The 243,793-nt window shown below is 45.0% G+C and overlaps 4 protein-coding genes and 1 pseudogene across 10 annotated transcripts in view; all 5 read left to right on the top strand.

Moving 5' to 3' along the window:
* KIAA1671 (KIAA1671 ortholog) overlaps nucleotides 1–5,926 on the top strand; it is a 185,698-nt gene extending 179,772 nt beyond the window's left edge. For 4 of the 5 annotated variants that reach the window (XM_060028257.1, XM_060028259.1, XM_060028262.1 and 1 more), the window contains one exon: nucleotides 818–5,926. The gene's annotated coding sequence lies outside the window, so the exon portion shown is untranslated. The remainder of the gene's footprint in view (nucleotides 1–817) is intronic. The other variant, XM_060028258.1, reaches the window with a different exon arrangement.
* Nucleotides 5,927–11,180: 5,254 nt separating this feature from the next.
* Nucleotides 11,181–15,142, top strand: CRYBB3 (crystallin beta B3). Its single transcript, XM_060029416.1, has 4 exons — nucleotides 11,181–11,476; nucleotides 13,044–13,176; nucleotides 13,508–13,650; nucleotides 14,846–15,142. The coding sequence occupies exons 1-4, from the start codon at nucleotides 11,181–11,183 to the stop codon at nucleotides 15,009–15,011; spliced, it is 738 nt and encodes a 245-aa protein (XP_059885399.1). The 3' UTR covers nucleotides 15,012–15,142.
* An 11,985-nt stretch (nucleotides 15,143–27,127) lies between these two features.
* On the top strand, nucleotides 27,128–36,830 carry CRYBB2 (crystallin beta B2). The gene is made up of 5 exons (XM_060029417.1): nucleotides 27,128–27,181; nucleotides 30,144–30,262; nucleotides 33,585–33,717; nucleotides 34,858–35,000; nucleotides 36,662–36,830. Exons 1-5 carry the CDS (start codon nucleotides 27,128–27,130, stop codon nucleotides 36,828–36,830), a joined length of 618 nt encoding a protein of 205 aa, XP_059885400.1.
* An 80,319-nt stretch (nucleotides 36,831–117,149) lies between these two features.
* GRK3 (G protein-coupled receptor kinase 3) lies at nucleotides 117,150–238,870 on the top strand. 3 transcript variants are annotated; one of them, XM_060028263.1, is made up of 21 exons: nucleotides 117,150–117,343; nucleotides 140,483–140,559; nucleotides 171,476–171,549; nucleotides 182,062–182,163; nucleotides 183,843–183,917; nucleotides 189,097–189,158; nucleotides 194,016–194,067; nucleotides 196,185–196,276; nucleotides 198,693–198,792; nucleotides 205,212–205,290; nucleotides 207,089–207,219; nucleotides 209,403–209,497; nucleotides 213,639–213,746; nucleotides 221,257–221,323; nucleotides 221,774–221,874; nucleotides 222,564–222,630; nucleotides 223,386–223,481; nucleotides 226,639–226,801; nucleotides 230,157–230,293; nucleotides 232,659–232,772; nucleotides 233,821–238,870. In XM_060028263.1, exons 1-21 carry the CDS (start codon nucleotides 117,231–117,233, stop codon nucleotides 233,980–233,982), a joined length of 2,067 nt encoding a protein of 688 aa, XP_059884246.1. In that variant the 5' UTR covers nucleotides 117,150–117,230; the 3' UTR covers nucleotides 233,983–238,870. The 3 variants fall into 3 exon arrangements, with proteins under 3 accessions (XP_059884246.1, XP_059884248.1, XP_059884247.1); XM_060028265.1 differs by lacking the exon at nucleotides 140,483–140,559 and having other exon boundaries at nucleotides 117,303–117,343; XM_060028264.1 differs by lacking the exons at nucleotides 117,150–117,343; nucleotides 171,476–171,549 and having other exon boundaries at nucleotides 140,497–140,559.
* On the top strand, nucleotides 227,543–228,047 carry LOC132436510 (phosphatidylinositol N-acetylglucosaminyltransferase subunit P pseudogene; annotated as a pseudogene).
* Nucleotides 238,871–243,793: the final 4,923 nt, after the last annotated feature.

The following is a 243,793-nucleotide window of genomic DNA, read 5'->3' on the forward strand; positions in this document are numbered from 1 at the left end:
CCTGGTGTGGGCCCCAAATGATTTAACTTCCTGAACTTTAGTTTGCCCATCTGTAAAATGGGGTAGAAGCACCCGTGTTGCCGAGCGGTCCAGAGGGCTCCCTGAGAATGGACCGGAAGTCCCTGGGGGAGGAACACATAGCTCTTGCTCCGTCAGAGTCAGCTCTGCTCTGAGCAGCATAGGAGACCCACCACCCGTTCTCCACACACCTGAAATCCAGAAAGCCCGCAAAACGAAGCACCTCCATCCCTTATTTAGTGACAAAACCTGACCTGCATGGATAAAATACTATTTAGACTCTGTTTTCCCCATTTCATATGAACATCCATACATAATACTGCAGGCGTATTACGTGCTTAATGATGGGGGTGCTGCATAACGTACGTATTATACGTTACATGATATTTACATATAAGCATATATATGTCTGTATATATGTATCTAACAAACTCAAAATTTCTGAATTCCCCAATAAATCTATGCTCTAGGATTTCAGATAAGGGATCAGAGCCTGTGTTTATTTGGTGCTCAGTGCTGTACCCACGATATCTCACTTAAGCTTCCGGCCATCCATTTGAGGACACCACCGACGCTGGCACCCTGACCTGACCCTAAATTTCACGTTCATTCCATCATATCCAGCCGCCTGCCACCTTCCCCATCCCACCCCTCAAAAAGAAAAGTCGTCTTTCCTGGCCTGTAGCTTGTGGGGTGGCTGCCTTGGGGAGCACCAGAAAAGTGTTTAGGGCTCAATGATGGGGAGAAATGGCGTCTCTTGTTCCCCCTGCTGACACCAGGACTGTCCCTTCCTCTCCAGACAGGGGCCACTGCCACATCTAATGAACAAGCCTTAACTGTCAGTACCCGAAGACGAGGTCCCGCTGCTGCCGTTGCTTCCTGCACACACCTGGGCCCTTCCGGTCGGTCGGTCTGTCGGTCGGGTGGAGAAGGCTGCCCAATGCCCCTCCTCACCACAGGCTCTCCCGGACGGATGGGGCAGGAAGGCTCACCCTCCACGAGCACGTGCTCTGTCTCCCCGGACAGCACTTCAGGCTGGGAAAGAAGCCAGGCGGCCCAGAAATGTCCATGCTGGTGGTTTGGTTTGGTTTTGTTTAATGTAAAAATGTGCATTTCTACCCATTTTAAACCCCTGCAGCAGCTCCAGGAATATGGATGTAAGGCTGGACCGTCTCCCCTGGGTTCTGAGTCGTGAAAGCGCCTGTTTCCCCCTGACCCCCACCCAGGGCTGGTCTTTTTTTGGAAGGACATTTCCAAGGAAGATGAAACCATACATTTCCTGCTGTAACTGTGGTCCCAGCAGTACCACCGGGTTGGGGGCTTTGATCGCTCCTTTGGCGAATTCCTTCTCCCGCTCGAAGAATCAGCAGTTCTGATCTTTAAACACACCTGCCCTCATTCTTTCAAGTGTATTTATCCTCCCGGTGGGGCTGTGTGCAGAGCTTGCCTGTTCCATTGTACATCACGTTTTGTTTGCTTTAGAAGGTGATAAAGCAATAATCCAGCCAACTTTCTTTGAAATTTGATATGTATATATGTTTTTATGTTAAAGAACAGGAGGAGAGGCGTGTGAATAGTTTGCGTGAAGTATCCAATCATCTCAGGTTATCTTATCCCTATCCCAAGCTTTTTAAAACTCCTGATTGTCACCCTGGTGTACACTTTCCTGGTTCCTATTCATCCGAGCTCTGATTTCTGTAGGGTGACCTTTGTCCCTTGGCCTCAAGGTTCAAAAACCTGCAGCCCAAATGGCAGTGCCTTTCCCTCCCAAACATCAGACCCACCCGAGAGGCTTTTGCTCCGAAGTCCCTTTCTGAGCACAACCTGAGCTGCTGGCATAAAAGATCTATTCCCAGTTGGTCTCAGGACAAACGATGAATGAGGGGTCCTTTTTGTTTCTTCTCACCTCTTCTTCCTACCCAACCTCCCCCCAATTCTACCTGACCAGGTGCTTTTTCTAGGTCCAAATGCAGGAAGGGAGGGTCTTGCTGAAAGCCCTTCTCTGGAGGGGAGTCCCCCCGACCCCCAGCCCAGGAACTCTGGACAGACTTGCTAGACGCTAGGTAACCAAGTATAGGCTTGCCTTGCCTCTTTTTTTTCTTGGCAACTCTAAGCTCATTCCCAGGAATCTCCAAGACCTCTGGGGTCTCCAGTCGTGGCTACTCTGCCCTTGTTTTTGGAAATCCTCCACACCAGCCTCCTCCACCCCTTGAGCCCAAGGCCCCAGCAGTCATCCCAGGGATAGCCGGCCCACCGCCGTGTCTGGAGTTGCCATAAACTTTGTGCCAACCTCGCCCAGGAGACACCCATGTGTGAGAGAGATGCGTGGGCAGTTCACAGGGCAGCCTGTGTTGCTGAGGGGCACTGGGCCTGAGCTTCCTAATGGATCTTTGCTCAGCAGTGGACTTCCCAAGAGGTGAAAATCTCTCCTAATAAATCCATCCTTTGCAAATGGTGTCAAAACCTGCTTCCCTTCTCCGTGGCCACCCCTCCTTCAGTCTCTGTTTGTCTCCTCAGCTCTTCCTCCCTTATCTCCCTTTACCACCTCTTCCCTCTCTTGGGTATGGCAGGATGGAGCCCAATCCCGTCCCTGCAGGTTAAGACAAACACCCGGGCCCGAGAGGGGCTGTGGTTCAGCACCGCGGACAGCGACCGAGGTGGGGGTGAGAGGCCCTCCCTCCCTGAGTCCTGTTGGCTGGGCGGTGGTTGGAGCCCATCTCCCGGGCAACCTTGTGCATCTGGAAACCTCATGCATGTGTGTCTGGAGATCTGGTCCTGCTCCATCACAGTTTGTATTCTCTTCATTCCCTGAGCCTGTGGTCAGTCCGCTCTCTCTGGCCATTTGGGGATTTAATCCTTTGAGGAACCGCGTCAGTTGATTTTCCTTTCTTACTCTTCAGAGACCCAGCTCATGTTTCATTTCAGTTTTGAGGTAGTGTCCAGGTCAGTAGGTCCTCTAGACACTCCCAGTGTGCTGTGACCCTGACGTCTTTTCTCGCCTGCTGTCTTTCTTTGCCTTTCTCAAGGTGGAAAGGCCCCTTGGTACCATCTTAGGCAGTAGGAAGCCACTTGCTCTGTCCGGTCAGTATAGTGATACTCACCGTGCGAAACTCTCAGTCTTGAATTAGTCATGTTTCATCCCATGTATACCCAACAGGAAAGAAAAACACTTGAAAACAAGATTGACCTGGAGGTCTTCTGCCTAACCTCCCACACCTGGATTGGAAATAAAAATCCATTTAATTCCTTGGTGATGAGGACATACAAAGTCCACCCCTTGACACTGACTACAGCAGCTTCATCCCTCACCGCTGAGCAGTCAGTCACGGTGGGTCAGGAGCGGCCTACGCAGTGCAGCTCCCGTCAGCCCCGGCTCCTGCGACGATCAGTACAATGCAGTTCGCAGCAACTGACGCTTAGAGCCTTTGCAGACAGCCAGGCAAACGGGTTATCTATTTCTCCTCTTTCTAAGCCAGATGAGCTCTTGGGGGCTAAGCAAGGGGTTGTATGGTAGTTTCTTGAGTTTGCCTGGAGCCACCTTTGGAAATCTGTCTCCTTTTAAACTAACTTAATATGCCTTAATCATTTGTATGCAATCAGGTCACCCGCCCTCATCCAGCCCTCCTCCCCTGGGCCTTTGGCTTGCTTTAAATGAGAGTTTTATACAGAATGCATCAAAAATAAGATGGATAGATAGGTGATTTTTTAAATTATACTCTCTCTCTCTCTCACACTCTCTCTCTCCCCCTCCATCCCCCCACACCCTCTTTGCACATCAGCATTTTGAGAGCTGGTCTTTTGATAAGTCCATATCTTTTTCCCCTCCAGTAGATCCCCTTCTTCATGGTCTCTTGCCTAATGTAACAGAAGCCTTTGGCCTGTAAAATTCCATGGTGAGGGCTCAAAAATCAGTGTTGTGGAGAACCTCTCAGTACCACCAGAGAAACTCCAGTGGAAGAGAAGCCTCACTAAACCCCAGTGGAGTTTAGAGTGTTGGGGGCCTTGAGTGATGCTGCCCTGATGGCCTCATGTTGTCTGGGGTTCGGGGAAAGGACAATCAGATGGGGAGGTTTTGCAGGGGACAAGCAAAGTCATGTACTTTCAGACAAATGTGTTTTCCCTTGTGCTTCCCAGGAAGAAGTGAGGCCAACTCTAGGTATCGGAATAGAGCTGAGCCTGAGGTCTTCAACCTTAGGGGCTGTGCAGGGGATTTGGAAAAACCTTAGGCATGATCTCCCTGAAGGAGACCTCAGCTGCTCCCACCCGACGCTGACAGCTGCCTTGTCCATTTACATTTTTCATCACGGTACCCCCAGACTGCCCCAGGAGCTAGGCGTCGTTACAAAGCTAAAAACCCACAGATGTGTCATTGGATCACCTCCAAAACAAAATGCTTGCTTAAAGGTGACGTGGGCCTGCGTGGAAGACAGCGTCGCGCCCAAGGAGAGGACTCTCAAGCCAGCCACTCCCTCTCTCCTCCTCCATCCCTGTGGTTCCTCCCACACAGCACTGTCCCTTAATACAGGAAGCTAGATGACGGTTGTCTTTGTGTAAACTCGCATTTCAGGGTGAGGTCTGCAGGGAGGTGGGAGAAAAACTCTATCCACCGGGAATTGCGCCGCCTCCAATTTATGCCGTGGCGAGTCATACAGTAATGGAGAATCCTTCTATAGCCTCCGACTGTGCCTTTCCTCCTCCAACATGTGATAAAACAGGAAAGCAAAAAAAAAGCCCCATGGCATCGTGATTCCATGGAGTAGGAGGGAGCCACTTAAGGGAGAGGGGACCTGCCCCACATCTGGAAGGGGGTCCACCTTGGGCCCCACCCCCTTAGGGAGTGATGGATCTGAGCCCTGGGCTGAGAAGCTGCCAGGAGTTACCCTGTTGGAATTCTGGGCAAATCGAGGGTCTGGAAACATAGAACCTCATAGAAAACCGGTAGGCATGAATGTGCTGAGTCTTGGTCTGTATCTCCTTTGGCCCCCATCACCCCTCTAGAGATTTCTTTCTTTTGTCTAGGTTGGTTCCTGCAGGGAGGGGGCCAGAAAACCAGGTACCTGGAAAGTCAGCCTGAGATTTCCAGCAAGGTAACCTCCCAGGCGCTCACTGCTCACCTCCCAGCATCTCCCTAAACGGCCGCCCTCACACCTGGCGCCGCACCATCTCCCATGAATCAGCCTGGCACCATTTTAACAGTCTCCGGCGGCGTCACACCTGCTAAAAAAAACAACGTGACGCCGTCGTCTAAAGAATGAGCTCATTCCACATAGCCTTATAGATCCTGTAAATACGGGGCTCACGAAAGTCATCTGTTGTGTTACTGAAGATATTTTGTACTGTGTTGTTCCCTAAATCATACCAACGTCCTACAAGTCCTGCACTTCCCAGATGGTTATGAGCCTCAAAATGCTTTGCAAGGTGGAGGGGGGAGTGGAAATATATATACGTACGCTATGTATTTTCCTAACCTTTCTTCTGGGTCCCTTCCTCCGATATTTGAGTCACGATCGAAAAGGAACTCAAGTCCTGTGTGCGAGAAAGTTGAAGCGTCCTGCCAGTTGGTGTCCTTGCAGTTGCCTTATGAATTCACAGGCTCCAGGAGTTCTGAACAGAAGGTGGTCGACCGGCACTTTATCCAGTCCCAGAAATGATCTCTAATCGTGTGACTGAGAATTCATCTAGAGAAACCTATATTTTTAACATCAAAACAAACGGGACTTCCCGGACCTCACAGAGTATTGGATGTCTACCAGTGCTTTTCTATTTTGTAACTGTAAAGAGGTTTCATACGCACAGCAGAGCAGTTGGGAATCTGGTCGACTGCCCTAAAACAAAATGACCTTTGCATGTACAAAGACGTTGCATTCAGACTCTGAAAGCAGCAAATAAAGCTTTGACGCGAGCTGCACTGGAGACGTCAGCGTGTCGGTGTGTGAATGAATGGACTCCCCCATGCATGCATGCCTGTCCCCAGCTGAGTCAGCCTCTCCGCTGCGGCGAGCTGGGGGTCAGACGGAGGGAGGGCGCAGCAGGGGTCCTGGGAAAGGGGGCCGATGGAGAAAAGCAGGATCTCCATTCGACGTGGGGTTGGGTCCTCATTCTGCCTCCTCCTGGCTGTGGGGTGTCTCTGAACCCCCATGGTTCTCCAGAATGGGGGTGGTGACAGCGATAATAGTGGGCAAAAGTTAAAGGCGGTGGCTCTCAGCTGGGTGGATTGTGTCCCCCGCACGACATCTGGCAATGACAGGAGATGTTGTTTTAGTGATCACAAGGAGGGAAGGGAGATGCTACTGGCATCTAGTGGGTGGAGGCCAGGGATGCCGCTTAGCATTGTATACTGTGCAGGACAGCCGTCACACCCCATCACACAGAATGATCCGGCCCCAGATGGCAATAGGGCCAGGATTGAGAACTCTAGGTTAAAGAAATGCGGCCCAGGAGATCTGGGCATATAGTAGGTCTTCAGGATCCTAAAGGAACTGATGGGCATTGGGGAGTCAGGCCTGATAGGCTGTCGCACCTCTGTCTTCCCCCTTATATCCCCAGCAGCTGGCGGCTGCATCCCAGGTTAAGGGGTTGAGACCAGCTCTGCTTTCCATGGGCACCAGAAGGAAGCAGCCTCTTGGTTTGAACTGTCAACAGTAGGCAGGATCCTCAGTGATTAAAAGCTAGAAGGTAGCGCTGTGCTGAGTGTCTTGCTTCTGTGATCTCAATGGCTCGAGGAGAGAGAAGCTTCTCCATTTACAGATGAAGAGGCTGTGATTCTGACCTTCATTCGCTCACCCAAGGTCACACAAGTCCACCTGTTTCCAGAGCCCAACTGTCACCCACACCTCCAGGGATGCAAGGAGGTTGGGTTTTGTGCCGACTTGAGAATGTTAGCCAAAAACAAACAGCAAAAGAAAACCGTCTTGGTTAACAATTTACCCCTTTGCCCTCATTATTTTATTCATTCAGCAATCATTAAATACAGGTTCCCCTCCACTATCCGAAAGCAGAGCGTTCCTCTGAAACCTTTCCTAAGCTGCAATGGCATAAATTGAAGAAGCAATTACCTGAGGACACATCTTGCTCACAGATGCACAGAAGAAATGGAGATAAAGCACAGATGCTGTCAGACACAGTTCAAAGCTCCGGCCGCTTGATGCTGAGATACTGAGTGTGGTTCCCACGGAAGGCACTTGGTGGCGCCACTCGCTGCTTGGGGCTCACCTCACCACTGTCATGGCTCGTTATAAAATGAACACTGAACGTGATTTTTGCTTTTCACCCTATTTTTGTAAAAGCAGAAATTCTCTGGATTTCTTTCCGTTAAAAAAAACAGGTACTAATGTAGGTCTTTCATTAAAGCAAAGTAGCTTAAGGAAAACTTTCGAAAAGCCGGGAAATTCTGGTAGCTATCACAGGCAAAATTATACTTTGTTAAGCACACACACAAAATGCGTGGATCTTTTTTTTGGTCATAAATAAAGGGACTATCATGATCGTCTTTATTTCTATTTAGGCTAAGAGCTGGGCCCTGGAGGAGGCCAACCCCTTCTCCTCTGCTGTGTGACCCTGGGTGAGTGACTCCACATCTCTGATCTGTCTCCCCCTCTATAAAGTGGAGATCATAATTCCTCCCCTAAAGAGGGCTGCGTGAGGATTGAACACACTGCTCGTGAAGCTGACCCAGTGCCGTGCACATAGTAGGTCTTCAATAAATGGTCACTGTTATTTGTCAATGTATAATGAAATGCGTAACGAAAATGAATCTTTGTATAACGAATCTTCTGTATAACGAAAATGAATCTTCGTTGGGTCTGTTACCACATCTCGTGGAAATGTTTGGGCGGATTTACACGCAACTTGGAGGGTATGTTCAGGGAGATCTGACTTAAAATTTAGGCCACGTGGGAAGATTGACAGATTCTGGGACCCCTCACTTTAAGACCTGGAGCCATTCCAAGGACGTCATGCACCTCAATAGGAAGATGGTGGAGCTGAGAACCCAAAGGAAGGAAGTTGAAGACACTGAGATCTTTACACCCCGATGCCCCCTGCCTGGTGCTGCCGGGCTTCCCACAAAGCTGATGCAGGCCGTCTGCCCCCAGGAAGTCATCAGAGGCCACGGCTGAGGATACAGAGGCATGGGGGCCTCCCTGGGCCTGCTATTGGGGTGAAGTGGCCCGCACAGAATCAGGTGGACAGGGCGCTGCCTCAGCAAGCCAGGATGTGCTGGGCTGTCAGAAAACGCCCATAAATAGGACGGTCCCTGCAGAAGCAGACTGAGTCTGCAGACAGCATCGGCCCCTCTGTTCTTCTCAAGGCGACTGCAAAAGGTTCATTCTGGGTATGCGGGGAGAGAGAGGCAGGCCCGGACCTTGGTGGTCTCCGGGGGGCGTGCACAGCTGGCCCCCTGCACCAACCGGGGATCCACGTGAGGGCTGGAGCCGAGAGGGAGGAACCAGGACAGCGACCAAGCCAGCTGGTGTCTGAGGGGGTGTGCAGGGTCGAGCCCTTGGCTGTGAGCTTAGGGCAGGGGACCTACAAAGACTGAGCACCGCTGAGGAAGCGGAATGGGCAAACTGGGGGCCTGCCACATTTGCTGAGAATCCTCTGTGAGCTGGACCTCCATGAGCTGGACCAGGCCCTGTTTCCTGCTGAGGCTGGACACAGGCAGACAGACAGCCCGCAGGCTACGCATCCCTGGGCCTGTGTCCTGAGTATATGGGCCACGCAGCCCATCTACTTCCAGGAATGTGGGGTGTAGCTGAGGCCACTGTGGATGTCTGAAATGGGCATGTGTGTGTGCAAGAAAGAGAGAGGGGCTGTGTTTGTGCAACAGGTGGGAAGTGACCGTGTACAATGACCACGAGAGCTTGTGTGTGTGTGTGTGTGTGTGTGTGCACCTGTGCATGTGCTGATAAGCAGGAAAGCAGTCCTATGTGTCTGTGTGTGCGGCATCAAGAGAATCCTTCCACGTGACTAACGCAGGCCCAGTGGTGTGTGGCACAGTCCCTAGGGATGCAGGGGAGCTGTCTGTCTGTCTGTTTGTGTCTGTGTCTCTTTAAGTGGCTGGAACAAAGTGCTCCATAAATGCATATGAAACGAATAAGTGAACGCAGAGAAACTGGACGGCAGCCGGTGTCCCAGGACCTGGTCCGGCATCATGCTTTCTCTAGATGTCTGTCTGTCTGTCCATCTCCCACCAGTCTGTGGTCTCTTCCTCTCCATCACCCAGCACAGGGCCAGGCACCAACTGGGTTCTCACGGAATCTTTGGCAAGTGAAGGAGTCAGTGAACAAAAAACTATACTGCTTGGGGTGCAGAGGCGGGAGAGATTCCTGTAGAGGAAACCCCGGCAACGCCCACCCTCTGAGCAGGGTCTGGAGGTGCTGTGTCCGCACAGAGCTCTGGGTGTGGGGGAAGGGCACACGCTTTGGAGCCCAGTCCCAGCCCCAGCCCCACCTCACTGGGCCTCGGGATTACCCTCTGTAAAATGGGGATCCTGACCCCCCTGACTGTCCCGGTCCCTGTGGTCCATAGTAGATACTAAGGGGATGTTTGCTGAATGACTGAGTGACCACATGTAGGCTGTGAGCAATGACCACATCTCAGAGGCAGCCAAGTTGTATAGCTCAGCCTCGACTCCAATCACGTCAGCACCTGGTTTTGCCCGGGTGCACCTGGTGACTCTTTTGCCTTTGACTGAAGCCACAGGTGTTCCCGGGGCAATGGCGGAGCAGCATGGCGCGCCGGAACAGGCTGCCGCCGGCAAGAGCCACGGAGGCCTCGGGGGCGCCTACAAGGTACCGGGCAGGGAGGGGGTCCCGGGGGCTCTGGGCCCAGGGCCGCTCTTGGTCCTCGGGGTCAGCCTCCTGGCCAGGCAGCCTCTCTCCAGAAAGGAGCCGCAGCCCTTCTGGCCAGCTTGGACCACGAGGACATGTCCCCGCCCTGCGATAAATTCACTTCATGGCTCTGCCCCATCGTTCCTCTTCTGTGTCCTTGTCTGCGAAATGGAACTGGTCACGCGCACGCTGCCAGTCTCAATGCGGGTTTCGGGAGACGCGGCACTGACTCTCCTGCCCGACCTTGGTCCAGTCCCCGGCCCTCTCTGGGCCTCAACGGCCCCATCTTTAAAGTGGGGATGGTACCCACGCTTCTCAGTGTGAGAGCTCAATGCGTGTGCCAGTACCATGGCCAGCTAGCGGAGGAATCTGAGAGCTGGGATTTGTTGGCTCTGTCATTTTTTTTTTTTTTTTTTTTTAGTTTTTGGCCGTGCTGCGTGGCATGTGGGATCTTAGCTCCTTGACCAGGGATCGAACCCGCGCCCCCTGCATTGGAAGCGCGGAGTCTTAACCACTGGACCGCCAGGGAAGTCCCGGCTCTGTCCTTTCTAAGCTATCCCGGAGGCTTTGATTTGAGATGGGGTCCGGGAATGAATTGACTAAGGAGATAACTGGGGGCTTTAACCAGAAGGGTGCACACCGGGAGGGGAAGAGCAGCAAAGAGGCCTGCCTGGCTCTGGGCCTGATTCGTGGGTGAATCAGCCTTGCCCTGTGGACCCCCAGCTTCCCCCTGGGGAGAGCTGCCCAGAGGCAGCCGCCCACCAGAGAAGAGGGTATCACTGCCGGCCCTTCCTGGCTCCTTTTGGCATTTGGCTTTCCCCTGACCACTCCAGTGCTCGGGAGAAAAGAGCCCGCTGGCTTATTGAGTCCATGCCTCCACTTAACTTGCTGTGCAGCCCAGGACGTTTTCTGAGCCTCCCTTGACCCTTGTATAAAATGACCAGAGCCAATGCTCCCCAGGGACCTGCTACGAAGATAGTTTGTGCTTCTAGGCGGGTGAAAGAGGCACAACCTTCCTCTGCCTTTGCAACCGCTTCCTCTGGGGTATAGGGACAGGTGAAGTTCAACTGTTGCAAACTGGAGTTTTATTTGTCCTGCACGAGGCTTTTTAAATGGAGAAATTTCACATTAAGGAAATTACAGACTTCTGGCTTCTCTTGAAAAGCTTAGAAGGGGGCCCACAGTCCCTCCTATCCACAGCGGCTTCATTGCCCTACAGTAACCCTCTGGTTATTTTGGTCATTTTGCTTTACTTGATTTTGCACTGCCTCCGGCCAGATACCAGAATTGCAATCCCTGGATTAATGGGGGTTCCTGGAGGTGTTCCCCTCCATGGCCACCAGGGGGCAGGGCAGACCTGTGGCGGTGCTGGCTTCAGGCCTGTACCAGGCAGAGCTGAGGGAGCGGATGGCAGTACCTCCCTCCAAGGCCCTAAAGAGGGCCTGGCAGGACACAGGCTGGGGCTGGGAACCCTGCCCCGGTGGGATGCTCAGGAGGCTGCCCTTCCAGGTGATCGTGTACGAAATGGAGAACTTCCAGGGCAAGCGGTGCGAGCTCTCGGCCGAGTGCCCCAACCTGACAGAAAGCCTGCTGGAGAAGGTGGGCTCCATCCAAGTGGAGTCGGGGCCGTGAGTACCTGCACCCCCAGCCCCTCCTCACAGCCCTGAGCCCTCTGGAAGTCGGGAGGTCCAGGATCAAGCTCTAGATCTGCTGTGGGGCCTTAGGCAACTCCCTTCCCATCTCTGGCCTCAGTTTTCCCACCTGTAAGATAAGAGCATGGAACTGTGATTTTCTTGGAGTCCTTCTAACTCTCCATCTCTGAGGTCAGTAGCAGGGCACTGCGGAGAGAGAACAGAGAAAGACACCCAGCACCTAGCTCAGTGCCTACTAGTGGGATTTAATAGTTTTAATAGTTTTAATAATGATGATAATATCTAAATTCTAATGTGCTTTTTATATCATTGAATCCCTCTTGACAGATGAAGAAACTGAGGCGAAAGTGGTCACGTGTCCTGTGCATGTCCACATGGCAAGCAGGAGTCCCAGCTGGACCCTGAATTCTTCAGGTGGAAAGTCCAGGCTCTGGTACTACCCACTTGGGTGATCCTGGGCAAGGTGCTTCACCCTCTTGGCCTCTATTTTCTCATCTGTCAAATAGGATAATAAGGGTACATACTTCAGAGAGAGTTTTTGTGAAAGTGAGTGGAAGGATGCACATAAATAATTACAACATAGGGCTTCCCTGGTGGCGCAGTGGTTGAGAGTCCGCCTGCCGATGCAGGGGACGTGGGTTCGTGCCCCGGTCCGGGAGGATCCCACATGCCGCGGAGCGGCTGGGCCCGTGAGCCATGGCCGCTGAGCCTGTGCGTCCGGAGCCTGTGCTCCGCAACGGTAGAGGCCACAGCAGTGAGAGGCCCACGTACCGAAAAAAAAAAAAAAATTACAATATAATAGTCATAATAGTCCTAACAATATAATAGTAAGAAGAAGAAAAATAAGAGGAGGAGGGGGAGGGGCAGGAGAAGGAGGAAAAGGAGGAGATGTCTATGGAATACTTACCGTGTGCCAGGCATTGCATTTAAAATGTTTCTGAGAGACTTCCCTGTTGGCGCAGTGGTTAAGAATCCGCCTGCCAATGCAGGGGACACGGGCTCGAGCCCTGGTCTGGGAAGATCCCACATGCCGCGGAGCAACTAAGCCCGTGCACCACAACGACCAAGCCTGCTCTCTAGAGCCCGCGAGCCACAACTATGGAGCCCGCGCTCCTAGAACCCGTGCTCTGCAACAAGAGAAGCCACCGCAATGAGAAGCCCACATACCGCAGTGAAGAGTAGCCCCCACTCGCTGCAACTAGAGAAAAGCCCGCGTGCAGCAATGAAGACCCAATGCAGCCAAAAAATTAAATTAAATAAATAAAAATAAAATAAAGAATAAAATAAAATGTTTCTGAGCAGCCTACACAGAGGCTGCACATAAAATAGATTCTCAAGACTCTTCCCCAGGATGGTTTTCTGACTCAGAGTCTCAACTCCCAGTATGTTCCAGCAGCTCCCTCAATACCAGGACTGGGGCTCAGTAGTAGCGCTGGAGGGAAGGTGCAGGGTCAAAAGTCAGCAGCTCTTGGGCACCCCCCTCACTAGTCTTGGGTCCTCCCGCAGGGCAGCAGAGGCGACCCAGGCCTCTTTCCTCCTGCAGGTGGCTGGCATTTGAGCGCAGGGCCTTCCGCGGGGAGCAGTATGTCCTGGAGAAGGGGGATTATCCTCGCTGGGACGCGTGGTCCAACAGCCACCGCGGTGACAGCCTCCTGTCCCTCCGGCCTCTGCAAATTGTGAGTATAACGCCTAGAAGCAGGACGTGCCTGGAGCTCGTGAGGCAAGCTCCTTCCACAAGCTCAGCCGAGGGCTTGGCTGGCATTCTACGTGAATAATTCTGTCCTCCTGCCACCCTCTCTGTGCCTCGCTGTCCCTATCTGCTAAATGACGGAGTTTTTAACCAGACCTGAAAGGCCCCTCTTGGTTTCACGGCTCTCTGGCTCTAAAATGCCTAAGGAGACCAGCTCTGGGGGTGGACGTTATTTGACTTAATTCTTTCCTGGAGCCTCCCTGCCCCCTGTTCTGGGCATGGGAGCAGCCGGTTCACCCCGTGGTCTTTGCCCCCAGGATGGTCCGGATCACAAGCTGCATCTCTTTGAGAACCCAGCTTTCGGCGGCCGCAAGATGGAGATAGTGGACGATGACGTGCCCAGCCTCTGGGCTCACGGCTTCCAGGACCGTGTGGCGAGCGTCCGGGCCATCAACGGGACGTAAGGGACCTGATCCCACTCTTGCCCCTGCCCTGTCCTCCAGTTGGCATGCCTCTGGCTCCACACAGAATCTTTGTTCACAATTTCCTACACAGCTGACGTTTCCTGCTCCTTCAGGCCTGGAGGCCCTTCACTCAAGTCAGTGTGTCTACACCAACCGTGCTCAAAGCCCCATTCAAGATCCCCCATGAGGCGAATGTCCAATTGCTTGCATTCCTGTACCGTTGGATATCCAGGAAGCCTTGACTTATAGACAGTTTTATCTTTTTTTTTAACCAAGTGAAGTCTGTCCCCCTTACCTGTCTCCATCAAAATCTTCACTCCTTTTCTGAACATCCCTAGGCCCTTGAACTCAGATATTTTTTTCCTTTTCGCAATCTTTGTCCTTCTTACCAGGGAACCCAGCCTGTAGGTAGGCGTGGCTTGAGTAGTACATAGGAGAGCAGGCTCATCACCTCCCTCCTTCTAGGCTTGATATCTCTGTTAATACAATCTTAGGATCACCATCCCTTTGTCCAGGTGACTGTGTCTCACTTGCAGGCTTGTGATCTGGGGTTGGGCCTTGAAAGGTGCCACCTCTACCTGATAATAATGTATTCAACAACTTTTTACTAAGTTATCACCTATGGTCAGGGTATGGGGGCAACAAGAACTATACAATTCCTCCCTCAAGAATTTCACAGTCTTATAGGGAGACAGACAAGGAAATAGTATTCGCAGTTCGTTGTGATCAGAATTGTGATGGGGGATGTACAGGGGCTCTGAGGGTCCTGATGAGGCACTTCAGCCTGGGGGTGTCAGGAAGGGCTTTCTGGAGGAGGAGATATCTGAATTGATATGTAAAGGATACTAATGAAAGAGGAGATGAAATAAGGTTGAGGCAAGGACAAGCATTCCAGGCAGAAGGAACAGCATGTGTAAAGGCTCAGAGACATGCAGGTTCAGGGAGAATAGAATAAGACAGGCTGGAGTGTGGGGTATAAAGAAGGAATGAGAGATGAGGCTAGAGATGCTACGTGAAGAATCTTGTGGGCAGGATTAGGAGTTTGAGTTCATCCCGAGGGCACTGGGGAGCCAGGGAGGGATTTAAGCAGGTGGAGGGCACGATCAAACGCTGGTTTTAAAAGACTTGGTCTGGCCGGAGGCAAGAGATTGGACACTTACCACCCTCACCCCGACCTTGGTCTCCCTGCAGGTGGGTTGGCTATGAGTTCCCCGGCTACCGCGGCCGCCAGTACGTGTTTGAGCGGGGTGAGTACCGCCACTGGAACGAGTGGGACGCCAACCAGCCCCAGCTGCAGTCTGTGCGCCGTATCCGCGACCAGAAGTGGCACAAGCGGGGCTGCTTCCTCAGCAGCTGAAGGGCGCCCAGGCCCCAGTGGCCCAGGCCCACCCAAGGGGGCAGCAAGGGCAAGAAGAGGCGGCTCCAGGGCCGGGGTGAGGGCCTGTCTGGCCACCCTTCCCCGGAATCTGCTCAATAAAGCCTGGGGCCGGTCCCCCACCTGCCATGTTCCTCCGTGTCACTTTCTGAGGGGGCTGGGCCCCAGGTAGAGCCCAGGGGAGGGGCAGGATGAAGGAGGCTGGGGCTTGAGGGTTCTGAGAGCCCCAAGGGAGGGCTGTGAGCTGCGCTTCCATTTGAGGCAGAACCACATGCGCATCCTGCCCCGATTTTGTGTCTGTCTGCCTGTGTCTCCATCTGTCAGTCCGTCCATCCATCCATCCATCCTTCTCGTCTTCCTTCCATATTTCTATGTTTTCTTCTGTCCATTGATTTATCCATCCCTCCTTCTACCCACCCATCTTTCTACCCATTCTTTCAATTCTTCCTTCTATCCTCCCATCAACCCATCCATCCATCCATCTTACATCCCTCCCTCCCTCTGTCCATCCCTCCATCTCTCCCTCCCTCCCTCCATCCATCCATCCATCCACTCATCCGTCCATCCATCTACCCATCCAGCCCTCCCATCCATCCATCCTTGCATCAGTCCTTTCGCCCATTAATCCATCCTTCCTTCCTTTCTCCCATCCACCTGTCCATCATTCCCCCTCCATCTCTCCTTCAGTCTCTATTTTCACTAACTTATTCCACAAGTGCCAGGCCCTGTTCAAGGCCTGAGGTCACAGCAGTGAACAAAGCAGAGTCCCGCCCACACAGAGCTCACCTTCTAGGAGAGACAGAACGTAAATGAACAGGTAAAGTTTGAATATAATGTCAGGAGGTGGGAAGGGCTAAGGACAAGGAAGCGAGATACAAGGATGCAGAGTGATGGGGTCGCGGTCAGAGAACTCTGAGGAGGTGACATTTGACCTCAGACCTGAATGACCCATGAGAACATTCCAGGCGGAGGAAGAACAGGCTTGAAGGTCAGGCTGGAGTGCGGCTGAGTGATGGAGACACAGCAAGGAGGGTTAAGTAAGAGATGGGGAGGGGGTCAGAGAGGGCGTGCGGTCGGCATTTAGGACTCCACAGACTCTGGGAAAGTCTGACTCTTCTCCCGGGGGCGGGAGCCACGGAGAGTTTGAACGAGGCGAGACATGGTCTGTCTTTGGGTTTAATAGGAGCGCTCTGGCTGTGGCGCAGAGCAGAGACGGTGGGACCAAGGGGGAAGCAGGGAGACCGGTTGGGGAGCTCCTGCAGAGATCCGGGCGAGCCGTGATGCTATGGTGCCCCTGACCCACTCTCTTCCACGCATTGGTGACTGTCGCCCTGCCCAGAGATCTGCAGCTTCGGCTCAAGGGCTAAGCCCCCATCCCACCCACCAGCCCTGAGCCTCAGTGGCTTCCTCCAGCCCAAGGGGGGACACCGTGGCTGTGCACATGAGTCTCCTCTGCCGCCCGCTCCCCGCCCCCCTCCCCGCCATGGGAATAGGAGGGACTGTCCCGTCTGACAGTCAGGCCACAGCTGGCCTCCGGGGCTCACCCCTCCCATCTCCAGGAGCCAATTCCGACCTTGCTCCCCTGTTGCCCCTGCAGCCCGTTCCAGCCTCCCGCAGCCTCCCCACGGCTAAAGGCCGCTGGTATGGGGGAGGCCTGGGAGCGCCCCAGGAAGACATTGAATAAAATGGGGCGATTTTCAGTTACTTCAGCCTGTGTGCTTAAAAAAATATGCACAGCTGAGAAATCACCTCGAATTATTCCTACATTGGTGTGTAGGGCAGAGCTGGGGTGGGTGAGGGCACCCAGCAAGGAGGCAGGTGGAAGGCAGGGGTTGACTCCCTGGATGTAGGCACGGCAGCACCCACCCCTCGTCACCCCTTCCTCCCACCAGCACCCACTCCTTCCTCCCTGTCACAGAGAGAGGCCTTGTTGTGCTTTATCCATCAGTGCTCACTGAACACCAGACCCAGTGCTAGGGCTTTTTATTCATCATCATCTCGTTGAATCCTAACGAAGACCTTGGAAGGCACAGTTATTCATCCTATTCAACAGATGAGGAAACCGAGGCTCAGAGAGGCCATATCACCTTCCCAGGGCCACACAGACAGGAAGTGGTAGAGCCGAGGTTTGAACCCTGTATTTTGATGCTAGAACATCTGTTTCTGAGCCCTACACGCTCTGATGTATCCATCCGGGGCAGAGAAACATCACAGAAAAGGAAACAACGGTTGCCACAGCAACAATTTTAACAAGAATAATAGTAGTCACTGCTCTCCAGCCCCTACTGTCACCGAGTCCACTACTGCTTTATAGAATCAGCTCTCATCTGTGATGGGTGATCATGACCTCCATGTGCAGAGAGGGATACTGAGGCCCAGGGTGTTGAAGTAAATTGTCCCAAGTGCCACCACATTTAAGTGGTGGGACCAGAACTCAAGTTCGTGTCCATCTCCAGAGCTCAGGTCGCCCTGCCCACCAGCTGTTGATGCTGTAGCTGAACCTTCTCTGCTGCTGCAGCTGCTGTCCGTGAAGGTGGCGGCTGTTTATTGAGCACCTGCTGTGTTCTAGGTTTTGGGCAAGAGGTGTCCATGCCTGGTCTCAGTTTACACCAGGAAGGCCCCTGGCAGGCTCCAGGGTTATGGGTCAGTGGAGGCAAGGACGCCAACGCAGTACTGGGGACAGTGCCCCCTCCCCTCCCTCTCTCGGGCCAGACTTGGTCGCAGGCACTGCAGCTGGGTTAACTCTAGAGGTGGAGTTCAGCTGGACCCCATATTCAGGACAGACCCTGTCCAAAGCCTGAAACCCATAATAACCATCTGTGTCAAGGAGAGCTTGCTCTCTGCAAGTATTCCCATGCATTATCCCGTTCAACCCCACTAAAGGCCTCGGAAGCACAGAGAGGGGCAGCCAACTCTGAAGGTCACACAGCCAGGGAGCAGCAGACCTGGGATTTGACCCCAGGCCTGCATAACCCCAAAAGGCTGCTCTTAACTCCAACTTAGACTTAAATTTCCACCTAACACAGGGGCAGAGCCTGAGAGGGACAGTGAAGCAAAGGCATCCCTCAGTGACAAAAGGTCAAGGTTCAGGGCCAGGAAGTCAGTTTACTTAATTGAGAGGCTTTGTAGACTAATGGTTAGAGGCAGTACACCTGAGATGGGCTTTTTTTTTTTTAACATCTTTATTGGAGTATAATTGCTTTACAATGGTGTGTTAGTTTCTGCTTTATAACAAAGTGAATCAGCTATACATATACATATATCCCCATATCTCTTCCCTCTTGCGTCTCCCTCTGAGATGGGCTTTTGATCCACATCACCCAGGTTTCTTTCCAGGCTCCACCACTTACTGTGTGCCTTTGGGCAAGTCACTTAACCTCTCTGTGCCTCCGTCACCTCGTCTGTAACATGAAGTTAATAACACTATCTAGGTTGTTTTGAGTATTAGCGTAAGATTAATGGCAGAAAGGGATGAGAACAACAGATAAAGTGTGGGCTCTAGAAATATTCATCCTCATCCTCATCATCATTAGAAATGATGATCCTAGGGCTTCCCTGGTGGCGCAGTGGTTGAGAGTCCGCCTGCCGATGCAGGGGACACGGGTTCGTGCCCTGGTCCGGGAAGATCCCACATGCCGCGGAGCGGCTGGGCCCGTGAGCCATGGCCGCTGAGCCTGCGCGTCTGGAGCCTGTGCTCCGCAGCGGGAGAGGCCACAGCAGTGAGAGGCACGCATACCGCAAAAAAAAAAAAAAAAAAAGAAAGAAATGATGACCCTAGATATGGGCTCCGTGGTTGTATGAAGCAGAGAGACTTGCCAGTTAGTAATGGGGGGGGTCATCCTGAGGCTGCCAGCGCAAGCAAGAAAATAAGGAACCCAGGCTCCGTGGCCAGGCTTGGGGAGTCCAAGCTGTGACAAGGCTTCACAGGGAGAATGGGACCCGGGGGGTGAGCAGGGCTCATGGAGACAGGACTGCAGCCCCAGGACCCCTGGGAGCTGGGCGGCGGACTCTGTGGGCATCCTCCTAGGGGTCCACCATTAGGGAGCCTCAGCAAATGCATCCCCCCCCACCTGCTTCTCCTGGGGTCCTCCTGCCACTTCCTGCTGCCAGCGGCCCCCTCTCCCCAGCCTTCACCCTGGATGTCTTTTATCTGCTCCTGGATGGTAGCAGATGCTATGTATTTTCCCATATACCTTAGAACCTGAAATGGTGGTGTGTGGGGGCCACTTCCAGCTGCCGGCACCTGCATGCTTGTGTGCCGGCGGGCAGGTGGCATTCTGGAGAATTAATGCCTACTAGGAGCAGCCCTCATCCGATAGCTAACAGAAATTAGTGTATAAATACCCCAGCTCCCTACCCTCGGGTGGGAACTTGACCAAGCATTCCTCCCTATTTTGGAAAGAATCATGGCACCTGCGGCGATGTTGCCTGCAGTGTTTGCATCACCAATAAATCACCTCTGGGCCAATCCGCATGTCTGGCTTTATTATATTTAAGAAGATTCTTCATGGGCATATGAAAATGTCAAGCACACATTCAGTTCAATATTAACTTTTTTTTTTTTTTGCGGTACGTGGGCCTCTCACTGTTGTGGCCCCTCCCGCTGCGGAGCACAGGCTCCGGACGCGCAGGCTCGGCGGCCATGGCCCACGGGCCCAGCCGCTTTGTGGCATGTGGGATCTTCCCGTACCGGGGCACGAACCCGCACCCCCTGCATCGGCAGGCGGACTCTCAACCACTGCGCCACCAGGGAAGCCCCAATATTAACTTCTTACCCAAACTTGTCCACTGTAAGTAGCACAAATACCTAACTCCTTGTTTACATCATTCTGGTATAACTGTGTCCAAACCTTTATCTATTGAGATACATATTATTACACATTTTATTTTATTTATTCTTATATATTATAGTTAGGACATTTTATTATGAATTTATTCTGAAAGTATGTACATAGGTGAGTTATAGTTTCAATTTTATTTCAGGAAAGGGCTGTCACACAATAATTGTCATGAGAAGGGAGTGTCGGTGCTGAAAGGGGTCAAGTTCTCGACTTGGTGGCCTCCGAGGCTCCTTGTAGCTCCGGCTCCTTTGTATCTAAGGATCAAACTGTGTTTGGGGACACCAAGGCCTGTACTCTTCGTAACATCAAGAAGGTGATTTCAACTAAAAATAGAGTTACCATATGATTCAGCAATCCCACTCTTGGGCATATATCCAAACAAAACTCTAATCCAAAAAGATACATGCATCCCTGTGTCCATAGCAGCACTATTCACAATAGCCAAGACATGGAAACAACCTAAATGTCCATTGACAGATGAATGGATAAAGATGATGGGGTACATATATACAGTGGAATACTACTCAGCCATAAAAAACCCCAAAACAATGCCACTTGCAGCAACATGGATGCAATTAGAGATTATCATACTAAGTGAAGTCAGCAAGAGAAAGACAAATACCATATATCACTCATATGTGGAATCTAAAATATGAAACAAATGAACCTATCTGTGAAATAGAAAGACTCACGGACGTAGAGAACAGACTTGTGGTTGTGGGGGGGGGGGGGATGGGGGAGGGAAGGTTTAGCAGTTTGGGATTAGCAGCTGCGAACTATTGTATACAGAATGGATAAACAACAAGGTCCCACTGTACAGCACAGAGAACTATATTCAGTATCCTGTGGTAAACCATAATGGAAAAGAATATTTAAAAAAAGAATGTATACATGTATAACTGAATCACTTTGCTGTAAAGCAGAAATTAACACCACATAGTAAATCACCTATATTTCAATAAAAAAAAAAAATCTTAGAAAAAGAAGAAGGTGATTTCAGACTTTTAGCTTCCAGAACTATGAGACAATACATTGCTGGAAGTCTTTTTGTGACATTATATTTATTGTGGTAAAATAATCATAACATAAAATTTACCGTTTTAACCACTTTTAAGTATACAGTTCAGTGGCGTTAAATACATTTACAGTCTTGTGCAATCATCACCGCCATCCATTTCCAGAAGTGTTTTTCATCTGGCCGAACTGAAACTCTGTACTCATTAGACCATAATTCCCGCGTCCCCCCTCCCTCCAGACCCCAGCAACCACTATTCTACTCTCTGTCTCTAAACTTAACTGTACTAAGAATCTCCTAGAAGTGGAATCATACAGTATTTGTCCTCTTGTGTCTGGCTTCTGTCACTTAGCAAAATGTCTTCAGGTTTCATTCAGGTTGTAGCCTGTGTCAGAATTTCCCTCCCTTTAAGGCTGAATGATATTCCATCGTAAGGATAGAACACATTTCGTTGATCCATTCATCTGTCAGTGAACATCTGGGCTGTGTCCACTTTTTGGCCATCGTGAGTAATGCTACTGTGAACATAGGTGTACAAATACCTGCTGGAGTCCCTGGTGTATTCCCAGAAGTAGAATTGCTGGATCATGTGGGAATTCTATGCTTAATTTTTTCAGGAACCGCCATACTATTTCCCATAGAGGCTGTACCATTTCATCCCCAAATTCTGTTGTTTCGAGCCACTAGTTTGGGGCCCTTGGTTACGGCAGTCCCTGCTATGTGTCAGGCACTGGGCTTTGGGGATATGATGGTGTACGATCAGGCCACTCAAGGTGGCTGTTCTCTTGCTCTCTGTACGGGGTCCCCTGCTGGACCAGCCCCTGCTTCATCTGCACCTGCTCACGTGACCGTACCTGCCCCCACCCCCCAGCCCCCAGCAAGTGATTGTCCTAATCCTTAGCCCAGAGCGGCTCCACCTGCTAGTTTATTAAAGGGAAACACCTGGCCTCGTATGCTCATTAACCTGAGGGCCGTGAGGGGCGTGCCCAAGCTGCTGGTTTCCCGGGTAACTGATGAGCCCACGTGATGGCGGTTCCCCGTATAAATGGCAGCCTCCCTCCCCCTCCCAACCCGGGGTAAAGAGTGCCGCCATGTTCTGCTCGCTGTCTGCTGCGCCTGGCGGGGTGTCGTCCCAGGACCCTTTGCTTCGGATGTGTAAGGTCCCGTGTCCAGTGACCGTTGATGTACCAGGCTCAAGGCTGGGCAATTACAAGGCTCACAGGCCCGCGGGTGCAGCCCAACAGTTGGCCGGCCAACCAGGAGGCCGAGGAAACTCCCGTGAGCGCCGAGCTGCGGGAACGGAAAGTTGCGGGGGGTGATCCCGAGGCGGCCGTCCACTAGCACGCGGGGCCCTGTGGCGGCTGGCCACCACCAGAGCCGCCTTCCTCTTCCTTACATTGAGGATGCCCTGTTCAACTCAGAGTCTCTTTCCAGTTTAGAAGTAGCAGCTCCACCCTCGGGGTTCATCTGACTGCACGAGGATGGCTGGTGAATACGGAGGAAACACAAGGACCTGGGTTATCCATCAGATACTTGGGTGTTATCTGGACGGGTAAGACAAGCCTACCCCGAAACAGCACCCCTACGCAATTACAGACACAGGCTTTAGGGATATTAACTCAGGGACAGCCTTGTGAATTGGACGCGGCCAGTTACCCAGAGGGGTTTGGTTAGGGGCTGTGGCAATGGCAGAATAATAAGAGAACCCTTGGGTTTCTGGGCCCAGCTATGGGAGGGGGCAGAGCAACGATATAGGGGGATGGGACCACAGCTACAGGCCGTCTACAACGCGTTACCACAGGTGGGAGCTGACCCAAGTCATCGAGCGTCACAACCACTCTTCAGGGTCTAGAACAGCTGTGCGTGACCTACAGGACCCCCGTGGGCATGGATAGCCACCAAGGACCATGCAGCCCAGGGATGGGCTGATAAGAATGCCGGACACTCGCTTTTCCACCTGCCTTGCTACCCCACCACTGCGGGGCTATGACGGGACCACTTGAACGATTGAGAGGGGAGCTCGCTCTCAACACGTGGACCAGGAGGCTGACTCGAGCCCTGAGAAATATCCCTGAGCGTCCCCGGACCATCATCCCAGCGCCTACGCCGTGTTAACCTAGAGGCAACTAGTCCACACTAGCTCAGCTGTTGACACCGAGGGACCAAAGGACCGTTGCCAAGCACCTGTCGGGACAGCATCTCGCTTTTGGCCTTGCCGCAGGGTCTACCCCCGGGGAACAGTTATAAAGTGGCCTGGGACTGGCAGGTAAGTCCAGGTGGTTTGTGTCTGCCGCTTCGTGGGGAACAGCATTAGAAAGGGGCTTACAGATTTCCTGTCTTCTCCCCGACCCCGCCTAAGGCCGCTACGGTAATTACCCTGGGCCCCTCCTGGAGAAAGGCGCCATTATATTAACCCGGTGGCCTGTTGTTTAACCGCCTCTTCAGTATTCAGCGCCGGCTGTGGGGACCGAGGGTGGACGGGGGTGTGGCCTGCAGGCAGGTGGGTTGTCTCAGTGCCGTGACTGTTTGTATTTTGCTCGATGGTCGTGATAGTCCCCGTCTTGCGCCTGTTGAAGCTTACGTTTCGACCCTAGTCTGAGTGGAGGGAATCTGTTCTCAGACTGGGCGGCAGTGGTGGCCTCACTGCGAGATGAGTCTGGTTGCCGTTGTGGTCCTCCGCTGGACTTACGTGAAAAGCTGACCCGACAGCACCTGGCTTCCTTGTCATGCTCCTTAGCTGCTGGTGTCTAGATGGCATTTGTGGTGTTTGGTTGCAGTGCGCCCCGGCCTGACCCCAGGGATATCGGGGAAGTGGGGTGGACCCGGATTGCAAGGGTTGTGCAGGGGATGTAGGGGTGGAGAGTAGGGTCAGGCCCCTCAAGATGGATGTTCTCTTGCTCTGTGTCCGTCCCCTGTTCGACCAGCCCCTGCTTCACTCACATGACCACCCAACCCTCTTCATTAGTCCCTGGTTATTGAGGAGCCCACCTGACGTCATTTCCCCCTATAAAGGGCAGCCTCCTTCTTCCCTGAGTAGCTGGAGAATTCGGCCATGTCTGGTCAGCCATTGGCCGCACATGGTGAGGTGTCGCTCCAGAAGCGTTTATGTCCAATATCCTCTGTCCAATAAACCACTGATGTCTCTGTCGCTGTCTCTGGGCTCTTTCTTTGGTCTCAAGCCTGGGAAACTACAAGGCTCACAGGCTTGCGGGTGCAGCCCAACAGGTGGTGAACCAGGCAGACAATGGCCCTTCCCTCGAGATGCTTATCTTGTATTTGGAATGACAGCAGATAAATGAGTAACATGATGTCAGGTGGTGAGAAGTGCAACAGAGAGACACAGCGTGCCCAGGGGGCTGGGGTGCGTGTGTGTGTGTGTGTGTGTGTGTGTGTGGTGTGTGGTGTGTGTGTGTGTGTGTGTGTGTTGGGGGCATGGAAGGCGGGGGCAAGCAAGTCCCCTCACTCAAACCCAGTTTCCAAACCCCTGTGCTGTCCCCTCTCTGCTGCCTGACCTTGGATTCAGTCAGGACACAGGCTGTCTACAGGGAGGATGTGCAAACTGGAGGAATGCCAGTTAAGGCCAAATGCCCATGAGGCAGCGATGAGGCCGGCAGGAGGGATGTGAGAGGTTTCTCCACACCATGGGGCCCAAGGATCCTAAGGGCACCCCCCTGAGGAACAGTGAGTGCTGGGACAGTCAGAGGCCTTCAGGATGAAGATTCCTCTCCTCAGCCCTGCAAGATCAGGCCTCTTCCCACCTTGGCCGCCCAGCCCAGGCCCTGCCCCACCACAGCCCACCCTGTAGCTGCATTAACCTGTTTGCAGGTCTTCTTACCGCGACATTGCCTTGTACCTGGTCCCCTTCCCTTTGGAACCCTCCTCCCAACCCGTTTTCCCAGGAGAATGTCTCCTCATCCCTGAGGACTTGGACTCTTCCCAGGAGCCTTCCTGGGTGGTCCCCTCCCTGGCACTACCCCTTAGAGCAGCGCTTGGCACCGAGCGCATGCCTGATCAATATTTGTGGAATGCGTGGGTGGATGGAGGGATGCTGGACCCTGCCAAACCACCTTCCTGTCCTTGTTTTTTTTTCACCAGAGCCGCTGAGATTTGCCTCTGTCTGCCTCCCCCAGGGCTCAACTGACCACATCAGTGAACCCAGCATGCCCCTGGTCCTGGCAGCTGGACGGCTGATGCATGCAAAGCGGGCATCTCCTTGCTCAACCGCCTGACCACCCTGGCGCAGCCGAATCTGAAAGCTGATGACATTATTGTGCAGAAACACAATGTCTGTGGGCATTTGCTGACCTGGGCTTTGGTGCGGGCTTAATCCAGCATTCTCGCCCCGCTTTCCACAGGGACGCAGCGGTCACCCGCCTTGGCACCGGCACTGCTGGGGAAGGTATAAATGCCACCTCCCGCCGGCCGGCTCCACGGGCACTCTTGGGCTGGTGTCACTGGTAAGAATGCCTCTATTGCTTGTCTTGCCTTTTTCTCTCCTCCTCCTCCCTGATGGAAAGTGTGGGAGACCTGGGTTCAAATCCAGAGGCTATCACTTTCTGACAGGGTGACTTGGGGCAAAGACCTCAAGGTGCTGAGCCTCGGTTTTCCTTTCTGTTAAATGGGAAGGGGGTCATAAGACATCCTTGGCTGTGGGGCTCAGAGATGCATAGGTGAGTGGCCTAGCACGGTGCCTGGCACAGTGTGTATTTTGGTGATGCTCTTCATTAGTATTAAACAGTCCATCAGCATCCTCGTTTTGCCGGTGGAGGAGAATATAGCTGAGGGTTTGCAGGTGGAAGGAGTGAAACCACGGAAGGTTCAGCTTCATTTCTAGGGCCGTGAGTCAGCTCTCTCCATATCCACAAACGCTCCCGGGCACCGGCTCTGTGTCCCGCCTTGGGACAGCTAGGAAGCAGCCCCCCTCTCGGGGAGCTCCCAGCAACAGGTGACTCCAAAGGCACTAAAACTGGGTGGAAAGGACCCTAATAATGCCATAACTGGTGCCGTGTACTGAGCACGAGTGGGTTCCGGGACGGGTGCCAAGTGCTTGAGCTTTTCTGTGTTCTATGATTGGATCATCACAACCTGTTCATAGCTATGACCAGGCACCATCCTGTCCCCATTTTACAGAACAGGAAATTGAGGCACAGAGGGGATGACCTTCCCAGGGCCTTGATGCTGGTACGCAGCGGAGGAAGCGCCTGAGTTGAACCACCTGAGCTTAATCTTTAGTCTGAGGATGGTGCTGGGGCTGTAATGTGGCATCTTGGGCACAGTGACAGACCCAGAGGGCTGGTTTCTTAGGGGAGAAGGGCAGGTTTGGCTCCCAACCTGCTTTAGTTGAATGTCCTCTTTTGGGGGAACATCCTGGCCTGGCCTCTGGTGTGGAAGGAGCTTCTGGAAGCCGGATGTTATCTCTGGAGAAGGAGACAGGTTTCCCCTCTACACTGGGAAAACACAGGCTCTGTTCTCTGCCCATCCTGTGGGAAGGGAGAAGAAACTGACACACTTCCAGGTTTTCTGACGTTCTTGGCTGCTAAGAAATTCTCCCCGCTGCTGACCACAGTGCCTGAACTTCCATAATACTCACGTCGTTGCTTTCTTGTGGCAGGAGTTCCATCACAGCCTTGTGTACTATTTGGGTGGTGGAGGGGAGGATATGGCCAATGGTGGAAAGGAGCATTCTGGGTACTGGATGTGGGGGGGGGCAGGAGTCAAGGAGGAAGTTGGGGATGAGCGGCGGGGGCCCAGGGGACTTCGTGAGATGGCAGATTGGGAGCTAAAACCCGGCCAGGCACAGCCAGTGCGTGGGGTTTGTCTGCCCACATTATTTTCTTTGAATCAAGAAATTTCTGCGTAATATCAATCGATGCATAAGAAATTTATGCATAATAGCATCAATTATCTGGGGCCAAATGGGTCCCCACTCACACTCTAGTGTCTCACTTTATTTTTTAGTAGAACTCATTTCTCTGTCCCCCCTCGGAGCCGGCCTGGACACAAAGAAGCGAAGCTAAGGATGGACGTTCAGGCAGCCGCTGGCCGTCCGCACTGCCCTAGGACAACCTGAAATCAGGGAGACAGAAAACAGGACGTGGGGCTGGAGTGATGTGGCCCCGGGACACGGTGCCGCCACCACCCTGTCCCCCCCAGTGAGGGAACCGAGGGCCCAGAGAGAGGTCCTCACTGCTGCTTCCCCCATGCCTTGCCTTCCAGGTCATTCCTGCACCGGACCGCCCACCATGGCCTCAGACCACCAGACCCCAGCGGGCAAACCTCAGCCCCTCAACCCCAAGGTGGGTACCATGTGGGAGGAAGGGGTGGCAAGCACGGTGCCTCTCCCAGGCTCGGTTTCCCTGCTGTAAAGTGGGGTTGGTGCCTTCCTTTCTGGGGCTCCCCCTCTCTGGGCCACAGTCTCCCCAGCTTGCACACTGGAGGGGATGCTGATTCAGAAGGCCCCTCCCCAGCCCACGACTAGCATCCTTCTGGCTTTGGAGACTTAATTTTCTCTGCCATACCCTTTACCCCATTGCCCAGGGTGGGTCCCCAAAGCTGGGGCAGACCCTCGGTCCAGTCTGAGAGGGGGCTTGTGAATGGGGGGTGGGGTGGGAATCCTGACTCCACACCTGCTGTGTGACCTTGGCCAGTCACTTGACCTCTCTGAGCCTCAGGTCCCTCCTTCAAAAAATGGGGAGCGTTGGACTCATGGCATAAGGTAATTGTGAAGAGGCAAAGAAAACAGGCTCAGGGCTTCCCTGGTGGCGCAGTGGTTGGGAGTCCGCCTGCCAATGCAGGGGACGCGGGTTCGTGCCCCGGTCCGGGAAGATCCCACATGCTGCGGAGCGGCTGGGCCCGAGAGCCATGGCCGCTGAGCCTGCGTGTCCGGAGCCTGTGCTCCGCAACTGGAGAGGCCACAACAGTGAGAGGCCTGCGTACCGCAAAAAAAAAACCCAAAAACAAAATCAAAGAAAACAGGCTCAGCCTAATGCTTGTCCACCTAACGCCAGCCTTCTTTGTTTTTTCCTCCTAAGGGCAGTGGGATCTTATCCCAATGTCAGGGGCTTGTCACACTGAATCTGCCCTCAAACTTCTACCAGCAACAGTCCACCAGGCTGCCCTCCTGTTTCCCTCTGCCTCGGAGGCCCCAGGCATAGATTCTGTCCTGGAACTGCCTTTTTGTCTGATTTGGGCCCCCACCCCAGCTCACCCCAATTCTGTCCCTTAAGAGGCTTACTTTCTAGAAGAAAGACAATAAATAAACTACTATATAACTTCAAGGAGTGAAAAGTGTTAGGAAGAAACAAGAGTGGGTTCTTTAGGGTCAGGGTGGACGAGGAACGTGTTAGCTAAGGTGGTCAGGGAGGACTTCTCTGAGGAGGTGACATTGAACAGAGCCCCCAGTCAAGTGAGGAAGTAGTGAAAGTTGGGGAATGGGGGGTAGGGGAGAGCATTCTCGGCAAAGGGCACAGTGAGTGCAAAGGCCCGGGGGTTGGAGTGAGATGGGTAAGTTTGAGCAGCAAGAAGCCCAGGGCGATGTGGCTTGGAGCAGCGCTGTCCAACCGATTTCAGATGGGAGCCACTTACGGACTTTAACACTTCCTAGTAGCCATGTTAACGAAGTAAAAAGAAACGGGAAATTAATTTTCATATATTTTATTAAGCCCAGTATATCCTAATGTACAGTCAGTAGAAAAATTATTAGAGAACTATTTTACATTCTTTTTTTCGTACTGGATCTTCAACATCTGATGTGTATTTGATACCCACAGCACATTTTAATTCAGGTTAGTTGCCCACGTTCAGTAGACATCTAGCAGTTGCTGAATTGGACGGTGCAGGTTGAAAGGATTAGGTAATACGTAAATTTTTAGCGTCCATTTGTTGATACATACAACAACAGTAATAATACTGAGCTCCTGGGCTCTGAGGCCTTGCAAACGCATGGGGAGTCTGCCCTGCCTTGCCCTCCTTGCCCCTGTAAGCCCTTGTCTCCCGGGCCAGTGTCATAATCCACTAGCCCCCGACTGCCAGGTTCTTGATTCTTCTCAATAAGCCTGCAGAATAGGCATGATGCCCCATTTTACAGATGGGGCAGCTGAGGCTCAGAGCCATCGCGTGGCCTCCTCGGGTTGCACGGCTGGATGCAGCAGAGGCGACGTAGGAGCCCAGTTCTCCTCCTGACCCATCTGTGGTCTCGTCAGTGATCGTACAGGCTGAACTGAGCCCATGGAATTTGACTGTGAACTTGCTGGGCCTCCCTCCCCTGGCTTTGTCTGGCTAATCCCCGGCCTGGGAGAGAGGGGCGTGTTTACCCAGCCAGTGCTGGCCGCCTGGATTGGGCAGCTGCCCCTCCTGGAGGCCCCCTTCCCTGAACCCTGCCCCCCTTCATCCAGAGGCAGTCCCCTGGGGCAAGTGTGGCTGGCAAACGTCTGCCCCCAGGTTCTGTCTGGAATCCTGACAGGAGGCAGCTACCCCCCTCCCCCACCTCTTAGCACTTGGCTGTGAGGCCGGAGCAGCCCTGTCAGTTTTGCTGATCTTCCCTTTTCCTGATGGGGATCCTGCCGGCCCTTCCCTGGGCTGCTGAGAGGCAGGTGAGGCAAGGGGAGTGAAGTCCTCTGAAGAAGTATCCAGAGGGGGAGGAAAGCCTGCAAAACCTGTGGGGGCTTAAGAAAAGGGCACAGGTATGCATAGTCTTATGGGTGAAACGGTGGTGGAGGGTGGATACGGCAGCACTGGTCCAGCTCTAATGGGGGCAGGAGAAGCGTAAGCAGCATGGTCTAGCATCTTGCTACCCCTACTCTGGTCCACAGACCAGTGGTACCAAAATGCTGCTCTACAGGAAACAGCATCAGACGAGCTTGGGCTCTGATTTCAGCTCTGCCACTTACCCACTTGGGATCCTTAGCATGTCCCTTAATATAATTGTGCTTCCCACACCCAGAACAAATATGGTGTGCTAGCCATTACGCTCCTCTGAATCCTTCCAACAACCCCGTGATGTAGGTTCTGTCTTTATTTCCCATTTTACAAATGGGGAAACCGAGGCTCAGACAGGTGAAATACTGGCTCAAGGTCTCACAGCTGGTAACTGGAGCCAAGACTGTCAGACTTTATATTTGGTTCATGATTCCCGAGTGTGGAACCCTTCAGCATCCTCCAAGGCTCTCTGAGTCCCCTCCCTACGCCCTCCCACCCCTGCTGCCCTGTTCTCCCTCCTCCCCATCGGGACGGGGGTCTGACTCTCTCCTCCTGTTGCAGATCATCATCTTTGAGCAGGAAAACTTCCAGGGCCACTCACATGAGCTCAATGGGCCCTGCCCCAACCTGAAGGAGACCGGCGTGGAGAAGGCAGGCTCTGTCCTGGTGCAGGCTGGACCGTAAGTACCTGGGGGGTCTCACTTGGTCAGGGGTTGCCAGGGTGAGGCAATCAGGCTCTAGAGCGAGCTGGAGGGATCCGCTCTCACTGAGCTCCTAGACTGTGCAATCAGGGGACCAGGATTTGGGGTCTTGGCAGCCTGTGGAGAGAGCTTGTGGTCTGAGGTCAGATAGAGCTGGGTTTCAAATCCTGGTTCCACCACTTCTGTGCTGTGTGATGTTGGACCAGGAACCTCTCTCTCTGAGCCTCGGTTTTCTCCTCTGTAGGATGAGGTTAACCATGTCCTCTTGGGGATGATGGGATGGAGCTCATGTGAAAAGCCTGACACCAAGGTCATCCACTTCCTTGAGGCAGGGAGACAGACACAGTGACTCCCGTGGACCTTTTTAGAGCTGCCAATCTCTGGCTCTGGGAGTGTGCTCGCTCTCCTGGGAGGTTTAAAGCTGGATACCCCACCTCTGCAACCACCACTCCCTTCCCAGGACCTGGGGATACTTGGTTTTCGCAGATATGCTGACACATTTGGGGGCCAGCAGGCTTGGGACCCCTGGCCCAAGAGAGAAGGGGAGGTGACTGGTCAGGTCTGACTCTGCCACGCTCAGGTGACATAGTTGAGCACGGCCTGCAGGGGCCTCTCCTTGTGGTTCCCTGACTGTTCCTTCTCTCCAAGATTCTCCGGAATCAGGGGTGGCCACCAGTGACCCCCAACAATAGGTCAGTGAGTCTAGTGTGGGTCCTGGATGACCCGCACCACACCTCAAGGTTCACTGGGAATTCTGCAGTGTGTGATGACCCTAATTGAATCAGAGTCTCCTGGTGTGGAGAGCACAGCCAAAGGAATGGCCCTGCCCGCCCCACTTAGCTGATGCGCTCAGAGCATCAGTGTTCCTGAGAGCATGCCTTTCTGGACGGCTGAAGTTTTGTCAACTGAAGCACCACATCTGATTTTTCAGTTGTCTTTTTTTTTTAGTATTTGGATGGAAGAATTTCTCAAATAGACCTTGCATTCCTCCTCTGCTTTCTTTTAAAAAATATAACTTTGATATTTTTATTAATTATTGTTTATTGTTTAAAATTAAGGAGCAATGGTTTAGTGCAAAAAAACCATACGACTCTAATCTTACCACTCAGAGTAACCATTAAGATTTTCATATAAACTTATATTTTTCTCTGTATATATCTCATCAAATATATATTAGATATATACTTAATCAAGAGTCAGATCATGCTTCACGTACTGTTTTATAACTCATTTTGAAAACTTTTATCTCAAATTCTTTCCATGTCATTAAGTAGCATTTTATGTCAATGCTTTTCAAAGAGTTTTTTGGAGGTAAATCTGTATCAGAATCATAGAAGGTGGGGAGGCTTTGAAGTGCAGATTCTTTTTTTTTTTAAAATGCTTGGCTTTTTTTGTTTGTTTATTTATTTATTTTTGGTGTGTTGGGTCTTCGTTTCTGTGCGAGGGCTTTCTCTAGTTGTGGCAAGCGGGGGCCACTCTTCATCGCGGTGCGCGGGCCTCTCACTATCGCGGCCTCTCTTGTTGGGGAGCACAGGCTCCAGACGCGCAGGCTCAGTAGTGGTGGCTCACGGGCCCAGCCGCTCCGTGGCATGTGGGATCTTCCCAGACCAGGGCTCGAACCCGTGTCCCTTGCATTAGCAAGCAGATTCTCAACCACTGCGCCACCAGGGAAGCCCCCGAAGTGCAGATTCTTGGGTCCCAGCCCTGACCCAGTGAATCAAACTCTTGGGCCTGGAGCCCAGGAATCTACATTTCACAAACCCACCACCTTGTGATATTTCTGCCCGGTTAAGTTTGAGAACCCCTCTCCTACTGCATTGTTTTTCATACCTTTGTAACATTTCATTACGGGATACGACATAATTTACTCAACCAGGCCCTGCCCGTTGGATGCGTAAGTTGTTTTGATTATTTGATATTATAAACAACACACCGTGATGAACATCGTTACCCGTGTATCTGTGAGCTCTTTGACAACTGTTTTCGAAGGACACGTTGTCTAAAGCTGAATTGCCACATCAAGAGGGCATCCTCTGCTAAAAGCAGCAAGAAACACCATCTCTCCTTCCGTTAAGGACTTAGATGACTGTTCCAAAGAGTTGTCCCTGTGCCAGGCTGAACTGTCTGCCTCTGCGATGAACGCCCCAGAATGCCAGGCATCATGAAGTCGGTCCCACCTTTTTCTTATTGTCCCCTTTCCTCTATTAGCCATGCCCCACCGGCAGGTAATCCTTCCCTTTAAGGATTTTCTCTTCTACTGTGGATCTAAGACTGTTAGAGTTTTGTGTAGCGTAGGAGTCCAGAGACCACCATCAAGAACCAAAGAGATGGGCTTCCCTGGTGGCGCAGTGGTTGAGTCCGCCTGCCGATGCAGGGGACACAGGTTTGTGCCCCAGTCCGGGAGGATCCCACATGCTGCGGAGCGGCTGGGCCCGTGAGCCATGGCCCTGAGCCTGCGAGACCACAACAGTGAGAGGCCTGCGTACCGCAAAAAAAAAAAAAAAAAAAAAGAACCAAAGAGGAAAGAGACCCAGAGAGAAGGGGTTGGTATGAACAAGGTACGTGAGCTTTAGATACAGGGATGTTCTGCAGTCCGTTCTCGGTGGTAAAAGCTGATTGGGCACATTTCTTCCCAACTCCATGTTCACTGATATCACACTGAGAGCTTTGACACTGGCCACGGTGGGAGTATTTACACCATGGAAATTAGCAAACGCTACAAACAGGATTTGTTTTGTTTTTCAGAGCTGGCTTTTAATTTACCAGCACAATTTAATTTACCGTTTCCCAGCATACCATTGGCCTTGGGACATGGGTTCTATACGTCTGTGTTTGTTGCTAGGCCATCTTTTAGGCTTCCTCCTTATTTCTTGGTTACGTTCCAGATGATTGAAGTCAGCACCGTGCTGGGTTCTGGATAACTGAGGTGATGCTGCTCTTGGATTTGCTGTGCTTGGATTTAAATGAGGTTGCTACTCTTTTTTTTTGCGGTATGTGGGCCTCTCACTGCTGTGGCCTCTCCCGCTGCGGAGCACAGGCTCCGGACGCGCAGGCTCAGCGGCCATGGCTCACGGGCCCAGCCGCTCCGCGGCATGTGGGATCTTCCCGGACCGGGGCACGAACCCGTGTCCCCTGCATCGGCAGGCGGACTCTCAACCACTGCACCTCCAGGAAAGCCCTGCTGCTCATTTTGATGAACTGGGCAACTGTGAGCTCTGGGGCCCAAACGAGTAGCCAGGGCCCCACAGAGGAAGCCTGGAGTGAGCCTGACTTGCCGTCTCTCTCTCTGTCTCCACTGCAGGTGGGTGGGCTACGAGCAAGCCAACTGCAAAGGGGAGCAGTTTGTGTTTGAGAAGGGCGAGTACCCCCGCTGGGACTCATGGACCAGCAGCCGGAGGACAGACTCCCTCAGCTCCCTGAGGCCCATCAAAGTGGTAAGCCCCTGACCCTCATCTTCTTCCTCTCTTTGCCCGCCTGGAGCCAGCGGTCTGGGGACCAGGAAGGAGCCTTTACCTCTGGCATCGTGCCCCTTCTGACTGGCGGGAGACTTCCTGGCTGTGTGACCTCGCATAAGTCACTTCACTTCCCTGAGCCTCAGTTTCCTCACCTGTAAGATGGGGATATTAGTATCTACTGTCCTGAGACACCAGCAGGCTTAGCCTGAGAACTGCCGCATCGTATGACTTCAGGGGCTTCCTTCAAGATGCTCCAGGGGCGCTGTTCACATTCTATTCTATGCGGATGGTGCTGTCCAGGGCTGTGTGATTTCTGTCACAAAGCAATCGTTCCATAAATGATTGCCACCATAAATATTCAAAGAAATTCTGGGTTTCGGGCTGGAGGAGAAGGCAGGTTAGCTCTTGTTCACGACTCATGCCAGTGTAACCTTTCAGAGCTTCTCTGATCCTGATTACTAGCATGTGAACTCTCTGGAGGGCAGAGGGCCCAGCGATGCTCAGTTATACTCCCAAACCTCCCCAGCCCAGTCTAGTTCTCCCCAGAGCTAGATGGAAAATCGGAGAACGTTGGACTTGGCGTTCCACAGACCTGGGTTCCTCTGCTGGCTCTGGCACTTCCGGCTGTGTGACCTTGACCAAGTCACTTTACCTCTCTAAGCCTCAGTTTTCTTATCCACCAAACAGCATAAGAGTAGTCTAAAGGATGAAAGGAGATGACTAAGAAAAATGTCACAGGAACAGGAGGATGGGAAGATATGTGGAGATGAAGGAAAGCCAAAATATTTCAAGTGTCTGCTGGAGGCACGATAAGCCCATGTGTGTGTGTGTGTGTATCATGGCTGCCATTTAGTTTTTAAAAGGGGAGTTGAGGTGTTGGGAGGGAAAATGCCATTTCAGAATCAAATAGTCCCCAAAGTGTAGAATCTGGAGTGTCTGTTATGTGAAAATAGCCCAGTAGGATCTTAATGAACAAACCCTGTTGGATGCCGTTGCCATAGACACTCACGTGGTGGGGGTCTTGGGCCAGAGGGCTGCAGGTGGAGCCTGCTGGTCCCAACTCCAGGGCACCCTGGGCGCTCTCACCCACACTCGCTTTCCCCCACTCCCTGTCCACAGGACAGCCAGGAACATAAGATCATCCTCTATGAGAACCCCAACTTCACAGGGAAGAAGATGGAGGTGATAGACGATGATGTGCCCAGCTTCCACGCCCACGGCTACCAGGAGAAGGTGTCTTCTGTGCGGGTGCAGAGTGGCACGTGAGTGCACAGCCAGCCCTGGCTCGCCCCGCCCCAGGAGTCCAGACCCTGGGCTGCTAAGTCCTGCTCTGTCCTGAACTCTGGGGATCTTAGACATTCCTGATCTCAGTCTTCTCATTGGAAAATGGGCGTTGAAATCATCAGCCTACACATGGCTTTCAGCCCCTGAAGTTCCATCCTGATCTGCCTTTTGGGCAACACCCTACCTCTGGAGGAGAGAAACCTTGGCCTTAACCTCAGCCCCAAAGAGCAGGACAGTAAATGGTGGGGGGGGGCAGGGTAAGGCAGAGATGGGGGGGGTGTAGGGGGGAGCAGAAGCTGGGAATGAGTTGAGTGGTCTTAACAGAGCTGGGAGAGGCAGGAAGTCCAGCCAGTGCTGGCCTTTGACTGCATGAGTTCCTGAGGTTGGAAATAGGAGGGATCCTTCTCCACCAAGTTAAACTTCGGCACATAAACCTCAACCATCAGCATTGGGGAATTTCTCAGTGTGAAAAGTTTGGTTTCCACGGGGAGTCTGACGATGGGCTTTGGGCAGTGGTGTGCTGGGGACGGCTTGTACCAGCTTGCAAAAGCTGACTGTTAACTTTTCAGAATTTACGCGAGCTGGTTATTTCATCATTGGCAACTTGAAATGAGCCATCATGAAGTATTTACACCTCAGAAATTGGAGAATGTTACAAATCAAGACTTTGCCCCCCCGCCCCCAAGAGAGCTAGTTTACCAACACATGCTGGCTTTCTGGGGCTTGTCAAACTCTTAGAGCGTGCAAGGTTCTGTATTCATGTTCCCCTCCATTTACTCGTTTATTCATTCATTGATTCAATTTGTCGAGTGACGTCATATGCCAGGCACCGTGTTAAGTCATCAGTAAGTCAAGGTGGGTTAAACAGACCTGGCCTCTGCCTGTGTGGCTAGCGGTCTGGTTGCGGACAACTGTTAATAGTTTAGGAACCCACACGAACCTGGCCTCCTTCCCCGAGGAAGGCACTTTCGAGCTGAGATCTCAAGAAAGGTATTATAGAGGTAAAGAGAAGGAAGGACATCCCAGACGGTGAGAACAGCACGTGCAAAGGTCCTGTGGTGGGAGGAGCCTGGTGAGACTGATGGGCTCTACAAGGGACGGAGTGGCTGTGCTGCAGAGATATAGGGGCCCAAGTCTGAGAAGCAGAGCTAGAGGTGTCCACAGGGGCTGAATGGGCAGGTCCATGTGGGCCAGGACTGTGATGCTTTCTGGGGAGAAGACTGTAATGGTCATCAGGTACTCAGAGTGAGTGACCCCTAAATGGTGATGGCTTCAAAGGGTGGAGGGATCATGGAGGGCTCCTGGGACCTAGCCTGCTGTCCTTTGGCCTTGCCGGGGGTTGGGGTAAGAGGCCTGTCTTCTTCTAAGCTTAAGTGAGCTTGAGATCACCCCTTCCTCTGAACCCAGTGTCAGGCCTTCAGTTAAAAGTTGCTTCTGGAGATAGTGAGCTCCCCATCAAGGGAAGGAAGATAGCAGAGGCTGGTCCCAGGAAGGGTGGGGGTGTACCTGCTCAAAACCCAGTTAGTGTGAAATGATTGGGAGGCCCCACCCTTCCTAGTGGCTAAACAATTCCCTCCCTCTGTCTCCATCTGCATCTCCTGTCTCCCCACGTCCCCTCTTCCCACGTCTGGCCCTGCAGGTGGGTCGGCTACCAGTACCCCGGCTACCGCGGGCTGCAGTACCTGCTGGAGAAGGGTGATTACAAGGACAGCGGCGACTTCGGGGCCCCCCAGCCCCAGGTGCAGTCCGTGCGCCGCATCCGTGACATGCAGTGGCACCAGCGAGGCACCTTCCACCCTTCCAACTAGTGCCCCCCATTTCCTCCTTCCCAGGGGCCTGGCCAGCTGCCCAGGATCCCACCAGACATCCTGGCGAGTGAATAAAGTGTGACTTGCAACTTGTCCGCAGCAGTGTCTTTTATCCCCCGTGGGAGCCGGGGTGCTGCGTGCACTTATCCCCGTGGGAGCCGGGGTGCTGCGTGTAGTGTGTGCACGCGTGCGTGCACTTGTATGAAAGACAGAGACACAGAAAGACGAGAGAACCAGAAAGTGACTGGGTGAGGGGTGGGCAACCTCTTCGAGAATTTTCAGCTCTGCAGCTGCTGAGCTGTGTGACCTTGGGCACATTGTCCGACCTCTCTGAGCCTCCACCTGACTTACAACCCTCTTGACCCCATGAGCGGCTGGCTTGGCTGACCGCTCAGTCCTTCTTGTGTGGTTGCTGAGCAGTCGCTCGAGGGCACGTGATGGATGCTCCAGCCCTTAAAAATGTATCCACTGCCTGCCATTCCCACAGAATTGCCTTATCACCTTGAACCTGGGAGTTTTCTTAGATCTGCCCAGCAGAGCCCCAAACCCTGCCATCCCCACTCCATCCCAGAGAGAGGTCACAATGACCTGTTTGTAGGTTTGTGTGTTCCTTTGTTCACAACTTGATTGGGGTTGTCACTTAGCATAGCACCTGGGGGCTGGGTTCCTGCATCCGACTGGCCTGGATCCTAATGGCTGTTCTGGAGGCTTGGCCAGTGATGGGGCCTCAGAACCTTAATGCTTCCACTTGGAAAAATAGGGAAAAAATAGTGCCTCCTTAACAGGGTTACAGCAAGGACAACATGAGATAGCCCAGGTGTTCTCTATATAAATGTTAATCACTGGTTGGTTTTCTGTAGTGCAAATATCCCCTCCCAGAGAGCAGCTTCTTTTTACTTTGGTATCTTTTGATGCAGTGGTTTTAAATTTTGATGTGGTCTAACATCAGTCTGTTCCTTTATGGTTTGTATCTGCCATGTCTTCTTTAAGAGATTTCTTTCTCACCCCACTTCTCACAAATACGTTCTCCAGATTTTTTTTGCCTAAAAGTTTTAAAGTTTTGCATTTCCCACTTAAATTCTCAGTCCTCCTGGAGTTGATTTTTCTGTATAGTGTGTGCCAGGGACCTAATTTCTTTTTTCTCTTTTTTTCCACTTTGAACCACCGTTGTCCCGGGGTAATTTATTGAGAAATCCATTTCCGCCACTGTGGTGCAAAGTTGCCTCTGTGTCCCATAGTAGATTGACACATATGTGTGGGGTCTGTTTATGGGCTCTTTTTTTTCTTTCTGTTCCTTTATTCTATCTGTGTATCTCTGTACTCTTACCATATTATGTTAATAGCCATTGCTGTGTAATAAATCTTGCAGTGCCCTAAATCATTCTTCTTCAAGGACGTTTTATATAGGCTTGACCCTTTATATCTCCATATAAAATTATTTTCTCAAATCTAGAAAATGGGAAACCCTATTGAATGAGCTAAAGAGATTAAAATGATTACCGTGAAGGTGGGAACTAATCAGCGCTTAACAAATTTTGCCAGCTTTGATTTGCTCCTTCATTCTTCAGCCAACACTCACTGAGTACCTGTCTTGATCCTGGAATGGGCAGAGTAGGGGATACAAAGGAGGTAAGACAAAGCCCCTGCCCCCAGGAAGCTTCTACTCTGGGGGGATGGTAATAGCTTAAGAGTAGAACCTTGATGATGATTACGAGTTGAATTATACCCCCCTCAAAAGTCATATGTTGAAGTCCTAACCCCCAATACCTCAGAATTTGACTTTATTTGGAAATAGGGTCGTTGCTGAGTCAATCAGTTCAATTTATTTGAGGTCATACTGGAGTAGGGTGGGTCCCTAATTCAATATGATCGGTGCCCCTACGAAAAGGGGAAATTTGGAGACAGACACACACACAGGGAGAACACCACGTGAAGATGCAGGCAGAGATCAGAGTGATGTAGCAGATGCCATGAAACACCAAAGATTGCCAGGAAGCAACCAGAAGCCAAGAGTCATGGAACAGATTCTCCCTCATATACCCCCAGAAGGAGTCGACCCAGCTGACACCTTGACCTTGGACTGCTAGCATACAGAATCACGAGAGAATAAATTCCCATTGTTTACGCCATTCTGCTTGTGGTATTTTGTTCTGGCAGCCCTAGGACACTAATACAGAGATGGTAAGATGAAGGGGCCAGCGACGCCAAGGGAAGACGGGAGTTACTGCCTAGGACGTCAGGCTAGACTTCCCCCAAAGTGGGAGCGTTCAAAGACGAGCTGGTACTTCCCAGGTGAATCTTGGGGAGAACGATCCCGGTGAAGGGAACAGAGCGTGCAGACTAGGGGAGCAGGAAAGAGCAGGGTATGTTCTAGTATTGCAGGTACAGCCTGTACTTCAGAGCCTGGAAGCTTCCGAGGGTTTGCTAAGCACAAGGTCCCGAGAGATTGGAGAAGGATGATGATGCTGCTGGTGGTGATGGTGTTGTGATGGTAATGAGGATGATGACAATGGTGAAGGTGATGGTGACGATGATGACGGTGATGGTCTTGTTGATGACGACGATGATGATGATGATGTGTGTTTGTGGTACGTGGCACCAAGAGGGTTTCCAGTTATCTATTTGAACATATCAAACTCCCCCAAACTTAGTGCTAACTACAGCCATCATTTATTTGGATAACACACATGTAATCTGGGCAGGACCCAGTGGGGACAGCTCCTCTCCAAACGGAGTCATCTAGGGTGGCTTGAAGGCTGGGGTGAGTCACATGGCTGGGCGTTGTACTGGCTGTTGGCTGGGACCTCAGCTATGGCTCTCAGATCAGACACCCCAACACGTGGACGCCCTGTGCAGCTGCGTGCGTCTCCCACGGCCTGGTAGCTGGGTTCTCAGAGCAAGTGTCCCAAGAGAAAGGTGAAAGATGCCTGGCATTTTAATGACTTAGCCTTAGAAGTCACATGGCATCACTTCCTCCCTGCTCCATTGGCAGAGGGGTCCCTTAGTGGACCCAGGTTCAAGGGGAGGAGACAAAATCCCACCAGGCGATGAGAGGGAGGTCAACGTATGGGACGAGGTATATTATGGTGTCTGTCCTTACCAAATGCAATCTGGCAGTTGGGGAAGGGAGGCACCAGGAACGGGCTTTCACAAGGCAGGGAAGAGGGTTTACACGGCCAGGACACACTGTCTCTCAGAACTCATTCTGCTCAGTAAAAGAACAGGCTGGACATGACAGCTGGTTGGGGTCACTGCCCCTCCCCCTACATCTCTCTGTGTTTCTTATTTGTGTGTGTGTGTTTCTCTGTCTCTCTCCCTTTATCTCTCCCTATCTTCTGTCTCTCTTGGGACCTGTCTTTATTTCTGCCTGTATCTCTGTCTCTTTCTCCATCTTCCTGTCTCTATTGAACTCTCCCTCGGCCTCTCCATCTCTGCTTTTCTCTCTTTATCTCTAGCTCCCCATTAATTCCCTATCTTTCCCCTTCATCTTACTCTCTCCCTCTCTAGGTGTCATGTGTGGGCTGTGGTCTGACCCCCTCTCCCCGCCTCCCCAGCGTGGGCTGCTCTCTTTTCCCTCTGGCCTCCACAGGGCCCGCCCTGCCCCCTGCTTCCCGCCCCCAGGAGCCATTCCCACTTTCAGCCACCAGGTGTCAGCAAAGCCTCATCCTCAGGGCTCCTGCCGGCAGGGCCCTGATTGGTCGCAGCCACAGCCGGGCAGCCACAGGTTGTTGCAGGCCCGGTGATTTCCTCACTCCCTGACCTACAGCAGCCCGTGGATTACTTCCATTTTGCAGGTGAGCAACTGAGCCTCACAGAGTGCGGAATGACTTGCCCAAGGCCACGCTGGGAGAAAGTGGAAACGCTGAGGTCGTAGCCCAGGATTCTATCTGAGCCGCGGTCACCAGCCTTTCTGGCTACCCTTGAATCCCCACACTCCAAACCCTCCACCACCCACTCTGGGGGCCCCTTTCCCGGCTGCCCGTGCTCCGTTGTGCAGCGCTGCGCCCATTCTGGTCTCTCTCTGGTGCTGGGCGGGTGGAAGGCCAGGGGATGCCCTTTGATGCTTCCAGTCCTGGAGATGCTGATGGGCAGAGTGCCCTAACCCCGGCTTTAAAAATAAGGAGCCTAAAATAGTCCTTCCCGTGCCTTCTCCTCGCTGGGGACTTTGATGCTGGCTGGCTGTGCTGGGCTGCCGGGTCCCAGTGTCCTGTGTCTCCTCTGGACAGGCTCTGCAGGGAATCTGGGCTGGAAGACAGTCCCGCCTCAGAGCCACTGTCCAACACAGCAGCGTGCTCCCCTCTTGAGGACGGAGTTGATTGGCGGTGGACTTGGGCACCAGGAAGCTTTGGCAGAGCTGCCCTGAAGGAGATGCTTGAAAGGGAACAGGTATGTGATTTCCCTGTGCTGGTCTCCTGAATTTCCATCACCCTTTGACCTCCTGAATTTCTGTTAAATCCACCCACTTCCCACCAATCCCTCATCCAAGCCTGCATCCTCTCCTGTTCACACAATCCCAACACCTCCTCACAGGTCCCTCTGCACTCCCTCTGCCCCTACAGTCCCTTCTCCACACAGCAGTCAGAGGGAATCTTCTCAGAATGCAAATCCAATCATGACACCCTCCTGCTTAAACCTGCCATGGCTCCCCATCACCCTTGGGATAAAGACCCTAATCATTGACTCACAAGACCTTTGAGGGCTAGTCCTGGCCTTGTCTCTCCAGCCTCCTACTACATAAATACATTTTTTTTCCCCGTCCCTTGTACTCATCAAGTCACAGGGCTTCCCAGTTTGCCTAATTAGCCCTCAGGCAGCCTTCAGATCTCAGCCCAGTGGGTTCCCTGTCTTCACAGGTGAGGCCAATCCCCTGATGACATACGATTTTCTGCTCTGCTCACCTGTCTTCTGAAGGCCTAAGCACACGTGGTTGTACATTTCTTTGTCTGATTCCTTAATTCATTTCCATTCCCTCCTAGACTGAAGCCTCCATGAGGGCAGGGACAGGGTCTAATTCTGCATTCTATGTATCCAAGAGCCGACAGGTAGTTGAGGCTTGACAGATATTGAATGAACAAATGAATGGGTGGGTGGTCCAACCCAGAGCTCAGCGGTGACTGACAGGACAACCTCCTTAGAATCAGTCCTGTCCAGGTAAAGACTGTCTGTCTCAGGAAGATCAGGCAGCAGCATGGAAAGCTCCTTCTGCTGCCTGGGCTGTGTGGACCCCTCCTACCCCTCCTCCTTGAATTGGTGACCATCCCCCATGAGTCCTTCCAGAGCGCAGACTCTGGAATCCATCACAGGGCAAGATGTGAACCCTGACTCTTCACAGCTGTGTGGCCTTAACCAATTGAGCCGTAACATTCTCATCTGAAAACAGGGTGCGTGAGGCTTATTCAGCGTCCGGTCCTTCCGAGTGATGAGTCCAGAGCCCGGTGCCTAGCTGCTCAGGAACAAAGGTAACTTTTCTCTTTTAATCTTTCAATGCTTCCTCCTACCCCTGTGCCATCCCAGGCGTCTCGGTCTAGAGAGTATAAGGAAAAGCATCCAATCAGTGCCTTCAGTCTAGGGCAGGGCTCTTAACCTCAGCTCTTCTGATAGGTTGTGGGTCCCAGGACTGAGGGTCCTGTGCATTGTGAGATGTTTAGCAGCATTGCTGGCCTCTGTCCGCTAGATGTCAGTAACACCTCCAAACAGCCAGATAGCTCCTGGGGGCGAAATCACCCCAGGCTGAGAACTAGGGGTTCTAGTATTAGTGACTCATCCTGGCGGAGGCGGGTAAGTATATTTTTAAAGATGATAGTGGATGGGGTCACAAAGGGTAGGACTTGGGGCAGGGTTGCCGACAGGGAGAAGAGCCATTAGGACAAACTGACGGTTGGTGTTTTCTCCATGCCACACATGAGATAGATTCAGATAAACTGTCAAGAGCTGGAAAGCGGCCAAGTCTCCCACCTCACAGATGGGAAAACTGAGGTCCAGAGGCAAGGGCTTTGTTACTGGCAAGCAGAGAGGCTTAGGCGCCTAAAATACACACACATAAATGTCTAGGCATTTAATACGTACGTATATATTAGATACATATTTGACATATATTGTATATAGCAACTCTATTAAAAGCAGACATGGAGTCACAAGCAGGGAAGGCATTGTAGACTCTTCCTCTGTGTACCATGCGTGGACACCTGTGCACGTGCATGCACACACGCTCACACACACAAAAGTGCAGCCCAAGCTTCTTGCTTCTTTTTGGTAATTCTGGGAAGAGAAAGTGGATGGAATTTGGAGTGCATTTGCTGCCTGCGGTCTTTTGGTCTTGAAGCCCTTGGGGGGAGGAGAGGGAAGGGGGGACAGGGCAGGAGGTGCAGATGAAACAGGTATCAGAGGGACATCTGTAGGCTAAATAAGAGTACAGGGCTATTTTGCTTTCTCGAACTGGTTTGGGGGCAGTAATTTGGTTTTGAATGAGAAGGGCTGAAGTTTACCTTGAGTTTTACAAACACACCACCACGACAAGAGGAAATTATGAAGGGGAAGCAGCGAATGGCCTGTCTTCTAACCTTTTGACTGCAGCCCTTCAGGCTTTTCCTGGGTGGCCCTGGCGGGCCCTGGGGGGTTTTGAGTAAGTGAGTGACACAGTCCCTGGATTGGCATTGGAGAGCATTCCCTCCGGCTGGTGTGTGGAGTTGGGGAAGGTGGGGAGGGGCTGGAAGCCCTTTTCTTTGGACTGACAGAGGAGGCAGCAGCCTGCCCTGTTCGGGGTGGGGGGGTGAAGCATGGGGTGAAACTTCAGGGCACCCACTCCTTGTAAGGGGCACTTGGGCGCCATGCTGTCTACTAGTAATGCTCCCTGTGGCCCAGGCCGTTATACTTTTCAAAGCACGTTTGTTTATTTCTTGCTTCCGACATTTCTCTTATAAGAAGTAAAACGTTACCAGTATTGTGCAGTGTGCCCCCCTGAATCCATAACCTTTCCCTCCCTTGCCTTAAGGTAACCACTTGTATGTTTCTTTTTATACTTTTACTTCCTATGTGAATATCTATAAACAATGGGTAGTATTGTTTCTAGACTTTCCATAAACATTATACTCAATGTATCCTTTCGGAACTGGAACTTGCCTCTCAATATCATGCTTCTGAGACTTATATTGTAACATGTAGTAGACGGTAGGGGGGTGTTTCATGGTACAGACATAATGCCAGTTACTAATCCCGTCCAGTATTGATGGACTCTGATGTTCCTCCTGGTTGGGTGTTACTATCAACTAAGCTGCATTCGCAGCGTCCTTTAACCCCTCTCGGAGTGGCCCTCTGGCTGTTGGTGCTGAGAGCGAGAATGCTGCAACTGAACCTAAATAACCCTTGTTTCCTCATTCACAAAAATAAAGAGCATAGCAGTACCTGCCTTCCTGGGTGTTGTGAGGACTGATGCAATAATGTTGGTGAAGCACTCAGAGCAGGGTCGTGCCATGCAAGTGTTTGATATAATTTATGCTGTTATAACTTGAGCTTAGGAGAAAGTGTGAATGGAGTTGTGTAACAGCCTCCTCTTCCAGGCTGTGTGACTTTGGACAAGTCATTCAACCTCCCTGGGCCTTTCCTTCATCATCTGTAAAACAGGGTGTCGTGAAGATTACGTGAGATGATGGTTGCCATATTGTAGACACTCTGCAAAGATCCGCTTTTCTTTCCTCACTTCTGTTTCCTCACCCTTGAGGGGTTTTTCGGGCACATGTTATTATCCTCTTGGACAGATAAGGAGACTGAGGCTCAGAGAGGTAGAGAAACTCTGCAGATCGCACAGCATGTCAGGATGAACGGACTTTATCCAGGCAATGCCCCTGGGTTGGGTCCCTGTTGTTGTAGACCTCCAGGCCCCTCCTGCCTCCTCCCCAGATCCCATGACACCCCTGCACCATCCCACCCCCAGCCTAGACCTGAAGCGTGGCCACCCTCTGTGTTCTTGCCACCCGGTGGAACTGATACAAACAGTCCTCCACATGGCCCCTCAGAAACAGCCACCAAAAGCTCCCGTACCATGGCAACCACAGAATCAAAACAGGCTCTTAAGAAAAGATCATACAGGACAGGGAGGTAGAAAGCCCACCTGGCAAACCAGCGCCCCCTCTGCTGATTCCCACCGCTGGGCTTTCATCCTGCAGAGCTGACTTGGTTTGCGTTGCATCTTCAGTTAAAGGAATTCCCCCCGTGTTGTTTCCCTCTAGCTGACTAAGGCTGGGAGCCAAGAAGGGGGGTTTAAAATACGCAAAGGGAACAGCACAGAGGAGAAGAACCATGAGAGAGTGGGTGCCCTGGGGGCGGCAGAGCCGAGTGGGCGCTATGCCCCGTCTGGGCCCTCCCTGGCTTCGTCTTGGTCCTGAGGTCACTGGGGGCAGAGTGGTGACACCTCAGCCCCTCGTGCGTGCCCACTGGTCAGCGCTTAGTTGGCTCCTTTGGAATTTCATCCCAAGTCCCAGAACAGAAAGCTGGGAAGGCCCTGGAAGACCATCCGATCCAGTGGTTTCCTTTTTTTTTTTTTAAGCAAAGAAATTGTTTTCTGGATAATCTAGCATAAGTCATGCCGATAGGCAAAGCAGATAAGAGCTTGTTGGGGTGGAAGGGGCGGGGCTGGAATTCTGCCCTTTTGCGGGCTCCCTCCCCCCAAGGGAGCCCTTTAGCATCTGCATCCAATGTCAGTGCCCTAAGGGCATACAAGACAAACCCAGCCCCTTCATTTACAGATGAAGAAACTACTATTATGATGGACAGTAATTGTTAGCGAACTATTATTTTTTTTTTAACTGAAGGATAGTTGATTTACAATGTTGTGTTTCAGGTATACAGCAAAGTGATTCAGTTCCATATATATATATATTCTCTTTCAGATTCTTTTCCCTTATAGGTTATTACAAAATATTGAGCTAGGACAAAGAGGTGGCCTGGTGTGGAGGGAAGCTCACAGGGTGTGCAGGGTTGGAGCTCTGGGTCCAAGATGTGCATCAGGCATTTGTCCTGGCTGTTGGGTAAGAGAATGATGGTGAGTGGCCGGTGAGCATGAGGGTTGGAGGAAGGAAGCCTTGAGATCACGCTGGCCGAGATCACACTTGGAACTAGGGAGCTACAGCAGATGCTTGAGCTAGAGAGTCAGATCCTACCCTTGGCTACACTTGAGTGTTGGGACAACAGGCCCAGAGTATTTTGCTAACAGTAATCACAGCTGTGCTAGCCACTGCTCTAAGCATTTTATAGGCACGATTTTCATCATCACAAATCCTCCTTCTTGGAGGTGGCATTAGCGTCCTGCTTTACACATGAGGTTACTGAGGCTCTGAGGAGTGAAGTGATTTGCCCAGGGCCACACACCTGGTGAGTAGTGAACCTGACCTTTGAACCCAAGACTGGCTGATTCCCACGCCACATACTTATATCCGTTAAGTACAGCGACTGAAATGCCGTGTAACAGGCGACCACAAACTCCCAGTGCCGTGGAACAGTAAGTGTCTGTTTAGCTCACGTGTCTAATGTGTGTGGTTGAGCCAGGCTGGGCTCAGCCGGGTAGTCTACCCTGCTCCACGAGTCTCTCATTCTCTCCTGGGGTCACTGGGCTGACTTGGACACATTCCTCTCCTGGCAGTGGCAGGACCACAAGAAGACAAGCAGGAATGTGCACAGCCTCCTGGGACCCAGGCTCAGAACCAGTGCACGGTCCCTCCTGCCTCATTTTATTCATCCAAGCAAGTCACAAGACCAAGCCCGGGAACTGCAACGTCCCTGGGGAAGAGTAGGGATATAGGGAGAGGGGAAGAACTGGGGCCAATATTGTGCACTACAGCAGTGCCTGTGCTGGTGAAAAATGTATCCACACACTCTCTGACACTCTTTTCCAAAGGTGGAGCCCTTGTGTGTGGGCTGGGCTTCCTGACTTCCTTCTAATGAACAGAGCAAGTTGGAAGTGACAGTGTGTCCCTTCCAAGGCCAGGACACTGGGACTCCCTCCTTGCCCTTTGGAGGATCATCATTCTGGGGAAGCCAGCCGCCATATTGTGAGGATACTCAAGCAGCCTTGTGGAGAGACCCACATGGTAAGGACCTGGGGACTCCAGCCAGCAGCTGTGGGAGTGAGTCTTCCTGGAAGCAGGTCCTCTGGCCCCAGTCAAGCCTTCAGATGACTACAGCCTACTGACCTCCTGATGGCAACTTCTTGAGAGACCCTGCATTAGAACCATCCGGCTAAGGTACTCCTGAATTCCTGATCCACAGAAACTATGACCCAATAAGTGTTTTTACTGTTTTAAGCGTCCAGGTTCTGGAGCAATTCAGTATGCAGCAACAGAAAACTAATGCAATGCCTAATCATTATGCCTGCCTGTTGCTGCCATTTCAAATGAGGCTTCGATGGAAGCTGTTTTGTCTGCTGCCCGGAGGACCAGCAAAATCCCAACAATTTACCAAGATTAAGAAACCAAAAATACTCACGGTAAACTGTGGTTGTTAAGAAACATCTGTTCTTGAGATGCCCAAATTGGGCTGTTCTCAAAGGGAATGAAAATGTATCAGAGGATGGGGACGGCTGTGAGGGGACCGATGCGAACCCTTTGGCAGACTCAGCTTGTCACTCAGGTCCCTCCTTGGAGCTGAGGCAGGGAGAAGAATCCGAACAAAGGTCTGATGGAGCTGCTGTAGTAAGGCACTGAGGCTCCATCCAGCTGCGAGGGAGGTACTCACACCTATCACATCCTACTGTGTGCCAGGTACAAGGTGGGCACTGCAAACCCTGTATGTGGGGAACAAGGGTTGGGGTATTGGAAGACTTTGGCTTCATGATGTGGACCAACAGGTGAGAGGCAGTATGGACTAGCGGTTAAGAGCCCATGGACAGGCCTGCATTTGAATCCCAGCAATGATGCTTGCTAACCCTGGGGCTTGTAAGAGGCCAGTCACTTAAATACTCTGAGCCAGTTTCCTCATCTGTAAAATGGGCACAATAACTGTGCCGACTTGACCACTAGCTGTGGTCTGCCCAGCTTTGCTTTGTAGGACTCCTCCCGTCCTCCATGTGTTCTGTCCATCCTGGTACCCTGCCGCTGTAGCACATCCCCTTGGCCACAGTGATTGGTTTTCAGGAATAGACATATGACCCGAGCGAGGTCAATCAGATGGCTGTAGGGAGATGTTCTTTCTTTCTTTAAGTGGTGGGTTTAGAAGGACAGGAGCGTGGGTTCTCAGTGTCAACCATAACATGTACCATGTGAAGAAATCTTGTCTCAGACCTGGGAAGGGATGAAAGAGCCTCATGACATTGTTAAGCTCCTGGATCCAGCCACACCTAAGACCTACCCAGAATTTTTTCCAGATGTTTGCACTAATCAAATGTCTCGAGAGAAACAGAACCAATAAATACACACACACACACACACACACACACACACACACACACACACACCATTGGTTTTGGTATAGCTAACTATAGATATGGATATAGATTTAGAGAGAAATTTATTATAAGGAATTAGCTCATACAATTATGGAAGCTGCAGGGTCTCGAGACATGTAGTCCGCAAGCTGGAGGCCAGAAGCTCTGATGGTGTCAGTTTCCGTCCAAAAGCCAGTAGACATAAGACCCAAGAAGAGCTGACGTTTTAGTCTGAGTCCAAAGGCAGAAGACCAATGTCCCAGTTCAAGACAATCAGTGGGAGGTGTTCCCTCTTCCTTACGGGAGGGTCGGCCTTTTTGTTCTGTTTCAGGCCTTCAAGGGATTGGATGAGAGCCACCCACATCAGGGAGGGCAATCTGCTTTACTCAGTCTACTGAGTTAAAGGTTAATCCCACCCTCACAGGCACACTCAGAAGAATGTTTGATTACATTTCTGGGCACCTTGTGGCCCAGCCCAGTTGGCACATAAAATGAACCATCATGGTGGCTGAGTTATAACGTCATCGAATGCCTTCCCCTGTTGGTTTTAAACCCATTCAAGTCGATAGGACTTGCTTGCAATGAAGAATCCTGACTGATAGAAGTTCTTGTTTAATAGGGATACTTTAAAAATGAATGAGCTCTTGCACAGTGCCTGAGAGATGGTAAGCACACAAAAATAACAATCATTGATGCCTGTTGGAGAGAAGCTTCAAAGGAGCAGGATTTTCCATTTCGTCCCCACTTCTTCCCACAATCCGGAGGTCAGAAGATGGGCTGGCATTTCTCCTACTTTCTCTCCACCACATCCTCTCTTTAGAGTTGGCGCATTGGTCCTGAGCAGGTGGAACAGACCCTCTACCCCCTGGGAAGACTCCACACTCTAAGTCGTCTGGCACAATAATGGATAAACTAAAAGACGAGGAACGTGGAAAAATCCTTCCTCGAGGCCATGGTCTGGAGCACCACGTCATTCTGAATGTCAAAAGCTGAACAGCACCTCTGTCTTTCTCTTTTCATTTTCTGAAATAAATTCTAATCTCCCCCGGACTAATGGATGCCTTGGGCTGTACAGATCCAAAGCTACACTCAGGGAAACAAATTGAAAAGTACATTAAAAACTTTTAAACTAGTTATCCCTGTAACCTATCTTTCTAAGAATGGTGGATATATTGTTTTTGGCCACGAGCATCCTTTCCTTGATGGACCCATGCCTCCCTCACTTCCTATGGTACCTGGAGGCTATTCATCACAGTCTTGCACCCTCTGCACCACCGGAGAGAGCATATCATGGGGCTGAGTCAGTCCTAAGACCGTGGCCACGTCCTCTTGGACCCAGCAGCTGGTCCTGAGGTGGACATGGGATTGAACCAGAGCCAGTCCAAATCCTTCTTTGGATTCTTATATCCATGATGAGAGAGAGGCAGAGATAGAAAGAGACAGGAGCGGGGCGGGGGGCAGCAGGTGGAGAGAGACAGAGGAAGAGAATGCGAGCACCCTTTCCTTTTGGACTGCAAGCCATAGGGAAGAGGCTTGGGGCTGCCTGTGGCCATTCTTCTTGGCTTGAAGAGAGGTCAACACACAGAGGGGAGAAGAGATACGGAGAGAGAATTGAGTGTCAGATACATGGGAGGATATCACGTGAGCCCCTGGATCTAACCATGCCTGAAGCAAGCTAAAAATTCCTCCTTTCCCTTAAACCTGTTTCAGTTGAAACAATGGTCTATTTCTCCCTCAAGTTCGCTTTTAAAATGGTGAAGGAAACTGCAGGCATGCTTCTCGCAAAGAGCTCCAGCTTGGGCCACCCTCTCGTAGTTTGGAAGTCTGCCCTGCCCCCCAAGTGCAGGCATTGGAGTCAGAAGACTGAGATGTGAGCGCCAAATACCAACTGTCTGAGCCTCAGTTTCTTCCTCTGTAAACTGTAGATAATAGTACCTACCTCCTCGGGCAGTAAGAGGCTTAAATAAGATGATGGTTGTCAAATGTGCATCTCGGGGCCTGGCACAGAGAAGTACCCCCACCTGCAGGAGCTGTTTAGCCCCCGTCCTCCAGAATACCAGCGTGCTGCTCCCTTTCCTGCCTGACCCAGTTTTTCATCCAAATCTGGCCACAGGCCCAGGCCCTGGCCTATTTTAGGCACACCTCTTTTTGTTGCAGGAAAAAGAGACCCACGCAAGTTACCTTAAAACAGGGGGTTTATTGTGGAGACAAATGGGGACAGGAATGTGGAGGGTGTGGAGGCAGGAAAACCCTTGGGACTGGAACTGTTTTGATGTGGAATCTCTTTTCTTTGCGCCTTTAAAAGGAGTCATGCTACCTGTCCTTACAGGAAGGACCCCTTCCCAAGCCTGGGTGTAAACACACCCAGGGGGGCTGGTGACTATAGTTGTCCAGAGCTAGAACTCCTTAGCACTCTTGTGGGGGGAATGGACTTTTTTAGTTGCTTATAATTTGGATTCAGATTTTAACGGCTGTCAGGACCAGCAGGGCTATCGCGAGAGAGGACGTGGACAGGGTTTTTGGAGTGAAGTACAGAGTGACTGTAATTTATCGTCCAAACCAAGACACTTTGAGAATGAAAGGGAGCATCACGGTAATTACACAGGGCTGCAGACATAAACCAAGGCTGCAAGCCAGCTAGGACGTATGGTTGCCCTGAGAGCGCAGAAGTCTGGGAAGGAGGGGACTGAAAAAGGCAGGTGCCTAGAATGCAAAGAGGTCTGGGAATGCGGCTGCTGCCCAGGATGTGACAGGTTCATGAGGCCAGGGCTGGATGGCTAGGAAGGCGGCCCTCGGGTCCCCAGGGACCACGCAGTAGCGCCTGCCCTGATGGTGTTCACGCTCATGGAACTTTGCTCCATCAGCCCACAGCCCCCCAGAGGCAGACCCAGACCCTAAGATGCTTGAAACCCATAGGAGGTCTCTGTACAGGAGATGGAGAGAAACTCCCCACTCAGATAAGTGGAGGGGAGAAGATGGATGGAGCACGTGTCCCCCCTCCCTGCAACCTGGCTCAGTGTAAGGAGCTTCTTCTGTGACACGTGGAGTTTTCCGTATCATATCTGTGCACTCAGAACTCAGTGCATGCGAGGAGCTTCCCCGCTTCTTCCAGTTCTCTGATTTCTGGTGACTGTGCCTCTCCCTGACTCTTTCCCTTGTCTTCCTGACTGACTCCTAGCCTGGACCTTTGGCAGTGAAATCACCCCTTGTCTCAAATCTTAGCAACCTTGAAACAACCCTTCTCCACTCCCCAGGAAGGACCAGAAGCTTCTCACCTTCAGGGGGTTTCAGGCCCCTCCATGTATGTACGTGGTAGTTGTTCTCATCCCTCTTATTATCCCCCCGATTTTATGTGCCCCAGGGGCCCCACCCCTTATTCACACTCATTCATTCTCTGGACTTTCAATGACTCCATCCCCTAGATGGAGCATGTGACCTAAGCTAAGCCAGTTAGCCCGTCCTATCTCCCTGGGCACTGATTGGTCTAGGTATGCGCCCAATCAGAGTTTGTTACATGACTTGAGGTCCTGAGAAGAGCCTGGGGTCATCTTTTCTGATGCTCTTGGAGGGGATGAAGAATGGAATGCAGAACAGCCAGCACTGTTCTTGATGAAGGATCCACACATGGAGTCAACCCCAAGGAAGCAGAGCTAAGCGGAGGGAGAGAAACTGGATCCTGGTGACATCATTCGAGCCCCTAGATCGAGCCACACCTGAAGGTCTGCCTCTGGGCTGTTCACACACAGGCACCAATAAATTCCCTTTTCTCAGGTCAGGTTTTCTGCTACCTGCAATTGACAGAGCTCTAACTGCAGGTTGAGTCCCAGGGTCCAGAAGATGCTAAGATCAATGGTAAAGGGCTCAATAAATTACACAGCTGCTTGTACGAAGTTCTGAGCCCTGCCCTCCCATAGTGAGAATTTCCAGGCTCCAGTGAAAGCTATTAGTCCTCGTCTTCCTAGCCACTAACCCATACTCTCTTACAGAAGAGACTCTTGGCAGTATTGTGAAGTAGGTCATGATGGTTTCTGAAGCCCCCGTGTTCCACCTGACCTCCCTCTGAAGGTCTACAGCACCTATTTCATGAATATGTGCCCCACCCCCAGAATTTAATGGTCCCACACCACCCCTCAAGGTCCCCAATCCCAATGTTGTCTCGAAGACCTCCTGACTTCCCTGTGTTTTTCCTGCACTGTACTCCCCTCACCCTGGGATCCAGCCATTCTGGAGTCTTCCCTGGTCTGGGACTTTTTCCCACATCGGGAGCTTTGCAGATGCTGGTTCCTGTGCCTGGGATTCCCTTTTTCTATTTCTTTACCAAGTTTTCTTCTATTCATCCTTGAAGTCTCAGCTGAAATGTCACTTCCCCAGGGAGTCCCCCTCGGCCTTTAATCTAGGTCAAGCCGGCCCGTTTTACATTCCCGTGGCACCTTGTACTTTTTCTCTTGTAACTGTACCTTCATGCTTAGTCACTCCCCAGGGCCTATCATGAGATCTGGTACGAGGTAGGTTTTCAAAAACATCTGGATGGGTGAGTTCAACAGGCGCCGAGCCCCTCAGCGGCGGGGAGCAGAGGTCCAGAGAGAGGCAGGACCCAGGGTCGCACAGCCAGCCTGTGGCGGTGTGGACACTTGAAGCAGGATGGCGGTCAGATGCTCTGAGGAGCCCCGGTAACGGCCGCCCCTCCTCTGTTGCGAGTGCCAGCTCTGTTTACATCCCCAAAGACCTTTTCTGAGATTCCGTGGCTGCAGGCCATGTGCTGATGGCCATGGAGGACCGGAGCTCAGCAGGAGATGTGGCTGGCCTGGAGCCTGGCGGAGACGAGCTGGGTTAATGTTTCTCCTGATCCCAGAGACATGAGTCATCAGACCACGAGCAGGTGCAAAGAGGGTGACTGTGTGGGGAGACCCCATGTGCTTTGGCCTTGGTATGGCTACAAGGCCCAGGACAAATGGGGGCAGAAGGCCCTGGGTGCAGAGCCTGCCGCTCTGCCACGACCAGGGGACACACCTGGGTTCCAGTCCCCATTCTGCCACTTGCCAGCTGTGTGACCTTGGGCGAGACACCTTACCCTCTGAGTCTCCGCTTGCCATTCTGTGAAACAGGCATGTTCACAGAAACAACCTCAGAAAACAGCAATGGGAATTAAATTAGAAAATAATCATCCTGTGTTTATAGCAGCGCCTGACCCAGCATACGCATTCAAATTGCATCCCCTGGGCATGCCCACCCCAAAAAGCAATTCTACTATGTATTGCGTTGTTTACTTTTTTATTGTCTAAATCCCGCTCTGGACTGTGAACTCTGTGAAGGCAGAGGTCACCAGTAAACTTCTGGCATGGTTCTGAGCACATAGAAGGCGCTCTAAATATTGAATGGATGAATGGATGGGTGGGTGAATGGGTAGATGGGTGAATGGGTGAATGGATGGGTGGGTGAATGGATGGGTGGGTGAATGGGTAGATGGGTGTGTGGGTGGATGGATAGGTGGATGGATGGATGGATGGATGGATGGATGGATGGATGGATGGACAGTTGGGTGTGTGGATGGATGGATAGGTGGATGGATGGATGGATGGATGGAATGGTATCAATGGATGGATTTCTAGAATGAATGTAAGCTTTGTAAGTTTCTGTAGACCTATGACTCATCTGCTCATGTCCAGGTTCTCCTCCCTGTCTCATCCTGGTGTCCATGGCACAAGTCACTGGGAGTGTAAAGAACAATAGCATAAGCGTACAGGATTCTTTTGTGGGTATTATTTTTAGTTTCCATGCTGCAGAGGTCAGAGTGTCAAAAACAAAAAGTCTTTTCTCTCTCAAGGAAAGAATTGGTCACACCTGCGTGGGCAGCAGGTAGAGGTGGGTATTAGTTTGTTTGGTTTAACAGCTATTTGACTCAGACCTCTTGCCAGCCAGAGCGGGTGACCTTTCCTCCGAGCTCTGGGCCGCGAGCCAAGCCGGGGAGGGCAGTTCCCTTCACTCTTGAACACTGTCAATGCAGCTACGTCCTGCTGAGATTCACTTCCCACTGACTGCCCTGTTGCCACCACAAGTGCATCTGAGAGCTTGGCAGAAATAAGAGTTCCATGGGGCTGGGACAAGGACAGGAGTGGGGAGGGGACCACAAACCAGCCATCTACCTCATATTATGTTAACTCTTTGGGGTAGACCAATACAATAATAACCCCCAAAGGGCCCCACCTCTCTGGGTTCACACTCCTTTGCAATGTGCTATCGTTGTTCTTCTCAACAAGAACAGTCTATTTCTCCACTCTTCTTGAATCTGTGACTTGCTTTGACCACCAGGATGTGGCACTAGTGATGCTGCGAGCCTTTGAGGCTAGGTCTTACGGGACGCTGCAGTTTCTCTTGCCCTCTGGGAACAGTGAGACCCCTAGGCTGTGCGGACTCACCTACCAGAGGATGAGATGCCACGTGGAGGAACTCAGAGGTGACCCATTAGACAGACAGCATCAACTACCAGACATTGAATGAGGCCAACCCGGACCCTCCAGCCTGTCTTAACACCCCGACCGAATGCAGCCGTGTGAATGAGACCAGGCAAAACTGGCAGAGGAAAAGCAGAAGCAATTCAGAGAATCACGAGACACAAGATACTGTTTTCAGGTACAATTTGGCGTGGTTTCTGTGGCGACGGAGGCTAATGAAATGCTGCTGTAACAAAGAGTCCCAAACTTCGTTGGCTCAAACTATGCAGATTTGTTTCTCACTTGCATCCCACTCTGCTGTGGGCAGGAGCCCCTTTCCTTGCAGTCATTCAGAAACCCAGATGTCTTCTACACTAGAGCTCTGCCAGATTCCTGCCACTGAATCGCTGGCCAATGGGGAAAGAGAAAGCACGGAGGTGGCATGAGAGGTTCAGGGGCCAGTAGCTTATGTCACTTCTGACCCTAGTCCACTGGCCAGAACTCAGTTTTATGGTCATCCCAATGGCAGGAATAGGGAAATGGAGTAGCAAACACTAGCCAGTCCCAGCCCCTCTGTGCCAGGGTATGGGCTCAGTGCCTTGAACTCAGCATCTCATGAAATGCTCACAGCCCCACTTTGGGGTGGGGCTCTTCAATACTCGCCCTCAGTTCTGCATGGCCCTCCAACGTGAGCCAGTGAGGAAAAAGACAGGTATAGTTTCTGCTGTCGTGGAGCTTGCATTCTAGAGGGGAAAGTTGGTCAGCAAATAAGGAGACTAATACATAAGTAATTTCAGAGAGTGATACATTCTTAGAAACGTATCAGAGTGGAAGTTTAGAGTGAGAGGTGCTATTTTGGAAAGGGTGGGCAAGGGACCCCTCTCCAAGGAGGTGACTAAGACCCTGCTGTGGAGGCTATGAGTTGCCTATTATCCACCCTCCCCCCTTCTACCCGAGTAATAGTCCCACTCTAGTGCTGGGTTCAGCCATATTCTTGGCTATTTAAGCATGTTTCCTAGCCTTCCTTGCAGATAAATTGTGTGATGAGGTATAAGTAAAAGTTGTTAGATGGAGCTTCCAGGAGAGTTCTTTAAAAGAAGCAAACTTGACTAGGAGGTGAGAACAGTTTTGCCATTTCCTTTTTCTTCCCTATGATGCAGATGTGATGTCCGGCGCTACAGCAGCCATTATGGACCATGAGATGAAATGTTAAGAATGATAGGACAGAAAGACATAGGAGCCTTGTGTGAAGAAGCTTTATCAGCTATGAATAGGATGGACTGAGAGGTTTCTGCAGAGAACTGAAGAACCCACTTTCAAGAGCCAGCTTTTCCCTTTTTGGCTTTCTGATCTAGATCTAGGTTCTGTGACCCTAACTGCCCTCAGCCCCATCTTCTTTCACTGCCAGTTGGGCAGATTTATCCTCCCCTTGCTGTCTTAACACACTGCTGTACGACCCTCCCTGTAGCAGCACTTGGGGAACTGCCCTCCCTGGACCCTTGCTTGGGGCATCTAAGCCAGTGTGAGCTCAGCCCCTTGCAACTAGTAATGGGTTGATCCAGGTGAAGCCAGGTTAAAAACAAATGCGAGGTGATGATAGTCAGTAAGACTGTATCATATACTTGAAAGTTGCTAAGAGAGTAGATCCTAAATGTTCTCACCACAAAAACGAAACGGTAATTATGCGACCTGATGCAGGTGTTCGCTAACACTATGGCAGTCATCATTTTGCAATATATAAATGTATCAAATCAATATGTTGTACACTTAAAAATTATACAACATTATGTGTCAATCATATCTCAATAAAGCTGGGGAGGCGGGAAACCAGTGCAAAGACTCACTAAGCGGAAAGCCTCTCACTAGTGGCCAGGGTGATACAGAAACTGAGAGAGGAGATTTGCTGCTAGGCAACCAGGCTGCCTTTTGTGGGAGCTGGGGGTAGTTATGTGCATGTGTGCCAGTGCCCAGGATCTGTCACTCAGATCCCTCTGCCCCACATTGTGCTGCTACCCTGAATCGACCCATTTAACTCCCTCCGCCCAGGATCCCTTACACTCCTCCCGAATTGTGGAGCCTCAGGAATCACCCCAATTTACCCCAATCCTAGGAATTTTCCTCTGAGCCAACCATGACCCTCAGACTGAGTAACCACAGATTACACAGCTCAGGAAGAGATCAGACACAGGTATGTAGAATAGATTTGTGCAGTTCGCAGAAGATGCTTTTTGAATTCCTCCAAAGCCTGCGATATGTACAAAGGAACCTGGAGTCTACCCATCTCTGGACCTTTGCCTGTGTTGTTCCTTCAGCCAAGAATACTCTTCCCCCAGCTTTGGGCATGACTGGTTCTTTCTTCCCCTTCAGCTCTCAGGTTCAATGTCACCTCTTGAAGAAATAAAAACACATTCACACAAAAACTTGTTCTCAGCAGCGCTATTCATAATGGCCAAAAAGTGGAAACAACCAAACTACCCATCAACTGATGAGGTTAAATGACATGTGCTGTATCCATATAATGGAATATTATCTGACAAGAAAAAGGGGTGACATCCTGACACATGCAACAATGTGGATAAGACTTGAAAACGTTATGAAGAAATCATTCACAGAAGACCACATATGGTGTGATTCCACCCATAATAAGTGTCTAGAATAAGCAAATCCATAGAGACAGAAAGTAGCTTAGTGGTTGCTGGTGGGTCGGGGAAAAGAGAGAATGGGGAGTGACTGCTAATAAGTATAAGATTACTTTTGGGGGTGATGAAATATTCCAAAATTTGATTGTGCTGATGATTGTGCAACCTTGCAAATATGTTAAAAAACCCCTGAATTGTACACTTTGAAAGAGTGAATGTTGTGGTATGTTAATTATATCTCAATATATCTGTTTAACAAAAAGTCACCTCCTCAGAGAGCTCCTCCGTGATTCCTCTCTCTGAAGGTGGTGTCCCTTGATTGTTTTCTAACTCCGCCCCCTTAATTCAGTTCCTCATCCCACTGGCCACCACCTGAGATGATGTGGTCTGTTTACATGTATATTGCATGTGTGTGAGCATGCGTGTGTGTGGTTCTCTCTCTGTAGGAGCAGACTCCGAGAGAACGGGGCCATGTCTGCCCCATCAGAGCTGTGTCCCCAGTGCTTACACAGGGCTGTTTGTTGATTGAGTATTCGTTGATTGATGGGGGAATCTTAGCATGCTAGAGCCGCAAGGGAAGAGAGTGCTCATCCAATCCTCCTTGTTTTCAGATGTGGAGGCTAAACCCTGGCGCAGGGGCTCATTCAACGTCCTAGCTTTCCATGGCTGTGTTTCAATTTTCCCCCAGCTGTCTTCCAAAGATTTGGAAGTCCCCCAAACCCCTGCCCATGTGGAATACACAGACTGTTCTCAACTTAGCCATTAAATGACAGAGATAAATGATGTTGAGGGTCCCGGTTGAGTTCATAGACACGCACGGACTTCTATGGCGATAGATGGTGTGTGGCCTTATTCTCTATAAATGCCACCCGTGTCACAGCTAGGGCACGGCCACCGCCAAGCTGCTGTCAGATGCTGCCACAGGGAATGGGGGCTTCGGCCAACTCAGCTCCCGCCGTGGGAGCTGGGTGACAGGGTACAGTAGCCAGCCCATGCCCCATCACAGGAAACCGCTCCTCAGTGAGCCAGCTGGCCCCCAGCCCGAGGAGCAGTGGGGTCCTTTGTGCCCTGAAGTAATTAATTATGCCATATGGCAAGGAAACACAACAAGATTTATAGCAGAGTCAGCGACAGATGGCCCTGAGAGAAAAACACAGATCTGTACAGAGATGCAGAGATGTCGAAACACTGGCCCCAGACCGTGGGAGATGGGGGTGTGTGCATGTGTGCGCGCGTGCGCACGCGCGTACCAGGGGAGGGAAAGGACATTTGGCTGGGAGCTGAGGCTCTGCCACTTTTTAGAGACTGTCCGTCAGAAAGCAAATACTTTATCCCCCTGTGGAATGTTTTTAACTTACCCCCCTCCCCGTGTAGGGGAAGACTGGGACTCTGGCTGCCAGGGCGTCTGTGTGGGAAGAGGGAGAGATGCGAATGGAGAGGTACGGGAAAGTGGGAAAATCCTGGAGAGGATGGGGTTCTTCTTCCGTGGGTCCCCTTCCGGCTTCAGCACTCCGAGTCTCTTGTGCATTTTGATCTGAGGAGTGATCCACCCCCAACCACTGCCCCGTCAGCATCTTAAACTCAACAGGTCCCAAACAGAACTCATCCTCTCTCCCTCACCCTGCTCCTACCCTGCCCTCTTCTCCACCCAGCTTCCCAAGTCCTCCTTCTAGAACACCAGTCTCCCCAGGTCACCCTCCTTCTCAATACCCTCCCCCAGCCTCTTCCCAGGGCCCCAGGGATAAAGTTGACCTTCTCTATATAGCACCCAAGTCCCTCCATAATCCCTAGTCCCTGGATTCAGCTCCCACCACCATTCCTCTGAAATAGGCATCCTATTTCAAGTCTCTGTGCCTTTGTCGATGCTGTTCCCTCTCTCCAGAATGCCTTTCCCTGCCATGCTTGCCCAGATAAATTCTCACTCATACCAGCTCACACATCTCTTCTGTGGCCCCTTCTCCGATCAACTTGAACAGAGTTCATCACATTCTCCTTTGTGCCACCACTCCGTTTTGAGCACTGCTCGTTCATGGTGTTTATCACGTGGTTTTTACTTGTGACTCCCCCGCTAGATTTGAGGATCCCTGCTTATTATTTCCTTATCTCTGAACATAACACAACACCTGGTACCTAGGAGGTACCTTTAGGCTCTCCCCAGTTGTGGATCCTTCATAATAAATATTTCCACACTAGAAAGATAAAAGAGTAGATAAGGTTTTAACTGGGGCCAGTGATGGTAGTCAAAGGAAGAATCTAATGGAATTTCTTCCTCAATGTTGGCTGTGGAATGATCATGGCCTCCCTGTACCCACATCCTTTGTCATTAGACTTAGAAGTCCCCCAACAAGAGGTGGAGTTTAATTTCCCATTCCTTGAATCTGGGCTGCCCTCGTGACTTACTTTGGCCAGTAGAATGTGGCAGAAGTGCTGGTGCACAAATTCTGACCCCAGACCTCAAGACACCTTACAGGCTTCCTCTCATTCTCCTGGAACCCTCCCAGCTGTCATGTGAATAAGCTAGCCTGCTAGAGGATGAGACGCCTGTGGAGCAGAGATGCAATATCCCAGTGGAAGCCATTCCAGACCAGCCAATCTAGCCGATCAGCTACACTTGTTCTGAGACTTTGATTTGGGGGGACAGTTTGTTACACAGTGATAACTAACACATTCTCCAGCATGAGCAAAGACACATTATGTTGTTACTTACTAGTAAACTGTGAAGCTTGTTTGGGAAGAAGTTTAGAATGTGGCAGTAGGGCTAGGGCTTTTAATTTTGTTGCTGGTAAAAGAGAAGGGGAATATATATATATATATATATATAGAGAGAGAGAGAGAGAGAGAGAGAGAGAGGGGGGGGGGAGAGAGAGAGAGAGAGGGAGAGAGAGAGAACAAGAAACAGAGGGCACAGCCCTACTGATCTTGCCATCCCACCAAGTGATGGGTCTATGGGTTAGCTAGAACTCTAAACCCTAAGTTGTCCACTGTTTCTCAAACTGAGTTTCACAGGGCACTCATCCTAAGGGATGTTAGTAGATGTTACTAGGAGAAAAAGGAAGATGTTTTGGTCAAATGTGTTTGGAGATTACTGGTTTAATGAAAGCTACACAGGCTCCTTGATTGAATGCTCTGCTGGTACCTTTAAAAATCTCATTGTAGGGGCTTCCCTGGTGGTGCAGTGGTTGAGAGTCTGCCTGCCGATGCAGGCGACACAGGTTCGTGCCCCGGTCCGGGAAGATCCCACATGCCACGGAGCAGCTGGGCCCATGAGCCATGGCCGCTGGGCCTGCGCGTCCGGAGCCTGTCCTCCGCGACGGGAGAGGCCACAACAGTGAGAGGCCCGCGTACCGCAAAAAAAAAAATCTCATTGTATGTTGTAAGGGGGAGGGGGAGGACTTTAGTGCCCAGCGTCTTCCGGGCAGATTTGACTTCTTTTCCACTAGAGTTCTACAGGATACACTTTGGGAAAAGCTGAACTAGTATAAGCACCTCTCTGGTGTGTAGGACCAAGCTATGGCTTTCTTGAAAAGTGATCAGTCAACCTTGACCCAGAGCTAAGAAATACCTATTTAGACAACTGGTAGGATTTTCATCACCATATCAATAGCTGGATTCCCTAAGCTTACATCCTTTGGGCCTGCAGAACATATCTAATCTTTTCTCACAAGTGTCTGCCCTTCCCAGCTCTGAAGATGATGACCATGTCTCCCTGCTCTCCAGGTCCCAACTTCTCTCCTTTAAACAAAACTGTGTGTGTTTCTTCAACCACATCTCACAAGGCTGGTTTTAAGCTCCCTTCATCTGCCTGCATACTCTCTTTTACTGTCCATTATGATTTAAGGAGAACCAGAACAAAATTCAGTACGCATCCTCACCTCCCTCATTTAGACCTTATACTTCTGTTAACGTGGCCTTAAAAAGCTTTAGCTTTTATGTCCATGACAATGCATTCTTTTTTTTTTTTTTTTTTTTGCGGTACGCGGGCCTCTCACTGCTGTGGCCTCTCCCGTTGCGGAGCACAGGCTCCCAACGCGCCGGCTCAGCGGCCATGGCTCACGGGCCCAGCCGCTCTGCGGCACGTGGGATCTTCCCAGACCGGGGCACGAACCCGTGTCCCCTGCATCGGCAGGCGGACTCTCAACCACTGCGCCACCAGGGAAGCCCGACAAGGCACTCTTGACTTGCATTGAGTTTGTTCTGAACAAAACCCCTTATGTTTAAGTTAGAGGAGCTTTTGCAAAATCCATCTTGTACTTGTGCAATTTTTAAGACCTAAGAATAAAGCTTTATATTTATCCCTTATAAATGTCATCTTCTAAGATTTGCCTCTTAACTTCTGTTTGGATCCTGATTCTGAAATCCTTCATATTTTTCAGTCTCTTATAAAACTCTGCCTACATCACACAGTTTAGCATGTGACCTTTGAAGTGGTCTAATAATAGCACCACGATTTTTCTCTTGGAAACCCCCTTCCTCACTCCTCATATAAGAATTTCAGGAGGAGCTGACCCCACCACCATCCCAGGAGGAGCAGGTGACCAAGGTCTGGCCAATCAGAGTATGGTACCTCTCCCCATCACTGATGGGTTAATGGTTGGACACATGATGAACACCAGCAAGAACTAATTCCTCACCTTAGGCTGGAGGGACTGGGAAAGGGAAGGGAAATGCCTCATTTTCCACCAGCTGTTGCCAGCTGTCTGGTCATCACACAGGGGACCTATCTGAAAGTTAAACCAATACAGAGGGAGCTTGGAAGAGAAACAAAAATAGGGAGGGAGTCAGGACCTCATGACATCGTTTGACCAGTGAATGCACAGTGCAGGTGGTACAACCCCCATCCCCCAGGAGGAGTTGGGAAAGTCATCCAGTATTGTTGGTTGTCTCAAAGATATGGACCAACTGGAACTCTTTGGGAAGCAGTCTGGCACTTTTTATTAAGACTGAACACATACACCTACCCTATGATCTAGCAATTCCATTTCAATGTATATACCTGACAGAAATGCCTACATATGTTCATCAAAGACCTGTTCAGGAATGTTCACAGCAGCTTTATTCTCTTAATAGCCAAACAAAACCCCAGAAACAAATCATATGTCCCTCAGTCATAGACTGGGTCATACAATTGTGGTGTTTTCATAGCATGGAATACTATACAAACATAAGGATAAGAAAAAACCAGCTTCATATGCAATATACATGAATCTCACAAACATTTTCTCTGGTTGCTCTCAAATATCTGTCTTTGTCTTTAGTTTTCAGAAATTTAATTATGATGTGTCTTTGGTTTGCTCAGCTGCTTGAGTCTGTATGTGTATGTGTTTTGACAAATGTGGGAAGTTTATTATTTCTTTTTTTTTTCTTTACATCTTTATTGGAGTATAATTGGACTATTATTTCTTTGAGTATGTTTTCAAACTTGCCCTCTATCTCCTCTCCTCCAGGACTCTGATGACACAAATATTAGATACTTCGTTGTCATTCCGTAGGTCACGGAATCTCTATTTTTTCCAGTCTATTTTCTCTTTGTTGTTGTTTAGATCATTTCTATCGTGCTATATTTCAGCTCGCTGACTTTTTCCCTCTATCCCTCCATTCTGCTGTTAACCAATCCACTGAGGTTTTTACTTCAGTTATTCTACTTTTCAGTTTCTAAAATTTCCATCTGTTTTCTGTTTATATTTTCTATTTCTTTGCTGAGATGTCCTATTTCTTTGCCGAGGATTTCTATTTTTTCACTTGTTCCAAGCATGATCGTAATTGCTCATTGAAGCCTTTTCATCATGGTTTCTTTAAAATCATTGTGAGATAATTCTAACATCTCGTCTTGGTGTTGACATCTATGGATTTTTTTTTTCACTCAGTTTGAGATCTTTCTGGCTCTTGTGATGACAAGTGAGTTTTGATTGGAACCTGGACATTTTTGTATTATGTTATGCAACTGAATCTTATTTAAACCTTCGGTGTTAGTTGGCTTTTTCTGACCCTGTTCTGGCGGGACACGTGGTAGGGATGCCACCTAGTCGCTGCCAAAGATGGGAGAAGTGCAGATTTCCCACCATTGACCCGCAAGGAGAGTAGGGTTCTTAACAGCTGCTAGGTGGGGAGCTCTGGCTCCCGTTATGGTCTCCGCTAACACTGAGGTGCGGGATGGCCACGTTATCACTGGGCAATGACGAAATTCCCGGCTCTTCATTAGGCTTCCGCTGACGTCACTGCCATGGGGAGTGGGCAGGACTCTTCAATACTGCCAAGCGGAAGTCCAGGGAGGGGCTCAGTGCTGCTTGGTGGGATGAAAGTCTTGGCTACTTACTTGGATCTCTTCGATACCATCGCATCTGGAGTGTTGGGGTGCCTTGTGAAGCTTCATGAAGGTAGAACTCTACACTCCCCACTGGTCTTTGCTAGTGTGGGTGTGGGTGCGGCTACCGATGTTTCTGTGTTTGTGTACAGTAGAGTGATTATTGCTTAGAAGTCTTCTGACCTATGCCTCTTTCCTGGTCCTTTGCCTGCAAAGAGCTGGCTTTCGTTAGGGTTTCTTTTCGGTCTGTACTTATTGCTGTTTTGGGGTTGCCAAATTCGTCAGCTCCAACTCTGGGATATTACGAGGCCAAGAGAAGTCTCAGACTGTTACCAACCCAGATCCTTGGACTCTTCAATCAATGGAAATTGTTAAGAGGCCAGATGAGAGATTCAGGCAAGGCTTTATTGAGGCCCATACTGCAGCACAAGGGAGAGGGAATAAGAAACAGGTGCCTGTGCTCGCTCCCCGAGGAGGGCAGGCTGGTCTCTTAAATGGGGAGAGGGCGGGGGCCGAGCCGTGGGTGGAGAAGGAGGGGCGGCTTAGGTGGTCTGCCCACCCCCTTGGCTGCGCCGTGTGTAGGGATCACGCGTAGTACCTGCTTTTGCGCCTCAGAAAAGCAGTTGGTTTGTGACCTCTTTGTATCTTATTGTTCCTAATTACCCCAACTGCGCATGCGTGGAGTTATTTTTTTAGTCACTTAGAGTTTCTTTGTATTCTGTTATTCCAGGAGACATTTGTCCAGGTGCAAGGACTCCAGTAAAGGTCTTAGCTATCTCAAGGCTACTCCCTGATGTCCTTCCCCAAGTGCTGAGGTCCCTAGCCAGTCTTTCTTCTCTCTGCCTTTCAAAGTCTTCTTATGTTTGTTTTACGTATAAGAGCCAGGCTTTCTAGTTGTACTTGCTGGGAGGTATCGGAAAAAGTACGTCTCTTTCATGTTCCCAGAAGCGGAAGTCTTAGTTTCCATTGTTTTAAAATAGGAAAATTAGAATGCATTACATGTCAACCCCAAATCCCCAACCAATTTCCTAAAATGTAACTAAAACACAGTAAAATTGTGTTAGAAGACTGACAGGCTCTCATTTAGGATGTTAAACACCTACTACATCATCACATAATATCACTGCGGTAAACAGTTACTTTGGTTCAGTGACTGCCTGGGGTAGGGTGGGGGGGAGGAATGGACTGAAAAGAGGCACAAGGAAATTTGGGGATTCGTGGCGCGTCTTTAATCTGATTGCGGCAACGGTTTCCCAGGTGTATACACCCGTCAAAAATTAGTGAATTGCATACTTTAAAAGGATGCAGGCTATTGTACGTTAATTATATTTCAACAAAGGTGCGAGAAAAGAAAATGAACAGTGGTTTTGTATGTTGTGGCTTCTCTTACAGTTGTGACATAAACTTGCATACTTTTTGTCGCCATGGGACGTACTTCTCAAGCCAATCCGAATGTTCCAACAACTGTATTTAGAGTGTAGCATCGGGAGTGTTCTGTACAGCATTTTGTTTCAAATTTTGCATTGAACTTTAGAGACATACATACAATTTTTTTCCTCTATAAACATCAGCATACATTGAGAGAGATATATGTTCCATGAAGCTTGAGTAGGAAAAACTAAGAGGCATTCTATTGGGAGATGATAATTCAGAACCTTCTGTGGGATATGCATGCATGTATGAACATACCTATGTAGCCGTTATGTTAAATATAAAGAAAAACTGTTGACAACATTGAGCTGAATTTTGTCTCGTCTCTTAAAAGTAGACGCTTTTGGTTACTTCATTACATCGTCCAGTGGCGTTGTGTGTGAACATTTATATGCCGACATGTGTATTTTTATTATAAATATCTTTTTTCTCTCCTTTATATTACAGACAGGGCACGATATTGGATTTCTATTAAACTATGTGATAGGTGGATTATATTATCTGTGAATGTTATGTCAGAATTGTAAAGGCAGCATGACAAATCATTTGTTATCAAAAGATGTTGGCTTGGGCTTCCCTGGTGGCGCAGTGGTTGAGAGTCCGCCTGCCGATGCAGGGGACGCGGGTTTGTGCCCTGGTCCGGGAAGATCCCACATGCCGCGGAGCGGCTGGGCCCGTGAGCCATGGCCGCTGAGCCTGCGCGTCCAGAACCTGTCCTCCACAACGGGAGAGGCCACAGCAGTGAGAGGCCCGCGTACCGCAAAAAAAAAAAAAAAAAGACGTTGGCTTAATAGCGTTGATAATCCCCGATCGAACCAGACCTAAAGATGTATTATCCCAAGCTCTTAACCACCACACTGACAGTTTAAAAGTAAAATGGACTCTTGGTGCTTCCCTGGTGGCGCACTGGTTAAGAATCCTCCTGCCAGTGCAAGGGACACGGGTTTGAGCCCTGGCCCGGGAAGATCCCACACGCCACGGAGCAACCAAGCCCGTGCAACACAACTACTGAGCCTGAGCTCTAGAGCCCACGAGCCACAGCTACTGAAGCTCGCGCGCCTAGAGCCCATGCGTCACAACAAGAGAAGCCACGACAATGAGAAGCCCGTGCACCGCAACGAAGAGTAGCCCCCGCTCACCGCAACGAAGATTAGCCCCCGCTCGCCGCAACTAGAGAAAGCCTGCGCGCAGCAACGAAGACCCAGTGCAGCCAAAGATAAATAAATAAATAAATATATTAAAAAATAAAATAAAATGGACTCTTGAATTCTATGGGCCAAGGAACGCATTTGGAAAAGCTGATTTAGTTGGTATTTCTTTCTCCACTGGGAGCACCTGACTCATACAACTATAGAAGGTTTCTTCTGATTGCTTTTTGTTCCCATGGTCTCTCTTCTCTCACGGTCAAGGCTGTGAGCTTTCGGAAAGGAAAGGTTGCATCTTTTCCTGCTTATGTCTTCCGCACCTTGTAGCAGAGGAGTGGGTGTGCTGAGAATTGAAGTTCGTTGGCCTCTTATGTGTCCAGGGTCTGGGTACAGCCACACCCATAACATATGCTGTGCCCACCTGCGCCAGGGATTGTGCTGCGTGCTTCACAGATATGACCCTGCTGAACACCCTTTGTTTTTTTCAATTGAAGTATAGTTGATTTACAATGTTGTGTTAGATTCTGGTGTACAGCAAAGTGAATTAGGTAAGACATTCTTTTTCATATTCTTTTTCATTATAGGTTATTACTATATTACATTATAGTTCCCTGTGCTGTACAGTAGGGCCTTGTTGTTTATCTGTTTGACATATAGTAAACCCCTAATCTATCCCTCCCCTCCCTTTTCCCTTTGGTAACCATAAGTTTGTTTTCTATGTCTGTGAGTCTGTTTCTGTTTTGAAAATAAATCCATTTGTATCATATTTTAAATTCCACATATAAGGGATATCATATGATATTTGTCTTTCTGACTTACTTCACTAAGTATGATAATCTCTAGGTCCATCCATGTTGCTGCACATGGCATTATTTCATTCTTTTTTATGGTCGAGTAATATTCCAGTGTGTGTGTGTGTGTGTGTGTGTGTGTGTGTGTGTGTGTGTGTGTGTGACATCTTTTTTATCCATTCATCGGTCATGGGCACTTAGGTTGCTTCCATGTCTTGGCTATTGTGAATAGTGCTGCTATGAACATTGGGGTGCATGTATCTTTTCGAATTAGAGTTTTCTCCATATATATGCCCCAGGAGTGGGATTGCTGGATCATATGGTAGCTCTATTTTTAGTTTTTTAAGGAACCTCTATACGGTTCTCCATAATGGCTGCACCTTGCTGAAAACTCTTGACAGCTGTGCCATATAAGTATTATTATTCTGGTCTTGCAGACATGGGAAAGGCATGCTGAGAAAAAGCTTGTGCAAAGTTGTCCAGGCAAGGAGCAAGGTGTGGGATTCTGCAGCCCATGTGAAGTTGGCGTCATTCTCCCTGGAGTGCAAACAGTGACACTGACAGGGAGGCAGTGCAGTATAGTAATCAGGAGGATGGGCAAGTCATTTCACCTTTCTGAACCTCAGTTTCCCCACCTGTAAAATGGGTTAATAATAGTAGCTTCATCATAGAGTGGTTATAGGGATTTAATGAAATGAGGTATGTCAATCACTTCATGGCACTTGTGTTTACTGGACATAAATAAATGTTCATTTTCTCCCTCTGTTCCTTCCCAGTGGGAAATTTCACTCAATTGTGGCTCAGTAAATGGCCTCGGAGATGTCACTTAGACCCAGGTATATCTAATCCTTAAATCAAAAACATATGATCTTTTTTTTAAAAAACCCTCAAACTGTACCCCTCCCCCCATAAACACGTGTAATGAAAATCCCTCCTGGGCACTACAGTGTGCATGAAATTTCCTTTTTTTTTTTTTTTTTTTTTTGTGGTACGCGGGCCTCTCACTGCTGTGGCCTCTCCTGTTGCGGGGCACAGGCTCCGGACGCGCAGGCTCAGTGGCCATGGCTCACGGGCCCAGCCGCTCCGTGGCACGTGGGATCTTCCCGGGCTGGGGCACGAACCCGTGTCCCCTGCATGGGCAGGCAGATTCTCAACCACCGCACCACCAGGGAAGCCCCTGAAATTTCCATTTTTAAGTGTATGTTTCTTATTTTTTTGTTCTCAAAGTTCCTTGGATTGTAACAATCTGATACTAAGACACAGTTCTTAAACAGTCCACAAGAGACCGTGGGGGAGAAAATATTCTGTCCCTGAGGAGGAAAGGAGATGGCCCCAACTCCATCCTCATGGTACTCACAGCTGTACCTGCTTTTAACTTGGGTTTGAATCCCAATTCCTCCACTTACTAACTAGGTGAGCTTAGCCAACTTATGAACTACGTGACCACCTCCTTGACCTCAGTTTCTCCATCTGTAAAATGAGAATCTTGATGGTATACTTCCTGTGAGACTGACATCACCTAAAGTAAGGGACATGCCAGGGGCAGGGAAACGTGAACTGGCAAGAGGTAGAGAGTGGAAAGTGCTCACCACCTGAGGTTGGGATAGAAACAGCGGTTTAAGAGATGGTCTGCTTTCCGAGACCACACCTGGCTCTGTGCCCAGGTGCCACCCTCCACTAACACAGCCCCTCCCAGGTTCCCTAAGCCTTGCCAGCCCTGCAGTTTCCTCACCTTTCAGGCGCCAACCAAAACCTCAACAGATGACATTCCTGGGCGTGTGCTACCCTATACTCTGTGGACGCTCAGTGTATTTCTCCAGGGCGGTTGTAGGTTTCCGGCAGCATTGAGGAGTGCAGGTCTCCTGGTTCTGGATCACTCACTGCCCTGCATGCCGTAGGTGCTCAATAAATGTCATTTCCCAGGTGACTCGTTAGGTGGTGAGATGAGTTATAAGAATGTTAACAATGGTTATTACAATAATGATCCAATAATAGTTCGTTACCAAGACCCAGGTACTGCACTGGGTTCTGTCTACAGCTGAGTTCTGGGGTAGGCACCATGGATATAAATTCCACCTGGCAAAAAAAGAAACCAAAGCCCAGAGAAGTCATAGAGCTAATGAGATGGGAATTTGATCCAAGTTCTTAACTGCTGTGCTGACCTGAGCCTCTTAGATTGACCATTAAAAATGAAAAGAAATAAAATTCTGACTATAAAGGCAATACATTTTCACAAAACCTTGAAAATCACAAAAAGAACATATCTTTTAAAAATAAATTTTATTGGCGTATAGTTGATTTACAATGTTGTGTTAGTTTCAGGTGTACAGCAAAGTGAATCAGATATATATATATATATATATATATATATCTCCACTCTTTTAAAGATTCCTTTCCCATATAGGCCATTACAGAGTATTGGGTAGAGTTCCCTGTGCTATACATTAGGTCCTTACTAGTTATCTATTTTATATATAGTAGTGTGTGTATGTCTACCAAAAAAAGGAACATATCTTTCCAATATATATATGCTATACAATTAGAACAATTAAATATAGCACATATAAATATATATAATATATATATCATGCACATATATTTATATGTGTTGTATAATAAAGAATTTGTCTGGTTCTCGTCCACAGTTCCTGAGAGAGATAGAGCCTCTAAACTGTTGGAATTTCCCAAGTCATAGGACTGTCTTTGTTAATCCTGGGAGGCCCCAGGAGCAGCCTGAGTTTATGCTAATGAGGACTCAAGATTGGCCCCTAGATAGTTTCAGCAAGGGGCCTGGCCAGGCTGGAAGGGCCAACCACATGATTAGAGGGTTGAGGCTTTGAGCCAGGTGAGATCAGACGGATGATTCAATCAATCATGCCTACATAACAAAACCCCAGTGAAAACTCAGGGTGCAGAGGCTGGGGTGAGCTTCCTGGTTGGTGAACCCATCAGTGTGCCCTCAGGCCTCGTTTTACTGTAAGCACCTCTCCCTAAAGGTCCTGTCCCCAAACACGGTCACATTCTGAGGTTCTGGGGGTTAGGGCTTCAATATATGAATTGGAGGGGGGGGCACAATTGGCCCATAACATTGTATATGTGTCTTCATTTGACTGGTCCAGATTTGTATCCTTTATGATAAAACTGTAATCATAAGTATAGCACTTTCCTGAGTTCTAGTGAGTTGTTCTAGTGAATTATTGCATTTGAGGGAGGTAGGGGGGACCCCTACCCTTATAGTCAGTTGTTCAGAAATGCAGTGGCCTGGGAACCCCTAACTTTGCAGCTGCCATCTGAAGTCAGGATAGTATTGTTGGGGCTGTGACTTTAGTCTGTGGAGTCTGCACTAACTCTGGGTACTGCAATATATATCATCCATCCATCCATCCATCTCATCCACCCATTCATTCATCCATCCCCCCATACTTCCATCTATCCATCCCATCCACCATCCATTCCATCATCCTACATCCTTTCCACCATCCTACAAACATTTATCGAACACTTACTCTATGCTATATCCTAAGCCAGAATTTAAAAAGTGTCTTGCAGTGCTCTCCTCCAAACTAGAGAAGCTGCTCTCCTCACCATCTTCACCTCCAGACCTCTCTTTACTTCACTCAGTACCTGAACCATCCTACCCATCCCCTCTGCTTACCTCCTGGCTCCATCCTCTAGAGAGCTTCAGTTTCGGTCTGTGGAGTGAACCCCGCCTAAAGAAAGTCTCACTGTCTTGGTGAAGGCGAGCCTGTGGGAGGCTGAACAGACCTGGTCCAAGTGCATCACATGAGTAACACAGGGAGGTGAGTGTAACAAGAGCCAGATGCCTAAGGAAAAGTGGAGCATGCAGGGCTAGGAAGGGTCAGAGAAGGGTTTACAGAGGAAATCACATGAGGGCTGGGGCTTGGGAGGGTGAATAGACATTCACCGAATTGATAGGTGAGGGTGGTCTCTCCAGGCAAAAGGAACAGCATGTGCAGCGGCATAAAGCATCATCTTCTGGGTCAGTGTACATGCCCGCAGAATCACAACATTTTAAAGAGGCAGTTAAGAGACCATTCAGCCCAATGCTGCTATCTTATAGATGCTAAGGCTCGGAGAATGGAAGTTATTTATCTAAGGATGCATAGGAAATTTTCTCAGAGGGATGCCCTGCTCTCCTATTCCCTTGCTGAATCACATGGGGTGCTTATTATACGGCCCTAAGAGCGAAGGCTTAAGCCCAGCGGTGCTGATTGTATTAACTCATCAGGACAGCCTCCAAGGTAAGCACTATTATCATCTTTATTTCACATAAGAGGAGACTGAAGCATAGAGAGGTTAAGTAACTTGCCCTAGGCTGCACAGCAAGTGAGTGGTATAGCTGGGATTCAAACCCATCCAGAAGCTTCAAAGCCCACGTTCTTAATGACTGCACCGGGCTGCCCACCTCACCAGCTCATTTAACCGTCAAGGCATATTGTCCTCACTCTGCAACAAGGTTCCAGAAGCACAGAGAGGTTAAGTAATGCCCCATGCTGCACAGCAAATAAGTGGTGTATATCTGGGATCCAAACCCACGCTATCTGATGGTACTGACAAAGAAAAGCTGCACCAAAACCCAACAGGACAGACAGTGCAGCCATTGCTGGGAGGGGGTACTGACGAGGCGGAGGAGCCCTTCCCATTCCTTCCACACTACCCAAGAAGGCCCTTCTCCCGTCCCTGTGTAGCCCTGGGTCACGTGGGTTACGGATGCAAATACATCTGCCCTTTCTCACTCCCCTCCCTGTCAATTCACGAATCACCATTTGAATTCTGCTCTCCTTGAAAGGAGCAGGTCATCCTGGCAATCAGAAATCCTGCCAGCTGGACTCTGTTCAAGTCCAGTTGCGTCTCCCTGACGGGGCAGAACCCATCCATCTGTGTTGAAATACTCAGCCGTTAACAGCCAAGGGGATGCCGCCAGCACAGGAAAATGGATTGTTCCCAGACTGGCTTGTTTGGCCTCCAACTCAGGATAAAGTATGAGCAGTGACGTCAAACAAATGAAGTCTCAGCGGGTCATTTCACATCCTCCTCGGGGGCCTTGCCGCCTACCAAGGGTCCTTGGAGCTGTTACTTCACCACCTCTGGGCCAAAAACAATGTGACTTGTGTATTCACAAATTCCTAAAAATATTACCTAATGGTCTTGAAAAACAAATTAATGTTCCGTGACACGCGAATATCATTTTCCTGACTGAGGTGTTGAACACAGATGCTGTGCGTTTATCTATATAGACACCGACCCGGCCTGAGGCATACCGTGTTTCATTTTCCACATCTGGCCAAAACATCAACTGAGTTGTTTATATCTATTTACTTCACAGAGGTGGAGAAAAATTTCTTTCCACTGGGGTGATAAATGGGTAATTTATAAGCCCCAGTGGAAAGAAATTTTTCCACTGGATGCTATGGGAGTTCCAAGCCCCCTTCTTGGAACTCCCATAGCATACTCAGTCTGGACCCCTTAAAGTTTAAGGCTTAAATAAACATTTGCATTCTAAGAGACAGGGAGGGACAGGGGATACTCATTCAGCTGAAGTCCCAGAACCTGAGGTTCCATTGAGAATGGGGAGGATTTTTGAGTACATCTGAGTGTCTTATTATTTTGGGGGTCCCTGCTCTCTTGAGAATTAGCTGAAAGGTATATATACCCTCTCTCAGAAGTGGACACACAGTATAAAGATGGACACACGATTTAGGGTATTTAATTTTAAGTGTTTTAGTCAGCTGTAGCTGCAGTGTTGCTGCGTAACAAATCACCCCTACACTCAATGGCTGATAACAAGCACTTATTTTTCTTGCTCATGTGGTTGGCATGTATACGGGCTGGCTTGGGTGTTTTGGTTTCAGAATATGGGTTGCCTGTGCTTGGCTCTAGGCCTTGGGAAAGTTCAGCTGTGCTCCATGTATCTGATTCTGGAGCTCAGGCTGAAGGGGCAGCTGCTTTGTGAAAAAAGTTCCTTTTTTTTAATTGAAGTATAGTTGATTTATAATGTTGTGTTTGTTTCAGGTGTACAGCAAAGTGATTCAGTTATGTGTACAGCAAAGTGATTCAGTTATATATAGTTTTTCATATTATTTTCCATTAAGGTTCATTACAGGATATTGAATATAGTTCTCTGTGCTATGCAATAAGACCTTGTTGTTTATCCATCTTTATATAATAGTTGGCATCTGCTAGTCCCAAACTCCCAATCCAACCCTCCCCCGCCCCCCCCCCGGCCCCCGGCAACCACAAGTCTGTTCTCTATGTCTGTGAAACACGTTCTTTTCATGGTGACGGTATAGAAGGCTGAGAGACAAGCCACTCTACACAAACATGGTTTAAGGTTCTATCACCCCATCTGCTCACATTCCATTGGCCAAAATCAAATGGTCTAACTCATAGACAGTGAGGCAGGAAGGTATACACTGCCCCAAAGGGGAGAGGAAGAGGAGTGAACACATGGTGACCAATACTTCAGTTTATAATATTATCGGCAGGTCGTAGACCCTTGGAGAGCTGCTCATGGATCACAGTTTTAAGAACTGGATCGGAACTTCAGTCTTGTTTGGTGATTCTCAAGCCTCAGCAAATGTAGAAACCATCTGGTTCAAAATAGAGATCTGAGACTATCCTCCCCTAAAGATTTTGATTCAGTGAATCCAGGCGGGGCCCAGGAATCTGCATTTTAAAATAGTCACTCCTGGGATGATGTTGATGGTCTAAGGTCCATACTTAGAGAATCACTGGCTTAGTGGGCTCAGGGCTCAGAGAGATGGGTGCCAATCCCAGCTCCACCCTAGCTTTGAGCTTGGGTGAGTGGCTTTGCTTTTTGGGGTCTCTGTTTTCTCCACTGAGAAATGGGGATAACCTCTCGTAGGGTCGTTGGGAGGATTCAGAGATGAGGCTGGTAATAGAACTGGAGCAGGCCTGGAACGTATTAAACCAAGAAGTGTTAGTTTGCTGCTACTACATCATCATCATCATCATCATCTGGTTTCTCCCAGCTCTGATAGTCTGTGATCCTACCGCACCTTACACTGTTCTTTGGCTATAAGTCTTATCTCCTCTGATTATTACACTCCTTTAATTTTTTTCCTGAATACCCATGGTGGGAACATTTTTGCTTCTGGGCCAGTTGTATGTCTAAGTTTAATTTTGCCCACCCCATCAGGCAGGGTGTTCTGGACTTCCAGTGGCAAGTCAGAGATGAATTCCTCCCCCCACCCACCCCCATTTAGAACCAAGTAGACCATAGCCTCTGAATGCTTAAGGATTTAGAGTGGCTTAAGATCTGTGAACAGTGGCTGGCCAACATGGCAAAGGGAAACAATGAAAGACCATTATTTACCCTGACGCTCACAGCTCAAGCCTTGGTGTATCCTTTTCATTTTCCGACTTGATCTCTTATTTCTAGATGTCTGTATGTCTCCCTTGCTGCTGGTTTTTCCTTTGCCTCTGCTTGCGTTTCTCTCTCTCTTTCTCATTGCCTTTTCTCTCTTCTATGTGCCCTGCTCTCCTTAACATCCTCTGCCTCCACTCCTTCCCCCATCAGTGGTATGTCTGATGCCTGATCCACAGCGAATGTTTGATAACTGTCCGAAGAAAGGGATGAGTGAATGAAAGAAAAGCCTTCCCCCATCTGAAATCCAGTTTCCCTCCCTTGAACGGCAGCCTGTTCCACTGCTGGGCTCCTTCTCCCGGTGAATGAAGCATTGATTAGCTGAGTAAACAGCAACAGCATCCCCTTCAAAATCAGCCCAGGATCTGATCCAATCCCTCGCCTTTTACAAATGCCATCTACTGCCAGAATAACTGTTCCACAGCTGCTTTTCCTCCACAGCTGAAGTATTCTTGCCTGAGCTGAGTCTTTATCCAAATTTTGAACCCCTTTTCCTTTTATCTACCCACCTATCAAAAATGCCACTTGTGGGATTTCCCTGGCGGCCGAGTGGTTGAGACTCCACGCTTCCACTGCAGGAGGTGCGGGTTTGATCCCCATCAGGGAACTAAGATCCCACGTGTGGCATGGCCAAACAAACAAAAAAAAACCCACAAAAATGCCGGTTGCCAACCACCCCTGCCCTCCAGTCCGGCTAAAGCCGTCACATGCCCCGTTGTCTCTATTACTTTCCACTGGTTCTTCCTGTTCGCCGGCCCTTTTGCATTTCCCGTCCAGGGGTCAGCAACCCTTTTCCGTAAAGGTTTAAAGATAGTAAAAAGTTCAGGCTTTGCGGGCCTTGGGTCTCTAACCACTCAGTTCTGCTGCTTTGGCAGGAAAATGGCCGTAGACGTAAAAGATGCCCATGGCTCTGTTCCCATAAAAACTCAGTTGCAAAAACAGGAGGTGAGGGCCCAACTTGGCTCACGGGCCATAGCTTGCCAAGCCTGGGTTGGTTGAGTCCATAGCCTATTTAGGCTTGGAATTAAACTCTAGCTCTGCCACTTTCTAGTTCTGTGACCTTGGTCCAGTCAATCATCTACTGAACCTCAGTTAATCCACTGTGAAACGGGGTTGGGAAGATTCGTGGAGGAATACTTGGAGGTGCTTAACATGGAGTCTGGTAAATAATGACTCAGTAAATGCAGTTTGACTCCCAGATATTGATCTGACCAATCTGATCAACTACTATATGCAGACGCTGCTTTCCATAGAGATGAGGTGGTTACGACTGAGAGGATCGTAGAGGTCACCTAGTCCAGAGGATGAAAACCGGCCATGAGGATTCTTTTTCACTTATCAGCTGTGTGACTCTGGGCAAGTTACTGAACATCTCTGTGCCTCAGTTTCCTCATTTGCAAAATGGGGATGGGACTTTTAGGAGTGTGCTGAGAAATGCATGAGTGAATACATGTAAAGTGTTTAGGATAGTGCCTGGAATAAGAGTTCAATTGTGATAATAATAATAATTATAATTATTTACATTATCATGGATATTGTTTCCAGTTTTCTTTTAGGTGGGGCATGTAGCTGGTTTCCCTGAGTTCTTAGTTCAGCTCTCTGAACTCATTTACTTTACCTGCCTTGCCTCTGAAGTTACTAGATTTTTCCACCCCTGGTTATGCCTGTCTCCCATAGTTCATAGGCAGGAAGTCTGAGGTCTAGACCAGAATGGAAGTGACTTGGCTACGTCCCCACAGCAAATCCAGGACCAAACTCATGTAGACTGCTGATATTTAATCTCTCACTGTAGGCTGCACACAGCTCTTCTCAGGCTCCAGCTACACACCTTTCAAGCTGAAATCCTCCTCTTTGAATATTTCCATGCCGGTTACCAAGGAGCTAGAGACCACTTCTCTCTGACCCAAAGGCTGAAAGCTAGCTGCCAGTGAGGCCTCAAGCCACATTCACTGGGAGAGAATCTAGGTGATGTGGATTTCTACCCACAGGTACTTAATTAGTGCTCACCGAGCTTAATGGCATATAATTTAAGGGGTGGGAAATCCAGCTAAAGAAAAATTCATGTTGCTCAATTGCATTTCCTGTGAGGGTCCAGAGAGAACCTTCTAGAGAGAGCCTGATTTATTACTGAACTCTTTCCACCGGAAAGTCATTGAATGTCGGCCGTAGATGAAAAGTCAATCAGGTGTGGAGTGAGAAGGGCATCCTTGTGGTTACAGAAAAACCAATAATGTCAGCTTGATTCAATCTTGAATAAGTGGCAGAGGCACGAGTTACCTTAACATTATAGGAACCATTGCTTAAAAATCACTGTTCTGCAAAAAACCCCAAAGTCAGCAGAAGGAAAGAAATCATAAAGGTCAGATCAGAAATAAATGAAAAAGAAATGAAGGAAATGATAGCAAAGATCAATAAAACTAAAGGTGGGTTCTTTGAGAAGATAAACCATAAGCCAGACATCATGAAAAAAAGGAAGACTCAAATCAATAGAATTAGAAATGAAAAAGGAGAAGTAACAACTGACACTGCAGAAATACAAAGAATCATGAGAGATTACTATATGCCAATAAAATGGACCACCTGGAAGAAATGGACAAATTCTTAGAAATGCACAAACTTCCGAGACTGAACCAGGAAGAAATAGAAAAAATGAACAGACCAATCACAAGCACTGAAATTGAAACTGTGATTGAAAATCTTCCAACAAACAAAAGCCCGGACCAGATGGCTTCACAGGCGAATTCTATCAAACATTTAGAGAAGAGCTAACACCTATCCTTCTCAAACTCTTCCAAAATATAGCAGAGGGAGGAACACCCCCAAACTCATTCTACGAGGCCACCATCACCCTGATACCAAAACCAGACAAAGATGTCACAAAGAAAGAAAACTACAGGCCAATATCACTGATGAATGTAGATGCAAAAATCCTCAACAAAATACTAGCAAACAGAATCCAACAGCACATTAAACGGATAAGACACCATGATCAAGTGGGGTTTATCCCAGGAATGCAAGGATTCTTCAATATACGCAAATCAATCAACATGATATGCCATATTAACAAATTGAAGGAGAAAAACCATATGATCATCTCAATAGATGCAGAGACTTTCAACAAAATTCAACACCCATTTATGATAAAAACCCTCGAGAAAGTAGGCATAGAGGTAACTTTCCTCAACATAATAAAGGCCGTATATGACAAACCCACAGCCAACATCATCCTCAATGGTGAAAAACTGAAACCATTTCCACTAAGATCAGGAGCAAGACAAGGTTGCCCACTCTCACCACTCTTATTCGACATAGTTTTGGAAGTTTTAGCCACAGCAATCAGAGAAGAAAAAGAAATAAAAGGAATCCAGATTGGAAAAGAAAAAGTAAAGCTGTCACTGTTTGCAGATGACATGATACTATACATAGAGAATCCTAAAGATGCTACCAGAAAACTACTAGAGCTAATCAGTGAATTTGGTAAAGTAGCAGGATACAAAATTAATGCACAGAAATCTCTTGCATTTCTATATACTAATGATGAAAAATCTGAAAGTGAAATTAAGAAAACACTCCCATTTACCATTGCAACAAAAAGAATAAAATATCTAGGAATAAACCTACCTAAGGAGACAGAAGACCTGTATGCAGAAAATTATAAGACACTGATGAAGGAAATTAAAGATGATACAAACAGATGGAGAGATATACCATGTTCTTGGATTGGAAGAATCAACATTGTGAAAATGACTCTACTACCCAAAGCAACCTACAGGTTCAATGCAATCCCTATCAAACTACCACTGGCATTTTTCACAGAACTAGAACAAAAAATTTCACAATTTGTATGCAAACACAAAAGACCCTGAGTAGTCAAAGCAATCTTGAGAAAGAAAAACGGTGTGGGAGGAATCAGGCTCCCTGATTTCAGACTATACTACAAAGCTACAGTAATGAAGACAGTATGGTATGGGCACAAAAACAGAAATATAGATAAATGGAACAGGATAGAAAGCCCAGAGATAAACCCATGCACATATGGTCACCTTATCTTTGATAAAGGAGGCAAGAATATACAGTGGAGAAAAGACAGTCTCTTCAATAAGTGGTGCTGGGAAAACTGGACAGCTACATGTAAAAGAATGAAATTAGAACACTCCCTAACACCGTACATAAAAATAAACTGAAAATGGATTAAAGACCTAAATATAAGGCCAGACACTATCAAACTCTTAGAGGAAAACATAGGCAAAACACTCTATGACATAAATCACAGCAAGATCCTTTTTGACCCACCTCCTAGAGAAATGGAAATAAAAACAAGAATAAACAAATGGGCCCTAATGAAACTTAAAAGCTTTTGCACAGTAAAGGAAACCATAAACAGGACCAAAAGACAACCCTCAGAATGGGAGAAAATATTTGCAAATGAATCAGCTGACGAAGGATTAATCTCCAAAATTTACAAGCAACTCATGCAGCTCAATATCAAAAAAACAAACAACCCAATCCAAAAATGGGCAGAAGACCTAAATAGACATTTCTCCAAAGAAGATATACAGATTGCCAACAAACACATGAAAGAATGCTCAACATCACTAATCATTAGAGAAATGCAAATCAAAACTACAATGAGATATCATCTCACACCGGTCAGAATGGCCATCATCAAAAAAATCTACAAACAATAAATGCTGGAGAGGGTGTGGAGAAAAGGGAACCCTCTTGCACTGTTGGTGGGAATGTAAATTGGTACAGCCACTATGGAGAAAAGTATGGAGGTTCCTTAAAAAACTAAAAATAGAACTACCATACGACCCAGCAATCCCACTACTGGACATATACCCTGAGAAAACCATAACTCAAAAAGATTCATGTACCACAATGTTCATTGCAGCTCTATTTACAATAGCCAGGACATGGAAGCAACGTAAGTGTCCATCAACAGATGAATGGATAAAGAAGATGTGGCACATATATACAATGGAATATTACTCAGCCATAAAAAGAAATGAAATTGAGTTATTTGTAGTGAGGTGGTTGGACCTAGAGTCTGTCATACAGAGTGAAGTAAGTCAGAAAGAGAAAAACACATACCGTATGCTAACACATATATATGGAATCTAAAAAACAAACAAACAAATGGTCATGAAGAACGTAGGGGCAAGACGGGAATAAAGACACAGACCTACTAGAGAATGGACTTGAGGATACGGGGAGGGGGAAGGGTAAGCTGGGACAAAGTGAGAGAGTGGCATGGACATATATACACTACCAAACGTAAAATAGATAGCTAGTGGGAACAGCCGCATAGCACAGGGAGATCAGCTTGGTGCTTTGTGACCACCTAGAGGGGTGGGATAGGGAGGGTGGGAGGGAGGGAGATGCAAGAGGGAAGAGATATGCGGACATATGTATAACTGATTCACTTTGTTATAAAGCAGAAACTAACACACCATTGTAAAGCAATTATACTCCAATAAAGATGTTAAAAAAATAAATCACTGCTCTGGGCACTCAATTTATCTCAATAAGGGGATATTATTGCTTTTATACGAAACATCTTGGATAATGGACCTCATCTTTTGTTTCTGCTGGGTTGTGTTCACAGACCCAGTTGAGAGTTATTCCCTCTTGGAGAAGGAGAAAGAAGGAAAGTCTTTGGAGAGGTACAGTATTAATGAACGGAGGAGGTGGTGTGTTTGCAGGAAATTGCATATATGCCCTCTGAATTAGCTTATGTATAACCTTCCATCATAGCAATGCCCATGATGGAAAGACAGGGTTACCTTTGGTCAAATACCATGGAAATGTCCTCCAGTTGGCTCATGACATGTCCATCCAACACCTTAGCCCAGTAGTAAACTTATGATGTTATTGGTCTTCAACAACCAAAGCAAGCCCCTTAAATTGACATTTGGTAAAGTTCCAAATAATTTGGCTCTAAGTTCACGTAATGCAAAGCTGCCAGGAGAGAGGAATGGGAACAATGGGGTCCAGGCCAAATCTACATTGACAGTATGAGCTGCAAAACCTTAAGGGGAATTGAGAACATCATAGGATTTTTGTTGGACAGAGGAAGAACTAGCATCTCTACTAGCCTATGTCCCTCCATCTCCAAAGTACCTTTCAGAGCTATGACCAGCTATACTTATGGTTTCTTACATGTTTGGCTTTCCAAACTCAGAGAGGCAAGTGTGGTGACAGGAGTTTGGATTTAGTCAGTCCTGGGTTGGAAAATCAGCTTCATCTCCTAATTGCTGGGTGACATTGAGCAAGTTACTAAATCTCTTTGAGCCTCAGAGTTTGTCACATGGTTGTAAGGACAAGAAAAGATAGATAGTCTACAAGAAGTGCCTGGCATACACTAAGTGTTCAGTAGATGTTGGCCCCCTTCCAGTCGTGTGCTGGTAAATGTTTAGCAACAAAATTCTGATTTAGCATTTGCCAATTTCCATGGTGTAAATACTTCCATCATGGCCCATTCCAGGCTATTGCCATGATGTCACAGAATTTGGAATTAGGAGGAGATGAGCACAAATGGTTCCCGGAAGTTGGTACAAGCCGATTCCAGTACACCATTGACTCCTTCTTTCTTCTCTACTGTGCCTCTTTTCCCCTCTTCCATGGAATCCTAGATTCAAATTCAGTGAGGAACTCATTTGTGTTAAACGCTCTTATTAAATAGATGGGGAGACGGAGTCCCTGGGTTCAGGGTCACACAGACGATGGGTGGCAAAGCTGGGACTAAGATGCAAGCCTGCCAAGTCCCAGTTCTGGCACTTTCCACACCATACTGCTCTTGGGATTTACCGTGGGGCTGCCGTTCCAAGCAAAATGACCTCATGATGAGATTTTTGAGTGAATGCTAAAATCAGATTCTTTGAACCAGGATCTGATAGGGTCAGCCTTTCTTTTTTGTTTGTTTTGTTTTAATTGAAGTATAGTTGATTTACAATGTTGTGTTAATTTCTGCTGTACAACAAAGTGATTCAGTTATACATGTATATACATTCTTTTTCATATTCTTTTCCATTATGGTTTGTCATAGGATATTGAATACAGTTCCCTGTGCTATACAGTAGGTCCTTGTTGCTTATGCATTCTCTATATAATAGTTTGCATCTGCTAACCCCAAAGTCCCAATTCTTCCCTGTCCCACCCCCCTGCCCCTTGGCAACCACAAGTCTGTTCTCTATGCCTGTGAGTCTGTTTCTGTTTTGTAGATAAGTCCTTTTGTGTTATATTTTAGATTTCACATGTAAGTTATATCATATGGTCTACAAATATTAACTGAGCACCTACTGCATGCCAGTCTCTGGGCTGAGCCCCAGAACTGAACTGATACCTTAGGCTTGGGGGGATGCTAATGGCTTCATCTTCTGTCTCATTCAGCATGTGGCTGTGTGGTCCATAAAAAATGGCCCCAAGTCCTGGCTGGAGCCTTGGTCCTCGTTCCAGCCTTGGTGATGACTGTTAACCACCTGGCTGGGCCTCCATTTCTTCTTCGGTCATTTAGAGAGACGCATGCGTGCTCTGATTACATCAAAGATCAGTCTTGAGGCTCAAATGATTCCCGGAACATAAAATCAGGCTATGGCTGGAATGGACTTTAGTGTCTATCCAACCCAACCTTCATTTGTCAATCGAGGCTCAGAGAGGGTAAGTGATGAGCGCAAGATCACACAGCTAGGACTGGAAGTCAGGCCTGGTGATGCTTTCCAGCATAAGAGGTTGAAGGTTTCTAGAAAGTTAAAAAGATTGTGTAGGTAGATGCCAGGATAAATTCCTGTTCCTACAATGAGTAGAGTCCCCAAATTGCTAGGTGCAGAAAATTCGGGCTTGTATCTTTAGCAAATTCAGGTAGAATTTGGCTGAGTGAAATTTGGAGCTAAAAGGTGATAAAGCAGAGGTAGGTGTTCTCAGTCTGTCTCTCTCTGTATATCTGTTTGTTTATTTATTTATTCATTTATATTTAACTTGGTTTTATTTTTGATGCTACTCTATATGATTTGGCCAAATTAATACTCTTTATTTCCCCATATTTGAGCAGGTGCAGAGAGAGAAAGAAAGGGCTGCCAGTGGTCCGTCCCCCTTCCCCTCTCCCCAACCCCCCAGTTCTGGGAACCCTGATAGTCTTCACTAGTGGGGCCGCAGGAAAGGAGGGGAGATGAGACAGATATGGCCAGAGGGCTGGCAACGCCTGGCTCAGGGATCTCCGAGGAGGACCTTGTGACCAGCCAGTGGGCAGCTTAGGGTGGTGGTGATGTCTAGAGGGATGAGATTCAGACCCAGAAGTTCAAATTCTAGTACTTCTGTAAAGTGGGGAGCATCCTGTGTTGGCCTCATGGGGGTGTTGAGAGAATTAAATGAGATCATACATGAAACATGCTTAGCACTGGTGGGGCCATATTGTGAGGATTTAAAATGACTGGTTCAGGTCCTTAAGCTAATCCAACCCACTTGGTTTACATGCCCAGAAGCTGCATGGAGAGCATCAAGACCTCTGGGTCGGTGAGCCTGTACCTATAGAGTCCCTGAATATTCACGGATAATGGAAGGGCTTGAAGAAGGCACTGTGGTCATTTCATCAGGGCAGGAGGTCCTGCTCTGTGGTCCTCGCGTCCAACCCCTCACCATCCATCCATCCTTACTAGTTCTGCAACCCCTTTCCCACTACACCAGGGGAATGAGGAAAGGCCCTTAACTGTGAGAGAGGCAGCTTGGAGGAGGAGGCGGCTGGGAATCAGAGGCATAGGGCTTTGGCCATCACACAGTGAGCGGTATAAAAAAGTTGGCAGGCTCCACTTCTGGGTATCTGCCCCAAAGAATTGAATGCAGGGTCTCAAAGAGATATTTGCACACCCATGTTCATAACAGCATTATTCACAACAGCCAAAGTGTGAAAGCATCCCAAGTGTCCATCAACAGATCAGTGGATGAGCTAAGTGAGGTATATAACACCATGGAACATTAGTCAGCCTTAAAAAGGAAGGAAATTCTGCTGCATGTCACAACATGGATGAACCTCGAGGATATTACATTAAGTGTAATTAGCCAGTCACAAAAAGACAAATACTGCATGATTCCACTTACATGAGGTACCTGGAATATGTAGTCAAATTCGTAGGGACAGAAAGTAGAAAGGTGTTGCCAGGGGCTGGGGTGGGGGATGGGGAGTTATTGTTTAGTGAGGACAGAATTTCAGATTTGCAGGGTGAGAATTCTGGAGATTGGTTGCACACCAATGTGAATTCATTTAACACTACTGAAATGATTAAGATGGTAAATTTTATGTTGTATTTTACCACAATTCAAAAAGATGCTCTAGAATGAGAAGGTGACAGATGACTAAGGACACCAGTGCAGAACTGGGGTTTTGAGTGTGGGTCAGACCACCTGGGTTCCTATCCCAGCTCCATCGCCTTCTTGCTGAGTGACCTTGGGCAAGTTGCTTGACCTCTCTGAGCCTGTTTCCTCCTCTGTAGATTACCTAGATAACAATAGCACCTACCTTACAGGGTGGTTGTGAGAATGATATGACATAATCCATGAAACATGTTTAGCACAGAACCTGAAATATTTATTCTTCATTCAACAGATATTCACTCAGCTCTTACTATGTGCCAGTGCTGTTTGTTCCAAGTGCTAGGGGTCCAACAGGGAACAAAACCACTCAAAAGTCCTTGCCTTTGTAGAGTTTATGCAACCATATGCATTGGCCTGTGTGACCCAGAAAGCTGAGTCCGAGGCGAAAGTGTGTGTGCTGCTGCTTTATAAGAGGGTGCAATCCCAGAGAAAAGATGAACGAGGCAGGGAAGAAAGGAGAGATAGCACAGGGTGGGTACTTAACTGGTGCCTCTTCGTATCCAGCACTATTGGCCACTCCATCTCATGGAACCATCTTGGTTGTTTTAGAACCATCCAACTGAGCAGAGGAACGGGGAGAAATTGGTGCATCAACTCGCCACCCAGACTGGTCAAAGTTTCCCAGCAAAGGGCAATAATTAAAATCCAAATTGATCATGAACGGCTGCTGAGTGAGTCCACTGCTCTCAAGTCTCAGGTCCAGCAAAGAGGAGAGCCAGGGCTTTGGGGCCATTGCTGTGTGAAGGTGGTCAGAGCCCAGGCACAGCTCGTCACTCCATGGGGGCTAGAATGGAACCAGCAGTCAAGGGTCCCCAAAACAGCAGAGACCAAAGATCTGTGGTGGTGCCCGAGAGGTGTCAGGGGCAAATTATGGAATGCAGGTGCCTAGATCTGTACATGTCTAAGTATATATTATAATTAAAAATCAGGGAGTTCCTTGGTGGTCCAGTGGTTAGGACTCCACCCTTTCACTGCTAAGGGCCTGGGTTCGTTCCCTGGTTGGGGAACTAAGAACCCGCAAGCTGCAGGGTATGGCCAAAAAAAAAAAAAAGAATCAGATGTCTCCAACATCTTTCAGACAACAGGCTTCTGTTGATACTTCTACCTAGAAGGATTTTCATATAGAAAATTAAGACCTTTATTAGTGACATTGGAGCCTGAATATGTTGATTGAAGGAAGCTTTCCTCTATAAAATGCAAAGTATGCCAGCAATTCCAACACAGTAACCTATTCATGGGTTTGAAATTCATGAGTTTTAGAGAGGAGAACATATTTTACGTAACGCCAGCAAATGATGATCTCTGACAGTATCAGATATCCTCAGCCTTGATCTTTGCTGGACGATGATCTGAGTCTGTGGAAGCTTTTGTCTGGCTTTGGTTCTTTTTGGATCAGACACCCACGCTCACACACTGGCTTAGTCCACTTGTGGTGCCATAAAAAAAAATACCATAGACAGAGCTTAAGCAATAGGAACTTATTTCTCACAGTACTGGAGGTTGGGAAGTCCAAGATCAAGCTGCTGGCTGATTTAGTTCCCTGAGGAGGGCTCTCTTCCTGGCTTGAAGGTGACCACCTTCTCTCTGTGTCCTCACATGATGGAGACAGAGCTCTGGTCTCTCCTCCCCCTCCTATAAGGCCACTAACCCCATTACAGGGGTCCCACCCTCGTGACCTCACCTAAACCCAATAATCACCACCTCCAAATACCACCACATTGGGGTTAGGGCTTCAACAAATGAATTTTGAGAGGATACAAACCTTCAGTCTGTAACACACACCCTGTAGTATATGCCCATGAAATAAATATATTGGGTGTCTGTTGTGTGTGTCTTCAAATATAGGGGTCCAGCCCTCTGAGTATCCAGACCAGTTCTTTGAATGATCCAAGCCATTCCTGCTTCAGAGTTTTTCAAGAAGGCAATGCAAAATGCAGACTCTCAGGCCACACTCCAGGGTTAGGGTCTCTGGGATTGGGCCTGTGAATCTGCATTTTAACCAGTTCTTCCCTCCTCTACCTGCCTGCCCAGAGGATTCCAGTAGCTTTCAAATCTTGAGAGTAGCTTCTCTAAGCTTCCGCATCCTCTGGAGATTTTTGGAAGCTGATTTAAAGCTGATGTTTCCATAATGATCATGAAAACTAGAGCTGCGTGATAGAACAAAAGCTGGGCGGGATGTGCTTCTTTTTTTTTAAACCTGTATTGAATTATAATTGACAAACAAAATTGTAAGATATTCACAGCGTACATCATGATGATTTGATAGGTGTATATATGCATTGTGAACAATTCCTCCCATCTAGTTAATTAACACATCCATCACCTCCCATATTTTTATATTATTTTATTTTTTATTTTAGTGAGAACACTTAAGTTCTACTCTCTTAGCAAATTTCAATTACACAATGTAGTATTACCAACTGTAGTCACCATGTTTTACATTAGATCTTCAGACCATATTCATTTTATAGCTGAAATTTTGTACCCTTTTACCAACCTCTCCCTATTCCACGTCCCCACACCCCAGGCCCTGGCAAACACTTTTCTACTGTCTGTTTCTATGAATTTGACATTTTTTTAGATAAGTGATACTGCGCAGTATTTGTCTTTCTCCGTCTGACTTATTTTATAATACTTAGCATAATGCTCTCAAAGTCCATCCATGTTGTCACAACTGGCAGGATTTCCTTCTTTCTCGGGGGTGAATAACATTCCATTGTGTATCTGTTCCACTGTGTATCTCATTTCTTTATCCATTCATCCATTGATGGACACTTAGGTTGGTTCCATAGCTTGGCTATTGTGGATAATGCAGTTATCATGGGAGAACAGATATCTCTTCAAGATGCTGTTTTCATTTCTGGAATGTGCCTTCTGACAGCAGCAGTAGTTGGAGCACAGATTTAATGAGCTACCATTTCAGGGAGTGGAGGAAGAGTGGGAAACGGGGAAGATAATCCAGGTGGACCAGGATTTTTAAAAAATTGGATTTCTTTTTGAAAAGGGGTGGGAGAGAGACATCGCTTCCCTGAAAACTCAAGTCCGTTTAATCAAATACACGACTCCCGGTGTCCTCATATCTGGCAACAGCTTACTGTCCCTTCTTGTAGATGCTGCTGCCCATTTGTGATATAGGGTTGATCCAACTCTTCTGGAAGGAACTGTTTAATAGTTTAATATCACTATTATTCATTATTGTTATTAATAATTTGGTATGAATATTTTAATACCTCAAGTGCCACGATCATTTGTTGAACTCTCTGGCTCCAGTTTCCCTTTTAAAAATTAATTTTTATAATAATGCTAGGCAGGTGCTAACTTCAGATTTTTTTTTTTTTTTTTTTTTTTGTGGTACACGGGCCTCCCACTGCCGTGGCCCCTCCCGCCGTGGAGCACAGGCTCCGGACGCGCAGGCTCAGCGGCCACGGCCCACGGGCCCAGCTGCTCCGCCGCATGCGGTATCCTCCCGGACCGGGGCACGAACCCGCGTCCCCTGCATCGGCAGGCAGACTCTCAACCACTGCGCCACCAGGGAAGCCACCAACTTCAGATTTGAGTGCCTCTTGGACTTAAATGTCTGTGGTTCTATAAATTCTTGTCAAAGAGTGGATGTGTAGGACACGTGACCCTTAGATTTTCTTATGTGAACTATGGAAAATGGCACATCTTGTGGTATCGGATTCCATTTAGCTGGGAAGGACAGAGCAGGAGTCAAGGCCAATTACTTATCATCATCATCGTCATCACTATTGCATTTATGGAGCTTTTCCTACGTGCCAGGCACTGAACCAAGCCTTGACCGTCACCGTAGCATTTGGTCCTCACAGCCATTCCATGGCATGTGTGTTCATATTACCCCCATCTTGCAGATGAGGAAACCAAGACCCAGGAAGGTCAAGTAAATCACCCAAGGTCTTCAGCTGGTGTGTGGCAGAGCCAGAGTACAGAATCAGGCGGTCCACCTGCAGAGCCCAAATCCCTAACCGCTGGGCTTCCTGTCTGAAAAAAGAAGCAGAAGTTACAAGGCGGCTAAATGTATGTTGTGAAGCGTGTGCCCAACACCAAGGCTATTTGTTTCTAAATCATCTTCAAATCCCCAAACAGCTTTTTGATAGTGTTTGGAGTCCCTGATTAAAAATATCGAGCAAAGAAAAGTTGTGAATACAGCCATGCTCACTGGAGAAGTAGCAAGGTGGTTTACTATTGCATTGGAGGATGAAAGGCCAAAGCAAAAGGCAATTTTTCTTGTTATTTAAAAAATTATCGTTATTATTATTTTTGCGAAGGTGCATGGAGGGACAAGAGCGCTGCTAGGTGTATCCCCGCCGCCACCTAGAAAGGCACTTTTTAAATCCCAAAGAAAATCTCCGCTCAGAGAGACGTCTCTTAGCATCTGTGCCTCTCCTTCCTGAAGGCACGGGGTGATGTGATTTCAAGGATATTGACTCTACCCTCAGTGCATGGTAGTCATGTCATTCAGGGGATAGTGACTCCACTCCTAGTTCCAGAGGTAAGCCCCCCACCACACCGCACCCCAACCAGCCTAAGACAATCAGATAATCCCACTGTCTAGAATGGTGGTTGCTGGGAAGGTGGGAGTGGGGGAGATGGCGAGATGTTGGTCCTAGGATACAGACACTCAGTTATAAGGTGAACAAGTTCCAGAGATCTAGGGTCCAGCATGGTGACTATAGCTAACAATAATGTACTTTCTACTTGAAAGCTGCTCTGAGAGTCCAGCTTTAATGTTCTCACCATGACAAAAACAAAATGGTAATTATACAAGGTGAAGGGTGCGTTAACTAACCTTACTGTGGTAAACATTTCACAGTATCTATGTATTTCAAATCATCACATTGTACACCTTAAACTCACACGATGTTACATGTCAATTATATCTCCACAAACCAATAAAAAAAATTTTAATTTTTAAAAAGAAAATTGTCTTGCACACGCTTGTTTCAGAGCTGGTCACACGAACCCAGCCCAAGCCAGTGAGAACGTAGTAGTTCCGTTGGCCACGGCAATTGGTTCAGAGGTGGGCGTGCAACCCAAATGGGTTCAATTAGAGTGAAGCCCAGAATTTTGTTTGGTGGTTGTGATGTAGAAACCCTCTCTACTTCAGGAAGATATGAGGTATGGAACTGTTCCGTTTTGTCACTGTGATAAAAGTGAGTCTGAAAACTAAACCATCAAGGGGAAGAAGGCAGAATCAAGACAATTGCAGAGAAATGGAGTCAGCACCCTGACCAAGCTGTTCCTGAAACCAGTCTTGACCATTTTCGTTTAGTTGAATCCACAACTCTCTTTTGTTCACCGCATCATTTTAAGCTAGGATTCTGTTGCTTGCAACTAAAAGCATTCTAGCTGGTACACATCGAGCATCATGCCTGTGGCTTAAATATGAGCAGGTCCTAATGGGGAGCCCTGCTTTCATTGTGAGCCCATCTTTAAGCCAACTCAGGACTTAGGTTCAATATTAAAACACCAACCAGCCAAGGTGTAACTGCAGACTATGTTAATGAGAAATGAATATTTCATTCAAATTGTTACGGGAGTTCTGGGGAAGGAGTTTATGTGACGCGTGAAAAAGCAAAACCTTGAGATTCTTCATCCTTCATCCCCATAGGACCTCAGTGCTGAAGACCCTTATTTCATCTCTGCTCTTCCTCCTCGCCCTACAGCTCCTCCCATCTCCTTAGTAATTCCACTCTCATCCTACATGGATGTTCTGTACTCTGCAAAGAAAACAAATAAAACAACAATAATAAAAACAGCCATCATCTGCCCCTCCGTTCTGTTCCCAACCCCAGCGCAAGGAACTCATTGAAGTATCTGCCTGACAAAACCAAGGCTCTTCCTAGAGAGTAATTCAGCTGTTGAGAAACTGTACTTCTGTATTTTTAGCTACTGTGTTCTAGAAACACACAAGGAATGCTCTTCTGCTGTCCTGTCATCTTTGCAGCCATTCCCACAAGAAAGAGGACAAATTATTACCTCCTTAAGTAAAACCTGAGCTTTGCCAAGCTCCAATTCCCTCCCTTGGGGAGTTTGGAGGAGTGAAATCACAGTGGTGTCTGAACATGATGGACTTACCTTCTGGGGTGGGGAGGAGGATGTAAGAATAAGGATCCAGCAGTGATGCTTTTCTATACAAACTCAGCCAGTGGAAAATGAGTCTTTTGCATTCCAGCACCTGATATCAGTGTTTCAAAAATGTCATTTGGGCATAAATCTGTGGACAAGACTATTGCTGTATTTCTGAAGAAATCCTGATATATTTATGGAATCCTGTCAAGGAAGCTCCACTGCACTTCTTTTCTCTAGTTGCTGGATAGAAGATGAAAACATTCTTGACAAAACTGGAAATCACAGTATGTACTGGGGATAAATAACACGGCAGGGTGAGATGCAGGACCCGTGTTGTTTTACACCCAAGGGTCATTCTAACTTTCTGTGAAAGAAACACAAAGGACCAACTTTCTTGCTTGGGAAATAATGGCATGCGTTTCATGGTTAAATTGTAATGATGAGGATCATTGGGAATTCTGGGTAATTAATATAGGAGTTTTATAGCCACAGTGATGAGCTAAGAAACCATCTTTTTCCTCCCTCCAAGCTTCTCCTCTCTATCCCCCAAAAGATCTTCCCTGATGGATTTTTATAACCATTTAAAACTATCTCAGGGTTCAGACTCTTTCAAATTGGACAACAATCTCCGGTACAAACACATTCATGTTTACCCTTTAAGTGATTCACGAATAAAGAAGCTTCTATTGCTTCTCACTGGGTACCAGGCATAGTGCTAGATGCTGTGGGCGTCAAGGTGAGTGAGATGTAGGCGCTCACATCCTATTATAAGAAGTGGGTATATGGGTTTCTTTTCTTGTGACGTCTTTGTCTAGCTTTGGTATCTGGGTAACACTGGCCTCATAGAATGAATTAGGAAGCATTCCCTCCTCTTCTGTTTGTTAGAAGAGTTTGAGAAGGTATTAATTCTTCTTTAAATGTTTGCTAGAATTCACCAGTGAAATCATCTGGTCCCTGGATTTTCTTTGTTGAGAAGTTTTTTGTTTTTTAACTTTTATTGGAGTATAGTTGATTTACACTGTTGTGTGAGTTTCTGCCGTACAGCAAAGTGAATCAGTTATACGTATACATATATCCACTCTTTTTTAGATTCTTTTGCCAAATAGGTCATTACAGAGTATCGAGTAGAGTTCCCTGTGCTATACAGTAGGTCCTCATTAGTTGTCTATTTTATATAAAGTAGTGTGTATATGTCAATCCCAATCTCCAAATTTATCCCTCCCACCCCTTTCCCCCTGGTAACCGTAAGTTTGTTTTCTACGTCTGTGTGTTTAGAGGGTTTTGATGACTGATTTACTCTCTTACCTTGTTATGGGTCTATTCAAATATTCTATTTCTTCTTGAGTTAGTTTTGGTAGTTTGTGTGTTTCTAGGAATTTGTCCATTTCATACAGTTTACCTCATTTTTTGGCTTACAGTTGTTCACAGTAATAGATAAGTATATGAGCCCTTCATCAATATGGAGGATAAATACTAAAATAAAGCTTGATAACAGTGTAACAGAAGCATGGAGGAGGGATGGATTAGTTTGGATTTGGAGATGGAGAGATGAGAAATATTCACGAGAGAGGTGACTCAGACTAGCTGGGTGCTATAGGATGAATAGGAGTTGGTTAGGTGGAGATGTGGGGAAGGACATTCCAGGTAGGGAAACAATATGAGCAAACGTAGAGAGGAGTAAAAATCCATGGGGTAGGAAGAGCATAGAGTGGCTTCCATGGACCAGCAAAAAATGAGTTTGGGACAATTTCATGAAAGGGGTTTATACCATGCTAAGGATTTTTGGATTTTGTCCCTTGATTGGTGGGAAGCCATTAACAAATTTTAAGCAGAAGTTTAAGACTATGGGCTTTGTGATTTTTCTGGAAAGATTGTTTTGGTGGCTGTATTGAGGGTGGTTGGAGAGGAGGGGCTGGGGGCCGGGGGACTGGGTTGCTGCTACCATCTATCCATCATGAAAGATGCTGGCGGAGGAATGAGGCGAGTTAGGAAGGAGAGGGAGGCTAGATCCCTGACACCTTGAGCTGTGGAATCAGTAAGACAGAGAGGCAACTAGCGATGGGAGAAGAGAGAGGGATGTGGTCAATGTCAGTGATGCGGTGAAGTCTTCCAGCCGGCTTGTGCCCGTCCTACAGGACGACCATCACGCTTGCGTGCTTCGTACATTCTGTTTATGTGTCTGTGAAAGGAAGTTACAAACACGGCTGGGTTTGTGTTGTCACATTAATTATAAAAGCTTTAAGGGAAAAAAATCCCAAAGGGAATAAAGATTTTCTGGAAAGCATTCTTGTCTAAAGGAAGCTGCATGCAAATGGAAAAACCTTGACATTTAATTGATTTCAGTAATCGTGATGACATTGTGTTTTCATTCAGGCTGTGCAATCGGGCTTTAAAAACGTGGAAAATTGACACACAGGACCTTGTTAGGGGAAACAAAAATGCTTCCAAGTTGCAGGGTTGAATATTTTTCTTTTCATAGGAAAAAAAAATACCCTATCATTTCCAACAGTCTGAATGACACTTAGCATTATTTCTCTGTTTTAGTAGATATAATTTAAGATTTTCCAGATAATAGAAAGCAGTTGGAGAAGAGTGGATGACACATTTAAAATTACTAGTATCTTGGGCTTCCCTGGGCGCAGTGGTTAAGAATCCACCTTCCAATGCAGGGGACACGGGTTCAAGCCCTTGTCCAGGAAGATTCTACATGCCACAGAGCAACTAAGCCCGTGTGCCACAACTAGTGCGCTAGAGCCCGCGAGCCACAACTACTGAAGCCCACACACCTAGAGCTCGTGCTCCGCAACAAGAGAAGCCAGTGCAATGAGAAGCCCGTGCACCACAACGAAGAGTAGCCCCTGCTCGCCACAACTAGAAAAAGTCTGTGAGCAGCAACGAAGACCCAACACAGCCAAAAATAAATTTTAAAAAAAAGTAGGATTTTCCTGATTTACTTTTCTTACTTGAAGAGGAATAACGATGACCTTAGACATAGTGGATTGTTTTCTGCGTCCCCACAGCTTAGGCATGTGACCTTCTTTACATCTTTCCCCCCTCCTGTGGTGATCACATTTGATGAGGAAGTTGAAATGCTAGGAAGTTAAATGACTTCCCCAGGGTCACCCAACTATAGTAAATGTGAGGCAAAGTGACTAAGATCTATGCTTATGCTTCCTCCTTGATCCTCCAGGGATGCCCATGGTTTATTATTTTTTAAATATATTTTTAATTTGAGGAGAGAATTAGATTTACAAACTGTGAAGACAGTGCACAGAATTCTAATATACCCCTCAGTTTCCCCTATTATTAATATATTATTATATATTATTAATTATTACAATATATTATATAACTATTAAATTATATATTATTAATAATATATTAATGTATTATTAATATTATTAATGATATCTTCCATTAGAATGGTAAATTTGCCCTAAGTAATGAGCCGATACTGATACATTATTATTAACTGAAGTTCATACATTATTCAGAATCCCTTAATTTTTACCAATGTCCTTTTCTTCTTCTAGGATCCCATCCAGGATGAATCCTGCGTTCTGTTTACTTGTGTCTCCTCAGGCTCTTCTTGGCTGTGCCAGTTGTTCAGACTTTCTTTGTTTCTGATTACCTCAATGTCGAAGAGTCCTGGTCAGGTGTTTTGTAGAATGCTCCTCAGTTGGAATGTGTCTGTAGTTCTTCTCGTGATGAGCTGGGGTAATGGGTTTTTAGGAGAGGGACCATGGTGATAAGATGTCATTCTCATCACGTCCTACCAAGGATACCTATAACATGCCTTAACTTTGCTCACCTGGCTGAGTTGGTGTTGGTTAGATTTCTCCACGAGCAAGTTACTCTCTCCCCAGCACCTGCCCCTTCCTTGGAGGGAAGGCACTCTGCCCAGCCCTCACTTAGGGAGGGTGGGTTATGCTCGCTCTCCTTGAGGGTAGGGTAGCTACTTTGGGGAATTCTTCTGTGGACACATGGATATTTTATACTTTGGGTTATAATCCAATATTCCTGTATTTATTTTGTAGCTCAGATTGTTCCAGCGATGGCCTCTGGGAGCTCTTTCAGTCGGCTCCTGTGCTCCTTGGATACGCCCCCATTGTCTAGTGTGTGTTGTTTACGCTTGAGCGCTTTCTTACTTTCTGGCACTGCCCGAGCCTCCAGACTCGTCTTATAGATTTCCTACCCCAGTTCGCGAGAACAGCCATTTCTCCAGAGATCCCTGGTTCCTCTTTATTGGAGAATGGCATTAGAAATCAAGAGCTGAGGGCCAGATGCTGGTTCTGATATTTTGGTGATGGGTGTCCCCTTTTTACCTGAAAGTCCGATCTTTTCTCCAATTATTTTCTTTTGTTCAGAACGGGAGACTTTCATCGGTAGCTCCTCTCAGCTCTTGGTGTTTGAACGCCTTCCAGCCCCAGTTTTACCTTTCTTGGCTTCTCTGTAAGCAAAACGGCTCGGTGACTTCTAGGCGTGAATGCTGCATGGTTCTGGGAGGGGGGGAAGGCTGCTTTCCATCTCAAATGCCAGCACCTTCTGGCCAATGCATGGCTCTGGATTCAGGCCACGAGAGATGAAGTTAACCATGGCTCCGCAATTGCATCCCCTGGTCATGTGTGATCACTCAGAACACGTTATCTTCAGCAGAGTCTGGAGCATTTCTCCCGACACGTGCCTGACACCTCTATGCCTGCTCCCAGCATTCTCTTACCACCTTCCTACCTCACATTGTCTTCAAGGGACATAACCTAGGAAGCTGTGGTGTCCTCTGCAAGCTAGAGAAACCCTGCCATATTGGCTTATTGCTGCATAACAAACAAGCACAACAGTTCGGTGGCATGCAAAAAGAAGCACTTTATTTTTTTTTTTTCTCGGTACGCAGGCCCCTCACTGTTGTGGCCTCTCCCGTTGCGGAGCACAGGCTCTGGACGCTCAGGCTCAGCAGCCATGGCTCATGGGCCCAGCCGCTCCGCGGCATGTGGGATCCTCCCGGACCGGGGCACGAACCCACGTCCCCAGCATCGGCAGGCGGACTCTCAACCAGAGTGCCACCAGGGAAGCCCCAGCACTTTATTTTTATTGAAGTATAGTTAATTTACAATGTTGTGTTCGTTTCAAGTGTACAGCAAAGTGATTCATATATATATATATATATATATATATATATATATATATACACATATATATTCTTTTTCAGATTCTTTCTCATTATAGGTTATTATAAGATATTGAGTATAGTTCCCTGGGCTATATAGTAGTTGTTTATTTATTTTATATATAGTAGTGTGTATATGTTAAGCCCAAACTCCTAATTTATCTCCCCTAACCCTCTTCCCACTATCCCCTTTGGCAGCCATAAGTTTGTTTTCTATGTCTGTGAGTCTATTTCCATTTTGTAAATAAGTCATTTGTATCACTTGTTTTTAGACAAGGAGCTGTTTTTATTGAATACAGAATCTCCTTGAAAACTCTTTGGACTCCAGGGCTCCCCTGCAAGTCCTTTCATTCCCAACGTGCTGGAGGCAAGTACACGTCCCCCGTAACTCCCTCCCATTTCTTCTCGGGGGTTTGGGTAGGAGAGGAGGGAGGAGAGGAGGGAGGAGAGGAGTGGGCATGTGTATCATTTTTTCAGATTCCACATATAAGTGATATCATATAATATTTGCTTTTCTCTGACTTACTTCTCTTAGTATGATAATCTCTAAGTCCATCCATGTTGCTGCAAATGGCATTATTTCATTGTTTTTTATGGCTGAATAGGATTCCAGTGTGTGTGTGTGTGTGTGTGTGTGTGTGTGTGTGTGTGTGTGTGTATCTCACATCGTCTTTATCCATTCATCTGTCAATGGACATTTATGTTGCTTGCATGTCTTGGCTATTATAAATAGTGCTGCTATGAACATTGGGGTGTATGTATCTTTCCAAATTAGAGTTTTGTCCAGGTATATGCCCAGGAGTGGGACTGCTGGATCATGTGGTAACTCTATTTTTAGTTTTTTAGGGAACCTCTCTACTGTTCTCCATAGTGGCTGCACCAATTTACATTCCCACCAACAGCGTAGGAGGCCATTTTATTTTATTTTATTTTATTTTTTTTACATCTTTATTGGAGTATAATTGCTTTACAATGGTGTGTTAGTTTCTGCTTTATAACAAAGTGAATCAGTTATAGATATACATATGTTCCCATATCTCTTGCGTCTCCCTCCCTCCCACCCTCCCTATCCCACCCCTCTAGGTGGTCACAAAGAACCGAGCTGATCTCCCTGTGCTATGCGGCTGCTTCCCACTAGCTATCTACCTTACATTTGGTAGTATATATATGTCCATGCCACTCTCTCGCTTTGTCACAGCTTACCCTTCCCCCTCCCCATATCCTCAAGTCCATTCTCTAGTAGGTCTGTGTCTTTATTCCCGTCTTACCCCTAGGTTCTTCATGACATTTTTTTTTCTTAAATTCCATATATATGTGTTAACATACGGTATTTGTCTTTCTCTGACTTACTTCACTCTGTATGACAGACTCTAGGTCTATCCACCTCATTACAAATAGCTCAATTTTGTTTCTTTTTATGGCTGAGTAGTATTCCATTGTATATATGTGCCACATCTTCTTTATCCATTCATCCAATGATGGACACTTAGGTTGTTTCCATCTCCAGGCTATTGTAAATAGAGCTGCAATGAACATTTTGGTACATGACTCTTTTTGAATTATGGTTTTCTCAGGGTGTATGCCCAGTAGTGGGATTGCTGGGTCGTATGGTAGGAGGCCATTTTAATGATGGCCATTATGACCCGTGTGAGGTGGTACCTAGTGGTAGTTGTGATTTGCATTTCTCTAATAACTAGTGATATTGAGCATCTTTTCATGTGCCTGTTGGCCATCTGTATGTCTTCTTTGGAGAAATGTCTGTTTAGGTCTTCTCCCATTTTTTGATTGGGTTGTTTGTAAAAAGAAGCACTTCTGTAGCTCATGGGTTTCCAGGTTGGTTGGGGTTGGTTGATGGAGGTGGGCTTGGCTGGTTGACTTTGCTGATCTTGGCTGAACTTACACTTGGTGGCTGGGCTGGCCATCAAGACTGGGCAATCTAAGGGAGGACCGGCTGGGGTGCTTCTGTTCCACGTATCTCTCATTCTTTCTCTGGTACCAGTGCCCTAGTCCACCATCTTCTTCCAGTGGCAATAGCAGAAACACAAAAGGACAGCAAAAACTGAGCGGTCCTTTGAGGTCTAGACTCAGAACCAGCACTCAGTCACCTCTGCCTCATTCTATTGTCCAAAGCAAGTCTCTTGGCCTCATTTGATGTCAAAAAGTGGGGGAAAAGTCTCCATCCTTTTAGTGGACAGGGGATAGGGAGTGAATATTTCTGAATAGTAATCTACCACATTTCACTATGCACTTTCTCTCATGGATTAGTTATAAAAATCTCAAATGAAGGTTATTTCTGAGGTCTCTAAATTTTTTTTACAATGAGCCTGTGGAAGAAATGGCAAAGATTCCAGAAGCTGTGATCAATGACATACTGTTGGAAAGGTGCTGTGGTCACCGATATCCATGTTCCCCTCCTCTACCTGAGCACCCACTAGACTACATTTCCCAGCAATCCTGTATCCAGATAGGACCATGTGACTAGTTCCAGCCAGTGGCATGAGACCAAAACTGTCATGTGTTACCTCTGGGCAAAAGCAGTTAAGGCTAGGTGTGCCTAGCCTTCTCTAGGCTAGAAGGCTAAAGGCCTTCTCTGTATGCTCTTTCTTTCCTCATCTGCTCACTGGGTGTAGGAAATCCAGTGAAGGTCTCCAACGTCCTCAGGCATGGGGGATCTATCAGATGCAGGAAGCCTGGGTCCCTGAATGACTGTGTGGAGCAGAGTGGCCTCCAGCCCACACTATTTTGGACCATTTTGACACAGTGTCATTATGTTAAGTCACTGAGATTTGTATATGTTTGTTATAGCTGTTAGCATATCATGACTAATAAAATCCCCCTTCCTGATGGCCACTAGTAGTACTTGCTGAAGATGACTCCTTTGAGTTAACTCAGTAAACTATAACTTCTGTAATATCAATATTTATGTATGTGAGTGTTCATCTTTGATAAGTGATCTGAAGGTCTATCTCAGCCATCCGCCACCCAACTTTGGCAACATGACCCTCATTTTTGCCTTAGGGGAATATTCCTTCTCTAATCTTAGCTGGTGTGCTTCTGGAAAAGGTGACTTCAGCCCTTGGGTTCTTCCTGGGTGGAGCACATGACCTGGGCTAAGCCAGTGAGGTCTTTGCATTCTCTTAGCTACAGTGATTGGTGCAGGAGTGGGTGCATGACCTAAGCTGGTCTAAATTTAATCTCAGGATCTTAGCAGGGCAAGTAGAAATAAAGACTGCCTCTCTTTCAGCAGGCATTAAGAAAAAAGATTATAGCCATAGGAGATTCAAGTGGTCATCCTGTAATTAAAAGAGAGCCAACCTTAGCTGAAAGCATACACTATGGATAGCAGAATAGAACAATGAAAAGAGCAGGTCCTTGGCACCATTGTCAAGCAGCTGGATCCAGCCTTGCTTGTAGCTGACATACTGTTGAACTTTTCAGTCAAACAAAGGTCAATAAGTAGCTTTTATGGGCTTCCCTGGTGGTGCAGTGGTTAAGAATCCTCCTGCCAATGCAGGGGACACGGGTTCGAGCCCTGGTCCGGGAAGATCCCACGTGCCGCGGAGCAACTAAGCCTGTGTGCCGCAACTACTGAGCCTGCGCTCTAGAGCCTGTGAGCCACAACTACTGAAGCCCGCGTGCCTAGAGCCTGTGCTCTGCAACAAGAGAAGCCACTGCAATGAGAAGCCCGTGCACCGCAACAAAGAGTAGCTCCTGCTCGCCACAACCAGAGAAAGCCTGCGCACAGCAACGAAGACCCAACACAGCCAAAAATAAATAAATAAATAGCTCTTATGGTTTAAGCCAGTTAGTTGATTTTCATTTGTCATACCCAGCTATTCTCAATGGATTCAGCATTTATCACATTTATAATCAAATAAAAAATTTAATCAGAAAATGTAAAATATTAAATGACATTAAAATAGATGATCTCTAGAGACTACTTCTAGTTCTAAAATTTAGAGCTTATGAATCCAAGTACGAATTCCTAGCACTTAAAGTATTTATAGTAATCTATACATAGAAATATCTTGATAACCAAAGACAGTCTAATTATTTGAAGACTTCAGGCAAAAGGATGATGAACATTCCAAAAAAGAAATAGGGACCTTCTTGCACATGGGCAGAATCCCTCCATGGCTCTCCATCAATTGAACAGATTCTATAAAACTCTGTAACCTGGCCCCTGCCTACCTCTCTGATCTTAGCAGCTGTGCTGCTGCCCATTCCCCTTAGCTCACTGAACTTTAAATTCTCAGAGCTCACTCCTGCCCTAGGACCTTTGCACTTGCTATTCCCTTTGCCTAGAGCGCCCTTCTGGCTTCTCCTTTTTCTGGCAGCTACGCAGGTCTCAATTCCTCTTCAGAAAAACCTTTCCTGACCACCCAGCTAAAGGGAGTCTCCCTCTCTGGTGCTCTTTTTCTTTTTTAAAATAATTAATTAATTTTTATTTTTGGCTGTGTTGGGTCTTCATTGCTGTGCACGGGTTTTCTCTAGTTGCGGCAAGGGGGGCGGCTACTCTTCGTTGTGGTGCGGGGGCTACTCGTTGCAGTGGCTCCCCTTACTGTGGAGCACGGGCTCTAGGTGCATGGGCTTCAGTAGTTATGGCTCGCAGGCTCTAGAGTGAAGGCTCAGTAGTTGTGGCGCACGGGCTTCATTGCTCCGCAGCATGTGGGATCTTCCCGGACCAGGGCTGGAACCTGTGTCCCCTGCATTGGCAGGTGGATTCTTAACCACTGTGCCACCAGGGAAGTCCTTCCCTCTCTGGCACTCTTTACAAATCACCATCTAGTTCTTTCACAGCACTTTTTACCATCTAACGGTACCTGGTTCATCTACTCACCTGTTATCTCTGTCTCCTGATAGGATAAGAATTCTCCAAGGGCAGGGCCCTTGCCTCTTCTGGTGCACCAGTGACTCCAACACCTGGCACCATACCTGGCACTGAGTAACAAGTAGTCAGAACCTTAGGAGCCAAACGGAGGCAGCAGTGTCCTTTGGAGCAGGATAGGGAATGGAAGGGACCTGTGATATTGTCATGGATTTGGGGACTGAGACTTCACAGGAGGGAGGGCCATGTGAAAGGGAGCAGCGGGAAGGCTGCTGCTTGGTGATGGTTATTCAAGTTTATTCATAGAGTATTTCTAAAGGGAATGGTGTGAGTGTGAATGTGTGTGTGTGTGTGTGTGTGTGTGTGAGAGAGAGAGAGAGAGAGAGAGAGAGAGAGAGAGAAAGAGAGAGAGAGAAGACTAGAAGCATCCTTGTCAGAATATAATAGAACTGACATTAGAATCATCTTTGCATGTATCACTTAATATCTGCCTGGTATTTTGGGGTCTTGCTCTCTCCAAGCCTTTATCACCCACAAGGGCCTCTCCTCCAAGCTGCATTCTGAGAGGATCCACTTGGGGGAACAAAAGGACACCCCAGGCCATTGCAGTTCAACCTTATCATTTCTTTCCACTTCCTTATTATGAGATGGGAATGAAGATAGTTCCCTTAATTTCAGAAGAAATGAAAATGATTTTCTCTGGGCTGTTGGGTAACTTCCCCCATCTCCTCTCTCTGCTGCTAGCTCAGACTCACACGCCTCTACGGGTTTTCGGGGGGCCCTTCTCCATCAAATGTTGTTATTGAATGTAAACCTCAAAGCAGAAATTCCAAAGAATGATGCTCAAGGCAGCTGTATCTTTTTTTTAAAAAAACTGGAAACAGAATATACGGTCAAAACCCACCTTTCTCTTCCTCGTGTCTCATTTTTTTCTCTTTTCCTAGTGGATAAGGAAAAATGCAGGTGCTTCTTTTAAGGCTTAATTCTCAGAAAGATAATGCTGTATTGAGCTGTAGCCTCAGGAAACTGCTTGGAAGATTGGTGTGCACGCAGTCTGCTCTCGATGAACTGAAAAGAAATATGACTGTTGGAACAGAGCTGAAATGGCAGTGGTTGGATGACAAAGGAGATGAGAATTTTCTTGCTCTTTCATTTTTTTTCAATGTTCATTTTTGGAGCATTTCCTTATTGTTGTTGATGACCAGCCTCTGCAAACATGGTCCCTGATGCTGCCACAGGGCTAGTGTTTCAACTGTCCCCTCTTGTCTGTCATCTCAGTGTTACTCATCCATCTTTGCTGGTTCATTGGTTGATCTGATCCATGTTGTCACTATTTCAGGGAGTTCTTATGTTCTAGATCCCCGATGGAAAAAGAGGTGACCATCCACCTATCACTGAGGAGCCGTAGCCCAGAAATAGTAAATATTTGCTTGACAAGTGATTTATTACCTTTCATGCCATGATTAAAGTTTAACTTTCATTGAACAACTTCTCCATCTATATAGATAAAAATAAAAACTTGGGGACCTGTGTGATGGCCCTTTCACTGGTCTCCTGACAATCTCTCTGGCTCCCCACTAATCCATTCTCCTCCTAGCACTTTGTTTCGAAAACAAAAATATAGTCGTGCCACACACCTGTGTATCACATTCTATGGCTCCCTAGTGCCCTCAAGATTCAGTCCACACTCCTTATCCAAACATTAAGATCCTGCTGGGTTTGGCTTTTCATTGAGATTTCCAGCCCCATTTTATACCTGCTGTCTTTGAGGCTGGGGGGCCAGACCCTGGTGTGTCTTTGAGGGGCCAGTCAGGAAGCAGAACGCACAGTGCTGTGGACTACAGTCTACATTATAGGAATCAGAACGTACAAGGATGTGGAAGAAGCTGGGGGAGAAAAGGTGCATAAATGGGAGCTGAGGATGAAGAGGATTCTGGAAGCTTGGTGTGGGCCAAGCTGATACAGGGGCCCTGTGAAAGGGACTGATGTCGAAGTCCATGGAGGTCTACAGAAGTCTGTGGCTGTCGCCTGTGTGAATTCACAGTTAAGTGTCTAAGATGGGCTTGACATCACTGTTAATCAGCACGGTGGGGACGCACTGGACGCTGCAGGCACCTCTGCCTCTGTCTGCCTTCCATCTCCCCTAACCAAGGACAACCTTCAGAGCTCGATGGCTGCTGCTTCACTTGGGTCTCCCTGGTCCTGCACAACTTCAGTTTATGGCACCTCCAACCCAGAGCCATATACAGAAGAGGAGGCTGGGAATTGTGGTTCCCAGCGTAACCAAATTGCTAACAGAATAATCCAGAGGAGTGGGATGGCGGGGGGCGGAGAATAAGAGACACAGTCTCTTTTTTTTTTTTTTTTTTGCTGTACGTGGGCCTCTCACTGTTGTGGCCTCTCCCGTTGTGGAGCACAGGCTCCGGACGCACAGGCCCAGCGGCCATGGCTCATGGGCCCAGCCGCTCCGCGGCATGTGGGATCTTCCCGGACCGGGGCACGAACCCGTGTCCCCAGCATCGGCAGGCGGACTCTCAACCACTGCGCCACCAGGGAAGCCCCACAGTCTCTTTTGAGTCTCTGTACTCAAGGAACAGAGAGACAGAGCAGCGAGGTCCCAAGATGGTATCTGGGCAGTTTTGCTGTGTGATGTGCGATGTAATTCCCTCCTCCCCATCTACACCAAAACTTCAGTAAAATCCACACTCCTTGACCGTATGTTCAAGTTGACTTTGCTTTCTCTTCCTTTTCCTTCCTCCTTCCCCCACTTCCTCCTCTTCTTCCTTATAGGTGACCTGAGTCTGGTCTGAAATGGACATGGGAAAGGACAACGTCTGCAGAGTTGGCCCCAGCACATATACTTCCCATTTTATTAAAAGGAGATGTGAATTTCCAATGTTGAGAAATCACCATCTAGCCCAGCTCTCTCCTTCTATGTTAACTTTAAATCTTGTATTTTAAAGTCACAAAAGTAACACCTCCTTATTGGAAATCAAGCAACACAGAAGCATAAAAAGAAAAAAGTAAGTTCTGTCTCCCTTGTCCCCTTTCAGCCCCACTTACTCCTTATTTCATCATCAAAAAAGCAGAAGCCCAAAGAGGTTAAGTGCCTTTGCTCTAAATTGCACAACGCTCATTTTGGTCTGTAATGGAGCCTCTTATGAGTGACCCGTCTCTCGAAAGGCCAGACTCTGAAAGCCTGTTCTTTAGAATGTTGATAATCCACCCAAAAGGTCTGAGAGTGTCTTCACCTAAAACAATTTGCATTGATCTCTGTGGTTGCAGTTTCCATTCTACGTTGAAGTGGGCAGAATGAGGGTCATTACAGAGCCTCCTGTGGGGTGGTTGTATCTTGGTGGGAGCGACCACAGATTGTGTCAGGGACTAGCCCCTGGTTTAGGGACTCAATTCTACAAGTCAGTTGAGTGAGGTCAACTTATTAATTTATCTTTGCAGTGACCAGGATGCTTGTGGATACATTATCTGGCTCAGGGACTTTCAAAGGCTTTGATCATGGCTCACAGTTAGAAGTACATTTTACAAAGCAGCCCAGGACACACACATCACACACACACATCACACACACACACACACACACACACACACACACACAGGCTCACACACACCTCTAAAAGAAATGTTTCACAAAACAATGCTTAAAACCATGCCACTCACTTTCTGCTGATCTTTATTCCATTCCATTTGACTGAAATATTTGAAAATGCTGTTTGCATCTGTCTAAATGTATTTCATGACCTACCAATTGGGCTTGAGTCGCCTAGATTAAAAAACACTGATCTAGGGCTTCTCGAAATCAAGGAGTCTTGGAAGGAAGCGAAGTTCATCAGAAAGTTGCTTGCTGTCCCTCGAATCAGAGTCGAGAGTGTCAAAGCATCTTGAGGGTGAATTCAGCAAGGCTGCCATAGCTCTGCCTGGGTTATTTCTGCTCCAGTGTGGGGCTCACTTCTCTACTGACTGCAATGCCTGTACTTGCCAAGGAGTGATCATCGCTCCCACTTACTGAGTGCTTACAGCGTGCTAAGTATTGAAGGGTAAAAGAAAATTTTGAAAGAGGTTTAATAATATGGTAGAAATGAGTAGATAGATGTTAAGTGGGGGAAAGCAGCCCTCTGCCGAAGGTCCTGCCCCAAGACGGGTATAATGAAACCAAGTTGTTTTAACACCTGCTGCCGTCAGTGAGACATGGAAGGGGAAACACCTGCCATTAACATCGTTGTGGTCACGCAGCATGATACAATTTGCACACTTTTGGAAGAAAACCGGCAATAGGGTTTTTACTAGGAAGGGCAGCTCAGATTCTAACTATGGAGGCTCAGGACCCCAAATCTCCCCAGTGTTACTCTCACAAGATAATGAGAAAGAAGCAGCTGCGGAGACCTGAGAGGGTCCCAGGTGGGATGCCGTGGGCAAGATCCTCTGTGATGGGAAGAGGGAGAGCAGAGGAAGGAGAGATTTTTGTTTGTTTTGCATTTGAGAACTCTAAGCAGGATGCAGGCTGCACATCGCCATCTGCCTCTGATTGAATCCATGTAAGTAGTAAATAACATAGTTGCACACCCAGGTTGCGTCACTGGTCAATATCGACATCTGAAGAGCCCTTGGGCTGGGGAAAGATGGATGCCCTCTCTCCTGATGCCCGGGGTGGGGTAATCAAGGCAGACTGCCAAGAAGAGTTAGGAGATCAACACCAAACACTTTATTTTAATTTACTTCGATCAAGTAAATAACAACTAGATTAAGATATAAAACATTTCCAGCCTCCAGAAGGCTCCTTCCTTCCTCTCCTAATCAATCCCCGCCAAAGGGAACCCTATTCTGACCCCTATCAACATCTATTAGTTTTGTCTATTTTTCAATTTTTTTCTTTTGTTTTTCAATTTTTGGCCGCACCCTGCGGCATGTGGGATCTTAGTTCCCTGACCAGGGATTGAACCCGTACCCCCTGCATTGGAAGGCGAAGTCTTAACCACTGGACCGCCGGGGAAGTCCCTCAATTTCTTATAAATGGACTTATACCATGTGTATTCTTGTGTGTCTGGCTTCTATAACTTGACAGTATGTTTATATGATTTATCCATGTTGCACAGGCAGTCGTGGTTTGTGCTTTTCTTCCTGGCTGTGTAGTATTCCATCGTATGAACATGCTACAGTGTATCGTTTTGATAGTTGATGGATGTCTGAGTGGTTTCCGTTTTGGCTGTGAATAGAGCTGCTGTGAACATTCGTGTACAGGTTTTTTAGGTATACAGAAGCACTCCTTTTTCTGCAGGATATGTATATCTTGGAGTAAAATTCCTCAGACATGGTAAACATGTATTTAGTTTTAGCAGAAACCACCAAACAATTTTCCAAAATGGTCAATCCAGTTTACACTCATACCAACAGTACGTAAGAGCGCCATATGGTCTACATCCTTGTCAACATTTGGTTTTGTTTGTATTTTTTATTTGAGTCATTCCAATTTAAAACTCTGTTACATACATCATTACATGTTATATTATATGGATTTTCCCAGATCTTTATGACAAGTGTATTATTGTTCTCACTTTCTTTTTTTTTTTTTTTTTTTGTGGTACGTGGGCCTCTCACTGTTGTGGCCTCTCCCGTTGCAGAGCACAGGCTCCGGACGCGCAGGCTCAGTGGCCATGGCTCACGGGCCCAGCCGCTCCGTGGCATGTGGGATCTTCCCAGACCGGGGCACAAACCCGTGTCCCCTGCATTGGCAGGTGGACTCTCAACCACTGCGCCACCAGGGAAGCCCTGTTCTCACTTTCTGAATAAAGAACCAGAGGCCTTGGGAGGTAGAACACTTGTCTTAGGGCACTTGGCTAGTGTATAATAAAGGTGAGATTCAAACTGTGTACCTCACACCCTGGTCTTGGTTCCTGCTGGTTATCTCATGGTCAACCAATCAAGTTAGTGTTTAGGTTGGGGTACTTTGGGGCACAGTCCCCATGGTGTGATTGTATTATTTCATTAAGTTTGTGCCTGCACCCTCATTCAATCTTATATTTCCCTGTAGACTATGGTGATACAACTAATTCTTTTTCATCATTCAAAGAATAAAGTTAATTATTTAGTTTAAAAACCACATAATTTTAAAAAAACAAATAGCAGGTTACTTGAACCAGTGACCAAGGATTTTGTTCTCTTCAATGGAGGAAAGATTCCCAAAGTTACAGCGGGCAGACTCTAGGGTGACCCCCTGTGATCCCACCTCCCACACCCTTGTATAGCCCCCTCTCCTGGAGCGTGGGTGAGACACGCAGCTGGTTTTTAACCCGCATAATATGAAAAGGGGATGGGACGTGTAAGGTTATAATGTTCATTTTGAGATGATTTGATGAAGTACGTGGTCGTGTTGGGGAGACCCGTGTAGCAAGCCTCTGAGTGCAGCTTCCAGGAGCCAGGGGCAGCCTCTGGTCAACAGTCAGCAAGAATCCAAAGTCCTAAATCCAACAGGCCATTAGGAACGAAATATTGGCAGCACCCACGTAAACGTGAAGCAGATCCTTCCCCAGTCGAGCCTCAGATGAAATTGCAGCCCTGGCTGACAGTTGATCGCATCCCTGTGAGATCCTGAACACAGGACCCCATTAAGTCATAACCAGAGTCCTTACCTGCAGGGTCTTTGAGATGCTAAACGTATAGTATTGCTACACAGTGATAACTAGTACAAAAGCCTTGTCTCTGCATGGAGATACAGAATGCAATAAAGAAATCTAAGCTGATCAGCCAACAGATCTTATCCAATTTAAGTGCTGGTAATAGACAACCACATCATTCCTGGATGGGAAAGAAGCCTCCTTATGTAGATGCTTAAGTCCTATAACTCATGGCCAGCTGATGAAGGCCTTTGGAGTCAAACATCCCACGATGTCTGGACTCTAATCTCACAGTCTTGGGAAATCATTTTCTCTCTTGCACATTTGTTGGGTTCTAAGTGTGATCAGGATAGTCGTAATGACTCCCAAGTGGGCTGTCAGTTGTGGCAACATTTCTTGAGCAAGGGCTCCACTGGAGAAGTTTCTTAATCATGTGCTGGGTGTCCACACGGATGGCAACTGAACTGATGGGGCCACAAAGGTGGGTGAGCATAGGGGAGAGGACAGGTTCTGTCAGATACAGCCCTAGCACCCAGATCCTGCAGCGACCCTGCAGAACTTTGGCCCTAGCTCATTAGCCCCACAAGTTGCTGTTGGCACGTGGCATCTATTTGCATAATACACACTAGTCCCTGGTACTTCAGAGGGGGAGGCAAAACAGACATTTCTTTGCCCATCACTCTTATTTGTTTAGAAACATTAAGGCTTGGATGGATGGAGTTATCACTTGTTTGCTATCTCATTCCTATTTAAAGCAGTTTATAAGGAAAGTCCTCCAGAAAAACCCAGCCTCCCCCCGACCCCAACCCCTACACATGACTTTTTGGAGACTGTGGTAAAGGAAGGGGAAGGTCATTAACCAGAGAGCTGCCAGAGCTCTCGTTCACATGGTCAACTGGATCATGTCACATCCCTGTTTGACTCTGTCCATGGCTCCTCCTTGCTCCCGGGACGAAGTGTGTGCTTCATGGCCCTGCAGGGTCTGACTTCTGCCCTGTCTCAGGGCTCACCTCACAGCCCTTGTTCTCCATCCATGTTCTTTCTGCTCGTGTCCTTTCCCCAGCCTGCATCCTCCACCTGGTAGCCATGCCCTCCCCCTTTCTGCTCATCCTTCGGTTCTCAGGTTACATGTCACCTCCTCAGAGAAGCCCTCCTGGATCCATACCTGATTGGAAGGTCCCTGCTGTAGGCAATCTCATACCCCTGTATCCTTCTGGCACATAACATGATTTCAATGAAACAATCAATGAACTGCCAGTGAAGTGCCCCTGCTAGAAAGTTATTCTGTGAAGGTAGGAGGTACTACCTGCTCCCCCTATCATCCCAGGGCCCACAATAAAAATTTGCTAACTAGGGCTTCCCTGGTGGCGCAGTGGTTTGGAGTCCGCCTGCCGATGCAGGGGACGCGGGTTTGTGCCCTGGTCCGGGAGGATCCCACATGCCGCGGAGCGGCTGGGCCGATGAGCCATGGCCGCTGGGCCTGCGCGTCCGGAGCCTGTGCTCCGCAGTGCACAGCGGCCACAGCAGTGAGAGGCCCGCGTACTGCAAAAAAAATAAATCCTAAAAAATTTGCTAAGTGATTGATGGAGTGAAGAAATCTATGAACAAATGAATGAATGGAGATCAATGTAATTTTTTAAATGTAACTTTTTATTCTGAGATTTTGATTGGCTTCCCAGAGACTAGGAGAGGAGCTTTCCTCATCTTCTGATAATTATCACTTTTGCTCTGGTGTTTATGGTGGCTGGATTATGATTCCCTCTAGGGGACCGATGTCTGCTCTCAGAGGGGTCAGGTTTGGTGATGCTGGCCAAGAAGGTCGTAAGGTTGGCACGGCAGGGGGTGACGTTGGCTGGTCACAGTAACAGGAAAGAGAGCTTTGGGGCTGGAGTGGTTCAGATTTTGATTAAGGAGGAGCATGGAGGAGTAGAGAGGGGTATTTGTGCCTGAAGGACTAAAGGGTCAGGGGGAGACGGGAGGAAGAGGAGAGGAAGAGAGAAAGGGGAAAGAAAGGAGAAAAGGCCTTGGGAAATGGAGGCAGCCCCAGGAAAGACTCCTTGACAGCTCTCCTTATGGCTCAGAAGAGACTAAGTGGAGTCTCTCTCAGAGAGATGCCAGGGTTGACATTTGAGCAGAGAATTGAGTAATGGGGGGCCCAGAAAAGACCTCGAAGGAGAGGGTTCCAGGCAAAGGGACAAGGAGTAAAAGCCTCCAAAGCTAGACTTGGTTTGGCCAGAGTGACCCGGGCTCAGTGAGTAGCAGGAAGTGAGTTGGAAAGCACATTCGAATGGGATTTTTATAGCTTATTGCACACTTGAACATGCACTACGTTATTTTGTTTGACCCAGCAGCCCCATGACTTAGAGTATAAGTACATTTAGAAGACAGGAATCAGGGGACCAACCTCCGGGCTCAGACTAAAATGGTAGCTAGGCTTACCATGTGACCCTTTCTTAAGGTATATAAATATCCAATCACGATGATGTACACCTGAAACTAATATGACATTGTCTATCAGTTATACTCCAATTAAAAAAATAAGACATCCTCTCCAGACTTAAATAAGCTATGAACATGTCAAAGCATGTAATTTTTCTTTCACCTTGACTCACAACAGTACATTCTTTAGTTAATGTAGCAAAACAAAAAACAAACCCAAAAAACAAACTCTAGGCTCAGACTGCCTGGGTTCAAATCCTATTAATTTAGTTATTGTACCTATTTTGCAAGTGACTTCAAATTTTTCTTATGTTTAAAATGAGACCAACCATCTCCATCATGAGCATTTGGGGAAGATTTAATGAGATAGTCACACAAAGTGTTCAATGTGATAGTTGGCACACAGTAAGCTCTTAATAAGTGTTACCCATTATTACTATTTCTAGTTTATATATAGCCAAAGTGGCTTATTTGGAAGAGCTTTTCCAAATGTGTGGCTATAAACCTCCTGGAGTGATTCTGTGTCTCAGCAGACGCGTGATTTCTTTTTACTGCCTGCCACGTTGACGGTACTCAGTAAGTATTTGTTGAATGAATGAAAGCAAGAACAAATGTGGCATGGATCAGGCAGAAAGAGAAGGCAGAGAGGAGTTTGAAGATAATTTGGTAGGCAGTGGGGAGCTATCGAAGCTTCTTGAGCAGAAGCAGGGAAGTGTCAGATGGATCGAAGGAGGGAGGGTTTGGAAGCAGGATGAATAGTTGGCAAGCTGTGGGTATTTTCTGGATGAGGATTAAAAGACTTGTTCTCGGGGCTTCCCTGGTGGCGCAGTGGTTGAGAGTCCGTCTGCCGATATAGGGGACACGGGTTCGTGCCCCGGTCCGGGAAGATCCCACGTGCTGCGGAGCGGCTGGGCCCGTGAGCCATGGCCGCTGAGCCTGTGCGTCTGGAGCCTGTGCTCCGCGACAGGAGAGGCCACAGCAGTGAGAGCAGTGAGAGGCCCGCGTACTGCAAAAAAAAAAAAAAAAAAAAAAAAAAAAGAAGAAGACTTGTTCTAGAGTTTCCAGGGAGGAGGGAAGGAGGATTTTCCTTTTTTCTTACTACTGCCTCGGGGGCCTGCAAATCACCCTGGATGACTCCCCTCCATGTTGTAACACACCTGGTGCACCTCTACATGTGATGTGCTGGTCTGCCTACCGCAGCCACCTTCATCCAGGTCTCCTGGATTGCTACCCTAGATCACTCCAGGGTCCCCTCTCATTTACCTGTCCTGTATCTCCAGCCAGCAGACTCATAAAAAGGCACCTCTGATGTTGACAATCTTCTCTTTGAAACCTTCCACTGGCTTCCTACTGTCCCTAAGATAGCTTCAGTTCCCCACTGTGGCTCCCAGGCCATGTATACTCTTGTCCTGCTGACCTTTCCTCTCTAACTTGTTTCTCCTTCTTCTCCTCCTTTCTCTCAGGGCTGTCCATTTGGGCTCAGCTGATCTGACCTTTCTCTATCTAACAGAATGCTCCTGTGTGACGCCTGCTTGAACTATTTCAGGGCCTGAACTAAAGGTTCCAGTGTGATCTAGAGCATGGCTTTTCATCCTTCAATGTGCCCTGGAATCGCCTGGGTATCTTGTTACGGGGCTGATCTTGCTTTAGTAGGTTTGGTGTGTGACCCAAGATTCCAACGTTTCAGTGACTTTGACCCCACCCGGGAGCTTGTGGGAAATGCAGAGTCCCAGGCCCTGCCCCGGACCTCTGAATCTGTACTTCGGCAATTTCAGTACATAAGTGTCTGAGAGTGCTGGTCTAGAGCACCTCTTAAGAGCAGGAGACCCCCTTTCTGGTGGCTCCCTTGTGGGTCAGGGTTATGCCAGGCCTGGCCCAGGCACCTAGGATTTTGTTACTGAGTCTGGCCTGTTGGAACCTACACCCATGAGCTCTGACAGAATGAGACCAGTTCGGGAGCTATTACCTTCAACCAGGAGAGAAGAAACAGAACTGGCTGAGATGGGAGGTTGAGATGGTCACTGAGATGATGGGAGATAAATTCACTGAAGCCCTGCAGTGGCCTGGCCTCCATGCTCTCCCCCTGGCCCGCCTGGCTAGCCCCCAAACGACTTGTAAGGCATGGTATGGGAGAGCTATATGTCTTTTCTTAGCAGAATGGGGTTTGTGGTGGCCTTTGTTTTTTTAAAAAAAAATTACTTTGGGACTTCCCTGGTGGCGCAGTGGTTAAGAATCTGCCTGCGGATGCAGGGGACACAGGTTCGAGCCCTGGTACGGGAGGATGCCACATGCCGCGGAGCAACTAAGCCCGTGTGCCACAATTACTGAGCCTGTGCTCTAGAGACCACGCGGTGCAACTGCTGAAGCCCACGTGCCACAACTACTGAAGCCCACGCACCTAGAGCCATGCTCCACAACAAGAGAAGCCACCACGGTAAGTCCACACACTGCAACGAAGAGTAGCCCCCGCTCGCTGCAACTAGAGAAAGCCCGTGCACAGCAACAAAGACCCAACACAGTCAAAAATAAATAATTTATTTAAAAAATTTATTTTATTGAAGTATAGTTAATTTACAATGTTGCGTTAATTTCTGCTGTACAGCAAAGTGACTCAGTTATACATATATATATTCTCTTCCATTATGGTTTATCACAGGATATTGAATATAGTTCCCTGTGCTATACAGTAGGCCCTTGTTTATCCATTCTATAAATACTAGTTTGCATCCGCTAATCCCAAACTCCCAACCCTTCCCTGCCCCACCCTGCCTTCCCCTCGAGTGGTGGCTGTTCTTGGATCGATATATGATTTCCCAGCTGAACAGAAAGAATCTTAAAGGGAAGGCCACCAGGTTAAGGGCCAGAAGGGACTTGGCAATGCAGTAAAGTTCTGGCCTCTTGTGATTTACATATCCAGAGGTCATCTTCTCCCATCCTGAGAGGGAGACAAGATGGCCTTTCCAGACCCATGGAAAAGCCAAGGCCTGCCCTGGGTGTCTGAGGAGTCAGGGCAGCCCGGTTTCCCAACGTCATTGCTGGACCTGATTTCCTGCCTCTGCTGAGTTCTTGTTCTGTTGGCCTTCCCACTGTTCCTTTATCACTGGCATTGATCCCGGTGTGGGCCCTGGCTCCCAACCTTGCCTGCAACCCGCCATCAAAGCACCCATAGATACAAGCCATGAAGTTGCAAGATCACTGGAAAGGCATGACATTGTTGTGCAGAACAGCAAACTTAAAACGGCCCAGAAAACAGAACAGACCTCCTATTCCCGAAGTTCTCTGCCCCGCCCCCTACCTCTGGGGGTTTTTCTCTGGCCCCTCACACCATGGAGTGCCTGGCCTTGGGTCATCTCATTGCTTTCTCTCTCTTAGTCCTCTTTCAAGTTCTCCTCCAAGTCCTTTGGAGGACTTTGCCATCAGAGTTAGGCAAAGGGATTTAGTTCTCCCCGTCCCAGGCCTGAAGTTCTCAGACCCACCTTTGCAAAGTCCAGGGGCACCAAGGCTCTCAGAGGCTAGAGAGGCTTTCTTGGCCATTGGCAGCACGAAGAACCAGCAGGGACCTGGTGGTTACCTTTACCAGGAAGCACCCTCTTTATTAGGTACTTGTGGTTTTCAACAGCATTTCCCCCCTTCCTTTAGATTATCTCTGATAGAAGTTTCTTTGGGGCAAACAACCTGTAACATTTTATGCCATTCATTCATTCATTCATTCACTTATTCATTCAACACATATTAAGCAAGGTCAGTGTGCTGAGTGCAGATACTGGAGGAAAATACAGATGTGCTTGTTTCTAGAAACCTGCTGATGGATTGATTGCTCACCTCACCCGTGCATCGTAGCACCGGTGATTACTAATGTTCTTGGTATATCCTGATACGGTCAAACAGAAACTCACAAGATGTTTTTGAGAGGTGTCAGTATTCTTCACCATGCAAAGGGATTCACTGTAGGATTAAATAAATCCAGAGAATTTTACAATTTGAAGGGACTTCGGGGACCAGCTCATTCAATCCCTTCTTTAGGCAGCAGTGGAAGGTGAGATTTAAAAAGCTGAAGAGACTCACAGTAATTCAGCAACGCTAAAGCCAGAGTGTCACATCCAGCACTGCTTTTATATTCCTGGGACTGGTCACTTTCCATCACGCTGTGCCCAATGTAGAGATAATCTGATGATGATGAGGATGAGAACGATAACACTTTTTGAGCAGCAGACGCTGTTTTAAGTGTTTTTCATGTTACAACATTGTTCTCACAGCAATCTCATTTAATACCACTGAGAGTGCCGAGGCCCAGAGAGGTTAAGCATTTTGTCCAAGGTCACACAACTCAGAAGTACTGGCGTGAGGGTTCTAATCCAGGCCATCTGGCTCCTGAGCCCAGGCTCTAAACTGTATCACTCCAAGGCTTCTCTACAGAGAGGGACTAACCAGAAGCCTCTGCAGAGAAATGTGTTTCCACCCACTTATTTAAAGGAAGGTACTTCTGTATTGAATGTAATTTCAGTGCCAGGTAAACCAAGGTCTGGTATTAGACCTTCTTGCAGATCTTTGAAGGTATGAAGTGCTAGGTACAGAACCTCCATTAAAATTTGTAAAGCTTTGCTGTTAAAATAGCATGAAAAGCAGTTCCTATGATGCATGTGACAATAAGCAGAATTGTGATCTAAGTAACAGGTGAATTGGGACAGTGGCCCTGGCGCGGCTGCAAACACCTGCAGACTTTACAGAATGAGGTGTTTGGAAATAAACCCATTCAAACCCCAAGTGTGTGCAGTTTGCTTGCAAAGTGATAATATTTAGGGGACTGTTTACCAAAAAACCAAGTCTCTCTTGGCAGGGATTGAATTAAATACTGTGATATTAAGGAATAAAGTGCAGGCACGTTCTGCTGGTCCCCAAAATGCTTTTTTCATTTAATTTTTTATATTACAGTTGATTTACAATGTTGTGTTAGTTTCATGTGTACAGCAAAATGATTCAGTTATACAGATACATATATCCATTCTTTTTGGAACTCTTTCCCCATATAGGTTATTATAGATTATTGAGTAGAGTTCCCTGTGCTATACAGTATGTCCTTGTGGATTATCTATTTTATATACAGTAGTGTGTGTATGTTAATCCCAAACTCCTGATTTATCCCTCCCCCTCAAAAATCTTCTAATTGGAGTCTTAGAGTTGACTTTTTTCCCCATGTGCTTTATTAAGTAGGAAGCCCCAGTAACGCCCAGAATCTAAAACAAATATGACTTAGTTCTCTAGTTAGCTTTCTTCCCTTGAAGCTGTTATCAAAATTAACCCCAGGGAGTATAAACTTGAATGCATCCATCTCAGCAATACCTCCCCTGATCTTGGGAAGCCGTAGAAAAGAGAAAATTATGAACCTTGCAGGGACTCTGAAGTTTTATCAATTATCACAAGCAGCGTGAGCCCGAAGTCATTGAAATCATCTTGGGGAAGGGAGGGTGAGAAACGTACTTATTTGCAACGGAGCATTATTGGCTGTGAACAAATGGGTTGCTATTTGTTTTCTCTGTTCATCCGTAATGATTACAGGCTGGCGTTGGTGTTTAGCGACAGGATCCAGCAGGTCAGTTATGACAACTTCATCACTGTCATTAGCGCCTTTTGTTTGCAGTGAACATGAAAAGCTGTTCAGCATTAAGGAAAAGAAGGGGTGGTGGGGAATGCGTGGAGAAAGTGAGAGGGTAAAGGAGAGAGCCAAGCACCCCAAATTCACACACTAGGAAGACCGAAGAAGGACACCCTGGGTGCTCTGGTCACACTGACTTCACTGGGGGAGGGGCCTCAGTTAGGGGACCCAATTTTGGACTCTATGTTCTTTTTACTAGAAGAGTCATTTCTTGTGTCTGTAAAGGCTAGTCTTTTTTTTTTTTTTTTTCCAATTTGGGTTCCTAGAAATGCACTAAGGAGATAACCTTTTGGTAAGGGATCTTTCTGCTTCAAGGGTGGTGTCTGTGAATCAGTATCTTCTCCAGCAGGCGAGGGTAAAATGAAGCAAAATACATAGAGGAAATGCAGTGACCTTTGTTGGGGACCTACTGGGTATCAGGCAAGGTGCATTTTTATGAGTATTATCTCCTTTGTCTTCTCAACAACACTGGGGTCCAGTGGCTTCATTCCCACAGTACTGATGAGCACGGAGAGGTAATATGTTACCTCTAAGATCACCCAGCTAGTCAGAGCAGAGCAGGGATTTGAATTCAGGTGTGTCTCTTGTTGCAAACTTAGTACCCCATACTGCAACCCACCCCCCTCCTCCCGCAAAAAAGAAAGAAAAAAACCCCCACTACCAAACAAATTTCTTAACTGAGTTCAAAGAGGCAAGGTTAAAAATCTCAGTATTTGGAAGACCGTGAAAATGTAGGCAGAAGCATGTATTTATTTGACGATCTGATTATGTGAAAGCTTGGAGGATAAAAAGACATATTGAAAGAAATTGTACCAATTAAATCATAGAAACGCATTATGCTTTTTTGGGAACTCACCCCTCCTCCTGGGGTGACCCTTGACAAGACATTCTGTGTTCCTGTTTTTTGGCCAAAAAAAAGTGAGTGGAAGATGAAAGTTTGATATTTGGCTCATGCAAATCTTTGTCTCATTGGTGAATTCTGTGCCCCCTTGTCATTTTGGCTTTCTGCTGCCTGACCAAGCTCCTTTGACTCACATGCCTACTTCTTACACCCCTCTTGTTCTTTTCTGGACAACTTCACTGAATATTGTGCCTTAGGTCTTGAGAAGCATCTGGTAAAACTGGCCAGTTGTGATGGGAGGCATACAGGGAAAAAGGTGGGGCGGGGGTGGCTCGGTGGGAGAGGGAGAGAACAAAACAGGGCAGGGTTCTTGCGATGACCAAATCAGGCTGCTTCTGCTGTGACATTACATTTAATGTCCAAAATTTGACCTTAACCATTTCTGATGAACTCTGTTGACCATGTAACAGAATGACAGAACATTCACTCAAAGCCTAGTGAAGCTGAGGTTCCTGGTGCAATGTGACCTATGTGGATGAATTTAAAGCATTTTTTTTTTTAACCGATTAATTCTCAGCTCAAGTCTTTTTAAGACTTCCTGGATGCCCTTAACATCACTCCGGCCAGAGTGATGCGTTCTGAACGTGCACTTGTGTGTACCGCTGTGAAAAAATAAGAAGTAAATGAAAACCCCAGGCCCACGTGGGGACTGGTGACACCAGACACCAAGACTGAGGATCAGGAAGCTGGAAATTCCCTCCTGCCTTGGTGTCTGGCCTCCGGCTTTTCCACTTCCCTATATCACCCTTGTGGTGGGTCTGTGCGCACAGCAGGGCTCTCCTAATTTGCTGGTAAAAACCACAAGAGCCAGAATACTAGTTCTAATTCTCAGCGACCATTTAAACATCCAAACCCAAACCTTTGCGTGCAAGGGCGCGGTGACCACCTTGGGCAGACAGCTCCTCTACCAGTGGGCTCCAAAGGGCAGGTCCGCTCCCACGAGGGAGCTCTCACCCCACTTTGCCCTGATTAGCTTGAGACAAGCAACCTTCTCCAGCTGTTAGGTTTCTCTTTGCTGAGTTTACAGGGGGGTGGAGGGGGTGGAGGGGTCAGGACTGAGGCTTAGGGGCTGGGCCGCGGGGCGCTGTTCACGGGTGACCCGGACCACGGGCTTCAGCATTACCTGGGCAGACAGGTGGGGCACGCGCATTTCTGGGGCCGCCCCAGACCTCCTGGAGCATGCTGATGGCCACTGTCCAGTTTAAGACACTGGCACAGAGACCTCCCGCTGTGCCTTGGGTGGTGGGCGTTGGGTCCAGGGCGTCCCCTGCTCACAGGGGTCCCGGAGGAGAGGGGGTCGTGAGAGCGCAGGGAGTAGCAGGCGGGAAGTCGGGAGGAGAATAAGGAAGAGGAGGACGAGGAGAGGCGGAGGAGGAGAGGAAGTCCCCCATGGCCACCCCGAGGGGAGGGCGGGACGGTGCCCGCAGGGACTGGGTCGGCCGGCGAAGAGGGGGCCGGGCCTGGCCGCTCCGCTCGGGCGCAGAGGAGTACTGGCCGCAGGGCGCGCGCTCCCCGCCGACTCTCGCGGAAGAGGCGGGGGCGGCGGCGCGTGCGCGGGGCCGCGGGCGGCGCGCGGGGGGCGGGGCGGGCGCGAGGCTGAGGCGCGCGGGGCGGTGAGCGGGGCGCGCGGGGGGGCGCGCGGCGGGCGGGGGCGGGCGGGGGCGCGCGGGGGGGCTGCCCCGGGGCGGCCCCCCCACGTCGGGGCGCGGCGGGCGGCGGCGGCGGGAGCGCGTCCCGTCCGGGTCCTGAGGAGCCGCCGCCGCCGCTCGCCAACATGGCGGACCTGGAGGCCGTGCTGGCCGATGTCAGCTACCTGATGGCGATGGAGAAGAGCAAGGCGACTCCGGCCGCCCGCGCCAGCAAGAAGATCGTCCTGCCCGAGCCCAGGTACCGGCTCCCCGGCCCGCGCCGCCCCCCGCGTTGCCGCCCCCCGTGGCCGCCAGCGACACCCTGCGTCCGGGAGGGTCGGGCGCTCAGCCGCCGCTGCCCCCTCGGCCGGCGACCTCGGGGAGCGGGCGCTGCAGGGCCGGCCTCGCCGTTCCCGTCTCTGAAATGGGGCATCGGAGGGCTGTTGGGGGGACTCCGGGAGAGAGCGCCCCGAAGTGCCCAGCGCGGCGCGTGGCGCGTAGCGAGCGCCCCAGCGAGGTGTGGTGAGGATGTGGTTGTGACTCCGCTGGACCAGCTCCATCCCTGTCGCCCCTTCCTGCCCCATCTCTGCCTCTCGGTCCAGCTCCATCCCTGTAGTCCTCCCTATTTCATTGCTGTGGTTCCTTCCTGCCCCATCCCTGTCCTTCCAGCCCCATCCCCATCCCTGGCCCCATCTCTGTCATCCCTGCCCTCCCCTCCAGCCCCAACATATGGTCCCCTGCCTGCCCCATCCCTGTCCCTCCTTCTGCCCCATGCTTGTCTTTCCCTTGTGCTCCATCCCGGTCGTTCCTTCCCTAGTTTCTGTTCTGTCCCCCATTCCAGCAACGGCCTCCCCTCAGCTCCCTCTGGGCGCCTTAGCTAGGGAGTGCAGGCGAGTTGCCTTTTGCCCCAGGCACTTAAATTGGTGTTTTCAGTGCTTGCTCCCCTTTAAGGTCCACCAGTCCAGTCAGCTTCCTGCACTCCTTTTCTCTTTGGTGCCTCCAGGCAGTAAGGAGTGGATTCTGACCCACCCGATTTTCTTTTTGGTACTAAGTGTGTCACCTGGTGACAGATCCGCTGGTGGCACTTTATTAAAAGGTTGAAATGGGACTCACTTAAAAACGCATGTTGAATGGGTGATTCCAGGCAGGAATTTGTTGTTTAAATTACCGGCAAAGGGGCCGATTGAATTGGCGAGGGTCTTGGTGAGGTCCATACCAAGTTGTAATTTTTGTCTTAAAAATGATTTATTATTGATGAAGTAGTAAACGGCTTGATTAGTTCATATCATTGGCACCACCCCAGAAAATATCATGCATCAGATTAATAGTGAGTTTCAAATAGTGTATCAAAGGATTAGCGTTGGATTTTTTTTTCCCCTTAGCTTTCCTAATTAACAGCATCATGAGGGGTACAGCAGATGTGTCTCCTTGACACTAAATAGCTCTTGGTCGATTGATGATAAAAAGAGGCATCTTCTTTATGGTGAATTTAAGACCATGCATTTTTGTAATGTATTGGAATCTAAAACCAAAGCTCCATTTGAAAGCATCAGTTCTTCAAGTGTTATATACATCTAAGATTGCTTAAATGTTACCTTGACGTAAGAAAAAAAGCATCTTTCTTGTGACGCTGAGGGATCATCAGATTATTTTTACAAATCCCTGAGTCCAAGCCCCACGATATAGAAAATATCTTTTCCTTCGCGTTATTTGTTGTGAAAAGTCAAATTGTGTAAACGGAGACGTGCTTCCTGGATGTTTTTTGTCTCGCTTGCCCTTCATAGCCCCTGCCTCTTTTACATTTTGCAGGGAAAAACCTACTTTGATGAGTGAAGACAAGCAGGGAAAGTAAGGGAAGAGTGGAGGCCCTTTGGAGTGTTGTGAAAGCAACACTCCTGTTCCAGACTTTAACATTTCCGAAGCTCGCTGATGATCAGTGCTGTTTAAAATTTCTGGCAAGTGGGAAACTGTAAAACAGTAACCCCCAAATGAAACCTGAATTTCATTAAAAAAAAAAACCCCTCTACATTTCTATAAATGTCATATATAGTGCTTAATTTCTTTTCCTCTTTTTCTTCCTTAAGGGCAGGGAGTCCCAAATATATAAAGTGTCTATATGTAAAATCAACAAATCTTAACTCATGGACAGTTCTTTTTGAGGGGGGAGGGTGATATATAATATTACTAAAATTAGGAACTGCTGTTCATTTTTTTTTCTTGGTGTTTTGAACTTAATATGACTTCTGCTTTTTTCAATGTCCCTCTTAAGAACATACTTACGTGCTTAGGGTATTCACTTACTTGTGTGAAGGCCTTTGTTTTCGGTGGCATTCTTTGGTAATGCTTTCTTTTAGGGCAGAATCAGTGACCTGCCAGCAGATTTCTCATGACATTTTAGAACTGAGACATATCAACAGGAGAGTAATTTTAGGAAGCGGCTCTTCAGTAATTGTTATTCTGTTGCTGTTTTGTTTTTAAATAGACTCGAATTAGGCCATTGGAACCTCCTCCAGAGATTCCAATTTGTTTTGAGTTTATCTCAACTGGCTTTAGTTTTGTGCTGCGACCATTTACATAGTAACTGCCACTCCTTGTGCTGTGTTAGGATTCTGGTACATAGAGATTATGAGGTAAAACATCTTGCACGTTTTTTCTCCACGACTGTATAGCAGTTAGTGGCCTACCTGCTCGATTTTGGGATGGGGCTGAGAGGTTGGGGGGATTTCTAGCTCTGGTTAAGCAAGTTAATTTCATCTTGAACTGCCTCAGCATCATGACTCAAAAGCCTGGTGTGATTTCGCTCTTTGGTAAAGGATACAGGTAACATGTTTTCTGATAAGAGTTTCTGTCTCAGCTTCATTTTGGGGTAAGCCCTGTGATCACCAGTCTTGGGCATTCTTGAAAAAGAGGTTTAGCTTTGTATTTTCAGTATCTAAATGGGAAGCATAAAACTTGCCATTGGTCTATCCTGAGTGACTTTTCTTTCCAGCTAATTATTTGAAGCCACTGAGTATTCTGTGTGCTTCCTTATTTCACTTACTTTGCCTTTTCCCCAGTTTTGCACAGAAAGGCAACAGAATGAAGCAATAGCTAGCTAATTTCAATGAAGTGCGGGGTGTGCAGTCCCCTGCCTATTACGGGAGAATCTCAGAAAATGGAACGTTCCACCCTGGGGAGATTTTGCTTCTCTGAGATGGCAAGAGGCAACCATTTTGTTAGGCTGACACATTATTCAGTTAACGAACCAATGAGTGCAAATTCTGGAAAAGTTTCCTATTTGTTCAAATTATATAGCTGCTTTAGTTTACTGAAACATTTGTCGAGCTAATGTAGCTGATGTGCAGGCCCAGCTCATTCATATGTGCATGCCAGTTGTTTTATGCCATGTTAGAGAAGAAACGCTTTTATTTAATAGGGTCTAATTCAGAAGCCAAGGCCTACAAAGGGTCAGCATCTTAAGCCCTGGAGGGTTCAAGGCAGCTTTTCCCCTGGGCTCACTACTCTTGTAACTTTTTCCGCACAGAGTGAAATTCAGTTGACTTGAGGTCACACACACTTGCAAGAGGTTGAGTCACATAAAATCCATCTTTCCTCTGGTGTTTCATTTCTGTTCAGTGGACGTTGAAAATTTAGGATCATCCATCACAAAGCTTGTGCTTTCCAAGTGTTCACACGCTATGCTAGGAAGGTCTGAAAACATTTCAAAGAGCCTTTCTAAGTTTCCGGGAGCATTTTAGACCGTCCTGAAAAAGGTGTGTGATACTGTTTATTCCATTAATTCAGTACCTGGTTGTAGAGGTGTTTTCCTGAGCCAAGCAGAGGGCTACTGTGACCACCCTGGCCGCAGCCTCTTCCTTCAAGGGGCTTACAGTCTAGTGGCAAATGCACTGGGAGTTGAGAAAGATGTTTCCTTTCATGTGCAGTTGCTTGAAGGTTCTGTTTAACTGTGGACAAGTAGCACGGAGTGGCTTTTGCTATTCTGTATTCACGGAACACATTATATCTGCCCAGTGTCTTATAGTAATTTGTTAACGATCTCCTTTGAAGAGCTATTTAGCTGTAACATATATAGTAATATGGTAGTGTGCATCTTCCTATTTTTAAAACTATCATGGGTAATTGATCTTGAAAAATAGCTCTGTTTTCTTCTGATGTGCAAATGGGGTTTATTCTGTAATTTCCCCAACTCCAGTCAGCGAGTGAGTGGTGGGTGACTTGAAAGATTCCCCTCCGTTTGGGTTGGAGGGTATTCTATGCCTGCAAGCCCAACTCTGAACTGAAAAGTTAAGGTTGAAAGAAGGAACAGCCTTCAGGAAGAAAGCACTCTTTATCGTCGATAGGAGCATTTCTATGCATAGAACAGTGGTGGTGGTCTTGCTTCTTTTTCTCTATGCGACACTTTCCAAATGTAATTTGTTTTGACCTTTCAGTTACTACTTCATTCTCGGTCAAAGTTAATTTGTGCCAGCGACTTGAAGATGTAAGTGTGGTGTGTGATCGGCAATTCTTAGAAATAGACGTTCCAGTGCAATCAATTTGGGACCCAGAATATGCTCAAGTCAAGCATTGTGAAAGGCTTTGCATCGAGAGCCCAGTCGATGTCTTTGAGGTACAGGCAGTCCCAGCTTTTAGAAGCGATGTGTTCTCAGAGACAGCCTCTTAAAAACACCTCCTCGGTACACTGAATCGGGTTTTGCCAAACATCTGTGTGGACGGGGACGGACACTGTTGGATCAGATGTCACAGCTCAAAGAAGGGACGCTTCCGTCTTTATCGTGGCAAGCAGAGTAAGAGATGCCACGGAGTAGAGAGGGCACCGGGGTCCCTGCAACCCCGACAAGCGAGAGAGAAGTTTAAATTCCATGAAGTAGTGATATGACAACTACCATTTGCCGAGAGCTCGCCCTCTGCCAGGCAGTTTGCATCGTGAGTACATCTGTTCCCCACAACGGTCCTATCAGGTCGTTAGCATCAGCTCCGTTTTCCCAAAGGAGCAGGTGCTCAGGGAGGTTTAGGAACTCAGTCCAGGTGACAGCTGAATGTGGCCGAGGCAGGTGCAGGATTCAAGCCCAAGTTTCCCAGAATCTGGGTCCTTTCCACCTTGCTATGCTGTCTCACCAGAAAGAATAGCGAACACTCCGACGTCTCATTTTGCAGGGAATGGATGAAATAGCGAAACTTTTTTTTTTTTTTTGGTTGGGGAAAAATCATTCTGCGTGCCGATTCGATCAGCTGCCAGGGTGGCATTGGGAAAGTCAGGACCGACCTCGCAGACTGATCGAGACCCGCTATTCCTCTGGGACCTGCGAAAACGGTAATTATGACTAAGTGAATAAGCAGTTTCTGCCTTTTTCCCAGGAGGAGCTCAGGGGTTAAATGCCTGTTCTGTTTAATAGGAGAAGGGCAATCTTGCTGCTGTTAATGAGAAATTGTATAATAATAGACCGCCTCACCCCCTGGCCACCCAACAGGATTTCTCTCTTTTATCATTTAGAAAAAAAGGGCAGCTCAGGCTGCTTACCTCCCACCTGCCCCCCACCCCCAATTTTCCATATCTGAGAAAAGGGTAAAAGGGACAAAACAATATTTTTGGCTTTATTTGCAGTAAAAATCACTTTCTCATTCAAATAATCTTCCTCTGTTAATAAAACTGTGTATTTGAAGATGGCTGTAGGTGAAAATGCATTCTGTGTGCCTGATGGTCTGTCCTCAGTCTCTGGACTTGAGTGGTGGGGAGATGGAAATGATGTACTTGGCAACTTTTGCTTTCTGGTTGTTGAATCATTTGTCAGCTAAGTCATTTGCATGCTAATGAGGTTGTTCTGGACCGCCTCTGCTTCTCCTCTTTTTCACTTCTTTATCCTTCTCTGTTTTTATCACTGATTAGAAGTTAGAACCCCTGGGCCTTTTGGGACTGCTGTATGGGTCTGAAATGCATCAGGCTCCCCATATCCTGTAAATATTTCTCCTAATTTTGGAAGTCTTCTTTTGGGTCACCTGTGCTTTGGCTTCAGTGTGAAGCAAAAGCACACTGTAGTACTTTATAGGACCATAACGAAAAAGCCCCTTAGAGAATACAGTGAAAATATTTTTGCAGCTCATATATTTTGTGACTGATTGTTTGTAAGAGTCAGCTTTGACCCAGCCTTGGACTTGTACTCTTTTGCTCTCATTTCCTTCTTCCAGGGTTTCAGGAGCAGGAAAAAGTGATTTTATGAAAGTAGCCCATATGAAAGTAGCCTGGCCAGACCTTTATCCTTAGTGAACTTGAAGGCCAGTTGTCATCACTGGCCCCTCATTTTCCTGTGCCCTCCCTCCTACCTGCCGTACTGTACTAAAAGAGAAAGTTCTAGACTAGGAAGTATGACCCTGATTCCACTGGCAATTTGCCATGGGCCGTTGGTAAGTCACTTAAATTCAGTTCAGTATTAAATTCAGTGTATTCAGTTTCCCCATCTGTACAATATGATATCTATTCCTTTTTGATCACAGAATGTCCAAATAAAAATCTGTCTCTTGAGAGCATTTTCTATCCATACATTTGTGAGCAGGAGAGAACATTCATTTCAAACACAGAAAACTCAAGAGAAAAAAGATCGGAAGCAGTGTGAAAAGATAATTTTACTTTAATTTAATTTATTGGTTGTGATTTATATGCAGTATGAGACATAACACCTTAAAAAAAGTACAAAACAGTAGGAGATAAAAGCAGTATTGCACGGAGACCCTTGTGCCACGTGCTCAGAGGGGGTGGGCTCGGGAGGCAGGACTTCTGAAAAGTTAGAATGTTGACCCCTAGACCCATAAGTAGGTGCATTTCCCAGATTTCTCCTCAGTGTTCTTCCTCTAGCTGTTTGTTGTAATACTGTTTGTCTAGAACCTTCTGCATGTGGTGCTTTGCGTGGTTCTTTTCCTTTCTTTCCTCCTCCCTCCCTGTTTTCTTCCCTCCTTCTTTCCCTCCCTTTTTCCCTCCCTTTACTTCCTTCCATCCATCCATCCATCATCCAGTAGGCTCTGGGCTATATTGGCTTCAGTACCTAAGAGTTCACAAGCGTGCCACTTTTAAATATAGATAACTAAGCAATTAAGAGAGTTGACATCCTCAAAAGGTCTTTGCTTCAGTAAAATGCACCAAAAATCATAATCTAAAAGCAGCTGGCTTCAGCGTATTAGGCATAAGATGATGCACTCTAGTCTTCCTCAGACATTCAAAGATCGCATCTTAATAACATAGCATTGTCATATCTCATGTTTGAAAAGATCTTGGAGGGCATCCAGTCTAGTCCTGCATTGGGTGGGCGACCTCCCTCTCTAGCATCCAGCCAGGGTCATCTTTGGGGAGCATCTCTGGAAGCTCCGTGGTGTTGGAAAGCTCTCTTTGTAATTCATTCTGCACACAGGTCTCTTGCTCTCCTTTTGTCTGCTTGCAAAACAAGTTTAATCCCGCCCCAAAGTAATGCATCTTCAGACATTTGAAGGCAGCTACCCCAGCCCAGAGTGGCTGCTATGGGAAGCTGTCCCCCGTTCCTTTAGTTGTTCCTCATATCATGCTGAAGTCTGCACATTGCTCTGTAATCCACGCTCATCAGTCTGAACATTACCTAGCTGAGTAAGAATATTAAAATTGATGAAGACTAAAAAGGTATCTGCAGAGTTACTGTAATGAATTTAGTGAAGGCAAAACTGTTAAATCCAAAATCAAGTGTATGGTCAAGTCCCTTTAAAAGTTCCATTATAGGGAGAACCTTTTTGGTTCCTTGAATGATTTTAAAATACATTATACCGGTTTGATTAGGGGATTGTTTCCATTAGTCAAAGTTTGGAAGTTAGGCATGGGTTACATGTGTTTTGTGACAGTGACTGCCCTTTGCCAAGTGCAAAGTGAGTGCTAGGCACTGTGTATTTCTTAGATAATCATGGGCTAAACTATTTCAGGAAGAAAACGAGCTTCAATTAAGTTGAAAAGATCATCTTCTGAGGGTTAGAGAGCGTATGTTTCATATATTCCAAAACTTACAACTCTGGTAGCTGTGGGAAGCAGCAAGTTTCTTCATTTGCAGCAAGAAAACTTTCTTGATTAACACCTCCTTGGTATTTGTATTTTGTGTCATTAAGTCAATCCGTTGCTCTTTATTATCTAGAAAGGTAACTGGTTATATTTTCAGGTCATTTGTTCTAAATTTTCTATATCTGTATTGCTTTCAATAAGGATTTAAGTTAAAAATGAACTGAGATGGGAAGGCATTTACACAGCTGTTAAATACTGCAGGCTTTCATTTTGCATCATGAAAATGTTTAAGGCTTTGATGACATTTTCGATGTATCTTCTTTGAAAAGTACAAGGCTTTTGCTGTTGGGTGTAAGGGTAGGGGGCGTCTATACCCCATGTAGAAATGGAACTAACCCTAATTGAAAAGGTCAAGGGACTTTCATATTCATCCTTTTTTTTTTTAACATCTTTATTGGAGTGTAATTTCTTTACAGTGGTGTGTTAGTTTCTGCTGTATAACAAAGTGAATCAGCTATACATATATCCCCATATCTCCTCCCTCTTGAGTCTCCCTCCCACCCTCCCTATCCCACCCCTCTCGGTGGTCACAAAGCACCGAGCTGATCTCCCTGTGCTATGCCGCTGCTTCCCGCTAGCTAGCTATTTTACATTTGGTAGTATATCATATTCATCTTTAAAAGGCCCTGCTTTTTTCACCTACATGTACTGTTTCTTTTCTCATAATGACACCCTAACTGGGACAGGGATTATGCAATAATCACCACAACATTAAGCGTAGAGTAGAGTGTAAAGTTTTCCTGCTCTCTTTTTGTGTTCCATTTTGGAACCGCTCCTTCTGTTTTGTTTCCAGTGGCTGTGGAGGAAAATTTATTATTTTATGCAAAACATCCCAAGTAGAATTGGGCTAGGAGGGGAAGGTGTTCTCTGCACAATAGTAGTTTCCAAGCAAGGGATGAGAGGATGCTTATGTTAATAACCCCCACCCCCACCCCCGCCCCCGCCCCTCCAAAGAAAAAACTGTAAGAGTTTTGTGTTCAGGGATTTCTTAGGGTTTAATCATTTGGTTTCTTTCTTTCTTTTTTTTTTTTTAATTCCACGTGGAAAATCAGCCAGCCTCTTTATGTTTGTGTCCTTTAAATAAAGTGCCCTGCTTGAGAGGGGATTGGTATTTCAAATTAATTATTTTTTTACAAGTCAGGTTACTCTGTAAGAGAAGCTTATTTTCTCTGGCCATGTCATGCTGGAACAGTTTGATGAACTGGAGGCTGGACGCTCCTTCCTGTAAGATCAGAATTTGAAGTTAAACATTATGGCCTGTGGGTGTCTCACAAGTCTCTGGTATAGGGTAGATGGTGGCAGAACAGCAGAAAAAGCCAGACTCCAGTTCTGAAGGGCCTCAGTGGTTCTAACCTGATAACATTCTTTCCCTGCTCTTAAGAAACAGTCTCCAGACCTGGGGTGTGGATTGGATCAGTATTAAAATGATCATGATGGGAGATCTACTTGCTGGGCTTAACAGTTAGGTCTGACTGTGTTAACTTGTTAAACCCAATGACATCTGATGGTCATCTGTTTCATATTTATGCAAGAGATTTGAATTCAGAGCACAAAAAACCCCACTAATACTTGTATATAGCGCCTTGTAGTTTTACACGTATTGACTCTTTCTTGTTAGTTTTTACAGTTATTCTCTGTAGTTGGTAGACATTTGAAAAAGAAAAAAGAAAATTACTCCAGACATGTCCATGTGGAGACAATGAGAGGGGTATTTTGTCTGTTTGGGGGAAAGCTGGTACTCTCCTGGGACACCAGTGTCTTTCCTGTGGTCCTGGGGGCTTCCCCCTGCCCTTCAGACTCAGAAACTGGATTCTGTCATGGCACTGAGTCTCTCTCTGCCTCTTACTGTGAAGTTCACATCCATCAGCTGAGTCGGCCTGACTAGCGCCTTCTCTTCTCTTCTCTTCTTCGAGCCCGGTGGTTCTTATTTAAAGACCCCTTTGAGAATCCGACGAGGTAGAGGCTCCCACCCCTCAAAGTGCACTGACTCACACGGTCGATTTACCTGAAAAGCCAGACTGTAGGTGGAGTGTCGGATTTGCTGCTTTACACTCAGCACTCATTCTCAGGAGCCTTGTGCCTGAAGTCCCCATGACCGGAGAGTTCTCCCCTGCAGGCGGCCCTCGTGGAAGTGATGCTGTCCTCAGAAGGTGACACACGTGGCGCAGGCCTGTGGCTGGAGGGGTCAGAAGGCCTAGCCCCCTGGCTCGGCAGCTGCAGTAGCTGGGACCAGGTCATTTCTCCAGGGGGTGGCTTTACCCTGGATGTGGAATCCTGGAATTCCCTGACAGTGAGAGGCCCCTGTCCACATATTCATGTTTCCTGCTCTCAGTGGTGCCAGGCCCCCACTGGATTCGATCCTAATTTATATTTAGGATATAAATTCCTGTGACACATTGTATGGAGATACAGAACGTCCCGCATCTCAAATAACTGAAGCCACAGCTTGTTAGCCGAGGAGCCTTTGGCATTTCTCTGCCCTTTGTGTTACGTGTTGATTTAAAATTTTCATTCTCCGAGAGCAAGCTTTTGCCCTTATTTTCAGATTCTTGGAAACGGCTCCACAATACTCATCATCCCCGTTTTAGGAGGAAGTTCAGGTTCAGAGAGAAGCTGATTGCTCAGGATCACCTTGATAGCAAACGGCACAGTTGAGCCTCAGTTCAAATTCTGTGCATTTTAATAGACAACCTCAGACTGCCTTCCGCCACATGAATCTTCTAAACAAAGAAGTTTCTTGGATTTGGGTAGCGGAACATTGTCAATTTCAGATGCTAGTAACACAGTTTGAAATGCATTGTCTTCCTTCAGTTGGGTGATCTACTGCAGGGATCTGATGAGGTGATCCAGTAGCTTACATATATTGATACTTTCATTATTTTCCTACCTCAGACACACTTTTGTAATTTCAGATGCACCCGTATTTCAAAAGCAAAATTAAAATTCACGTCTCTCCCTGTCTGTAGGTAAATGGGGATCTTTGGCTTGAACATACTTGTCAGTTACTCTAGATGCATTAAGGATTTTTTTATGTTACATTTATTAATCTTGTTAGTGGTACCTTCTACATTGTGGTAGAAAATAAATGAAGCAGGTTGCCTATTAAACCTTCACACAGAAAGGTCGTTGAGCTCACATTGGGATGGGGTTCTGTTTGTCAGAGACACTTTAGTGACCCAATCCACAGCTCAACTTCTTCACCTGCTCTCCCCGAAAAAGAAATTCCCCAGGTAAAACGCCTTATTGATCACTACTGGCAGTGAAAATGGAGGACCAACTCTGTCTCTGGAAAGCGGCAATGAAAAAGGTAAAGAATTAAGCATTTATCTTACCTTTCAGTACGAACTACATTTTAAGGTAACCAGAACTCCCTCATTGGTCATGGGAGATTCATCTTTACAGAAGAATAGCAGCAAATCAGAAGGAATGATGGAATTAGAAAAAGAAATCATCGTTTTGCAATGTTTACTGAAAGTATTGATTTAGGCAAAGATCATCAGTGTATGAAACCACTAAATGAAAGGTAGATGGGGGAATTTTAAGTGGAGAGGTCAGACTCTCACCATCTGAATTTTCACATCACTAACGTTGGGGCTCAGGACAGGCCGACCCCAAAATAGGCCAAAGTGGCGTACTGATTATTTTGAATTAAGGTTACTTAAGAAACAACCAATGGAAGAAGAACACTTTGACCCTCCTTTGTCTCCAGAAAGCAGGAAATAAATCTCCCATGTGAAAGGTACCCTCCCCGCCCCAGGAGGTAGAGAGACATCCTTATCACCAGAGATGGCAAATTCGGCCCATCGAAAAGGCTGTGTAAACAAACCTTGTTATTACTTCTTCACTAATTTATGACCCGAAGCCCAAATGTCTTTGTTTTGTCGGTTCTTCACAGATTTATTGTTTCTTTGTCTAAGAAGTATAAAAGCCACCTGCTTTGGTCCTTTCTTTAGGTCCTATTTCTGTGAGACTTCTGTACCTATGAATTAAATTTGTTCTTTTCTCCTGTTACTCTGTCTTGTGTCCATTTAATTATTAGACCGGCCTAAGGAACTCAAGAAGGGGAGGGGGGAACTTCCCCCTCCCCAACGCTGAGGAGAAATAAATGCGTCTCCTTGTATGGGGCAATATGAAGACTATGTAGTGAGTATTCCTGCCCCCAAAGGTGGACTTGCACGGACTCAAGCTCAGAGCTGACTTTCAGCTCACAGGACACACGGAGGTAGAAGAACAGATTGAGTGACCTTATGAGGAAGCAAACAGGCAAATCCAGAATGGGGGGTTTTCCTCCAGGACTGCGGTCCTGGTTTCCTCAGTAAGTCACTGGCATGAAGATAAAAAGTGGGTGGTGGGGATGGACGGGTGCTCGAGAGTAAAACAGATTTCAGAGATATAATCATCAAATGAATGTGTGGATCTTGATTTGATCTTGATTCAAACCCAACTGTATGAAAGACACCTCTGAGAGAATCCTGGAAATTTGGTTTAGGAAATGGGTATTAGATCTTCAGGATTTATTGTTACTTCCAGGGTGGGGTTGGGAAGTGATAACGGATCATGCTTATTGGAAGGAAAATGTCCATAGTTTTTAGAAATGCAGTAGTAAAGGTAAAACAACATGTAATCTGAGATTTGCTTTAAAAAAACGGAGGAAAAGTGAAGGGGAGGATGAACGTAGCAGACTAAAATCTTGATAACTGTTCCTGAGGTGTTGATTGACGGGTTATGGGCATTCATTCTACCATTCTCTACTTTTTGCATGTTTTTTTTTTGGCGGTACGCGGGCCTCTCACTGTTGTGGCCTCTCCCGTTGCGGAGCACAGACTCCGGACGCGCAGGCTCAGCGGCCATGGCTCACGGGCCCAGCCGCTTCGCGGCATGTGGGATCTTCCTGGACCTGGGCACGAACCCGTGTCCCCTGCATCGGCAGGCGGACTCTCAACCACTGTGCCGCCAGGGAAGCCCTACTTTTTGCATGTTTGAAAAATTTTACAAGAATTTTTAAAACCAGTAGAGAAGATCGCTTTGTGTGAGGATCAAGGCTATCTTCGGGTAGGGCTGACGATAACCTCGTTGTTGTCCCAATGTCACGTGTAACCAGCACTGGTGACTTAGGATATAAATTCCTGTGACACATCGTATGGAGATACAGAACGTCCAGCATCTCAAATAACAGACTGAAGGAAGGCTGATGTGCTTTTTGGAAACTGCATTAGATGACTGAAAGAGAGCCTCTGTGACACTGATTGCAAAGATATGGATAGAGTTGTAATAAATGCATTTGCAACCAGAGTTCTGACTCATCCAAGTCGTGTGGACAGATTTACAACCTTTTGACTGGAAGACTTCTCATCGAAGGATGAGAAAAAAAAAAAAGATGGAAAAAGATTATCCAAGAGAGAAAGCATATTAAGATGTGAAACTTACTGTATCCATTTACTCACTGAGTATGGAAGACTTCACTGAGCCTCATTCAGTCATGAATATCTATTAAATCATAGCTCTGATGTTTACATTTAGCATGCTATTTAAGATGATCTATCCTGTAAGCATACTTTCCGTGCCTAATGAGACTCTGCAATGTAATTCTCTCTCACTGAGGTTACTTTAACAACTTTCTATTTTTAAATTATGTGACTATTAACTTGTCAAAGCATTTCAAAATAATTTATTTATTTATTTATTTATTATTTTTTTTTGCGGTACACGGGCCTCTCACTGCCGTGGCCCCTCCCATTGCGGAGCACAGGCTGCGGATGCGCAGGCCCAGCGGCCATGGCCCACGGGCCCAGCCGCTCCGCGGCATGTGGGATCTTCCCGGACCGGGACACGAACCCGTGTCCCCTGCATCGGCAGGCGGACTCCCAACCACTGCGCCACCAGGGAAGCCCTCAAAATAATTTCTTTAAAAGAAGTGTTTTCTAATGTGTTGCTCTAAACCAGACCTCACCAACAAATTACCAATAAGACTGGTATGAAGAAAAACAAAACTTTAAGAGAAGTCAAAACAAATCTGGATAAATGGGAGAGTTACAAGATATTTCTAGACAGGAAGACTCAGTATTGAAAAGATGTCAGTTCTCTTCAAATTAACCTATCCCAATCAGAATCCACGTGAGAATTTTAAAGAATGTGATAAGCTGATCCTCATTCATCTAGAAGAGAAAAAAGGGCAAAAATAACCAATAAAATTTTGAAAAAGTTAAACAGCAAGGGTCTGCCCTACCGAATATAAAACGTTGCTATAGGAAATAAAACAGTGTGGTCTTGTTACAGGCACAGACACATAAGTCTTGTTTCAGGCACATAAGACACATAAGTGGCAGCGCATGCAAAAATCACCTTGTATGCATATTTATATTCATCTATATGGTAAAATTGGAATTTGGCGTATGAGCAAAGGTAGCATTTTGAGTCTGTCGGGGAAGGGATTGTGCATGATAGCTGGCCATCAGGTAAAGTCATAACCCCTCCACATTGTAAAAAAATAAATTCCCGAGTAAAAAAAAATAAATTCCTGAGCTCTGATGAGATGATCATCAAAATATTAAAAATAGAAAAACATGAGAGAATATATTTTTGTTACTCTGGGATATAAAGGGCTGTCCCAGGTGAACCCCAAACCTGGAAACCATAAAGGAGAAAATGAATGAATACATGACACAGATGAAGAGTTCTTGTGTGATAAGTGGTATCACGTACCAAATTAAAAGATGAGTAGTTGAAAAATTCCACTGGATGATCTTATACGGAGCAAGTTTTACTTTGTAAATCTGTTTGCCTAGAGAGTGCTTGTTCTCTGAGGTTCTGGCCTGGTTCACATTGTCTTAGGGAAGAACTGTGGGAGACAAGGAAGCTCAGCAATTGTATCCAAGTCAGCATTTTTGCCAGTTGTAGAAACAAAATGTCATCTGTCAGTCCTTGGAAGTGTTTGCTTTATATATTTATTTATTTTTTGGCCACACTGCAAGGCACGTGGGATCTTAGTTCCCCGACCAGGGATCGAACCCGAGCCGCCTGCAGTAGAAGTGCAGAGTCTTTACCACTGGACCGCCAGGGAAGTCCTGAAGTGTTTGCTTTAAAAAAAAAAAGCCATGAAAAGCTGGACATTAATCTCGAGGGTGGTAATTTAGGTATTCTCGCGTAGTTAGAAAAATAAGTGAGTCCAAAAGTGGACGCTGTATGTTGTCTGGCAGTTTTCTCTGTGTGTGTTTCTTTTTAACCTGCTGCCGTCCTTTGTCCGTTTCCTTCAATTATTCGGTGCAGGCTGGCATGGCTTATCAGATGCTGCACGAGTGGTCCCGTTGCTTTCTCTGTCACCTCATCTTTGCCAGGGGCCCCTTGGGATCCGGAGTTCAGCTGTGTTGCACTAGACTCTGTAGGCCCCTGTGATTGCCCCTGTTGACACGTACCTGTGACACTGCGTTGGGACTCCCTGCTTACTCCACTGTCACCCCGCTAGACATGGCAGAGACCACGGGCAGAGACCGGGTGGACCCACTGTGTATTCTGAGTGTCTTGCACAGTGCCTGGCTCGTGGAAAGGAGACACTTCCTCTCTTGGATGAACGAGTGAGTAAGTGAACAGGCGATGGATACGGAGGTGTGTATGTTTACAATACACTGTGGGAAGTGATACAGTGGTGCCTGACACGCAGTGGAAACCGAAGCAAGAGGGCTTGCCTCTGTAGGGGTTGGCGAAGGCCAGTGACCCTGACCTGGATCCTGGAGGCTGAGCAGGTTTTCACGTGAGGAGAGGCATTAGTGGGAATGGCATTAACAGAATTACAGAGCAGTGAAGAAATCCTGCGTGGCTACCGTGTGAGGACAGAGGGAAGATATGGTTGATGAGGTAGCCTGGGGCCTCTTTGGAAATGCTCCCCATAACGTGCCAGCAAGTTTGGACATTGGGCAAAATGTGAGGCCCTTGGGATCTTTTTTTAAAAACGTATTTTATTGATTTAAATCAATAAAATTTATTTTATTGATTTAAATCAGTAAAATTTATTTTATTGATTTACAGTGTTGTGTTAATTTCTGCTGTACAGAAAAGTGATTCAGTTATACATATATATGCATTCTTTTTCATATTCTTTTCCATTATGGTTTATCGCAGTATATTGAGTCTAGTTCCCTGTGCTATACAGTAGGACCTTGTTGTTTATCCATTCTCTATATAATAGCTTGCATCTGCTAATCCCAAACTCCCAATCCATCCCTCCCCCTCTCCCCTTCCCCCTTGGCAACCACAAGTCTGTTCTCTATGTCTGTGAGTCTGTTTCTGTTTTGTAGATAAGTTCATTTGTGTCATATTTTAGATTGCACATATAAGTGGTATCATACGGTATTTGCCTTTGTCTGACTTACTTCTCTTAGTATGATAATCTCTAGGTCCTTCCATGTTTCTGCAAATGGCATTGTTTCATTCTTTTTTATGGCTGAGTGATATTCCATTGTATATATATATACCACATCTTCTTTACCCATTCATCTTTTGATGGAAACTTAGGTTGTTTCCATGCCTTGGCTATTGTAAATAGTGCTGCTATGCCTTGGGATCTTTTAAATGAGAGAATTCCATGAAAAATGGCTCTTAGGAACAAGGAGGATGCTCCCGGCCCTCCTACGGACTCTCCTTGGCTCCAGTTTTCCCATCCTCTGATGCTTATTCCACACAGACAGCAAGGTAGCCATCAAATGAAGCTGCTTCTCTGTTGTTGCTGATACAAACGTATTTTGAGAGAAAGATAAATGGATTCAAAAATGATTATTGTAACCAATTTGAAGGGACGGTTTAGATCACAAAGTTTTAGTAACTCTGATTAGGTAAACTTGATGAACCCATAACTTTGTTCATCCTTCATACTGTATCTGTTCGGGGTAACTTTTGTATTGATGGTGTGGTTCTTTTTTTTTTTTTTTTTTTTTTTGCCAGTGAAGTTCAATTATGTTTAGTGTCACTTTAATATTAGGTAATATATTGCAAAAGAAAAGGCATTAAAAATAGGATGTGGATTGTCAAAATATTGGAGGAAAAACCACAAAGGAATTCACATTTAGCTTAATTGGGCTGTGGTCTCCTGAATGTAGATCGTCTCACGTGCTGTTGTTTAATGCTATGCAAATTGCATACAAGACTTTTCTGTCAAAGATCTGGTGAACCGAGGAACCTTGGGAAGAGCTGACAGTATGAAAACTCCTTTTGGGGGAGTTGAATCTTGGTATGATTGCTTAGTTACCCTATCTTAAAAAAAGCCTGCCTTTTGGGTTTCTTGACGGTCGTAACGATAACAGCTCTTATTTAGGCAGGGCTTCTAACAAAGCCATCTTGCTTAATCTTCACAACTACCTTATGTGCGAAGAGTTTTTTTAGGTGATGTGTCACATATTATTTGAAATATTTGTTTAGACGCATTTTACTTTGGACATCAGAATAGAACAGAATTAAACTTCACATAGAATATAGAGACTTTTAATAATGGGAGGTATCCACAGTCATCCTTTGGCCAGTAGAGAGCAGATATCTGCTCTTTAAACTACTTTAGTAGTAGAAAAAATTTTTAAATTATGATACAATATTTATTATACTTACCTTGCATTTATGTAGCAGAACCCCAGTAGGTCATGACAGATAGGGTTGGTATATCACCAACCAGTTGGTATTAAATAAAAAAAAACCATTATGCCCTCAATCGGTATAGTATTATACATAGTAAGTATATATGCTTATTTTGATGAGGCATGTAAAGTAATGGTCCAGGAATCTGGAGGCCATATTTTGATTTTTTTAAACTCTCTGTAATCAAAATTTCAAACATGTACAGGAGAGAATCATACAATAAATTTGTTGCCACCACTCAGCTTTATCAATAATCAACACGTAACCAATCTTGTTTCATCCATACATTGTTTCCTTTAGGTTATTTTGAAGCATACCTAGACATGGTATATATCATTTCATCTGTAAATATTTCTGTATTTCTAAAAGATAAGAGCTCCTAAATTACCCAACATAAGCATAACACATTGCTACTGCTAAAAAAGTGATACTTGCTTAATATCATAAAATATTCAATCTGTATTCACATTTCTTCAGTTTTTTTACAAGAAATTTTTTTACTTGAATTGAGTTTTAAATAAGGTTCGTATGTTACACCTGATTGTTATTTCGTTCAAGTCTTTTTTGAACTATAGGTTCCCTGTCATTTTCCCTCTTGAAATTTTTTGTTGAAGAAACTGGGTCATCTGTTGTGTAGTTTCCCACACCCAGGATTTTGCTGATTGCATCCTTGTGGTATGATGATGATAATAATATCTCCAGCTTTATTGATGTAATTCATGTAAAATAAACTACACATATTTCAAGACTGCCCCCAGATGCCAGCTGCAATATGCGTCTAAGGTCTACCTGCATTTCTGCCTGACTGACTACACATTTTGGGCTTCCCATGACCTTCTTAGGTTTGAGATTTCACTAGAACAACTCACAGAACTCGAGAAAGTCCTACGCCTATGATTATTTTTACTGTAAAGGGTACATCTCAGGAACTGCAAAGTGGTTGTTACGTAGGGCAAGGCCTCATGGGAAGAAGCGGAGTACAGAGCTTCCACACCCTCTCCAGGAGTGCCACCCTCCCAGCACATTGACGGGTTCATCAACCTGGAAGCTCTCCAGACCTCATCGTTCTAGAGTTCTTATTCAAGTTTCATTACACAGGCCCCATTGATTAAATCATTGGCTGTTAGTAACTGAACTGAGTCTCTAGCCTCCTGGAAATCAAGTGGTAGGGCTGAAAGTTCCAATCGTCTAATCACATGATTGGTTCCTCTGGCGATCACTCCTGTCCTGAAGTGATCTAGGGTTTTTCCAAGTCACCTCATTAGCATAAACTCAGGTATGGGTGAAAAGGGCTCCTTATGAATAAGACATTCCTGTCACTCAGGAAATTCCACCGGTTTTAGGAGCTCTGTGCCAAGAAGCAGGACAGAGACCAAATATCAATACATATATTTTTAATTTTACTGTATATATCATTTCCCAAAGTTTGCTCTTGCCTCTTTGTTATCAAACAATATGTACTCTTTTTTTTTTATTTTTTAAATCTGGCTCCTTTTACCCAGAATAATTTTTTTGAGATCCACCCGTGTTATATCAGTAATGTATTCCTTTTCATTGTTGAATATTATTATATTATATGGATATGCACTCATTTTTATCCATTTGTTCACCTATTGGGGGCACTTGGGTTGTTTCCAGTTTTTGATCATCACGAGTGAAGCTGCTGAGAACATTCATGTACAGGTCTTTGTATGGGTGTATGCTTTCATTTCCCTGGGGTAAATACCTAGAAGTGGAATTGATGGGATTTTATAGTGGTTTGTGTTTAACTTATTACGAAACTGCCCAATTGTTTTCCAAAGTGTTTGTTTCGTTTTACATTCCCACTTGCAGTGTATGAGGATTCTGGTTATTCCACGTCTTTGCCAATGCGTGATAAGGTCAGTCTTTCCAAATTTTAGCTACTCTAATAGGAGTGTAGTAATATCTCATTGTGATTTTAATTTGCCTTTTCCTAATGACTAATGTTGAGAATCTCTTCATATGCTTCTTTGCCATCCACATATCTTCTTTGGTGAAGTGTCTGTATGCATCATTTGCCCATTTTTTTAAGAGGGTTTTTTGTTTTGTTATTCTTCAGCTTTGAAAATCCTTTATATATGCTGGATACAATTCCTCGATCAGATATATGATTTGCCAGCATTTCCTCTCAATCTGTGGCTTGTCTTTTAATTCTCTCCAGTGCTTTTTGAAGAGCAGAATTAAACCAAAATTCAATAACAGAAGGATATCTGGACATCTCCATATATCTAGAAATGAATCAACTCAGTTATAAATAACTTACAGTTCAAGGAAAAAATATCAAGAGAAATTAGACAATAATTTGAATTGAATGAACATGAAAACAGACTATTAATATCTGTGAGGTACAGTTAAGTCAATGCCCAGAGGAAATTTTATAACTTTAAATGATTATATTAGAAATGTTTAAATTCAGTGATCTGACTTCTTAAGAAATTAGAAAAGTACCAAATTAATCCCACATGTAAGTTGTAAGCATTTAAATAACGGAGTGGAAATCAATGAAATATAAAATATAAATAATAGAAGAAAATGAATGAAACAAAAACTAAAGATCAGTACAGTTGATAAACGTCTGCTTAGTTCGATCAAGGGAAAACAAAAGGAAAACACAGTTTAACAGCATAAAGAATGAATGAAGAACTGTCACTAAATCTTACGGACATTAAAAGGGCAATAAAGAAATATGATCAAATTTCAGTAATTTGACAGACTGGATGAATTGGACAAATTCCTTAAAAGATACAAGTTACCAGTACAAGAAGGAATAGAAAATATGAATAGCCCTATATCTATGAAAGAAATGGAATTTGTAATTTAAAACCTTCCCACAAAGAAAATTCCAGGCTCAGATGGCTTCACTGATGAGTTCTATCAAACATTTGAAGAATTAATACTGTCTTACACCAACTCTTTCAGAAAAATTAAATAAAGGAATAATTCTCCTCTCATTTTATGAATCATATTATCTTGATACCAAAACCAGAGAAAGCTATTATAAGAAAAGAACAAGACTTCTACACTGAAAGCTATGAAATAGTAATAAGAGAAATTATAGAAGCTTAGATAAATGGAGAAGTATGTCATATTTATGCATAGTACACTTAGTATTATTGAGGTTAATTTCCCCCAAGTTGATCTGTAGATTCAACAAAATCCCCATCAGAGCCTCAGCAGGCTTTTTGTGGGAAGAAATTTCCATGTTGATTTACAAAACTTATATACAGTGAACCTAGGATAGCCAAAAAATAAACAAAAAACAAAACCAAAAGCAATAAAACAAAGTTGGAATGCTTAGGTTACTAAACCTCCTGATTTCAAGACTTACTAAGCCTAAAGCAATCAAGATAATACAGTATTTTTGTAAGGGTAGACATATAGATCAATGCAACAGGATAGTCCAAAGATAGACCTACACATATTTAGTGTTGAATCAACAAAGATGCCAAGAAAATTCAATGGAGAAGGGATAGTTTTTTCAACAAATGATACCAGAACGACTAGGTATTATAAGGAGAAAAAGAACCTTGGTTCTTACCTTGCATCATACACAAAAATAACAAATGGATCTTAGACCTAAACAAAATGTAAACTTTAAAATTTCTAAGGGAAAATATAGGTTAAAATCTTCATGACCTTGGGATGTGAGAGATTTCTTAGCACAGACCGTCTACCAAAGAAATAATCAGCACATTGGAACTCATTAACTAAACACTTGTTCTTTTAGAAGGACTTCATGAAGGAAATGAAGAGGCAAGGTGCAGAGTGGGAGAAAATATTATTCATTAGGGTAATGCAAATTAAAGTACAAATCAAAATGAAATACTACTACACACCCAACAGAGTGGCTAGAAGTAAAAATATTGACAACCGAAGTATTGGCAACTGGAGCTATCGTATATTGTTGGTGGGAATGTAAAATCCTACACCCAGTTTTGAATGTGGTTCAGCAGTTTCTCATAATGTTCAATATAACTCACCATATGACCAACAGTTTCGCTTCTAGATATTTACCCATGAAAAATGAAAACACATGCCCATAAAAAGACGTATACACAGATATTTAAAGCAGTTTTATTTGTAATAGCCCCAAACTGGAAACAACGCAAATGTCTGTCAACAGGTGAGCAGATAAACAAATGGTAGAATACTCATACAATGACATACTACTTGGCAATAAGAAGGAACTGAATACTTCTGCACACAACAATACGGATGAAGCTTGTTTATGCCGAGGGAAAGAAACCAGACACAAAAGACAACATATTGTATTATTTATATAAAATTCTAGAACTACAGCAAGTCATCTTTATTAACAGAAAAGACATCAGTAGTTGCTCAGATCCTAGAATTTGGGGAGAGTGATTGCAAAGGAGCATCTTTTGGGGTGATAGAAATATTTGATATCTTGATTAGAAGAGTATTATATGTGAAAAACTCATTTAACAGTACACTTAAATGTGCATTTAATTACATGTAAATTATACCTCAATTAGTTTCAAAAAGTAAAAAAAGAAAAAAAAGGAAGGGATAATGCCAAATTGTTGCCCATCATTGGATGATAGAGATTTAAGTTCTACTTTTCCCATTTGGATAATCGCTTTGGGGGTTCACTTATTGAATAATCCCTCCTTTCCCCATTTTTCTGCTTTGCCACTTCTATTATGTATCAAGGTTCCATGTATGTGTGGGTCAGTTTATATGCTTTTGTTCCATTTCCTTGGTCAGTTTGTTTATCCTGTCTTAATTACTTTAGCTTCATAATAAGCCCTTTTATCATCATTCTTTTTCTTCAGAAATGTCTCAGCTATTCTTGAGCCTGTGTTGTTTTGCATACACTTCATAGAGAGCTTATCTGTTTCCGTGTTCTATGAAAAATCCTATTGGAATATTGATGGGAATTGTATTGAGTTTATAGATGAATCTGGGTAGACTTTGAGTTTCTGCAGTATTATATCTTTCCATTCCTAACTGTGGTCTATCTTTCCATGTATTAAGATCTTCTTTACTGTCTCTCAGTACAGTTTGTAGTTTTTCCCTGTAACATTCCTGCACATATTTTGAAAGATTTATTTCAAGGCATTTGATGTTTCTTATTCTGGTGTAAGTGAAATCTTCCTTCTAATTATGTTTTATCGTGGTTTATCATTGATGTATAGAAGTGTGATTTTTTTGAATATTAGTATATCCAGGGAACATTGGCTTTTGCTTTAGAAAGAAACTCATTCATCGATTTAGCAGAATTTGTCGTGTGTGTGTACGCTTTTAATATTTTTGTAAAGTGGTGGTGTTGAGGGAAAGCTTCCCCAAAGTCCTTAAGTTATTTTTCATAGTCAAGTCTCTACATGTAAGCTTGGCCCTGAGTCACGAGAAGAGGGTACTAGCTGGAGCTGTGGTGTTCCCAGCTTTAAATTTAGTCAGCTGTTTATGCAGTCGTGGGTGTCAGTAAGAGGCATCTCTCGTCAAGCCAGTATCCTTCTTTTGGGCATGTTTTTTATTGAGGTATAACTGACAAATGAAATTATTTATATTTAAAGTATACAATGTGATGATGTGATATACACATACATTGTGAAATGAATACCAAAATCAAGTTCATCAAGCCAGTATCCTTGAATGAAGACATCATGTATCTTCCATTCTAGGGATGGAGGCTGTCATTGTTAAAAACATGTCACTCTTCTCTTTTAGTATCCGGAGTGTGATGCAGAAGTATCTCGAGGAGAGACATGAAATCACTTTCGACAAGATTTTTAATCAGAAAATTGGTAAGCCTGCTTGTTTGTTTGGCAAACTGTAATTCCAGTCGTGGTATCGGGTGGCGCCGCAATAACGTAGAAATGCAGCCCCTAATGTTGTTACATGCTTTATAGCTCAAGCTGGGGATGAAGGAAATTGCATGTAATTAATAAGATACTAAATGATTACTTATGTCCCTAATAATATCTCTTGTAAGTAAGCTATTGGAAAACAGACTAGTTTGGCTGTAAGTTTTAAGACAGTTTGGGAGGTTCCCCAAATCAAAGGATTGGGTACTTGGAAACCAGAAAGAAGCTCTCTTTGGACCCGCGTCTGAGGTCCTCAGCTTCTCTCACTGATCTTGTATGTTCCGTGATCACAGGGGGTTGGCATGTGTCTTCATAGACCTCACCCCGCTCTTGTGTCTGCTTCCAAAGTGTGGGGCTGGCTTACTCGATCAATTCTCATGGGTTTATGGGTTTTGTTGGCTACTCACTCTTGTCAGTTCCACATCAGTTTCCCTTATTCCTGCGGCTCCATTTGGAATCTCTACTTAGCCCGGTCACCAGGACTCCCCCTGTTGCGTACACAGAGCTCATGGACCCATGCCCACCTCTGGCCAGCGCTGGTCTCAGCCTATGCAGATGTGTGGTTGTGTAGGAGTGCTCTGTGGTGACCGCAGTTAGTGCCCTAGAGAAATTAGGACTGGACAGGAATTGCTTTGGTGGGAATTTCAAGACCCACAAGGAAATGAGACACTGTATTCTCACCTGCCTTCTGAAAGACTGGCAGCTTGTTTAAAGGTGACTGTCGGCCGGGTTAGATGAGAGCTGTCGGCCACTGTTTTTTTATCCCCATTCCCCCAAATCAGTTCCCACTGTCCAGAAATTTCCTAAACAGTCTTTTGTTCTTGAGGCTAGGATTCATCATTTGGCCTGTCATCTGGCTCTGTTGTTAACTTGCCCACAGTGATGTACTAAGCAGATCATGCTAGAGTTTTTCCGTGAAATACGCATAGCTGAATACAAGAGACCAGGAAGTCTCTTTGCATCTTGTTTGCCTCCCACAACTGCTCAGAGAAGGTTTGCGGAGGAACTGTGTCTGAGTTTTTTAATTGACTTAATACTAGAGGATTACTCTTAAAATTTCAAGAAATTAAAGTCTTCCTAAAGTTTCCTGGAACTCTGCTTCTGCATGTAGTTTTGTTTCCATGATTCGTAGCCACAGGCTGGGACTTTCCTGGCGGTCCAGTTGTTAAGACTCTGCGCTTCCACTGCAAGGGGCATGGGTTCGCTCCCTGGTCGGGGAACTAAGATTCCCGCATGCTACACAGCACAGCAAAAAAGAAAAAAGAAATTTCCATAGACACAGGCTGACTGATCCCTTTGAGACTGAATATTCTTAGAGATAATTCTGGGTCGCCCTTCCGTGTACAGGTAAGGAGGTGTAGACCCAGGTTGATGAAGTGACTTGTTCTGATCTGACGTTCTCCTCCTCTGATAATTCTTTAAAGGCTTTTGGAAAGGAAACCATGACTGTAAAATACTGTAGAAAGTCACCCGGTAAAAACTGGAGAGGTTTTTTGTTTTTTTAGAAAGAGTTACAGGGATCTCCTTTGTTCAAGGAAAGCAGAAACCGGTGCGGAAAGTCTTTGGAAGTTTGTGAACTACTTTTTGTCACAAAGTAGCCGTCTATGAAGGCAGTCTTCTGTAGATGTGGCTTCTGTGATAACCCACAAAATACAGTGGTCAAAGGGCGGCTGGCGTGCTCTGGAGAAGCAGATGAAGAGTAGCCCGTCCGTTCTGAGGACGACGTGGGGAGAGCCCTTAGCCACCTGGAAACGTTTCATCCTGAGCATCAGGATTTGGTGGGGAAACAGATTTGGCTTTCATCTCATCCTTTATTGCTGCTTCTCGTTGCTTGCATGGTGTTTGGTTACCTGCCATCTATATAAATGCTCTCCTTTGCTTCTGATTTTGTACTGAAAAGCAGAAAATAAAACTAGCCTGATAACAAGATTGAGAAACTCCGTAACTTTGGGAGGGAAGGCAAAAAAGGAATTCTTTATTGGTTACTTAAATTTTTAAAAATGTTTTACACCTTTGTTGAGATATATTTGAGATCGCATAAAATTCACCCATTTCGAGTATACAGTTCAGTGGGTTCTCGTGCATTCAGAGTTGCATGACCGTCAACAAGTCTCGTCACAGAACATTTTCAACACCCCAGAAAGAAACTCCACACCCATCAGCAGTCCCTCTCCATATTCCCCTTCCCCCCAACCCCTAAGTACCACTAATCTAATTTCTGCCTCTGTGGATTTGCCTGTGTTGGACATGCCACATAAACGGCATCATAAGAAGAGCTAACACCTGTCCTTCTCAAACGCTTCCAAAATATAGCAGAGGGAGGAACACTCCCAAACTCATTCTACGAGACCACCATCACCCTGATACCAAAACCAGACAAAGATGTCACAAAGAAAGAAAACTACAGGCCAATATCACTGATGAACATAGATACAAAAATCCTCAACAAAATACTAGCAGACAGAATCCAACAGCACATTAAAAGGATCATATACCATGATCAAGTGGGGTTTATCCTAGGAATGCAAGGATTCTTCAATATATGCAAATCAATCAGTGTGATAAACCATGTTAACAGATTGAAGGAGAAAAACCATATGATCATCTCAATAGATGCAGAGAAAACTTTCGACAAAATTCAACACCCATTTATGATAAAAACCCTCCAGAAAGTAGGCATAGAGGGAACTTTCCTCAACATAATAAAGGCCATATATGACAAACCCACAGCCAACATCGTCCTCAGTGGTGAAAAACTGAAACCCACTAATATCAGGAGCAAGACAAGGTTGTTGCCCACTCTCACCACTCTTATTCGACATAGTTTTGGAAGTTTTAGCCACAGCAATCAGAGAAGAAAAAGAAATAAAAGGAATCCAAATCGGAAAAGAAGAAGTAAAGCTGTCACTGTTTGCAGATGACATGATACTATACACAGAGAATCCTAAAGATGCTACCAGAAAACTACTAGAGCTAATCAATGAATTTGGTAAAGTAGCAGGATACAAAATTAATGCACAGAAATCTCTTGCATTCCTATACACTAATGATGAAAAATCTGAAAGTGAAATTAAGAAAACACTCCCATTTACCATTGCAACAAAAAGAATAAAATATCTAGGAATAAACCTACCTAAGGAGACAGAAGACCTGTATGCAGAAAATTATAAGACACTGATGAAGGAAATTAAAGATGATACAAACAGATGGAGAGATATACCATGTTCCTGGATTGGAAGAATCGACATTGTGAAAATGACTCTACTACCCAAAGCAATCTACAGATTCAATGCAATCCCTATCAAGCTACCACTGGCATTTTTCACAGAACTAGAACAAAAAATTTCACAATTTGTATGGAAACACAAAAGACCCCAAATAGCCAAAGCAATCTTGAGAAAGAAAAACGGAGCTGGAGGAATCAGGCTCCCTGATTTCAGAGTATACTACAAAGCTACGGTAATCAAGACAGTATAGTACTGGCACAAAAACAGAAATATAGATCAATGGAGCAGGATAGAAAGCTCAGAGATAAACCCATGCACATATGGTCACCTTATCTTTGATAAAGGAGGCAAGAATATACAGTGGAGAAGAGATAGCCTCTTCAATAAGTGGAGCTGGGAAAACTGGACAGCTACATGTAAAAGAATGAAATTAGAACACTCCCTAACACTGTACATAAAAATAAACTGAAAATGGATTAAAGACCTAAATGTAAGGCCAGACACTATCAAACTCTTAGAGGAAAACATAGGCAGAACACTCTATGACATAAATCATAGCAAGATCCTTTTTGACCCACCCCCTAGAGAAACAGAAATAAAAACAAAAGGAAACAAATGGGCCCTAATGAAACTTAAAAGCTTTTGCATAACAAAGGAAACCATAAACAAGACCAAAAGACAACCCTCAGAATGGGAGAAAATATTTGCAAATGAATCAGCTGACAAAGGATTAATCTCCAAAATTTACAAGCAACTCATGCAGCTCAATAACGAAAAAACAAACAACCCAATCCAAAAATGGGCAGAAGACCTAAATAGACATTTCTCCAAAGAAGATATACAGATTGCCAGCAAACACATGAAAGAATGCTCAACATCATTAATCATTAGAGAAATGCAAATCAAAACTACAGTGAGGTATCATCTGACGCTGGTCAGAATGGCCATCATCAAAAAATCTACAAACAATAAATGCTGGAGAGGGTGTGGAGAAAAGGGAACCCTCTTGCACTGTTGGTGGGAATGTAAATTGGTACAGCCACTATGGAGAACAGTATGGAGGTTTCATAAAAAACTAAAAATAGAACTACCATACAACCCAGCAATCCCACTACTTGGCATATACCCTGAGAAAACCATAATTCACAAAGAGTCATGTACCAAAATGTTCATTGCAGCTCTGTTTACAATAGCCAGGACATGGAAGCAACCTAAGTGTCCATCAACAGATGAATGGATAAAGAAGACACGGCACATATATACAATGGAATATTACTCAGCCATAAAAAGGAATGAAATTGAGTTATTTGTAGTGAGGTGGATGGGCCTAGAGACTGTCATACAGAGTGAAGTAAGTCAGAAAGAGAAAAACAAATACCGTATGCTAACATATATATATGGAATCTAAAAAAATGGTCATGAAGAACGTAGGGGCAAGACGGGAATAAAGACACAGACCTACTAGAGAATGGATTTGAGGACATGGGGAGGGGGAAGGGTAAGCTGGGACAAAGTGAGAGAGTGGCATGGGCATATATACACTACCAAACATAAACTAGATAGCTAGTGGGAAGCAGCCGCATAGCACAGGGAGATCAGCTCGGTGCTTTGTGACCACCTAGAGGGGTGGGATAGGGAGGGTGGGAGGGAGGGAGATTCAAGACGGAAGAGAGATGGGGACATATGTATATGGATAGCTGATTCACTTTGTTTTACAGCAGAAACTTAACACACCATTGTAAAGCAATTATACTCCAATAAAGATGTTAAAAAAACCCAACGGCATCATATAACACGTGGTCTTTTGCATCTGGCTTCTTTCAACATTATGTTTTCAGGGTTCATCTACATTGTAGCGTGCGTGTCAGTACTGCCTGCCTCTCTGTGCCTGGTAATATTCCCATGTATGGCTGAGCCACATTTCATTTATCCATTCATCCGCCGACTGTTTCCAGTTTTGGGCTCTCATGAATAACGCCGCTAGGAGAAGAAGGTGTTTTTTAACGTGTAATTTGAGCAAGTGGTTCCGTGTTATTAACACGCCCTGGGGTGGGGGGTGTGACAGGCCTGCCCTCCGCTGCAGCTCTAGTTCCAGTCTCTGAAATGCATTGAGGATTCTGTCTGAGGATTCTGTCTTCCTTTGTGTTTTCTGCTCCCCACTCTCCCTCCTGTAACCCCTTTCCTGTCTGCCATCCCCACTCCCCCCACCCCACCCCCCAGTCACACGTGCAAGCCCCAGACCTGTTTTTTCTGTTGTGATTAAACCATCACCTGAAGCCGCCTCTAGGAGCCTCTGATCTGAGCCCCCTAGTGGCATTAACGTGGCCCTCGTGCTGTTAACTTCAGCCTCACAGATTTTCCCCCACTGAGAACAGGTTTGCTGGGCACTGAGGGTCTGTGACTTTTATCTCAATTAGGCCGTTAAAAAACTGAAACATGGTTTAGATAAATAAATAACTCCTCCTTCCCTTCCTCCCCACTCTGAGCTTGGAGCTGGCGAGCTGACTTGGGAGAAGGTCACAGGATGGGGGCTGGGGGATGAGGAGAGAGGACAAGGTAATGGTGCCTGACGCGGATCTGTAATTACATGTGGACAGAGCTCTACACTGAACGTGTCTGGTCCCTCCTTTGCTCCAAGGCGTTCCTGTTTTCTGGCTGGTGTGACGGGTGGGGCAGAGTGGAAGGTGGACCAAGGTTGCAGTAGCTTTGTCTGACTCTCTAGGTCTGTGACGTCCTCCTTCAAGCACACTCCTCTTCCCCAGTGTCTCCCCATCTCTTCCCTCCGCCCCTTTCCATGACTGTCTCCCTGTGTTTCCACCTTGTTGCTTTTCTGTGGTCCCTCTGTTTATCTTTCACCCTCTACCTGTCTCCTCCTTTTGTCTCCTTCCAAACCTTCCGGCATCCCCTATGCTGCGGTTGGCGCATGGTTTGGGGGATCGCCCCCCAATGCGGGCGGTAGCCAACTTGTCAAACTGCTTTGTGAAACGAAAAATGTAGAAATCTTTCATTTACTTGGCCTCTGAGGCTTCGCTGGGGTGGCGCGCAATTGCAGGTCTGTCAGCTACACCCCACGCTGGTCGTTGTTTCATATTCTTAGCTATAAAAGTGGGGATACAAATGGTACCTACTTCATAAGGCCGTAGTGAGGATCCAGCAGGAAATGGATGCGAAGCCCTGAACACAGTGATTGAATCTCAGCAGATGCTCAATGAATGAAATCTCTTAAATGAAATCGTTTATTATAAAAGTTTTTAGTCCTGGGTAAAAATGGACCAGAATAACGAGCCCCCACGCGTATACATCACCCAGATTTGATATGTTTCAATATTTTGTGTACCTGCTTTGTCCATCCCCTCTTTTTGTGGTTGCCTGAATATTTTAAAGCAATTAGCAAACCCCTCATAGCATTTCAGCCCTATGTGCATCTCTAAAAAAATCTGAATGTTTTCTCATACAACCTTAATACCTTTATCCCAGCCAATGAAAATGATGATTCTTACTTGAATCCTGAGTCCATATTCAGGTTTTTCTGATTAACTTAAAAATGTCCTTTTACTCTTGTGTTTTTTGAATCAGGATCCAACTATTGTTCTTGTATTGTAATTGGTAATAACATCCCATTAATCTAGAACAGTCCCCCACCCCACCCCCACCCCCAGGTAACTGACGTATTGAAGAAACTGGGCCGGCTGTATTGTAGAGTGTTCCACATTCTGGATTTCTCTGTTTGCTTTCTCGTGGTGTCATTTAAATTGCACTTCTGCTTCCTAAATTTCCCGTGAACTGAAAGCCAGCTCCAACAACTGGATTAGCATGTTAGGTTCGGACATTGTAGCAAGAGGCACGTGACACGTAGGTGCCGCTCTGCCGTCACTTCTCTAAAGTGGGTTCAGGTGCGGTCAGCTCCCCGGCTCCTCATTCAGCTGTCATCTGCCATTCGTTTCATTTTCACTGATGATCTCTGCATAAATCGATTATTTTATTAGGAAGTTACGAAGCGGTGAGTTTGCTAATCATGCCATTCCTTCCACGGTGACTGCTTTTACTCATCCACTTGAGCTATATATTTGCCTGTAAAGACAGTCAGGTGCGGTTGGCAGATTTCTACGTCTCCCATGACTTTTATAAATTTATTTATTTATTTATTTATTTTTGGCTGTGTTGGGTCTTTGTTTCTGTGCGAGGGCTTTCTCCAGTTGCGGCGAGCGGGGGCGCCTCTTCATCGCGGTGCGCGGCCTCTCTTGTTGCGGAGCACAGGCTCCAGACGCGCAGGCTCAGTAGTTGTGGCTCACGGGCCTAGTTGCTCCGCGGCATGTGGGATCTTCCCAGACCAGGGCTCGAACCCATGTCCCCTGCATTGGCAGGCAGATTCTCAACCACTGTGCCACCAGGGAAGCCCCTCCCATGACTTTTAAAAGCCTCCAGGTGTTACTCCCAGGGGTAACCCGCAGAAAGAGATTTTGCAGATATAATTAAGGTTGTGTTCTGGGTGGGCTGAATTTGCTCACACCAGCCCTTTAAAAGCAGAGAATGTCCTCAGGCCGGCAGCAGAAGTCATAGAGATTGAAGCAGGAGAAAGCTGGGACACACCCTTGCCGACTTTGCAGGTGGAGGGGGCCCCATGAGAAGGATTGTGAGTGTTGTCTAGGAGCTGAGGGTGACCCCTCCTCCTTGGCAGGCAGCAAGGGAACAGGGACCTCAGTCCTACAGCCATCGGAACTGCATTCTGCCAACAACATGAATGAGTTTGGGAGCAGATTCCTCCCTGGAGCCTCTAGATAGATAAGAACCCAGGTTGCCAGCACCTTGATTCTGGCTTTATGAGCCCCTAAGTAAGCAGAAAACCCAGCAGAGCCTAGTTCTGACCTCCAGAGCTAGGAGGTGTTTATTAGTGGTGTTTTTAAGTCACTGAGTTTGTGGATATTTGTTACACAGCAATAGAAGACTAATAGAGCAGGATCAATGCTTAACTTCTTTGTTTTTAATTGCCGGTTTCCAGAATAAAAAAGGTTAAGTAAATGACAGCTGTCTTTATCTTCCTCATCCTTACATAGAAATCATACCTCTTAAGGGACATCAATTAAGTTGATTCCTAATTTGCTGTCAGTAAAACTCATTTAGATATTGACAAATGTCCTGGGTTTGGCTCATTGAAAGAATGGTTTTAAAGGGATACTGGTTATCAAATAGACAGTAAAATCAATTTGTCGGTTAAAATCAATTTGTATAGTTAAGATGTTTTGCTACCATTTTCTTCTGTGATATACTGAAATAATTTCATCATATGCAAGTGGGGCACATAACATTTGATAAATTCCATCTGTCTGTTGATAGTCTACTCACTTCTCTTGACTGCATACCCTCTCCTGTTAGAGAAGGATGTTTCCGATTATAAGGAGACTCCAAAATAGATGCTTAATTCATAAAGTGTGCAAATGTTACTCTCATATATAAAGAACATCATAGTTAAAGTAGTATGACGTCACATCATTATTGCCACGGAAGACATTTCATTTTCTCACACTGACTTCAGAGCTTAATCCAGAGTCTGAATATTAATCTTTTTGAATTCGTGTGAAAATTGGTGTCTTTGAAACATGGTTTTGATCAAAACAAAATTTTGCAACTTTTACTCTTTTAAAAACAGCTTTATCGAGGCATGATATTACATGTTATAAAATTCACTCATTATGAGTGTATAATTTGATGAGTTTTAGTAAACTCTGAGTTGTGCAGCCAGCACCACAGTCTAATTTTAAAACATTTCCATGTCTCAAAGAGACACCCTGTGCCCACTTGTAGTCACTTCCTGCTCCCATCCCCAGGCAACCAATAATCTGCCTTTTCTGAACATTTCTAATGAGTGGAATCTTACAGGCTGTAGACTGTTAGTCTTTTGCATATAGCTTCTTTCATTTAACATCAGGTTTTGGAGGTTGATCCACATTGTGTGTTCCTCGTTCTGGTCTGGTCTGGTCTCTCGTTCCCTTTTGTTGCTGAATAATATCCCATTATATGGATAGACCACATTTTGTTTATCCCTTCGCCAGTTGATGGACATTTGAATTATTCCCACTTTTGGTCTATTACAAACGATGCTGCTGTGTTCACATTCACGTACAAGTGTGGATGTATGTTTTCATTTCTCCTGGGTGTGCAACTAGGAGTGGAATTGCTGGGCTGTACGGTGAATTCATGTTTAACTTTTTAAGGAATCACTAATTGCTTTCTAAATTATACTGTATTTACATTCTCACCATCATTTTATGAGAGTTCCAGTTTTTTTGTTTGAAGAAAAAAACGTTTTCTTTCCCCATTGGATTGTCTTGGCATCTTTGTTGAAAATTAATTGACCATAAATTTAAGGACTTATTTCTGGACTCTCAGTTTTGTCCTGTTGATGTATATGTCTGTTCTTATGCTGGTTCCACACTGTCTTGATTACTGTAGCTTTATAGTAAGTTTTGAAATCGGGAAATAAAAATCTTCTCACTTCATTCTTTTTTTTTTTTTCAAAATTGTTTTTGGCTCTTCTGGATCCTTTGCATTTCCATGTGAATTTTAGCATCAGTTTTTCAATTTCTGCCCAAAAAACCCCACAAAAAACCTACTCAGATTTTGGTAGGGATTTTGTCGAATCTCTAGATTTGGAGACAACTGTCATTTTAACAACATTAAGTCTTCCAATCCATGAATGAAATGTCTCTATAGTTGTTTACGTCGTCCCTAATTTCTCTCAGCAGTGCTTTGTAGTTTTCAGTCTTAAATGTCTTCTTAAATTTATTCACAATTATTTTAATGTTTTTGATGCTATTATGGATGAAATTGTTTCTTTAATTTCATTTTTGGTTGTTCATTGCTAGTACACGGAAATAGAATTGGTTTTTGTATGGTGATCTTGTATCCTACAATCTTGCTGAACTAATTTATTAGTTCTAGTAGATTTGTGTATGTGTGTATGTGTGTGAGTTCTTTAGGATTTTCTACATGTAAGATCCTGTCTCTGAAAAGAAACAAATTTACTCCTTTCTTTCCAGTCTGGTGCCTTTTCTTTTCAATTTTTACTTTTCACTTTGATTTCTTAAATATTTATTAATGTTGGTCTCAAACATATTTAGCATGATTTCAAAGAACATTCGGGTTGGAAGAATGTATAAATTATATTTGGCATTTGGGGCTAAGGCATAAGAAATATACTTGCCATGGACTTTGCAAAAAATATGTTTCATTATAAAAAGGATACATTGGAAAGACAGAAATTGCTGCCTTACAAAGTTCTTTTTAAAGGATTTTCTGAGCAGGCCTGTAGAAAGAAAGATGGACACAGACATGACGTAGAGACCTCTTTTTTAAATTTGGTAATTATATTCAAAATACAGGACCACAGAAGTACTGAAAAAATAATAAGCGACACAGAAGAAAACATTTTAGGATTACTTTTTTGTCAGTTTTCAAGGAACAAAGTTTCCAACCTATTTTATGATTATAAAATTATTGCTTGAAGTGCTTTGTGCTTCAAAACATGGTAGATGGCTAAAATCTGCAAATACTTACCACTGTGCAACTTCTGACTTGAAGACCAGAGTTAAACGATAGCACATCGAGCCCTTTTGCATGTGGTCATAGAGAGGGAACCCTTAACCCGGGAACCCCCCTTCAGGCTTTGTTTTCTCTTTTGTTTCCACCTTTGTTTGGAAGAGTTTGTTTGTGTCCCCACGCAGGGCCTTCCCCAGACAAACAGCCTCCCTGATTGACAGTCACAGACGGCCCCACCCTGTCTGATGTGTAAAACTTCCTCCAGCTGAGAGCCACCAGCCCCCAAAGAGAAGAAAACCCGGGGCCCCATTCAACTCCGCATCAATTATCCATGCCTTTGTGGAGACTTCTAAGTGAGGGAAAGAGTTAAAGGTCCATTTAAACTTTCAAACAGCAGAGGTAAACACTTGACTAAGCACAGCTAATTGGATTTTCAATTGAAGAGGCCAGGCAGCCGCAGGCAACGGGTGGTGAGGAACCCACAGAAATGATGGACACAGATTTTGCACACTTTCAACTTGCGTCTCTAAACAGAAATGCCGCCAGGAGAGGAAAGACACTGAAGAAGAGGGAAAGGCTGTTAGTCCAAACCCCACTGGCAGGCAGTCCTTTGGGCTGACTCCTTATCTGTGTTGGCTCCCACAAGCCTGGGTATTGGCGCCCCGGGTTGGAGACGCCACCTGCCCTGCCACGCAGCCTCTGCGGCTCTGCAGACTGGGGACATCTGAGAAAATTGTGGCAGCTTTCAAAGAGAGTAGAAAGGCTTAAACCAGTCCTATGAGAAATATAGTTGTCGTCTTTTGTTTGTTTGTTTTAAACCAATTTATTTGGGCTGGTTTTCCTTTTACAAGACATCATTCAGGTTCTACGATCAGCCATGATTATCTCTTCCCAGAAAAATTCAGAAGAGCCACACTTTTACTGGAATGGCACAATCCTTTAACATCTGCTAATCACTGGAACTGTAGGCACCCTGGCATGTGACCACCAAACCCCTGATCTGCAGGCTGGCAACTCTCTCTCTGATCTTTTAGGTGGTTGCTATTGAATTTTCCCTGAGCTCTTCTGAGCCCGTGATTGATGGGAATTACTATTGGTTTAAGACAGTGATGGCCACCTGTGTACTAAACTAGTGTTTTCTGTGCTAGTTAAAATAATGTGACCAAGTTTGCCCATTCCCCAAAAAGCAGAGCCTGAGTAGGGGGTAGGCACTTCACAACTGCTGTTTTCTGTCTGTCACCAGGAAAAGTTAGTGGGGAAATGAGCATGCATCTGGGGTTTTTTTTAATTGAAGTATAGTTGATAGGATGTTGTGTTAGTTTCAGGTGTACAGCGAAGTGACTCAGTTATACATATATATATATTCTTTTTCAGATTCTTTTCCATTATAGGTTATTACAAGATATTGAATGTAGTTCCCTATGCTATACAGTAGATCCTTGTTGTTTATCTATTTTATATATAATGGTGTGTATCTGTTAACCCCAAACTCCTAATTTATCCCTCCCCCCCTTTCTCCTTTGGTAACCATAAGTTTGTTTTCTATGTCTGTGAGTCTGTTTCTGTTTTGTAAATCAGTTCATTTGTATCATTTTTTTAGATTTCACATATAAGTGATATCATATAATATTTGTCTCTCTCTGACTCACTTCACTTAGTATGATAATCTCTAGGTCCATCCATGTTGCTGCAAATAGCATTATCTCATTCTTTTTTATGGCTGCATAATATACCATTGTGTATATATTGATATATACCACATCATCTTTATCCATTCATCTGTGGACGGACATTTAGGCTGCTTCCATGTCTTGGCTATTGTAAATAGCGCTGGAGTTTGTTTTTTTTTTAACATATAAACTATACAATTCCTAGTTAATATATCATGATACTAGAATCCAGAATTTGGGGGCAGTGCACAAAGATCTTTCTGTAGCAGGTCTCTGCTTTATTTATGTGCTTTGTTGAATGAGACATTGAGAATCTAATATATTTTAAGTGCTCCATTGGAAATGTCTTATTAAACAAAAAGGCACAGAGGGGAGACTAGCGTCAGGCCACAGAGGACTTTCTACCTGCCACCAGCTCACTCTGCAAAAGGATGGATGTGAAACCCACAGACCTCTGGCATGCCAGTATCAGACAGCTGTAAGGAGAGTTTACTCCTGCCCAGAAGTCTCCGAAATTCTTGGAAGGGGCTACTGGTGATGTTTCAGAGCCATGAGTTTAGATCCCACGGCAAGTGTGGGGAAACCACTCTTAGCCAAAAAGAAAGTCTAGCCAGTCAGCCAACATCTGCAACTGACTCAACTTTGTAGCCGTCTCGTTGCCTGGATCCACATAATTAAGGGAAAATACTACATGCTGTAGCAATATTAGCAAAGCCGGGGTCTTAATATATATTCCTGGAGAGTTCTAAGGACCTAGGAAACATGACCTCTACTGGAAAAGTTGACCATCAGCTTTTTGAGCTGACAGTAGAGGGATGATTGGGCGGTTTTAGGATTTTAGGAGCCCCAAACGCCTGAAATTCCAGGTGGCAGTGCACTGTCATAATATCCCCTGGTATTTCCTCTTTGGGAAATACCTTTTCTGAGGGTTTTATACATTATCATTGATTTATTTTAGTATTCCTACTTCTAGTCAAAGTCAAGATCAGGAAATGTAGAGATACGCTATGAGGTGGTTCTCGGGCTTTGTTTGAAATCTACTAAAAATTCAGTCATTCATTCAGTAAATTTCACTGTGTACCATGCATCCGTGAATAGTACTGCTATGGGTGCCCCTATCGAGCTAACATTCTTTGTTTAATATATTTATTTAATTATTTATTTGACTGTGCCGGGTCTTAGTTGTGGCGTGCGGGATCTTTTAGTTGCAGCATGCGAACTCTTAGTTGCAGCATGTGGGATCTAGTTCTCTGACCAGGGATCGAACCCGGGCCCCCCCTGCAGTCCCTGGAGCTAAGATTCTATGGGGGGAGACAGACCATCGAATACACACTGTCCGCACACTAGTAAACGTGGAGAATTGTAGAGGCCAGAGCAGTGTGTGCGGCAGTTTCAAATAGGGTGTTTGGAGAAGGCGCCACTTCTAAAGGGACGGTTGAACAGCGTCCTGGGGAGGCGTGAGGGCTGAGCCCCTGTGTACTGGGGGGAAGTGGGTACAGGCAGAGGGCTCAGCAGGACAGAGACCCTAAGACTGGAACCACGTGGTGGAGGAACAGCAAGGAGGCTGCAGCCAAGGGGCTGAGTGCGAGGGACCGCGAGACAGGTGGGGGGTGGTTGGCGAGGCTTTTTAGGCAGTCACGAGGCTCTCCGCTTTTACTGGTCATGGGATGGGACACAGGAAAGTTTGAGCACTGGGGCGGCACACCCTGACTCGAGTGCTCATGCAGCATTGTCTAGGTGCTGTGGAAGCAAGAAGCAGGAGATGCTGCAGCGCGTCAGCAAGAGATGGTCCCGGCTTTGGGACCAGCGGCCAACAGTGGAGGTGGTGAGAAGTCATCTGAAGATGGGAGGATAGATTTGCAATGAGTTGTGTGTGGTACAAAAGCGGGTGGGAGGCACAGAGGCTTGCAGGGTACCATGTGGTTGGGTTCAGTTGGAGCCAGAAGGTGAAAGAAAGGCTCAGACAAGAGCCTGAGGGTGTAGGGCGATGACTGTGTTCACGCATCTCGGAATTAAGGTAACTTGCTTGCTTTGCACAGTGGGCCATCTGCTGAAGAGTATTGTCACACCTCCTCTGTGTTCTACATGATGCTTTTAGGTCAGCCTTAAAGTTCGGAGCTTTGTCCCAACTCCGCTCGCTGATGAACAGAGAAGATTCTTGTGATTTGGTTTCCAAAAGAAATCCCAGAAAAGTGTGGAGGTGGGGGCTGAGAGAATCGCTTTAGTCCCTCAAAGAGACTGTTTATAACAGTAGAACACAGTGAGAGCAGCTAGGACAGCTTCTTCAAGAAGCAAATATTCTTTCTTCCCTTGTAAGATGCACTTACTCTCCAAAGAAATCTTTTTTTTTTTCTTACTGGAAATATTTTACTGCTTTGATTTTTGTTTTTTAAATTCATTGTCTTCAAAGTTTGCTCTTTCAGAATTGATTTGCTTACCATATAATCTATGACTATTTCAGAAGATTGAAATTAGGTTTGTTTTGTGGCTTCTACTTTTAAACCAAGAAGTGGGTTCAAAATTGGTGATGGAAAAGAACTTCAAATGGGATAGCTTACTGGGAACATTGATTTGGGCCCTTTTCTTCTACTGTTACTTTTTAGCTTACCTCTTTCAGAATATTAGCTTATCTCTTTCAGAATATGCCTGATTTCCTTCTCTTGAGATACCACATATTGTTACTTAATTTTTCTTTGTTTCTGATAAATATGCTGTAGGCTTTTGTTCTTTTAAAAAGCAATTTTATTGAGGTATAAAACACAATAAAATACATCCAACTTAAGTACAGAGTTTGAGTTTTGACAAAAGGGTACACCCGCGTACCTGTTATCACAATCCATATATGGACCATTTCCATCACTTTAAAAAGTGTACTCTTGCCCATTTCTAAACAGCTCATCCCAGCCCCAGGCAACCACTGATCTGCTTCCAGTCACAGTAGATTATATTTGCCTTTTCTCGAACATCCTATCAGTAGAATCAAATCCTGTGCTTGTGTCTGGCCCCTTTGCCTCAGCACGATGTTCTTCCTTGAGGTTCATTTATCCTGTTGCTTGTGTCGGGATTTTTGTTTCTTTTATTGCTGAATAGTGTTCCAGTGTATGGGCTTATTAACACACTTCACTTTTCATGCACATCGGGTTGTTTCCAGTTCAGGGAAATTACGAGTAAAGCTGCTTTGGATATTTTTCATCAAGTCTTGTGAACAGACTCTGTCATTTCTCTTTGGTAAGTGCCTAGGAGAGGCATTGTTGCATCTCCTGTGATAGGTACACACAGATCTTTTTGGTTTTTTGGGCGTACCATGCAGCTTGCGGGATCTTAGTTCCCTGACCAGAGATCGAACCTGTGCCCCCTGCAGTGGAAGCATGGACCCCTAACCACTTACCGCCAGGGAATTCCCAGTACACACGCATTACGATTGTTATGTCATCTTGATGAATCTACCACTTTTATCATGATGAGAAGTCCATTCTGGTAATAATATATTTGTTCTGACGTCTACTTCGTATAATATTATTATAATCACTCGAGCTTTCTTGATATTAGTGTTTGCATGGTATGTCTGTTCTCTGATCTCTGCCTTGTAATTAGACTATTTAGACCATTTACACTTAAATAATTACCAGTTTAGTTGGATTTAAATCTCGCATGTATTATTTGTTTCCTTGTTGCTTTTTTCTTTTCCAGTCTTCTTTTGGATTGGGTATATCCTAGTAAGTTGTCATCACCACTGGTTTATAATAGCTATATAGCTCTTCATTTCATTTATTTTTCTGGTGTTTCCAGGCACCTCATGTTCCGTGAACTACTGGTGCCTTTGCCTCGGCAGGACCACCATGGTCTGCTTGGGTCCCCCTCCCAGCACCACATTTCAGAAAGTACCTCCAGGCCAAGAGCTGACCCAGCCTGGGGTCCTCCTAGTTTGCTTCCCTTCTTTCAGGGACTGTAGCCCCTTCTGTGTCTGAAAACAGTTACTTCATATATCTTGTCCAGTTTTTTGGTTGTTATTGTGGGAACTTAAGTCCGGCTCTGGTTACCATATTATGTTCTGAAGTGTAATTTTATTTTTGAAGTAAAGTATTTGGTTCTTGGCAGGAGAATGTGTTAAATATGTGAAATTGGGACTACCTGTAAAACCCTAGATGCATAACACCATTGTTATAACTTCACAAAGTGACGTAAAGATGGTGATGGTCAGTTTCTGGCTTACGCATAGCAGCACGTGTAAACCTCAGAAGCAGAAGCTTTGAAAAGGTCTGTATCAGTACCGTTTGAATGGTAACAGCCCATAATCAAGCCCTTAGGTACTCAGTGTTCTACATACAGTTCCTTTTTTAAAAAAATCATCTTATGTGTGTGTTTTTAAAAAAAAATTTTATTTATTTACCTACTTTTGGCTGCATTGAGTCTTCGTTGCTGTGCCCGGGCTTTCTCTAGTTGCAGCGAGCGGGGGCTGCTTTTCGTTGTGGTGCGCGGGCTTCTCATAGTGGTGGCTTCTCTTGTTGCAGAGCACAGTCTGTAGGCGCGCGGGCTTCAGTAGTTGTAGCGCGTGGGCTTCAGTAGTTGTGGCTCGCGGGCTCTAGAGCACAGGCTCAGTAGTTGTGGTGCATGGGCTTAGTTGCTTTGCAGCATGTGGGATCTTCCCGGACCAGGGTTCGAACCCGTGTCCCCTGCATTGGGAGGCAGATTCTTAAGCACTCCACCACCAGGGAAATCCCCTACAGATCTTTTTTTTTTTTTTTGCGGTACGCGGGCCTCTCACTGTTGTGGCCTCTCCTGTTGCGGAGCACAGGCTCCGGGCGCACAGGCTCAGCGGCCATGGCTCATGGGCCTAGCCGCTCCGCGGCATGTGGGATCTTCCCGGACCGGGGCATGAACCCGTGTCCTCTGCATCGGCAGGCGGACTCTCAACCACTGCACCACCAGGGAAGCCCCCCGCTACAGATCTTATTTAGTCTTCAAAATGACCCCATGCCGAGGTTGGCATCAGCCCCATTTTACAGGTGAGAGGACCTGCACTCAGAGGTGAAGATGCTTCTCACCTGCCTGGCATCTTGTAAACAGTGATGGCTGAACTGGAATTGACCTTACAGAGTTGGGGTCTGCCCCTCTCCAGAGCTCAGGCCCTCGGTCACTATCTGAGCTGATGATGTAAATAGATGAAACCCCTTAGGAGACAGCAGTAGAGTTCAGGTTAACTAGTGCTGAAACTTCCATGTATGAAGTGGTTATTTTCTTCCTGAAGTAGCTACTTCTTGCCAGGACAAAGCAGCACGATTAATTTCCCACAAGAAGTGGTTTCGAAAAAGCCCTCACCCTCTCTCCACCTTCTCTTTCTCCTTTGTTGCCTCCCACCTTCCGTCCTTTACTCTTTTTTTCTTTTCTTTATGTGTTTTCCCCCGTCTCCATCTGTCAAAATAGCAATAAGGGCAACAGCAAAAAAGAATGAAATAAAACCGACCCCAGTTTAATTCATGAAACCACAGAGTGCTAGGCTTAAATGAATCATTAGATTTTTATCTATCCCAGTCCTTTTGTTTTGCCAATCAGGAAACCAGGGAACCTTAGCACAAAGAGTTGGTGAAAACCACCCAGCTTGTTGGCTCCCACAGGAGCCAGAGTCTAGGGCATACTGACCATGGGTGGGGTGTGGGCACCATCTGACTCTGGGGTGTCATGAATATGAGTCGGGTCTAAGCATCTTATCAGGGATAAGTGGGTAATGAAAGCAGGTGAGAAGAAAGAGACTGACTGGGTTATTGCTTAAATTAGTTATTTAGGGAATGTTTCTTTGAGGAAGTGATTTGAAGAAGTGATTGGTTTTGAGAAAGAAGGAGCCCCCGTGAGGATCAGGTGGAAGAGCGTTCTCAGCCAAGAAGGAACAGCATTCTTGGCATAGGGAACAGCATGGTAATCAGCAGGGGCAGGAAAGAACACAGCAGGTTCCAGAATCAGCCAGAGGCCGAGGTGGGCAGGAATCAGGGTTTTATTTTACGTGTAATGGGAAGCTCTGGTGGGTTTTGACCATGTCCGATTTGTTTTAAGATCATTCCAGCCTTTTTAGGGCGAATGAATTATCCAAGTCAAAAGTGGGAGAGTGGAAGCAGGGAGATGAATTTGGAGGCTGCCACCATCCAGGAAGTTGGCGGTGCTGGCTTACATCAGACGAGGACAGTGGAGATGCAAGAAGCGGGTGGATTGGGATTTATTCTGAAGATAAAACCTAACAGGTCAGCTAGTGAATGTGGGGAGTGTGGGAAAAAGAAGACTCAAGGAGAACTCAAAGGCCATTTAGGGGATAGTATACTTAGTTTCTATAATTTAGGACAGCGGTCCCCAACCTTTTTGGTACCAGGGACCGGTTCCATGGAGGACAGTTTTTCCATGGACTGGGGCAGGGTGGGAGGGAGATGGTCTTGGGATGATTCAAGCGTATTACATTTATTGTGCACTCTATTTCTATTATTATTACATTGCAATATATAATGAAATAATCATACAACTCACTATAATGCAGAATCAGTGGGAGCCCTGAGCTTGTTTCGCTTGTCGCTCACTGATAGGGTTTTGATATGAGTCTGCAAGCAGTTGATTTATCATGGTCTCCATGCAGTCACACCTCTCTGCTGATGATAATCTGTATTTGCAGCCACTCCCCAGCGCTAGCATCACCGCCTCAGCTCCACCTCAGGTCATCAGGCATTAGATTCTCGTAAGGAGCACGCAACCTGGATCCCTCGCATGCGCAGTTCACAGTAGGGTTTGCGCTCCTATGAGAATCTGATGCCACCGCTGATCTGACCGGAGGCGGAGCTCAGGCTGTAATGCAGGTGATGGGGAGCGACTGTAAACACAGGTGAAGCTTCGCTCACTCGACCGGTACTGGTCCGTGGCCTGGGGGTTGGGACCCCTGACTTAGGGGAATGAATACATTCTATAAAGTATATTTCCTTAAATTATTCAAAACTATGAAAGGAAAGGAACTAGTTAATGCACAGAAAGATGAAGTGAACGGGGTAATTGAAAACACCGTGTCATCACGTCACCTTCATGCTCTATACCTGTCCTAAAGCCCCACTGCAGGACAAAGTCCCTCTTGTTACTGTCGTTAAGTCACCCAAACTGGCCTCTGTCTTTTTTTTCTTTGTCTTTTTCTTCTAGCATATACTCCACCGATGAGTCTTACGCTCTGTCTCCCTCTGTGGGACACCGCCTTCTGGCCTGTGCTTTTCTCAAAGATCCAGCCATTTGGGAATTCCCTGGTGGTCTAGTGGTTAAGACACTGTGCTTCCACTGCCGGGGAGAGGTGCGGGTTTGATAACCCGGTCGGGGAACTAAGATCCCACATGCCGTGCGTCACGGCCAAAAACAACAACGAAAGATCCAGCCATTCAGGGATTAGCTGAACCGTGAACAGTCCATTTTCTGGTGTTCCTTGTGTGCCGTTTATTTGGCACTTCCTGTGGCAAATGTAGGATTTCCAGGTGCCTCTTCCGTGCGGTTTCTCTAACTGGAATCCAAATTCCTTGAGACCAAAGATAACCTCTGATGCTGTTTTCCTCTTTGTGACTAGAAAGCATCTAGTTCAGTATTTTATACACCAGAGGAAGTGACTCTTCTTTTTTTTTTGGTCTTTTTGCTTCAGCGTGAAATCCTTTCAACTGCCATTACTGTAAAACTCTTATTTGTAGCATCTTGTGTAAACAGTAGGAGTATAGCTACATATTCTGTGATTATTTTCTCAGCGTGAGGAGAGCATTCCAGGGGTGAAGTCATGGCCCACCAATGATGCACCCGGCGTCCTGTCCATCACCTCCGTCGTGGCCCTCGTGGGCATCTGTGCACTGCTGGCACGAGTGTTAGCATGAGCACCCACAGAAACAGAGGGCCCAGTTGGGCAGCTGTGTTCGCGGGAGAGCAGCGGGGTGCTTGTCCCCGTCACGCACAAAGGGTGGAAGGGACTTCCCACCGCCACATCCCCACTCCTGGCAGAAGGTATAAGGCCCCGAGCGTACAAAATTACAACACGTAAACGCACCATCTAACTTTTAAACATACCTATGTCATTTAATTAACAAATTGCTAATTAACAAATGGCTACAAGTTAAAATGAATTTGGACTAAATAATCAGAAACCACCCCATTGCTCTAGTAAGAAATCATTTCATAGTCATGAGGTTTCACGCCAAGATATGACAAGCCCACTCCAGCCACCAGTCACTGGAGGCGCCGCAACAGCGGCCCGTGGGCCTTCTTGCCCCGGAGGGTTGGCTGTGGCGCTGTCATCACCTGGTGTTCCGCTATCAAGGTTCTACTTTTTTGAGCCTCGAAGGCTTTTGCTGACATCTTCACATTCTGGTAGAAATATTGAGAGCCAGGTGGTAGGCAGGCACTGTTAACACATAGGGGTCAACACTTTGTACCTGTTACGGGTCGGCTCCAGGGAGGGGATGAGGATGAAAGGGTCATCTGCGGACAGACGCGGTGGCAGATGAGCATTCCAAGGAAGAGGAAGGAAGAAGGATTCAGCTTTGCCGTGTTGAGAAGAAAGAGGCCCCGCTCTAAAATCCTCCGCCCCGGATTTGAGAGCTGAGTTTAACTTTTCATGAAACAATTGCCCACTTATATTAAAAACTATTCCCCAGCAGGCTCTTTGGCATTCCGAAGCTCTGAGCACACGGGAAGCATTGTGTAACTGAGAAATACCTAGCGCTGGGATTCTTCTAGTCGGATCCCTCCGCCTGCCGGATGAAGCCCATCTCCCCCCGCCCATTCAAGCCTCGGTGGTGGGATAAAGCATTCCTTCCACCTTTTCCCCGTAGGAACGTGCTGTGTCCAGATTCAGAGCCTCACTCCTTCCTCATCTCCATGGAAATTTCCTGTCTCTGGCCACTTGTTCTTTCTCTCGGCTCTGTAGCCCGTTAATCTCTCCACACCTGGCCTGTACTTCACTTCTTCCCGGAACCATCTGTGACTATAGCGCGAGCCGTACTGATCTTCCCTTAGTAAATTTATCAAACGTTTATTGAGCCGATTGAGAACTGGTCATTGTGCTGAGGATTAGAGAGAAAACCCCACACGAGCAGGCCATTGCCCTCCCAGAGCCCCTGAGTAAACAACCGGTGACGTCGTTAGAGGTGCAGCCTTTCTTGACACCATGCCGCTGTGTATTCCCAAGGCCGGCGTCACGTTTAATGGGGAGATACTAGAAGTATTGCCATTGAACGCCAGGAACAGACAAGGAACAAGAAATGGACACATTGATCACGCCGACAGGACCAGTACCCAAGAGGTGGAGGGCCCGAAGGATTCCTTGAGCAGCGGTGCCGAGTAGCAAACCTCAATACAGAAGGCCCTGGCCGTGCTCGTGAGCAAAGACCTGTAACCCAGGGTGAAAATGGAACCTTAAACATATGAAAAGATGTTCAACTTGATTAAAGATTGGCAAAGCGCAAATTACTCTGAACTATTATTATTTTTCTTAATCTTTCAAATTGTCACGAGATCCGGAAGTTTAATAACACACTTTTGGTATGGCCGTGGGTTTAAAAACAGGAGCTGATGCATTGCCGGCGGGTATATGAACAGGTACTGGTCGGATGGGGCTAATTTGGCCGGGTCTATTAAAATACCAGAAAGTCTATATAACCTTTGGCTCAGGAGTTTCACTCGGAGGAACGTATCCTACAAATAGGCTTGAACACATGAGAAATGATGTACGGAGAGGGTTATTTATTGCAGCAATTTTGTAAAAGCAAAATATTTCCTGCAGCCCAAATGTTCACCATTAGGGAACAAGTTACGTAACTTCTGACATTCCATCCGCTGGAATAATGCAGCGGTAAGGAGCGGCCAGGTAGCTCTTCGTGACTAGTATAGAAAGATCTCCACGGTCTCAAGTTATGAAAAACAGGCTGACGGAAACAGTATGGTAGGAAATAAGAGTTTGTCTTTGCGCCTGCCTTTGTGCTGTGTTAGGAGGTAACGCAGCGCCTATAACAGAGACCCACACATGAGAGTGTCTCTCTCATCCGTAGCGGTGCAGGGTTAGCGGGAGGCCCCCCTCCATGTGCCACGCTCTTGCCATGTTGTGGCGCTGGTGTCCCTAGGACTGCAGAGTTTCCTGCATCGAGCTGGGTGAAGGAATCGCACGGATTTCTTAGCACCTGGCCAAGAAGTAACACACATCACTTCCCCGAAAAGATACAAGGAACCAGTAATAGCCATTACCTTGGGGGTGATGGTGGTGGGTGCGCTACTGGGAAGATGAAGGACGTGGACCAGAAGGAAACTTTTCATTTTATACCTTTTTAATTTATTTTTACAACTTTGAGCCATTTTGTCCATTCATAAGATAAAAAGAGATAGTTGCGAGTTAGTGGCCTTGAAAGCACTAAGGACCCAGGGCCGTGGGAGCACAGAAGAGGGATAGCTCCTCCACCTGGCTGGGCTGGGGAGCTCTTCGAATTTTACTGCGTTACGTGATGCTCAGTTGAGGTCCTGAAGGTAAAGTGGGTGTTAACCAGGTCAAGTCTGGAGGGGATGAGAAGGGTGGGGGTGGGGAAGCGGGTAGAGAGGTGGTTGGCAAGAAGGGAGCTGGTGCTGAGAAGGGGAGTCTGTTTCAGGTGGAGTGAGGAGCGTGTGTGAAGGCACAGAGGCGTGTTGAGTGACCTGCGCTTGCGTCCGGCCGTGCTGGGCAGGTGGGCGCTGTAGCTCTGGGGAGGTGTGGGGCAGAGCGAGGCGTGCATTGCAGTGCAGATGTTAGAGGCTGGGTCTCATCCAGTGTTCTGTGCAATGATGAGTTCAAAAGCAAGGGAGCAGCATGGTCAGATCTAGGCAACAGCACGCAGGATGAATGGGAAAGGAGACTGGACGAATGTTGAGGTGGCCATGCCGTGATCTAGGAAGCAATGCATCTCTCCCTGCAAAGCGAGTCTGGCACTTAACTAACGCAACGCAGTTAGGTATTATCTTTTATGTATGTCTATCAGTACCTCCAATCAGATTGCAGTTGCTCTGAGAACCCCTTTATTTACACTTGTAGCACCATGACATAAATGCTTATTGGTTGGGCTTCCCTGGTGGCGCAGTGGTTAAGAATCCGTCTGCCGATGCAGGGGACACGGGTTCGATCCCTGGTCCGGGAAGACCCCACATGCCAAGAAGCAACTAAGCCCGTGCACAAGTACTGAGCCTGCACTCTAGAGCCCGTGAGCCATAACTACGGAAGCCCGTGTGCCTACAGCCCTTGCTCCGCAACAAGAGAAGCCCCTGCAACGAGAAGCCTGTGCACTGCAACGAGGAGTAGCCCCTGCTTGCCGCAACTGGAGAAAGCCCGCGCGCAGCAACGAAGACCCAATGCAGCCAAGAAAACCCAAAACCAGACAAACAAAAAACTTATTGGTTGATTCTCTTTTGTTTTAAATAAACCTTTAATGGAACATATGTATAGAAAAGTGCTCAAGTTCAAGTGCATAGCGTCATGAATTACCACCAAGTGAACACCCATGCATTAATTGGTTGATTGTTATTCTGTTTCTTCCTTGTTAAAATTATGGTTAGACCCAGTGGGTTTTACACATCCTCCCCACTTTGTCCTGGCCATGTTTAATCTGTGATGTACGCACATACCCTAATTTCCATACTGCCAGCTTTAATCATTGTTCCTTGAGACGTCTTTGGGAAATATAAATCAGGTGGATTGTTGGAATAATACTTCTATTTTAAGTTATTTTAAATCTCACTTTATTTTGTCATTTTGTTTGTTTACTATTAGATGTGCATTAAACTGTTAAAAATGAAAACAATTGACCCCAGTCTGGAAAGAGTATTGGCATGGTGCATAGCCAGAAATTTTTTTCTTTTCCGTCATTTCATAATGTTGGTAAAGGCTGAAAGTAATCCAACTATTGCAAGGGTTTAGATATACTTTTCTTGCCACTGAATTTTCACATTTTCCTCCCAGTCCCAATTTCCTTTGTTCCCTTTTGAAGTAAGAGCCAATTGCTTGGAACATTCTGTGAATTTTTCTTTGGCCACGTTCATTACCATTTGTGCTTTTGTCTACTAGACTGTTAATATTCAGGGCCCCAAATCTCTCCATTCTCTAAATGAGTGCTCTCATTAATTATGAGATGTGCTGAATTTCAATTGGAGGTGGGGTAGATAATTTGGATATTTAGAAGACCTATTTACAATATTCCTCAACTACATTTTGTTACTAATTTTCTTCTGTAAGGTTTTAAGTCGGGAAGTGAAAGTTCTAGTTTGATAAGCAGAGTCAAATAAAAAAATATATTCAAGGTTTGCATGAAGTAGGTAAAAATAATTAACTAATTATTCGTTTTGATTTATATTTATTTATTCCTCTTGGGACTTGGAAGAAATGAAAGGGAGAATCATTCAGTGGGAATTTAAGTTAGTATTATTCATCTAGGAGGGGCATGGTGCCCTGTGGGAGCTTTCCATGTTTACATCTGTATGCTTGCTTTCTGTATTTTTGAGTTTGCTTTTCTAGTTATTTTCTAGTTATTTCAGATTTCCTTTGTTTTCACTTGTAAAGACCATCGTGTATCCTCAGTGTGTCAGAGTAGCTGTTTCCAGCCTCTGCATTACCCAGAACCTTTGTAATTACTTATTTTAGTCCCATGCCTCTGTGTGTGAATGATTTTATCTTCCTTACAAACTCGTGCTTTATGAAGAACATCCTGTAGAGACTGACAACCATGTTAAGTGATCAGGCATTAGCTTCTGGAAATTTTAGATCCCAATTTGTGATCGACTTAAAGCCACTGTTCAGGAACATCTTTTGAGCCTTGTCCCTGGCTTAGTTGTATGTACCCAATCTTATTTTTCTTTCTTCTTTAGCACCAGTTTTTTTTTTTTTTTTTTTTTTTTGGTGGGGTGGCAGGAAGAGTCAGGTTTATTGAGGTATAATTTAAATAAAACTCACCATCTACAATGTACAATTCTGTGAGTTTTGACAAATTCATAAAGTTGTATAACGACTACCAAAGTCAAGATACAGAGTGATTCATCACCTCCACAAATGTTCTAGTGCCCTTTATGGTTGACCGCCACACCCCACCCCAACCCCTGGCAACCACTGATCTAGTTGTTCCTGTGGTTCCTCCTTTTCCAGAATGACACATAAGTGGACTCATTTAGCATGTAGCCTTTGGGTCTGGTTTCTTTCACTTAGCACAGTGCATTGGAGATTCACGTATAGTGGATGTATCAGTAGTTCATGCCTTTGTCTTGTTGAGTACTGTTCCATCGTATGGGTACGTCACAGTTTACCTAGCCATCAATTGAAGAACATTTGGGTTATACCCAGGTTTTTGATATTATATATGAAGCTACTACAAATAGCCGTGTTCAGATTTTTGTGTGAACATAAATTTTCATTCCTATTGGGTAAATACCTAGGAGTGTGATTATTTGGGTTGAATGGGAAATGGATATTTTAACTTTAAAGAGATGTTTTCCAATGAGCCTGCATTCCTACTAGCAGTCTAGGAGAGTTCCAGTTACTCCACATCCTTTGCTCGTCAGCAATGGCATTCATTGTCTCTCTCTCTTTTTTTTGGCTATTCTAAGAAGTATATAGTGATATCTCACTGTGTTTTTAATTTGCATTTTCCTAATGACTAACAATGTTGGACATCTTTTCATGTGCTTATTTTACATTTATATATCATCTTTGGTGAAAATATTCAAATCTTCTGCTCAATTTTTTAAAATACTGGGTTGTTTATATTCTCATCATCGAGTTTTGAGAATTCTTTGTATACTTTGGATACAGGTTCTCTATCAGATATGTATATTGCAAATATTTTCTCCAAATCTGTGGCCTGTCTTTGCTTTCCCTTTGTAAGTAATGAGTAATTTATGGGAGATTACTTTTGAGACTGTGTAAATAATTTTGTTCCGTATCAAACTTTTGCCGCCGGGTTTTGGCACCTGTTGATTTTCTAACTCCATCATTCCTTCTGTAGTTTTTGGTTGGTATTTGATGCTAAGGAAGAGCTTCCCCTTCTTTCCTTTATTCTTCTCCTCCCTTCTTCCTTCTTTCCCCTTCCCTCCATTGTAGAGTCACAGCCCATCAATCATCCCAGCCAGCACAGTAACTCCCCTCTTTGCCTGTTGATTCAGAGGCACGAGGAGTCCAAGACATAATATATGCTTCTCAGCGAACGAAGCTTCTGGTTGCCAAAATTTGATATTGTCAGTCTTCTGAACTCTGCCCTTCTAGTGGTTATGAAGTGGTATCTCAAAGTGATTTAATTTATATTTGCATGATGACCAATGGTATTGAGCCCTTTTAATGTGCTTATTGGCTAGTCATATTTCTTCCTTTGTGAAGTGTTCACATTTTTTGCCCATTCTTTTATTGGGTTGTTTCGTTTTAAAAATTGATTTGTAAGAGGTTTTTTTTTTAATGTATACATAAACGGGATATAGGCCTTTTTCAGATTTGTTTCTTTCTTTTTTTCTTTTCCCATTTGGATATAAGTAGTTTCTAGCACCATTTGTTGAAAAGACTTCCTTTTCCTAATAAATTGCTTTGCTATCTTTGTAGAAAATAGGTTGAGCACATATAAGTGTATTTCTGGATCCTCTATTCTGTTTCATGATTTAGTCTTATGCCAGTACCACACTGTGTTGATTACCATGGCTGTATAATGAGTCCTGAAATTAAGCAGTGTAAGTCCTTGAACCTTTTGCTTCTTTCTCAAGATGTTTTGGGTATTCCAGGTTTTTCGCCTTTCCATATACATTTTATTTATTTATTTATTATTTTTTATTTTTTTTATTTATCAATTTTATTTTTTCAGTAAGCTTTTTTTTTTTTAACATCTTTATTGGGGTATAATTGCTTTACAATGGTGTGTTAGTTTCTGCTTTACAACAAAGTGAATCAGTTATACATATACATTCCATATACATTTTAGAATCAGCTTGTCAGTTTCTTTAAAAAGCCGATGGGGATTATCATTAGGATTGCATTGACTCCATAGATCAATTTGGGGAGAATTAACATCTGCAATAGTGAGTCTTCCAATCCATGAACTGACTATATCTTTCCATTTATTTAGATCTTCTTTAACATCTTTCAGTCATATTATATAGTTTTCCACTTAGTGGCATTGTATATCTCTTATTTATTTATTCTTAGGTATTGGTTCTTTTTTGATGTTATTGCAGATGGACTTGTTTCAGAATTCCATCTTAAAGCTGTGTGATGTGAGTGTATCTAATGTCATTGATTCTTTCAGCTAATGACCTTGTATTTTATGGTCATTTATGGATCTTCCTAAATTCACTTATATATTCTAGTAGTTATTTTGTAGATAGGATTTGTTATATAGTTAATCACGTTGTCTAGGGATAAAATTCGCTTTAATTCTTCCTTTTCAATTTTAGTAAGTTTTATTTCCTTTTCTTATTGCACTGGCTAAGACCTCACAATATTGAATAGAAGGTGTGAGATTAGGCATTCTGGCCTTTTCGAATCTGAAATGCTTTGTACTTTGTTTATCCCACAGCTCAGAGAGGTCTTATTGACATTCTGTTTGATCATTGATCTCAGCATCATATTTAATTACTTTATATAATTTCCCATAAATTACAGTTATTTCATTTGTTTACTACTTTGTTGTCTGCCCCTTACACAAAGCCATAAGTCTCTTATGGGAAAAACTCTGTCTTCACCAGCATATAGCATGGTGACTCTTAGTAGATACTCAGTAAATGCTTTGTCAAATGAGTAAATTTTGGTAGGAACTTTTAGCAGTTATGCAGTCTATCCTCCTTCCCAGTGTTTGAATCTCCTTGGTAAAACCTAGGACAGGTATTATTTCTTAGAAGATTTTTTTCATATTCTTCTTTCCCTCTTTTTCATTTTTTAGGTGGTTATATTTCAATTTCCCATAGAAACCACGTATATTTAATGCTTTCAAAAGTTCTTAATTGATCTCTTATAAAAGATAATACAATTCTTTCTGCCAATTTTTGCAAAATATTTTAGTGGCAAATTGGGATAGTTTGCCTTTCCTGGATGTTACATACACTCGGAAGTTAATCAGTATTCAGGCAGTTTGCAGTGGTTCAAATATAGAAGCAAGGGTAAACACATTCCACAGTTACCTAGTAAGCAGGTGTTGGCTCACTACTTTTTATTCTTTGAAATCTGGAGAAATCGCACTGATGAAGTGAACCAGTTAGGCAAATTATTTCCTTATTTTTGCCCTTTAGCTTTCGTTCTAATCTGAGTAATGCTTCATTTTTTTTTTTAATGTAATTTAAGTCTAGTGAAGGTAAATTGCATTCAGCCTGGAACACAACGATCTAGGATGTATCCAAAAGGCAAAATATCTTTCTTCTGGCTGCCCCATTTTAACAGCTGCTGTGACAGGAAGTAATGCTTCAGTTTATGTACAGACACGAGGAAAATACTGTTTTTTCCCCCTATATGATGTTCCAAGTAATTCTTTGGCTTATCTTACACATTGATGACGGAAATTGCATTAAAGAAGTAGGTAAACAACATATTAAGTTGGATGTTTATTCATTCAACTCCCTTTCTTCATCCTCCTCCTTCTTTCTTTCCTCTCCCTTCCAGTTTACAAGTGGAGATTTCAACAGTCCTCCACCGATAATGGAGAGAATAAATAGACAGTCAGTAAGATTTAGGGCACCCGGACAGGCCTATCAACCAACTTGGCCTAATTGCTTTTTTACTTTATTTAATGAAACACTCCACCCTATATACTGTTTCTCTTTTTTTTTTTCAAGTACCCTTGAAACATTCACCTAGAGGGACCAAGTTTGGGGCCAAAACCAAGTTTCAATAAATTTAAAAACATTGGAAGTCCTACTGAACGTGTTCTCTGACCACAACAGAATTAAACAGAAATCAATATCCCAAAAATACCTGAAAAAAAAAAAACCCCAAATATCTGGAAATTAAACTACACATTCCTGAATGACTCATGAGCCAAAGAAGAAATGACGAGGGAAATTGGAAATTACTTTGAAATGAATGAGAACAAAAAGTCAACCTTTCTCTTATTTAAAATAAAAATATTAACATGCACATCGGTAGAGATTCACATCTTCAGTTCTTCCTACTCGTCTGCTTCTTGAATTCCCTACTCCCTCTGTATGTTGGCCCTGCTGCAGTCCCTTGACAGTATGAGCACGGCCGTGCTGCTGCTGGAGCTGTGCACCCAGCCCCTGTTAGTCTGGTCTTGCCAATCTAACCAAGTAGTCCAAATACCTTTCTTCCAGTTCCACTGAACAAACATTTACCGTTTTCAAAGGTCATGTTCCTGGAAGCATGGAGGGGAATTTATGGGGCAACAACAGACAGGCTCAAGTTATATAACTCTTACGTTAACTTGAATGAAAATCTTTTCAAAGCAGCTTCCTTCCTGTCCTACCTGGGGAGTTCTGATCTACCTTTGCCCAACATTTTAGACTTTTTGTGAGTCTTTCTTCACTTTTTTTTTTTTCCTGTGACTTCTGTCTCTCCTAACAATCCTTTAATTGTTTGGACCTTCTCATTGCTTTTGACTTTTCGTAATCTCCCAGTATCTCTGCCCTCAGTCTGGTGTCAGCTTGTCCTCTCCAGCTTCATTCATTCACTGAGGCTTGACTAGGTGCAAGGCATTGAGCTGGCCACTGGGTTTGGTCCTCCTGGGGTGGGAGACTTGTAATCAGATAATTAACCTGGGTGAGCACTTTGGCAGAGGCATGTTGGAAGGGCCATGCGAACAAACATTCTTTCAACACATATTAATTGGCCTCCCACTGTGTAGCAGGCACTGTGCAATGGGGGTGGTATCCCGGGCAGAAGGTACTGATTGCTTGAAGATGAGGCGTGGATCTGGGAATGGGTGATCCGCTCTGGCACGAGGTATTTGGTAGGGACTTGGAGGGACTTGAGCTAATAAGTGGTGAGAGAAAAGCCTAGAAAGGTTAGGAAAGTACTTCTTTTGTTTTTCTTAAGGGAGTTGTAGTTCTGTTTCTGTGGCGTAGCATTTATTAGCTCCATGGTGACTCTTACCAACTTCTGTATTACCTGTATCTCTGATTTCTTTGGTTAACCTTCCACTTGTTCTGGTGCCCAGTAGCACTAAGTGGTGCTAAACACTAGCACTGTTAATTGTGCAGTTTTTAAAAGTGGGAGGGGGGCTGCCAAGAGAGAAGGAGCCTCAAAGCAGGGCACCAGGGGTGTGATTCTCTTAACTTTACCTGGATTATTTCCTTTTAGGCGTTAAGTAGCCTCTTGAAACCCCCTTTTTTATTTTTAAGGGTAGGGGAGGAAGAGGTTGAAACAAATGAATTTGAAAACACCCTGTGGGATAAAATTTACATTCATCGCCCACCCTGAAATTTTTTATTCTTTTTCTTTAGGTTTCTTGCTATTTAAAGATTTTTGTTTGAATGAAATTAATGAAGCTGTACCTCAGGTGAAGTTTTATGAAGAGGTAAGAAGTGACTGTTTTATCAATGCTTTTATTTCAAAAGCATATTTAAACTGTACTTTGGGAAATATTAAGACTACTAGATATCTTAGAGATTCGTCAGAAGTAATTAGTACTACAAGATATAGTTTTAGAGATGCTGACAACAACTATAAAAATCATATTTTTAAAGCTCTGTAGTGTTCTGGAATCAGTGAGGAATAGTTGGACTCAGATTCCAGAGGAGGAAGAATCATTCAGAGGTGCACTGAGCATTACCGGCCATTTTATTTTCTGCAGAAGCACGCTGATTCTGGACACAGAAGCCGAGGCAGGGGGCTGCTACTGGGTGAAAGAGAAACTAACAAAGGTTTATGGTCACACATTACTAGAGTGACAAATTGGAGACTTGGTGGGAAAAACCCACAGCTGGTTTTCCCAGCAGGCCATTGGGAGGGGATCTGAAGAGGGAGGCCAAGAGCTTCTGGAAGACACATTGAAACCTCCCACAGCCTTGTGGTATTAAACGGTATTGAAATGTACACCTGTTGTGGCAGGAATCCGAAAACAGAACAGGCAAGAGATGAAAACCCCACTGAAGAGCCATAACCACTCATCACCTGGGGTGGCGGCTGGTCCAGGTGTGGTGGGCAGTGAGAATCCAGCTTTGGCCCCTGGCAGGAGGCTGCTTCTGGGAGACAGAAAAACCAGAAGAGGTTTCTGGATCTGGAGTAAAAAACAGATGAAGCTGGGAATTCCGTGGCGGTCCAGTGGTTAGAACTCCGTGCTCTTGCTGCCAAGGGCCTGGGTTCAGTCCCCGGTCAGGGAACTAGGATCCCATAGCCGTGCGGTGCAGACAAACCCTCACCCTCCCGCCCCCCGCAAAACAGTTAAAAACTTATAACATCAAACATATTAAAAATAAGAAAAAACAACGAAGCTGGAGGAGCCCCCAAAACATGATGAGTCCTGTGCTCAGGACACATGCCAAGTTTTGAAGCTTGAGTGGGCCGGGGGGCCAAAGAGCTATCCTGAAGACTTCTTAAGGGCAGAACTGAATCCAGTGCTGAGGAGACAGAGGTCTCATTGAACTCCATGGAGACCCAGGCCTTAGAACAGGGACCAACCAGAGGCAGACTGAGTCCTACACAAATGGCAGGGCAGACCAGCCCAGCTCAACCCCCTGTTGGGTGATGAACTCCCTCCCTACCTGTGCAACAGAGAATAAGGGGAGCTCTCTGTCTCTTTTGCAGGTAGAAAATAACAATATATAGAGACTCTCCAATCTTCACCATACAGTAAAAAATGATTTTCCACCTAAGAAGCAAGATCACATGACTTTTAAACAAGGCAATAGAAGCAGACCCACAGATGAATCAGATATTGGAGTTAGTTGACAAGTACCTAAAAATAACTGTAAATATGTTCCAGACAATAGAGAAAAAGATGGACAAAATAATTAGATGGAGGAATAGAGAGTTTCAGCATAATTTGAATGTATTGTGGAAAACCAAACAGATATTCTAGAACATAAAGTATTTGAAATTAGAACCTAGTGGTTAGAACCAATAGCAGATTGTCACAGTGCGAGACAGGATTAACGAATAGGGAAGCAGGTCAGTAGGTCATCTCAAACTGAAATACAGAGAAAAAAGAATATAAAAAAGAAATAAGGGCATTAGAGACATGTGAGGCATACCTAAAAGGTCTAACACATGTAAAGTTGGACTCCCAGAAAGGAAGAGAGAGAATGGTACAGAAGCAGTATTTGAAGATATAATACTAAGAATATTACAAAATGATGAAAGTCAGCAGCTTACAGATTCAAAAAACTTAGAACACCCCAAGCAGGATGAGTACAGAGGAAACGTATCTTTGCACATCAATATAAGACTGTGGAAACCTGTGACAGAGAGAAAATTTTAAAAGCAACCAGAGGTTAGAAAAAGACACCTCATTTTTAAAGGGGCAGTAATATGAACAAAACGACTGTGACATATTAAAATAAATGATTAAGAAAAAAGAAAGACAGACAATGAAATGGCCATCTTTCAAGTAATCAGAGAAAAAAGCTGCCAACCTAGAATTCTTTCCTCAGCCAAAACTTCCTTCAAAAATGAAGGTGAAATAAAGATATTTTCAGACAAAAACCAAGAGAATTTGTCAGTAGTGAAACTGCATTACCATAAATACTAAAGGGAGCTACTGTAAGCAGAAGGGAAATTACCCCAGATGGAAATGCAGGAAGGAATGAAAGACATCATAAAGAGTAAATATGTATGTGAAATATATGAATGTTGACCATACAAAACTATAATATGTTTTTAGAGTTTAAAGTGTGTGTAAAACTAAAATGTATGAGAGTAGCACAAAAGGCAGGAGAGGGGTTAATAAAGTTAAAATATCTTAAGATTCTAGGATTATTGGAGATAGTAAAAATAATAATTTGCATTGACTTGTAAAGGATGCATATTGTAATCTCTAAGGTAACTTTTAAAAGAATAAAATGTGTATGTTAAAAGAGAGGAGATGTGGAATAAAACAACATTGTATTAATCCAAAAAAAAAAAAAAGAATAAAAGGTGGACATAAAGTAGGAGGTCAAATTGAAAATAAAGAGTAAGGTGGTAACTATAAATTCATCTATATAAATATTGATGATTACATTTAATATAAATGGACTAAATACTCCCAGTAAAAGACTAAGTTTGTCAGACTGGATAAATAACCAAAACCATGTGATATACTGCTTATAAGTGAGATGCTTTATTTATGTATTTTAAGATATCTTATTTTTTGATTAACCTATAGTTGCTGTACAATATTATATAAGTTACAGGTATACAGTATAGTGATTCAATTTTTAAAGAAGTGGTATACTTTAAACAGAAGGATGGAAGAGGATATGTAATATACACACTAACTGAAGCAAAGCTGGTATAGCTATACTAATATCAGACAAAGTACATGGCAATGCTACTTTGAGATAAAGAGAGATTATTTCATAATGATTGAGGAGTCAGCATCTGTATCTTACAAATAACGAAGTTTAAAATATTTAAAGCAAAAATTGGCAGGAAGATCCAAAACAAAATAATTCTACAACCCTAGTGGGATACCCACATACTTCAAGAACTTGTAGAAGAAACAGGCAAAAAATTAGTAAGGATGTAGAAGATCTTAATAAAGTGATGAATAAACTTGACCTAATTGACCCAGCAGAAACAGAGTTTTGCATTCTTTAAAGTACATATGAAACATTTACCAAAATAGATCATATGCTGGACCCTAAAGAAAACTTTCTACAAATTTCAAGATTGAAATTGTTCAGAGTATGTTCTCTGACCACAGTGGACTTAAGCTCAAATTTAATAACAGTGTTAAGTAAGAAATCCTTAGCTGCCTGGAAACAAATAACTTCTAAATAATTTAAGGGTCAAAGAGGAAATTAAAATTGAAATTAGAGAATATATTAATTGAAATATATTTAAGAAATGACATATGCTAATATTATTAGCATGATCTGTCTTTACCCTAAAACATTTGAAATGGTCCAAAGAAAGCATGGCATAATTAGGGCTGATATTAGTAATCTTTGTATCTTTGAAAATTGGAAGAATATTCCCTTTTTTCCTGGTTTATTGATATACATGAAAATGACATTTTTCTACATTTAAAAAATTATATTAATGTATTTCCGGGAAGAATGATCAAATGATGATGCACATGTAGCATCATGTGAAAAAAAAAGTTATCTAAATCCCAAAGTCTTCCACTGAGTATGAAGTGACTTTATTATTTCAGTCTGAATCAGGCATTTTATCTGGACGAGACTCACAGCTTGATGTGTCAAAAAATTTTTTTTCTTTCCCGTGTTCTTAAAAGCTTCTCTCCAATTTCAGCATGTACTCAGCTGCTTTGTCAAAGAGAAAGCAATCTCCTTTAGTAGATGAAACAGATGGGCAACCTACGTAGTTATTTCTTAAGCACTTCTGGCCACTATGGTGGTGACTACTGCTGATGTGTTTCCATTTGAACTTTAGACATCGGAGTTTCTCTTCGTTGGCTTGTTCCTCAGCTCTTCTCTCCTCTCTCCTGGCCTGGTGTGATGGATCTGGCCTATCAGGTTATCCCCTGGAAGGAAAATGCTTCAGGGCTCCTCAGCAACTTGCTTTGTGTTCTTTAATTGACAATACCATCCACCTTGGAGTTTCAGATACAGTTGTGTAAGTCAGTACAGCCTCCAAGATGGAAGTTATCAGTAATTCTGACTCCTGGGTTTCACCAGCCTGGTGGATTCTTTAATTTCTAGTTTTATAATCCTGATCCCTAGAAAACTCTGTTGTCAGATATCTTGCAATGTGTATGTTGTCCATTGTACTTCCGTTTTTCTGTGTCCCCAGGCGCTTAGTGGTTACCCATTTTCCTGTGGTCTGAAGTCCTAATTGCTTCTTCCAACACTCACATATCTCTTCGTTAGTTATCACTTACCTTTCCCTCTTTATCTTTCACTACCTTCTCACGTAGACCTTCCAGTAACCAATATTACCTGAACCCACCGAGCCCAGTTCTTCTTTTTATTACTTTCCTTATGTCCTTCCCCCAGCCTAGGATGCTGTTTCCCTTTCTCGGCTTGTGGAAAGCCTTGCTTCGTTTAAGGCCAAGGTCAGTTTCTGTATTCTCCAGTAAAGCCTGTCTGTACAGTCGTCCCGGTCTTCCGTGATTGCTTTGCTTCTCTGATTCTTACACTGTCTGTTGCCTGTAATGCCCGTGGGATACTTAATATAGGCTCGCTGCTGGTGTGTGCACGTCATCAGTATTTTCCCTTGACCGTTGTTTGACTCCTAGACAGCAGGCCCAGCTAGGATCTAGGTGCAGCTGTGCTCTGCCCTCTCACTTGCTGTGGGATATGGTGCTGGTCACTGAGCAAACCCTGAAGCATCTACCTTGTGTCAGACTCAGAGCTTACAAGTGTGAACCAAGACACTGTCCTGTACTTGAGCTCATAGAATGGGGACTTAATATTTGAGCATCTGTTACCTTATCTATGAAATGAGGTTAGTAATCATCTCCTGCTATTTCACAGGCTAGCTGAGAGTCTCAAATGGGATGCCAGATGGACAGTTGCTTTCTAAACTGTAATATCTATAATATGCTGCTTAGGTATATGCTGTAACATGGTGGTAAAGAGTTCCAGCTCTAAACTGAGACCATCTGGATTTGGATTTGGACACTGCTGGTGATTAGCTGCCTGAAGTTGGGCAAGGAGTCTTGCTTCACTCTCTCTGGGTTTCCTCATCCAAAAGTTAGGGTGATAGCAGTGTCTGTCCTTAGGGTTGTCATGTGTGTATGCAACACACCAGAACAGCACCTGACACGTAGCTACTGCTCGGTGTGTTGGTTTATACACTTCCTTGTTCCAGTTAGATTTAGACGCAGCTTATAAAAATATTTATATTACACCTAGATTTAATAATAAATCACGGAAAACAGAAAATATAAGACCAGAGGTAAAGTTACTACACAGACTTTTCTTCACTCATGCAACCAGTATTTATCAAACACTAATGCTGGGAAGCATTGTTTGGATGGACAAAGTCTGTGCTCTCTTTGAGCTCCTATTTTTGTTGAAACAGACAATAAACCAGCAATAAATGAATAGGAAATATATCAGGAAATGATAACTGCTATGCAGTGATTCAAAACAGACCCTCAACTCAATGTGACGTATTGGGATTCGGTGGCCACCTTAAATTGCTGGGTCAAAGGCTGACTTCTGAGGAGGTGCATTTTAGTGGAGTAATTTCAGATATTGTGTTTATCCTTTGTGGCTTTCACTTAGTTTCTTGAATCTGTCAATTTATATGTTTCACCAAATCTGGTAAAATTTGGGCCATTATAAAACTTTATTTCTACCCCAGTCTCTTTTTTTCCTCTCTCTAGAATTCCAGTCATAACGAGGTTTGATCTTTCGATATTATCCTAGATACCACTGATTCTCCCTGTTCCATTCCCTGCCCCCCGAATTTTTTTTTCTTTCTTTTCTTCAGATTAGATAATTTTTATGGAGCTGTCTTCAAATTCATTGATGCTTTTGCCAACTCTAGTCTGTTATTATGTCCATCCATTGAATTTTTTTTCAGAGAAGATTTCCATGTGGTCCTTTTCATAGTTATTATTTTTCTGCTATTTCCTATCTTCTTATTCATTACGTGCATATTTTCTGTACATCTTTTAGTATAGTTATAACGGCTCCTTTAAAATCCTTGTCTGATAATTCCATCAGAATCATCTTGGATTGGTCTTCACTGATGGTCTGTTCTCTTGCATATGAGCCACATTTCTCTGTTTCTTCATAGATAGAGTAATTTTAGATTGTATCTTGTCCATTGATATTGTAGATACTCTAAACTCTGTTTCTCCAAAGGGTATTGATTTTTTTTGTCTCAGCAGTTAATTTGGCTTACTCAGACTTGATGCTCTGTCTTCTCATACAGTGGGTAGCAACTGAATCTTGTTCAGTTCTTTTAACCTTAGCTGGACTGCTGTGGGTCTGTCATGCTCACCTGTCATTATGGGGTCCACCAGAGATTTTGAGAGGTTTGTACGTAAAATTTTGGAGCTCTGCTCTGGCTGTTCATTTTCAGGAATATCCTCTCTTACCTTCCAGCTTCTGTTTGATGCCCCTTTTCCATTATCTCTGTACTTTTGGTCACTCTCCGGTGGTCCAGTGCAGTTGGGTTTTTTGTATGTCCAGAATTGTTGTTAGAGTTTAGTTCACTATTACCTGAAGGAGGACCCTGGTTTGTGATAATTTTGAATATGAAGCCAACGTGACTGGTTGATGAATTGGATGTAGGGGGTGGTGGGGACAGGGGTGTGAGCAAGAGAGCAGAATCAATGATGATTATTCCATTTTTTTGGCTTAAGCAGCTGGGAGGATGGTTTTATCATTTCTGTGATAAAGAAGACTAGGGGAAGAGCATGATTGGCCAGGGGAGAGAGGATGTGGAAATGTCCGGTAGGTGATTAAATATTTAGACGCTGGAGCTCTGGGTGAGAAGTGAGTCCTGGAGATCCAGACTTAGTCATTGGAATATAATTGGTGTTTGAAACTATGGGACTGAATAGCTTCACCTAAGGAGAATATGTAGTGGATGAAAAAGGGGTGCCCCAGTACTGTGCCTGAGGCACTCCAGTATTTAGGAGTATAGCAGAGGAGGAAGAATTACCAAAGGAAACTGAAGAAAAGGAGCCAGTGTGGCGAACCCCTGGACAGTGTAGATCCCAGAAGTCAGAGAAGAAAGCCTTCAAGGAGGCAGGAGGGGACTGAGCTGAATGCTGCTGGGATGTCAGGAGAGATCCTTGATTGGTCAAGGCAGAGGCCCTTAGTGACTTTACTAGACCGTCTCATAGGAATGGTAGTGGGAAAAACGGGAGGCAGGAAAGTGGGGACCATGACAGCTGTGGACCCAAAGGGCTTGCTCTTAGGGTTCTGTGTATTTAGGCTACATGTTCAGCTGTGAGCTTTGTAACGACCAAAGCAGAAAGGGAGGACTACACGGTTAGTGAATGTTCATCATTGATGGCGAAGCTTCTGTTCTGCTGTAGTAGAGACTTTTCACCTTGAACTTGGGCCTCTGCCTGCTCAGGTTCCCTGGACAACCTGACTGCCAGGATTAGGGGTGGCATTTGCTCTGCACATCAGGACATCCTGTCTAGAGCCAATTGATACTTGACTGCATGTTCTTTAATTAGTGGTCTTAACTGATAATGGAAAGTGAATTACAGCCAGGGATGCTTGAGGCTGTTTCTTTGCCTACTAAGAATTAACCTTTTCTGTTGTTCAAGTTGGAGTTTATGAGATACGAGGCACTTACTAAAGCCAGAATTGTGGTTCAGAGCATCATTTGTGCAAGAAACCGGAATTTTCTGTATTGTCAGATTATTACAGTTCATAGAAAACTCCCATAGAATCAGTGTTTGCTTAACGAGGTGTCAGCTCCAGGTGTCAGCTTGCTTTATAGGTCCCCAGAACATAGACTTAGGTTTCATTACACTTGTTTTCAAGGATAACGATTCCATGAAGGTTTAGTTTTCCTAGAGTTTGTGTGTTTAGGCAGAAACGTTTGCCTTTGGTTCACTAACAGTCCACCTGTTCTATCCTGGCATTGTGGCATTAATTTCTGGACCTTACTAAAACAAAACATCAAAAGAAATCTACCAAACTAGAGTCCTTGGTTTATTTTCTGACTCTGCCTCAGATTTGTGTGTCTGGCTTCTGTTTCCTTGCACCTACCATACTTGCATCTGGCATGGTATTTGAACCTTCAGACATGTTCTCCTGAATTAACCTTGGATGATTAAGCCCAGATCCTTTGGTTATGCCAACATTGCTGAATTGCTTCTTCATTAAAAAAGTGTTTTCCTTCTGGAGAAAAATATAATTTGAAAATTTGAAAAGATACGTGCACCCCAGTGTTCATGGCAGCACTGTTTACAATAGCCAAGACATGGAAGCAACCTAAATGTCCATCGACAGGTGAATGGATTAAGAAGATGTGGTGTGTGTGTGTGTGTGTGTGTGTGTGTGTGTATGTATATATATATATACATACATACACACACACACACACACACACACACAATGGAATATTGCTCAGTCATACAAAAGAATGAAATAATGCCATTTGCAGCAACATGGGTGGACCTAGAGATTATCATAGTAAGTGAAGTAAGCCAGACAAAGACAAATATATGATATCACTTATATGTGGAATCTAAAGAAATGATACAAATGAGCTTATTTACAAAACAGAAATAGACTCACAGACATAGAAAACAAACTTATGGTTACCAAAAGATGGGGTGGGGGAGGGATCAATTAGCAGTTTGGGGTTAAAATATACACACTACTCTATATAAAACAAATAACCAACAAGGACCTACTGTATTAGCACAGGGAACTATATTCAATATCTTATAATAACCTATAGTGGAAGAGAATGTAAAAAAAGAATATATGTGTGTGTTTGTGTTTGTGTGTGTGTGTGTGTGTGTGTGTGTGTGTGTGTGTATATATATATATATATATATATATATATAACTGAATCACTTTGCTGTATACCTGAAACTAACATAACATTGTAAATCAACTATATTTCTATAAAAATTTTTAAAAAATAAAAAAATTTTTTAAAAGTGTTTTCCTCTTGGATGGGGTATCAACCTACCCCAGTCCTCGTGCCTTTTTGTTAAATTTTAGTGTCTGTTCCAAGAAGACTCCATTCTAAGCCCAGGCAGTTACAGACTTGTGAATTTCAGCCATCTCACTGATGATATTTAAGGGCAATTAAGATGATCCCAGAATTTTTCTCAGTGTGTGAACCAGTTAGCCTTCGTATAGGACGTCAGCATTGTACATATTCCTCTCCCTGCTGACCGTGCCCTTTCATTATCAGAAATTTTCATAGGATTTACTGGTTTTGATTTCAAAACTGTTAGACTGTACAGTAAAAAAGGTAACTTTTATTTCTATTCAGTTTATACTCTCTCCCATAGGAGTAATCAGCCCCACTTTTTGTCATAGCAGAATAGAGAGCACTCAGATATCATGAAAGTCAGTATTACAACTGTCTCCTTGGTGGGAGCATTTGTTTTTCCAAAAATAAGTTATATGTAGTTATTAGTCATTATATTGAAAATCTTTGCTACAGTCTTCCTACCAGCTCCATATTTCATTTGTGTTTTCATTCTCTTCTTGTCTTTTAGATTAAATGTATTTCTGTAAATAAATAAAAATACTTCTCTGATCTGAGAACTTCTGTTTTGAGGTTGGAGTAATAGGGACCATGTCCTCATAAAGCAAATATTTCCAAAGCTCATTTTATTATTTGGTCTATCTTGACACCCGTCAGGTTACCTCCCTTAAGTTATTGGCAAAACATACAATTTGAAGGAACCTTTCTGTTAATACTTTTAGAGTGCAGAGAAGGTTCCAGTGTGAAAAACCAATGCTTTTATCTATGGTTAATGCATTTCCAAAATATTTAGTTGATTTCTAAACATCTCTTTGCAGGAATCCTAGCAATTTATTATTATTTTTTCCTCCTGAATTTTGTAACACTGTAGTTGAGTGAGAACGAGCCCCGTCATAACTCTTAGAACTGGATTACAGACAAATTTAAATTATTTGTGGTTGGGAAAGGAGACTTGGCAAGGATGAATGGTCCATGGCTGGTGCATCGTTAAGATAATTGTAACCATGGCAGTATTTGTTTCTTAATATTGTGTTTCTAAATTTAAGCGACAAGGTTCATCGTAGGAAAAAATCCATTCGTATGTTCCAAGTTGAATTTAAATTATTCCAACTTCATTATTACAACATTAGAAGTAGTTGTTTCTGGTGGAATGGCCGATTCAAGTAATTTGCTTGATGTCATGTGGAAGTGGTTTCTGCCAAGACTAGTAATATCCTTCGATAAAGTAAGTTTCTAGGAAGACAATACCTAACAGTGGTAACTTTTAACCATCCAGATAAAAGAATATGAAAAGCTTGAGAATGAGGAAGATCGCGTTTGTAGAAGTCGACAGATTTACGATACTTACATCATGAAGGAGCTGCTGTCTTGTTCACATGTAAGTATCTTTTTGTTTTTTTACTTTAATATGGGTAAATATGAGACAGCCTTCAAACATTTCCAGAATGAAAGTTAAAGTAGGAGGAAGAGGTTTAAAAATTACATGATATTCATCCAGGATGGAACCCATTTCTTCTGTTTTTGTCATTTGTTTCCTGGTAATACCGATCCAGTATCTGTTGTTCCATATGCTCTTGGTATGTTTCCAAAAGTGGATACTTTCACTGCAAACATTGATAAAATGGCTAATGCAGATCAACGGAAGAAAAAGCCAACCTCAATTCTAGACTTTCTAAAGGAAATTAAGCTTTATTGTTTTTCATTTAGCTCTCCTTTAACAGTTAGGCTAATCATATATTGATCAATAAAAATCTTAAATGCTTTCTTTGAATTAATAAGGAGGATTGTAATTATTGTGTTAATGTAGTTCATTAATAGTTGAATGATGGTTGAAACCATTTTTTTTCCTTGTATTGATAAATCAGAGAAACAGTCTAATTCAGTCATTAGGATAAACTGGGTTCCTAGGAAATTATTCCACCAGGAGTGAGTGGAATAATTAATAATGAAAATTTACCATGTAATCTCTCTACATGAAGACTGTTTTCCAAAGGAGTATCCTAAGAGCCCTGGGTTGCTGTGTCCAATGCAGTAGCCACTAGCCACATGTGGGTATTTAAATTGTTTAAATTAATTAAAACGAAATGGAATTAAAAGTTTAATTCCTCATGAGCCACATTTCAAGCGCTCAATACCCACATGTGGCTGGTGGCTCCTGCGTCAGCCCAGGTTCACCACATTTCCAGCATTGCAGAGAGCCTGACTGGACAGCAGTGGTCATGACAATGATATATGTCCGTGCTTCTGTGTTTATTGTGTTGTCTACAGTGCTTACTGAACTTCTGAGCTAGAGTTAATCGTAATGCTCTGCCTTGCTACCTTGCTGGGGAATGGCTGAACCTTGGTAAATGCCAGGTGTTCACTGTGAATGCCTCTGTAAACGTAGTTTTCGTATAGGTCAACAATTTAGAGGGTTTTTAGCAGTGTGATATGCTTTTTAAGCTCTTCTTCTTGTGCATTGCTGCAGACGTAATTTGAAGTTTTGGGGGAGGACAGAGTGTGTAATTTTTGTCGGTGTGAGTTTCATTGTTTTAGAACCAATTCCTCTCCCCTGTGGTTACAGCAAGATTTTCCTTAACCTAGAGTCTTTTCAACACTGTGATTTAGCTTTGCAGTCCTGACGTTTAATTCTTAGGTATATTTTCATGCATTCACTTTCTCTCATATAATAGAAATTTTGCATTTTTAGGACCCCAGTATCAGCCAGTTGAGGGATGATGCATTTAATAAGGCGATAATACGATTCCTTACAGCTTTTTTTAGTCGAAGTCATCTTGATCTCCTGTGGAATTAGGTATGTCAGTTGGATGCCCCTGTTGCACAGCATCCTTCTCGACATGGTGTCTAAGAACTCTGGAAGCTCAGAGGAGCAGTCGTCTGTTTGGCTTGCCCGCAGACAGCCAACAGATTTTTTAAAGAATGCGTGTTGATGGAATCCCTGTAGGTTACTGCTTAGTAATTTTTGTGTTAAATTTTATGTTTGATATTGTAAAACATACAGAGGTTTGCTCTGTTTTATATTTGTGGCAAAAACATTGTTTTCTTGATTTTTAAAAGCCATTCTCAAAGCAAGCTGTAGAACACGTGCAAAGTCATCTATCCAAGAAACAAGTGACATCAACTCTTTTTCAGGTAAGATTAAAGTGCTTTCCCAATAAATGTTTCTAATTTGCTTAACAATTGGATTGGGGCCATTCTTTGCATCTGTGAAAGTGCTGGGGGAGTTGACATATGAGGCTGTATTTCTTACGTGGAGGTGTATCTGGAAGAACTGAAGTTTAATGTTGTCTGTCTTCTCATTGAAATGTGTGCTGTTCTGCTGACATTCTTCGTGAAGGCTTTCCTGAAAAACGCCACTGGAGCGTTTCTATAAATCAATCAAGACAAGACATTGGAGGAAAAAGCCTTTTCCTGTTTGACATCCCAGGCACCTGTGAAGAGCGGGGACTTGACAAGATTTCCTTTCTAGTGGTACAGGTGTTGACCCCCACGGTGTTTATCCCCCAGATGAAATAGATCCATTTTCAAGAATCAAGAGGGAATGTTTGAACGGCCTTGGTGTCGTGACTGAGGAACTGGACTTTGCCCTGGCTCCTCATATCTTGAACACAACACAGTCATGCAGATTTAAATGACAAGCCTCAGAAAACTTGATCCACAACTGATGGGCCGATGTATTTGCTGATCTTCAGATGTAATGGTTTCTCCTCCCCAAAGCCTTTTCTCTCATCCTGTGGGTTTTCTATAGAGGTGGCAGCTTGCAAGGACACGGTCAAATTTTCAAGTGGATAATGTACTTTTCATGTTTCTGTGAGTCACAAGAAATATGAAAGAATGCCATTCATTAATGTCATGATTTTCATAAATGAAAATAATTTATCCATTTCCTGGATTATTCAGTAATTTACAGAGAAGTTAAGTTGATTTTTACCTAGGTGCCTTATGATAGGTTTTATTTACATACAAAATGAATCTGATTATTTTATAGAGAAAATCTTGATTTGGCTCCGAGAACATTTGGGTACAGTAACAGACCGCGTGCTGCCTTTCTGCCAAAATAATTAGATGGACTTTTCTTAAAATGTAACACCCTTTATAGTCTAGTTGGTTATAAGCTTGGGCTCTGAAATTAAGTGCCCTGGATTTTGAGACCCTGGGCAAGCTACCATACCTCTCCTCCCTTCAGTTTTTCCCATCTGTGAAGCAGAAGTGAGAGCGGGCTCTCCCGCAAACGGGGGTCTTGAGGATTCAGTGCATGTGAGTTGCTTTGCACTAGGCCTGTCTGTTGCCATGCTCCACAAATGTCAGCTCTTACCAAACACTGTACATTCAAAAAGTGCAACGTGAACATCTGCCGTTTGTGGCCTTCATGATATTTTCATGTCAGAACTTCAGTTGTCTGACTTTGACGCTGTTCAGAGACAGTCTTGTAGTCAATTACATCTAAGTTGCTAAATTATACCTCACAGTACGTGGATTTTACAACTCTGATGCTAGCTTCTCCTGCAGCATAAATAACATTTAAAAAGATAGTTCCAGATGAGATACAAAGACCACCAAAATTCTCTCTGTGCCTTCAAGGAACAGTCATTTAGGAGCTTCTCCAGTATCTTTCAAAACCACTCACTTTACTGATTTGTTCATAAGAAAATAATTAAATAACTTTCTGGTAAAATAGATACAGAATGGCTGGTATTCTTATTTCAAAGGTGAAGGAAGTAGTCCCTATAAAGTTGATTTAAATAAGAAGGTGTATTAGTGCAATTCAGTGTGACATGTACCATCAGAACATAGTGATCAAAGTATAGATAGAAGTTACATGTTTGGATGTCCTGTTTATAGAGGGACGTTAACCATAAAGTTAGTTGATATTCTTTGAGTTGGAATTTCTTTTTTTCCCCTTTCTGAGTTACAATTGACAAATAAAAATTGTATATAATTGTAGGTGTACAATGTGATGTTTTGATATACGTATTCGTTGTGAAGTGATTGTCATAATCAAACTAATTAACATATCCATCACCTCACCTAGTTACATTTGTGTGTGTGTGTTTGTGTGTATGTGTGGGGGTGAGAACACTTACGATCAACTCTGTTAGCAAATTTCAAGTGTACAATACAGTATTATTAACTGTAGTCCCCATGCTGTACATTAGCTCTCCAGGACTTATTTATCCTGCATAACTGAAACTTTGTACCCTTTGACCACCACCTCCCCATTTCCCCCACTTCCCAGCCCTTGGAAACCACCATTCTACTCTGCTTTTATGAGTCAGACTTTTTTTAGATTCCACGTGTGGACGAGATCATACCATATTTTGTCTTTCTGGGTCTGGCTTATTTCACTTACCATAATGTTCTCCAGATTCACCCATGGTGTCACAAATGGCAGGATTTCCTTCTTTTTAAAGACTGAATACTATACCATTGTGTGTTTTTATATATATGTATGTATCCATACCACATTTTCTTTATCCATTCATCCATTGATAGACACTTAGTTTGTTTCTGTATCTTTACTGTTGTGAATAATGCCGCGGTGAACATGAGCGTGCAGATACCTCTTCAAGATACTGATTTCATTTCCTTTGGATATATACCAGAAGGGGGATTGCTGGATAATATGGTAGTTCTGTTTTTAATTTTTTGAGGAATCCTTATACTGTTTTCCATAATGGCTGCACCAATTTACATTCCCACCAACAGTGCACAAGGGCTCCCTTTACGTCCTTACCAACAACTTACCTCTTGACTTCCTGATAATAGCCATCCTAACAGATGTGAGGTGATATCTCATTGTGGCTTTGATTTGCATTTCCTTGATAATTAGTGTTGTTGAGCACCTTTTCATATGCCTGTTGGCCATTTGTCTGTCTTTCGAAAAATGTCTATTCAGGTCCTCAGCCCCCTTTTGAATGGGGTTATTTGGTTTTTGGCTATTGAGTCGAGTTCCTCGTATATTTTGAATATTAACCCCTTATCAGATATATGGTTTGCAAATACCTTCTTTCATTCTACAGGTTGCCTTTTCACTCTGGTAATTGTTTCCTTTGCTCTGCAGAAGCTTTTTAGTTTGATGCAATCCCACTTGTCTGTTTTTGCTTTTGTTGCCTGAATTTTTGATGTCACATCCAAAAAATCATCACCCAGGCAAATGTCAAGACGTTCTTTCCCTGTGTTTTCTTCTAGTGGTTGTACACTTTCAGGTCTTATATTTAAGTCCTTAATTCATCTTGAGTTGATTTTCGTATATGTGTGAGATAAGGGTCCAGTCTCATTCTCCATTTATTGGAGAGACTATCCTTTCCGCATTGTGTGCTTGACACCCTTGTCAAAGGTTAGTTGACCATAAGTGTGTGGATTTATTTCTGGACTCTCTGTTCTGTCCCATTGGTCCATAATGTCTGTTTTTATGTCAGTACGATACTATTTTGATGACTGTAGGTTTATCATACATTTAGACATCAGGAAGTGTGATGCCTGAGTTGAAATTTCTTATTGAGGAGAAGAAGGTAGTAAAAAAAAAAAATGCTCTGAAAGTAAATACAGAATACTTTTTATTCTTTTTGTTTGCAAAATTAACTTTAGAAATAAATAATTGCACAGGTACATTTGGTGGCAAGAGTCGGGAGGGGTCCTGGCTTACATTTAGGTTCCTAGAACATGCCAGGCCCTGTGCTTGGCTCTCAGCATTCTTAATCTTATTAAATTCTCACAGTGGCCTTGAAAATTAGATGTGACTCTCCCATTTTACAGATTAAGGGAACTGAGAATCAGGTGAGGTTGTTTGCTCATGACCCCACTGTTGAACTCTCGCTTTTGCACTGCTTACCCGACACATTTTGTAGTTCTTTGTGTTGAGAGTGGCAGTGTAGTATATCATATCCAGTCTTAAGAATCTCTGGTGAACTTTTATTTTATCAGCAAAAGTACAGGCTGTTTTATAAAATATGAAAAAATATTAACGTAACAGTTTTTGTAAATAGAAAATCTGTGATATACAAATTTAGGCTTTTCGTATGTCTTCCAACACTTGATCTCTTTTGTCTTTTGAACCTCTTGAGACTTGTGGCCCTTGGTCTTTAGCATCTAGAAGAGTTCGCGAAGATTGCAATTATGTGTCATCATAGAAACACAGGACTTCAGAGAGAGAGTTCAGCTTCCCCTGTTACTAAGGAGGGAACAAAGTCCACCTGGTTTTAGTGACCAGTTCCGGTGTCCCGCCCAGGACAGCAGTAGCCCTGCCGGGGGGGTAGAGGTGGCTTAGCCCCGTGGCACAAAGTGAGGCTCCCAGGCGAGATGCAGTGGTCTCACTGCCTGTGTTGGTGACTATGGCTTCTGCAGACTTCCTAGTTTGATCACTTGCCTTGGACGGTTCCTGATCTGGTCCTTCTTTTTTGCACATTTTCAGGATGATCTATGAAGACACAGAAAACATTAAATTTGCATCATTCAGTGAGTGTAGGGTATGAAGATATTTTCCAAAACTATGTAAGTGGCTCCAGGCTGAGCTGTGAAATGTTGGCATTTGATATTTTTATAGTTCTTGATTTGAAGTCCATCCCATGGAAAATAAGTTTATGCAGTTTATTTGGTAATGTGTAAAGTGGCATGATATTGAAGTAGATTGTTCTCCACAGGGAAAGGGCACTGCACGTGTGAGCAAGGAGCCCTTGCCTTAATCCCTGCTTAGCCGTGAACTTGCTCAAAGACCTTGGGAATAGCTGATTAAAAAAAAATTTACTCCATGGGTCCCTTGGCTTTTCGTCTTTAAAAGTCAATATTAATGCTGATCATTTATGATAATCATAATTAATAGCAATTATATAATTAATAGTAATTTATAGGATGCACTACGTAACTTACAAGGCTCAGTATGCAATGAAAACCTGGGGGCCCTTGTTCAGAAATTATTAATTTCAGGATGACAACAGCAGGGCACCAAACCGAGCCCTGGGCTCTTCTGTGGGGCTGCATGGGTCACATGCCCATGAAGCTAATTCCAGCCATTTAAGATGTGTCTGTGACTTGCCAGGAGCCGTGCTAGGCAGGAGGGATGCAGTGGCGCACAGGACAGACCTGTCCTTGCCTTCATGGAACATGCCATCGAGTGGTGTAGGTTACTACAAGTAAATAATCGTGACCATGAGTACACTGGTGAAAACTGGACAAGGCTGCGAAGGGCGAGTACAAGGTGCTGTGGGAGCACGTAATTTGGAGGCTCACCTCGTCTGAGTCTCATCCTTTTCTGTTTTTCACTTTATTATGTTCTTACTGATGCAGTGTGGAATTTCTTTTCCGTCCTTTCCAGCCATACATAGAAGAAATTTGTGAAAGTCTTCGAGGCAGCATTTTTCAAAAATTCATGGAAAGGTATGAAACTTTATGTATAAAATCTTTTTTTTTAATAGAGATATATTTGGCATGTAACATTATCTTAGTTGTATATCATTGTATTTATACCGATAAGATCTTGTACTGTGTAGGTGTACCTCATTTTACCCAATAAGTGCTGTCCTTAAAATGTGTTAATTTATTCATTCAACGAGCATTTACCGACCATGTGCTATGTGCCAGGCTTTGCATTAGATTGTTTCCTCTGTACTTTATAATTTAGGATTTGTATATCTTAACAGCCCGTTGACCTTTAGTTCTTTAGCTTCCAAATGGTCCAAAATTTAAATAGACTAAGGAACCTCACAATTAAAAGTATTTTATTGGGACACCTTTGCTAATGCAAGCACGAGTCTATGTCTAATTCATTTGTTTATATGTTGAAATCATATCCTTCAAAGTGAGACAGGCCTTCTCTTGATTCTTTACGTAGTAGAATTTAAGTATTGGCAAATGTCTGTAGTCATATATATCATTAATGTACCCGATAAATACGTCCCTCTGGGTTACTCAAGCTATAGGGTATGTCTGTCCTATAAAATTCTGAAAATTTTCGGTAACGCCTATAAAAGTGTTCACATGCTTCTCAGGCACCTAAGAGTCAATCCTTCAGTATTTTGAGTGTGCCTCTGTGATGATGCACCTTTGGAATTGGACTTTCTAACACTGAATCTGCGTTCACACTGACTGTACTCTTCTCCATAAACTCGGCTGATTTCTAGACAGCTGTCCTGTGACCGTGCCTCATCGACGGAGCAGCCTGCAGCTGTTCAGTAGTTGCCCTTTAAGAGCAAATACTTCAGTGCAGTTGTGTTTTTTTCTCCACATGTTCATAGAACTAAAATAATTAAAATAAAATTTAAAAAGTTGTGTCATGATTCTACCAGAGTTCAAGAGATGATTTTATCTTGGAGTAGAGTCAATACTTCAGGAAATGAATCTGCATACAAATGATTACATTTTTCTGAGTAGGAGCAGAGGCTTTGCCAGAAAGCCGTGGAATCAAACTGCGGGGATAGGATGCCGGCCCAGGGGTGAGACTCAACCAAGTCCTGGGCCGTCTCCACTGCTGTTGGTTCTAAAATCTGACTTTTCCCAAACTCCTGGGTCAACCTCACTGTTATATGATCCTTGGTGGAGAGGGGAGAAATGGGGATGGTGATTAAAATCGGGGAAGAGGTCTTGTTAACTCCATTGTGTAACCACCAGGTAAACCTGCACAGTCATTTTCCCCCACTGAGTTAACCATTCACTGTGGTTTTTTTTTTTTTAGTTTTATTGAAGTATAGTTGATTTACAATGTTAATTTCTGCTGTACAGCAAAGTGATTCAATTATATATGTATATATGTACACACACACACATTCATTTTCATATTCTTTTCCATTATGGTTTATCCCAGGATATTGAATATAGTTCCCTGTGCTATATAGTAGGACCTTGTTATTTATCAATTCTCTATGTAAAAGTTTACATCTGTTAAACCCAGACTCCTAATCCATCCCTCTCCCAGCCTCCTCCCCCTAACCATTCACTCTTATCACCACAGGAAATACAAGTGAAGCTCTTTGCATTTTAGGCAAGCATGCACATTGGATTTTCTGAAACTGTTACCATTTTATATAAATGAATTATTTTTAAAGTCAGTTCTTTTATATATATATATATATTTGGTTCTTTTTATGTTAATACATTATCAAATTAACAGTAAAAGAATCCATTGTCAGGCCAAGAGTTCAGAGTTCGGGTTTTTTTGTTGTTAATTAATTTATTTATTATTTATTTTTGCCTGCGTTGGGTTTTCGTTGCTGTGCGCGGGCTTTCTCTAGTTGCGGTGAGCGGGGGCTACTCTTCATTGTGGTGCACGGGCTTCTTATTGCGGTGGCTTCTTGTTGCGGAGCACGGGCTCTAGGCACGTGGGCTTCAGTAGTTGTGGCATGTGGGCTCAGTAGTTGTGGCTCGCGGGCTCTAGAGCGCAGCCTCAGTAATTGTGGCGCACGGGCTTAGTTGCTCCATGGCATGTGGGGTCGTCCCAGACCAGGGCTCGAACCCATGTCCCCTGCATTGGCAGGCGGATTCTTAACCACTGCGCTACCAGGGAAGTCCAGAGTTTGGGTTTTGAAAAGCACAGGCACTCCATAAATAGACCCTTGTAGACTTCAGCATTGTCAGGACTGGCCGTGTTCTCTGAGGGCCTCACGGTTCAGGCGATTTTTCTTGGTGGCCACACTGCAGTTTCATAGTAGAGAAGTAAAGAGGAAGTCTTCATGTAGAGAACAGGCTTATGGTTGCCAAGGGGAAGGCAGGGTGGGGCAGGGGTTGGACTGGGAGTTTGGGGTTAGCAGATGCAAACTAGTATATAGAGAATGGATAAACAACAAGGTCCTACTGTATAGCAGGAAACTAGATAAACCATAATGAATAATGAACTAGATAAACCATAATGAATATATAATGAATATATATCACATGTATCCTGTGGTAAACCATAATGAAAAAGAATATATATGTGTATAACTGAATCACTTTGCTGTTCAGAAATTAACACGTTGTAAATCAATTATACTTCGATTAAATTAAAAAAAAAAAAAGAGGATGTCTTTAGCAGTGCTGAGCCTGCCTCTCCACCTTCTCCTGAGGCCCAGCAGGGACACGGGGTTAAGTTCCCAGTGGGGCTGAATCCCGGAGTGAGGCTTTCCCTCTTCTGGATGAGGCTGGTGAGCCTCGCTTCAGCAGTGAACATCAGATTGCTCAGTAATCTAAAGCCCACGTCAGGGGTTAGAGCTAAAAACACTCGTTCTGCTCACCCTCGCCGCGCCCCAGTCGTCTTTGTATCTTTCACCCCTGCTCTTCCCTCCGAGGCGGTGGTTAAGTCACCTGCAAGGGCTCTGGCTCTGAAGCCCTGTGCTGCCCAGGCTCTGCCCTATTCTCAGCCCCGGTTCCTCCTCCCCACCCAGAAGTGCCCATTCTAGTGACTAGATATTGCCTAGGAATGGAGCTCAAGGAACCCCGTGGGCACACGACAGCCAGGACACCCAGCAGCCATCTGTACTTCCTAAAGAAGAACTTGCTATCGTATTTCATGGGCAAAATATCTGTGCTTATTTTTTGATGGAGTGTGTGTCCTTTTGGCGCAGGGTATGGGTTGGGAGTTGATTCTCCTCGACTCTTCTCTTGGCCAGCAGGGCCACTTCTCTCTCCCTGGTTGTTTACCCTCCCCAGCTAGTTTGCAAGTTCATAAAATGTGACAGATCACACCCCCCCACACCCCCACCTCCGTTGCCATCTCTGAACTCCAGAATCCATAAGAAGGCAGGGTGTGAGCTAGCCTCACACACCAAGTGATTTCAAAGTCATGGATTTATTCACCCCAGTGTGGTTTCACCTTTTGCACTCACCATGCTTTAAAAAAAAAACTCTTTGAAATAACTCTCAGAAACTCAAAATTTATTTTACTGACCTCATAGAGATGTCAGGAGGATCAGTGAAACACTCTTTAAAAGTCATTTCAGAGTCACTGAAAAAAGATGCTGTGTAATTACAAGAGTTCTTCTGCTTTGAATTCTTAATTTGATTATTAGCCTCAGAAATATTTTTAAAAGATCCTTAGAAGGCATATTAGATGAAACCCCCAGGGACCTGGGATATTTGGATGCCTTAAGGCATCGTATTATAGTGCTGATAGTACCTGTAACTTGCACTTCATAAGAACTCCCTCCCTCTCTTCCTACCTTTCTCTCTCCTTCCCTTTCTTCCTTTTTTAATTCATTCATTCCTTCATAGAACCCTGAATACCGTTCCTATGTAAGGAATCATGCCAGGGGCTAGATGAAGTCCAACAATCACCAGAAATGTTCTTTGCTTTTAAGGAATATTCAATCCAGAATGCATTTCTTCTGAAAAAAAAATTAAAAGCAAACATTTTATAGATATGTTGCTCATTAATAAAAAATAATCCCAATCATGCCTTTATTAATGGGATAGATATGTTTCTTACTTCATGGATGAAAAAAACACTCCTCCAGCAGTTGAGTAAACTGGGCGCTTATCAATGCAGTATGACTTCCATCTTGCGATTCTCGTCTAAGGGTTTCTCTCCTGCACTGTTTGCATCTTTGTGAGGCAGACATTGGTTTGGGTTCAAATCCGGCTCCACCCATTCTCTCTCTGTGTGACCTTGGGCAAGCTCAGGTGGTCTTGGCTGTAAGTTGGGGCATCATGACGGTACCTGATCACGGAGTCGTTGAAGGAGTAGATGAACAGGGCCTGGGACATGATAAGCACTATTTAGGTATTATATTTGCTACCCCTCTAATTATTTGTAAACAGCCATTATTTTGTCATTGAGAGCTGCACTGTCCAGTATGGTAGCCACTGACCACGTGTAGCTGCGGAACTCTTGAAATATGATTAGTCTGAATTAAGATGGGCAAACACCCACCAGATTTCAAAGACTTCATAGAAAAGCAAGAATGTAGACTATCTCATTAAAATTGTATATTGATTTGATTTTGTGTTGCAATGATAATTTTTTGATATATTGGTTTAAATAAAATATATTATTAAAATTAGATTACGTACGCAGCTTCTGTTACCCGTCTATTGGACAGTGCTGACTCAGATAAAGATGTTACCACAGCATAACGACAATTAAAGGAGAAGCACAAAGTCTTCGATTTGAATCATAAAATAAGGCCTTAAATACCAGGTGAATCCTCTGTGAGAAAATGTTTAGGAAAACTTACTCCGTTTGAGAAGCAACACAAGCAGTACAATTCTAGTTTCTCAGTTAACTCGATATTTAACTTTTCAGTAATTCCTTACGTTCTTTTTCAGTGACAAGTTCACTCGATTTTGTCAGTGGAAAAACGTGGAATTAAATATCCATGTGAGTATCATCTCTGCCTTTCTTTTTTTAAATAAAAATTTCCCCTGGCTCAGCTTCGTGAGAAAATAGTTTATTCGGCAGTGTACTCCCCAGGGTAACACTCTGCCCAAACAGATGTCGTGCTTATGGCTTTAGGCATGAAAACTCCATCCTCCTATACCCAATTGTAAACACTTTGAATTTTAATTCTCTTTTCTCATATTCATGTAAGAATGTGTTTATTTATTTAAGAATGGTTATTTTAAGCGGTAATTGACCTTTTAACAGAACTAGTTGTAAAAATACAAGTCTTCTGCATAATGTAATTCCCATATGCCCGTGCCTTATGCCATCTTGGTAAAGTTCCTTTTTTTATTCTTAGGCGCAATGATGTAATAAACAAGATGACATCTTTTACTAGACCACGGTTTCATCTTTTTTGTTATTTTGAGAATGATAAAAGCAGTCCTCAAAGACAGGCTACTTTCTGACATTAACCCCTTAGCATTGTATCTTCTGTTAGCTTCTCACTGTCAGTAATTCTAGGGCACGTTCTTTACTTCGCTTTTAGAGTGTGCATTTCTCTTCCCCTTTCCTTCGTGCTCTCCCTTCACATAGGTTTGCCATTGAGAAAAAGAAATAACTGGATTTTTTTTTTTTAGTTTTTTACTTGAGCAGTACTATTGGAAGAAGTGGGGTCTGTTCTTCTTTTTTTTAAAAATTAATTTATTTATTTATTTATTTTTGGCTGTGTTGGGTCTTTGTTTCTGTGCGAGGGCTTTCTCCAGTTGCGGCAAGCGGGGGCCACTCTTCATCGCGGTGCGCGGGCCTCTCACTATCGCGGCCTCTCCCGTTGCGGAGCACAGGCTCCAGACGCGCAGGCTCAGTAGTTGTGGCTCATGGGCTTAGTTGCTCCACGGCATGTGGGATCTTCCCAGACCAGGGCTCGAACCCATGTCCCCTGCATTGGCAGGCAGATTCCCAACACTGCGCCACCAGGAAAGCCCCTTCTTCTTTTAAACCTCCCCTCTCCACCCCATTTCCTGGCAGGATTGAGAAGCAAGAGGCAGTGACACATTTTTAAAAATAATCCCTTATTGGGACTTCCCTGGCGGTCCAGCGGTTAGGACTCCATGCTTCCACTGCAGGGAGCATGGGTTCGATCCCTGGTCTGTTGCTGTGGCATGCCGCAGCACGGCCAAAAAAAAAATCCCTTACATCTGCTGTGGATCTTCCTTGTGCTTGAGTTCCTTTAGCAGACGTGGTATCCTCATGTCTTCACGTCCTCATGTCCTCTGAGCACCAAACATGAAGCTAGTGGGCCAGATGCCCCTCCCTGGCTGCAGATATGATATTTGAAGGGTTGTCTGGGGAAACCCTTCAAGCATCTGACCCTTCATTTGCCAGGATACATAAACTAGTAGGCATTTGCTGTTATCTGATGGCCTCTTACCACGAACATAGGACTATCTATCTGCCTTTGTACTGTCTAATGCCATGAAAACTGCTTAGGAAGCAGGGCATTGCTGGGATGATACTGACAAAGTGCTTATGAATAAAGCCTCTTCATAGAGTTACTCACACTCGGTCTGGCTTCATGCTCACACGCCCAGCATGAGTCCTCTCTACTCGCTGACGTTATTGATAAAACACTCACACGGCCAGCATCTGTTGGGCTTTCTGATCATATGGCCCACGGTTAGGAAAACATAGATGGCCTTGACGTGGGCCTGTTTTTCTACCATTACGTTCCTGGCCTTGCTGAACTGTTCCCAACTTTAGACTTCAGAGTAGCTGATGTTGCTTAGTGTTTTGAGTGGAAATTTCACATTCACTTGTCTTCAAAGCGTACATCGTCCAATATAAGATTTATGAGATCGGAAAACCAATCTAACTCAGCTACCACTGTGTCATCTTCCCATTTGCCTCCGTGGTGTGCATTCTGTGCAGTTTGCATAGAAGGTGGTTCTAGAATGTCCTGCCACCTTGTGCTTCTCACCTCTCAGTTTGAGGGACCAGTCACGGAAAGGGCAGGTGTATCTGAATCGCTATTTTAATAACTGTATATGTTTTACATGAAAACAACAGCATAATTTTTATGCAGTTTTACGTTTCCATGTCGCATTTTGAATTCACAGTTGACCATGAATGATTTCAGCGTACATAGGATTATTGGACGAGGAGGATTCGGTGAAGTATATGGTTGCAGGAAAGCAGACACTGGAAAAATGTAAGCTTTCTAGGCTCGTATATTTTGCTGGGAATATTAAGAGAATTTTATGCTCGCATCAAAAGGAAACCCCTGTGTAGATTTATGGAAGCCCGTGCTCTCACTCCTGCAGTAATTTGCCTCAGAAGGAAATAGGCTGTATTTTGTAAAGCATAGCAAACGAGATGATCTGGAACTGCTGCCTCTTAGGGCTAAATGGGAAGGTAACCAGAAGCCGTGTATCGGGAGCCTGCAGTGGTTCAGGCCGTGGGTGAAGAGCCAGGAATCCAGAGGTGGCCAAGAAGGGGTGTTATGTGTGGCCTCCCAGTCCGATCAGACTGCAAAGAATTCTCTGCTTTGCAGGGGAGAGACATTCTCTTCTGACCCACCTGTGATTTAGCATGTGCAGTTTGGGGTGATAGAAAAAATACCTTCCAGTTCTGTGCTGCACGGTGGGCTTTCTGATCCTAAATGATGCACTTTACTTGTCGTTCGTTACCTTTCACTAAATTTTAGTTTTACTTCATCGTAACTGCTTGTCGAGGTGTTGAGGATGCCCAGTCTGTCACGTGTTGTTGTCAGAAGTAAATAATATCCATTTGTCTCTTCATACACATTTACGGTTTCGCCCGGCTCTCGGAAACCGCCAGGGCGTGGTAAATAGTCTTCTATTTTATAGGTTAAGGGTAGACGCTTCTCAGGAGTCACACAGCTAGGAAGTGGCCAAGCTCAGCTCCCATGAATCCTCGAGCACGTCCTTTGCAGCCTCCCGGCTGCCAGTGACAGTGACCTGCCACCTGCCCTTGGGGGCGGGGGGCCCTCAGCTTGCTTACTCTGAGGGGCTCAAGACCTGTGGGTGCCACCTTCTTCGTGGTCTGCAATCCAAAGGTCTTATTAAACATCATCACAGCAGGGTGGTGATAGAAGTAGTATGAGGCATTTTGAAAATTCTTTATCATAAAAAATATTTCAAGAACGCGTCACTTCATGTGTGCTCTGTTGGGCTTTGATCCCATAATTAAGCCAATATTTGATCCCATAATTAAGCCAATCAATGTCTCGCAAATGGATTTGTCATACAGAACTCCTGGAAGAGTGGATAAAAATATCAAATTTGAACATCTATCTCTGTTTTGCTGTAGCTCATAACATTATAAGTTGTAAGTAAGTTAGGAATAAGTGGATTTTGTGTGTCCTACCACAGCCAGACAACTGGTATACCTGGGTGTCGTGAAATAGTGTATCAGTGGGAGTTTAGTCATGCATGCAGAATTCTCAAGTCCCCAAAACCCTTGTAAAAATTTCCTTTCAGCTTTCCCTTGTCCTGCTGAAAAAGCATCTGCTTCCTTTTTTTTTTTTTTTTTTTTTTTTTTTTTTTGCGGTACGCGGGCCTCTCACTGTCGCGGCCTCTCCCGTTGCGGAGCACAGGCTCCAGACGCGCAGGCTCAGCGGCCATGGCTCACAGGCCCAGCTGCTCCGCGGCATGTGGGATCTTCCCAGACCGGGGCACGAACCCGTGTCCCCTGCATCGGCAGGCGGACTCTCAACCACTGCGCCACCAGCACCAGGGAAGCCCAGCATCTGCTTTCTTTAACCTGTGATTACAGAGTGTGCTGAGTAACATGTCTGTATTTCATTAATGTGAGTTTGTTCCAAATCTTCAAAAATCTTAAGCTGTCAGCGGTTTCTTCTCAACTAACTTGAATATAAATTGAATGTAAAAATCTTACTGATTCTTTTTATTATTTGAAATATGATAACTTAAGTATAGATTTAAAACAAATCAGTAAAGTGCCACTTTAGGACACGGAGTTTTGGACGCACGCTTTCCCTTCCCGTTTGGTCAGTCATCAACAGTTTAGAGTCTTACACTCTACGAGCTTATTAAATCTTGACCAGTGCTGAATTCACAATTCCTAAATGCTAAATATGACACGTACAGCACCTCCACAAAACACACACACACACACACACACACACACACACACGGTGGTACTAGGCAGCGGCAATACATACAAAATTTATTTCCCTGAATTTTATATCCATCTACTTTATGCTCTTATTTAACTGAAACATCAATTCATATAATAATAGAAATACCTTGATTATTGCTTGATTTTTTAAAATAGCCTTTTTATTTTACAGTTATTTTAGGTTTACAGAAAAAGTGCAGAAATAGTACAGGATGTACTACCCGTGTACCCCATGCCCAGTATCCTCATCTTACTTAGTGTGGGACACTCGTCACAATGAACGAACAAATATGTTATTGACTGAAGTCTCCACTTGATTCAGATTTCCTTAGTTTCTTAGAAGCATTTTGCTTCTTTAAAACACTTAGCACCTCTTTAGAAACTTCCCCCGGTGTGATGCGTATCATTTAATCCGTTTAGATGTATTCTCAGTGCAGATTTTTCAATAATATTTATGTTTCTAGGTATGCGATGAAATGCTTGGATAAGAAGAGGATCAAGATGAAACAAGGAGAAACCTTAGCCTTAAATGAAAGGATCATGTTGTCCCTGGTGAGCACAGGAGTAAGTATTCAATTTTCAACACTCTTGGGTTGGTTGGTTTGTTTGTTTTTTGGTTTTTGTATCAGGACAATTTATTTAAAATACAGGCATTTTTTTTTTCTGGTGAATTAAGCGGCTAGCCAGTTCTTGGGGGGATTAGAATTTAGAGCAGGGAGCAGCAGCCTAAGTTAGTATAAAGAATAATTCAGGTATTACCTCTGTCTAATTTGGGAATTAGGAACGTACTAGCCACCATCGCTGTGCACACTGACAACCTGTCCCTTTAGTGAGTATTTATGACTTCCTTCTTTGTGGAATATGGTTGCAGAGATGGCAGAAAATAATCATATCAATGCCAAAAAAAATATCACTTGAATATAGTTAAGAATTGGCTGTGTGACTGAGAAAGACTAACCCAGAGAAGAAAAAGTAAGAGAAATGTAGCTCCCGTCCTTCACAAACTGATAGAGAGGAAGTGACTGGGCTTAGTCAAACCCCAGCTGTCCCTTCAGGGTGCTCGCCAGGCCGGGTTTCATTTGGAGGGAACCTTATCTTCTCAGCACTTGCCACTTTCACCTGCTGTGGACGCTGGCCTTTTCCATTTCCAGCACTACGTTTCTGCCTGTTCGATGTTTTATTTGCATGTCAGGCTGTCATTTTTAGCTCGGCATGTGTAAAAGCAAGCTTTTACGCTGTGTCATCTTGACTTGCAAAGCAGTGTCCCGTTCTGATTTCTTTTCCCGTTAGTAGTATCACCCAGGATCAAAACCTCGGCTTTTATTTACCTGTACAGATGTATATAAAGACACCCAGAAAAACCCACCATCCCAGGAACCTGGGCAGTGCCCACGTGTCCTGGCAAGTGAGACAAGGGGCCCCAGGGGAGGCGGGATGGTGCTTCCAACTATCATAGCTGGGTTCTAAATAAGGTCATCTTCACACAAAGGTTTTGAAAGACTCAGATCCTAATGGTGACTCAAAGAATTCCTTTCAGCTAGTTTAGCAAGGAACCTGAGACCCGGAGACATCATTTCTTTGCCCAGAGCCCCCAGACTCCCCGGACAGCCCCAGTGTTCTTCTCTCATCCCTTTGTAGGCTCCATGTTTTGTTGTTTGTCACCTGTATCCATTGTGTTGGTGTTTATATTATTCTAGCATTAGTTTTAAGCGGTTCTGGAAAGTCTGTTTGCTATCGAAGCCAATGAATATCATAAGTTAGCTCAACTATAACAGATGAAAATGCCATTGCTATAAATAGTAATGTCTAATTATGTGCCTCTACCTGCCAACGTATGGACATTAAGCATTTCAAATAAGAGTTACCCTGTGTGCATGGCCAAGATTTTAACTGATTGGAATGGAATCCGAGTGGCCTGCACACTGTATTGGAATCAACGTGAATAGCATTGGCTTCTAGTATCTATTGAAATGTCTGTGTCTTCATTTCAGACACGGATGTGTGTTTACTGCAGATTTTAAGTGCTTTATTAAAATACTAATTTTTAATGAGTTATCTCAAAGCCTTGGATATTTATTCACAGGAAAGCCTATGGAAAAAAAATTTTGGTGTTGGAAAAATATACGTACAATTTTAATTTTCATGTAGCATTTTTGTTTTACTCAGGTGAGGGAGAGTCGTTAAGTAGTTGTCGAGCTCCTCACTGGTCCACCCGTAAGGGAATAAATAAAAAATTGCGGGTATATTGAGCTACTGCTTTGAGCTAATTTAAAAGGCTTGTTTATATTTTTTATTCAAATATCAAAACTGCTTAGCATTTTAAACATGTATAAGTATATAATTTAAAGAATTGTAGTAAAGAATGGAAAGAATTGTAATAAAGTTGTTTGGAATTGTTTTTGCTAATGAAAGGCCACGGTTTATAGGATTTAAGTAATCTTTAGTTTAAAATTGCCTTCTTAGGGGATGCTTTAGATCGGCCTGTATCAGTAGGATTTCCTAAGGTGTTGGCATGAAAATGAGCCAGAGTCACCCAGCAGAGTTTTCTATTTACTAGAAAGTTGTTTTTCTCTTTCACTCTCAAATTGAGGATTCCTACTTCTCATCCCCCAAAGAGATAGTAGGAAGCACTGTTCCCAGTTTTATTCTGTAACTTTCGGGTAGCAAAAAGGGAATCAAGGACATGTATGTCCATGACTGGGGGGAGCCGTCAGCACTTTCATTAATTAAGTCAAGTGTTGTTCATGAGAAGCATTGCTCATTCATTCCTTGATCCATACTTGAGACCTAGATTGTGCCGGGCCCTCCGCTACGAGACGGGGGTCCTGAAACCCTAGTTTGGTCCTTGTTCTTATAGAGCTGCGTAGAGTGATGCAGACAGTCTCACAAATGCGTTGATCATTGGAACACGTGGCAAGAGGTAGGAAAGACAGGTCCACGGTGCCCAGAAGGCATTTAGCAGGGCGGGAGTATTGTCCACAAATGCTCCTCTGAAGTCAGAGGAGGTGCCGGGGCACGTGTGGGTCCCGAGCACGGAAGTTCTGGGGAGTCACAGAAGGTCGGCAGAGGTGGGGTCAGAAGTGACAGGGTAAGGACCACAAGATGAAGTTGTAAGGGAGAGAGGCAAGCAGAGGCCAGACCAGACCAGAAAGAGTTTTCTGGGCCAGTACTGAGGAGTTTTAAAAATCTTAAGAGCCGTTGGAAACAAAGTGTTTGAAGTAGGAAGATAACATGAGAAGCCTTGCAAGTCTGAAGAGGTTCCTCTGACTGCAGTGTAGAGAAATGTTCTGAAGGATTACTTTACGGTCTATTTTATCACACTTTTAAGTTCCTGCAAAATGCAGTCTATTTTGCTCACTAGGTAGGAAATCAAAGAAGACAGTTCCTTGCTGAAGAGCTTTTATTTAAGTATCCACCTGTAAAAAACCCCGTAGTTCTTATTTACCTTGAATTTGTAATCAAGGCAGAACATCTTAACCACAATTATCTTTGAAACGGTACCAACACCATCATTAAACCGCTGCCTGTTTGTCCACTGGGTCAGTGTTCAGTTCTTTGTGTCTCGGACCCCACCTGAGACTCAAGATGGTATCTGCTCAGGGCCTGAGAGATGAGGGATCATGGTCAGCAAATTCTGTAGAGGTAACCAAGTCAAATCCCTTTAGCGGAGCTTTTATTTCATGTTGCTATGGAAACTTTGCCTTCGTAAGTAGGGTAACGTAGGACAGCTCTGCCAAGAGTCCAGGGTCAGAGAGCTGGGGTTTGAATCTTGGCTGGCTACCAAATTCCTTTGTGACCTCAGGCAAGACATTTCCCTTTTAGTGGGTGGGGAGTTCAGTTTCCTTGTCTTTAAAATAAAGAAATCGGAGCACGTGATTTTTTTTTTTTTTCTTTCTTAAGAGCCTTTTCTACTCCGGTGGCCTATGATTCTGAATCTCCAATTCATGTCCCATCTTAATAACGTAGCATCTTAACTATACTTTGACCTTTTGCAGTGTTCTCAGGGCTGTCGTTAGAATGATCATACACCGTCATGTTCAGAAATACCCCCCTTCCCGGGCTCTATTTGTCCTCTGGGTGAAGTGAGTGGAGTTGCTCTCTCAAGCTGGGAAAGACCCGGGCTTTACTAAGTTCCTGGTCCACCCGCTTCTCTGCTCTAGAGATGAATTGTTCATCAAATCAGGAACCAGAGTATGTGGGGAACCCCATTAAGGAAGAAGCATGATATTTGGAGCAGAATGAGCCATCGCCAGCAGACTATGGAAAGGTCTGGTGAAACACTGGTGGGATCGCGAGTAGGAGGGTACCCACCCACCGAGAACCACATGGCTTTTAACAGATAAAGGGTAACACCCTTATTTTACCTATTTAACGCAAAATATATCTTAACATTAGTAAACACTAACACCTCTCAACAGACCTCTAAGGAAAACTAGGTAACCACAAAATGAATTTTGTCATTCATTCTGGAGTAACTTCCTCCAGAAGATTTGTGGAAATTGAGTTCAAGTTCATGAATCTTGAGCACATAGGAATGTGTTAAGGCAGATTTATCTGTATGCCCTTAATCGACAGGTATGAACAATGTAAATTCTGTCTCAGATTATTCCGTTAAAATTTGAATACTTTCTGTGGAATTTAATAATTCTTTGCTTCTGTTAAGAAAGTGGTTATAGATATTTCATGCCATTTGTTATCTGAATCAGTTGAATGGCAAGTGTACACTGTATATTTATCTCAATGGACCTAGTTCTAGATCTAGTGGGGCACTGATGGATTCTCACCAGGGAACACGTGTGTGTATCCAGCACCCATGTCAAGAGATAAAAAGTTACCGGTGTTCCAGAAGTCTCCCTGTGTCCCTCCCAGCCACTCACCCCACGCCCAAGCTAACTACTACCCAGATGTCTAAAACCGTAATTTACCTTTGCCCGTGTTGAAACTTCATATAAATGTACTCTTTTTGTGTCTGGCTTCTCTCACTCAGTGTTGCTTGCGAGATGCATCTGAGTCGTTGCTCTTAGCAACAGCGCCTTCTGTAGCTAAATAGCAGGGGTCACCAGGCTATGTGTGTGGCCCAGGGACCAAATCTGGCTTGTGTTCACAGCCCATGAACTAAGAATGGTTTTTTCCTTTTTAAAGCGTTGTAAAGAAAAGAAACAAAGAAGAATATGTGATAGAGACTGGATGAAGCCTGCAAAGCTTAAAATATTTACTGTCCAGCCCTTTGCAGAAAATGTTTGGTGGCCCCTGTTCTATAGTATTCCGTCATATAAATGTGCCACAATTCGTGTATCCATCCTCCTGTTGGTAGACATTGGGGTTATTTCCTGGTTTTGGGCTATTTTGAATAGTGCCATGAGGACCATTCTCATGTCCTTGGTGCACATGAGTCCAGATTGCTGTTGGGTAAATACCCCGGGGTAGAAATGCTGGCTCATAGGCTTTGCAGGTAGTGATCAACTTTAGCAGATCCCAGTGAACATCTTGTGAAAGTGGTAGTACCATTCTGCCTTCCCAGCGCCATACTGGAAGTTCCATTAACTCCATACCTTTGCAACACTTGGCATTGTCAGTCTATTTAACGTTAGCCATTCTCATGGGTTTTAGTGATGACACATTGTGATTTTCAATTTGCGTTTCTTTAGGGAAAACTGAGGCCTAGCATCTGTTTATAGGCTTGCGGGCCGTTTGATACTCTCTTGTGTGAAGTGCCTACATTATTATTTTTATTGTTGTTGTTGTTTCTCTTTTGCCATTTTTCTACTGGGTTGTTTGCTTTTTCTTTATTGATTGTTGAGAGTTCTTTATATATTCAAGATATATATGGATTGCAAATATCTTCTACCATTCTGTGACTCACCTTTTTACTCTCTTACTGGTGTCTTCTGAAGAACAGAAGTTCTTACTTTTATTTTAGTTTAGCTTACCAATATTTTTATTGTTAGTGCTTTTTGTGGCCTGTTTAAGAATTCTTTACTTCACCCTAAGGTCCTGAAGTTGTTCTCTTTGGTTTTGTCCTAGAAGCTTTATTGTTTTACCTTGAGGTCTATATCCACCTGGGGCTGAAGTTAGTGTGTGGTGTGAGGTAGGGGTGAATGTCCACAGCTGATTGTACAGATAGCCTGTTGCTCCGGCACCACTGATTGAAAAGGCCATGCTTTCCCCCCACCCTGCTGGGTCACTTTATTACAAGTCGAATGAGCATTTACATGTGGGTCTACTTCAGGATTCTGTTCTGTTCTACTGGTCGATTTGTCTGTCCTTGGGCTAGTTCCATACCAAATTACTGTTGCTTTACCATAAGTCTTGATATCTAGCACTATGAGTTTTCCAGCTTATTTTTCTTCAAGTGTATCTGAACTTTTCTTGGCCGTTTACATTTCCATATAAATTTTGGGATTAGTTTGTCAATTTTCATTTTAATTAAGAGTGCATGGAATCTAGAGATTAATCTGAGGGAAAATTGGCATCTTTACAATTGAGTTTTTCTGTCCTCGGCTCTGGTACATTTTTCCACTTTCAAAAGCTAATTTAATTTCATTTTTATTCTCAGTGCTTCAAAACAGTAATATAGATAACATTTCCCCCCATGGTATGGTTCTTCCAACGTCAGAATCAGAGATTGAAATGGATACTTGACTAGCCAGAACTGACATGTAGACCAACAGAAAGACTAGTAAGGCAGTAATATTTTTCTGTAGAATCTGAGTCTTTTGAAGATGTAGATAGAGGAGTCATGATTGAATCAGAGTGACAGAGCACCTTTGAGTTCATCTCTAATTAGCAGTGTTGTGTCTCTGTGCATTTTTCCACGGAACCAGACCCACTTTCCTGGGTCTGTTAAACTTACCAGGTAGGTGTCTGTGTTTCATGCACGGGGCAGTGGCGTGGATAAAAAAAAAAGTGTAGATGGTGTTTGGCAGTAGATGCGCTTTCCAGGGCAGCTTTTGCTTTTCTTATATATATATTTTTCACTCCAGGATTGTCCTTTCATTGTCTGTATGACCTATGCCTTCCATACGCCAGATAAACTCTGCTTCATCTTGGATCTGATGAACGGTGAGCAAGCCTTGGGAAGTCTGCATACACCGCAAGACTTTGCCATGGTGTTGTTTGTTTGTGTTTTCATGATGTTTTATCTTAGCCTGCGTTGCTCCCGACAGACTGGCCATTTGGGTCTTTCAGGTAACTAAATTCCTCCTGGAGTTTAAGGAAACCTTTTATTCTTCAATTTTCAGTTCAACTTCATTTAAAAATGTTGACTGCCATTGCCCTCTGGCCCTCCCAGTCTCTCCCCAGGAAGTTGCATTTTCTAGAAAAGATTTTCGTAAAATAGTTAAAATACAGTGAAACTTGATTTTCTGGAATGCAACTGGCCTGGATGTTTAGTTTGCGTGTTCCTGGCCCTCAGCTTTTAGGAATGAAATGCCTCCTAAAGGTACATAGGCTGAAGATAGAAATGTATTTAAAAACCAACTTTGAAGGACTGACTTTGAGCCAGGACAGATTTTAGCCCAGTCTTCTATGCGTTAGCCCAGTTCCACTGTACATTGATCTTTTAAACTGTGACTGATGACCCAGAGAATGATGAAAGAGTTTTAGCTAGAAAAGTAGTTTTTTAATACTAGAAAGTGACATGATATATGCTCAAAGCATTTTTAGTAACGAGAGCTGAAATTAAGATGTACAGTTCGACAAATGAAATACCTTTTTTGAAATTCACTTGAAGGTTCATTACATTTTGAGTGTTTGATTTAAAATCAGACCTACCCAACAGCGTGAAGGAATTTCCACACACATTATAATGAGCAGACACAGCCGGACGCAGCAGCATGTCCCCTGTGTGAGTCTATTTATGTGACCATCAGAACTGGCAAAACTAATCTATGGGGGGAGAGGTTACAATAGAGTCCGACTGGCTTTAATTAGGGGCTGTGAGCTGATATACTGCCTGGGATGGGCATGGGAAGCCTTCAGCAATGCTGGAAATCTTCTACACCTTGATCTGGTAGTGGTTATACAGGAATATGTGTGTGTGAACAGGAAGGTACTTATAAAATCAAGGGCAATAAAGTTGGACACACATGAACTTCTGTAGATCAATTGAGGCTCTTCTTTTATACTTCATAAGAACGTTCCCTTCCCCTGGTTGTGGCCTTCTGTGTCTCTGTAACTTGAGGCCAGATGATGATTTACCTTTTCCAACATTTTATTATGAAAACTAAACATATGGCAAAATTGAAAGAATTTTACTGGGGACACCCAAATACACACCACCTGGGTTTTACCAGTTAAAATTTTGCTGTATTTGCTTTCTCATATATCTATCAATATGATCAATGTGTTTGTTTTGTTTCCTTACTATTTATTGTCCACAGAATGAGTTGCTAAGCCACCTACTGGATCACTACATGGGTTGATTCAGTTATTAGCCAGAACGCAAGTAATCAAAGCAGATTAGCTAACCCTCCCTCCCCCTTGATGGTACATCTGGGAGCTGTGATACCTGTCAGAGAACGGTGGCTTTGTTTCATATCGTCCTGGCCATTGTCACATCTAAGTCTTCTCAATGTTTTAGTTTTCTCTAGAATTTTTAAAGCATTTGGTCAAATTACAGAAATCAATGACATATATATATATATATATATAGAGAGAGAGAGAGAGAGAGAGAGAGAGAGAGAGGGAGAGAGAGAGAGAGAGAGAGGGAGAGAGAGGGAGGGAGGGAGAGAGAGAGAGAGAGACAAAGCAGAAGCATAGTTTACCTTTTTCGACTGTATCATAACTATGCAGGATGACAGTGGTTTTAGTTCCCTTGAAATTAATGCACTGAATTTAAATTCCACGTCTCTGATTCCAGGGGGCGATTTGCACTATCACCTTTCACAGCACGGGGTGTTTTCTGAGAAGGAGATGCGGTTTTACGCCACAGAAGTCATCCTGGGGCTGGAACACATGCACAATCGGTTTGTCGTTTACAGAGATTTGAAGGTAAGGCCATTGGACAGACTCCTTCCGTTCATCGGACCTGTGCAATAGGTGTTGTATTGCAGTTGTGGTCTAACAGGCGTTTCCACCTCTTTTATGGTATCCTGTCATTTTCCTCATCTCAGCCCCGATAAAGGCATCACCTTTGTGATGTCGGTCTCCTCCATACTCTGAACTCTGTTCTAAGGACTCCATCCTACTTGTCCCTGTTACCTCCGTGCCTGGTGCAGCACATATGCCAACTCAAAAACTTTAATTGGTTAGTTAGTGAAAAGCAGGGTAGGGGTGTTTTGTTGTCGCCCATTTTACAATTGATTGTAATTCCATTAATGTTCACTAAGCAACTGGCTCTGGCTTGGTGTGAGACCAGGAGGTGTACAAAGGTGAACTAGCAGAGAACATATATGTCTTACGGGAAGTATCTACCTGTGAACTAACACGTAGAAGGGCTGAGTTATAACTCATTAGAGGCAAGCCTGATCCGATCAGGGCAGAGTGGCTGACAGCGTGGAGAATTTCCCCCAAAGGGCACTCTCTGAGCCTCAGATTGTTTTGAATTTGCCTTAAAAAATCACTAACGGATTTTCAAATCCCTGAACTACATAGCCCCAGTCTTCCATGCTTGGGCTTCTTCACTGTGGTTCTCTTTAAAATCTTACTGGACTTGAAAAAAAGGAAATAAGTGCGTTCTGAGTTTTTCCATTCCAGACCATGATGCTTGGTCCCAGGTTCTGCGTTAAGGAGGGAGTTGGGAGTTTGCTTGGTACATCCGCGGTGATATTCGTCTAGCCAGCCGCATGAAGATGGGGGAGGAGATAAACGGGACCTTGACAAACTATATAGAAATGATCGCGCAGATATATAAAGGTGTAAATAATGGTGAGAAGAAAAATGATAGCCATGGCAACTTCCCAAGGAGGTTGGGAGGAGAGTGGGTTTGCCTCCTCTCTGCTTCCTTCTTAACCTGAACCCAGGTTAACCAGCTAAAATGTACACATGATGTTCCTTTGCTCACGTGTTTTGATTAGCTTTTAAAGGTTACGTCCTAAGAATCTAAAATGGTGTATTTTAGTGTTGGGCATATTATGTTTTTCACAAGGGACTTTGTAACTTCTAAAGCCTCCTGCAAGGTTAAAGAATTACTCCCTTAGCCTTCTTCATATGAACATAAAGAAGAAAAAAAGTATTTTCATCACATTAGAAATAATTAGACACTGGTTGGCACATGACATTTTATTTCCTCATGGTGAGTTTTGCAGAAGAATAAAATACACACCAAAGGCCCATGGAGCGCCATTGTAATACATTTTAATTTAAATCTATAACTGGTTTCTAATCATCTTGATGCAGTATTTTTGTCTTCTCAGCTATTTAGTAGGCAATGGTATTACGTAATTTCTATTCAGACGTAATTCTAGTCATTCGTGACTACTCACGCTTCAGGTTTATAATGGCATGCCATTATTTTTATTTCAAGCAAATCAATAGCTGATCTCCAGCAGAAAAATATCAAGATGACTGTAATTCAGTGTGTATTAGGGAGAGGAGCTTTGGTTTCCACGATTATGCTGACTAAATCTAATCTTAATGGATACATCTCATCAGAGTTGTGGTCAAAATCATATTTGGTCATTTGGTAGGGCCCTCTGTTGACTCTGTACTAATAAACAGAAATGACGTTTATCGGGATTAATGTGGCACCATGGAATATTTTGATTTCTTTGGTCGCTATTTGTATATTTTTACAAGATTCCTTTCTGTGCTGTGCTTCGTGGCTTCATTCTCTGAAGTCCTAGTAGTTCCAGAGGCCAAGGAGCCTGTGGACTCACTCCCTTTGTGGAGAGACTCACCATTCTGGCTGGATTGCACTTCTTGCTGTGAAAAAGAAATACTTTAACTCCGATAGACTGTGGTTGTAACCCTCCAGTCTTACCTGCCCTGTGTTCCATCATCAAATGAGTAGAATCCTTCCCATCTGTCATTACCACTTTCCTGCTGAAATTAACACGAAACATGTCATTGTCGGCATTGTGCCCCATTTGGATGTGATGATATAATTAATGCTAGGATTCATGTGTAGGAATGAACTGTGATAAAATAATGAGATATCAAGTGCCAATAGTTTTAGAAGTTAGCCCCTGGGACATCTTGGGGACTCTTGAAGATCACCTTCTCTTTCATTTTAGCCTGCAAATATCCTCTTGGATGAACACGGACACGTTAGGATATCAGACCTTGGTCTTGCCTGCGATTTTTCCAAAAAGAAGCCGCACGCGAGTGTGTGAGTAGTATAGCACCTCTGTCACTGTCGTTTCCTAACTCAACTTGCCTATTCACTCAGACCCCGACGTGGTCATTTGTTCCCCCATTTTTTTCTTGCCAATAGCGATTTTCAGCATGTGGCAGTGCCGGGTCAGGGGAAGGTCCCGTATCCCAAGCTGTGGAAGAGGAGATAAGGGTGGTGGTGTGCTCGCTCTCACCATTTGGGGGAACATGCAGGGACCCACAGTGTAGCTGCCCGGGGGCAGGGTGGTCTAAGGGAAAGATAGGGGCCTCAGCAGCAGACCCAAATCCGTGCTGGCTGTGTGACCCTGAGGCAGTCAGCTCACCTGCTTGACCCTCAGTCTCTTTATCTGTAGGGTAGAGGTAGTAATAGACCCCTGAAAGCTTATATGCCAAAGAAGGTGCACAGGCAATTGCATAGAACTTTCCAAGGAAGGCCCAGAGGTCAGGTTTCTCTCTCCATCTGCTTTTTCCTTCTTTTTCAAAAGTTTGGGGGTTTTTTGCTAAAAAGAAATTAGAGTTCTTTTTTTAATTTAAAAAATCATCTCCTTGCAGTTCAAGCTTTTAATGCAGGTCATATTGTTAGATCTGAATATTACATTCGTCCTCTAAACAACCATGCAGAGGAAGCTCCCTGACGCCCTGGCCGTCGGCCAGCACCTGTCCCCTCTCAGGGGACCCTAAGCTGCTTCCAGCAGTGGCCATGCTTGTTCTGCAAGTGTTGACACTGGCCCAAGGACTTCCCTGAACCTGAGATTGTTAAAATGACAACAGGAGTATGAAGTAGATGCCCCGGGGCTCAGGAGAAGCAGAACGGAATACGTACTGGTTTTTATTCCTATTTCTTTAGTATCAGTTTATCTGGGTGGAAGATGTGGACAGTATGTGCAGTTTGTGGAAAAACAGGTGACTTTTGCTTGATTTTTCTTTTTCAATATATCAGTCTTAGCAGTGAAGCTCTTAAAATTCCATTTTATTGTGCATCATTACTGTGTTGAGTGGTCTTGAAGTAACTCCCAGGAGTCTCATTTCATGCATCCGTGCAGAAAATAAACTATAAATCCTGTTTTGTGTGTATGTGTGTGTGTGGGACTAAAAATAAAGTGGTTCTAAAACTGCAGTACTTTATGAGGGGCTACGTTAAATCAGAATTGCCATTTAAAGCCCTGATCAGATGTTAATAGCGATTAGCACCGTTTCTGTAACCATGTTTCTCTCTTCCTACAGAATCTGGGATATGGTGATAAAAGCCTTAGCATTTTGCCAGCACTTGACAATTATGAGGCCAGAACCTGGGGTTGTATAAGCCTCTCCCAGGGAGTTCATCAGACATTTTTAAGAGAATCATTTGAATTTTTAATGCCACGGCTATTTGGTATGCTAATTTCTTCAATTTAGTATAGTCACAACTGAATATGAATCCGAGAGCTCAGAAGAGTTAATCTCCCAAAGGAATTAACTTTCAGATGCAGAGCTACTTATTCCCTTATAGGACCTCCCCCTCTTCTTAGTGTAATTCACATGTCAGCTCTGAAAGACGGGCTTTTGTCCATAGCTGAACAGCATCTGTAAAGGGATGGGATCGGGAAGGTTGATTTTCATGTTTAAACGATGATAGTGGGGCCACTACTTAAAAAGGATAAACGCACAACAAAATTTTGTATTTTTGAGTAGAGGAGGCATATCACGGCTGAGAGCAAAGGCTTCTGAGTCAGCAGATGTGGGTTTGAATCCTCCTTCCACGTGGCACCAGCCTCATTTTTCTCCTCTATAAAGAGGTAGTAACAATGCTGCTTACTTCACGTGACACTTGTGAGGGTGAAGTCAACTCCTTCATGTAATAAGTATTTACTTCACATTGGCTGTGTGCCGGGTGCTGGCGATGCAGCGGGGACTGAGGCAGAAGAGCTCCCTGACCTCCTGGAACCAGCAGCCCGGGGGCTGTCCAGGAGGTGACTGGTCTGAGGGGCAGCACTCATGCCATGAGTTGAACGTCGGCTGTCCCAGGCATGTGTGGCCGGCTGCTCTGAATATGTTGTTATCTTCACAGAGGACCCACAGGGCATGGGTTATAATCATCTACTTTTATGGGATGGAAACTGAGGTTCAGAGAAACTAAGGAACTTGAACAAAGTCACATGCCTGGCACATCGTGGGGCTAGACTTAAGATCCAGTTCTGTCCGACTCGAAAGCTTGTGTTCCTTACACTCTGTCTGAACCCCCTGAGGCTTTGAGAGGATCGCCTTGGTACGAGACTAAAGATTTGTGGCCAGAATTTCACCCTAGACTGGGCTTCTCTGGTCTTTTCAGAGCCGTAGGTATGATGCCAGGACTTCGTCAGACGCTGGCCCGTCTGCACAGCAGGGTTGTGGTTCTCCAGCTAGGTTTAGACTCAGTCCCTCTAATGATGGAATCAAATTCTGACAAACTGAAAGTGAACCACGGAGCAGCCACCAAATGACACAGAAACACTTTGTTTTTGGAACGAAACAGATCGTCAGTGACTCATCGAGTCCCAGCTTATTTCATCCAGGACCACAAAGCTCAGTCCCCTGTCACCGTGTCTTCAAACGCTCAAGTGTTCTTTCAGCATGAACAGCACAGATCGTCAGTGGGAAGCGGCAGGGAGCGCTAGGTGCTGCCGTGTAGGCAGAAGCTGAAAACCGTGGAGGTGGGCAGGGCCAGCGCTCTGCTGTGTCCAGCGTCCACTCAGAGACGTGATCTGCGTTAACCCCATGCATTTATCCTCGTTGAGATCTTCCCATCCCAGAACTGGGTTTTGATCCCGAGAATCGCAGGTTAAAAAGGTCACCACAGAGGTTTTCCCAGCAACAGCAAAGTTAAACCTCCCCAGAAAATGGCTTGGAGGCCCCTTGAGGAAATCTCTGACTCTCACAGCGTGGCTTGCTGACCTCACGCTGTCAGACTTTGGTTTCTGGATGGCGGAGCTTTGCTGAGGGATGGACCAGTGCCCGTTTTCACTGTTGGAGAAAAGTCTTTCAAGATAGAACTCGGAGGCAGAGAGGGTATCGGGCCCAGTGCTGAGCCAGGATCACTTCTCGGAGCAGATTCTCACTGTTTCCGAGCATAAGTTAAAAAGGATTATAATAACATAAGGATAGAGAATAAAATCCCTAACGTAAGTTGAGTTCTTTTTAAGAGCCAGCACTACCCTAAGCCCATTACATACGTGTGATCCTCACGGCACCCCTGTGGGATGAAGGTGTCATTTTATCACCCATTCTATCAGTGAAGAAAATCAATGGAGGATGGGAACAGAGCTACAGTTAAAGGCTTTTTCGGGGCCCTTTCAGGCCACGTCTTTGAAAGTTCCCCACGAGCCCTCTCTTGCACGCTTGGAACAGTGCGTGCTCAGATCTTTAAGGAGGGGTGGGGAGTCGCAGAATGGGAAAGGACTTTGAGTCGCAGATGACACATATTATATATAAATGGTTGTCCTCCCAGGTGATTTTTCTCAGCTTCCTGCAAGTCGCCTGCACATTTGCTTGGCTGAGTCCTTTGGGCTGTCAGCAGCTCTTTAAACCGGATACTTGATTTCTCCGTCTCCGTACCTGTCGGCTTGTCCCCCCACGCCCGCCCTGCCTTGGAGATCATCGTGACCGTGGAAGGGTGGGAGATACGATGGGCATGTGTGCGAGCCCTGGTCCTCAGCACGGGAGGGTGGCGCCACACGGGGACGCCCGTGCCCATCCCTTCCAGGTCTCTAGCGCTACGGTGTGGTCACTGTTCACCACCCCCTCCCCCCGCTCCCTTCCCCGGCCCCACACATCTCCTCAGGAGAGCCCTCAAACGGGCCTGCCCTTGGCTTCTCCTGGCTGTAGTGAGGAAGGACTCCCGAGATTCACATTTCACCTCCGAGACCGTGGAGTGCGCGCACTGTTCATATTCATTTCATATGGTAGTTTATTTGTATTCAGTTCTATCCTAATGAAGACAGGAAAGGTCGTTTTCCCACTGGGTGTTTGCTGAATCATATTTGGTGGAAGCACTGTCGTCCCCTCCCCCTTGTTCATAGTTGCCGACATTGATGAATGATGCTCAGACCTCTTGATGAGCTGGGAATATTTTATAAGGTCTGCAAGCACTGATAACCGCACATACCCTTTCTTCTCCCTAGGGGCACCCACGGGTACATGGCTCCCGAGGTCCTGCAGAAAGGGACTGCGTACGACAGCAGTGCTGACTGGTTCTCCCTGGGTTGTATGCTTTTCAAACTTCTGAGAGGGTGAGTGAAATGCGTCCTCTTAGTACCATCACCATGGCATGCACTTGGATCAAAATCCAAAATATTTACATGTTATTAGGTCCTAATATCGTTTTAGATCACACAGTGATCTTTAAGCCACACACTGATCCAGGCGATGCCCACAGCTCTTTCTGCCCGTAAAAGTGAGAGTTTCTTTCCCATAAGCTTTCGGTATTTTTGTTCCATACCAGGAAGGTATGCCAACACGTTTAGACCTGAAACAAGACTTTGTTGGAATATTTCCATTGATGTCTTATTTTGGGAATAAGTGTTATTTTTAAATGTAGGTAATCGAAGAGGGTAGGAGAATTTCTTTTCCCTGGAATTAATTACTCATGACTGTCTTGTGAGGTTAAAGCATTTTTTACACAAAAGGATGAACACCCAAGAGAATCTGTTTTAAAAGTGTGCATCTGTGAACATGCTGGAATTTGTAGGTTTCAAAAAACACAAAGATGAAATTGTGTAATTCTCTGTTTTTCATTTGTTATACTTGACTCTTAGTTCTAATCTACCAGGGACGATGAAATACAAGCGGAAAGGATGGAATGAAAGCGCTCTCCAAATATGTTCTCATATTGAATGTTTACAAATTATGTTAATATTTCCATTAATTTTAAGAGTCTTTAGCCAATTTTAACAGAGCGCTGAATTGTTTAAGATATGTTTTTGATTATTCTCCATTCACAGAGATACAAAAGGTAGTTTACATTAAAATTTCCTAGTCAGGGTTCTCCCTGTAACGTTGCTTCTATGAACACACAGGCCTGGTAGTTTGCTAAACTTGCCATGTTTCCCTCAGAAAGCCTTATTGAGCATCGCTGCATCTTCTTATTACCTTTAGCACAATCTGAAAAGAGGCTGGATTCCCTGTCTTCCCCCCAAACTAGGTTCCAAGCACCCCGGCTGCTTCCCCAGGACCTGGATAATCTAGTTGTTCTCTGCTCATCGCATTCACTTGGGAACTAAAATTGTATTATTGCTCAGAGAGTCGGGTCCTGTTGGTCCTTAATTGAATTATCATGTTTGTGGAGCCTGGATGGCCTTAATTCATGTCATCAGACTAGCTGACCTAATTAGAGAGTTTCTGCAAAGCAAATCAGAGAAAACCACTTCCCACCCGAGATGTTTCTCCAGCCAGCGGGAGTCCCTGCATGCATGGTAAGTGCATCCGGACACACCATCTTCATTCACTGAGGTCTCCGCTGAAGAAGGGGTCGGAGATTAGAATCCACACTTAGAGAGTCACGAGATGATTTAAGAAAAACTCTGCACAACAGCAAAAGCTGAATGCATTAACTCAAGATTCAAAAGTCAGTTGTAGAATGTGGCAGGGAAACTTGCAAAGTCTTGCATTTAGGGCTTTGTTTATTGATTTTTGTTTAATATTGTTATTCTGTCTGTTTATGATAATGTCCATCTGTGTAGTCTAGGGATCATCTGGCATATACCACTATTTTATCTGAAAATTGGCTTGATCGTTGTCTCTATGCCAGCAGTGTGATTTGTAGCTGATAAAGCCAGTTCCATCTTACTTGGTCATGGTTCAGGTTTGGAGGACTGCATTGGAAGGTGGTACTTCTTTTATGACATCCTTGATCAGGCTTGATTGAAGCATTATGTTTGATGTGACCCCTATTGAGAGGAATCTTGGCCAACAGGAAGACATCCAGAGGATGGTCATGGGGATGGGATGGGATGGATGGATAAGAAGAGATGAAAATGGTGACAGCTAGAAATCGTGGCTCATATGGACAGGTTCAGAGAGCTGGGTACAGTGCTTCAGGCAGCCATCCTGTTGGCTCCAGCTGTCGGAAGGCCCATCTCATTGAAGGAGGCATACTCATCTGCACAGCTCTAGACAGTGAGCATTTTCAGGAGAGAAAAGACTTCAATTTGACGCAAGAATGTCCGTTCAGCATTTGAGCTGCCCTGTGAAGGCCTGTCCCGCCTCACAGATAGCCAGCTCCCCGTCACTGCCTGGTGACCATCCGCTGAGCCTGAAAATGGCAAGAATCCTTCCAATGCCTAACAAAGAGAATAGACGAATCTTCCCTACAAAGATGTGTGATCGTCTGCCATTCTTTCTAATACCTGTTCAAAAGGCAATCCCAGGAATGGAGAGAGCACTGAAACCAAAGAGCGGGGAAACATTTTTTGACTTAAGTGATTTAAATGCCATTCGGTGAGCATTTATTGAGTACCTGCAGTATGCAAGAGCCTGTGCTTGATGCTGTGGGGGAGGGAGGGAGGGAGGGAGCCACACACAGTCCTGGAGGAACTCGGAGGAGAGTAGATAGGTACACACACATACAAAATCGTGAGCTGTATGGGCTGTGCTGGGAGAGCAGAAATGGGATCACCAGGTCTAACCTGGAAGCATAGGGCCGACTTGACAACTTCACGTAAGAGTTGGTATGGGAAGTGTTCTCTCAAAGACAGGATGGCAGGATGCAGACCTGGAGCGGAAGTAGACGACGGGGAGGGGACAGTATGGAGCAGGTGCAGGTGGTCTTTCCCCATCAACGACCTGTGAGTGAGGTGGGGGGGTCAGCTGTTGGTCGTGGGGAAGGTGTGCTGAGTGAGAAGATGGAGAAAATTGGGGCAGGGCCGGGGGCCACCTAGAATTCCATGCTGTGCAGGTGGGGCTTTGTTCTTAAGGCCCCAGAGACTGAGGGCTTTTAAGCAAAGGAGGGACAGAGAAAGGAAGCATCTTTTAAGCAAAGGTTGGGTTGCTCTTCAGTAAGAGGATGCTGGTGGGAGGCATGTCTAAGAACCCAGGCAAAGGCTTGAGTAGCGCTGTGGTACTGGGATCAGAAAGGCCACAAATGACTTAACAATATTGTTCTTACAGTCCATAGTGGTTTTTGTTTTTTCAGTGGATGCTTGGCTATGGACAGATAGGAGTTTAGATTCAAGGTGATTGGGAGGATGGTCATATCACTACCAACGTTAGTGGGTATAAAGTATCAGTGGTTCATATTAAGCTGATGTTTATTGAGGGCCCTTCAGGAGCAAAGCATCATGGTGGGATCTGGAGGCGATGGAGCCTTCGTCCCCTCAGCTTAAACGAGGGGTAAGAAGGTTCCAGCCAGGCGTACAGAAGCGTCCTATTCAATTCTTACACACTGTACAGAGGGAGCCCGAGTAGCTGTCTTTTCTCAGACACAAGGGGCCTAAGGAACTGAAACAGGTAACTCAGGAGGGGGTGGGAAGACAGCGCAGCCAACGCAGCCTCCCGGGTGCGGGCTTCACAGGCAGTCTGTCCCCCGGTATCCTGGTGCTCTCATGGGGCGGCCGTGGCATCAGTCCTCATGGGATGAACCAGACTCCATGCCAGCCACTCCCCAGCGCTCGTCCTCAACCCCAGGAGTGCTTGGCAATGCCCGGGGACATTTTTGGTTGTCACAACTTGGCATCTAGCGGGTCGAGGCCAGGGTTGCCGCTAAGCGTCATACAGTGCACAGGGCGGCCCCCGCTGCTCCAACAAAGGATCACACAGCTGAGGATGAGAAACTGCTCCAGAGCAAGTCTCTTCCCCTCCTCCCCACATCTGCGCAGTGAGGGTGACCAGTGGTCACCAAGGGTCTTTTTTTCGCTTCTGTTTTCTCTGATCAGATACTGCTCACACTGACCAGTGTGCCCCATTGCTTCCGCTGAAACACTTGTCTGAACCCCTAGTTCTGTTGTGACACCCTAGAAGGATCCCACAGGGTGCAAGGGACAGGAACCTGGATGTAAGGAAGCTGTCGAGGCCCGAGAACGTGTTTGCATCCCTGGACTCAGTGATGGACCCATCCGCTCAGGGCTGTATGTTGGGTGGGGGTCACTGCTTCCACTTCAGCTGACTGTCAGACCCTGAAGAGCATCTGTGTATAGAGAGGTGTCCATATTGCAGATGTGCGGAATCACCGTCATGATCCTCAATCTAGAGTTCAGCTCTCTGTGAAGGGAAAGAATTGACGTGACAGTAGCCTTGATCTTAAACTTGTCACCATTGATTGTCAGACACAAGGAGAGAGCCCAGGTGGTGGTCTGGGGAGAACTGAGCTCTGCCTGAGGTTGCCGAGTTGGTTCCCATAGGGAAAAACAGGAATGTTTATAAATACTTTGGTAGCTATTGGCTTAGGTTCAAAACTCACATTTGATGTGACATGCAATCTTTTTGGTATTCTAAAATTTTTTTTTTTTTTTTTGCGATAACGCGGGCCTCTCACCGCTATGGCCTCTCCCGCTGTGGAGCACAGGCTCCAGACACGCAGGCTCAGCAGCCATGGCTCACGGGCCCAGCCGCTCCGCGGCATGTGGGATCTTCCCGGACCGGGACACAAACCCGTGTCCCCTGCATCGGCAGGTGGACTCTCAACCACTGCGCCACCAGGGAAGCCCTAAAATTAATTTTTGACGTAAAGATTTGTAGTCACTTGTATTTATAAATGGATTGTTTCTGAGCTCATCTTTTCACTGTGAATGATGTATCGTGCGTGTGTGTGTGTGTGTGTGTATGTGTGTGTGTGTGTGTGTGTGTGTGTGTGTGTGTGTGTTTCCCCATCATTTAGCATGCCTTGAACGATTTCCCAACTCGTTTGGGGGGAAATTTTCGGCTCTCCCACTCTCTCTGTTATTCAAAAGCCACATCTGACCACTGTACATGTGAATTCTATTCCCATAACGTCCCCCGACGCAGCCGGAGTGTTGCATGTGCTGTTGGAAGAGCTTGGCCCACGTCATAAGTTGTTGACAGGCCCGTTACTGTCTCCTATTTAAAGCGGCTGCGTCGGGGAGCAGCTGTGATCACACAGGATCTGCGAGCACCACGTGCCTCCCTCAGAATGGAGATCATTACTATAGGAGGTTTTCTTTAACTTTTTCCAAAATAGAAACAGAATCTTGGGTTTTGTTCACAAAGAATAATCAAGAAGACATTGGAAACAGATGCGCCTCAGGGCTTGAAAGACCAGACTTTCTCAGCACAACAGTCCAGAACCGAAGATCCGACAAGCATTTCCGATCGTTTCTTATTGAGTCAGACGTGGCAGAGCTATATTTATCAAATGGGATTTGTAACGATCGGGCCCGTGTGCCGGGAATGTTTTTGGCACCGCTAACTTTAACTCCCGTCCCCTCGCAAAGCCCTCCCTCTGGTCACATGAAAGAGTTTTTAAATTTAGCACGGAGCATCTCTGTCAGAACACAGTCGTCCTTCTCTCCAAGTGTCTGGGCACAGCCCTCTGCTTCCAGCATCAGATGCAGGCAAGCACATGAGGGTTGAGAGCAGGAAGGAGTCCTCCGGCTTTGCACACAGGAGCCAAAGCAGATGGATTTGCCGAAACACAGGAGACCTTCACACAATCTCCTTTTATACGTTAAGGAACTCTGTGGGGTAGGAGCAGTTGTGTCATGAAGAGAGACTGAAGTTGTAGTAAGATTTAATAAACCTATATTCCTTTTCTCTTGAACCATGAACATGTTAATATCTCTGTGTATTTTGCATACAGAATGATCCAAGTCAAGTTTTTAAAAATTATAGTATCTCATAAACAACAGATATAGTTTGTTATTCTATCCCATTTGCTTTTTAAATGCAGTAATTTTACATTTTTCTCCTTGGAAACAATTAGGATGCAAAGACTATTTCCAATCAAAATCTGTTTTAAAGATTGGCGTATGTTTGCTTGGTACTAATTTACCTTGTTTAGATTTTTTTTTCCAAATTAATGCTTTCAAGAGATGGAAATTACTGTGTTTTTCACTGCATATGAAAGAAAGCAAGCGTTAGAGTGCCCTCTCTTGTGCAAAGTGAAAATTGAAATATTTAAATAAATACTCTGAAGTGGAATCATCATCATAGTTTAACTTATTCAGTAGCAAGAGTGGGTGGACGTTTTAGTTCTTTTTTCTAAATCACATTGATTTATGTGCTCAACATCCTTATCCATTTTATAGAGTTAACTTTTATGTAATATCTTGCCTCAGATTATGTTATATATGCCTTATAAATAAATCTACAGGGTTGATCATTTTACAGGCATGTCTTACCATCAGAAATCTCAATCATATCCCTTCTTTAATTTTCAAAATAAATAAGGCCAGGGTTTTCTAGTTTGCATGTTTACTAGGCTCTTTTAATGCTAAGAGTATCTTTGTTTTTTTTAATTTATTTTATTGAAATATAGTTGATTTACAATGTTGTGTTTTTAGTGTACAGCCACGTGATTCAGTTATATATATATATGTATGTATATATAGATATATATATATATATACATCATCTTCACATTCTATTCCATTATGGTTTATCATAGGATATTGACTATAATTCCCTGTGCTATACAGTAGGAACTTGTTGTTTATCCATCCTGTATATAATAGTTTGCATCTGCGAATCCCAAACTCCCAATCCATTCCTCACCCCCACCCCCGCCACTGACAACCACTAATCTGTTCTCTATGTCTGTAAGTCTGTTTTTGTTTCGTAGATAAGTTCATTTGTGTCATATTTTAGATTCCATATATAAGTGATATCTAAGGTTAACTTTAAAAGCCAGTTTATTCAGCATTTTAAAAATGTAATCAAGAGTAAGAATAATTTCTTTACATAGTTGATCAAGCAGACATTCATTTTGTAAAGTTAGACTCATCCTTATTAATTTCACAGATGTGTATCAGATACCCACCGTATACTGCCATTGTCCCGGCTACTAGCATGTACATTATTTTATTCGTTCCCGTCACCGTTTTGGTGACGGATATTGCATTATGCCGTTTGCAGATGAAGAGACTGAGACTGGAGGTTTCCCTGACTGGTTCACAGCCGGCAAACAGCCAAGTCGCAGCGTGAACCCAGGGTTTCTGACTCTTAAGTCTGGGGCTGTTTGTAAGTAGGACATGAGGGAGCAGTTCTCAGAACTCTGGAGGGTCTGGGAGCACAGGGTTAGTTTATATCTCTTATCCTCAAAGGAATGTAGTGCTTAAAATTACTGGATTCTAGGGGGGAAGTGTGTTCATCTTGGACGTGTTTTGATTTGACTGCAGTTCTTTGTATTGTACGAGGAACTAATACCCATTTTTCTAAAAAAAAAAAAAAAAAAGTATGAAAGTTACCATTATCTCAAACAGTAATGTGACAAATGCCATGTGTGTGACTTTCATTTTCATAAATACCTGTTTGCTAATTTTTTTCCCAAGTGATATTTTAAATTAGCACTTGGAATATATTTGCTAAAGTATATTTTGGTACCATGACTGCATTGACGTGAAGCTCAGGAGTTGAAGTAAACATAAGCCTTTGCTCCTTCAGGACCTAATATATCTGATTGTCAGTCTGATCATCAGTTTTTCTCTGGAAATGCTTATATGTTTATGGCTTTTGTGTTTCTGCAGTTTCAAATGAGCAGTGACAGAACGTAATACCTTGCCCAAATATTAGTCAACAATGTTTGCTGTTACCTGAAACCATCTAGTGATGGAATTTTCTTTATCTCTACAGTCACAGCCCTTTCAGACAACATAAAACCAAAGATAAGCATGAGATAGACCGAATGACACTCACCATGGTAAGGAGGTCAAAAACTATTTTTTTTTTTGCTTTATAATTTTCATGTTTCATTCCATCACAACCAGTATAAAAAAAAAAAAAAGCTTTCTTAAAACACTGGAAATAGATGCTAAGGCAGATATCAGGCTTTGCTAACAATCAGTAAGAGCAAGATGTAGAAAATCAAGAACAAAACTAAAGAAATCAAACAAAAGGAAAAATGACCGGGATGCAGAAGAGCGAGGAGACCTGATTCTTCTGGCTCCAGCCTGTCGATTGACTCTGAAGATGAGTAACTGTTCTGTGTTTCTTTAGGGTCGATGTTAGTTGGCAATGAATCTGCAATTTTTTTTTTTTTGTAACACTATCCTTATGCAAGAAATGGCCTTTAAATCTGGTCGGGGGTGAGGGCACTGTTTCCCTGGATGCATTTTTGAGATCGTATTCTCCCCCCACCCCCCACCCCCAGAATGTGGAACTTCCAGACATCTTCTCCCCTGAGCTGAAGTCCCTTCTGGAAGGCTTGCTCCAGCGAGACGTTAGTAAGCGACTCGGCTGCCACGGACGCGGGTAGGCCGTTGCTTCTGCCTTTCAGCGTCTTCACCTGGAAAGCAGAACAGTTCCTTTCAGTACACTGAGAATCTTCCATTTCAGTTAGGGGGGGTCGGAGGGAATCACATGGGAACTATATGTATATTGACCCACGTGTTTTCCTCAGAGTCTGCAACTTCTTCTGTTCCATGTGAACTGAACTGTAGCAGGGATCTTTGGGAAAGACTGTTCCTTCAGTTTAGGGAGGGGTTTGGCATGCACTGTTCTGCTAGATTTCTAGTTTGCTTCAAAATTAATATTTGGTGCTTCATATCCCTGCCATCTCATCTGTGAGGACTTGTAGACATTTGCTGTCAATCTCTTTAATGTGTGGATCTCTAATTTAGTTCTTAGTTAAATTTGTTCTCATGATTACAGAATCAGATATAGATATAATCTGTGAAAACCCCTAGGTTATCTCAGGCTGGGATGAGCATCCCCAGTAAAGTATCCCATGGACCATATTCCTAGGCTCAGTGGGCAGTATTTCTAAACATCACAGTGTTCCTTGGATTGCTTCGAAAAAAGCATATTTTACTTGCTGTCTTAAAGAGCTGGAAATAGTTGTCCCTGTGTGTTCTGTAATAGGAGATAATTTTTGCAAACCGTTTCTTAGATTTCCGAATGCATGTTTACTTACCACTGCTGTGACTCCCTGTCTCCCGCAGTGCACAGGAACTAAAAACGCACAACTTCTTCAGAGGCATCGACTGGCAGCAAGTCTACCTGCAGAAGGTACTCCTGCTGGGACCCCACCCCGGGTACCACCCCGACTGTGCTCTCCATCTGCATCTCTGTATGCATCTCTACGTCCTGGCTCTGTCTCCAGGGTCCGCCCCAGCTCTCCATCCACAGCCCTGCTTCTTGCTCTCCTATCCACGTGCTGCCTTATGGCTCATTCCCTTTGGAACAACTTCTCCCTCTTTGTTTATATGTAAAAATGTACGAGAAACGTTTGTCATACACTTAGATACTTTTGAGCCCAGCACCACATAATTTAAGAATTAGCATGATTGTATAGTAGCATAATCCCCTTGGCTTATTTTAAGCTACTTTTTAATATTCTCATTGATTCAGGAAAACACCCCAAATTCAAGTTGTTGTTGTTTTTTCTCAGTGTTGATGATCATCTTTGGACTCATCTTTGCATCAGCTCAGACCGTTGAGGGATGATGCTCTGTTAGTCCTGCCTAATTAGGAATGGAGTTCGGGCTCTGGTTCAGCCAGCATTGGCCTCGGGACGTTTGTGGGTGTGGGGCACCCCACCCTGCCCCATTGCAGGTGTTAAGCTTCTAGCAAACTGGGTCGTGGGGCTGCATCTCCTTTGGGGGCATTGTGAACTGTGCACTGTGATTCGTGTGAGCTTGAATGAGCCCTGCACGGACTGTGACACCTTGATGTGTCGCACTGAGATCTCTTTATAGAATAGCAGGTTGGGACCGGGCCCTGAGTCACCTAGTAGCTGAACCTTTCTTCTCTGGCTCTTCCAGTACCCTCCACCCTTGATCCCTCCCCGGGGGGAAGTCAATGCGGCCGACGCCTTTGACATCGGCTCATTTGATGAAGAGGATACCAAAGGCATCAAGGTACCCCGGCGATGCTTGCTTTCAGGTTTTGTTTTGTTTTTTTCTGGAGGGTGGGGGATTTTTTAATTGGAAATCAGGCTTCGTGATTGACTTAGTACTGGCCTGTTTATGGACTGTAACTTACAGATGAATATCCATATATTTGACGAATGTAGAAGAGGTCAAGACCTGAATTAGAGACCACGACAGCTGTCTTTGGACTACCTATTTTACGTTTGATAAACTGCAAAGTGGTCACATTCTTATTGATTTGGATAGATTGGTGGTTGATAGAAAACTCAGACGTGCTATGAAGCAGGGAAATACAGCTGGGTGATGGCAAACGTACTTGGCCTCATGCCAGACAGCCAGTCATCTTAGTTCTCCCAAATACCCTGGTTTCTCTGTGTCAGGATGAAAAGAGCAAACAGCGTGAATCATTTTGCATTTGTCAATCAAAAGTGAAATAATCACGTTTGTTTGTTTGTTTTAATATATATAGCATCTTCTGCATTTTTCAGACTTTGGTGCCTATCATTATTTTCCAAGTAGACAGGGCATAATTAGAGGTGGTGAGTCAGGGGAGAAAGTCACCCTCTTTTGGATGCCCAGTCAGAGCGTGTCACTACGTGTCAAGTTCTCACTGCCCCCACTTTCTCGGCTTCTCCCTCTGAGAGGCTCCCCTGCCCGCGTCTTCTCAGCTGCCTGCATTTATGGCCTTGTGTCAGCCCCCCTGGTCTTTCCTACCAGGCAGCTGTAAAGGTGATTGGGGTGCTCACGTGGCCAGTTTCCCAGGATGGCAGGATGGGGGGTGGCGGGGAAGGTCAGGTGAAGCACAGCGGTGAGGGCCTGGTCTGAGCCGTGACTCCCCTGGGGACAGCAGCGTGACCACTGTGCAGATGCTCGGCATCTTCTGTGGCCTGGACAGACAGGACCACCCTATAGCTTCGGGAATAGTCCTTTTACAGAGTTACCTGAAAGGATCACTGCTGTCACAGTAGAATTTTGTCATCAGACATGCTTCTCTCCAGCAAAGGGCACTAAAAGGAAAACGAATATCACGTGGGAGCCTGTGAAAATTTTGTTGTTCAAAAGAGAGTCTTCACGCTTTCAATTTTGTCAGCTGTATTCTGGGCTTTGGAGTCAGACGCACTGGCCTCAGATCTGCACTTATTACCTAAGGGAATCAGGGCCATTTAGGGAACCTCAGGAGCATTGGTTTGCTTGCCTGTGAAGTGAGTGGTTTCATTGCCAGGCCTTCTCTGTGGGTGGGTCACCTGTGTCAGCCTCCTGGCACGTACACTAGGAGTTTCTGTTGTGGTGGTTTTGCTTCTTCCGGAACCAGAGCTGAGAAGACTGTGTCTCTTAAAATGCAGCCCAAATAATACATTGTTCTTTAAGGAGAAAAAAAAAAAGCTCACTTCATGTAGAGCTTTGTTTTATTCATTTTCCACATAGGCCGAGTCATAAAGACCAAGGCTCTCTGACCTTACAGGAGATGGAACCATTTGTGTATAAAGCAGAGTTGTCCGTTTCAGAGCAACCACTTTGGAAAGGAGGGTGTTTTCACTTTTGCCCAACTCTGCAGAATCTGCCCCAGTGTCCCTCATCGCAGGGTGCTCTCCTGGCCTTGATGCTCTAGCACTGCACCGCGCGCACACACACACACACACACACACACACACACACGCATGAGCGTGTTCACACTCAGGACACACAAAGGTTTCAGCTCCAGGCTTGGTTTGGGCGTCTGAAGAAAGCTGAAAGGGGAAACACAGTACACATTTTGATCTCAGAATCAGCACGTTAGGATAACAAGTCAGTAAGGGTGGGTGGAGAGCATCCTGATTGGGACCAGGATGCAGGTTCCTCCAGTGGTTCAGTGACTCACTCAAGGCCTGTGGGCAGGAGCCTCACCCTTGGTCTTTCTCCCTTTTCCTTCTAAATAACTTGCCTCTCTCCCGTACTTATCTCTCAGGCAAGGGAGTGAACGAGTCAAGCTTCTAGAGAGATCCCTGCTTTTGAAAGACAGGGCTATTTTTTCCTATCAGTAGGATCGCTTGTCTTTCTGCCACAGAACTGTAACTCAAATCTGTAAAACCAATTTCTTAGCTTGCTTTCAGAGTACAGGCTCACTGAGGGAGAAGAATGAAGAATTTTGAGTAATAGTTTGGAAGAGAAATGCTATCGTTAAGTGTAATTTTTCTTATAGCACCTCTGAAAGGCCACATCGCCTAAAGTCTCCGTGTATCTCGAGACTTACGATCATACTGTTCAACTTGGACTCATTGGAAGGCTCATGGGCTAAATGGTAAATTTGGCCTAGTGGACCTTTTAGTTTTTCTCACTTTACAGAATAATGGGGGGGGGGTGGTTAGAAAGCCCTCCTGGCTTCTCCCTTGTAACCGTATCTAAAACCATAGGGATCTGTTTTCACAAATAAAATATCCTCACTATAATCGAAATTATTTTGTTGCCAGATTCTTGTCATCCTTTAAAGAAAACCCTATATATGTTAGTTTTCATTGGCAAAAATGCTATGAAGATGCTGTAGAAGATTGGGCTGCATCTGACTGACCCAGGGATGGAAGTGAGGTGCCCGTAATACATCGCCCTGTGTGGACCCTGGTTGTTAGATTGTCTTTCTTTTTTTTTTTTTCTTTTTAAAATATTTTATTGAAGTATAGTTGATATACAATATTATATAACTTACAGGTGTACAATATAGTGACTAACAACTTTTAAAGGTTATACCCCATTTACAGTCATTGTAAGATACTGGCTGTCTTCCCCGTGTTGTACAGCGTATGCCTTGGTCACTCGGTTGTCATTGGTGGAGGTTTATGACAAGTAATGAATTGTCTCTTAATGGTTACAGGCTGTTGTCTAGTTATCGTCCTACACGCACTTATGGTACTGTTGAATCTGTTGCCTTTGTAAGCATGTTAAATCATACATATCTCTTAATGGTTATAGGCTGTTGTCTAGTTATCTTCGTACACGCAGTTGTGGTACTGTTGAATCTGTTGCCTTTGTAAGCATGTTAAATCATACATATCTCTTAATGGTTATAGGCTGTTGTCTAGTTATCTTCGTACACGCAGTTGTGGTACTGTTGAATCTGTTGCCTTTGTAAGCATGTTAAATCATACATATCTTGATTCCTTAAAATGATAAGCTTCTTGATTGCGACCAAGACCTCTACAAGAACTTCCCTCTGGTGATCTCTGAGCGCTGGCAGCAGGAAGTGGCGGAAACTGTTTATGAAGCAGTAAATGCAGACACGGATAAAATCGAGGCCAGGAAGAGAGCTAAAAATAAGCAGCTTGGCCACGAAGAAGGTAAAATAGCTGGTGTGTCTGAAGATGTTTCTAAAGCAATGAATTTTCAAGATCTCTTGTAAAGCTGAAAATAGTATCTGGGTCATAAAGTACTTTCCAGTAGAGTGGGGGAAATGCCATAAATTGTTTTCGTTTTACCTGGCTTGGGAAAGATCAGTGTGAAATGATATTTCAAAGTCTTTAATTTTTTAAAAAGTCTTTATTGAAATTTAGTTGATTTACAACGTTGTGTCAGTTTCAAGTGTACAGCAAAGCGATTCCGTTATACATATATATAAATATATACTTGATATTTCAAAGTCTTTAGTCCACATATAAATAATATGTATGGAGGTCGTCAGCAGTATTTTGTCAATACACCTTCTTATCTTGGAGTTTGGGGGCCAGTTTGGAAGTTTTCTTCCTTAAAGATTAAGTATCGCGGTGTCAGCAACAGGGCCAGCTTCCTGGGTGTCCGGCCTGTGTGGTGTCATCAGGCCGCCGACCCAGGTTAATGCTCTGCTGGTACCATCTTGACATTCTTAATAATTTTTTTAACAAGCGGCCTGCATTTTCATTTTCCACGGGGCCCCGCAAAGTATGGTGAGGAACTTAGTATTACATGTTTACTTGTCAAGAGACATAAGTGTATATACATACATTTATATTATAAACAGCATGAAAGAGTCACCAGGGCCGAACTGTGGGGAGGGGCCGAGTGGGCGCGTCAAGGACCCGAGATTATCTAAAGCCACGGGGAAAATGGTGGAGAATTCACCGTCGCCATTGCCAGAAAGAGCGACTTATGGCTTTCTCCTTTTCTTAAGTTCCCAATTTGGCTTCACACTGTATCTTGTGTGGGCTTTTATTCCTGAATCTTGGCTAAACTCCTTAGGCTTAACCTATTGGCCTCAAAAACACTGGGCAGTTAGTTGCACTGCCTGTGTACCTCCTCATTACTGTAGTGACAGGTTACGTGCTCTCATTTGGAATAAACATGACGAGTGCCTCTCCACTCAACTCCATTCATACGATCACAGATAACTGTGCCAAAAACCAACAGCAGAAGAAATACCAAGAAGGAGCCATGCCAGCATTAAGAGATATTCCTATTAGTGAAGTAAACCAAATGTTCTTTCTTGCAGCCAAAGAACTTTACACCAAAAACTGAACTGTACGTAGACTAATACCAAACGCTTATTACAAATTTTTGATGTAAAAATTTCGACCATAGTAATTTTGACTATCTTTCTGATTAATATCCAGTATTGAAATGTAAAAAAAAAAAAAAAAGAAGTTGAACTTCTCTTAGATTAAGTTCTATTAATATTATAAATGTTATCAAGGGGCTTCCCTGGTGGCGCAGTGGTTGAGAGTCCGCCTGCCGATGCAGGGCACATGGGTTTGTGCCCTGGTCTGGGAAGATCCCACATGCCGTGGAGCGGCTGGGCCCGTGAGCCCTGGCCACTGAGCCTGTGCGTCCGGAGCCTGTGCTCCGCAACGGGAGAGGCCACAACAGTGAGAGGCCCGCGTACCGCAAAAAAAAAAAGTTATCAAATAGTAGTTACTAATGGACAGAATAAGTAAAATCCTGCATTACCATATAGCAAATATCCCTCCCCCCCAAAAAAAGAAAAAGAGTCACCAAGCCATATTTTTATTTGCCATATTTGAGTGCCCTGTTAGGATTTCCAAAGGAGAATACATAACATCCAGTATTAAATAAATCAGTCATCTTTGATTCACCAAATATTGCCACTCTTGATTTTTCTAAGACTTTATGGCTTTTTGATATTTAAACTTATTGTGGTTAGTGATGAAGGTAGCTTTTTGTTTTACTTCTAAGCAAAGACCTTTCTGAGGTTAACGTATAATAAGAATGACCGGAAACAATTTCAGTCTGTGAACAATTTGCTTTGGTGGGGGTATCTTGGTGCAGGATTCCTGGGTCTTGTCGACCATCCCCCAGTAGCATTTATCATCTGCTTAGAAAAGTGTCCACCATACTGGATGAATGACTCCTTACCTAAAAGTCGCCTGAGTGCACCAAGGGAACGTGACAGCCCTTTAACTGTGTTCACCTCCATTCTGCAGGGAAAGGGGCTTTATTTCTAAGCCGTTCTTGAGAGAACGGGTCCACTGAGATCACTCTGGACCACGTTTGCTGTTACGGATTTTACACAGGAAATTATAGCCTCGGTAGTTTGCTCAAGGAAGAGCCACGATGCCACTAGAATCTTGACAAATTGGACCCAGAAAAAAATATGTATGTTAATGACCTTGTTGAAGTGTAGGCTTTTAATTAGAGCTGTAATTAGAACGTCTAGCAAATTAATGAATTATTCTCACATGTAATTAAGTAATTTAGGAATAACTAGATCTTGGTTGAAGATCTCAGAAGAAGTAAAAATATAAGACGTATACTTTAAATGTACTTGACAAATGCAGACACCTTTTCCATTAAAATGGCAACTCCGTGAACCACACCCCATCACCACGGAACCTCCCGAGGCCCCTCCCTCCTTCATTCTTTTCCTTCCTGCTTGTGTCCGAGTGACACAACATGGGTTTTGCTTATTTATTACCTGAATCTCCCACTAGAATGTAAGCTCCCTGAAGGCGAGGACTTTTGTCTCTTTTATCCACTGCTGTGTCCAGAATGCCTAGCACATGCCCAGCACCTAGGCATTCATTCCCTTCATAGTTGAATGAATGAGTGAGTGAGTGAATGAATGATTTTAGCAAATCACCAAATCCTCTAAGGAAGGCAAAGTAACCCAGTTAAAATTGACCTTTTTTGTTTTTTGAGACAATACTTTGCTGTAAAAATGTAATCAGAACTCAGCATGCGTGTGAATTAGCTTGGCCTCCCTACATAACCATATATATGAAGGATAATTATAACCTTAAGTGGAGGAAAGACCAGTTTTTGACCGTTGTGTTACTTTGGCTTCTTTGGACAAGAAAATCCCCTCTCTTGTTATTTTTTTTAAATAACATTAAAGGGAGAAGCCCAATTCCATATAAAGGCAAAGGTACTTTGGGCATAGCTTGAGTTTAATCACTCTCTATTCCTCAGTTATCACCCTACATAATGAAAAAATATTTAGCAAACAAACTTTGACCCTCTCAGAGCAATAGAGGAACATCATGAGTTTATCAGAATATTGAGAAACAGCCATTTAATATGTTAGTAGAGAGATGAAGAGACCTGTTCTTTAATGTGTTTAAAAGTAAAATAATGATTTCTATAGTGTGCTGTCTTTATAGAAACTTGCTCTTTTTCTAAAAAGTGTGTCATTCTTTTTTTCTGAGAAGCATATAGGCATTCTGTTTCAGACCGTGCTAAATTTCACCGTTGTGTTCCGTGCCTCAGATTACGCTCTGGGAAGAGACTGCATCATGCACGGGTACATGCTGAAGCTGGGAAACCCATTCCTGACTCAGTGGCAGCGTCGATATTTTTACCTCTTTCCAAACAGACTTGAATGGAGAGGAGAGGGCGAGTCACGAGTAAGTCTGTGGCATCTTCGCGAGCACTCGTTTCCGTGGTGATTTCACATCGCCTGCATGTTTTCTCAGATCTCCCTCTAGCTCCCATATCTCTTTTAACATGTATACATGAGATTTTCCTGTTCAGACATTAACTTTTAAACTTCTGAGTCAAGGAAGGATTTGGTGCTACCTGAAAACAGAAGGTGCCTTCCAGGGAGGTCGAAGCAGGCAGGTCTGAGGAGGGCTGGAGAGCGGTAGGTGGATCAAAGAAGGGGAAAAAACTGGGACTTTGGAGTCAGAGGTGTTTAAATCCACTGCTCTGTGTCTCTGGGACTTGGAGCACATTATGTCGACTGAGCCTCAGTTTCCTCATCTATAAAATGGGAGAAGAAGAAATGATAACGACTACTGCAATTGTTGCAGATTTATCTCGGGCCTGGTGCTGTAGACACACAGACACAGACACACACACAGACACACACACAGACACACACACACACACACACTTTTAATTTGTTTAGCCACCTTTGAGGTCCAAGCCTTATATTATAAAGAGAGAACCAGGGCTTAGAGAGGGAAGGTCTGGCACCAGTGACAGGTGTGGGTGAGGAGTGATTCCGACTGGGGTCTGCCTGTGCCCCGTGTCTCCGTTACGAGGCCTCCCTGAGTCAGGGTTGAGTAAGACGAGGTCTGCGGTGCAGGCTGCGAAGCTTGGCACCCAGGCCAGGGCACCTGACCCCCCTCCTGTTGTCTCCACCTTGCTGGAAAATCGGAAGTGGGCTTTATCGCATTAGATGGGAAGATACAGCCACCCTGTAAGGTCCTTTCGAGAGCTAATGTTAGTGAACAAGAAAAGAGAAATTTCCCATCTGCACCATCCCTCGTAGCAAGTGGGGCAGCATTTATTAAGCGTCTGCTGTGTGGAGCGCCCAGGGCTTGTCTCCGTGGAAGGAGTTCTCTTGGGGAGGGAATGGTTGGTCATCATAAGCAGGACAGTGGTCCCAACTGTGAAAAACATAGTTGGTGTATTGGAATATGGCCCCTGTATCAGAATATAGCTCTCTACTGGCCAGAGCATGGAAAACGGTGAGCCCAAATCTGGTGTGTTTGACTTTGGAATGTGTTTTGCAAATCCTTGTTGGTGAAGATGCCATTTAATTACAAGTGATTGCTACTGTGTGTGACCACATTCTTCCTAAATGACCATGATCTTCTCACTATTGCTAGTGCCGTAGAAGTCATTTTCTAAAAATTCATACATCTAGGATCTGAGTTATGATTAATAAGACTCTATGGGGGTCCTGAATTATAACTCAGGTACTGCTAAGTATTGTATAATATAAAATATACATATTACATAGAACATGTGTATATGATGATACATAAATACAAGATAATTATATTTTGTATAATATTACATATGTATTTTTTACATTATCGTATACTTACTAGCACCTGAGTTAGAATTCATACATACATCATTATATAATGTTTATTTCCAGATGATGAGTGGCCCTGGGCGTAGTATGCGTTTACTGTGCTATCTACTGGTCAGTCGCTGTTGCACACTTTGAAAGGAAATTGTCTCGCTTTTCAGGATATTTGAAAACTAGAATCTTCTTTTGCTTACCATTGGATATGATAAATTATCTTGGTTTTAAGAGAGTCAGCATTTAGCGGTGATTCACGAAGCTACGTAACGTGCCTGGGTAGATTCGTAAGTTTAAGTAAGGGAAAAAGAAAACGTGGGTTTATGATGGTGCTGTTTTTCATTTCGGATTCCTGGAGTATTTATCCCCAAAAACATGAAATGGTAAGGTGCTCAGAGACACGGTAGCATTCACCGGAAGCAGTGATGCTGTAGACCCAGCAGGACAGTCGTTTAAGGACGTCATCTGTGTTTACATCATTTCGACGTGATCAAAATATCAGTTGCTTACAAGCTAGCGTGACCGAACTTTTACTGGGCTGCTGGGTTCAAAGCCAGCGACACACCTCTCACTCATGTAGATTGTAGGTAGCGGCGTCATTGTTCCCTCATAGCAGGATTGATCGTGTCTAGGCAAGTGTGTGATGCGGGAGAGGTACGTGTGATTCACGCTCATCCCCACGTTAGTACTGTGCTGAGGGAACACTTTGCTTTCTGCCTTATAGAGACGTTCCTTTCTTTGCAGCTTTCTTTGAGATGTTACATTTTGAATTTTCGTACATTTCTTTTGTAGTCATTTCCCCCCACTTCTAGAATATCATCAAAGAAAGAAAGATGCTGATTTTTTTTCTTTACTTTTTCTAAGCTGGTAGTTTTCAGTATTATTTATTAACTTAATTTAAAAAGTCATGCAATAATGTGAAGTAACCTATCATCTTTTATTTTTACGGTCAGCAAAATTTACTGACAATGGAACAGATTGTGTCTGTGGAAGAAACTCAGATTAAAGACAAAAAGTGCATTTTGTTGAGGATAAAAGGAGGGAAGCAATTTGTCTTGCAGTGTGAGGTGAGTGTTTATTTGTATTTTTTCCAGAGGTGAAAGTTAGAACAATTATATAAACATTCAACAAAGGTGCCTGCCTGGTTATCAAACATTTTCTTACTCCGTGCTTTATCACTCACGAACTTAGCAAGAAAGTTGGAAGATACAAGGATCTCAGCAAATTAACAGTTATTTTAAAAGAAGTGTTTCTTAGAAAATGGCAGGAGGAAGGACAGGAAATAACGTGATTACCCTATCTGGAAACCATCCAGTATTTAATAGGAGCCTTGAATTTTATTTGTTCCACAACTTTCCAGATCTGATCTGATCTTTCAGCATGTTTGAAGTTGAGGTTTGTGTGTTGAAATAAACATAAGATCCCCAAGTAACTCTTAACAGGGGAAATGCCATCTTTCTCTCCCCAAAGTTCTATTGTACCCCGAGCTTAATTCCTGAACACTTCTCCTGGGGTGTGGGGGGATGTTTGGTGGGGGGATGAGAAAAGAGCATATTTAGAGAGATAAAGCAGTAGTAAATACAAAGACGTGTTTGCTTCACGACTTCAGCACTTTTCTACTGTGTGTGTGTGTGTGTGTGTGTGTGCGTGCGCGCGCGCGTGTGTGTGTGTATGTGTATACGTGCTTGTAAAGAGCATATTTAGAGAGATAAACTAGTAGTTGATGGAAAAACATATGATTAATTACTTCATGACGTCATTGCACATGTGAAGGCGCTTCTGAAATTTGTCAAAACTCCTCGTGTATTATTTTCTAGACTCGAGTTATTTTAGACATCAGAGATCAAAGGTGATCTTTCAACAAAGTCAAGGCAGCACTTCTCCTGTGGGGTTGTAGGAGGCTCTTCTGAAGGGCTTGGTTCCTCTTCTGGGCGAGGGGCCCCTGGAGGAAGTTCCTGCGTGACCCCCCCCATTACTCACTGGCCGCGGGGTGGGACATGGGGTGTGCTTTCTCTGGGGGGAAGGGGGTTCCAAGGACTGGCCAGAGGTATCCATGTGTGTCGGCGAATCCAGTGACACTATCCCAACTCCTCCGCCTCTTCTGTTTGCCTTCAGAGTGACCCAGAGTTTTTGCAGTGGAAGAAAGAGCTGACGGAGACGTTCACCGAGGCCCAGCGGCTGTTACGTCGAGCCCCCAAGTTCCTCAACAAATCCCGCTCGGCCGTCGTGGAGCTCTCGAAGCCGCCCCTCTGCCACAGGAACAGCAATGGCCTCTGACCCCTGGCACAGGGAGGGTCCCACGAGACGGCACCTCCTCCGGGAAGTCCACGTGGGCTGCTCGACCTGCGAAGTGGAGCCTTTGGGAGAAGTGTGAGGATGAGAGATGGAGTCGCTCACCTCCGGGGTGCTCCGTGGCTGGGGGGGCCCAGGACTCTGAGATGCTCCTACTAGGAGTGGCGACCACCCTCAGGCTTGGGGGCGACTCCTCCCCTCCCGAGGGTCTCCCGCCACGATCGCATCCATCCGCCCTCGAAACTACTGAAGAAACGAAGTTCTCTTTCTTTGCCACACACTTCTTTTGGTTATAGATGAAGCTAGAACTTGAAATGATTCCTACTGATTGTGTCACTTTTTGCATCCGATATCAAATGTATCTCAGGCTTGCCAAGATGAGATCGAACAGTCTGCCGTTCAGGTCGCCCCACCGTTGCCACGCTCTGTCCATAATCAGCCCGGGCTGGGTTTAGATGTCTTTGCTCCATAGTCCTGGCAGGATGGCAGACCAGCTGGGTGTCCTCTGTGCCCTTGAGAACCAGCCTCTCGTTGTCTCGGGGCTTGAAAGCTGCAGAGGTTTTCTGAAAGGGCTGCACCTGGGCCCTCCCTGTGGGTGCCGCACCCACAGGTACCAGCCTGCCTCTGACCGGGAGCTTAGGCAGCTGGGACCAAGGGCGTGGGAGCCACTCAACATCGAAGGCGTCAGATGGTAGATGGTTGGAGGCTCACGGTGGCTCTGCAGGAGAGGCAGTGGCGTTTGCATCTCACGGTGACACAGCCATTTTCAAACCATCAAGTCGGCGCACTTCCCCTGGGTGCACAGGACCGCCTGCGGGCGCCCGTCTCGGGCTTGGACTGGAAGCGGTCGTGAGACACAGCAACTCTGGTTCCCTCTGGCTGACCTCAGGAAGCATCTGGGTAACGGATGTGTCAAGGAAGGAAACTCTGTTTTACCTTTTAGTATAATTTAAAAATGAATTTTATTGAAAAAAGAATGCTGAAGATGAATGTGTCAAAATGGGTTAACTGTGTATATCGACTTGCATTGTCGTTCAACTGTCATTAGCGAATAATTCTCTGCCCTGGCAGGTTCTGTGACAGCGACGGCCTGATCCCAGTGGCCTCCTCTCCCCGTGGTTCGTTTCATGTCCCAAATAAGTGCTGGTTTATAAGAACCAGTGTGTTTCCCAGCCAAGTCCTCCATGTCATCAGACTAAAAATAATAACAGTAATTTTCAGAGTCCACATATTTGTCCTTTCTTAGTGCAATTTTATTGTTCTGAGTCGACTACTAACAATATAAATAGCTTGACATCGTAATCATCTGCATCCTGTCCTCAGTATTCTTAGTGGTTCCAAATCTTTGTGTTTATATTTGTGTGCCACACTCACTGGGAAAGTGAGTCCTTTTTAATGAAACCATATCTTGAGGGTTTGGAGGATAATTACCGAAAGAGGCTTTTATTTCATAGGAGTTACCTTGGAAGAGAAACTTTGAGGTTCACTATTTATCTCAACTACTAGTTGGAATTTAGCATACATGTTCTCCTATCTGCTGTTTCCAGTATAGAAGTTGGGGGCTACTATGTGCATGGATTCTCCTGATTTAAAAGGGAAGAACAGTATTCAAACTGTGTTTTTAAAAAAAAAAGTAAAAAAAACCGCCAGAGATGGAAAAGCTGTTCATGGCAAGTGAGCATCTCCCCAGGCGTGGTTGACTATCACTGTCACCACTGTATTTGGTTACTGGCTCCATCGCAGCATCGCATGTGCTCAGCACCTGTGGTTCAGAGATGGGTAATTACAGTTTAGAAATCGCTGAGCCTCCTGCCTCTGCTGGACAGGGTAGAGATGTAGCCTCACGGTGGAGAAGGTGCACGAACTCCTTGAGGGTCTGGGCTTAGCGTCTCACGTTCCATACCCAGGGCACCAGCTACGCCGATTCGCATCTCTGAAAAATATCATTTAAGCTCTGAAGTAGAACATAAGGTTGTCTTTTCTTTGCAAAAGAAAAATGAATTGGAACTATTCCGAGAGCCCTTTCGCCTCGCCTCCAATTTATTCCAAGTGAACGTTTACACTCCCTCACGTTTGATGGGTCACGACAGGGCTGAGAAGAGCATTACGTGGATGTGATTTATAAAAAGTGCTCTGTGAACTTAGGAGGAGTGGCTTTTTAGGGGGAGGTCCCTGTGTGTGTTTGGGGTTTGGCAGCCCTGGAGAGGCCAGTCTTCCTCCTGAACTCGTGCCTGCAGCCCTTCTGAGGGGGTGTTTCTGCTGCCAGATGGAAGGCGCTTCCGGAACCCTTCTGTGCCAGCACCTGGTGCTCCCGTGGCCAAAGAAGTCAGTTGGTTTAGAAGTCTTGGTATACGTGGCTGTTTTAGGTCTTAATGTTTGACCCTACCTACATTTGGAGTGTTAAAAAGGGCAAAATTGAGCACCAGTGTTATCATTATTTTAGGTTTATTTGGTTGGGATATTTTCACATTGTCAGAAAAAAATCACTGAAGTTGATATTTTTGTAAAATTATGTTAATAGTGTCTTGATTTCATGATTCAAAGGAATCATTAAAGCAAAGCCTAAAAATAATAGATTAAGCTGCTCTACACCATATATGGAATGAATTTAAAACTTTTGGGAATCCAAGGTTATTTTTTTTAACCTAAAACATTCTCTTTGGTGCATTTATTCCCTTATGTCATGGGGGCTCATGGTTTTTCCTTCTCTATCATGTTTAAGTACAATTTTTCAGCAAAACTGCTAGAAATCAGCTGTTGTTTCACTGCTAGTGTGAATGTTTCACTTCCTGTGCCTCTGATTGGTCAATTCACGGACATGACAATTTCAAATTCTATATGTGAAGAGAAGGGGCAAATGTCCAGGCTCGCTGAAGAAAGGAAGCGTTCTGCTCAAGAAAGACAGCAACAAAGCAGGAAAAGCGAATAGACAGAGCGATGACCACAAACAACCATCTGTTCAAAGCAAGAGTTAGCTTTGATTTGTGCTTTGAAATATGCTGTACATATACTAAAAACAATTGTTTGAAGGCTCACACTGGCCATTAAAAAATATCATTGACCAATTGACGATGTGGTTTAACTCTCAAGAAGATCAAAGTGTGTTTTTTTCTGATGATTTTTTATTTCATTCAGAATTTATAGTTGGGCCAATCGAATACAACATTTGACTTTTCAGTGGAATTGATTTTTCTGATGTTTCAAAATGTTAACCTATCAAGAAGAAAAGAAAATTCTCAAAGTTGGACTTTTTTTGCTTGATGTAAATATGTTAAAAAATTTGCAGTGTGCTGGTGTAAGATAAGGCTTATCTTGTGTGATTTAATTTATATGTAATTTTTCTCAGTTTCATTCAGGGACTCATATCTGTGTCGTTCAGAGATGCTTGGGGAAGGAACTCCTCCCCTCCCAGGGAATGGATGCGCTGTTTGTACCCGGAGAGGAGTTGGGCTTCACTGGGATCTGTGACAAATGCTGGGAGGTGGATGGAGTGGGTGTCATGGAAGGCAGGATCCTGGTAGAGATGGGGCAAAGGAAAAAAGGAGTTAATTTGCTGGGAAAAGCCAATCTCCTTACACCATAAAGCACCAGGGAAATTCCAGTTGAACTTGGTGCTTTGGGGTGGTTTTCCCCTTATAACAAGAAGAGTTGAGTAGTAACTATTTTAAGACTCAGTCGCTTTAGTTTTGAATATGGAGCTGCTGGACTTGTAAGAGGCTGTTTGCTTTCCACCAGGACTTTCTGTAGAAATGATGTTGCCGGTTGTCCCTGCTTGTCATCCGGCACCCTTGGGGAAGGCACAGGGGACCCAGAGCTGATGCTCCATCTTGGTGTGTGTGCCTTGCAGCCAATCAGGGGAGGGGGAGAAGGCCAGAGGTGGGGTGTGGGCTGCTGTCACCCTGTCAGTCAGGTGGGGACATTGCTGCACACCCACTGAAGGTACCGTAATTCCCCTACAGTAACAGGACTGGGCTTGCTGCTTGAGCCAAGCAGAGTGAGCTTTACCTTTCAAAACATTTTTTCTTCCTAAAGCTCTAACATGATTTTCCCTTCCACATCAGGTTAACTTGAGAAGCTTTAATTAATTAATCACTTAAATTCATGTTAATATGAATTTTTTGTATCCCGGCCACATTTTGAAAAATTTACTGTAGGAAGAATGAAAGTTGAAGTCTAAAATGATACTTCTTGGCTTCCTCGAGTCATAATGGCCTTTAGATTTTCTTCATCCTCAAAGACTAAGAGAGCTGTTCTTTGACAGCCGAGTAACAGGGATGCCCAGCTCTGGCAGCGTTCAAAGGCCTGGGGGCGTGAGTGTCCGGCCACTTCACTGGCCTGGCTGGGTTAGCACTTAACTGATAAATGTAGCACCCCAAATTTTAAATTGCCTTTATTTAAAAAAACACGCACACACTACAGAAAATAGATTAACATATCATTCCATCAAAACCATATAGGAACACCCTGCATTTTAGAGTTAAATGACTCACGTTCTTATAGTAAACTCTCTTATACCTAACAAATCTCAGAAACATCTCTGAAAAACTGGTAACTATGCTTCCAATTTTAATTTTGTCCTAATATAAAATGTCTCTCATGTAAGGGGTAGGGAATGGAGAAATATTTCTAATTGTGTATTCATATTCCAAAGGACTTGAAATTCAACTTCTTGTTTCTTAGTTGATTATATTCCATGATGTACATATTCTATGTGGTTTATAAGCTAAGCACTGGCCTTTTTTTTTTTTTTTTAGTTCTATTGTTAAATTGTATTTTTCTATGTTTTAACAAATTATAATAGATTTGGCTTTTTTCTGGGTAGCATAAAGATTGCCAAACTACATATATATATATATATATATATATATATATATATATATATATATATATATATAAAAACAAGAGTTCTATTTTTAGCACAATAGCTTTTTATATTATTTATTGAATCCTTCAGTTCTCATTAGAAACATTGCTTACCGCTTCTGCCCCTTTTTATTTGTATAGTTTGTTATTTAAGGAAATGCAGTCCTTTCTGTTTCTGGTTTTTTTTTTTCCACAAAATAAAATTGAGACAAAGCATATAGCAATGTGGGGTGGACATCCTTTCTCACGGCCATGGACTGTTTTCAACAATAGCTTAACCCTCTGATCTGTGCTGAGAGGCCAGCGCACTTCTTGGGGTAACATCTGACAGTGAACTTGTGGTGAAATAACTGCTTTCATCTACCTCTTCCGAAGGCCCCCTGCTTGTTGACAGGTTCCTTGAATGCCTGATTCTACACTGGCTCCATCGTAAAAGGATTTCAGGGAAGTGTATAGCCGTCCTTCCCTCGTGAAGTAGGTTTCACCGTGTCGTGTAGGGGCCCCAGCGAGCGGGGCAGGTAGATACGATCGCTCCTGTGTGGTCAGTCTTCGGGAGCTGCAGCTCACCTGCAGAGCATCATTTCTGATTCTTCTCGTGCCAAGTCCCCCCAGTCGGTCTCGCCATTGCCTCTAGATTTGACTGTTGCACCCGATTCATCAACTACTAAATGGAAGCTTCTTCCTCCACATTCTTTAGAAACGGCCCCGCTGGGTTTTAAAACAGCACTTCCGGGAGCAGCACATTCGAACGTGACTCTTCCCCCCTTGCCATTTCAAAATGGTTTGGGAAATGGGCTTGTCTGTGGTTAAAAGGGTCCCCGTGAAACAGAGTGAAGACTGGTCCCTGTGAGAGGGGGTCCCTCCTCACATGTTGATGTTTTTCTCTCCCTGTTGCCCTAGCTGCGCAGCCATCCACGTAGTCACATATTTGCTCTGTTCATGGCCAAGTGTAATGCCCTTGAAGAAATAAATCTGTTTTCTCTCATGCATTGCTATACCAAGTGAAGCCAGTGAATTCGATATTGTAAGTCTAGATATTGTACCTATTAAATTACCATCTGTTTTTATCTCTTTTCCCATCGATTTTGCCAGTGGAGGTTTACGGTCGCCTCTTAGTATGCGTTTACTAGTGCACGTTTGAAATCGTATCCCACGTAAGATGCTGGTTCAAGTCCGCGGTCACCTGCCCTGTGTGTGGTGTGTCACCGTCGGTTAGTTTCGCCATCTTTCACGGTTATTTGGGGGGCAGTCGAGCTGGTTTTCTGTGTTGATAAATGGCTTATGTAAACCTCAATAAAAAGGATCTGTACAAAGAGACATACTTTGGTGTGCTATTCCCCGCCCCCCCCAGCTAAAAACTACATTTCTTTATCAAGCTGTTAGGTCATCAGGAGGTGACTCATTTGTAAGAATCCTAACTTCGGAAGAAATTCATGCAGAGGCTGATTTTATTTATTTTTTTAAAAAAAGGAAGGGAACTGCCAACAAGCATTTCTGCTGATTTCATGGATTCTTGGAGCACAGCCAACTTCAGCCTCAGGGTTTGGGAGACTACCTGCTTGTGGAAGACACGGTGCCAGAAAAGAGTCTGGGAAAGCTGGGAGGTCCATCTCGTCTCCAGTTTTTCTAGGAGCTGTGCCAGGCTCCCCCATGTACTCCCTGGGTGACTTTGGCATCCCTCCCAGAAGTTAAGGCCTCTCACTCTCCATCCCTACTCCCATGCAGACTTCAGGAGAGACCCCATGGTACATGTCACTTTAAACCAGAAATCCAAGGAAGTGGTGGCCCCAGAGCCACAGCTACCTGGGCAGGACTGTCTGCTTGTAGGTCCACACGTCGAGGGTAGGGTAGGTACCTCTGTCCTTGAGGTGGAAACACCTCCTGTCCCTTGCTGGTTCAGGAAAGAAGGACATCACGATTGGTCCACGGTCCACGGAGCCATCCAGTTTCCCTGGAATGTATTTGTGTTTGCCGACTTGAAAACCTCTTAACAAAATAGTTGACAGGAGCCCCAGCTATGGAGCACGTAGTCAGCATCGTAGGCAGAGGTCAGCCGCGTGATAGGGCCCTTGGTCTGATGCCATACGTAACCAAGGATCACTCCTGAGAGCTGCAGAAATCCAGTCACCCCTTGGCACCCAGGAGGAGAGAGAGCAGCCTGGGGACCCTGCTTCGAGCAAGGTCACTGGGCAACTTCTTTGGTTTTCTGTTTTCTCATCCCTAAATTAAGGGAGTTGAATTAGATGATCTTAAAGGACCATTCTAGCCCAAAACACCCAAGTTTCCGATGACGGGTAAATGTGAGGGACTTTGGCTGTACTTGTAGAGCGAAAAGGAAATGCTCTCCCGCACATCCCAGGGCTCCTCCCACGTTGCCTTAAGGATCACTGCTGTGTCACTCTCCCCCTTAAACTGTGCCTTCCTGAACCCTGGAGCCCCTGCTGGTTTACCTGGGTGGAAACCAGGTGTTGAACTGAAGAAGAGGCTTTCTTTTCCTGGCCACTTTCTGACCATGTTGGGTACCGGAGATTGAAAAAACGTTTTCAGTCCAAATTGTTCAGGCTGGTCATCTCCCGGGATCGGATTAACCAGATAAAACACTGAAGCTTCTTCACTCTGTGCTCACGTGCGCAGCTTTGGACATGGCACGTAATCAGTAAAGCCCATGAGGGGAAATTGACTTAGTGGCTCATACTAATGGATTCCTAACAGGCAAAATGGGAGACAGAGCAGATAATCATGGCAAGGAGACATTTTGTCTAACGTATGGATATCCCAAGTGAATGTTTTTTACATTTTTATTCTTATTCTTTAACTTTGGTATGTGGGTAAAATGCCCAGGTCTTCAGGTGATTTGATAGCCAGTAAAATATGTCTCTACCTGACTGTCAGTCATAGTTTTCTGCACTGGGAATTTTCAAAATTTTCTGCCTCTTATGTGTATAGTAGTGAAAGATGGAAGAAGATGCATCAGGGGCTACTAGCTCGATCCTGTTTTAAACCTAACTTCTGCCTCATTGTTTCTATGTGACAGATTTGATGGTTTCACTTCTCTGTCTTGAAATGACCAAGGAGGAATGGAAAAAGAAAGGAACAGAATTATGAACATTCTATTTGTTTGTGTAAATTTTGGTCCCTCAATGTAAAATAAGGTCATACAGTCAGAGGCTTAGCTACAGAAGCTTAGCAGATACGTTTGCCCTTTGTAGTTGCCATCGGAAAAGCTTACCTTTTGCATTATAACTTTAAATGGAGTATAATCTATAAAGACTTGGAATTACTATGTTGTACACTTGAAACTAAGATACTATTGTAAGTCAACAATACTTCAATAAAAAACAAGTGCTACTTTAGTTAGGCTCAGTGATTAAGTTTATATGCATGGGTTACATGTAATATATATTTGATACAGTCACATTAAAAATAAAAACAAAAAACACACACAAAATAAAAAACCCAAATAAACCACATTTACATGCACCAATGTCAAAAGGTAACACTGAGTGAAAGAAGAGTGCTCTATCCTTCCATAGGTGTTGATGCCAAGGGCACTCCTTAATTTAAAACATCTGTTCACTAAACTCTGGATACCTACTGGGTATGATCCCTTTCCTCCCGTATCAGGCCCACTGAGAAGCTCAGGGGCAGCTCTCCTCTGCTGGCAGCTCCGATGGTAGGAAAAGATTTTACAGATCTCCATTTGGTCATTTAGTCACTCAACAAACATCCACTGAGTATCTAGCATGGGCCACACACTCTGGAATGTTCAGTGGGATCAGGATCCCCATTTTACAGAGGGGAGTCTGGAGGCCCAATGAGGTGAGGCCACCTTCCCGGGGTCAGGATTGAGCCAGGCTCTGTGCTGACATGTTATCTCTGTACCTCAGTCAGAGGGCAAGTGTCGGGGGGTTTCCTCTACAGGAGTCTCTCCCACTTTTGCACCGCAGGCTAGTCTTTTATTCATTGGTTACTTTGTTCTCCAGAGATCCCATGAGCACCTACTCAGTGCCTGGCCCTGTGCTGGGTGAATGGGAGACCACAGACTGGTGGGAGATGGACAGACATCTAGAGAAAGCATGATGTTAGACCAGATCCTGGGACACCTGCTCCAGCTCAGTTTCCATGCATTTGATTATTCATTGTGTATGTATTTTTTGAGCACTTACTGTGTACCAGACACTTAAAGAGACAGACAGTTCCCCTTTATCCCTGAGGGGACCGTGACATACAACGCTGGTCCCCGCAGTGGTCACGTGAGAGGATTCTCATGATTGTCAAATGGACAGACACACACGAGACCATTCTCCAGTTTATCATCACACACACACACAGCTCTCTGATGGCAGTGAGGATGGTAGGAGCCTCAAAATGAAAGAGGCCGATGACAGCACTTAACCATCAGATGCTGGGTGGAAGCAGTCATCCTAGTGTGTGGTGAGGTCCAGGGAGCCGCGGGGGGCTCCTAGCTCAAAGGACAGATGGAGATGATGAATAGCACCCCAAGGGGCAAAAGACATTGAGCTGCCAACAAGGGTCCCACTCAGAAAAGAAAATTAAGGATAATCAAGTGACTGAAGTCAATTGTCCCAATAAATCGTCACAATCCCTTGGCCATTTTGTGGACCCAGAACTCACTACCTGAGGAAGGAGAGGTCAGGTGTCCAGGACGAAGGACTAGCAACCCCAGGGCAGATGTGATCAGTAACAATTCCCTTAGTCTTTGCCCAAGATGACCCACAGCCACTTAGACCACCTGGACACCCTGAAGAATAGCACCAATGATGCCATGCTCATTGCACCGGAAGCACCAGAAGGGCCAGTTCACTTTCTAGTCCTTTCCTGCCACACCTAGGGAACAGAGCCTAAAGACAGAAAGATAAATGCTCAGCCAGGTGACAAAATGTTTCTTACGAGGCTTCCCTAAATCAGCACA

The sequence above is a fragment of the Delphinus delphis genome, chromosome 13, assembly GCF_949987515.2.
Source record: "Delphinus delphis chromosome 13, mDelDel1.2, whole genome shotgun sequence".
Classification (NCBI taxonomy): domain Eukaryota; kingdom Metazoa; phylum Chordata; class Mammalia; order Artiodactyla; family Delphinidae; genus Delphinus; species Delphinus delphis.

Excerpts from the sequence above, each read along its gene's own strand:
- CRYBB3 (XM_060029416.1), top strand. The coding sequence starts at position 11,181 with ATGGCCACCAGGGGGCAGGGCAGACCTGTGGCGGTGCTGGCTTCAGGC. Across the intron at positions 11,477-13,043 it reads ATCCAAGTGGAGTCGGGGCC|GTGGCTGGCATTTGAGCGCA; the intron begins GTGAGTACCTGC and ends TTCCTCCTGCAG. Across the intron at positions 13,177-13,507 it reads CCCTCCGGCCTCTGCAAATT|GATGGTCCGGATCACAAGCT; the intron begins GTGAGTATAACG and ends CTTTGCCCCCAG.
- CRYBB2 (XM_060029417.1), top strand. The coding sequence starts at position 27,128 with ATGGCCTCAGACCACCAGACCCCAGCGGGCAAACCTCAGCCCCTCAAC. Across the intron at positions 27,182-30,143 it reads CTCAGCCCCTCAACCCCAAG|ATCATCATCTTTGAGCAGGA; the intron begins GTGGGTACCATG and ends CTCCTGTTGCAG. Across the intron at positions 30,263-33,584 it reads GTCCTGGTGCAGGCTGGACC|GTGGGTGGGCTACGAGCAAG; the intron begins GTAAGTACCTGG and ends TCTCCACTGCAG.
- GRK3 (XM_060028263.1), top strand. The coding sequence starts at position 117,231 with ATGGCGGACCTGGAGGCCGTGCTGGCCGATGTCAGCTACCTGATGGCG. Across the intron at positions 117,344-140,482 it reads ATCGTCCTGCCCGAGCCCAG|TATCCGGAGTGTGATGCAGA; the intron begins GTACCGGCTCCC and ends CTTCTCTTTTAG. Across the intron at positions 183,918-189,096 it reads TGACATCAACTCTTTTTCAG|CCATACATAGAAGAAATTTG; the intron begins GTAAGATTAAAG and ends CGTCCTTTCCAG.